This window comes from Giraffa tippelskirchi, chromosome 13 (genome assembly GCF_054371585.1).
Source record: "Giraffa tippelskirchi isolate mGirTip1 chromosome 13, T2T-mGirTip1v1.2.pri, whole genome shotgun sequence".
Taxonomy (NCBI): Eukaryota; Metazoa; Chordata; class Mammalia; order Artiodactyla; family Giraffidae; genus Giraffa; species Giraffa tippelskirchi.
The window spans coordinates 58735410-59023767 of NC_137287.1; the positions used below are offsets into that span (position 1 = coordinate 58735410).

At 38.4% G+C, this 288358-nt stretch overlaps 2 long non-coding RNA genes across 2 annotated transcripts; both read left to right on the forward strand.

Moving 5' to 3' along the window:
- Positions 1 to 5538: 5538 nt before the first annotated feature.
- On the forward strand, positions 5539 to 11454 carry LOC145533040 (uncharacterized). The gene is made up of 3 exons (XR_014073778.1): positions 5539 to 5668; positions 7593 to 9329; positions 11271 to 11454. It is a non-coding gene; the product is annotated as an uncharacterized LOC145533040 (long non-coding RNA).
- Positions 11455 to 15549: 4095 nt separating this feature from the next.
- Positions 15550 to 211432, forward strand: LOC145531489 (uncharacterized). Its single transcript, XR_014072480.1, has 2 exons — positions 15550 to 15781; positions 206680 to 211432. It is a non-coding gene; the product is annotated as an uncharacterized LOC145531489 (long non-coding RNA).
- The last annotated feature ends 76926 nt before the right edge of the window (positions 211433 to 288358 follow it).

Sequence of the window (288358 nt, forward strand, 5' to 3'; positions counted from 1 at the left end):
ATTCTCCTTCTAAATGATAAGCTTCCTGGGGCAAGGGTCAACGTGCATCTAATATATTAATTTTGTTAGTTATTAAAAGAGAGCTAACTCAGAACCGATTCTTTTTATAATCTTTCAAAAGGAAAATGGACATTTGCCCCAGATTATTTAAATACCATTTTCATAAGCTAAGGTGTCTGTAACCAGATGATATCTCAAGGTTCTTTCCATTATTCCAAAGCTGCATTCCCACCAACAGTTTCAGAAATGTGAAATCTAACTGACTGTAGATTTTGTCTTTGGCAGTCAAGGTCATTCACAGTGAATTGCACACTGAAGTTTCACTGTAAAGAAGAATGTTCGCAGCCCTGTGTCTCTTAGAAGCCCAAATTTAAAAATCCGTAGCATCACAAAGCATGTGAAGTCCACATACTGCTTTTAAAAAATTTTTTTGTGTAAGAGAGGCAGCTTCAGGAATTAGTATCTGAGTCCCTGTAACTGTAGGCAACCTCCAAGGAATATTATTCACAGTTGCCAGGTACCTAAGGATGCTAGTGGTTTGGATGGACTGAAAATAATTGGCAACTCTAAGGCAGTATTAAGATCCTACATGAAACACCTGCCGCCATCCAGGAGAGGTGTTTTCTGAAGAGGCCCTGCTGCCTGCATTTCTCACATCTCCTGTCCCAGCTTTTCACCTAGTGTGACAAGATGCTTATCTCCTATCGCTCTATTATAGTGGGGACGGATCCATCTTTAGAGGATTGGCAATGAGAATAACAAAGCCCAAAACAGTAAAACCAAACAAAAATTCACGATTTCAAACTTTTTCCTTGAAAACCCATATCTTCCCAAGAACAGCTCCCTGGAAGTCTTTCTCAGTCGTCTGGAATACGACACATGGAAGACTGTCCCTATTTATACCTTGGTTTCAGGTCAATGATGGTCGTTAGACATTTTCCCCTGCAATTAGAATTTGTAATTATAAGTGATCCATTGTTCACTACCACATCTTGATCAACTTCTGTTTGCAAATACAGCCAAAGAATGATCTCTGTCTTGGAAAAAATTGAAATAGCTTTGAAATAATGTCTGTCAGGAACAGTCAACTGCAAAATGAAAATGATGCACAAAAAAGACAGCATTGCTGCATCCCTCTGGCTCCTCTGCTACCTCCACCAGTAAAAAAGCAAACACATACACACACACAATCTCACACACACACACAGAATGACTCAGAGATGTCACAAAAATATACTTGAACTTCAACAATGGGAGAGATAAATGTGTTGTGTCAGAGTTTTATTCAGAAAGGTACTAGCTTTTGTCGTGTTGAAATTGAACATACAGGCTACTGACCAAAAAACAAACAAAACTTTAAACCTTATTCCAGCAGACCCAACAAATTCAAAGGTTTTGGTCTCTGCTAAATACTCAAGGGGCTTCCCAGATGGCTCAGATGGTAAAGAATCTGCCTGCAATTCAGGAAACCTGGGTTCTATCCCTGGGTCAGGAAGATCCCCTGGAGAAAGGAATGGCTACTCACTCCAGTATTCTTGCCTGGAGAATTCCATGGACAGGGAAGCCTGGTCGGTTGCAGTCCTTGGGGTCACAAAGAGTCAGACACAACTGAATGACTAACACAAATACTCAAGAATAGTCCAATTCGTATAAAAATGAAGAATGTCACTTCAAAAATTAAAGCTGATCATTATAAATTAGAGTTTGATCCTTAATTTGGTGCTTAGCATGGAGGAATCATATTCTGTTTTTAAAGCCTCTCATAATGTTTTATGTAACCAATATATAAATTAAGGAGAACATTGCAGGATTAAAGTTCATTGAAACATTAAAGGCCATGAGGATAACCATGAAAGCATCTCTGAACTGGACGTCAGGGACCCTGGGTTGTGGTGTTGGTCACACCCTTTAACCTTTCTGGGACATAGTTTCCTCTAAAAGGAGATGTTTGAACAACCTTCTCAGCTCTGGAATGTTATTTTTACCTAATAGAGAGAGGAGTACAGGAGGTAACTATAGTCTGAATGATGATCTTGTAAGACAGAGGCATCAACGTTACCTGGGATTTGTGAGAAATACACATGCTCTGGCCCCACCCAGACGTACAAACTCAGACATGGTCTGAATGCAGCCCAGTACTGACCTTTCAGATGCCCTCCAGGAGATTCTGATGCCAACTCCAGGTGAAAACCACTCATCGAAGGCCAGTGCCTCAGCTTCCCATCCTACACTGCTAATGCCACAGAGGTGGCAATTAAATAAGATTTATGCTCATTCTCAGGTCAGAAAGGGACATCAGGGTGGATGGGAAGGAGATGAACAGCTCAGCAGTGCTTGGGACAGGAGACCTCTGAGTGAAAAAGTTGGGCTGAATAAAGGTAAGGCATCATTTAGTGCCAGCATTAATGCTTCTCCACTGACCCTCGTCCCTGGTATTGGGGAAAATAATGTTTAAACATGGTCCTAAAAGGTTAATTTGTGAAGTCAAGTCTGAGCATCCCTTGTTCTCTTAGAGTTGGTCCTCAAGCAGGAGTTGCCTTCCCATCAAATCTAGTCATTAGTAGCTTATTCACAGAGCTTTATAACTAACAGCCTGATCCTGTGGGCTCTCCACACCTGAACCTGGGATTCACCTGGGAAAAGGGGGCTTGGCTGCAAGAAGACAGTCAGGTGGCCCTGCTATTACACATGTCATAAGGTTATGCTGCTTAGGATGTCGGAAGGATGTTGTTCAATGGTTGTTGGTCTGACTGAGGGATGTTTGCTGCCATTTGGTGGGATTCCCACTTTGGACTGAGGCTGGAAAATGATGTCCACTCACTGTGTTTGTTGTGACTTCAGCACTGGTCATCTCAGGGTCCACCGCACAGTGGTCCCTTTGATGTACTGAAATGCTGTCACTCTGACATGGTCTCTTAGCAGCTCTCACAAGCGCCTGATGTGCCCATCTGGTGCTCACAGATCTTTAGTGTCTCCTTGGCTTCTGTGTCTGCTCGGCCCAACAGCTCTGGACTCGAGTCTCCAGCTCACCTCCTGGGCCACAGTTCTGTTCTTGACATCTGATGATTTTGTCCATGGCACAGATCAACTTGCGGATAAAATGCAGCCTCCTCCAAGAGTGTTTTTTAAACCACTGCCATTTTAATTTACTTTAGGAAGAACTGTCTGCATCTCCAATATGTTCTTTCATATTACGTGTCACATACAGTTATTTAGCGTAAAACGTGTTAATGTATAGTTGTTCTGGGATTAGGCAAATAAAACCTAATGTGGCCACCTCTTAGCTCTGTCAGCCAAACTTGATGAGTAGAGGTGTGTCTGTGTTTCCTTTTTACTTCTGAGAGTCAGCTAATAATAAAGGCAATTCAAGACAAAAGTGTTTTCTGAGAAAGCGAAAGAGAAGAAAAGTGTAATCTCTCTTGTGAGCTACATTTACCCCAAGTCGTTTATCATAACATGCACTTTGTTTCTGATTACATCACCCGGACAGCTGGGATGAGGAGGCAGCCACACTGGGAGATTGTCACACACTGTCACAAGTTCCTTTGGCTTCTATCAGTTTTATCTTTATCCATCTTCCAACCAGAAAACTCTTGGTTCAATTCCATTTGAATGTCAACAATAAAAAAATAAAAACATAGCAAAGGCTTCATGAGCAAATGTTCAAACTTCAGGGGAAAATAATCAAAGGACCAGTTATTCCTATGTACTTGCCTAAAGATACATAATACCATTTGATGTGCACATGCAATTTAATATGACCTTCTACAAAGCTGATCAGAACAATAAAATTCACCATTTGAAATATTTGGGGAAAAAGTTTTGTGTCATCTTTTCATGTGAAACTTTTCTGAACAATGGCTTTCCTGGAAAATACAGAAATAGCATGGCTTACATTTTGGTAGAAGTGTATGTTTGGGAGGGCTTCCCAGATGGCTCTAGTGATAAAAAAAAAATAAAAAACCTGCCTACCAATGCAGGAGATATAAGAGACAAAGGTTCGAGCCCTGGGTCAGGAAGATCCCCTGGAGGAGGGCATGGCAACCCTCTCCAGTATTCTTGCCTGGAGACACTCCCATGGACAGAGGAGCCTGGTGGACTATGGTCCATGGGGTCTCAGAGTTGGACACAACTGAAGAAACTTAGCAGACACGCAGGCCTATGTTTGGGAATATCTTCCCAGTGATGTTCATGTTGTAATAGAAGAGGAAAGAAGACAATAAGAACTATTGGTCTCATTTCCTAAAACTGGCTCCTAAATGTAAAGAAAATAAATATGACAGCCTGAGGCCCTCAATCATTTCTAATGATCACTCTTATTTTAACGATGGGGGAATGGAGCACAGGTGGGTAAGAAGTCGAAGATGACCTTGTAAGTTGGTTGCTCTGGATGAAATAAAATCCCAGAGGCCTCTTCTTTCCGTGCTTCAGCTGCTGGCTTGTGTGGGTTTTTTATTTTAGTTGTGTCTTGGCTATACATTTTTAAAGCATCTAATGGCATGCAACCCAGCAGGGTCTGAATGTGATTAGACCCAAGTGAAGCACCATTAAAAATGGGAGACATGTTCGAATGACATGACATTTTGAATGAGTGCCCAACGTGGACCCCAGTGTGTTGGCTTTGTGTTTGTACTTGTTTCTTTGATTCTTAAACTGATTTCTTTTCAGAAGAAAATGTGCTTTTCTGCAACAGCTAATAGGATGCTTCATAGGTCACATGCTATTTTCAGGACCAGAGAAGAGCAGCATGTGTTATGGATGAAGTGAAAAACATCACTGCTGAGTCTCCCAGACTCTGTAAGCTCAGGTCAAGGCATTTTACTTTTCAGTTATTATTAACTTTTCTTTTTTCTTTGTTTACTAACATGCAGCTTTGTTCCACCAATCAACCTGAACACATTCACCCATAATCTCTGTTTGAACTTTAAAGGCATAATGGTCCCATCAACCCAAACCTGCTACTGCCTATTGGACGAGGACTTGGTTCTCTGATTTCAACTGATCTCAACCAATTCAATACAATAGGGGTTTATGCCATACAAAAATCCCTGTGCCAGCCATTGTATGAAGACTGTTTTCAAACTCTATGTCTAGCTATGTCTTACTCAAAAACTCACACATTGTGTGTCTCCATAACATAAATTAAATGGATGTATGGGTATGTTTTTGGAATTTTTTTACTTTAAATTTTACTGTATTTAATAATGGACCTTAAGTTTTTGGGGGTTGCAATAAGCAAACTTGAGACCATCTACACTGTCATTTCTGACAATGTTATAGGGAGAAAAAAGCTTAACCTGCCTTTCAATAATATGATCATTTCCCTTCATAGTCAAAGTGTTACATTCAAAGTGATTACCATGAACATGTGGACACAGGGCAGGAAGGGGAGGGTGAGATGAAACTGGGAGAGTAGGACTGACATATATATACTACCATATGTAAAATAGACAGCTAGTGGGAAGCTGCTGTACAGCACAGGGAGCTCAGCACCTGGTGCTCTGTGATGACATAGAGGGGTGGGATGGGGGGTGGCAGGGAGGCTCAAGAGGAAGGGACAAGATGTATACATGTAGCTGGTTCACGTTGTTGTACAGTAGAAGCTACCATGACATTGTAAAGCAATTACACACCAATAAAAAAAAGTTATTACCATGAAAGACATCAGGTAAGAAATGAGGGTAAAAAGTTGACTGTTTTAATTTACTATGAAGTTGTTATTTAAATGCATTTTAGTACAGTTGACCAAAACACAACATTTGCTTGTGACTAACAGCTCTAAAATCACAGTATGTTAAGATTGTAATTAGAGAAGGGCAACTAGAATTTGTTAGCTACCTTTTATGGCCCATGTATCTCTAGGTGACTTCCTTTTAGATTTTCGAGCTGTTATATCAAGCATCCACACTTTAGAGATATTGATAGTGAAGTCAAGAGCATTATTAATTCACTTTTTCACTCCTGAGTCAGGAATAAAACAGCATGACCTTCAATATCAAGTGAGTTCTGTCTTCACTACTGCCTGCAACCTCATTACCTCTGTTGTAGATGAGCCTGGTGGAACCCTTAGTTTGAAATTTTCTTTTATGAGTATTTTCACCCACTCCATCTCCAATTGAAGATCTATTGCTTCAGGAAATCACAGATTTTTATTATTTATTGTATGCAAAATAAATCAAAATAACTTCGTTTTGACCCTCATGTGAAGATCAAAAGCATTGTAACTTAGATGATGACATTGTAGCAAAACATGATTATATCATGGAAATTACAGAATCCAAAGGAAAATCTTCATACATTATAGCATTAAAGATCTCATTTTTGTCTGCTTTTAGCACATAGAATTCTCCTTGGTAAGTGTAAAGTGCTGCATATGTACAGAGAACTTGTCAGCTAAAAATGCTTGAGGCTTTAGTCTGTATTTCAACAGGATGTGTTTGAACAGATGTTTATTTCAACACTTCATCATTTGATCCTTCACTGTATATTTGCCTAAAGAGGAAGAAGACAACAGCTGAAATGGATGAAGGAGGGAACAATGAAATACTCAATGTGGAGCAGATAGGAGGAAGCAGAGAAAGTCACTTTAGGTGATATTCTAAGCGTTTAACACTATTCAGGCTCATGTATCAGAAAAAATGCTACCCTCCAATTTCCATAGACATGTACCAATGCCTGCCAGCTAAATAAACCCCCTCAGTTGCATATCACCTCTGTTTACAATGTCTTGTAAGTTAGTCTCGTTCTTCAGAGAGAGAACATCCTAGAGGTTCAAAGTCATATGCTTTGAGTCAGAGGTCTCCTTTTCAAGAGCCTCTGATGATGAAATAGCAGATGGTTTATCTAATCTGACGTTTTCCTCATTGTCCTGTTTTTCTGTTCACTCGTCCTCAGTATACTTCTTTGATTTGTATTTATTTGTCTCAACAAGTATTGGCACTCTGTATATTCCCAATTTCTACCCTCTTTACTTTGTATTCTACTTACCCTCCTTCTTTCCAGGGCTACCCTCCTTTGCATCCTTTCCTCACTGGAAAAGACCCTGATGCTGGGAAAGACTGAAGGCAGGAGGGGAAGTGGATAACAGAGGATGAGATGGTTGGATGGCGTCACCAACTCAATGGACATGAGTCCATTGTTGGAGTTTGGAGTTTGGGCAAACTCCAAGACATAATGAAGGAGAGGGAAGCCTGGCATGCTGCTCTCGTTGGGGTCACAGAGTCAGACATGACTTAGTGACCAAACAAGAACAACAAATCCTTTCCTAAGGAGAGGTGGCTTCCAGCTTTGCAAACCTTCATTTCTTGAAGTTGATCATACTCTCTGCTCACACCACCACACGCACCAGACTTGCTGCTCCTCCCATATCACCTACTGCAACCAAGTGCATCTTGGTCATCCTTAACTCCTCTCTCAACTTCCAGTCCACTTCCTGCCCATCAGCAATTGCTCTTTTTCTTACCCCTCTCAGTGTCTGTCTGCACCCTAATTGCTCTCTTTACTGTCAGAACTTAGTACAGTCCCTAATCATCACTAACTTGGAGAAATCTGATGGTCTCCTAATGCATCTTGATGTCTCCATTCTTGTGCAGCTCAATCCATCTTCTATTCTGCTACTGGAGAGCTTTCTAGAGAGCAAAGGAACAGTTGGTCATACCCCGCTTTTCTTCCCACTTTCCTAATATTCACTGTGACTCCCAGAGGTGAGTTTTTTTGGTTATCTTCTTTGAAATCACTGGGAGAAAAATCAGCTTTAACATGAAAAACTGTGGGTAATAATCCTGAATGAGCAAGGAAGTTAGAATATTTTAGAAAGCATTTGTCAGATAAAGTGCACCTTAGCAATAGCACAAAGAAAACTTTTTGCCTATAGAAGAAATATATGAGGCCAAAAAAAAAAAAAAAAATTAATGAGGCACCTATGGCAGAGCTAAATTGCAAATTTAGGTTAAAAAAAATGTCAAGGCAGCACCTCCTATATTAAACTTAATTGAACTAGATTAAGCTGAATTAAACTGATTAGACCAAACCTGACATCATTATGAATTTTAATACTGATAATTAATAATGTTTATTGAACACCTAGTTGATGTAAGGTAAGACAAAGTCCTTTCCCCTGAGTTTATAATCTAAATTAGTAAAGGAGACTAAGAGTCTCCTGAAAAAGTAAAAATGAGAAATAGACCTCAGGGAAATGAGTTCTAATAGCACTGACTCCATCAAGAGAGGATAGCTTAGTGTTGTAATGAAAGTAGGTAACTGCACAGAATGTTGGCTTTTTTTAATTATTTAAGGGAGGGATAACTCCCAGAAACATTATCCTTATAGCAGTTCTGGTAAGGCGAAAATGTTTGTCAGTTTTAGTGGAAAAGGGAAAATTAAGGAAATAAGATACCAGGTATGATGAACCAGAAGGAAAAAAATCACATATCAGTTCATTTTCTGAGGAATAAAATTCACTAAACCTATTAATGATACTTTCTTATGCATATTTGCAATAGCTTAATTTCTTTAAACCTCAGTGCTTTCTGCTCAATTTTTATATAAACTTAAAACTGCTCTAAAACATTGTCTATTAAAAATTTAAAAAATACCTTATCAGCCCAACTCATAGAGAACCCTCATACCACCATGCCCAGTATTTCTGTGCATTCCTAAGCCATCTATTGTTCTAGGAGTCCTCAGGCATAATAGGTGGGTTTAGGGTAGGGTAGATGTACCCTGACAGAAACCTATGTGATTTAGTTTGATAGACGGCATATTTTTTTATTAGAGATGGTTTTTGTTTTATTTTTGCAAACAACAAGGTACCATTTAATCTGACTTGACAAGTACTTGTCAAATGTTTTTAAATAAGGACCTTCAGTGTACTCAAGACACATGAGATCACCACATTGACACAATTTTTTTTGGTTAAGGTAGTTTGACCTCAGTTATTAGAGCAGGTTCCATGCTCTGACAATGGAGTTGATGGTTGAGTGGTAAATATATTTCTAGCTGCCCTAGAAGTCCAGCATTAACAGTCCCTGTCACTGTTAGCCAGAGTTATAGGAAAAAAATCACTTGGCACATTACAGTCTTCTCTATAGACTGGTTTTCCACACACTTTGAATTACAAAAGACAAGTACTGATGGAAAGATTAAACAACCTAAAGATCACAGGAGGGGATTTCCCTGGCAGTCTAGTGGTCAAGACATTGTCTTCCAATGCAGGGAAACAGATTTGATTCCTGGTCAGGGAGTTAAGATCTCACATTCCTTGGGGCCAAAAACCCAAAACATTAAACAGAAGCCATACTGTAACAAATTCAATAAAGACTTTAAGAATGGTACACATGGGGAGAAAATGAATCTCTGAAGACGGTTCCTTGTAGTGAAATAAATGATGACATCAATGGAATACAGATAAACTTTACAATTCCAGGTATTTAAACTAGAAGTCTTTTCCTAACTCCTGTAAGGGTATATCATACAAAATGCTGGGCTGGGTGAAGCAAAAGCTGGAATCAAGATTGCTGGGAGAAATATCAATAATCTCAGATACACAGATGATACCACACTATGGCAGAAAGCAAAGAACTAAAGAGCCTCTTGATAAAAGTGAAAGAAGAGAGTGAAAAAGTTGGCTTAAAACTCAACATTCAAAAAACTAAGACCGTGGCATCTGGTCCCATCACTTCATGGCAAATAGATGGGGAAACAATGGAAACAGTGACAGACTTTATTTTCTTAGGTTCCAGAATCACTGCAGATGGTGACTGTTGCCATGAAATTAAAAGATGTTTCTTTCTTGGAAGAAAAGCTATGACCAAATTACATAGCACATTAAAAAGCAGAGACATTACTTTACCAACAAAAGTCCATCTAGTCAGAGCTATGGTTTTTCCAGTAGTCATGTATGGATGTGACAGTTGGATTATAAAGAAAGCTGAGTGCCGAAGAATTGATGCTTTTGAACTGTGGTGTTGGAGAAGACTCTTGAGAGTCCCTTGGACTGCAAGTCCCTTGGACTCCAACCAGTCAATCCTAAAAGAAATCAGTCCTGAATATTCATTGGAAAGACTGATGCTGAAGCTGAATCTCCAATACGTTGGCCACCTGATGTGAAGAACTGACTCACTGCAAAAGACCCTGATGCTGGGAAAGATTGAGGGCAGGAGGAGAAGGAGATGACAGAGGATGAGATGGTTGGATGGCATCACTGACTCGATGGACATGAGTTTGAGCAAGGTCTGGGAGTTGGTGATTGACAGGGAAGCCTGGCGTGCTGCAGTCCATGGGGTCGCAAAGAGTCAGACATGACTGAGCCAACCGAATGGAACTGAACTGTAAGGCTATAATCGTTGTATATATTGGGGGATGAGTTTTAAGATCCACATAGTCACTGAAGGACCAAATCTGATGAAAGTTTTGTCACAAAGTTTGGCTTCTTTAATCACACAGGTGTTGTTATTCATCCAAAGGATGACAAAAGAGAGAGAAAAATAATACATGGAAGCTGTTTGGGACTGCTTATTACTTCTGCCTGCATTCTATTGGCCAGAATTCGCTCATTGGGGACATCTAAGTATAAGGGAGGCTGAGAAATACAGAGGTAAAGGAAGTGAGTATGTTGATAAATATAAATGTAGATACAATTATAGATAAAGTGAAGTGTTAGTCACTCAGTTGTGTCTGACTCTTTACAGACCTCATGGACTGTAGCTTGTCAGGCTCCTCTGTCCATGCAACTTAGGGATCGAACCCAGATCTCCCGCATACAAGCAGATCCTTTACTGTCTGAACCACAGTTATAGATAATATAGATAGATAGATAGACACTATTATATATCTAGATATAGATGTTGTTATAGATAACTATGGGGATTCCATGGTGGCTCAGATGGTAAAGAATCTGCCTGCCAATGCAGGAGACCCAGTTTGATCCCTGGGACAGAAAGATCCCCTGGAGAAGGAAATGGCAACCCACTCCAGTATTCTTGCCCAGAGAATTCCATGGACAGAAAAGATGGCGGGCTATAGTCCATGGGGTCACAAAGAGTCAGACATGACTGAGCAACTAGCACACACACACACACATAGATAACTATACAGATATGGGCTTCCCTGATGGCTCAGCAGTAGAGAATCTGCCTTCAATGCAGGAAACTGCCTGCAAAGCAGGACATGCAGGCTTGATCCCTGGGTCGGAAAGATTCCCTGGAGAAGAAAATGGCAACGTGCTCCAGTATTCTTGCCTGGATAATTCTATGAACAAAGAATCCTGACAGGCTACAGTCCATGGGGTCGCAAAGAGTTGGACAAGACTGAGGACTAAGCATACATACATATATACAGATACATCTTCCAAGTGCATATATCTTATCCTTTTTTACATTAATTTGTATTATGTATATTAATTAAGATAAGGATAGATCAGAATTGGGGGTGAATAAAATTTGATTAATGAAACAAGAGTGAATCCATGACAACACATTATGTTTTAAGGAATATATATATGTGAAAGAAATGAGAAAGTTAGTTAGGGCAATACTACTAAAAATGGATAGATTTCTTTTTCAACTTGTTGAGGAGAGACATCATAAGCTTCTTTCTATTATTTTAAGTTCCATCAAATTTCTTTCTTTCCCAGGAGAGCTAATTTCTCACTGCAGTCTTGAGTCATGACAGATAATTAGGAAATCTAGTCAGGCTTCTGCAGTGCCATATTTCTGAAATTTTTATATTGTTATAAAATAGCTTCAGGGGAGACACACATGCAAAAAAAAAAAAAAAAGGATAATAAGGGTGAGAGTGCATTAGCCTAAAGTATAATTTTATTGTTTTCCATCTGTTGTAATTATAAAAATAAACTCTCTTGTACTCTGATCAGCAGGATAAGTCATCAGAAAGATGCTTGTGTCTTGCTACATATCTTGTAATATGTTATAAATAAGAGCATCTTATCTGTATGGCTTTTTCTATTCTCTCTCTTTGCCTTAGGAACAGAGCCATTGCAATCTTCCCATTAGAAGAGTAATTTTTTCCCCCAAACCAACATAGCTTGAGGGAGTAGTATTTGTTTCAACCAAATCATTACTGCCTGTGGGATTTAGATTTGCATTTTCACATCTTTCCAAGGTGACTGAAAAAGCATTATTTTAAGAAAAGAACAATTTAAATATCATAGTTTGGGGGATGTGTTTTCTCTGCACACATTGATTAAGAATAATGTATGTGCTTTCAATTGAGAGTGGGGGAAGACTCAGGGAGCATCTTTCACCAAAATTTTACAGTTGCAAACAAACTGACTCAAGAAAAACGAGCTCTATTCTTCCTCTCTCTTACATGTATATTGTTTGAACTACTGAAAGTTCTCTTTAAAGTGTGTGGTGCTTATTTTATAATATTAAGGAATGATTTCATTGTACTGAAGAGGATGGCCATAGTCAATTGCCTTAACCCTGCATTTATTCTCTGTAACGTAAGGGAAGGAGCTAACTTTGACACCAATGATAGAAAAAATAAAAACCAAAGTAAAACAATAAACTAAAAATAATATTTTTATCTTTTCCTTAAAAATGAAATATCAATGGCTATTATATCCTACAATGCATTTTTAATAGAACTTATATTTTGGAGCAGTTTCAGGTTTACAACAAAATTTAGCAGAAGGTGAAGAGATTTCTCCCTAGCCCCCATCTCCTACATATGCACACCACTCCTATTATCAGCAAGCCCCACAAGAGTGGTATACTTGTTACAAATGATGAGCCAACACTGACACATCATTATCATCCATGGTCCATAGTTTACAGTAGAGTTCACTCTTGGTATTATACATTCTGTGGGTTTGGACATTTACACATGATATGTTATCATACATACAAGTGTTCTGTGCTCCAGCTATTTGTCCTTTCCTCCCTCCGAGCCTCTGACAACTGATCTCTACTGTCGCCATACTTCTACCTTTCCCAGCATGTCATATTCTTAGAATCATACAATACACAGCCCTTTGAGATTGGCTTCTTTCACTTAGGAATATGCATTTAAGTTTCCCCCATGACTTTTGATGGCTTGATAACATTTATTTTTGGTGTTGAATAATATTCCATTGCCTAAGTGTACCAGTTTATCCTCTCACTTACTGAAAAATAGCTTGGTTACTTCCAGGTTTTGGCTATTATACATGAAGGTACTATAAGCATCTTTGTGCATACAATGTAGGTTTCATTATGGATGGGAAATGGAAGGGATAGAGACACAAAAATAGATTTTTTAGATTTTTGAAGGGGCTCTAGAAATTATGTGAACCAGTTATTCTCTCAAATCTAATTTTCATAAGTCTCTTGATAAATGTCTTATACAGATACCTTAACATATTGAATAAAAATATCCATGGATGAAGGCAGGAAAGTGTATTTTCAAAAAGTTTGTTAAGTGTCTCTAGTCATCAGCCAAATTTGGAAGCCACCACTCTTTGAAACTCATTAACTTTAGGAACACAAGAAATGGAGAGCTTAAGTCATTCAAGTAGGGAGTAGCAGAGTCAGGGCAGTAGTAGAAAAGTGTTCTTGTTTTTAGTACCATGTGATCATATTAATTATAAATGTGAGAGCAGAGGGTTTTTTTTTTTTTTCCTATTACCCAAATAAATACTTGTTGACATTACAGGAAAGCAGTGATGTACATTCTCTACCTTTACACTATATGAAGACCCAACAAAGTAGACAGAACCCATTCTTAATCTGGGGTGCTCTGAATGGACTCAAATTTTAGCAGAATAGAATATTGTCAATTTTCTTCTTTGGGCTCTCTTAGTCAACCCATGAAGACTGCTTGAACATTTTGATTTTCAACATCTCTCCATTTTGGGTATTTGAGCAAGGGGTTCCACTTGCAATTTTTTGAAGACCCTGACATGAGTTAGATTTCTAGGAGATTATACACTGCGGGGAAGGACCGTGAAGAAGCCAACGCATAGTGTGATGGAGTTTGTGATGAAGGCATTTTTCCTGTTTTTGTTATTTCATATTTTTCTCTGAAAAGAAGACCCTTGTAAGTACCCCTTCTGGTGCATCTGTGCTCTTATCCTCAGACCTAAAGACCGATTATAGTTAGGTTGTATGGGTTTAGCTGACTCCTATGATGTATAATAAATGTGATTTTTTTTAAATTTATTATAATAATATATATGCTGTTCACAGCTCTGTAAACACGCACAATTAGGGACAGCCTTAGAAAATAATGGAAAGATTAAAGGGGCCTCTTTTCTCAAATTATTCTGCATAATGTCTCCCAAACTAGACAGGAAATTATCAACTCCTCTTGCTGGGAGCCACCCCAAGGGGGAGAATGACTTATGGGACAAGGAAATGTATGACATGAAAATGATTACTTTGTGACCAGAGTGAGTGTAAGGAACAAGCAATTCTGAATGGTGCAAAGTACATTAAAAAAAAAAATTAAACTGCAATCAATCATTTGGTTCCTCAAAGGGGTAAACCATTTGAAAAATATTTTGCATAACAGGTTTCATGTGAACTTTGGAGGAAGAAATCTTTCAAGTGCTTCTGGCTAGGTTGTTATAAATGGATATATTTTTCTGTATTATTGAAGCTGGATAATATTTGTGGATGGGGAAGACAAAAAGGAGATTGTGTCATGGAAGAATGGTAATAAGGACAAAAGCCATGAGTTAGAATACCTCAAAATGCCTGTAGGGAATGATGAGTCAACAAGGCTGTGCATAAGGATGAAACTCTAGAGATAGGACAGAACTAGCTTGCAGCTGATTGAAAAGTATTAGAACAGAGCAAGACTCTCAGGTCTTTCCCCCCATGTTTCCTGCCTTGTCCTTTGTCTGTGAGAAACTTTAGCCAAAGAATAAGTTTAATCAGAGAGGTGAGACAACACAGAAACAAAGAAAAGAAATAGGACAACACAATAATAGCTTAGTCATTAAGCAAAGCCAAGGACCTTTAGTTACTCCTTAAGGGCGGTAGATGATACGCTGAGCCACAACCTGTGAGCTGTCTTATAGATACTGAAATGACCACGAGGGGGAAAAAGTTATTTACGTGATGATTAGACTGTAGCCATGACATAAATTGTGGCAACTCCAAGAACCAGCTTCAAAGAAATGGGAACAAATCGATCCTGGAACTGAAGACTAATTGTACTTGTAACAGTCAAGAAGATGCTGATTAGACGACCCACGGTCAATTTCAAGCGGCCAGGCAGAGCTGATTGTGCTGTTTCTGCATGTAGCCTCCCTCCCCTCTTCACCTCTGAAAGCTCCTGCCCACTGATTGTTGGGAGCTAGGTGGGGCAAAGTCAGCCTTTGAACAGGAGCCCCCCATCCCCGCCACCGCCGCACACTCCCTGTTTCCAGCTTCCAAAATAAAGCAAACTTTCCTTTCCACCAACCTTGCCTCTTTATTGGACTTAGAGCAGCAGGCAGTCAGACCCCTATTTTTGATCAGGTTTTTTGGCATCCAGTGCGAGGCTGCTGTAGTCTCGCGATATCTGGCTCCCCAGGGTTTCTACCATCACCCTCCCACCACCTGCAGAGCAGCGGCCATGATGGAAGGCGCACTGGGAGGGCTGTGAGGAGGCCACTGCTCCTGACTAGCTAGCCTTGAGAAGGGCTTTGGAGGGAAAGTTCCTAGCAGCTGATGAAACCGTTTGTTTCGAGGATTCTCCCTGTTTCTGCCCTGGTTGGCACTGACTGCCAACTGATGTGTACTCCTCCATGGAACGGAAACGTGCATCTGGATGAGCTGAGGAGCTCCAAGACTGAGTAAGTCCACCAGTGCGTGGCAGGGCAAACATCTCTTTTGAGCACAAAGTACTGTTTGGGCTTTTTGTCAGTTGGTTCTGATGTGTGTCTGACTTTGAGGACCGTTTGTGTGGATTGAATGTCATTTGGGCATTTTATCAGGTGGTTCTGAGGTGTGTCTGATGCTGAGGGCTGTTTCTGTGGGGGACATGTTTGTTTGGAACTCTGTTGACCGTCATAAAGTTAACAACGTTATGCATTTCAAAAAAATCTTTATTCCATCAGTAATGTTCGCTTTATTACAAATTAAGGAATATATCATTCATAAAACTTTTATCCTGTGTTGCCTTCATTTAATCTGGATGTTGTTCTAGAAGTTTCAGTCCATAAAGATGCTCATTGCTTAGGTGATTTCTGTAGTATCCTAGAGCAGTCATTCTCAAAGTGTGGTCTGCAGACTGACAACATCAGTGTTAGCAGGAAATTTCTTTGAAACATACGTTTTGAAAACCATTATATTAGCCCTGCCAGGTGACTCTACTCGAAGAATGACTAGAGCAGAATTACTGATTTCTTCACTTTATATCTCTGTTATGACTTCAGACAGTACCGTCAAAGGAATATATGCTAAATAACTATAAAGAAGTGGATTTTTTTTTCATATTTTTGTTGATTTTACTTCCTGTTAGAGGGATCATTCATACTTAGTCACTTCTGTCATGTTCCACTCTTTGCGACCCCATGGACTGTAGCCCACTATTCCTCTGTCCATGGGATTCTCCAGGCAATAATACTGGAGTGGGTTGCCATGCCCTCTCCAGGGAATCTTCCCAACCCAGGGATCGAACCCATGTCTCTTACATCTCTTGCATTGGCAGGAGGGTTTTTTTTATTTTTATTTTTTTACCACTAGTACCACTTGGGAAGCCCCATAAGCAGGAGATACCTAGTCAATTGGATCATACCTGACTGGTCCTTCTGTATGCAGATCTCCAAACCCCAAGAATCCATAATAGTTTAGTTTTGTGATTTTAGCAGACTTCTAAGGTACAATTGACCAAAAGTATGTAATAAATAGATTTTGTATTTTAAAAATTATTATAGCAAAATATATAGACACATGAATAGGCATGTTTGAGAAAAGATCTGAGATCTTATTATCAGCAGTGATTCCTTTCAGAACTGCCCTGTATGGTTGTTCAGGCTGTGAACTGCACAACTTCTGGGAGTGCCATTCACTAAGACTGAAGAACAAATGATATTTCTGGGAGTTGCACAATACAGAGGACTTGATTCCTATGTTTAGGTGAGAATTATGGATTGTAATAAGTATGGGTAGTCTAATTTTCTAAAGAGGTGACTGATGTTTATCTTTGATAATCTCTGTTGCCATTTCAAATTGGCTATTTATTTGTGACTATGGTGTAAGCTTAGATAAGGTGTTTTTTCATACAAATTTTTAAAACTTAAGTAAATACAGATACATTCTCATAAAAATGGCTGCCATTTAATTTTGCACAACTGACACAGGAGTGTAATTTGAATGAACTAATGTATCAAGGATCATTTAATGAAGAATAATTTAAACATTTTAGAAGAAAACAACTAAAATAACCTTTCCTTTGGAGTTATTCCGAAATATGTTGCTTTTCAAGTCTTCCTGTTGAAAATTAGTGAACTTTAGAAATTTATGCTGAATAGATGGTTAATTTAATATTCCTCTGTATGTGCTTATTTACCTAATATATTCCAAATATTCACATGTGAAAGCATCAAGTTAATGTTTTCATGTAGACATTTCTAGATATGTTCTATATAGTATGGCAAATGGATACAATTTTTGTCTTCTATAATAACAGTATAATTTCTCCTAAAACTGTATTCTTCATGAACAAATGACACATTGACAGAGTATACAGGAATTTATTTATATCAAACAAATCTTGATTGGAAACATATTCCACATTTCCTTTGTAATCCTAGTCTTTGTTTCTATTTAGTCACTAAGTCAAGTCCAACTCCTTGTGACCCAATGGACCATAGCCCACCAGGCTCCTGTGTCCGTAGGATTTTTCAGGCAAGGATAATGGAGTGGGTTGCCATTTCCTTCACCAGGGGATCTTCCCAACCCAGGTGTCAAACCCATGTCTCCTGCTTGGCAGGCAGATTCTTTACCACTGAGCCACCTGGGTCTAGTCTTCATAACAATTCCAATATTGAGATGGAATCACTTACTGTAGTAGGTTAGGATAGGGAGGCTTTCAAATATCAAATCTTCCAGTAGAACTAGTGACTCCAGATGTTTTAGCATCTGTTTTTTGTTTCGGCATAAAGTTTTCACATGAGGACTCAAATTAAAATGAAAGAAAAATTTTATTATGAAGATAAAGATATTCACTATGTTTCTAGCTCTAGGATTTGATCTCAAAGACAAAAGTAAGTACTAATTTATATACATTTACTTATCTACTTTTTTTTAACCCCACAGAGGAGTTTTGGAGGTTTATTGCATACAATAAATGGAAAGACTGCAGTTAAATTCCTGCAGCAAATAAATGTGAACTAGTGGCCAACCATTGCAGACACTGAGTAGATTGCCTTGATTAACATTCTCAAGAAGTAGTTGGACAATTCTGAGCAACTAAACAAGATTTCCAGGCTGAATACATGGTACCATATATTCAGATTTTAGTGCCCCAACTGAAGTATTATCAGTATATATAAGTATTATTAGTGTATATAATGAAAGCATAACTATAAAGACACTACTGGAAATTCTTGGTTAACTTAGATGATAGCATCTCGTTTTTCCTGTTCTTTTGGATTTAGTCTTGCATGCTCAGTTGCTTCAGTTGTTTCTGACTCTTTGTGACTTCATGGACTTTAGCCTACCAGGCTTCTCTGTCCATGGGATTTTCCAGGCAAGAATATTGGAGTGGGTTGCCATGCCCTCCTTCAGGGAATCTTCCCGACCCAGGGATTAAACCCACATCTCCTGCATCTCCTCATTGCAGGCAGATTCTTTACCTGCTTAGTTTTAATGCATGATGTTCTTTTGCTGGGCACGGTGAGAACCGTGACAGCTCAGGTAGTAAGCAGTAGGACTGGCTGGCATTTTATACCTAAGCGTGCCCATAACATTGGCCATAAGGAAAAAGGTCACTCAACATACAGTGAAAGGTCATTACTAAGGAGTGATTTCTAGTCACTGGAAGAGATGCTCAGGGTGTTCCTTAACATTTTGGAAAGTTTCTTTCTGGTAGGTGATAAAGTGTCTCAACTATGGCTAACTTTTGTGACAGGAGAACCAGGTAAAAACTGACTAGCCTCAGGAAGGCTTGAAGCTCTTACTATATTTTTGAAGTTAGCATATCACTGTTATCTCCTATGTGCAGTCACCATTCACCCAAATGCCTGACTTAGGAAAGATATTTGACATCTCTCTCTTTATCATCCCACACATTCAACAGCCATTTCTATCAATTCTACCCTATAAGTGTCTTCCTGTTCCTTCGAAGATAAATGTATCATTCTGTCTCATTAAACCTTAATTTACTAATCACAGCCTGCAAAACAGGTTGGGAGGTAAACGACTACAATTTATACACGCTGTCATGGTTTCCTTTTTGTCTTTCAAAAGAAAGTAGCATTGACAGCGAGTGGTGGAGGAGCCTGATTTGTCTGGGTTTCAAGCCAGTGCTGGGCTTTGTCCATCCATGTTTCAAGGCCATGGGTGGTTTCAGAGGGCAGGGAGTCAGCTCAGTGGAAACCTGGATTTGGTTCTAAGAGCTGTGGATTTGAGAAGTGACCTGTATACTACCATATGTAAAATAGATAGCTTGTGGGAAACTTTCGTATAGCAAAGTTTTGTGCTCTGTGACGACCTAGATAGGTGGAATGGAGGGGTAGGAGGGAAACTCAAGAGGGATGTGATATATGCATAATTATGGCTGATTTGCATTGTGGTACAGCAGAAACCAACACAACATTGTAAATCAATTTTCCTCCAATTAAAAATTTAAAAAATCCAGTTGATGATTCATTGATGGCAGATCTTTGAGCACTGTAACTAATTAGGTTAGGCAAGCAACATGGGAAGCAGTATTATATTTTTGCTTTTTTGTTTTTGCTATTTGGTACCATGAGTAGATGATTCAGGGCTTCTGTGAAGATATTTACATAGATTTACATAGAATTTGCATGAAATTCATCTATTCTGTGTCACAGGTTCCCGGTCCCTAGTTGCTTTCTAAAAAAAAAGGTATTTCGATTCCTCTCACCTACTCCATCTCCATCAGCCTTTAAGGCAACTTTAGTTCTTTCTTAAAATGCAATGGAGTGCAAGTCAGACACACTGTTTTATTCCCTACAATAGTAGGATTTTTTTTTTTTTTTTTTGGCCATGCTACATAGCATGTGGGATCTTATTTCCCCAAACAGGGATCGAACCCGTGTCGCCTGTAGTGGAAGCATGGAGTCCTAACCACTGGACTACCAGGGAATTCCCAAATCGTGTGTTTATGGTCCACCCCTGAGAGCATCTCACCAACTGTAGTGTGGCCCAGAGTGGTGAAATCTGGAACCATCAGATCTGGAGGTCATTAAAATATGCCAGAAATCAGACTGCAGGCCTCTTGGTTCTTTTCTGGTATTATCTGTTTCTGATAATAATGGAAAAAACTGATCCTGCATGATTTCTTCCACAGATGAGTTGGGGAAGGACCAAAATTAGGGCCCCTCTCTTGTGCCATTTCCCTCCTCCAACCTATGCTGTTTCTTGTCAAACTGGGAGAAAATGAAGCCCCTGGAAGTTGCATTTCATAAAAATACGAAAGAGAACCATGGCTTACATATTTCACACATATAACTGTAGGAAAAGAGGGAGGTGGACTTTTGTGTGTTCAGAATTGTTCTCATATCTGGGAAGGGCATAAGTGGAGAGGAACCTGGGCACTGGAGACAGTAGGCAAACCAGGCTTATTTCATGTACTCCACAAGTCTAAGGAGTATCTGAATTACCCAAGTTGAGGAACACTTCACAGGAGACAAGCTACAGTATATTCAAACTTTTTAAACATCTCAGATAATGAATCCATTAAAAATGTTGTTCTTGTTCAGTCATTTCAGTCATGTCTGACTCTTTGTGACCTCATGAACTGCAGCACATTAGGCTTCCCTGTCCTCCACTATCTCCCAGAGTTTGCTCAAATTCATGTTCATTGAGTCAATGATGCTACCTAATCATCTCATCCTCTGCCACCCCCTTCTCCTTTTGCCTTCAGTCTTTCCCAGCATCAGGGTCTTTTCCAATGAGTCAGCTCTTCGCATCCGGTGGTCAAATTATGGGAGCTTCACCTTCAGCAACAGTCCCTCCAATGAATATTCGGGGTTGATTTCCTTTAGAAATAGGTCTGCATTAATTACGTGAACTCTTGTTTGTTCCTGCCCTCTCTTCCTTTCATTCTTTTCATCCCTGTACTTTCGCTACTATATAAATATAAATATTATACATTATATATGTATGTATTATAGTGAAGATCTATAGGGAACCAAGTAAAAGTACATCATAATAAGTATGTAGACCTTTAGAGTCATTGCTGTGATAATTATGGTATTCACTTTAAGAATTGTGCAGTTGATTTTGTGAGCTGTAAAGGAATCATTCTACCCAGAAGTGTTTTTAAGGAGATTGCCTGCTCCTGTAATCATTGGCATCCATGTTGAGCCCAACAAATACACAAAAATAATAAATGACATTGAAAGCAAGAACTTCAATCTTTTAAACTCTTCTAATAATTAAGCAAATAGTTCTCTTTTAATTTCTGTGACTTTGCTTTAAGGCAACACAAAGTTCACAGAAAATAAAAGCATGCATTGCATGATGATTGAAGAATAACTACAAACAATTATTTTAAAACTGAACCATTTTAAGATCTGGAGGTATTTACAACATGTGTTCATTGCATTAAAACCCAAAATGAAGTGTGTAAAAGAGTCTGTTTCTTTTATACTAATTAAAGAAGTTTTTTCCTTTTAATTTTAGCTGAATTACTATTTATTTTCATTACACAGCAATAAATTGCCTAACAGAGATATGTAGATGCTAGAGCACTAAAATTTGTCAACCTGCTATTGGCTGATTGCACAAACAAAAGGATTTATTACACTTAAAAATGGCTCTGCAGTAAGGGAATTGTTTCCAATGTGCATGTATAAAACTCCAGTTTGGGTAAGAGTCCAGAAAAGATAGTCAGTCTACAGCATTTACAGGAAAGAATCAGACATGAGCTGTGGGAGACTATAAATCCTAGTTACTTTTTTATTATTCCCTCTCAGTGGTTTCTAGATTTCAAAATATTTTATCCTGACTGAAATTTTGAGCACTCTGATTATCTTGTTTTCCCTTAAGGATGGAATTTTATGACCCCTCCCTAAATCCCACTTCTGTGGTTCTCTCCAACAGAGTGATTCTTTAGCAGACATGAGGTTTTGGAGAATGAGGGAAAATAAATAAATGTAGGAACATCTCTCTCAGATTCAAATAGCACATTTTTGGGGGGATGTTAGGAGAAACAAACTGCTGAATCCAGATTAATTACTTTTCTCTTTTTTTCTTTGTAACTGATAATTATAATAAGAATATACTTGGTTCAACTTTTATTGTGCTTTTCCCCCATATTTAGATATTGTTCATTATAATTTATTCTTATAAGCAATGCTAGTAGAAAGAACAAAGGAATTATTTTGGAAACTGTACATGACCACTAAATTTTACAAGCATTGCATATATTTTGTTTTATGGAATACATTTATGTTATGCTTAAGCACCACTGTGCTTTAAAATCTGAGATGCTGATGAAAGCAAAGGGGCTGATGTTTAGTAGAGAGAACAATCATTTGGATTCACCAATTATCTCCAAACTAGTAGTAAATAATAAAGTATTATCCAACTTAGGATTAATTAAAACTATTTAATGTAGGTTATGTCATAATTTTGCTGTAACATTTCAGATATAGTTTATACTATCTATCCATACCACACATTTAGTCATATCATGAAGTGCTTTTATAAAAAGTATTTATTTATTTATTGAAATATAATTGATTTATAATACTGATTTATAATACTGTGTTAGTTCCAAGTCTATAGCAAAGTAATTCAGTTATATATACATTTTTTCAGATTCTTTTTGATTATAGGTTAAAATGTTGGACATAGTTCCCTGTGTGTGCATGCTAAGTCAATACAGTCGTGTCCAACTCTGCGATGGATTGTACCACTAGGCTCCTCTGTCCATGGGATTTTTCAGCCAAGAATACTGGAGTCAGTTGCCATTCAGGGGATCTTCCCAACCTAGGGATTGAACCCACTTCTCTTATATCTCCTGTATTAGCAGGCAGTTTCTTTACCACAGACGCCACCTGGGAAGCCCATATTTTCCTGTGCTATGCGGTAAATCCTTGTTGCTTATTTATTTCGATATAATAGTTTGTATCTGTTAATGCCATACTCCTAATTTATGAGTGCTTTTATAAGTAAAATAAGACAAATATGTACAATTTCTAACCTTTAAAAAATTCATCCTATTTAGTTTGTTTTTTGTCAAATTCTCATTTCTTTTCATGCTTCTTAACATTTTTTTTAACTTCTTGTGGTTTGAACTTTTTTTAACTTCTTGTGGTTTCTTTCTGAAAGAGAAAGCCACTCAACTCTGAATGATAATCTCCCTATAGATAAGAGTACATAGAAAGAAGAATATGTTTTCTATCCCAAAGTCATGACTCAAAGAATAACAAAAATAACTCTTTGCCTTTACAAAAAGTACTAAATCTAAGCAGAAATATTATCAGACGAGCAATAAGTTATTTCTAATAAAATCAGTTCTGGCACACTGAAGAGTAGAGAGTCTTTGGCCTGCCAAGAATTTCATTCCAGCCAATGAATCTGTGACAGGAAGTGAGATTTAAGGAAAATCTTTTTCTCACTCTGAAGTTCTACCATTAGCCCACATGGCTGAAGACTCAACATTTTTCATCTCATTTGAAAAAAAAAATACTACTGTTGTATTATATTGCATAGTTTTAAGAAGCATTAATACTCTCCTTTTTGATCAGACTAATTAAATGTCTATTACAAAAATATCCTGAGTGTTCAAACACCATAAAATGGCATTAAAACTGCAATATATTAGAAAAATATTGCACAATAATATAATAACCATGCAAGAGGAAAACTTCAGAATAGAAAATGAAGTCTGTCACTTGGCTATCCCACTGGACTAGGCTGACTTTTTTAAAAAGATATTTTACAGCTCCCTGAAGAGCTATGAATCCTGGATCTGCCAAAACAGATTAAGCAATTGGTTCACAAGATAAGAGCTCTACAGGGAAAACATTTAGGGTCCAATTATGTTGGGATGTCGGCAAAACTAACTGGAAAGAAGGTCCATGATGCCAGCCGATTGGGTAGGATTTACAGCGACTGAAGATTTTTTGATAAGTGCTAAAATTGCAGGTTATCTCTGAGATGGCTTCATCTCTGAGCTGAGAAGCCATTCAATTGCCCTTTAAGTGTCACACAATTATTTTCATGGACTCCTAGAGTCCTACCAGGTCAACTGGCTGTTTTTCTAGCAAATTCTGGATGGTGGTGATTTAGTGACTAAGTCATGTCCAACTCTTGTGACCCCATGAACTGTAGCCTGCCAGGCTCCTCTGTCCACGGGATTTCCCATGCAAAATTACTGGAGTGGGTTGCCATTTCCTTCTCCAGGGGATCTTAGCGACCCAGGGATCGAACCTGTGTCAGCAGATTCTTTACTGCTGAGCCACAAGAAAAGCCTTCTAAATATATCTGACAAAGGCTAACAGGCCTTTGTTTAAACTCTTCCAAATGATGGGGAGTTCACTACTTCACAAGGCATGTAATCTTTTTCAATCAACATTTTGAAGATTTTACTTTATAATGAACTAGTTTTACTTATGCCTCACACCAAACTGGTTATATCTTAGTGTTCTAATTAAAACTCTTCTAACACAATTAAAGTCAATACATACATTAGAACACAGAAACCCTCAAATGTTTGAAGACATTCTGGGGTTTGAATTTGGCTTCCCTGAGTACTACCTGTGTGAAGATGGTTAGTTTTTTTAAAATTCAGTTCAGTTCAGTCGCTCAGTCGTGTCCGACTCTTTGCGATCCCATGAACCGCAGCACGCCAGGCCTCCCTATCCATCACCAACTCCCAGAGTTTAGTCAGACTAATGCCCATTGAGTCAGTGATGCCATCCAACCATCTCACCCTCTGTTGTCCCCTTCTCCTCCTGCCTTCAATCTTTCCCAGCATCGGTGTCTTTTCAAATGAATCAGCTCTTCACATCAAGTGGCCAAAGTGTTGGAGTTTCAGCTTTAACATCATCAGTCCTTCCAATGAATATTCAGGACTGATTTCCTTTAGGATGGACTTAAATTTTTTAAATTACTTCTGCCTTTAAATTTCTCACTTCTAAAATAGGTTTAATAAGAGTACATCTTTTATTGAGCCAACTGGAGGATTAACTGCCTGACACACCATAGTAATGTTCAGGTAATGTATGTTTCATCTACATAGTCAGTCTGTCACTAGCCTCCTTCTTATATCTGATGTTGGAGAAACAAACTTTACTTACTCAAGTTTTCTTTGTAATGAAGAAAAAGACAAAACATTGAATATGCAATATCGATAAAGAGTGCTGGGTTGTCTGAGAGAAGACATGCAGTGCTCAGAGGGAGGGATTATTGACAAGGCAATGAATAGTTTGAATGGGGATGTAGAAACAGTGTCTGTGAGAAAGGATGTTTAACATGAGATTTGATGGATGATGAATTGACCAAGTAAATAAGATGAAATTATGAGAGTCTCAAGTAGATGGAATAAAACATAAAAAACATTAAGAGTTAAAGAGAATAAAGGTTGTAGAAATTAAGGCTATTTAGTGTGATGAATAGAGTATGTCAGGTTATGGGCAATAAAAAAAAAAATAATGATGATGAATCCTAGGATTTCTAGAGGGACCTTGTAACCATGTAAACTACTGGAATAATTAGAAACTATTGAAAGATTTTAAAGAAAGCAGTATTATGGTTGATTTGTTGTAAGAGAATAATGTGACCATTTTTCAGGTGGGCCAATGGATTGTGACAGAATGAAGTTGTCAAAGTTCAGAGTCCCAGTAATGTTCCTTCATCTTGGGACATTTCAGGGACATAATATATAAACTTTTTTTTTTAATTACCTCGCCCTTATGTCCCAATTTTTTTAGGACACTCCCAGTTTAAACTTGTAGTGAAGGCTTAACTATCCTTAGTTCCCTCTCCTTGTTTCAGAACTGTCCCATATTAAATGAAAAAGTCATGGTCATTTTGTGTAGTACCCAAATTGCCAATTAACCATATGTCAAAATGGTCAAATTGTTGACAACCATGAAAACTGTATATACCACGGCTAGTATTGGGACATAACTTTAGTCTTAACCGTTCTGACTTCATACACAGCATATTATATTGACTCTACACAACTTCAAGGGTTAATTCACTTCACACCTGTTTCCCCACAATGTCTTCTCTTAATAATACAGACATCAAGGAACATTTACACATACAAAATCCATTCCATGCTTGATTAAGGCCATGAAATGTTGCCAGTTGACCGCTGGGAAACGCCTGATTGCCCCGTGGAGTCATCTGACCCTGACTTCCAAATCGTCAGAAGTTAATGTAATAAAAGCAAAAATTCACCAACTAAATATATGCTTCAGCAGAACTGAGGAGTAAGGGGAGTTTGCAGACAAAATAAAGGATGACCCTTTTGACTGCTCTAATTTAGATAATGCCGGATTGCCAGACTGTGTGATTTTGCCTCCAGGAAATTCCCAAAGCATATTTGCAGAGGAAGGATAATGAGAATGGAAAAATGAACACAAGTGACTCCCTTTTGCAGAGAGAACCTCTTAACTTCAAGGTTCTGATGGAGTCCGTGTGTCTTTTTACCACTCAACAACTTATCTAGGAGTAGGAAGAGGCTTTGAATGCTTACTCTTCATTTAATCCATGTTGAGAAAATTGAATACAATATTTCTTTCTAAGGTATTCTTGATCATTTGTAGAAATATCAAAGGCACTTGGAGTTGGGATTAAAGAACATTTTTTACCTTGACTGATCTACAGACACTCACCCTAACTTATATCCACTATGGTTTAAATATGGATTTTATATTTGGTTAATTTCATGCTCACAGGTTGAAAAAATTAACCCATGCATCTGTAGAGTAAGGATCTTTCATATTCGTGATATAAATTGAAGATTCAGCCATGAGTTGGCAAAGAGATGCAACAGTTTGATGAACGTCTCTGATATCTGCCCTCTACCCTCCATCCCTGCTCTACCTACATACTGGTAGATTGTTTAGCTGTTGAAGTTAGGGACTGTGTTGTAATCTACTGTTTTCAGCAACGAGATGGTAGGTGTTACATAACATGTACTCAGTTAACTATGTATTGAGTGGGTTGCTTCATTCATTCTTTAATTATGTATTGATTTTAACAGCATAGAACATCTTTCAGGGTAATAGAGAAAGGGGTCAAATGCCAACACAACCAATTCAATTATTTGTGCACAATGCCTTCACCTGTAATATGAAGATTAAACTCTTTCTTTTTAACTCTTCTAGAAATAACTGAAAATATTAATTTTTGAGTAAGATGGGCTCTACCCAAAGTGGGATTTTTCTGCTGGGCTAACTGGAAGCCATCTTTGAAGGTATGTCCCTTTTTAAATGTTCTTTAAAGGGAATACCTTTCTATAGCTCTGACACTGACTTCCTCCTGCTGGTATCTTTTTCAGAATATTTTCCCCCTGATATATCAGCTCTTATTTTTCAAGTTGGATCTCATTTGTCATGTCCTGCCTATTTTCCAATTCTCTGTAGTCCTTAAAAGAATTATTATTTTACCTTAGTCCTGATTGGGGTTTATAACACCTTCCTCTCATGTATTATCTATAAATGATTTTAATATTTGGCTTGGATCATTTGAGAAGACATCACATTCAAATAGACCTTACACCAATATTTATAGTCCCTCTGGTCCCTCCCCACTTGATGTCATGTCATTTATAATGTTTCTTTATCCTAAATGCCTTACCAACTCTAGAGACATAAAGCAATGCTCATACCTAAACAAATGTGAACTTTACTTCAATAATGTCAAGATACCAGGCCCTCCTTAAACTATAATAATAGAGTATTTTCTACTCAGTATCCCTCCCCATAACTCTACCCTGACATCAGTAAGTTATTATCTTTTTACTTGTAAACAAAAATTCCCTACTTGAACCCAGGTTACTGTCAGAAAATTTTTTTCTTTTCTAAATTGCAGAATAATATACATAGTGGAAGGTTTTTCTTTTTTTCATTTTTATATAAAATTGCAGTTGGACTAACTGGCCAATGAATTTATGGATTATTGCTCTTGTGCTTTCTGAACACCAGAAACAATATTGATTCTTTTTTTATTTTTTATGTTTTGGAGTCCTTCAATTTATCACTTTCACAATTCCAGAAGACTTTTCAAAAATAATTGCCAGTGTTCCAGTAACTTCATTAGCTAATTCCTTAACAACCTAGTGAGTATGTCATCCAGAGCTGCAGAAATGATACAATTCAGTAATTTGACAGGAAATTGGGGTCAGGTTCTTTGTAGCATCTTAGCCTTTTTTTTTTTTCTTCTTTTTTTGGATTACTTTACTATTTTCATCAAGTTCTAGCATTTTTCCACTTTCTTTTTTACTCATTTACAAACTAGATTTCTCATTCTTTGCTTTTTCCCTCAAAATGATATGTTTTCTCAGTCTTTCAACATTTTTTAGACTTATGTATAAACCTCTGTTTCTCCCACTAATTAAGTAAACAGCTTTACCTCTTCAGTCACTAACATGTTATCAGTAAAGAGGATATTTTCACGTGTCAAGTTATCTTGAAAAAATTCTGCCCGTCTGGTCAATAGTATAGCTTAAATTTTTCCTGCATAAGAAATGAAATGGATTCTTTATTTTCAATATTAGACCAGGTAAATATCATGTGATTTCTCAGGTAGTAGCCATTTAAATATTACTCTTAAAGTTATATCTCTTTGCTGGCACACTTTTCAGTTCTTTAAACCCACAGATATGAATTATTTTATCACTATTTGAATAATGTGAAAAATCATACACTAGTAAAAGCTGCAGACTTTTCTCTTTACTAAATATTTGAACACATTTTGGGCTTCCCTGTTGGCTCAGATGGTAAGAATCTGCCTACAATGAAGGAGACCCAAGTTCAATGCCTGGGTCAGGAAGATCTCCTAGAGAAGAGAATGACTATTCACTCTAGTATTCTTGCCTCGAGAATTCCATGGACAGAGGATCCTGGTAGGCTATAGTCCATGGGGTCACACAGACTTTCCTCTTTACTGAATATTTAAATACATTTTAAAAATCATACTGTTTTAATGTACACATACAAAATTATAACTGATATACATATAAGCAGGGTCATCTGAAAGTACATACTTCAAGAAGCTGAGAATCTACCACACACAGAAATGAAAATTTTAAATGAAAGCATTTATTTTAGACATTTACTTTGAGTTGTTCCATTGTCCAATCCCATTTAAGTTGTACAAAAAGATACTTGCTCTTGGAAAACATTTTTGATGATTTTAAATAATTCCACTCCTTAGATATAAAATTACCCTAATAGAACTGTTGGAACAACTAAAGAAAATAACTCATTTTTAACATTGAATGTACAAATTGTGGGTTCCTAACGATTTTATTCAATGACTTGTACTAAAATGAGCTGTGAGCTAAGTTGCTTCAGTTGTGTCCTACTCTTTACAACCCTATAGACTGTATCCTGCCAGGCTCCTCCATGGGATTCTCCAGGCAAGAATACTAGAGTGGGTTACCATACTCTCCACCAACGTACTAAAATACATAACATTAAAACCATGATGTGTCACTTAAGAGTATATAATCAGACTAAAATCACCTATTCTCTAAGAGAGACATAAAATTGTAAACGTGGAGAATTTATCAATTTTAATAAACTTTCTAGAAAACTTTAAAGATTTTAAATAATAGCACTAACTTAAATTTGGACAGATTTGTATTACAATCTTTTAATTGTTATCTGGCCTTCCTTCTGTTAGAGAAACTAGAACCCATTGTAATATTGGTTATTATCCCTGATATTTTAAATATAGATAGGAGTCAAACCATATGATGCAATAAAAAACAATATCTATTTATTGATTGAAGGTCATTTATTTTATGAAGTGACTTTTATCTTAAAAAACATATTTTCATATCATTAAGAGGTTTTAATGATATACCTATATGTCTTCTTTGGAAACATGTCTAGGCAGATCCTAAGCCCATTTTTTAATCAGATTTTTTTGGGGGGATTGCTATTAAGTTGTGTGAGTTCTTTACCCATTGTGGATATCAAGCCTTTCTCAGATATTTTCTCCCTTTTAGTAGGTTGCATTCTTATTTTGTATCAGAAACTTTTTATCAGAGTTTAGCAAAGATCCAAAAATCTGTAGTTAGCAGAGACTTGAGTGATATCTCTTCTGTAGTATCCCATTTGGAGAAACTGAGAATGAGAGATGAATGAATAGCTCAAGGTGGCCCACAATAAAAGAAAGAGGACATTAAAATGTTAATATGTACCATTTTATGTTTACAATTTTCAGGAGCAACCCCCAAGGTCCACGGCCTGTATTAAACTGGGATGTTTATAAGGTGCTTATTTTAATCACAATTAAGTAGGCTTTGGTAGAGAAATGGATCTCTCACCATTTTCACCTCAAAAGAGCTTCCATGAGCTCATTTGATTTTCGTCACAACTCAGGAAGATAAGTGTTATTGTTTCTATTTAGTAGCTGAGAACAATATATGCTGTAGTTAATTGTGTGAATTTCAAGATCAAAGAAGGTCTTAAGTTAAATCTCTGGTAAATGTCCAAGAAATACTTTAATAATTTGTCACATCTCACTTTTATCCTTCAAACCTCTTTTGTCTCAATTTCTCCTTCTTTGACCAGTGTGTTACTTAAGAAAATTAATTCCTCGGCAGTATGAGGAATACATTGGATTTGAAGGCTAAGAGTCAGAAACCAGCAATTTCATGCAGCCTGCTCTGATAAATCACCATGCCTTTGTCCATGCTGTCCCCTTGCCTGGAGTGCCTCTTCCATCAAATGCTCCATGTTTTCCACCCATGTTTTTGCATTTGATTCTTAGGGTCCAAAATCTTTGCAGACAGTAACTGCAGCCACGAAATTAAAAGATGCTTGCTCCTTGGAAGAAAAGCTATGACAAACGTAGAAGGCATATTAAAAAGCAGAGGTATCACTTTGCCAAAAAAGATCCATGCAATCAAAGCTATCGTTTTTCTGGTAGCCATGTAGGGATGTGAGAGCTTGACCATAAAGAAAGCTGAGCACTGAAGAATTGATGCTTTTGAACTGTGGTTCTGGAGAAGACTCTTGAGAGTTCCCTGGACAGCAAGGAGATCAAACCAGTCAATCCTATAGGAGATTGACCCTGGGTATTCATTGGAAGGACTTAGGCTGAAGCTGAAGCTTCAATACTTTGGCCACCTGATGCTAAGAGTCAAGTCATTGGAAAAGACCCCAATGGTGGGAAAGATTGAGGGCAAGGGGCAAGGGGGTGACAGAGGATGAGATGGATAGATAGCATCACCAAGTCAATGGACATGAATTTGGGCAAACTCTGGGAGACAGAGAATGACAAGGAAGTCTGATGTGCTGCAGTCTATGGGGTCACAAAGGGTCGGACACAACTTAGCAACTGAGCAACCTTTCCTCCTTACTGGGAAGTCCTCTGAATTAGGGTATCTTAATCATGGTTACATGCTCAGTGACTCTGATGGTGCGGACACCATGTCAGTACTCAGTTCAGTTCAGTTCAGTCACTCAGTTGTGTCCCACTCTTTGCGACCCCATGAACTGCAGCATGCCAGGCCTCCTGTCCATCACCAACTCCCGCAGTCCACCCAAACCCATGTCCATCGAGTTGATGATGCCATCCCACCATCTCATCCTCTGTTGTTCCCTTCTCCTCCTGCCCTCAATCTTTCCCAGCATCAGGGTCTTTTCAGATGAGTCAGTTCTTTGCATCAGGTGGCCAAAGTATTGGAGTTTCAGCTTCAACATCAGTCTTTCCAATGAACACCCAGGACTGATCTCCTTTAGGATGGACTGGTTGGGTCTCCTTGCAGTCCAAGGGACTCTCAAGAGTCTTCTCCAACACCACAGTTCAAAAGCATCAATTCTTCGGTGCTCAGCTTTCTTTATACTCCAGCTCTCACATCCATACATGACCACTGGAAAAACCATAGGCTTGACTAGATGGACCTTTGTTGGCAAAGTAATGTCTCTGCTTTTTAATATGCTGTCTAGGTTGGTCATAACTTTCCTTCCAAGGAGTAAGCATCTTTTAATTTCATGGCTGCAATCACCATCTGCAGTGATTTTGGAGCCAAGAAAAATAATGTCAGCCACTGTTTCCACTGTTTGCCCATCTATCTGCCACGAAGGGATGGGACCAGATGCCATGATTTAGTTTTCTGAATGTTGAGTTTTAAAAAAAACTTTTTCACACTCCTCTTTCACTTTCATCAAGAGGCTCTTTAGTTCTTCTTCACTTTCTACCATAAGGATGGTGTCATCTGCATATCTGAGGTTATTGATATTTCTCCCGGCAATCTTGATTCCAGCTTGTGCTTCCTCCAGCCCAGTGTTTCTCATGATATACTCTGCATATAAGTTACATAAGCAAAGTGACAATATATAGCCTTGACATACTCCTTTTCCTATTTGGAACCAGTCTGTTGTTCCATGTCCAGTTCTAACTGTTGCTTCCTAACCTGCATACAGGTTTCTCAAGAGGCAGGTCAGGTGATCTGGTATTCCCATCTCTTTCAGAATTTTCCACAGTTTATTGTGATCCACACAAAGGCTTTGGCATAGTCAACAAGGCAGAGGGAGATGTTTTTTTGGAACTCTCTTGCTTTTTCAATGATCCAGCAGATGTTGGCAATTTGATCTCTGGTTCCTCTGCCTTTTCTAAAACCAGCTTGAACCCCTGGAAGTTCACGGTTCACGGATTGCTGAAGCCTTGCTTGGAGAATTTTAAGCATTACTTTACTAGCGTGTGAAATGAGTGCAACTGTGCGGTAGTTTGAGCATTCTTTGGCATTGCCTTTCTTTGGGATTGGAATGAAAACTGACCTTTTCAGTCCTGTGGCCACTGCTGAGTTTTCCATAATTGCTGGCATACTGAGTGCAGGACTTTCACAGCATCATCTTTCAGGGTTTGAAATAGCTCAACTGGAATTCCATCACCTCCACTAGCTTTGTTTGTAGTGATGCTTCTGAAGGCCCACTTGACTTCACATTCCAGGATGTCTGGCTCTAGGTGAGTGATCACACCATCATGATTATCTGCATCGTGAAGATCTTTTTTGTACAGTTCTTCTGTGTATTCTTGCCACCTCTTCTTAATATCTTCTGCTTCTGTTAGGTCCCTACCATTTCTGTCCTTTATTGAGCCCATCTTTGCATCAAATATTTCCTTGGTATCTCTAATTTTCTTGAAGAGATCTCTAGTCTTTCCCATTCTGTTGAAAACAACAGAATTGTTGTTGCTATTTCTTTGCATTGATCGATGAGGAAGGCTTTCTTATCTCGCCTTGCTATTCTTTGGAACTCTGCATTCAAATGGGTATATCTTTCCTTTTCTCCTTTGCTTTTCACTTCCTGTCTTTTCACAGCTATTTGTAAGGCCTCCTCAGACAGCCATTTTGCTTTTTTGCATTTCTTTTCCATGGGGATGGTCTTGATCCCTGTCTCCTGTACAATGTCACGAACCTCTGTCCATAGTTCATCAGGCACTCTCTCTATCAGATCTAGTCCCTTAAATATATTTCTCACTTCCACTGTGTAGTCGTAAGGGATTTATGAAAAGGCAGTAAGATAGGACACTGAAAGATGAACTCCCCAGGTTGTTGGTGCCCAATATGCTACTGAAGATCAGTGGAGAAATAATTCCAGAAAGAATGAAGGGATGGAGCCAAAGCAAAAACAACACCCAGTTGTGAATGAGACAGGTGATACAAGCAAGATTCGATGCTGTAAAGAACAATATTGCATAGGAACCTGGAATGTTAGGTCCATGAATGAAGGCAAATTGGAAGTGGTCAAACAGGAGATGACAAGAGTGAACATCGACATTCTAGAAATCAATGAACTAAGATGGACTGGAATGGGTGAATTTAACTCAGATGACCATTATATCTACTACTGTGGGCAGGAATCCCTTAGAAGAAATGGAGTAGCCATCATAGTCAACAAAAGAGTCCGAACTGCAGTACTTGGATGCAATCTAAAAAACAACAGAATGATCTCTGTTTGTTTCCAAGGCAGACCATTCAATATCACGGTAACTCAAGTCTGTGTCCTAACCAGTAACACCGAAGAAGCTGAAGTTGAACAGTTCTATGAAGACCTACAAGACCTTCTAGAAGTAACACCAAAAAAAGATGTCCTTTTCATTATAGGGGACTGGAATGCAAAAGTAGGAAGTCAAGAAACACCTGGAGTAACAGGCAAATTTGGCCTTGGAGTACAGAATGAAGCAGGGCAAAGGCTAATAGAGTTCTGCCAAGAGAACGCACTGGTCATAGCAAACACCCTCTTCCAACAACACAAGAGAAGACTCTGCACATGGACATCACCAGATGGTCGGCACCAAAATCAGATTGATTGTATTCTTTGCTGCCAAAGATGGAGAAGCTCTATACAGTCAGCAAAAACAAGACCGGGAGCTGACTGTGGCTTGGATTATGAACTCCTTATTGCCAAATTCAGACCGAAATTGAAGAAAGTGAAGAAAACCACTAGACCATTCAGGTATGTCAGTACTACTTTTTTTATTTCCCTGTGGGAAGCCCCTGGTGCAGATACTGTAGGAGTGGAAAAGGAGTACAGAAACAGGAAGACAGCCAGTAAAGGCTGTGTTGTTAAACTAACATCCACAGCAGACGGTGGAAGTTTAATCCTGCAGAGAAACCTCAGGAGACAGTGTGAAACCCAGTGTCAGATTACATCTGGTCAGAGGTGTGTGAGCTGGGAGTTCATATGGCAATTCCCATCAGTGGTTAATTGAGGGCTACTCCCAGGGTGTCAGTTCCCTGGCACTGTGGGCCTGCAGTGCATATGAGGGCAAAAGGATCTGTACTAATGGAAATAAGTTACTCAGGCAAAAGTTTCCAGGTGCTATAGTCTGACATCAGCCAGAAGACACTGACTTAGTAAGAGCTAGCAGTATGGGAAAGGGGTCATAGCCAACATCTGCTGGAGTATGCAGTAGATGGTGGATGTCATTAGCATAGTGAGCAGCTAGATGTGACTGACAGACACTCACTTCTATTTATAAAATACATAGACATCAATGACCTACTGTATAGCACAAGGAGCTATGCTCAATATCTTGTAATATCCTATAATGGAAAATAATCTGAAATATATACATATATATGTATAACTGAATCACTTTGCTGTACACCTGAAACGTTGTAAATCAACTGTTATTGTTCACTTGCTAAGTCATGTTGGGCTCGTCGGGAGCCCATGGACTGTGAACACCAGGCTCCTCTGTCCTCCGCTATCTCCCAGAGTTTGCTCAAATTCATGTTCATTGAGTCCGTGATGCTACCTAACCATCTTATCCTCTGCCACCCCTTCTCTTTTGCCTTCAGTCTTTCCCAGCATTGGGATCTTTTCCAGTGAGTCGGCTCCTCACATCAGGTGGCCAAAGTGTTGGAGTTTCAGCTTCATCATCAGTCCTTCCGATGAATGATCATATTTCAATTAAAAAATAAAAAGATGCGGGAGAGTGTGTAATTGATAAGACAGACAAAGGGCAACCACCTGTCCTATGGCTGAAATGCAAGACACCGACCTTTCTGTATAGCAGAGATTCTCCAAACCCTCTCTGCTGTAAGACAAGAGCATTTGATCATTTTTAACAGTAGAGCTGGTGAGTGTGTGTTGACCCAAGCATGCTCCCTGACCTTGCCAATGGATGGACAGCTTGATCAGTTGTGAACAAATGTTCACACAGAAGTCGAACAGATATGAAAAGGAGAAGAAAAGCTAATGAGCCATAAAATATATCCTGCAACAGCTTGCAAATGAGTTTGACACTCCTTTTCCCTTTAAATGATGATCATTTTCAATGATTGGGAATTTCTGCTTCTCATTCAGATTGTCAACATGTAGGGCTGCACCTTCTTTCTAATCACAGATGCCTACATAATAACTGTCAGTTCAATTAGACAATTTTTTTTTCAATCACAATTCTTTTTTCTTCAAAGCGAAGAAGTGAAGACCTCTTGTCAGTTATAATTCTGAGTTTTGATAAGAAGTGGTTTAGAATTTTAACTTTGATGTCCAGCAAACTTAGGATTTGATCAGTTTTGATCAGATTTGATCCTGATCCACCAATAACTTAGTTACTGGCCATGTAACTTTTGGCAAGTCACTCTAAGCTCTCAAAATCACTATTTTCTCATCTGTAAATGATTAAGGTGATGGTGGTACTCAGTTCATAGAGTCATGAGGATTAAATGAAATAATCCATGTTTAAAATTATTGCCTGAAGTGTATTAAGAATTAAGAAATAAACTTAATTCTAATGTTTACATAGTTGTTGTGGTTGAAATGGTGGTAGCCATGGTTGTATTAATTCTGGTATTACAAGTATGTTATTCCCTTCTACTGCTGAAGGCACTGGAAAGAACATAGATTTTGAAGAGGAACAATCCTGAATATTAATTCTTCCTGTATGTACATTTAAGCATTTGCTAGAAACATGCTGGGAAACACAAAACACCAAGAAATATTTGAAACTGAATACAAACTAGAAGCTCAATAAATATGAACTACTTTTTCTTCATCTCTTTTCATCCCAGCTTAAGTGCCTCCACAGGTTAATGGGCTTCCCTGGTGGCTCAGTTGGTAAAGAATCCACCTGCAATGTGGGAAACCTGGGTTCGATCCCTGGATTGAGAAGATCCCCTGGAGAAGGAAATAGCTACCCACTCCAGTATTCTGGACTGGAGAAGTCCATGGACTGTATTTCCATGGTGTCGCAAAGAATCTGACAGGACTAAGCAACTTTCACTTTTTTTTCACTTTTCTTCAAAGGTGAATGATCCTTAGGACTCATAAACATTTTCTAAATTATTATATTTAAAAATTATTGATAACTCTAGCATGGAAATGGAAAATTTTTCATCTGTATTGTAAACTATTTGATAGTGTTATTGGGGCTTCCCTGGTAACTCAGATGGTAAAGAATCTGCCTGCAATTCAGGAGACCTGTATTCAATCCCTCGATCAGGAAGATCCCCTGGAGAAAGGAGTGGCAACCCAATCCAGTATTCTTGCCTGGAGAATTCCATGGACAGAGGAACCTGGTGTGCAACAGTCCATGGGGTGGCAAAGTGTTGGCCATGACTGAGCGACTAACACTTTCACCGAGGCAGTCTTTTAAATCTATTGGTATTTCATTCACCAAAATAATTTTAGCCTCAGGGAATATGACATGAGAACAAATCTGTACCTCTGCAGAGTATGCCATGACCCAGAGTTTAAAAACTTAATAGTTAAAACAATTTCATGGGAAATAACAGACAGGCTAATGCATGTAATTTGTGTATGCAGCTCAGAATAGGCTCAGAAAAAGTCCATGTCTAAAACCCTTAACACAGTGAAATCTTCTTTTTTTCTAATCTGTGAATCTTTGGGTAGAAAAACAGCTTTTGACTATGTCACCACTTCGCAAAACATAAAATATTTAACCACTTATGAAGAGAAGTTGGCAGTGGAAAAATTGTTTTGTTCAGAATCACAAAGGTGGATAGTGCTTTGTCTGTGAAGCAAGTACTTTAATGATTTATTAGTTAATGGAAACTCATATTCAGTTGTGCCCAGTATACCTCATAATATCAGTGTGTAACTTATATGCTGTGATACATTTGTGATATACACTTTTATTGCATAAAATATTTTATTTTCTAAAAAGTATGGAATTGTCCATGTTTCTTACTTTTACAGTGTGTTTTATAGAAAATGTTATTATTAACGTATATTTTTACATGGATTATTTATCACAGGATGAGATATTAATTTAAATCAAACTGTTTCAAAAACAATGATGAGCCTCAATTAAAGATGATAAAGAGTCAGAGTAATATAGGCTCTAATTTCTACCTTTGTCCCTCTTATTGTAAGTCCTCATTTTGGTCCTTCAATTTCTCCATCAGTTAAATGGGAACATTTTCAATATATTCTGTAGGAAAACTGCCTGTCACTCCAGAAGGCTAGAACTAAAACTCAGGTTTGTCTCTCTCCAAAATCTGTGCTTTTATTTGTACTAAGTGATTGAAGGGAATAGTCATCTTTTCCAGTCTTTCTATGTCTGTGTTTTACCTGGGGGAGAAAGTCTCAGTAATATTTACATGTAGAAGATCATCTAGCATGCTTGTATGTTGTATGTTTCTATTTGTCTCCATCTCAGGTAGATATGTTAACACATGAAAGTGCACCTATGGAATTTAGATGCCTCACTTCTATAGTATACAAACACTGAATCCAGGTGTCCTATTTTTATTTACCAATGATGCTTATTTCTGGGTTTTGGCAAATCACAACTGTGTAGCAGAGCAAAAATTACAACCATTCACCCCTGCTTTACTTCTTCCTGGTCTATTATATGTAGGTTTGTACTTTTGCATTCCCTCTTGTATCCTGAACTTCACGTGAGGCGTAGCTATGGGATGACCTTTGTTCAAAAAGTGTGCATGGCAATGAAGCGTGTTATTTTGAGCAGAGGCATTTTGTTGCTGGTACACAGCTCTCCCCTTCTCATTTCCTCTTGCCATGTCTATTGTGAACACCAATGGTGACATGCAGATGCAAGGTTAGGCATCTGGAGAACACGTGTCCTGGAGGATGGCCTCAACCCACAGCACACTTTGACTATATCGGTAATGAACAACCATTGTTTTAAGGTCTAGAGATTTTAGAATCCTTTATTATTGCAAGAAAACTCAACCAATCCCAATTAATGGATATGGACACTAAAGAGCCAGATCTATTTATCCCCAAAGCAGCACTTTGAATGTTGAGTAGGCAGGTACAGCCTCAACTTTCAACCACTGCAAATTAAAAAAGGTCATTTTTCATCATTGTGAACATGCTTACATGTCCCTCTTCAGGCAGTACTCTGACTAGTAGAAATATGAAGGGATATAAACTCTTGATTAGATTTTCTCATTCTAAGTGGAAGGTCAAACCTCATAATCACATTATCAAAGAAGAAATACAAATAATGAATGTCCCACTGGACTCTAAATAGATGAAAGCTATTTTTCAATTGCAATCTATTTTTCTTACATCATAACAGTGAAAGTTTCCATGGAGTCCTTAGGATTTTCGAGTGAGATTCTTCAGACATTCAAAGTGCCATTACACTTTCAACATACAAATAACATCTTTATAAATAAAAGGAAGCTTCTGTGTACTTTGTTGCCATAGCATAGTAAAATGGTGGTAATCTTTTCACCATATTGAGAAATTGCATTTGGAATATTATTTCATAAATTACAGATTCTATGATATATTCAGGAGTAAACCAGCAAGATAAAATCCAAAGTTTAAAAGAAGAAATTGATAAAAATAAACTGAAGAACATAAAAACAAAATTAAATCGAAATAATGAAAAGTTAAAACATTTCTAGAACCAGAAGACAAAATTATAAATATGTAAATTCTCCTTAAATATATATTAGTGTTTAGAATCTTGAGAAGTTTGATCAATAACTTGGTGCACAGTAAAATAAATTTCAAAGGATCCAGTAGATTTTTTTCCTAAATAATAATTGCTGATAATAGTTTTTAGTTCAGTCATTCAGCAGAAGTTTATTGAACACCTACCATATGTCAAGCAATGGGCATCAAAAATAGAAAAGGCTTTACAGTCACTTTTCCTAATGGAATATCAGTCTTTTGTGGGGGAAGTGGGAAAAAGCACAAAAATAAACAAATGCAGAAAATACTTACAGGTTGCATTTGAGCTTGAACAAGTAAGCAAAGAAACATAGAGCAAAGGAGTTTATGATTCCTCAGTCTGAAGGTGGATAGTTTCAACCAATCAGAGGGTATGCATGGGCTACTAATCAAAGACTAGTAGGCACACACTCACAGCGGTGAATAAATTGGGTTTCATTCTTTGTTGCAACTGGGGAGACCATACAAAGAGAGAAACTGTGGGGCATCTCAGTACGAGGACGTGAGAAAGGGCTTCTTAAAGAAGAATCTGGGCTGTAGTTTGGTGATTCTGATGATGATTCAAGGAAGTAGGCATTTTCTCTGCATTGGGTTATATCAGGAAATAGCATAATTCTGTGATTGGATATGTTGATAAATCTTATCTAGAAAAAAAGGCAGACTAGAAGGAGGCTGAAGGCATAGTTGTTAAAGAAGCAACAATCACTCATATTAACCAGCAATTGGGGAATGGTCAGTGTGTTGCTGGATGTACAGGAAGTTTGCTAATATCTGTGATTATACACAAATGTGAAGGCATCTTGATTTTGGTAACATAGTAGCCCAGTCTGATGTTGCTCTGAAATTGTTTATGTTCAACAAGAGGATGCCGAAGTCTAGTGTGAATGAAACCTGAAATGTGAATGAAATATGTGTATTTAATGTGTGTGTATATGTATATCTCATTAGAAAACAAAGCAGACATAACTTCAAAATGAAGAGAGATATTTGCAAAGAATCTTTCAACACATCAGTGTTAATAGTTAAGAAACTTTTAGTGGAGGATGTTCAAGCCTTCAGACCCTGAAAATTCCTTCTCCTCAGTACTGATGTGCAAACCCTATGGCTTATCTTTCTTTCAAAATGAAAGTTGTGATTTATCCATGTCATTTATTCTCTGAAAGAGAAACAAATATTACACTGGGGACTTGTGAGAGGCTGTGATAATAAATTTGAGTATCTTCCCGAAAGAAATAGGAGAAAGTTGAAGGATTTTAACAGGAAAGTGAAAAAGAAAAAAAAGCCCTTTAGTTTAGAATGTTCACTCAGGAGTTCAGAGAGTGGAGTGGCATGAAACAGAATCCGAAGCAAAGGCAGATAGGAGGCCAGTCCTGATGCAGGAGACAGAGATGAGGGGTCTGGTAGGTAGAGATCACCAGATGGGAAGTGAAAGTAAAGGGTTAGCCCCATGGATTGTAGCCCACCGGGCTCCTCTGTCCATGGAATTCTCCACGCAAGAATACTGGAGTGGGTAGCTAGTCCCTTCTCCAGGAGATCGTCCCAACCCAGGGATCGAACCCAGGACTCCTGCATTGCAGGCAGATTCTTTACTGCCACCAGGGAAGCCTGCACAGGATGGGGCAGATGGCTAAAACTGGGGAGTAAGGGAGAAGTGAGACTTCGTGGTGTTCCCAATTTAACATAAATCTTCTATAAATGTAACTTAATTTAAATAAGTGATCATAATGATAAAGGTTGAGGAGACTAGTGGCAGCTATTATTTGAAGACAAATAATACCTCGTTCTGACTTTTCTTTGTTCAGGAGCAGTGCTCTCCTCATTTTGTGACCTAGTAAGTCATTTCCACTCATTCGTACAATGTGGTTTAGAGCAACTACCTGTTAACTCTGCCTCATGGATGAAAGCAACCACTGTTTCATTTATGGGCTGGATGTGTGCAGTGCTCTTCTCACTGCAGCGGGAGCATCTTGCAGCCATAGTACTTTCTGTTGAACAAATAGTTTATCATCCAAAACTGAGTGCAGCTCTGCCCTTATGCTCATATTCAACCAGGGATGCCTTACCTTTTATCAGTTTCTTGAGTCTCAGCTGCCTGTTCTTTCTATTTCATGGCTGCATCAAAAATGGTATAAATAAAAATAAATAAACGTGCTCTTGAATAACCCCTCTTGACAATTCCTGGAAGAAGTAAAACAACAGCCACCACCAGTATGACATTCAGAGCCTTCTCTTTGAGCACTTGAGTTCCCCATACAAGGAGGGTGAATAGGAGCTCTCGTGAATAAAAAAACAGTTTGAAAATCAGGCCCCTACCCTCAGAATTTTATGATAAACAGATGACAGGAGAAAGAGTAGCATCTTTAACAGGAATTATGGGAAACTCTATAAAACTGCTGTGTGTATGTCCTGAAAGAAACAAATAAGAAAGAAAGTGTCATTTGTAATTGACCCATGATGATCTGAGACTGTGAAAATGTGGCTTATATGATCGATTTTAAGATATTAAATGAAAAGGAAAAGTAGTGTCACAAATCTCAGAGATGAAAACTCATCTGCCATTTGCAAATGTTGATAATAACACTAAAAATATTAACAACCTAACTGATGTGTTAGAGTCTGTGGAAGGCTCTTCATAGATGTAACATAATTTGCAGAACAATCTCATACAGTTTTATAGAAGATAAAACTGAAATTAAGAGAACTTAAGTGAATTGCTCAATGTAAAGATCATATAACCAGTAAATGATATTTCTAACTGATTTGTAGAACTGTGGAACTAGTCCTAATTTATGCCATTGTATTGGAATTCCAACAGATTTGGACTAGAATGGTTATTTAATTTAATGAATATTTATTGAGCATGAAATTTATGCTAAGCACTAAGGATTTCTTAAATGAAAAGTATGAATCAGAGACTAAAGGAGTTTGAATAAAATTCTGTAAGTTATCTGAGCGGCCACAGTTCAGATGAAATCACTTATGAAAAAGTACCACAGATATGTCAAACCTGGGCCAGAACTTAACGGGAAAGGCTTTGCTAATTTTTTGCCCAAGGTCTGTGTTCCTAATTCCTCTTTTCTTTTTCTTTTTTTTCAGTGACTTAGTTGGAATAAAGCTGAGCTCATACCACTGAGATGTTTTCTTTAAGAGATAAGGGTGTATGCTATTTTAAAAAAATAACAAAAGTAAAAACAAAAACAAAGATAATGTAATGATAATGCCAGTAGAGGAAAATCTCCCCACAAATAAACTGAGCTCATTTAGAGACAGAAAGTGTTCTTCTTTTCTACCCCTATTTTGCTGCAAATAACAGTGCTTTCTTATTGCTTTAATAAAACAAGAAATTACATGAATAAAGCACATTCATGTACTGAAATATTACTGAATGATTTTTCTATGTAAGTTTGGAATTAGATTTCCCAAACTGCCCATGCAAAAATTCATCCTGTGAGTGGGTGAGACAGTATTGGAGTCTGGTATTTTTTCTATTAACACAGCTGGTACTGAGAACCAGTTTTATGAGAGTCAGTCTTTCTACATCAGTGCTTTCACCATTTTTGATCACAGAAATCTTAGAAGGCAGCTTTCCTGATTCTCAGAGAAAAGCTCACCTCTTCTGATCTGGCACTTTAAAGAGAAAGATATATTCCTTCATTTTCTGGTTTATTTCAAGGTGTAGCATTTATATTCTAATAGTGAAGGGCTAGAGAGTTCTGATGTGAAGACTTTAGCCTCCTTGACATACTTATCTTTTATTGCTGGTCTCAGTCATACGTTTTCCTTTTCTGATGTAATAAAAACAAAGCACTACCTGCCCCACCCCCCAAAAAAGAAATAAGATTTGAATGACTATATTCTCAAAATGTTTCTTAACACTTACTTCTTTTCAACTTTAATCAATTTAGAAGCTGCAAAAATTGAACGCTTTGATTTTTAGAGTGCCATCTTCAAAAGCCATTTTCTGACATTAAATGAAAATCGTATCCAACATAATGGCTGGTTTAATACAGCCTATTATGTTTATAGAAATCTCTACTTTTATTTCAGCAGTCTATTCTAGTTCTTTGTGCATGAAATAAACACAGCATTAGAAACAAATTTTAAATTCCAAGTTCCTACTAATTCTTAAAGTAAAAGTAGTCATTCTGTTTTCCCTGTTTTATTCATGCTTTTTCTTAAAAATGGAATTTTGAATACACACTGACTAGTATATTCTTCATATTATGATTAAATCTAACTACTAGTATCAGAAAGGCAATGTTTTAGAATGAATCATAATCATGTCCACAAGTGAGCACATTCAGTCAATGTTTTTGCTTTGTTGTTTCATTTTCATGGTTTATAAGATTATGTGAATTTCAGCTTAGACTTACTTTTGATGGTACAATATTTTATTAATATATTAGCTACTTTAATCTGGGACTCTGAAATATAAAATATAAAATTGAATTTGATTCGATATACATCTAGTAAAAATAATATTTGCGTTTCAGAAATGTGTTATAGAAAAAGAAATAACATTTTCTGTCTTTATATTCTCATGATCTTGTACATGTAACTATACATTTCAAGTGAATTTTTTAGATTCCATGAATGTCTGACATAAATCATCATTATTTAGAATAATGATTCTCTCCCTGTTTCCCTAACTTTAGTAACTTCACAGTCCCAGAATCTCTTGAGTGAAAGGAATCTATAATGAAGACTGAAATCCCCTTGAGGAAGCACCCTACACCAATGCCTAAACTTTATACTGCAAACCTTCCCTTTAGACTTGCCTCAAAGGGACTAATAGCTATAGTATTAGAGAAAGGAAAATACGAAGGATTTGAGGGGATTATTGAACACTAACTCCCAACTGTCGCTAAATCCTCACCAAACAAAAAGTGATTGTGATCTATCAGTAAGAGTGGGAGCTTTCAGGCTTAGGTAATTAATTGAGTTTTTATTTGGTCTATCTCACAGCAGGCCTGATAGATACCAGAACAAACCCCATGATCATTTACCCATTTCTGAAATATGGTTGAAATAGACATACTCAACAACTGGTAAATTCTCCATATTGGTTTCCTCCCATATGAAATATGGATCATTGTGGTAGGAAATATCAAGTTTAAGCACCTAGAAATGCCTCTGTCTCCCAAAATAGAAAATCAAAAGCAATACAACATTCTTGGAAGGGTTGCAGAGATGCAACTACTATTGCAATTGCAGTTTATTTTTGGATGCAAAACATCATATGGCTACCTGGTATGCAGATATTTATCTGTTTTTTTTTTCCCCCTATATATATGTTAAAAGCCTCTTGGTTTCACCTGAAAAGGACAATTATATACCGTCACAGTCTTACTCACCAGTATCACACACTTTATCATAATTTAGTCTGCATAATACTTGATTTCCAACCATTCGGTAGGAAATCAGCCTGGTCCATGATATTGATGATATCACAATGATGATTGTTGATATCGTAATGATATGTGTTGTTCAAAAACTAGGAAATATGCTAGATAATTTGTAAAGAAATATTGGTTCTGAGGGATAAAGTAAAACAACAAAATTCAGGATCCTGTCACTTTGGTGAAATTTCTATAGGTTCAATGGCCCAGGACATGTCAAATGACGTCTCCAAGGTAAAGGACAAATTAGTTTATTTAGCATATCTTATCACTATAGAGGAAGCACAGTGTCTAGTAGGGCTCTGAATTTTTGATGGATTATATAATTCTGTGAGGTATTCTAAGCCATACACAGTTGCCAGTTTTTAGTGGACCTCTGAAAATAAAAAGGCAGCTCCGAAAGAGTTGCTGCCACAAAAGCTACTTTGTCAAATAGGCCATAAGACTAAGCATATCAAATGTTACATGAAGTGTCTGTGGAAGACAGTGATGTGTTATGGAACCTATAGGGTTCTGAAGATGAATCACAAAAAAACCCTGAGATTTCAGGGAAAAAGCTATTCTGTCTTTTTCAGATACCTATTTGAAAACCAACTGCTAGCTTGCTCCTGGGCCTTAGTGAAGACTGAAAGTCTTCCCATGAGCTTTCAATGTGCCATGCAACACAAATTGACTACTATGTACTGAATTGTCTGAACCATAATTTGGGGCATGGGAAGTAGCCCTTCATCATCAAATGAAACTCCTATTTAGAAGTTTTTGTTTGAGTACATCCTAAAAGCACAAGTAGGTAGCATGAACAAGTGGTTCTAATTCCCATGGCAACTTACTGGGGAAGACAAATGCAGTCTTATAGACAGTTCTGAACAATATTCTGATTATTTTCAAAAGTGGACCACTTCAACACTACAGCCTTGCAGTAGTAGTGTGGCCCTAAAAAACATATAGGCAAAAATTACTCCTAGAGGGAAAAAATTGAATAATGCTTTTTGTTTGGTTGGTTTTTCTTTTATCTAAAAAGAGAGTTGATGTTATATTTCCATTCTGAGTCCAGGCCTTCATAGACTGATGTCTAACTCTCAGAGTCAGAGATATATATATATTTTTTTTAAATTAAACCTTTTATTTTGTATTGCAGTATAACTGATTAACAATGTTATGATAGTTTCAGGTGGACAGCAAAGGGACTCAACCAGACATATACATGTATCCGAAAGGGAGAATTCTTACTCAGCCTTTTATTCTGTTCAGGCCTTCAAAGGTTTGGCTAAGGCCACCTATATTAGGAAGGGCCATCTGCTTAATTTAGCCTATTGACTTGAATATTAATGTGACCAAGAAACACCCTCACATATACCAAGAAACAACATTCGACCAAATATCTAGGCATGCAGTCAAGTTGACAGTCAGGTGGATACATAAAATTGTCAAGTTGATACAAAAAATTAACCATCACATTCACTTCCCTTAAGTTCTTTATTCTTTCCTTTACATCTTCCAGGGTAATTCAGGCATTTTTGCTTTGCTGAGAGTTAGCCATTATTTCTTCCAGGTATCTAAGAGCAAGCCCAGCAGCAAATCTGCCACATTCCCTCCTGGTTTTGTAGGGTATTGAATTATGCTTCCTGAGGAAGCACTTCTAAGTCAATAAATTCTTGCTTATTCAGCCTTAAATTGCAGCCTTCTTGATGCACCCTAAAATACAACCCTGGGAATACCTCCATAGCTTCTGTAGTACATTTCACCTAATTCTTATATTTCTTAATATCTTCTCTTTACAGGACAAGCATTGGTCATAGGGCCTTGGGGGTTGTTTACACTAGGATTTGAAATTTGATATCAGCCTGACCTGTAGGACAGAAGATGGGGCAGCTCCTGAGGGGTCATACGTTGCTTTGATGAAAGGGTACTTCCACAATGTCTTCCAGCACAATGTAAGTGCTAACCATTACTAGAGGAGGGTAAGCTACCTTTGCATACACCAAAAGTCCAGGAGGATGGTAGAGTCAATACTCTCAGGGACAGTTGTCCAGGGGACCTCATGCAAGTTTTTAGGGTCCCAAGTTTCCTCTACCAGGTCCTGACCTTCACATACCAACCCTGCCTTAGCTGAGAATTCAAACATCTCTGGAGTTCAGCTTTCACAATTAAGTCTTCAACCTGCTATTCATCTGTGTCTGCCCTTCCAGTACAGGTGATAAGGACCCTTTATATGTATGATGGAGGCTCTCTGGCTCTCACACTTAGCCATTAACGGTTGTTTGTTAACAGCCCCGGGTCTCTCATCATCCTTCTATAGGGAGTGACTACAACTTGGCAGGAACCACCTGACCACGTTATTTGTACACTTTGCTTCATATATTTCAAATGCCTCCATCAGTGCACCTGCTATAGCATCCTAGCCCCACTGGGATAATTACCCAGGTCAGTTCAGTTCAGCCACTCAGTCGTATCCAACTCTTTGCCACCCCATGGACTGCAGCACATCAGGCTTCCCTGTCCATCACCAACTCCCAGAGTTTACTCAAACTCATGTCCATTGAGTCAGTGATGCCACCCAACCATCTCATCCTCTGTCATCCCCTTCTCCTCCTATCTTCAATCTTTCCCAGCATCAGGGTCTTTTCAAGTGAGTCAGTCCTTCACATCAGGTGGCCAAAGTATTGGAGTTTCAACTTCACCATCAGTCCTTCCAATGAATATTCAAGATTGATTTCCTTTAGGATGGATGGGTTGGATCTCCTTGCTGTCCAAGGGACTCTCAAGAGTCTTCTCCAGCACCACAATTCAAAAGCATCAGTTCTTTGGTGCTCAGCTTTCTTTATAGTCCAACTCTCACATCTATACATGAGTGCTGGAAAAACCATAGCTTTGACTAGACAGACCTTCGTTGGCAAAGTAATGTCTCTGCTTTTTAATATGCTGTCCAGGTTGGTCATAACTTTTCTTCCAAGGAGCAAGCGTCTTTTAATTTCATGGCTGCAGTCACCATCTGCAGGGATTTTGGAGCCCCCCAAAATAAAGTCTGACACTGTTTCCACTGTTTCAGCATCTATTTGCCATGAAATGATGGGACCAGATACCATGATCTTAGTTTTCTGAATGTTGAGTTTTAAACCAACTTTTTCACTCTCCTCTTTCACTTTCATCAAGAGGCTCTTTAGTTCCTCTTCGCTTTCTGCCATAAGGTTGGTGTCCTCTGCCTATCTGAGGTTATAGATATTTCCCCAAGCAATCTTGATTCTAGCTTATGCTTCATCCAGCCTGGCATTTCGCATGATTTACTCGGCATGTAAGTTAAATAAGCAGAGTGACAATATACAGCCTTGATGAACTCCTTTCCCGGTGTGGAACCAGTCTGCTGTTCCATGTCCAGTTCTAACTGTTGCTTCCTGACCTGCATACAGATTTCTCAAGAGGCAGTTCATGTGGTCTGGTATTCCCATCACTTTAAGAATTTTCCAGAGTTTGTTGTGATCTACACAGTCAAAGGCTTTGGCATAGTCAGTAAAGCAGAAGTAGATGTTATTCTGGAATTCTCTCACTTTTTTAATGATCCAGCAGATGTTGGCAAGTTGATCTCTGGTTCATCTGCCTTTTCTAAATCCAGCTTGAACATCTGGAAGTTCACAGTTCACATACTGTTGAAACCTGGCTTGGAGAATTTTGAGCATTACTTTGCTAGCATGTGAGATGAGTGCAATCGTGCAGTAGTTTGAGCATTCTTTGCTGTTGCCTTTCTTTGTGACTGGTGTGAAACCTGACCTTTTCCAGTGCTGTGGCCACTGCTGAGTTTTCCAAATTTGCTGGCATATTGAGTGCAACACTTTGCTAGCATCATCTTTTAGAATTTGAAAAAGCTCAACTGGAATTCCATCACCTCCACTAGCTTTGTTCATAGTGATGCTTCCCAAAGCCCACTTAACTTCACATTCCAGGATGTCTGGCTCTAGGTGAGTGATCACACCACTGTGATTATCTGGGTCATGAAGATCCTTTTTGGATAGTTCTTCTGTGTATTCTTGCTACTTCTTCTTAATACCTTCTGCTTCTGTTAGGTCCATACCATTTCTGTCCTTTATTGTGCCCATCTTTGCATGAAATGTTCCCTTGGTATCTCTAATTTTCTTAAAGAGATCTCTAGTCTTTCCCATTCTATTGTTTTCCTCTATTTCTTTGCATTGATCACTCAGGAAGGCTTTCTTATCTCTCCTTACTATTCTTTGGAGCTCTGCATTCAAATGGGTATATCTTTCCTTTTCTCCTTTGCCTTTTGCTTCTCTTCTTTTCACAGCTATTTGTAAGGCCTTCTCAGACAACCATTTTGCCTTTTTGCATTTCTTTTTCTTGGGGATGATCTCGATCCTTGCCTCCTGTACAGTGTCATGAACCTCCGTCCATAGTTTTTCAGGCACTCTGTCTATCAGATCTAATCCCTTGAATGTATTTGTCATTTCCACTGTATAATCGTAAGGGATTTGATTTAGGTCATACCTGAATGGTCTACTGGTTTTCCCTACTTTCTTCAATTTAAGTCTGAATTTGGCAATAAGAAGTTCATGATCTGAGCCACAGTCAGCTCCTGGTTTTGTTTTGCTGACTGTATAGAGCTTCTCCATCTTTGGTGGCAAACGATATAAGCAATCTGATTTCGGTATTGACCATCTGGTGATGTCCATGTGTAGAGTCTTCTCTTGTATTGCTAGAAGAGGGTGTTTGCTATGACCAGTGTGTTCTCTTGGCCAAACTCTGTTAGCCTTTGCCCTGCTTCATCCTGTACTCCAAGGCCAAATTTGCCTATTACTCCAGGTACCTCTTGACTTCCTACTTTTGCATTCCAGTCCCCTATAATGAAAAGGACATGTTTTTTGGGTGTTAGTTCTAGAAGGTCTTTTAGGTCTTCATAGAACCGTTCAACTTCAGCTTATTCAGCATTACTGGTCGGGGCATAGACTTGGATTACTGTGATATTGAATGGTTTGCCTTGGAAACAAACAGAGATCATTCTGTCATTTTTTAGATTGCATCCAAGTACTGCATTTCAGGCTGTTTTGTTGACTATGATGGCTACTCCATTTCTTCTAAGGGATTCTTGTCCACAGTAGTATTTATAATGGTCGTCTGAGTTAAATTCACCCATTCCAGTCCATTTTAGTTTGCTGTTTCCTAAAATGTTGACGTTCACTCTTGCTTTCTCCTGTTTGACCACTTTCAATTTACCTTGATTCATGGACCTAACATTCCGGGTTCCTATGCAATATTTCTCTTTGCAGCATTGGACTTTACTTCCATCACAAGTCATATCCACAACTGGGTGTTGTTGTTGCTTTGACTCCATCTCTTCAGTCTTTCTGGGGTAGTTTCTCCACTGATCTCCAGTAGCATATTGGGCACCTACCAATCTGGGGTTTCGCTACTGGTGAAATCTTTCACAATCAATTTGCTGCTTTACCTGACCTATATCTGTGCCACTTCCCACCTTTGAGTCAATTCCAAGTACCCATCTTGCTGCCTGTTTACTCAGACAACTCTTGGCAAACTTATGTCTTCCCAGACCTAGCAGAAGAAGCAGACTCTGAAATGAAATTAAACATGTGAGTATTTTATTAGGAAAAGTGCCTGTGTGAGGGTAGCTGGGTGGGAGCCAGAGAAATATGGAAAAGTTGTCAGACTAGGATGCAGTTCTTGCCCAGGGTGAAAGAGAGAGAAAAGTTAGGCTGAAAGGGATCTAGACTGCAGGTGGTCTCAAAAAAGCAAGCTAGGCAAAGATATAGAGGTATCTTGAAGCCAGGGGTGGCGGTTCAAAGAGCCCAATGAGTGTCTTAGTGTCTGTGTGCGTCACTCAGTCATTGGCTAAAAGAAGCCAGTGGGAATTGTGGCATTGTTACAAGTAACAATCAAGTATATGAAAAAGATGACACTGTAGAACAGAGAGGGTAAGAATGGCTACATCAACAAATGATTCTGGATAAATTAGATCACTATTTAGTATATAATGTTCACCTCTACCTCACTGCACATGAAATATTCAATTCCAGATATATTAGACTTCTAAATATAAAATATAAATATAAAAATATATTCTAAATATAAAAACTAAAACAAGGATTTCCCTGGCATTCCAGTGGTTAGGACTGCACTGGCAATGCAAAGGACATGGGTTCAATGCCTAGTTGGGGAATTAAAATCCCACATGCTGTGCAGCATGGCCAAAAGATTAATAATAATAATAAAGCACTTTAAGGAAACATTGGCTGGGAATAGAATGTATTACAGAAGAGATCACCAACTGAAGAAGAAAAAGTGTACTAATTTCAATGTTAGAACATCTGTTCATGAAATAATACCACTAGGAGAGAAATAGAAACCACAATAGGGAATAGATTTTTTACATGTATTTGTATACAGGATTTGTATACAGATCCTTATTGATTTTATGAGTTTGTATGCAAAAACTTCATAAAAATCTATCAGAATATGAAAATAATTTCTTAAATGAGCAAAAGACATGAATAGTTACTTCACAAAAATGAGGTTATCCAGATCAAATGAATTATCTAATATGAAAAGGTGTTGTTTTATTAGACATCATGGAAATACAAGTTAAAATCACAATGAGGAATCACTACATATAACAGAATAATTCAATTAACTAAAATAACAGGGCTTCCCTGATAGCTCAGTTGGTAAAGAATCCGTCTGCAATGCAGGAGACCTGAGTTCGATCCCTGAGTTGGGAAGATCCCCTGGAGAAGGGAAAGGTTACCCACTCCCAGTATTCTGGTCTGGAGAATTCCGTGGACTGTATAATCCATTGAGCTGTAAAGAGTTGGACACGACTGAGTGACTTTTACTTTCACTTTCAACTAAAATAACAAGTGTTTGAAACAATTCAATCTTTCCTAAATTACTTGTGCTTAGTCATTCAGTCATGTCCAATACTTTGTGACCTCATGAAAAGCAGCCCACCAGGCTCCTCTACCCATGGGATTCTCCAGACAAGAATATTGGAGTGGGTTGCCATTTCCTTCTCCAGCTAAGTTATTTGGGCAGGTGTAAATTTGTCAGAGCAGTTTGGAAATCTATTTGACACTACCCTCTACAGGGGCTTCCCACGTGGTGCTAGTAGTAAAGAATCTGCCTGACAATGCAGAAGAATCAAGAGATGCAGGTTCAGTTTCCTGGTGGGGAAGATCCTCTTTATTGTGCAACTTAACCTATTCACAGTCTCCAAGGATTAAGACAAAAAATGTCTTTGTTGTTGTTTAGTCCCTAAGTCATGTCTAACTTTTTGTGACCTCGTGGACTGCAGCATGTGCGGCTTCCCTGTTCTTCACTGTCTCTCAGAGTTTGCTCAAACTCATGTCCATTGAGTCAGTGATCTAACCATCTCTTCTGCCGCCCCCTTCTTTTGCCTTCAATCTTCCCCAGAATCAAAGTCTTTTCCAATGAGTCAGTTCTTCGCATCAGGTGGCCAGTGTATTGGAGCTTCAGCTTCAGCATCAGTCCTTCCAATGAATATTCAGAGTTGATTTCCTTTAGGATTGACTGTGTTCGTTAGTTAGAACACTGTATTAGTATTGCTAGGAGCAACAGTATGAATGAAGTTCATAAGTATAAGGTAGAATGAAAGAGGCCCCATACACAAAAATGTACATACTGTGTGGTTGATTCTGTTCATATAAAGTTCAAAAGAATGGGGAAAACTACACATGGTCCAGAAATCAGAGTAGTGTTTACAGTTGAGAGAAAGGTAGGTTGTGTAAAGTGCTGGCAATGTTTCATTTCCTACTTTGGGTTCTGGTTCCATATTTAGGTTTAATTCATGAAACTACATACTCATCACTTGTGAACTTTTTATATGCATATTATCCTTTCATAAAGAACTATTTTTTCTTAAATAATACAGATTTTTAGATAATTTCCCAAAGAAATATATGCTGTTATCAGAAGAGGGAACATCTACTCCAGACAGGTAAAACCAGTGTATTCAAGTGCTGCATGTAATGTTTTTAAAAAATGTATTAATGTATGTATATAATAGGCTCATATATGAGAATAAATAACAAATCCAAACAAAACCAAGCAATATTGATAAATTTAAAAATAAATAGTACAAGGAACACTAGGGGTGATTTGGGATAAGGTACCAAGGTATGATTTTCTCAAAGACATGAAGCACCTATTAGTTACATATATAAATAAGTAGAGGAGATAGTCTGAACAAAGAATGAACAGGAAATTGGCTTACCTTATATGCAGCTTGTTTAAGTGATATAATCTTTTAGAGGGCCATTTGGCCATGGGTAGCCTTTTTTTTTAAAATTAGTTTATTTGTCTATTTTTTAACTTTACAATATTGTATTTGTTTTGCCATACATTGACATGAATCCACCATGGGTGTACATGTTTTCCCCTTCCAGAACCCTCCTCCCACCTCCCTCCCCATCCCATCCCTCCGGGTCATCCTGGTGCACCAGCCCCGAGCACCCTGTATCATGCATCGAACCTGGACTGGCGATTTGTTTCACATATGATAATTTACATGCTTCCATGCCATTCTCCCATATCATCCCACCCTTGTCCTCTCCTATAGAGTCCATAATACTGTTCTATTTATCTGTGTCTCTTTTGATGTCTCACATACAGGGTTATCTTTACTGATTAACTAAATACCATATATATGGGTAGCCTTTCTATCATTGCCCACCTCCCGACTTCATAACTCACCCTCTGGTCAAACTGAGATGCATAAAATGTCTATACCATGGTTTTATTCAACACAAAGTTCCATCCTTTATATAAAGTATAATACCTGTGTTCTCAGTTTATATTTTTTAGGTGTATCTTGTTTGTTTACCTAAATTTGTCATGTATTTGTTTCAACTTGTTTTTTTCTGAAAAGGAATATCTACTCATTAAATCCAGTATGTACATCAGGCAGAAAGTAGCTACAGCTCCCATTCTAGCATGTTCTTAAAAAGAAATGTTAAGCCCTAAACTAACTAGGCATGTGTCTATCACAGCAGATAGAAAATAACCTTGAATATTATGAGTTAGGAAAACCTTCAAAATAATTCCAAACACAAATATTCCTACAGTAGAAAATAACCATTGGAGTTTTAGTTGGAGTAACAGAGGTGGGGAGACATTCAGCAATTATAGGAGAAGTTTAAAGGGTACTTATTAAAGGGAGAGTCTCTGTAACTATCTAAAGGAGTCTCTGGTGTCTGATATGATGTCTCGACAAGCATGCATGCATGCATGCTCAGTCGCTTCAGTTGTGTCTGATTCTTTGCAACCCCATGAACTAACTGTAAGCCCACCAGGCTCCTCTGTTCATGGCATTCTCCAGGCAAGAGTACTAGTGTGGGTAGCCATTCCCCATTCCAGGGGATCTTCCTGAGCCAGGGATTAAACCTGTGTCTCCTGCATTGCAGGTGGATTCTTTACCAACTGAGTCATCAGAGGACACAGCCAATTCAGCTCAATTAATCGGGAATTAGGAAAAAACTATAGGCTTCCCTGGTGTCTCTAACGGTAAAGAATCTGCCTGCAATGCTGGAGACCTGGCTTTGATCCCTGGGTTAGGAAGATCCCCTGGAGGAGGACTTGGCAACCCACGCCAGTATTCTTGCCTGAAGAATTGCCAAGGACAGAGGAGCCTGGCGGGCTACAATCCATGGGGTCGCAAACAGTCAGACATGAGTAAGTGACTAAGCACAGCACAGCACATGATTAGGGAGGTTACAGGGATGGATAGATAGAACACAGAGAAATTTTAGGGCAGTGAAATCTATTCTGTGTGATATTATAATGGTGAATGTATGGCATGATACATTTACCCAAACCCATAGAATATACACCAGGAGTGAGCCCTGATATCAACCATGACTCCATGTGATGATGATTATGTGTCAGTGTAGTTTCATCAGTTCTAACAAATGTACATCTGGTAGGGGGTGTTGATAATGGAGGAGGGTATGTGTGTGTTGGGGGAAGGCATTATATGAAAGCTCTGCACTTGCCTCTCAATTTTTCTGTGAAACTAAAACAGCCCTGAAAAATAGGCTATGAGGCTTTAATAAGATTTCTTCTTGCTGACTTATACTGCACGGTCTTTACTCTAGCTTCCTGAAGCTATGAATTACAGTGGAATATTTCTTTACCTTGGTCTTCCCAGGTGGACCTAGTAGTAAAGAACCTGCCTGCCAATGCAGGAGACATAATGAGATGCGGATTCAATATCTGGGTAGGGAATATCCCCTGGAGGAGGAAATGACAACCCACTCTAGTATTCTTGCCTGGAGAATCCCATGGACAGAGAAGCCTGGTGGGCTACAGTCCACAGGATTGCAAAGAGTTGGACACAGCTGAAGCAACTTAGCACGCATGCACATCCTCCTTTACCATATGGGAACTATCTTTTAAAAGAAATAGTTGTTCTTTAATAATTCTTGTTTTTTTCTATAATACAGTCATATTTTTTTTTGCTTCATTTTCATTTTTTCCCCAGAATCCTTTTATTCAGCATACAGTATTTAACATTTTTATATTTAAATAGTAAGAATCTGATTGATCCCAAGCAAAACTTTACTTTCTTACCTTATCATATCATGTCCAAATGTTTACCATTTTGCTTTTTTTTTACTTTTAAGAAACTCTCTTTCCATTAATTTTTCAGGTTCTTTAAATGGAACATGTAATTTGTGCTATATATAATAATAATAAAAACAATATTAATTATCTATGAGCAAATTAATATTAATAATTCTAGTGGAAACTACCAGATTAAAGAGAACTATATTCCTTGTAATGACAAAGCAAATGAACAAAATTAGAAAGCAGGAATTAACCAGAAGTTTCAGTGATTTCAACTGAATTTTATCACATTCAGCATCTTAGAAATCTTTTCAATTATCTTTTAAAAGTGAAGAAATCTTAACTGAAGAAAGAAAATCTGGAGGATGACTTAATAAATTCTTTCCAAGTGTAAGCTGAGTATGCTGATCTTCATCTCTTCTTTAGGGATGTTGATATAGGACAAAAAGAAAAAAAAATAGATTTGTGTGGCAAAAAAAATAGAGATTCAGTAAAGACATAAGAAAGTTTTATAAGAGAAATAATTTTTAAGTATTCAGTTCCACTAGTAGCCTAAATCGCTTTAATGTTCATTCTATTAATAGTTCTAAAGAATGATGAGATCAGTCAAAAAATGTGATCCATTTAGAGTACCATATTGTTGAAAGAATCCAATTTGGTTCATGCAACCTTAAACTATTACACTCTAGATGTTTTTAAAAAATACTCTCATTTTTTGGAATCATATTGCTTGTTTTTAAGAAAAAAAAATAGGATAGTTTTCCAGGTTTCATTTGATTAACAAGGCATTTACTTGATAATGACAGCTGACTAGAGAGAATAAAGCCATTAATTTGATTTATAATTAATAAATACATTTAAATAAGCTTCTGTGCTATACATACATAGAAATTCAAGCAGGAGAAATTTTAACATTAAAGTGCTATTTGTGAATACAAAATATTGGTACTGATAAAGATGTTAGAGTAACATATCAACAGTAGAGTCATAGGAGTTTATGAAATAGTGTCGTTAGCAAGTTTTAAAAGTCTTTAACTCTTCATTAATCTGTATTTCATTTTTATTAATCAGTGAATCAGTTTATTAGGAAAATAATAATAATTGGCCATTGAGATATACAATATAAAATCTCCTATTAATCATATATAGTAAGTAAATATCATTTTTTTATCTATAATTCTAAATCACTGTGACTAAAGGGTAATTAAATACTATTTTAAAACCATCATTTGAATAAATTTTCTTCTATCAGGCTTCTGTAAAAACATACATCATTTTGAAATTCACCCTACTTAAATATTTTGAAAAATTTTTACCAAGAGCCTGCAGTTTTAATTAAAATTTATAGGCTTGTGCTTAAACTGCGTTCTAAGCTAATTTGATTTGTTCTTAATTAATTGGGAGAATGTTTCTAGGTACAATTGAGATAAAAGAGCAGTGTGGAAATTTATTGGCATTTCTTGGAAGCATCTCAAGCTTAGACACTCTCTCTTTGTCCTGCTTAACTAACCTTTGAAACCATGTGCTTCTTCAAAGTGAGAGATGTCACTTGTGTGTTTACAGTGGATACTGAACAAAAGTTAGGGGAGGAAATGGCTAGTTTATTACCTTAAAGCTATTCTGTTTGAGTTAATACCAACAGTGCTTTTTATGTAAATTATATTGTTGGATGCCAGCATTTTACAATTAAAGGGAGTATATATTATTGCTGTTCAATCACTAAGTTGTGTCCAACTCTTTGCAACCCCCTGGACTGTAGCCCTTCAGGCTTCTCCATTCATGGAATTCTCCAGGCAAAAATAGTGGAGTGGGTATCCATTCCCTTCTCCAGGATCTTCCCGACCCAGGGATCAAACCTGCATCTCTGGCATTGCAGGCAAGATTCTTTTTTTTTTTTTTTAATTTAAATTTTATTGAAGGATAATTGCTTCACAGAATTTTGCTGTTTTCTGTCAAACCCCAATATGAATCAGCCATAGGTATACATATGTCCCCTCTCTCTTGAACTTCCCTCCCACCTCCCTCCCCATCCCAGCCCTCTAGGCTGTCACACAGCACCAAATTTAGGTTTCCTGCATCATACAGCAAATTCCTCTGGCTATCTTTTACATATGGTAGTGTATGTGTTTCAATGTTACTCTCTCAAATCATCCCACACTCTCCTTTCCCCACTGTGTCCAAAAGTCTGTTCTTTATTTTCATATATTTGTCGACTAAAAAGGCAAAGAACAATCAAGTGGTTTATATAGTGGGGGGAAAGTAAAGACTATGTATTTACTAATGAGGGAGGTATTTCCACTCAAATCACTGGTGTATGCAATGTAATTCAATTCAAACAGTTCAGCCACTATTCAGTAACAAATGTGGCTTTAACATAGGAAGGTCCATACAAATTTCCAAGACTTACCACGGCCTAAGTTAAATTTATGTAAGTTTTTTTTTTTTGAGTGAGGTGGGCAGTGGACACTAACAGTATCTTCCTAATACTACTGAGACCATTGACAAATTGTTTAAATATTTGTTGATTGAAAGCTCAGATATACAAACAATATGTTGGTATTGGTAATTATACTCAATACCAGCATTAGAGAAAGGGACAATGTTACTTGCAGGTGGACCATGTTACAGCAGACTATTTTATATCAGCAGTTGATCTTTGAGTGAATAAATATATTTAATCTTTAGAATGAATAGATACATTTAGAATGAGTAGATATATATATATATTTAATCTTTAGAATGGATAAATATATTTAATCTTTAGAATAAGTAGGTACATTTAAATTTTATAGGATAATATAATACTACATTTGATCTATAATGTAAACAGTAATATTTTAGATGTAGAGTATTTAAGACAGATATGAAGATAAAACCCTTGTTTGTTCTATAGTCACAACATATAAACTACTTTCCTAGCAGAACTGGTTTTATCAGTTAATATTTCTTTTTAAACTAAGACACAAAAGAATTGTTTTCTCTGAACTAAAAGATTTCATGAAATAAGTATTCCAAGTTTAATTCTAGGGTAAAGTAGTGAGCCTAAAGCTCATGCCTATCAAAATCAGCACTATAGATGGCAATCTTTTGAGGGACATCACTGTAAAGATGATTAAATGTCACAAAATGCTCTGAAACTTTGGTTATTTAAGTACAGAATGACCATCATAACAAATACATTAGTGCTTATAAGGAGCAGAAACACCCCCCAAAAAAAACCAAAAGTTAGATAACTGTCACCATTCAAATGAGCTTGCCGACTCCTGTTCAACTCTCAGCCTGTTATTTTTCCCTACTATACACTGTATGTGTGGGTATACCCAGTGCTTTAAAGGCCACTAATACTACAGCAAGTTTCAAAGATTAGATCACAGTTAGCCTTTGGTTTTGTATTTGTAGCAGAAACAAGCTTACCAGTGGTTTGTTAGTGTGCTTTGATACTCCTGTACTCTTGTTTCATTGACATATACAGGGCTGACTTCCAGAGACACTCTTTTTGGGCATTCATGTGTATCAGGTCTGGTATTCTCACTGTCAGCTTGATATGCCCACTAAATGACTGTGCATTGATCCAGAAGCAACTATTCTTCATTCTCTGTAACTTGTAAGATTTATGCATAGTATTCTGGATGGCAGCTACTTTTTTTTGTCAATGATTATACTCAGATTTAAATGTTTTTCCACTCTCTTCCCCATCAGCTAACATTTTCTCTTTTTGTTTTTTCACCACCTTTTCTCAAAAGATTTAATTCTGATTGCATATATGCAAAAGAAACTTCTATCATTTTTATAACTATAAGGTGAGATTTACTTTCCTTGGGAATTGTTCTGTGTGGTGGGAGGTGGGGACAGGGATAGGGAGGTGGGAAGAGATCAATCTTATGAGATAAGCAGGTGGATATAGTGTCAAAGACTTTGCTCTCTATTATGAATTCTGCATCAAGTCACTATTGTAAAGTCTATCCTAATTCATTTTTGTTTGTCTTTCAACACTATAAGGAAGATAGTAGCTAATACATCTATTTTACTCATTTCAGCATTTTATTATTAATAATCCTTTTCTCTTTATCTTCCCCATACCTGTTTAGTTCATCCTTTGATAGTAAATTCTTTTGCTAGCTTCCAGAAAGTTTGCCCATGTTTGGAAACCAAGTGAGCCCAAAATGAATCATGTCTTAATCAATTACAAAAGATTCTCTAAAATTTTCCCCCCATTATATAATGAGTCATTATAATTGTGCTTATGTGTAGGCTCAACACTGCTTATGAGTCTTAGAAGAGAAAAATTTAAACAGGTTTACTTTATAAATGGCCTGAAAAGTTAACCTAGATTCAAAAGACAGTGTATCTCTCTGAATTTATGGCTCCAGAAGTTGATAGAAACTATGAAAATATATAGAAGTTTCTTCCTCCTAGATTATATTTTACTTATTATTCTAAAGTAGATTTTATGGAAACAAATTTGACCAGAAACAATACAGTATATTTTTGAGGGCCATGATTTAAATCTAAGGCCTGGGGAAATTACTAAAGTGTTAAACCCTTCAGTTTTCTTGAATTTCTTATGTGGGTTAATATTATCTGACTGATGTTCTTTTGAGAATTAAATGAGGTAGTACTATGAAGTGCATATCACCTTATCAGATACACAGTTATTACTGAGTAAATGGTAATAATAATAATTAAAATAATAACTAGAATCAAAATCATCCTCAGATATTCCAGTTAGAACATTACTATATTGCAGGCACATTTTGCTGAATCTGGTGGAATCCACTATTTTGAGGTTAACCGTATATTTAAATGAAGCCAAAAGTGAGCAATTGGAAGAACTGAGAGACCAAGACACAGAAAACATATCAGAACTCTCTATAACCTTGAATTATATTCAGGGCTATCATATAGCAAAGATCACTGATCATTTGAAGGGCAAAAGAACTAAATTAAAATAAATTTAACAAAGAATTCCATGATATAAGACATGGAAAAGGTACAGTTAATATGTTATTTCCTATTAATTTTATGCTTAAATACTGATTCTGCTATCTAAATACATGAGATAATTATTCAGCATCTTTAGAGCTCTGACCTAAGAGTTCAGTCTAGCATCCCACGAGAACTGCTTATAAGGGTTTATTACAGTGTGATGATGATATAATTTAACCTTTAAGTACATATGTGATCCAAAAGGCTACATTTTATGGACCCATTATTACAAGCCTGAAGGAAAAAAGCATAGAATTATCATCTGAGAATTTACATTGGTATTTTTAAAATATGAGTGAGCAATGACAGCATATTCATTTTCAATAGGAGAAAATATCACTGAACTTCAGTTTTTGTTCACTAAAGTGAACAGTACATTCCACTGAATCCTTTTGGGCTGTCAGTCCTAGAGATAATGTAATAGGCTTGGGAATGCTTATCATTTTAAGAGAAGGTGTGTTCAATTAAGTCCCATTGCTAATGAGGTCATAAAGGAGAAGAAGAAAAAAGAATAAAGAGAATGAAATGGGCACTTCTTTCAGGGAGTGAGAACTTAAAAGACTATTACTGAGCCCCTCAAGGCAATTTCATTAAACATAAAGATAGGTTCATTGAACTCTTTTCTACAGACCATTGCTAGGCATTCTTATACCCTATTCTATTCCAACATCCATTCACCAAAAAAAAAAAAAGAAAAGAAAAGAAATCACAAAGACTTAAACAGGTAATATCCAAAGAGTTTTTCATGTCCTTGCTTTCAGAAATATGTCCTGATAAATGAAAACTTTTGAATAATTCAGTTATGTTATATAAGGTCAGTCTTATATGTGGACCTGGGTATTCACATGTGTTATAAAAGCTTTTCTGTCATTGGCTATATCATCTATCAGCTGTGTTTTCTGCCGGATGATCCTATTCTTAGGATTCTCCGTTGACTTTTAGGTTGTCATTGTGTAATGAGGAGTCACATGCTAATTTATGAATGTTGCTAACAGAGATAATATATAAAACTATCTTCACCTAAACAACAAAAGTTTTCATGAAATGATATTACTAGCAAGAGCATCACTGTATCTTTCCTGGGACATATTTGTTCAGAATATTATAAATTTTGATAGGAGAGGAAAAAAGGGTGGGACTGAGGATTAATTATTATTCAAGGAAATCATTTTGTATAAAAGCAGCCAAATATACAGTAGATAGTTTGAGGGATTGAGTACCTAAAGGAAGGAACTATTGCAATAGTTTTATTGTATTTTAATTCTGATGCTGTATATGAAATAATAAGTTTACTTAAAATTAGAATGAAAAAAGAAAAGAAAGAAAATTAGAAGATAACTGGCCAAAAGCTCAATAAACCTCAAGCACTTAATGCTTGAAGAAAACCACAGTAAGACACATCATAATTAAATAACTTACAGCCAGTGGTAAAAAGAAAGCCCTAGAAGTAGCAAGAGAAAATGTACACTATGTATACAAAAGGCAAAGAAAAAGATGACAGCAGACTTCTCCTGGGAGATAATGCAAATGGGAAAAAGTAGAACATATTTAAAATAATAAAATAAATAATCTAGAATTCTATACCCAGCAAAAATATTTTTTTGGAAATGATAAAATATAAAATTTCTCAGATATAGAAGAGTTGAAAGAATTAATTACCAGCACCTGCATTATAAGAAATAGTAAAGGAATTCCTTTAGGCCAGATACCAGAAGGAAACCACATAAAGTAATGTAAAGAACCAGAATGGTAAATTCAAAGATAAATATAAATAATGCTTTTTGTTATTAAATAAATGTTTTAAAGAAAAAAGTTGACTGCTTAAAACAGAAATAATAGCAATATGCTGTGGGGTTTTTAAATGCATACAAGTAAAATATAGGACAACTACAATACAAAGGTTAACTACAGAGAAAAACATGTGTCTGAAGGATTCTTTACTATATGTGAAGTCATATAATATCACTGTGGGTGGACATTCATAAGTTAAAGATGCTCACTATGTACCTTATAGAAGCTACTGCTACTGCTGCTGCTAAGTCGCTTCAGTCGTGTCCGACTCTTTGCGACCCCATAGACGGCAGCCCATCAGGCTTCCTCGTCCCTGGGATTCTCCAGGCAAGAACACTGGAGTGGGTTGCCATTTCCTTCTCTGATGCATGAAAGTGAAAAGTGAAAGTGAAGTCGCTCAGTCGCGTCCGACTCTTAGCGACCCCATGGACTGAAGCCCACCAGTCTCCTCCGTCTATGGGATTTTCCAGGCAAGAGTACTGGAGTGGGTCGCCAGTGCCTTCTCCATAGAAGCTACTAATAACACAAAAAGAAGAGTTGTTAATAAGATAGCAAAGGAGATTTTTAAAAGTACTAAAAATACTCAAACGATATAAAAGAAAAAAAAAAGGGAAAAAGAAGAACAAAGGACTGATGGGAAAAATAGAAATGGTAGAGTAAGATGGAATATTTAACCCAATTAGATCAATAATCATATTAAATGTAAGTAGTTAAATATCTCAATTAAAATTTTAAATACCCCAATTAAAGCCAGACATTGGGAGATTGGATTTTTGTTAAGCCTGACCCAACTAGATTCTGCCTATAAGAAATTCATTTAAAATTAAAGACACAAATAGATTAAAAAGACAGGATAATAAAAAATATACTAAGCTCACTCTGTTCCCAAAAAAAAGTGGAAATGACTATAGTATCCGATTTCAGAACAAAGAAGGATCATTTGATAGTGATAGAAGTTTAATTCACCAAAGAAAAATAATAATCCTAAACTTGCATGAACTTGATAATAAAGCTTAAAATTCCATGACGGAAAAAAAAAAGAGCATCAAGGGTAAATAGATAAATTTGCACTCTTCTTTCAGCATTTTATAGAATGAGTCAACAATAAATCAGTAAGGATACAGAAGACTTGAACAACACTATCAATCAACTCAACCTAATTGACATGCTTAGAAGACTTCAACTTACAACATCACAGTACACACATTTTTCAAGGGCACAAGGAAAATTTATAATGACCAACTATTTTCTAGACCATAACACAAATCTCAAACTTAAGAGGAGTCAGGTCATAAAATGTGTGTTCTATGACTACAATACAAATAAATTAGAAATAACTTAACAGAAAATATTTGTAAAATCCCCAAATAACACATTTCTAAATAACTCCTAAATCAAAAAACTTGAAAAGATATTAGGAATGATTTTAAACTGAAGGAAAATTACAGCAAAATATAAAATTTGTAGGATGGTGCTATAGAAGTATTTAGAGGGAAATGCATCACTTTAAAAAACCTGTTTTAGGAAAAAAAGGTCTCAAAATGACTTCAGTTTCCATCTTAAAACTAGAAGAAAAAGCAAGATAGCAAATGAACCCCCCAAAGATCAGAAGAGAAATAATGAAGATCAAAGAGAAATAAATGAATGGGAAATAAAACAAAAATTTGATTCTCTGAAAAAGTAAAAATTGATGAAACTCTTGCCAGACTAAGAAAATCAAGATGAAAATACAGATTATTAATAGTAGGAATTAGGTAACATAACAAAAGCTTCTAAAGAGATTAAAAGGATAATGAAGAATATTATGAATAGCATTTGCCAATAAACTCACAAATTAGATAAAATGAGCAAATTCCTTGAAAGATGTGAACTATTTGCTGAAGGAAAAAATACCTAACCTGATTAGCCCTTCTTTTATTATATAAGAAATTGAATTTGTTTTTAAAAATCTCACAGCAAAATCTCCAGACCAGAGGGCATCAGTGGTAAATTCTAATAAACTTATAAGGAAGAAATAATGTCTGTTCTACGCAAATTATTGCAGAAAATTGAGGAGAAAATCTTTCCCCACTTACTTTATGAATGCCATATTATTCTGAAGCTAAAATGAGATGAAGACATTATAAGAAAACTTGAGGTTGCTATCCCTTGGGAAAATAGAAAAATTCTTAAAATTTTAGCAAATAGAATCCAAGAATACATTAAAAAATAATACACTAAGAATAACTGTATTTTATCCCATAAGTACAAGTTTTATTTAAATATCAATGTAATCAAGGACATGACTGAGTGACTGAACTGAAAAACGATTAAGAAAACAATATATATGAGCTTCTCAAAGGAGGCAGTTTACAGCATTCAATAAAATTCAACCTTAATTTATAATAAAATATCAGCAAACTGGAAATAGATGGGCACTTTCTTAACTCAATATAAGATAATTTGAAGAAACCTATAACTAAGAACATGCTTAATGGCCAAAGACAGAGTGCTTTCCTCCTAGAATGAATATCAAGGTAAATGTATGGATACCTGCATTCACCACTTCTTTCCACATTGTAGTAAGCTTCTAGCATGTGCAGTAAAGCAAGAAGAAGAAATTAAAGGTATTCAGGTTGGAAAGTCTTTTCTACAGACATATGACTGTCAGTGTAGAATATCCTATGTAATCTGTTAGAAAAATAATACCTAACTAGTGAAAAATAGAACTAATTATTGAGTTTAGAACATATGCAGGATTTAAGACCAATATACAAAAAACTAATTGTATTACTATATATTAGTAATGAACAACTGGAAATTCAGTTGAAAACATTATCATATGTAAGTCTGAGAAAACTCCGGGAAATAGTGAAGGACAGGAAAGCCTGGCATGCTGAAGCTCATGGGGTCACAAAGAGTCGGACATGACTTAGCGACTGAACAACAATCATGTAAGAGTAGACCTCAAGTATTCTTACCATAAATTTTTTTAAATGACTAATGTACTTCTTGGAAGCTATTTTAAATGGATGTAGTCCTCCTTTTGTTTTAAAAAACAGATCTATAGACTATTTTTCAAGTGACAGAGATTACTTTTGAAAGTAAAATTCATATTGCATCAAAAATCACTTACGTTGGCATCAAAAATTTGACATATTTTGAGAAAAAATTGGCAAAAAAATAGCAATATCAATACATAGAAAATTGTAAAGCATTATAAAGCATTGTTTAAGGAAATTAAGGGAGACATAAATAAATTAACCAATATATGACATTAATTCAAATACTCAATATTATGTAGATGTCAATTACCGCAAAGTTTGTCTGCAAATTCAATACAATTCCAGTAAAAATGCAAATTGATAATTTTATTCTAATATTCAAATGAAAATGCCTGAAACCTAAAATAGCTGAAACACTTTGAAAAAACAGAACGCAACCTAACATTCTGTATTCTAGACATAAAGATTGACAAGTAGATCAATGAAACAGAATTGAGTCCAGAAATATGCCTACAGATGGATTCAATTCATTTTTGACAAAGGATACAGCAATTCAGTGCAGCAAGGAGAGTCTTTTCAACAAATCATCCTACAAAAACTGGATATGCATATTTTTACAAAAAAATTGTTCATCTCTATGTCTCATCACATAAAAAAATATGCCACATTAATAAATGCTTCTTTCTCTGGAGAACTGTAATATTTGTAACCATGCTATTATTTCCTCACGTTAATTTTTTTTTCCACATTTATCTTCATCTTTGTTGTTCAGTCACTTAGTTGTGTCTGACAGTTTGCGACCCCATGGACTACAGCACGCAAGGTTTCCCTCTCCTTCACTATCTCCTGGAGCTTGCTCAAACTCATCTCCATTGAGTCAGTGAGGCCATCTAAACATTTGTCCTCTGTCATCCCCTTCTCCTCCTGCCATTAATCTTTCCAAGCATCAGAGTCTCCTCTAATGGGTCGGCTCTTCATATCAGGTGTCCAAAGTATTGGAACTTCGGTTTCAGCATCAGTCCTTTCAATAAATATTCAGGATTGATTTCCTGAAGGATTGACTGATTTGATCTCCTTGCCATCCAAAGGACTCTCAAGAGTCTTCTCCAACACCATAATTCAAAAGCATCAATTTTTTGGCATTCAGCTTTCTTTATTGTCCAACTCTCACATCCATACATGACTACAGGAAAAACCATAGCTTTGACTAGATGGACCTTTGTTGGCAAAGTAATGTCTCTGCTTCTTAATACGCTGTCTAGTTTTGTCATAGCTTTTCTTCCAAGGAGCAAACGTCTTTTAATTTCATGGCTGCAGTCACCATCTGCAGTGATTTTGGAGGCCAAGAAAATAAAGTGTGTCACTGTTTCCATTGTTTCCCCATCTATTTGACATGAAGTGATGGGACTGGATACTATGTGATCTTCATTTTTTGAATGTTGAGCTTTAAGCCAGCTTTTTCAGTCTCCTATTTCATCTTCATCTACCTCCTCCAATTTCTTGCCTCTCATTTGATGCACAATTTCTGAAAGGGTTGTCTATTCTTACTATCTCCAGTTTCCGTTCTCTGACTCTTCAATCCACTCTGGTCAGACTTTCATGCCAGTCACTTATCTGAAAATGTTTTTGTCAAGACTGTCAATGATTTCCACACCACTAGATCCAAGAATCATTTCTCATTCTTTTTCCTTGATAAATCAGCAGCTTTTGACATAGCAGATCACTTCCTCCTTGATTCAGCTTTGCAATTTAGCTTCCAGGACACCTTTCTCTATGTTCCTCCTACCAAACTGCCCATTTTTCTTCAGTCTCCTTTGCTCTTTTTCCCTCTTGCTACCAGCCTCTTGGCATTGGAGCATCGTAACAGTCAGTACTTTTCATTGTCCCACTTTTCCTCTCTGTAAACACTCAAATGCTTGATGAACTTATCCCTTGCACATTTCTAAATACGAATCACTGAACAACAGTCAGATGGATAGATAGATACAGCTCACAGTTTTCATGTTGTTACTACTCATATATCCAAAAAGATATGTGACATCTCCTCTTAGATGTTTTATGAACATCTATGCTTTGACATGTCCAAACCTGCCATCTTGATCTCCCACACAAATGTGGGAGAAGAGCCTTCTGAATCAATTGCCATTGACTACATTTTTTTAGTGACTCAAGTCAAAAATCTCACTCTCATGTTTGATTTTCTCTTTATTTTACATCACAAACTTTATTTTAGGACACATCAGAATTTGGCCTCTTCTCACTATTTCCAATGCTAATGTGCTAGACAGGCACTTATTTTTTCTTAATTTAGAGAATATCTCTATATATCTCATGTAATAACAATTCTTTGCCTGATACAGTTCATCAAAGATTTTTAGCTATCTCTCAATCTGTATTTACATATATAATCGTAATGAATTCAAATGTGTCTGCATTTTCCTTTAAGCCTTGCCTTTCGGGCTTATTCAATATATATTCCTTAATATCTGATTTAATAAAATATATTTTCCTATATTTTATTCTGCAGAGTTTAAATGCTTGCTTTTCACAAATATGTCTCTAAACCATTAAAAACATTTTTCTGTTTGCTGTCAAATAAGGATCCACTTTCATTTATTGAATTCTGTTTTCTTAAAATGCTATATTGTAATACAATTTTAATATTGTTTTAGTCAATGCTGTCTAGAAAGCAAACTCAGAATTAGGGACTGACACTATTGCAAAAATGCACGCCTAGATGAGTAGGATAAGGAAAAAATGAAAGTGAGGTAAGAAAAGATGTTAAGCAAGGCTATACAATGCATTACCATTCCAGCAGTATTATAATCAGTTCAGTTCAGCTCAGTTCAGTCGCTCAGTCGTGTCCGACTCTTTGCGACCCCATGAATTGCAGCACGCCAGGCCTCTCTGTCCATCACCAACTCCTGGAGTTTATTCAAACCCACGTCCATCGAATCAGTGATGCCATCCAACCATCTCATCCTCTGTCGTCCCCTTCTCCTCCTGCCCCCAATCCTTCCCAGCATTAGTCTTTTCCAATGAGTCAACTCTTCGCATGAGGTGGCCAAAGTATTGGAATTTCAGCTTCAACATCAGTCCTTCCAATGAACACCCAGGGTTGATCTCCTTGCAGTCCAAGAGACTCTCAAGAGTCTTCTCCAACACCACAGTTCAAAAGCATCAATTCTTCAGCGCTCAGCTTTCTTCACCGTCCAACTCTCACATCCATACATGACCACTGGAAAAACCATAGCCTTGACTAGACAGACCTTTGTTGGCAAAGTAATGTCTCTGCTTTTAAATAGGCTATCTAGGTTGGCCATAACCTTCCTTCCAAGGAGTAAGCATCTTTTAATTTCATGGCTGCAATCGCCATCAGCAGTGATTTTGGAGCCCCAAAAAATAAAGTCTGACACTGTTTCCACTGTTTCCCCATCTATTTCCCATGAAGTGATGGGACCAGATGCCATGATCTTAGTTTTCTGAACGTTGAGCTTTAAGCCAACTTTTTCACTCTCCTCTTTCACTTTCATCAAGAGGCTGTTTAGTTCTTCTTCACTTTCTGCCATAAGGGTGGTGTCATCTGCATATCTGAGGTTATTGGTATTTCTCCCGGTAATCTTGATTGCAGCTTGTGTTTCTTCCAGCCCAGCGTTTCTCATGATGTACTCTGCATATAAGTTAAATAAGCAGGGTGACAATATACAGCCTTGACGTACTCCTTTTCCTATTTGGAACCAGTCTGTTGTTCCATGTCCAGTTCTAACTGTTGCTTCCTGACCTGCATACACATTTCTCCAGAGATAGGTCAGATGGCCTGGTATTCCCATCTCTTTAAGAATTTTCCACAGTTTATTGTATAATACTGCTTCCAAATGAACTTCTAAGGCACAGCTCCCTCCAGGCTCCCCTGGCAAGGCTGACCTTGGATTACCTTAGAGCTATCCAGAGGAGAGAAAGTGAGGTGTTAGTCACTCAGTTGTGTCTGATTCTTTGTGACCCCATGGACTGTACATGGAATTCTCTGTCCATGGAATTCTCCAGGCAAGAATACTTAAGTGGGTTGCCATTCCCTCCTCCAGGGGATCTTCCCAATCCAGGGATCAAACCTGCTTTGCAGGCAGATTCTTTACCATCTGAGCCCCCAGCGAGCCCCCAGAGGAGAGAAGACAGTGAGAAAATACATCTGCCTTCTGTTTCCCTTGTCCTACTGGTTCATTGGTCAATGCTCACAGCATAGAATGTTAAGTCTCCTGTGTATCTGGGTTACATCTCCAACCCCTCAGCCAGTTTTCAGGAAGCCATATTTCATACTCCATGGGAGAGTGTATTATCCCAGTTTTAAAAAAAGGAAACTGATGGGGAAAAGGTTCCAGTTGGGCAGTTAGGAGAGAAGGAAATGAAAGGTCAAGTGATTCTGAGAATGCAAACAAGATTTATGTCTAATGTAGCAGAACCACCAATTTAAACAAGGAATTTAAGAAACCTTCTTACCAATCAACAACAAAAAGCCCTAAAGTATAAATCTAACCTAAATGTTCCAGATGTTTATAGAAAAAACCCAAAACATTACGTTCAAGGATGGAAAGACTCTATAGCATAAAGATGATGATTCTTCCCAAATTCATAAATAGAACTGAATAAGAAACAATAGGTCAGCTACAAACTAGTGAACTACCTACTAATTAATATATTTAAGCAGAAACAGGATAGCCATTTGCAAAGGATAATCTAAAACTAATTCTCCTTTCCTTTCCAGTGGAAAGTTTAAAGATAAGACTATTAAAATCTATATTATGTGATTTTATGTTTCTATTTTTTTAATTAGTGTACCAAACAGGATATATTGTATACAGTAGGCACCTAAATGGCCTTCACCTTCCTATACTGTAAACTCTGTGGGGGTAAGAACAGTGTGTGCATCGAAATCTACTCTGTGCCAATACGGAAAAATACATGGTAGATAGTAGAAAAATAATAGGTAAATATATATGTGTTGAATAAATGAATTAATGACTATTAAAAATGGTAGACTTGAAGCTAAAACGACTAGGAAATGCATCTCTGTTTTAATGAGTTTTAGATTGACACTGAAGATTTTAAATGTTCAGATTTTGTATTATAACATGTTTTACTACACTGTAAAAGGTATTGCATAAACATAAAACTCAAATACAGTTTAGTGTATTTCTGGCATTTCTCAAAAGCTTATAGCAGTTCTTTCTCTCCTAAAATCACAGAAATGATGAATACTGTTCTGTTTTTTTTTTCAGGTACAAAATGACTATAAACTCATTGCTATACATTAGCCTCTCTCACATGAATTGGAATCTTTGTTCAGCTTGTAAATTCAAACAGTTATTATTTAAATTAAAAGGGGCTGCAGAGTAAATAACTTAAGATGGTGTCAGTGTCCCAGAGGCATACATTTTCAACATCTTTCATACATCTTGGTTTCTGGTAATTAAGATTATCCCACTTCTAAGACCTATTTTGGGGATTGGGTTGCAGAAGATAAATATTACCAACAATATTCTCTATTCTCTCTTTTTCTGTCCCCTCTCTTTTATCGTTCTCTTGTTCTCCCCACTTCTCCTACCAAATCCATTCCATTCATCCTACTTGTATGCTCTGCCCAAATTTTCCCTTCGGCTTTTACCGATGTCTTCCTTTAATCCTCAAGCCTACATTATTCAAATATATGCTATCCCTGAATACAGTGGTAACAGGATGTATAAGCTATAGAAGTCACATGGAGAATTAAGGAAGAGATGAAACAGAAATAAAGGGAAAAATATTGTTTTTCCTATATTTAATAACTGTTAGAATCATCCAGAAACAATGTTTTTTGTAGATTTATTTCCTCTCTTATTCTATTCTCTACCTTATTCCTACTTCCAAATTGCTTGGATCAAGCTTTTAAAGAATTGGTGGTTAAATTTTGATCAAGCATATTACACTGCACCGTACACTCACATATTAATGTCATTGTTAAGTCAGCCGTAACTCATATGCTCTATGTTATTCCAGGGATAGATGAAAACCAGCTCTATTCTATGATATTTTATGAAAAATGCATTTCCTACATGAGTAATAATATCAAAGACTCATATATCCCAAAGCAGCAATTCTGATTTTTACAGCAGAATCTACTTAAGATTTTTAAATGACTTGACTCCTCCAGAAGAATAGAATATTTGCTCACATGTGAATAAGACTGAATAGTTTTTGTAGAGGCCCCTAGTGAAATGTAGGGGCTTACTTTGCACTTATAAAATGTCAGGGACATTTTGAGAAGTAGATGAAATCAGAGAGTGGAGCATATCATTCAGTGACAGATTCAGAGGCTACCTATGGCCTAGTGAGTAGAGAAATTGGTTTTCACATGCACTGTCAATGTCCTAAGTCACATTCAGAAAACCCTTACTTTTCACCACACTAAGTTAACCCTTACACTTATTTAATATTACTGCTTCAAGATCAACATTTTACTTTTGATTTGAGCCATTAATTTGATACTTCCCAGATATATCAATGGCAGAGTCAGTATATATCATCAAAATTTGCTCTCAAGTATAATCTACAAGAAGAGCTTGTGATGGAAAGCAATATATTGCTACCTGTCAATGTGCTGTAAATATATCTCTGCTGTAAGGGCCATATATGTATAATCTGAACAGGGCTGGGGCTGCAGAATCTGCCTTACACATCCAGCTGTCAGGTAGCACATGTGACCTTGGCTAAGTTATTTACTTTTCCTGGGCTCATTACTTCCTCTGTGAAGTGAGGGAGTAAGGCCAAATGATCACTGAGATTTCTTCCAACTCGTCCTTTCCTTGAAGGAAATCCCCCCAATGAAGGCTGTGAAGCAAGGCACATGTGATATGACCTCATAATTGTCTGAAGTTGCAGACATCTCTGCTTAATGAAGTAAAGATTATAAACATGTTCTTCTCTGATTGACAATCCTCCTAAAGTCTATAATAATAATTGTTATGTAGTATTTCATAAAACACACCAAAGGTAAGCCTTTTCAGACTTAGCCTACAGAGGGGTGTAGGACATCAGCTCCTCTCTCTGGAATTCTCCAAGGCCGATGATCAACCCCATCCTACTTCTCCATTTTGATTAAAATACCCTGATTAAATACTCTTCAAACACCTATCACTTGATCTTAGTATTAGACACACTACAGTGTAACAATTTTTGTAAGAGTTGTTTTTATTGTGGTATACTAAACATAACAAATTTACCATCTTTACTATTTTTGTGTGTACAGTGGTATTAATACATTCATAATTTTGTGTAACCATCACCTTCCATCTCCATAACTATTTTCATCTTGTAAAACTGAAACTCTATACTTATCTACCGATAATTTCCCATTTACCCTCCTCTTACTCGCTAAGAGCCACCATTCTATTTTTTTGTCTCTACGAATCTGACTACTGCAAGTACCTCATATAAATGAAAGCATACAGTATTTGTCTTTTTGTGACCGGCTTCTTTCAGCTATCATTATGACCTCAACATTTATCCATGTACCATACTACAGAATTTCCTTTCAAGAGTGAGTAATATTTCACTGTTCTGGGAAAAATATTCTGTGAGAAATATCAATAACCTCAGTTATGCAGGTGACATGACACTTCTTCAAAGAAGAACTAAAGAGCCTCTTGATGAAAAGTGAAAGAGGAGAGTGAAAAAGTTGGTTTAAAACCCAGCTTTCAGAAAACTAAGATCATGGCATCTGGTCCCATCACTTCACGGCAAATAGATGGGGAAACAATGGAAACAGTGAAAGACTTTTTTTTCTTGGGCTCCAAAATCACTGACGATTGTGACTGCAGCCATGAAATTAAAAGACCCTTGCTCCTTGGAAGAAAAACTATGACCAACCTAGACAGCATATTAAAAAGCAGAGACATTACTTTGCCAAAAAAGTCCATCTAGTTAAAGCTACGGTTTTTCCAGTAATCATGTATGGATGTAAGAGTTGGACTATAAAGGAAGCTGAGCGCCGAAGAATTGATGCTTTTGAACTACGGTGTTGGAGAAGACTCTTGAGAGTCCCTTGGACAGCAAGGAGATCCAACCAGTCCATCCTAAAGGAAATCAGTCCTGAATATTCATCAGAAGGACTGATGATGAAGCTGAAACTCCAATACTTTGGCCACCTGATGCGAAGAACTGACTCATTTGTAAAAACCCTGATGCTGGGAAAGGTTAAAGGCAGGAGAAGGGGACGACAGAGGATGAGATGGTTGGATGGTATCACCAATTCGATGGACTTGAGTTTGAGTAAGCTCTGGAAGTTGGTGATGGACAGGGAAGCCTGTCGTGCAGCAGTCCATGGGGTCACAAAGAGTCAGACATGACTGAACTGAACTGAACTGAGTATTCCACTGTATGTTTATAGCACATTTTCTTTATCCAGTCATCCAGTGACAGATACTTGTGTTGTTTCCACATTTTAGCTATTGTGAATCATGCCGTTATGACCATGGGAGTGTAAATATCTCTTTGACACCTTGTTTTTAATTATTTTGAATATATACTCAGATGGAGAAGGCACTGGCGACCCACTACAGTACTCTTGCCTGGAAAATCCCATGGACGGAGGAGCCTGGTAGGCTGCAGTCCATGGGGTCGCTAAGAGTCGGACACGACTGAGTGACTTCACTTTCACTTTTCACTTTCATGTTTTGGAGATGAAAATGGCAACCCACTCCAGTGTTCTTGCCTGGAGAATCCCAGGGACAGTGGAGCCTGGTGGGCTGCTGTCTATGGGGTCGCACAGAGTCGGACACGACTGACGCAACTTAACAGCAGCAGCAGCAGCATATACTCAGAAATGGGATCGCTGGATCACATAGTAATTTTATGTTTAATTTTTTGAGGAACTGCCATCCTGTTTTATACATCAGCAGTACCATTTTACAACCATCCTATGAACAGTGTCTAACATTCCAATTTTTCAAATCCTCATCAACACTTGTTATTTTCTCTTTGTTTATTTTTTAAATGAAAGTAGAGTTGATTTTCAGTATTAGTTTCAGGTGTACAGCGTAGTGATTCAATATTTTTTACAGATTATACTCCATTTACAGTTATTACAAATTATAGCTGTATTTCTCTGTACTGTACAATATATCCTTGGTCCTTATCCACTTTTTTTTTTTTTCATCTTTTCATGTTTTTATTATCCATCTGTATGTCTTTGGAGAAACGTCTGTTTGGTCTCTTGCTCTCTCTTTTTTTTTTTTTAAATTTATTTATTTTAGTTGGGGGCTAATTACTTTTATATATGGTAGTTTGTATCTCTTTAACCCATACCTCTACCATGTCCCTCCCCTCCTTCTCCTTCCCTTGCCAAACTGGAACCTAGTTAGTTTTCTACATCTTTAAGTCTATTTTGTAATGTATATTTATTTGTTTTATGTTTTTGATTTCACATGTAAGTAATAACAAGCAATATTTGTCTTTCTCTGTCTGACTTATTTCACTGAACTATCCAGGAGTGAAATTGCTACATCATATGGCAGTTCTATATTTAGTTTTCTGAGGAAACTCTACATTGTTTACTTGAGTCCTGTTGCTTTTTTGCTTGATGAGCCTGACTAAAAGTTTATCAATTTTGCTTATCTTTTAAAAAAACCAGCTCTTATTTTTATTGATCTTTTCTAATTTTTTGCTTCTTCTTAAAATTCCCTCTGATATTTATTATGTTCTTTCTGCTGACTTTTGGCTTAGCTTATTCTTTTTTTTTTTTTTCCCCTAATTTCTTTAGATGGTTAGGTTAGGGTGTTTGAGGTTTTTCTTGTAGCCTGTGTCACTGCACACTTCCCTCTTAGAACTGCTTTTGCTGCATTCCATAGATTTGGAATGTTGTCTTACTATTTCCGTTTGCCTCGATGTATTTTCTGATTTCCTCTTTGATTTCTTCATTGACCCATTTTTGTTTTAGTAGCACATTGTTTGGTCTCCATGTGTTATTGTTCCTCCCATTTCTCTTTCTGTAATTGATTTTCTAGTTTCATACCATGGTGGTTGGAAAAAAATGCTTCAGATAATTTCTGTTCTCTTAATTTTGTTAGGACTTGTTTTGTGGCCAGCACATGATTCATGCTGAGGGAAGTTCCATGTGGACTTGAAACGAATGTGCATTCTGCTGTTTTTGGATGGAATGCTCTATGTTGTTGTTGTTGTTGTTTAGTCTGATGTTGTTGTGATTCCATCGCCCACCATCGCCCATACAGCTGCTGTGTCCATGGTGTAGGGTAAGGGAGTTAGAGAAGGTAAGATTTGGAAAAAGAATGAGACCAGCACTTTACAGTAACAGATCACCTTTAATGAGGCGAGAAGGGGCAGCAGTCAGATTAGTGAGCTGTTGCACTAACCCAAGAAAAGAATAAGTATATATAGGCGTATGTGTGTAAATCTACTGTCTTAAGGGGGCCTGCTCTTCTCCAAGGTTGTTCCGATTAATTATCTCTTAAATGGCTGGGGCAAGGAATTCTGGAGATCAGCCAGAGGCTGGGACCAGCTGGGAGCTGGGCATAATCAACCTTAATGTCCATTTTTTTTCTTCAGGTGAGAGAGTTCTTTGTTTTGCATAGAATGGTGGGGAGGACCCAGAGGGGAGTTTTAACTCCAGGCTATTTTGAGCCATTTAACTTTCCTTCACATGGGATTTCCCAGGCAAGAATACTGGAGTGGGTTGCCATTTCCTTCTCCAGGACATCTTCCTGACCCAGGAGATGTCTAACTGATCCAATGTGTCATTTAAGACCACTGTTGGTTTGTTGATTTTCTGTCTGTATTATCTGTTCATTGATGTAAGTGAGGTATTCTTTTTTTTTGTAGCTATCCTAATGGATGTTGTAGCTAAGAAAAACTAAAGGACACAGAAGTGAAAGGAGTTACAAAATATCCAAATAATTATGCCAAACCTGTGTAAAATGAGATCAAAATTCCATGCCCTTTGTGGGAGAGTACTTTGTCCTGTTAATTTTCAGTTGGGTCAGAAACAACAACAACAAAATTCCTTTTTTGAAATATCTGCTTAGTAGACAGACTTACACTTGGAATAGAAAACACAATATTTATAATTTTTATAGAGTTAAGGAAGTAGGTACTTATCGTTTGTCTCTAGTCAAGCAGTTCATTTTCCTGGGAGGATTCTAAAGTCAAATTTCATATAAAGTATTATTAACTTTCCAGTTGTTTTGGAAAAATAACTTCTTAAGGAATTTGACTCAGAGCATGCTCTCTTGACAGAGTGCTGACTCCTGACCAGTGGTGGTTACTTTCTCCAATTTCTTGTGCCCATGAGCTAAAATATTTGCTCAACTCCTCTAAAGTCTGAGTTTTCACTGTGCCATGTGTCACAAAAATTGGATATTTTGTTCTCTACAAGATAGGCCATTAAATGAAGTTGTGGAAGTAGTTTTGTTTCTTTTTCTTACATAAAACCTTCCTTTGTTATTGTTAGTTTTGTCCCTCTTTTAGTATTAGTCTTTTTGGTCTCTCTTCCTATCATCACAAGAACCAAAGAGTTTCTGCAGAGCTGAGTTTCTTCAAGCAACAGAATGATCCATATGCATTTCCTCTTCCATTCAGTGGGTGATAAAGTTCTAATTTTATGCTTTTTTAAAGATAAATTTCAGTTACACCTAAATGTAAAACTAAAGAAGAAAAATAGAACGATGAAATCATTATGAATAAAATATGGGACATCTACAACTTGAAATTCATAAGGAAAAAATACAGTTTTTTCATTTCTAGTCATCTCTAATCAATCTGATAGTTTTGATGGTATCAGATATAAACAGCTTTGAAACAAAATATGCCATAATACAATTAAAATACAAGGAACAGGTTGGGAGAAAATATTACAACATATAAAACAGAGGTAAAATATTGTAGATATGTAAATTAATAAATGTATCTTGGTTAATTATATGTGAAAGGTATACCAATTGATAAGCATTAACAGTACAAAATATGGTAAATATATATGAAGGCAAAAAAACAGATGAGGTAATAAAATGTCCCCAAATAATTTTCATCCTAACTAATTAGTAAGGAAACGCAAGAAGAAAATTTAAGAATATTGAGTTGTAAATAAACATTTGCAAAAATGCAAAGTGAAGTTTTGTGGAAATGAACACACATTATGAAAAGCTATGCAGGAGCTTTAAGGAGTGAAGTATTTCTAGACTTAGAGACATGAAAAGATCTTAAGGGCAAGTCATTTAATCAATAACAGGTCAGATTCAACATATTCTGGGTGAAAATTTTTTCTGTTACATTACACTGCAAGTATGAACCCCAAAATACAGAAACTCAGAGGATGGATTTTAAGTCCAGAGGACTGCAAAAGATATGACCATGCAGTCAGTTGCTAAAATATGAGTGAATATTAGACAGATAGAAAAGTGGTGTTGGGACTTCTAAGATGAGGCTGTGCTCTGAATCTAAACTCCTTATAATTGCTTTTCCAATCTCACCTGTCAGTCCTGCTACTGCATCTATAATCAATCCCCAACCTTTACCCTCTGGCAGGTTGTCATCTTTCATGCCTTTTTGCCTTGAACCAATTGGTCTCCCTGTACTTAATATATTCCTCCATCCTCCCCTCAGTCTTTCTTTCTTCCTATTTGCTTGGCTGATTCCTCCTGTTACCCTTAGCTAGGGAACCACCTTCTTTGTAAATCTTTCCTGCTCCCCACTAACCCTCTCTGAGCCTTTTTAATTCCTCATTCTTCTTTTCCTGTAGAGGTTATTCTGCTGTTTGAGATCCAGATTCAAAATGGGTTAAAGACATTGACTCTTATAAAGTCAGTAAAATATTGATAATAGAAATGAACTATACTTTCCATTTAAATCAGTCAATCCTAAAGGAAATCAGCCCTGAATATTCATTGGAAGGACTGATGCTGAAAGTGAAGCTCCAATACTTTGGTCACCTGATGTGAAGAGCTGACTCACTGGAAAAGACCCTGATGCTGGGAAAGATTGAGGGCAAGAGGAGAAGTGGCTAAGAAAGGATGAGATAGCTGAATGGCATCATCGACTCAATGGACATGAGTTTGAGTAAACTCTGGGAGATAGTGAAGGACAGGGAAGGCAGGTTGCAGTCTATGTTGTCGCAAAGATTCAGGTATGACTTAGCAACTAAACAGCAACAACAAACTTCCCATGCAGTTTGTGCATGTGTGTTTCAATGAATAAATATGGAAAGTGAAAGATGAATGAAAGAACCTGAACAATTCTGTAAAACGGGTGCTAATTATGCAAATAATGTCATGTCAAAATTATTACAGAAACAATGTTATTCACCACCTAACTTCCCATCTTCCTACTTGTAGATCAAGTGTGCGTGTTTTATTTGGTTAGTTGTGTCTGACTCTTTGTGACCCTATCGACTGTAGCCCTCAAGTTTCCTCTGTCCATGAAATTCTCCAGGCAAGACCACTGGAGTGGGTTGACATTTCCTACCCCAGGGGGGAATCTTTCCTACCCCACGTAAAGTTTCATTTCCCTGATATACACACATAGGTGTGAAGATTGTTTTTTCCTCTTTAGGAATCCTGGCAGACTGCTAATGTCTCTTCCTCTTGTTATATTTATAAATGTCAAAAAGAAAAAGAAAGTAAATGGATGAGGTAAAACTTACAGATTTGCAATATAAAGCACAATAATTTCAAAAATACTGTTGTTCTCTCACAGATGTTAGACTGCAAAATTGAGGATGAAAATGTCCAACAAGTTTAAAATAAGTAACAAGCAGAGTCACAAATTTTTTTCTGACATTATCAAGACAAAAATTCAAAAGAAGTGAACTCTGTTGCTAAGTTTTAAACAAAAAAGAAAAGCAATATGGATTTATCATCAGTGAAGAAAAAATATTCATCATTCATAATGATGTATATAATCTATCTAATTATTATAACATTATATGGCCATGTAGTAAGCAAAACTCTAACCAAGCAAAGGGATTTGAGAGCTCAAATGAACAGTCTATGAGAAAACAAGGCAGTCAAGAAAACTAGATAAGAGAGAAAAAAAAAGAAAATCTGGATATTATTGGAATGACTTATTTATACCAGGCATTATCAGCCAACTTCAATTACCTTATTCGATTTAATCCAGGTAGAAACTGAGGTTATTGAGACTCAGTTCAGTTCAGTTCAGTCACTCAGTCATGTCTGACTCTTGTGATCCCATGGACTGCAGCACACCAGGCTTCCCTTGTCCATCACCAACTCCCAGAGCTTGCTCAAATGCATGTCTATCCAGTCAGTAATGTCATCCAAGCATCTCATCCTCTGTCGTCCCCTTCTCCTCCTGTCTTCAGTCTTTCCCAACATCAGGGACTGATTGCGACTCAGTCATGCAATCTTTGTGGACTGGGACCATTGTCATCTGATACCTAAAATCTGTGAAGTCTAATAATGCTTCCCTCCTCCTCATGTTGTTTTTAGAAGAAATAGAATAAAACTCAGATCCCTAACTGCCAGGAAATAACCACCAGTTGTTGAAGCATAACAGTGTTGTCTAGATTTAGATGATTAATTGCTGTGCACGAATCATATTTTGGGCCTGTATGTTATACCTCAAAGCACTGTGTCTGCTTAATGTGTTAGAGGCTCCATGCTACCCTTTAGGTAGCTCAATTAATACATCACTAACTTAGAAACCTTTCAATCCAGATGGATAGGAAATTAACATGTTACTAAATGAATTACATCCATGGTTTAGGAGAGAGGAGAAAAAAAAATAAAACACAACAGTAACAATTCCATAACAGTGATTTGAAAGAGTTATATATTGATTTCTGTTGTTAAAGTAGATTTCAATGTACAAAATGCTAACTCAACAAAAATCAATAACTCTTTTCACTTAAAAACATCTTTCAGTTTTATTCAAAAGGGGGATGTTTAATTCAGGACATGTTCCTAATAGTTGCTGCCTTAGTTTAGAATATACAATACAATACAAGGTGGCAAAATAAAGAGGAGGAAATTCTGACTAATGGTGATGTTTGTGCATTCTGAGATCTACTCATTAGACTTATTCTAATAGGGAAGGATAAAGTTAACATTACTAAAAACTAACATTTTCATCAAGTCCCAAGGTCCAAGCTATATGATAATAGTATTAACACTTCATACGATATAAATGTGTCAATTTTGGCTTCAATTTGTGGGGGAAGCTAGAATATATTTAAGACAAAGGAATTTCTTTATTACTTGGCCATTAAATGACCAGGTAATTCCAAAGCTCCTATCTCACTAGAAGCTTTACTTATATTATGAAACAGCCTAAGACTCTGCCTGGTTCTGATCTCATCTGTTGAAGAAACATGTCCATCATAGTATAATAACTCATAAGTTACTATAGAGCTAAATTTAAAAGGTGTTTTTTGCTTTTTGTTTCCTCTCTAAAGTTCTTCTCCTTAACCAAAAGCGTTAATGCAAATAGATAGAAGAAAGAAAGTATTAATCTCTCAGTCATGTCCGATTCTTTGTGACCCCATGTACTGTAGCCCACTGGGCTCCTCTGTCCATAGAATTCTACAGGCAAGAACACTGGAGTGGGTTGCCATTTCCTACTCCAGGAGATCTTTCCAACCCAGGGATCAAACCTGGGTCTCCTGTATTGCAAGCAGATTCTTTACCATCTGACCCACAAGGGAAGCTATGTTTGTTAATTGAGAAGTTCTCTAATGTCACTCACAATTATGTTTATGCATTATTAAAAATAATTACTTTTGTAATATATCTGAAATGTTATTTAGTACTAAATATGAAAAATAATTGAGGTTTATTTTCAGTATTTATTCAAGAAATACAATACGCTATCACTTTTCTTAAATTGTTAAAATTTCACAAATATAAAGACACCAATTTTTCTTTTTTCTGCCAACCCTGATACCTTTCCTTAAAAAATTTTAACGGACAGTCTAATCACTCCTATAGGAAATGTGTTTTATTTTTATCTACTCTACAATTTAAAAATTCCTTCAATTTTTCTCTTGCAAGGAAAATTTAATGAGGCATATTTGCTTGTTTCCATGGTATTTCAAAGGAGGATTCCTAGCTGAAGGCAACAAGATGTATCCAAAAAAAAAAAAAAAAGGAATAAATAACAGCCCTTGCAATAAGAGAGGAACTCTCCATTTCAAATAAATTCCATAGGGTAGTAGTTACTCATTTACTATCTGTAAAATACCATGAATCGTTTTGAATGGTGAAGACAGGTTTTCCTGGAAAAAAAGGTAACAAAATTAATCATATAACATGATCTGTCACTACAAAATCCAAAAATACCCTATCTTAGACATGGATCAAAATTCAGTTCTCTATAAAGGTGTCACGCGAGTGTATGCTCCTCGGTTCTTGTCTGTCACAACAAAGATTTGGAGTGACGGACATTAGGGCCCTTGGGTCATGGCTCTCGGGTCTCGAACAGACGGTGTTATAGCTCTTAGACGAATCAGTGTTACAGCTCTATTTCATTTAGATAATAGCAGGAAAATCCGTCCTTGAAGCATGAGGGCCTGCCAACTGTCGACCCAAAGACATGAAGAGAAGAACACCCCAGCGCGCGAGAGAGGAAAAAAGGGGGAGAGCATGCTTTGGTTCCGCTTTTTATATGTTTTTTTCCTCCCTCGAGCCTGCCCTGTGTAAATTGGGCTTAGCCAGAGTGCTGTTCTACCTGAAGTTCTCACTCCGGTCCTCGGACCTTCCTTTGTTCTATTTTCACAGGCTTTTCCCTTCCTTGTCTTTAGCCACCGCCATTCTGGACTCCTGTTTCGTATTCTAACTACCTAACACAACTATTGTATGTATTAAAAAACAAGAATAAAGTCCACTTGCATTGTCTTTGATCTGGTAAATGACATGCTGAGACTTTTCTATGTTACAGATATTGCCAGTGCCTTGTTCTGTTAGCTTTGAATTCCAGCACTCACAAATCCAATCACAGGAGGTTGATTCCCCTAGGAGCAATCAGCAATGGAGCAGGTTGGGCTGTTCAGGGTCTCTGTCATCTCCAAAGTATATAGATTTGTGTTTTTCTTTTTAATTTGTGTTACAGGTATTTTGATAAGATCTGTAGTTAAAAATACAAATCAATTAATTGGAAGATTTCTGTAACTCATGCAAGAATACTACAATACCACATTTATAGCTTGTGATGATAAATAAATACTATTCCATTAGTATCTTCCACCTCTTTTACATATTTCAAATGGAGTGGGTGAGAGATCACATGTAAGGGGGAGAGAAGGTTTTGAACTCACAAGTGTCTGATAATATAACTCCTATTTTAGCCTCTCTGAAAAAGGAATACTACGCATGAGAAATGTAATATTGTTGAAGGCAGTTAAGTACATTGGCAATAGATAAAATGTCAACAAAACAAAAAAGAGCACATTGACAAAAAAAATGTCGATTTTATAAGGCAATGTTTTCTATTAGAAAGGACCATGAATTGAAGTGAGAAGGAACTGATCTCTAATCCTAAGTTTGACATTAAGTAGAAATACAAAGTCTGGAGCCTCAGTTTCCTTGATTGTAAAATGGTGGTGGATTGGATGATGTCTAAAATACCTTTCAATTCAGGCTAGTATAATTTTATTGGGGAAGGTAGTATTTGGTAGGTATTATCTCTCTGATTATTTAGTAGCTGTGAGGTCAAATTTAGAAAAGAAAAAGAGCCACAGAAAGAGGTTAAACAAAGATGGCACTATCCTATCTTGATCTTTTCCTTGTGTGCAGTCAGAAGACCACAAAGTCAAAAATCGAGGAGCACAGGGCTGGTGGCCAACCATGCAAACATTTTCTCTTGTGAAGAATCACGTGGCAGCTGCAAAATGAATCAGGGCATCAGAGAAGCCAGACTCACTCAAGATAATGGGACAAGTTGGGGTGTTAGAGAAAACCAAGCAGATAGTAATTAATGTGGCAAAATCATCCAGGAAATATTGAGTAGGGGGAAAGACTCTCCAGTGTAGAACTGGGCTTGACTCCAAATGTAAGTACAAGTGGGGATATAGAGCAAAGAAACATAGTGAGGGGATCAGTGGATGGGAAATTCCTAAGAGGGGATCTCAAAGGTAGGGGAATTCTTGTTCAACTGACCTAACTGGTTTCTTGCTGAAGGCACATCGGGGTGATCAGATATCATCTGGGGTACATTTGATCACGAAACTGTTGACTGGAAAAAACAAAACAAAGCAACATGAGGGGCACAATGAGAACTCTAGTCCAGCAGATAGCACTTCAGATAGTTCTGTGAAACTGCTCCAAAGAGGTGGGGAGAGGATCGGTATAAATGTGATTTTCGTGAAGGGAAAGTACATGTAATCAAGCACATATTTTTCCAAAAGGTTTCTGTTGGTGTTGTGAAGGTTACTGCTAGTCACAAGAAGCAGACATCACCATAAAGGATTTTAACGATTTTCTAGATTTGAGGAGATGCAAGAATTGGGCTCATAAAATCTCCTGAAAATAAATATCTGAAGACCTGTTCTGCCAGTTTTGTTTTCTTTTCTTTTTTTCCCCCAGAACACAGAGTGCCTTATTCTGCTCTCCACGCTGAACTCTTTTCAGGGGGTGTTGATTGTCAGCAGCTGCTGAGGCTCATAATTTAATCCTTGTAGAAGTAGATGGCGAGTGCTGCTGTGTAGATGGCATAACAAAGGTGAATAGATGTCAAGGGTAGGGAATTTTCCCTGAAGTGACTTACCAGGATTCTTGCTATAACTGAGATTTGCAGGCCTGGCAAGGATGGGGGCTAAGGTCAAGGCCTCCTGGTGAAAAGGTTCAGTGGAAATTAACTAACGCTTGGTCCAGGAGAGAGTCCTTTTCAGGGACAAGCAAGCACAAAGAGGACCTAAGGAGCCTGAGAATCTCTCAGGTCGGACACCTCGGTGAGGGAACTTCCAACTTCAGATTGAAATTGCTTTAAGAATTAAAAACAAACAAACAAAAAACTTAAGCAAATATGTGAGTCTGTTACAAGTTACACATAGGACTTCCCTATAGTCCAGTAGCTCGATTTCACATTCCCAATACAGAGTCGAAGTACTAACATCCTGCATGCCACAGCACATGGCCACAAAAATAGTAAAGTAAGTAAATGAATAAGTAAAAATTAAAAAAAAAAAAAAAAAGAGTTACACATAGCAAACCTAGCCTGTGCTTTCTGTTTTTTCCTTTTTTTCCTAGCAGAAAAAAACAAACCATTGGTGGTCTTTGCAGCTCTGTTGATCACTCAGTTTAAACAAATGTCCTCATTAAAAATTCAGATCCCAGAAACTCTCTGCAGAGAAGACCAGTGTCCCTTTGAATATTTAATATAGTTTAAAATACAAAGGCTAAGATTTCCTTGGTTAGTTGAAATGTTATGAGGAGAAAAAGAAAGAGGAAAAACTTATTCAACTAAAGTGTTAAATATTCTCCAATATCTAGAGCTAGCAACTTCTCGGCATGGGTTGAGCTGAATTTCAAAACCATTGTCATTCCTGAGACAACCTGTAGTTTTAAATGACTAGGCTGTCAGCCTTTTAGCTCTCCACATTTCCCTTTTCTGCTTTAGTGAATAGTAACAATTACATTGCAAACAGCATGTTATTTCCAACTGTTTTTTTGACAGAAATCTTTGTGTTACAAATATTGAAAACTTGAGTTAGTTTGCATGATTCATTTTTTATGTAAATCATAAGGGTGGGGAATTTCTTTAAGGCTTCCATAAATTTGGTCTTTTAAATAATATTGGCTTATCTTTCACGTGAAAAAAAATACATAGAATACACATTAAAAAATAAACAGAATAGCTCAGAAGGGGTTGTATAGATTTGGAAATAATTTTTAACACTCAATTGTTAGATTCATTGCTGTTGTTCAGTCGCTAAGCTGTGTCTGACTCTGCGACCCCATGGAAGGCAGCATGCCAGACTTGTCCTTCACTATTTCCTAGAGTTTGCTCAAACTCTTGACCATTGTGCCAATGATGTCATCTAACCATCTCACACAACAAACTGTGGAAAATTAAAGAGATGGGAATACCAGTCCACCTGAGCTGTCTCCTGAGAAATCTGTATGCAGGTGAGGAAGCAACAGTTAGAACTGGACATGGAACGACAGACTGGTTCCAGATCGGGAAAGGAGGACATCAAGGCTGCATATTGTTACCCTGCTTATTTAACTTATATGCAGAGTACATCATGAGAAATGCTGGGCTGGATGAAGCACAAGCTGGAATCAAGATTGCTGGGAGAAATATCAATAACCTCAGTTATGCAGATGACACCACACTTCTTCAAAGAAGAACTAAAGAGCCTCTTGATGAAAGGAAAGAGGAGAGTGAAAAAGTTGGTTTAAAGCCCAGCTTTCAGAAAACTAAGATCATGGAGTCTGGTCCCATCACTTCATGGCAAATAGATGGGGAAACAATGGAAACAGTGAGAGACTTTATTTTGGGGGGCTCCAAAATCCCTGCAGATGGTGACTGCAGCCATGAAATTAAAAGACACTTGCTCCTTGGAAGAAAAATTATGACCAACCTAGATGGCATATTACTTTGCCAACAAAGGTCTGTCTAGCCAAAGCTTTGGTTTTTCCAGTAGTCATGTATGGATGTGAGAATTGGAGTATAAAGAAAGCTGAGCGCCAAAGAATTGATGCTTTTGAACTGTGGTGTTGGAGAAGACTCTTGAGAGTCCCTTGAACAGCAAGCAGATCCAACCAGTCCATCCTAAAGGAAATCAGTCCTGAATATTCATTGGAAGGACTGATGATGAAGCTGAAACTCCAATACTGTGGCCACCTGATGTGAATAACTGACTTGTTTGAAAAGACCCTGATGCTGGGAAAGATTGAAGGCAGGAGGAGAAGGGGATGACAGAGAACGAGATGGTTGGATGGCATCACCGGCTCAATAGACATGAGTTTGAGCAAGCTCTGGGAGTTGGTGATGGACAGGGAAGCCTGGCTTGCTGCGGTCCATGGGGTCATGAAGAGTCAGACAGGACTGAACGACTGAACTGAACTGAACTGAACCATCTTATCCTCTGTTGCCCGTTATCCTCCTGCCTTCAGTCTTTCCCAGCGTCAGGCTCTTTGGATCATGTGGCCAAAGTAATGGAGCTTCAGCTTCAGCATCAGTCCTTTCATTAAATATTCAGGGTTGATTTCCTTTAGGATTGATTTACGTTCATAGGGCAAGACATTTTAATGGTTAGAATTCCCAGATTGAAGGAAGTTGTACCATTTGGAAAAAGGAAATAGGGATGTTGTCAACTAAAAAACATAGTCACAACCTGAAAGTAGAGAGTTATTTTATTTGGTGGGAATGTTTAGGACTCTGAGCCTGGGAGAAAGCATCTCAGGAGTGCTGAGGAAACTGCTCCAAGGAGACAGGAGGGGAAGTCAGGCTATATACAAATTTGCAACTAAGGGAGCAGCCAGTCTGAACATCAAAGGTCAGGTATCAAGTTAAGGAATTTAGCATTCTGTATAAGGGAAGATCAAGCCTCTAGGTGCTCTGAATTCATTTCTTTCATATGCACTGCAGCTATCTGGGGCCAGTCTTGTTTCCTTGTTCACCTTGTTTCCTGCATTCCCCCAGTTCCTCTGCAGTTACCCTGGGGGTTGGCAGCATCAGCTGGCTCACAGTTTTGGGAGCCTACCTGCACGCATTCACATTTGGAGGCCAGAAATCGCTGATGGCTGTCACATTTCTTGTCTATTAATATGGCAGGAAATATTTTCATTTCACAATATTATATAGTCCTTTCTTCAAACAACTTGTTGCAGTGTCTCTACTCTTAAAAGGGATAGACTGATTTGTCTTAGATGTAACCGACTGAAAATATCATTTCTGAATGAAAACAGAATTTAAGAAAGAAGAAAGAATTTTTGTGTAATAAAGTACAATAAGCTTGGGGATAGCACTGGATGAGCCTGACCCTTCAAGATGTTTATCTTTCAAGCTGATTTAAACTTTTAGTAACTGCTGTGTCTTTCAAGATCTAAGGAAAAACCAGTAGGATCAAAGCCTATGTTCTGACTTTTTAAACTACTCTTAAATATCTGAAACAGACTTTTCTTAGCACAATAGCACAGCTTAGAAATTATCACATCTAGCTTTTGTAGTATGTATATAATTATCTCTAGTAATTTATAATTCATGTGTGTGTTTTATGTATTATATATTATGCTATATATAATACATATAATAAAAATGTATTAATGAGGAGGATTGGATTGGATGTGTCATAAAATCTTTTCCATCTTTAATATTTTGTGATTTTATTAAATATTTACTGTGCAGTAAGTATGTACAAGACATTTATCTTTGTAAAGAGGAATAAGTGGATACAAATGTTTCGGCCCTTGATCAAGAGGGCTTTAATGTTCCCCCAGCTTGACTAAACTTGAGACAAATTTCTTCCTGTCTATAGGCCCCTGACCTTTTTTTTAGAGCATTTCATTTAGAAAACTTATAATTGTAAATTTTTTCTCTGTCCTTTTGAGATGTAAGTCTTTTCCCAGCCTATTTACTTTTATAGCTGAGAAATGCCTTTCTCAAGGACATGAGAACCATCTTTTGGAAATGGCATCATCAAAGGAGACCATACTCCTATTTTCCAGTCTCTTTGAGAGGGTAAGAGTCCAATGTTGAAAAGTTACAATTAGCAAACATAGATGCCTAATACATAGACTGGCTTTCCCCCAACAGTCTCTGGTATATGCTCTCCACATTTGCCAGTGCTTAAAAATCCTCCTGCCTTTTATTTTAGTGGACTTGCATTTAAACTCCATCCCTTATTGTCATAGTATTGAATAAGACCTACCTGTTTAATTTTGTCCACTGCAGTGTTTCTTTGGTAACCACTAAGAGGACAAAGACTCTTACGTGGAGAAGACTCTTGAGAGTCCTTTGGACTGCAAGATCAAACCAGTCAATCCTAAAGGAAATCAATCCTGAATATTCATTAGAAGGATGGATGCTGAAACTGAAGCTCCAATACATTGGTCACCTGATGTGGAGAGCTGAATAATTAGAAAAGACCCTAATGCTGAGAAAGATTGAAGGCAGGAGGAGAATGGGATGACAGAGGACGAGATGGGTGGATGGCATCGTTGACTCAAAGGACATGAGTTTGAGCAAGCTCCAAGAGATGTTGAAAGACCGGGAATCCTGGTGTGTTGCAGTCCATAGGGTCGCAAAGAGTCAGACATGACTGAGCAACTGAACAACAAATTTATTTATTTTGCTGTGTCTGGTCTTAGTTGTGGCCCACAAGGTCAGTAGTGGTGGTACATGGGCTTCATTGCTCTGTGGCATGTGGGATCTGAGTTGGCCAACTGGAAATCAAACTTGTGTACCCTGCTTCACAAGGCAGATTCTTAACCACTGGACTACCAAGGAAGTCCCTCAATTTATATTTCAGCTAATAAGTCATTTCTCTTATCTGTTTGTATTTTCTATGGTCTAGTTTGTCTACCCTTTGTCTACCCTTTAGGAAAGTCTGGGATACAAGTCATTCTTGTCACACAGCTGTCCCCTAATTTTCTCTAAGTGCAGTGAACGCTTTAGTTCTATCTGCCCAGATTGATTGGTTCCTTGAAGACATGAATTTGGCTCTGCATTGCTTTTTAACTTTCTATGACAAACTACCAAAGTGTTTAGAAATACTAAATTCATGGTTATATACCCAGTCAACTTTCTGATGCTTACCAGCTTGCACCAGCTTCGTGCTCTTTCCATTTTAGTTGAACTCTCGGTACGGCTGTACAAAAGATAACTCATGATTAACTTCTAGTGCTATCAAAGTGATCTTATGTACTTTTATGTGAGTCAATATTATCAAATCAATGAATGATGCAGAAGTAGATAATTTCAAGGTTTATTATTTATTTATCTTTCTGAGGCATTATAGGGATCTCTTGGCAGCTTCATACAACAAACTGCATGTATTTAAAATGAACAGTATGATAAGATTCAACATATTAAATTAGTTTCCTGGGCGCAATTCCAATGTGTTTGTTGGAGATGAGGAGCCGGAGCTTCCCACACACCTCCAAGCAGTTCTCATGAAGAGAAAAAGTTAAAACTTACAATAACTTCTTGCTCATTCTGCTTCTGAAACTCAGCTTGCTCCTTGCAAAGTCACTTTAAGTCATGTAACCTCGGGAAAATGGAGACTTACAACAATGCTAAGAACTGAAGTTTATCTCACTGACCCTTGCCCTGCTTTTTCAATTGTGCAACCCCTCTAATCCTGCTTAATCATGCTTGTCTGTATAAAGGTCAGGCATTCACCTGCCCTGTCCTAACAGCTGTTCCTGAGTGTGAAACCTCTAGTTTAAACCAGCCTATTAACAATTAGCATCATCCACTATAGTCTGATGTCATACACTCTCTGTAAAAACTTTGTAACCCCTTTGTTAGAAGCTCCGAACTTGGAGTGTTAACTCCTCTGGGCCTGCCAGCATAATAAACCTGAGTTTTCCAACTCTCTGAGTGCTGCTTGGCTTCTCTATTGCTGGTTTCTGCAATGCTCAGACACCATCTGGATATTTGGGATTTCAACTCAATTCCATCTCCCCAGATTTAGTATTAGATTCTACAAGTTAGGGGCTCAGTCCTACAAGATTGCATCCCTGACCTCTAAACACACTCTTTAGACCCCAGTTGTTATACCCATGCTTCTGACCAACTGGCTATAAATCAGAGGTTCCCACAACCTCCCTCTTCAGTTCAGTTCAGTTCAGTTGCTCAGTCATGTCTGACTCTTTGCGACCCCATGAACCGCAGCACGCCAGGCCTCCCTGTCCATCATCAACTCCCTGAGTCCACCCAAACCCATGTCCATTGAGTAGGTGATGCCATCTAGCCATCTCATCCTCTGTCGTCCCCTTCTCCTCATGCCCTCAATCTTTCCAAGCATCAGGGTCTTTTCCAATGATTCAGCTCTTGGCATCAGGTGGCCAAAGTATTGGAGTTTCAGCTTCAACATCAGTCCTTCCAAAGAACACCCAGGACTGATCTCCTTTAGGATGGACTGGTTGAATCTCCTTGCAGTACAAGGGACTCTCAAGAGTCTTCTCCAACACCACAGTTCAAAAGCATCAATTCTTCGGCACTCAGCTTTCTTTATAGTCCAACTCTCACATCCATACATGACCACTGGAAAAACCATAGCCTTGACTAGACGGACCTTTGTTGGCAAAGTAATGTCTCTGCTTTTTAACGTGCTATCTAGGTTGGTCATAACTTTCCTTCCAAGGACTAAGCGTCTTTTAATTTCATGGCTGCAATCACCATCAGCAGTGATTTTGGAGCCCAAAAAAATAAAGTCTGTCACTGTTTCCACTGTTTCCCCATCTATTTGCCATGAAGTGATGGGACCAGATGCCATGATCTTAGTTTTCTGAATGTTGAGCTTTAAGCCAACTTCTTCACTCTCCTCTTTCACTTTCATCAAGAGGCTCTTTAGTTCTTCTTCACTTTCTGCCATAAGGGTGGTGTCATCTGCATAGAACTCAGAGAAGCATTTTACTCACTAGATCACTAGTTTGTAATAAAATTATGTAACTCAGAAATAGCAAGAAGGAAGAGGTGTACAAGTAAGGCATAGTGAAAGAGTCTGGAGTGTCCCTCCCCTCTCCAGATGCCAATCTTCCCAAACAACTACATTTTAATCAACCCAGAAGCTTTCCAAACCACATCCTTTGGAGTTTTTATGGAGATTTCATGACAAAGGCTCCTGGTGGGCTGCCATCCATGGGGTCACACAGAGTCGGACACGACTGAAGCGACTTAGCAGCAGCAGCAGCAGCATGACAAAGGCATGATTGGTTAAATCATTGGCCACTGGCAATTGATTCAACCTCCAGACCCTCTCTATCCCTGGAGGTCAGGGAATGGACCTGAAAATTCCAACCCTCTAATCATGTGCATGCTTGCTATTTGTGTGCTAAGTCTCTTCAGTTGTGTCTGACTCTGAGACACTATGGACTGTAGCCCACCAGGCTCCTCTGCCCATGGGATTCCCCAGGAAAGAATACTGTTGTGGGTTGCCATGCTCTTCTCCAGGGGATCTTTCCAACCCAGCAATTGAACTCACTTCTTTTAAGTCTCTGGCATTGGCAGGCAGGTTCTTTACCACTAGTGCCACGTGGGAAGCCCACATAGAGTTCAAGGAATAGAACTGAAAGGTCCAATCCTCTAATCACATCCTCCATCAACTAGGTGCTATACAAACATCACTTTGTTAACATAACAAAAAACAACTTTATCACTCTGAACACTAAGAAAATTCCCAGAGTATTAGGAGCTTTGTACCTGAAACAGGGATCAAGACCAAATATATATGTCTTACTATATATTATAGCATCATACATATGTAAACATCTCTGAAACCACGAATATAATGAATTTAATTAACATATCCATCACTCTTCAAGTTTCTTCATGCCCCTTGGTAATCCCTTTTTTTCACCTCTCCCAATTGTTATCCAACCATTGATCTGCTTTTTGTAACCATACATAGATAGGCTTTCATTTTTAAAATTTTATATAATGAAATAAAATAGCATGTACTTCTACAGAAAGGGGGTTCTTTCACTCACCATAATTATTTTGAGTGTTATCCATGTTGTTTCATGTGCATATTAATAATGTCTACTGCTAAGTAGACATTTATGACATTTGTCGATGTACCACTTTGTTTTACCATTGACTTGTTGATGAATACTTGTGTTATTTCTAGTGTTAGCCTATTTTAAACAAAGCAGCACATTCTTATGAAAATCTTCTTTATAGAATATGCTTTCATTTCTCATGGGTAAATTCTAGAAGAATGATGTAATCATAGGTCTATGTTTTCTATTTTAAGGCACTGCCAAGCTATTTTCCAAAATAGTTGTATCATTTTACCACTTCCCACCAGTAATGTATAAGAGTTCCAGTTCCTGCAAACCCTCACTAACATTTGGTATAATACCAGTTTTAATTTTAATCTTTCTAATATGTGTGCAGTATTCTCTCATTGTGGTCTTAATTTGCATTTCCTCAAAGACCTATATGTTGAACATCTTCTGTGGTACAGTGTCTATACTATACAAGACTTTTTCACATTTCTTAATTGAATTGTCAGTGGTCTTATTATTGAGGTTTGAGAGATTTTTATATATTGTTGCTGCAAGATCTTTATCACTTATGATTTGCAAGTATTTTTTCCCAGTCTAGGATTTATCTATTTCTTTCAGAATGTCATTCAAAGCACAAACATTCTAATTTTGATAAAGTCCAATTTATCCTTTTTGTTGTTATTGAAAATACTATCCTTTCTCCACTGAACTGAATTTATATCTTTTTAAAAATGAATGTTTCCTTGTAAAAGTGTTTCTAGAGTCCCCACTCTTTTCCACTGATCTATTTGTTATTCTTTACCAGTCTCACACTCTCTTGACTAATGTAGCTTTAGAGTAAGACCTAAAGTCAGGCAATATATTTCCTCCGACTTTGTTACTGTTACTCATATTTGTATTGGCTATTCTATGCTACTTTCATTGCAAGATCTTTATCACTTATGATTTGCAAGTATTTTTTCCCAGTCTAGGATTTATCTATTTCTTTCAGAATGTCATTCAAAGCACAAACATTCTAATTTTGATAAAGTCCAATTTATCCTTTTTGTTGTTATTGAAAATACTATCCTTTCTCCACTGAACTGAATTTATATCTTTTTAAAAATGAATGTTTCCTTGTAAAAGTGTTTCTAGAGTCCCCACTCTTTTCCACTGATCTATTTGTTATTCTTTACCAGTCTCACACTCTCTTGACTAATGTAGCTTTAGAGTAAGACCTAAAGTCAGGCAATATATTTCCTCCGACTTTGTTACTGTTACTCATATTTGTATTGGCTATTCTATGCTACTTTCATTACATGTGGATTTTGTCAGTCTATAAAAATTTACTGAGATAATGAGTACCATTGTATTGAAACTTTAGATCACTTTAGAGAAAATTAATACATTAATCTATTAAATTTTCTGATCTGTGAATACAGTCTCTGTTTACTGAAGTCATATTTGTTATCTTTCAGCAAGGTTTCTAGATTTTTCGCTCACAGGGTTTATATGTCTTCAGGAAATTTATCCCAAGACTGTCATATTTTTAGCACTCTTTTGGGTAGTATTTTTTATATTGAGTCCAAAATGGTTGTTGCTAGTATATAAAAAAATACAATTAATTTCATATACTCATCTTGTATCTTGCAATCGTGATAAAGAATTTATTTGTTTATATGGCTTTTTGTTATTCTGTAGAATTTTTCTATTAATACATAGATGACTGTGTCATCTACAAACAGAATTTCAACTTTTCTTCTTCAAATTGGATATTTTAAATTTATTTTCCTACTTGCACTGACTAGAACAAGAAGTGGAGAGAGTGACTTGTTCTCAATGTAAGTGTAAATACATTCAGGTTTTTACCATTAAGTATATCGTTAAGAGGGCTTCTCTGGTTGCTCAACAGTAGAGAATCCACCTGTAATGCAAGAGACGAATGTCCGTGGGCTCAATTCCTGGGTTGAGAAGATTCGCTGGAGAAGGAAATGGCAACCCACTCCAGTATTCCTGTCTGGGAAATCCCATGGGCAGAGGAGCCTGGCGGGTGACCGTCTATGGGGTAGCAAAGAGTCAGACATGACTTAGCGACTAAACAACAGTAACCGCATAATGTTAAGTGTACACTTTTTGTAGATACTCTATTTGCCGCTATATCTAGTTTGCTTAGACGTTAGCATAGGGTTTTATCAAACATTTTTTTCTGACCTCTTGAGATATGTCAAATAGAAATTGGCATTTATCAAGAGCATTGCCAACAAGTGAACAACAAAGGCATTTGTCATCTGCCTCTACAGAGACTCTACAGAGATTGAACCCCATGCTGCTATAGCTATCTGAGATGCTGCCTCCCGCGCTGCAGTCCTTATTTTGCCCCGAATAAAACTTAACTTGCAACTCTCAAGTTGTACATCTTTTTTTAGTCGACAGTTATGGTGACCAACGAAGCGACCCAGAGTGTACTTCCTTCCTTCGACTGGACTCCACAAGGAACTGGAGCTTTGGTACCAGCAGTGGCCCCTTGCGTCCATCCGCCTCCTTGGGGAGTGCAGATGAATTTGGGCAAGTCTCTCCTGGTTCTTGAATCTCCCATATTGGTTGAGATTATGAGTTTTATTTGGTGGTGGAGCAGGTTACCTGCTCCCTCCTAGTAGGAAAGATACTAGGGGGGTGGGCCCAGGTGAAACATCCGGGGCATACTCACTCATGGTCTAGACACTGAGTAGGGCTCGGTTGAAAGATACTGAGAAATTCCCACTCAGTCAAAAGATACTGGGTGAGAGGCTGGCTGAAAGATGCCTGGGGAATAGCCCACCCAGTGCAAAGGTACTGGATAGGGGGGCTCGATTGTGAAAAAAATCGAGGAATACCCAGGGCTCAGCTGAAGGATGCCAAGGTCGCTCCGTTGTAGGGGACTTAATGGTCTTGGCTGAGTGGATAAGAGACTGATCTGACACTTTCCCTCGATTTGACTGCCATTATAGAATTTGTCAGGATAAAAGTGAGGAAAATACATGAAAGCTTTGCTCTGAAGAAAAGTGACAAGACTCCTCCCAGCTGGTTTTGGTTTTCTCAGGTGACTGAGAAATTTACTGGAGTGGTGGAGGACTAGTCCTCATACTGTGCAGTGGTCCCATAGGGAAACCCACTCATTAATTAATATACTTGCTCATCCAGGGTTGCACATAAGAACTGGCCATTCAGCGACCTGAGCAGCCATGGTGGTCTTAGATTGCTGGAGGCAAAATCCGAGACATGTAAGACAAGCTGAAATGATTCTGGGGTGACTCCTGGAAGAGTTAAGCTCACAAGCAGCACATGGGCCCACTACCCAAGTTCACTAGTGATTTTTATCCCTGACAAATTCAGCTTAAAATGGGAAACAGAATCTCCCAAAAACAGAAACAAAGGGGTGTCAGAAAGCCAGCCTCTGACTAACACTCCAGCCAGATTCGCGTACAATTTATACGGGGCTCATACTTGTAAGTACCTAGTTAACTGAAGAAATTATACTAAAAGAGACCTCAACCTAAAATGGCCAAATTGCGGTTCTTTTGATATTCCAAATTTGATATTTTTGCACACATAATTAGAGAAGGCTGGCCGTACTTACCTTGACTGGTATCTAGAAGCTTCTAAAAGAGGAAATGATAGAGTAACTTCTTTGCAGGAAACCAACAAGAAATTGCTTGAAACTGTATCAGAACTAGAAAAGGCTGCTAGCATTGACTCTGCCAGGTCACAGGTCTAGTGGAACTGGGTAGTCATGTTTGACATTTATGTCTTTTGGCTTTTGATTTCTGGGCATCTCTTTGCCTTTTGTTTCATTTGGAGTGTGACTCCTGGCTGGTGAAGTTCTGGTTTGGTTTGGTTTTGTTGGTTTGGTTTGCATGCACAGACATCTGGTACAAACTGCTCAAGCTAATATGGAATTGCTCACTCTAAGGTTCCACACTCCACCTGGAAACCCCTTGGAAAAAAAAATTTTTTTTTGACTGATCAATCTATAGCTATGATCCAATGACAAGAAAAATGGCCTAAAAATATTAGATCTTTATTGACAGGATAGGAAAGTAAACTGAAGTTCCCTTATTCAGGATATCAGGACTCCTATTATCAACAGCCTAGGGCTGATCAAACTAAGACCCTACTTCCCCAGAGGGACAATCCCTGCTGGGACCAATCCGCCCTTGTTATCAGGACCAAGTTGATCACTATCTGGTCTAAATTTTAGCTATGAAACTATGATCACAGAAAAAATGATTTTTTAACAATGTGGTTACAATATTCTTTAAACTCCATAGAAAACTTGAAGAAAAATTTATCTTTTTAAGAATTCTTGCCTTGAGGAAATAACTCCTATACCTTTAGACCAGAGCTCTCTGGATCACTTATCTAGACCATCTCTAATTCCTGAAACCAAAAGGAAAAAAGGCAGGGAACAAAGCCTTTTAAAATCTTGTTTACAACTAGTGGGTTTCATACTGTGATATCTGATTCATAACTAAGTTTGGAAAACAAAGCTATAGGATCTCTTGTTGTGTCTGTTTGGATATATATATATCTCAGTGTGTGTCTGTGTTTTTTGGATAATATTGCTGATTGCTGAGATCAGTTTATAATTGAGCTCTAATCTAATTGGCTTTAAAAAAAAAGTAAGTGCTTACAAATGAAATAGTTCTAAATACAAGAGAAATTAACCTAAATGAATTTCAGGTTCATGTGAACTGGGAAATATTCAATATTAAATACCCAATATTAATGTTTGTTTGTTGATCTAACTAATGTAGACATGTCTAAGAATAATTAACACTAAGCAGAGTTTCATTGTACCTAGGTTGAAAAAATTTAAATATTATTATATCTGTTACAAGTTTGTCAGCAAAGAAATTACCTCAAGTGAAGAAACTTCTAAAAGATGTAAATGAAATATGAGCCTTTAGATAAACTCTATTAAGAATAATTATGCTTTAGGAATGTCTGTCTAAAATAGTCTCTCCAGATTAGGGTAACTTGAATTTCTAAGGGTTGTGCTAAACTAAGTGTTGGAAGTCTGTTGAATAGCTAGGTTATTTCCAAATAAAATAAGATTTTGAACCATCTACTACTGAGCACTAATTTCCTCTTACAGAGAAACTAAAGAGATTTGGGATTAAAAATGAATGATGTTTGGTGCCATGCTAAAGTGTTCTCTCGAAGAACACAAAAGTTTTAGAAATTATCACTGGTATTTATGCTCACAAACCTATAAAATGCTATTACAAAAGTCAGTTCTTGGTTGCTTAAGGGAAGTAGGAAGTGTTTTCGGTATGAGGAATGTAATTGCATTTTTGTGAAGGGAAAAGAAAGTAAGCCTGACTTGTAGGTGGCTTTCAAGGATGGAAGAACACAGTAATGGGTACAGAAAGTGATAAGGTTTGTGAAAAGTGAACCATAAGGAAAGAGTTTTGTACATGATTAGGACTAAGTTTAAAATAAAGTTAATTAAGTTTACCTTTTAAATAAAGTAAGCTGGTACAAAAACTTGAATTCAGCTTTTCTCTGTGTTAAGAGGACATCTTTTCTTCAGATATTAGACTGCCTTGATAATAGATTTCAGTTTCTTTATCTCTTAAGTGATCTGTTCTGAAATCCTTTTGTTACTTTGGCTAAGTGAATAGTTACTGTTTCACAATGACCTATAATCCTACCTGACTGAGTGTTCTAAACCTTTTTGGTATTTTTTGACAAAACTTCCTAAATCATTCTAATGAAGAAGATTTCTAGCTAACTTTGGCATGCATCAGAGGGCCCCTGAAACATCCCAAAGAGAGATATTACACTAATTAGGTTCATTTTTGTATACAGAATTACATGGACAGTATTGTCAAGTGAGTAATAAGTCTTGGATTATAATGTATGGTCAGTTCACTTCAGTTTAGTCACTCAGTCATGTCCGACTCTGCGACCCCATGAGCTGCAACACACCAGGCCTCCCTGTCCATCACCAATTGCTGGAGCCCACCCAAACTCATGTCCATTGAGTCGGTGATGCCATCCAACCATCTCATCCTCTGTCGTCCCCTTCTCCTCCTGCCCTCAATCTTTCCCAGCATCAGGGTCTTTTCGAATGAGTCAGCTCTTCGCATCAGGTGGCCAAAGTATTGAAGTTTCAGCTACAGCATCAGTCCTTCCAATGAATGTTCAGGGTTAATTTCCTGTAAGATAGACTGGTTGGATCTCCTTGCAGTCCAAGGGTCTCTCAAGAGTCTTCTCCAACACCACAGTTCAAAAGCATCTTCTTTGGCACTCAGCTTTCTTTATAAGTCCAACTCTCACATCCATACGCAACTACTGGGAAAACCATAGCCTTGACTAGACAGACCTTTGTTGGCTAAGTATGTCTCTGCTTTTTAATATGCTGTCTAGGTTGGTCATAACTTTCCTTCCAAGGAGTAAGCTTGTTTTAATTTCATGGCTGCAATCACTATCTGCAGTGATTTTGGGGCTCCAAAATAGTATATGGTAAATGTTACTAATATAGATATCCTAGAAACTATATGGAGTTCCTAAAATTCTGATCTGTTTGCATAAAATGTTATCAGTCATAATTCTAGTTACTATCTTAAAATATTGTCATAGCACTTACCAAGTTTCACAAAAATGCTTCCTCTTCAAAAAGATTTATAGAAAGGACTTTTGGATAAATACAAATTTCTGTATTGGGTAAAGATTCTAATGAAAAACCTGATGACTTCACAAAGGTTAACAAAAGGACTGAATGAACTGGTGAATATGCTTGTAACTTTTAAGGTTTCTACCTGAAAAATTACTGATTTGAATCTGTGTTTTCCAGGTGTAAGAAAAACTTTCCCCTCAAGCTAATTATGATAGTAATTTGGTAAAATTATATTTTATAATTAGATAAGTTAGGAAGATTATCTCACTAACAGGTACAGAAATCTCAAGGAATTTTGGAGACCTTGAGAAGGGAGGAATTCACTTAGATCTGTTAGGCAAAATCTGTGATAAGCCTTTGGCATGACTTTTCTAGCCCTAAAAGTTTTATTTTAAAGGTTCAGCCTGAGACTTTATAAAAGTTTCAGCAAAGCAAAAAGGTCTATGATCAATTTTCATTATATAAATCATCAGCCCAAGTCTATTGAGACCAGACCTATAATACAAATAAGTCTTAATTTGTTTATATTTGGTAAAAATGTGATTTTAGGGAGAAAAAGATGTTTCAATGTTTGTTAAATCCCAGTTTGTTAATGGAGGTCTGTATCTACTAAGACTCATTTCCTGGATAGTTCTTTGCTGTTAACCAGTGAAGTTGCTCAGTTGTGTCCAACTCTTTGTGATCCCATGGACTGGAGCCTACCAGGCTCTTCCATCCATGGAATTTTCCAGGGAAGAGTACTGGAGTGGGTTGCCATTTCCTTCTCCAGGGGATCTTCCCAGCCCAGGGATTGAACCCAGGTCTCCCGCATTGCAGGCAGATGCTTTACCATCTGAGCTGCCAGGGAAGCCCTCTTTGCTGTTAGGATATATTAATGTAAAATTTAATTGAATTATTAAAGGACACTCTAGGGTTGTTTCTGAAGCTTATCTCCATAATCTATCTTTGGATAAAGATCAGATGCCTCACCCATGACCTGCAACCAAGACTGGAAGGAGACGTAATTTAAGGAACTGTCTCCAACATGGGTGGAAGATCCTTTCTATCAGGTACTCTTAACTGGCTCATACCCAGTGAAATTGAAAGGAAATTGACTCTTGGGTTAACTCCCACTTCCAAAGGCCCCTAAGCTGGACTGGTCTATAGAGAGGCCTGCTGACTTCAAACTCACCTTAAAACAATGCTCAAACAGAGGAAACTGTACTACACTAGGACGAGAAGAAGACAATATCAGAAGTAGACAGCTTGCCCAAGATGTTGATCTGACTTGTATGATTATTTATAATGTTTTCTTGATTCCTTGGACCTATGCCTATCAATCAAATGTTTTCTATCATGGACATGATTCTATGCTGGTTTAAAACTCATCCAATTGTTTGGTTGTGGCTAATTACCTGTGTCTAGTACTTATGGATTACCTTGGGGGATTTCTGATCTCTAGGGTTCTGATTGGATACCCTCTAGGAAATTTATTTCAGATGAATGTTCAGTCCTGTTCTATCTATTCATGATATTACTAGATGGGATCCTCTCATCTGGCCAATTAACAATACCTGCTCTGATGCTGGCCATAGATTTAAGTTTTCTCATAGGGTCATTCAAACTTAATTGGAATGATGAGCTAAGTCTCAATAAAAAATTAACCTGTCACTATTAAAAGGAAAACTCCCACAATTACAGGGTGGATCTACATGGTTAACACCAGGCTATGGTTATTTAAGTTTAAATGCTCCTCTGTGTTGGGAATGGTTAAATCATACTAAAAATGATCAACCTGATAATTATGAGACAAGCCTGGGTCCTTTATGAACTATGCCTATTATTACCCTTAGAGAGAGTGATTGGTGTGGAACTCAGTGGATTTGTGACACTAATTTATGTCCCTGACATCTACAGGGATGGATATGAAGGGGTAGCCTGGAATTCCCATGAATTTAAGGTCATACATGTTGACAAATTAGAGGTAACCCCAACCAATCTACCATTGGTATGATCCCAATGGGTCAAAGATCTATATTCTACTGGTATGACCATTTAGCAGCTTTGTGTGTGTGTGTGTGTGTGTGACCTCAGTGGAGTTAGAGGATGTAATTGGCCGTATCAAAGCCCTAAATTTCATAAGCTTTAAATGATAGTAACTGGGATATTAGCCTATTGAATTCTGAGATCTCTATGATGAGAAAGGCAGTGCTACACAACTGCAAGGCCCTTGACACCTTACAGCATCTCAGGGAGTGATCTGTGCTACAATTCAAAGTAAATGCTGTAATTTTAATTCCTGAAAATCCTTTAATGTAACACATTTGATGAACCATACGAAAAATCAGATTTCTGCTTTAAGTGACCTATTCCCTAGTCTTGATGATCTTTTAAAAAGCTGGTTTGATGTGGGAGGCTCATGGCTAAAGTATTTACTTTTAATTCCACTAATAATATTAACTATACTATTTGTATTTTGCCTGTTTCAACAAGATTATTGCTTCTTGTATTACCAAGTATATAACTGAGCCTAGAACAAAAATAATGATGACTAGACTTAAAGCAGTTGATCAAATGTATAGCTCAATATACGATCAATGATTGTAATAGTGTAACTCTAGATGTAGGAAGATGCAACGAAAGGGAATACTTTCCTGGACCATAACTAGAAGACAGGTATCCAGAGATCTTTGACTTTTAAGAACTAGTCCATTAATAAATAACACATTGAGTGGCCTATCAACAAAAACCTTCTTCAGAACTGGGAATGAGCCTTCCCAGCAACACGGGACAAAATGGTCATGAAATGCACCCCAAAGTATGGTCGGATTTATGACACAAGGGGGCCATGTCAGCTAGAAATTGGCACTTACCAAGAGCATTGCCAACATCTGAACAACAAAGGCATTTGCCATCTACCTCCACATAGCTGTTGACCTTCAACAACCAATGAGGGAGTTCAGGGTGGAGTGAGGCACTCTGTGCTCCAGGGAATCAGATGGGGCAGGTCTTTAGATAGTTGGATGCTTTTAGGAACAGATTTTATGATCTCAATCCTTGCATCTCCTCATATCTAGAGAAACACTAAACCCCTTCATGGTGACATCATATCTTCATGACTAACAAAAAACCTTTTATAAAATGAGTGCTTCATAGTATTGAACTCCCCCTTCACGAGAGCCTTATATATTGACCTTCTCCCACTGCTGCTTTGGAGCAGTCTCTCAGAGCTATCTGAGATGCTCTCTCCTGGGCTGCAGTCCTCATTTTGCCCCAAAGAAAACTTAACTTGCAACTCTCAAGTTGTACATTGTTTTTTAGTCGACAGATATATGGGTTTTCTTTTGTAATCTATTAATAACTTATTGACCAGAGATATATTAATACATCTTTTGTTAACCAAACATTAACCAGAGTGTTTCAATAATCACTTTCATGACAAATTGCTGGCCACAGGCATTAGTTTTTGCAAAAATTCCCCATTCAATAATATGTTAATATGGTGAATCCATTGATAGATTTTTGAGTGTTATATCGAACTTGCATTTTGGGGATAGACACCCAGTTTGTTCTGATATATACTATCGTTTTCATATGTATTGTTGGATTAGATATATTATGATTTTGTTTATAATTTTTGCATCTACTTTATGAGAAATATTGGCCTGTAATTTCTTTTCTTGTCATGTAATTGTCTGATTTTTATATTGGAGTAATGCTGGCTTCATCATGGTTGTTATGTAGAATTTGTATTATTTTTCCTAGAAATTCAGTAGAATTCAAAACTGAGTCTGAATTTTGGGGGAAAGGTTTTGAACTACAAATTAATTCCTTTAATCCACATGAGCTGCTGTGGATATTTGTTTATTCTTGATTGAGCCTTTGTAGTTTAAGACTTTCAAGGATTTTTTTTTAATTTCATCTACATTGCCAAATAATTACACAAAATAATCTATAATATTTCATCCTTATCTTTTGGCATTATTGACTTTGTTGTGATATCAACACTCTCACTCCTGATACTGATAATTTGTCTGTTCTCTCTGTGCTTCCCACCTAAAAGTTGATTATTTTTATTGAATTTATCAAAAACCAGCTTTTTCCCACTTATTTTCTCTTTTTTTTTTCTGTTTAATTGACTTTTGTCCTGATATTTACTATTTCTTTCTTCTCCTTATTGAGATGTAATTTATCTTTACTTGGTTCTAATTTGCCTTCAGGTAGATTCTAAGGCTATTGCTTTGAAAATTTTTGTTTTTATACAAAATATGTTTTGTTTCAAATTCTGTTACCTTTAAAATATTTTCTATTTTCCATTTTGATTTTTTTGACTTCTAAATTATTTAGAAGAAAGTGATTTAGCTTCCAAACATTTCAATTTTTCAAGTTTACTTTCTGTTATGTATTTCTAATTTAATTCTATTATGGTCAGATGACATATTTTATATGATTTGATTACTTTTAGATTTACAGTGACTTCTCTTATGGACCAGATTATTTTGGTTTTAGTTAATGTTCTACAAATGAGTCAACTCATTGAAAAAGACCCTGATGCTGGGAAAGATTGAAAGCAAAAGGAGAAGAGGGTGGCAGAGGATGAGATGATTAGATAGCATAACCGACTCAGTGGACATGAATTTGAGCAAACTCCAGGAGAGAGTGAAAGACAGAGGAGCCTGGTGTGCTACAGTCTATGGGGGGTCACAAAGATTCAGAAGTGACTTACCATCTGAAAAACAACAACTGTATTCCACATACATTTGAAAAAGTACATTGACTCTTGTTTTCATGGGATCTTATTTTTGGATGGAATATTCTAAAGACATCAACTAAGTCAACTTAGTTGAGTATTTTTCACACCTTTCATATACTTATTTATGGCCTGTATACTTATATTGATAATCAAGCCTGTGTGCATGCATGCATGTTCAGTTGCTCAGTCAAGTCCGACTCTTTGGGATCCCATAGACAAAGAGTAGGCTATTAAAATTCCTTAGTACAATTGTGGATTGCTCATTTCCTCTTGCAGTTCTATCCATTTTCCCTTTGTGGTCTGGTGCATGATCACTTATGTGATCAGGTGCATGATTACATATGACTGTTGCGTCCTCTGGATGAGCTGACTCCTTTCTCATTTTGAAATGGTCATGTTTATCCTTAGTAATATTTTTTACTCTGAAATCTACTTCCTCTAATATTAGTAGAGCCACTCCTTCTTTTTTTTTATTGGTGATTTCCTGGTATATATTTTTCTTATTCTTTTACATTTAACCTATTTTTATCCTTATGTGACATCAGTTTTAAACAGGGTCTTGCTCATTTAGGTAAAATGATCATGTCTTCCTTTTAACTGGGGTATCCAGACAATATCATACATTATCATTATTGACAAAGTTAGATTCAAATCTATTTGTTTAAAAAATGTCCCCATTTTCCTCTCTTTTTTCTGGCTTTCTTTTAATCAAGTATTTCTCATAATTGCATTTGATTTCACTTGTTGCCATCTGAGGTATAATTATTTGTTGTGTTGTTTTAGCAGTTACTTTTGGATTGGTACTATATGTCATTTACTTATCACATTGCACATTCAAGTGACATTATAATCACTTCACATATTAGAATCCTATGAAAATGTACTTCTCTTTCTGTCTTCCTATTCTTTGAACTCATCTTGTCATACATTTACTTATGCATCAGACAGTTATTATATTTGCCTTAGTACATACTCTGTTGTTGTTGTTGTTTTTTTAATAGACTCTTCTTTTAAGAGCAGTTTTAGGTGCATAGAAATATTGATCAGAGTTCCTGTGTAGACTTTGCCTTGCCAAACCTACAACCCAACACACTATCAACATACTGCACCAGAAGTGGTATAGTTGTTACAATCAATGAGCCTATATTGATACATCATTATCATCCATAGTCCATAGTTTCCCTTGGCTTGTCCTATGGTTTTTTTACATTCTGTGATATTGCACATTCTATGAGTTTTGTCAGATGTATATTGACATGTATCCACCATTGTAGTATCATAGAGAATAGTTCAACTGCCCCCAAAATATTTTGTTCTGCCTATTTTTCCCTCCTTCCTCATTACCACTAAAAACACTGAACTTTTAATTGGAATCATACAATGTTTTCAGATGGCTTCTTTCACTTAGGAATATGCATTTAAGTTTCCTCCATATTTTCTCATGATTTAATAGCTCATTTATTTTTGGCACTGAATAATATTTCATTGTCTGGATATATTAATACCATGGTTTATATATTCATTCACTTACTGAAGGACATCTTGGTTGTTTCCAAATCTTGGCAATAATAAAGAAATATTCTATAAATATCCACATGCAGGTCTTTGTGTAGATGTAAAATTTTAACTCATTTCAATAAATACCTAGGAGAGTGATTGCTGGATCATATGAGAAAAGTATGCTTAATTTTGCAAAAAAAACCTATTATATTTTTCTCCCTAAATGGCATTATCATTTTGTATTTCCACCAGCAATAAGTGAGATTCCCTTGCCAGAATTTGGTGTTGTCAGTGTTTTAGAATTTATTCTAAATTTATTCTCATAGACATGTAGTAGTATCTCATTGTTACATTTCCCTGGTCACATATGATGTGTAGCATATTTTCACATGGATATTCATCTGTATATCTTCTTTGCTGAGATAGCTGTTCAGATCTTTTGCTTCTCAGGTTTTTGTTTGTTTGTTTGTTTAGTCTGTGTCTTGTCTTCTCTTTCTCTTGATCCAATCCTGTTTAAAGAGATTAAATAGTTACAAATATAGTCTTTAATGTTTACCCATGTTATTGACAATTCTGGTGCTCTTCATTCCTGTGTATAGGTCTGTAATTTTACCTTATATCATTTTCCCTCACCCTTTGACCTTTCAGTGTACTTCTGTTATACTTAGGAACTCATTCAGTGTTGCTATGTGTTGAAAGTACTTATCTTGTCTTTAGTTCTAAAAAATATTTCCATTGGGTATAGAAATCTAAGCTGAGAGTATTTCTGTTTAATTTAATCATTTTAGTACTTTGAATTTTTTGCTCCACTGTCAATTGGCAGGCATTGTTTCTGATAAGAAGTCTGCTGCTATTATGATATTCATCCTTTGGAACATATGTGTGATAACTGTTTTTGAAACTTGGATATTTGGGACATTATTTCTTAACACATTTTTCCTTTACAGACTCCAATTAAGCTGTTTGAAGTTTTCTCAGAAATCATGATATTCTGTTTATTTTTTACCTATTTTTTCCCCTCTGTATTTCATTTGTATGGTTTTTATTGCTGTATCTTCAAATTTTCTAATATAATCTATGGCACTGTATAATATAGTGTTAAACTGTTAAGCCCTTTTGTGTATTTTTTACCTCATATATTGTGGTTTTCATCTCTAGAAGTCCAGCTTGGGTCTTTTCTCTCTCTTATCTTTTAATCTTCTATAAAACATCCTCAATCATTCTCCTAGTTTTTTGATCATATTATATATACAGTTATAATAACTATTTTGATGTCTTTATCTACTTAATCTATCATCTGTTCCATTTCTGGTATGGTTTTTGCAGATTGTCATTTCTGTTAATTATGAAAACTATTTCTGCTCCTTTGTTTAGAAGTTTTGTATTGGATTTTACACATTATGTCCTGATATTTTTGCTTTCCTATAAATATTTTTTGAGAAGTTTTAGGGAGATTTGGTTAAGTTGTTAGGAAATTGATCTTTTTTAGGTCTTGCACTTTCAAGTGTGAAACAGAGAAGTAGTTCTCTAGGGTTAACTTTGACCCACTACTGAAGCAAAGCTTTTCTGCATGCTGTATGTGATACCCTCTGAATTACTCTGTCTTTGTAGGAAAAGGAATTATTTTCAGCCAGGGTGAACTCTTGGAGTTTTTCCTTCTAATCCTTTTAATAGTACTTTCCCACATGCATTCACTGATCAGTATTCAGCTGAAGACTTAAGGGAGATCCTCTACAGATCTTTAGAGATCTCTTTCTGTGTGTAGCTTTCTCTCTCTCTTTGTCCTGTGAATTAGATATCTTTCCTGATCAGAATTCAAGATTTATTCCATCACAAAGAGATCTCTGGGCACTGCTCTGGTTCCTTATCTTATGCTGTGCCTTGGAAACTCGGTGATAAACTGATGAATGTAAGAGCTCATCTCATTTGTTTCTTGTCTCTCATAAATCATTGCCCTCTGTTGCCTGATGTCCTATTTGTTTAAATCATTTTTCTTATATTTTGCTGTTTTTTTATCTTAATTGTCTCTGGTAAGCAGGTGAATTATGGTCTGTAACTTCATCTGGTTTAGAACGTAAATTTTTCTCTGTTATTTTAAGGCCAGTTCAACTTGGGTTTCTGATCCATGCTAATTTTCTTATTTACTATTTTATTGAGTTTGAATATTGATATAACCAGAAAACTATTGAAATTCTAAAGATGCAACATCTAGACATATTTTACTTTGGAATTGCAATAGCCACAATCCAGTCATCTACTCTGTTTTTAAATGAGCACTTGCATATCAGTTCAGTTCAGGTGCTCAGTCGTGTCTGACTCTTTGTGACCCCATGAATCGCAGCATGCCAGGCCTCCCTGTCCATCACCAACTCCTGGAGTCTACCCAAACCCATGTCCATCAAGTCGGTGATGCCATCCAGCCATCTCATCCTCTGTCGTCCCCTTCTTCTCCTGCCCCCAATCCTTCCCAGCATTAGAGTCTTTTCCAATGAGTCAACTCTTCGCATGAGGTGGACAAAGTATTGGAGTTTCAGCTTCAACATCAGTCCTTCCAATGAACACCCAGGACTGATCTCCTTTAGGATGGACTGGTTGGATCTTCTTGCAGTCCAAGGGACTCTCAAGAGTCTTCTCCAACACCATACTTCAAAAGCATCAATTCTTCGGCGCTGAGCTTTCTTCACTGTCCAACTCTCACATCCATACATGACCACTGGAAAAACCATAGCCTTGACTAGATGGACCTTTGTTGGCAAAGTAATGTCTCTGCTTTTTAGTATGCTATCTAGGTTGGTCATAACCTTCCTTCCAAGGAGTAAGCGTCTTTTAATTTCATGGCTGCAGTCACCATCTTCAGTGATTTTGGAGCCCCCCAAAATAAAGTCTGACACTGTTTCCACTGTTTCCCCATCTATTTGCCATGAAGTGATGGGACCAGATGCCATGATCATAGTTTTCAGAATGTTGAGCTTTAAGCCAATTTTTTCACTCTCCTCTTTCACTTTCATCAAGAGGCCCTTTAGTTCTTCTTTGCTTTCTGCCATAAGGGTGCTGTTATCTGCATATCCAAGTTTATTGATATTTCTCCTGGCAATCTTGATTCCAGCTTGTGTTTCTTCCAGCCCAGCATTTCTCATGATGTACTCTGCATATAAGTTAAATAAGCAGGGTGACAATATACAGCCTTGACATACTCCTTTTCCTATTTACAACCAGTCTGTTGTTCCATGTCCAGTTCTAACTGTTGCTTCCTGACCTGCATACACATTTCTCCAGAGAAAGGTCAGATGGTCTTGTATTCCCATCACTTTCAGTATTTTCCACAGTTTATTGTGATCCACACAGTCAAAGGCTTTGGCATAGTCAATGAAGCAGAAGTAGATGTTTTCTGGAGCTCTCTTGCTTTTTCGACGATCCATCATATGTTGGCAATTTGATCTCTGGTTCCTCTGCCTTTTTTAAAGCCAGGTTGAACATCTGGAAGTTCACGGTTCACGTTTGGCTGAGGCCTTGCTTGGAGAATTTTGAGCATTACTTTACAAGCGTGTGAGATAAGTGCAATTGTGCGGTAGTTTGAGCATTCTTTGGCATTGCCTTTCTTTGGGACTGGAATGAAAACTGACTTTTTCAAGTCCTGTGGCCACTGCTGAGTTTTCTAAATTTGCTGGCATATTGAGTGCAGCACTTGCACAGCATCATCTTTCAGGATTTGAAATAGCTCAACTGGAATTCCATCCCCTCCACTAGCTTTGTTCGTAGTGATGCTTTCTAAGGCCCACTTGACTTCACATTCCAGGATGTCTGGCTCTAGGTGAGTGATCACACCATCGTGATTATCTGGGTCGTGAAGATCTTTTTTGTACAGTTCTTCTGTGTATTCTTGCCACCTCTTCTTAATATCTTCTGCTTCTGTTAGGTCATACCATTTCTGTCCTTTATCGAGCCCATCTTTGCATGAAATGTTCCCTTGGTATCTCTAATTTTCTTGAAGAGATCTCTAGTCTTTCCCATTCTGTTGTTTTCCTCTGTTTCTTTGCATTGATCTCTGAGGAAGGCTTTCTTATCTCTCGTTGCTATTCTTTGGAACTCTGCATTCAGATGGGAATACCTATCCTTTTCTCCTTTGCTTTTTGCTTCTCTTCTTTTCCCAGCTATTTGTAAGGCCTCCTCAGACAGCCATTGTGCTTTTTTGCATTTCTTTTCCATGGGGATTTTCTTGATCCCTGTCTCCTGTACAATGTCACGAACCTCTGTCCATAGTTCATCAGGCATATAAGTTAAAAAAATTATATAAAGCCAAATTCAAACTTTTTTTTCTCTGTTTTTATGTAACATTTTGAAAAAATAGTTTCCTATATGGTTGTGAAGTGCTATAGGTTTTACTGAAGAATATGTTGCTCCTCCTTTGGTTTGGAAAATTTTAATGAGGTACTCTTTCAAGACAAAAGAGTGATTTTTAAGGCACTTTCCAAGGTCTTTCACATTCTGTAATACTATAAGGTGCCTTCATTGCTAATTTTTATAATCTCACGTATAATTTTTCTTTGCCATAACAATTCTCTTACATTTTAAAATTTTGTCTAGGTTTCAGTTCATTTCAGTTCAGTCGCTCAGTCGTGTTCGACTCTTTGCGACCCCGTGAATCGCAGCACGCCAGGCCTCCCTGTCCATCACCAACTCCTGGAGTTTACCCACACCCATGTCCATCGAGTCGGTGATGCCATCCAACCATCTCATCCTCTGTTGTCCCCTTCTCCTCTTGCCCCCAATTCTTCCCAGCATTAGGGTCTTTTCCAATGAGTCAACTCTTCGCATGAGGTGGCCAAAGCATTGGAGTTTCAGCTTCAACATCAGTCTTTCCAGTGAACACCCAGGACTGATCTCCTTTAGGATGGACTGGTTGGATCTTCTTACAGTCCAAGGGACTCTCAAGAGTCTTCTCCAACACCACAGTTCAAAAGCATCAATTCTTCGGTGCTCAGCTTTCTTCATCGTCCAACTCTCACATCCATACATGACCACTGGAAAAACCATAGCCTTGACTAGACGGACTTTTGTTGGCAAAGTAATGTCTCTGCTTTTAAATATGCTGTCTAGATTGGTCATAACCTTCCTTCCAAGGAGTAAGCGTCTTTTAATTTCATGGCTGCAGTCACCATCTGCAGTGATTTTGGTAGGTTTACATAAAGCAATTCCAAATTTTGTTTTTTTTACCTTAAATTGTTAAACTTCCTGTAAATATTAACATTTTTATTGGACTTGTAAATACAGTAAAGTTAGAAGAGAGTTCATAAAGTCAGTGTCTGAAAATATCTCCCAATATTTGAAATATGAAAGTCAATCCCAAACACTTTCCATTTAATAGATGATAAATTAATGAAGAATAACAATGGACTCTTAAGAGCATTTTGATTTCCAGGCAGCTCCACTTACAACTAAATCAGCGTTACTGGTTCATTATTCTTCCTTCTTTCCTTTTTTTTATTCCTTTTTTAGGGGTATGTTGGAAGTGGCATTAAGTTACAATGATAAGTAATAATTGTAAAGTGGTACCTAGTAGATTTCAATTCTAGCACAAATAAAAGTGAATCGGATTTACTCTGCTTTTCTCCAAATTGTTTTCAGTTGAAAGTACAAGGAATAGCTTTAGATTCATGCAGGTAGAAGTCTCACAAATACATACACAGTGAAAAAAATTCAAAGCAATTACTCAGAATTAAGGCCTTAACATTCTCACTTTCATCTGATATTTCAAAATAATAATTTCAAAAACTGTTTTTCCTTAAAGTACCTAAACCTATGTCTTATTTGCACTATGCCTTTTGCGCACAAATGTATCTTGATTGTTTCTTGAAGTCTTCCAGTCACGGTTAGAGTTTTTTAACTGATTTGACTGGTAATCTCATAATTGTATTTAGATATTTATATCCAGGCAATTATCAGGTACTAAAATAAGCTTTGATAACTGTCAAATATAAAAACTTTTCCCAGTTGAATAGTGGCTGAGCTGAAACAGACTTGTGAATTTAACGATCCCTAAACTTGGGGGGTGTGTGTGTGTTAATATATCTAAATAAAGAATATACAGTCTTATTCTTTTCTCAAGTTTTTATCCACCAAGCCAGCTTTATGAAACAGATATGCTATTTATCATGTCTTTGTCTTCTCCAAGTTGATGTCAATTTTAGAAGTCAATGAGAAGCATTAACTCTAAAAGCTAAAAGCCTTTGTCAAAAGAAATGTGGCAGAGAAGACATCAGAATATTACAAGCATCTATTGGAAATATATCTACTCATTGGTTCTTATATAGTCATCTTTCTGCAGGAATCTATATTTATGCATGTTCCTTGTTTGCTTCCTTAGAAATCTATGAATTATATCTATATCTGTCAGTCTGATAAATGTATTACTTTATACACCAAAGGAGAATTTTATCAGGAGAATTTTAATGGCCTGTAGCTATCGAACACAGCTGGTGACAAATCATCTCTTCTGTTACTGACCAGAGTTTTAGAACAGCTTTCAAAAACAGCATCCTAGAAAATCAGGAAAATTGAGTACAATACGCCCTCTTTCATTTAAAATAAGATGGTATTTATAGAATAAAAATGCAGATTAAATTTGAATTGCAATTGAGGAAATTGAAGAAGTGCCATAATTATTATATATGACTCTCTGAAAAAAAAAATCTTTCCATTTAAATCCTGAAAAAAAATGTTATAATATTATACCACTTAGGGGACCAGAAGAGGTTCAGTAATTCTTATTCATAACCCTTCACATTCAAAGTACAACTGTCATCTCAAAGTTTTCCAAAATGTTTCCATTCACTATATGTCTGGTATTTTAATGTATTATTTAATATTCACCAAATTTTTTTTCATGAAGTGGGTAATCTTTTACTAATGAGAAAACTAAAACTTGATTAAAATCAGTATATACAGTTGACATTTGAACTAGGACTTTTCTACTTACAATTTTTGTTTGTTTTTGTTTTAATTACACAATATGCTCTCAGTTATGTAGTAGACGGTGATGCTATAATGAGAACTTCAGTTAGATTGTTGATTTCAAAAATATTTACAACCTAAAAGTTGAGAATTGTTTTATTCAATGAGAATTTTTAGGACTTTAAGCCCAGGAGACAGCATCTCAGGTAACTCAGAGAGAACTGGTCTGAGGAGGTGAGGAGTCAGATTATATAGAAGTTTTGCAACAAGGGCAGGTAGTCAGAACATCAAAAGGGTATTGCTAATTAAAGAAAACCGATAACCGAAGTTAAGGAATTTAGCACTTTCCTATGTATGGGAAGATGTAAGAGTCTGGGCTCACTGAAATTATCCCTTTGATAGGCCCTTCAGCTATATGGGACCATTGTCCTATGACTTTCACATCATGAGCTTCCTTGAGGATCACCTTTAGGAGTGGGGAGTAGGTGCAGCCTGATGGCTGTTGGATGGCAGGCATTCTCCTTCCTGAGTGCCCTTAGGGCTCAGGAACTCACATTGGAGGGCTGCAATCTCTGATGACCATGACAGCCTTATTTACTGATATGACAAGGAATATTTCATTTCTCAGGCAGATAGTAAAAACAGGGATTTAGATATTCCTTAGCACATACTCTGTATTAGATGAAATAATGGGTGAATCAGTTGAACATCAAGAGGAGGAGATACATTTCTTCTTGAAGTGTTTTCATTCTTTGTCTCCTCTTGCCTTTCTTGCTCTATAGTATTTAATAATGTAACATTGTAAGAAAATAAAACTAAAGTAAAAGTTCATAGAAATGGTCATTAAGCACTCCAGGTAGGAGAAGTCATAAACCCATTTTATTTCAGAATAATTTTCTAATCACTATGTTTGACAAATTGCCATGCATTTTTAGAATCAACAAGTAAGATGCTTTCTTTACAGGTTGCTTTATGGTAATAGATGTCATTTACATGTGTACCATCAATTGCAATATTACACTGAGATTTTAGCAACTGGCTTTCTTAAAAAAAATTATATTCTTTAGAGTGCCTTAACTGGAATTCCATTATTACCTTCTTGAAAGTTGGCCCAAGCTAGACCATAAAGGCAGGTAACTGCATTAATTAGTAGTACTTTTACTACTTTAAAGATGTTACTCTATTTCAAATGCTTAGTTTTGTGTCTTGAATATGAAGATCAAATATTATCTCTTGTAATAAAAGAGAGAGGGCTTCTCTGGTGGCTCAGGGAATGCAGGAGACCCAGGTTGGATCTCTGGGTAGGGACGATTCCCTGGAGAAGGGAATGACAACCCGCTCTGGTATTCTTGCCTTGAGAAATGTATGGACAGAGGAGCCTTTCTCTTCTTTTGAATTGTATGACTCTATGATCCTTTTCTTTTTGAATCAAATTCATATCTTAGGGATAATGATTCTTTTCAAATAATGAAATAATTATAAAACTTAATTCCTCAGGCCTATCATATTTAATAATTTCCAACCTTAAAGTTAGATTTTCATTGATTCATTCATTTATGAAATATTATTGAACACCTGGGCTTCCCTGGTGGCTCAGATGGTAAAGAATCTGCCTGCAATGCAGGAGACCTGGGTTCGTGCCCCTGGGAGGGAAGATCCCCTGGAGAAGGGAATGGCAGCCCACTCTAGTATTCTTGCCTGGGAAATCCCATGGAAAGAGGAGCATGCTGGGTCAAAGTCCATGGGGTTGCAAAGAGTTGGACGTGACTGAGCAACTATCACTTTCTTTCTCACTTTGAACATCTACTATATGCCACCTCTGGTGCTAGATTCTAAGAACACAGTGATACAACAAAGGAAACATGAACTTTTGCAGTGGGCTATAGTAGGTTGACCTGGAAGATATTAATCACATTAGGATAGAAATGCATTTAATTTCTTAGCAAATCACTTAATTCTGATAAGTGATGTCAAGTGCTTTGAAGAAAAAGGACAGGGTGTTCTAGAAATATACATCGGGAGACCTGATGTGGTCTGGTATGGGATGGGAAAGTAATCTTGAGAAGTCTTCCCTGAGAATGATGTTAAAATTGATATATAAAAGGATGTGTAAAAATTAATTAGGCAAAGAAGGAAGGAAAACAATAATTCAGAATAAGAAACGATACAAGCAAAGACTCCTGAGATGAATAAGAGCATTGCTGGCTTAGAAGGAAAGCAAGAGTGACATGAGATTAACTAAGAGAGAGAGAGAGAGGTAGGCCAGATTACATAAGACTTTGAGATTATTCTGTTTTTTAGTGTCTATCCCAAGACCATTGGGAAACCATTGAAGGAGTATGCCTTATTGCCCCTGAATAAATATCTAGACCTTCTATCCCCCCTAACTACCCCACAAGATAGAAGAGGAAATATTCTCTTTGGTTGTACATTTTAAGTTGAACATGGTAGAGTATATATTCAGTCTTGAAGTATAATGCTATATTCCTATAAGTGAATAATGACTTAAGACCAAAAAAAAAAAAAAAAAATCACAGTATTCACTGTTTGTTAGAGGAAGGCTTGATAAATGTTACTACACAATTGCTGTGTGGTGACTATAGAATATGAGCATTCTAAACTAAATTCTACTGCAATAAGTGCTTAACCCCACATCTCATTCCTTGAAAAATTTGCTTCTCCTTAAAGTTCCAATAGAGTAGTTAATTAAATTCTGAAAGGATTAAGTATGGAGAATCTGTCATCTGCAGACGCTTGGTCATCTCATTACTCTTTCTGGACAACTTATTTTCTGTTTATCTAATATATCTTCAAATAATGTTTTCCTAATTTATGTCCTCTTAAACTTCTTTTTAAAAATTAGTTATGGCTGTTCTGGGTCTTTGTAAAGTCATTTCCCAGTTTTTCAGTCCATTTTTCTTTCACATATTAGGCTTTGTTTTTAGAAATATTTCCTAATTTCATCGAAGATTGAGTTTATTTTTCCAGTTCTCAAACTTCTAAAAATTACTCGTTTTAGCAATGATTTACTAATTTGAAGATTAAATGAACATCAACTCTTTGCCAACTAAGAGAGCGTGTGTGTGCTCAGTCTCTTCAGTCATGTCCGACTCTTTGTGACCCTATGGACTTTAGCCCACCAGGCTACTGTGTCCATGGGATTCTCCAAGCAAGAATACTGGAGTGGGTTGCCATGTCCTCCTCCAGGGAATCCTCCTGACCCTGGATTAAACTCATGTCTGCCTGTGTCTCCTGCTTTGTAGATGGATTCTTTACCTACTGAGTCACTTGAGAAGCCCAGCCAAAAGAGCACACACATGTAAAAAGTAAAAATCCCTTTCAACACTTACTGTACTAATTAAGCCTCACATTGAATAAAGTTTCTAGTTTTATTTAAAGGGAGTTAGACTCTAAGGCCAGGGGAAAGGTATTACCAGTCAGGTGGGTCAGGCATCTGGAACTCCAGGGGTGCTGTTGCATAAAATAAGATATGCAATGGGAAGGTGGCTAAAAGAAGATGAAAAACAAAGACTTCTGTCTTAGTCTAAATGTTCAAAGATAATCCAAGAACATAGATCTTCAGGAACTGGAGTCTGAGATTTCTTGTGGCTTTGGTTCTTTATTCCATAATAGGAATTTTAATACCAGATATTTTTACAGCGTTGCTTCAACATGAGCATCTCCACACTCCCTAACTGTTCTTTCTATCCTTAAAATCCCTAACCTGAGTGTATGAGACCTATCCTCCTCAGCACATATTTACTAGTGCAAAAGACAGACCATACAGAGGGTCTGAACTGCAATCTCTGTTAGGAGTTCAGGGTAGAAATCAAAGGGGACCATGTATCAAGGTGTACCAAAAAATCTGGGTCTAGATAAGAATGAAAGAAACAGGCAAATTATCTGATTTACTTTATTTTGGCTGCACTTACATGACATACGGGATCTTAGTTCCTTGACCAAGAAAGGATGAGGTCCTGCCTTTAGTTTCACACAAATTGAATTGGAAATTTTAGAGGACAGCAGGATTTATAAGTATTTATATTTGTCCTGGAAGTTGGAAGGAAGGTATTGTGATAGGCAGATGGAAAGAGAATATTCCAGAAGGGTGATTCTCAATCCTGTCCTGACCAATCAACTATTCTGTAATCCTTATTTACTATCCTGAAATTAAATTTATAGATTGCAGAACCTTCATACACACATTTTTTTTTACACACATTTTAAAGCTATTATAACTATAATATAAAGTAGCAATTAAAAGGAGACAATTTATATTTAATGATAGATGTTTCCACATGTAAATACTTGGGCAAATAACTGTAGATGATTCAGTATTCAAATGTTTGCATCTATCTGTAGAATAACCAGACAAATGGTAGCTTTAGAAGGAGGAAAAAATAGGTGGATTATGTTGGTTACTTAAGTGCAATGAATGTAGCTGTCAAGGTTGGCATAATTTTTTTTGAAAATGCAGAACAACTCTTGAACAAGTTGCAAAGGAAAAACATATTTTTTTCTCAATTTACATGTTAGTTTAATTCTAGTAAAATTTGGTACATATGCAAAGTGTACAATAATATAGTGTTTACACATAAAATAGAATTATGTTCTTAATTGTAAATGGGCTTTACATCTTCATAAATAGCTGAGAGAACTTGAGAAAGTAAGGAAAACCATATATTTTAGGACAGCTAAGCTAGCATCACTGTGTGGCCTAGTCAATGAAATTAGCAAACACACACATCTCCATCATAAACACTGATACAATAAAAAACGTCTCCAAAAATTCCTAAAAACCTACTGGGGAAAAGTAACATGTCTTACTAGTCAATGTTCTGGGGACATAGGGAGAGTGGGCTAGAAATTAATATGATTGGATTCAGGATTTTAAAAAATATAAGATGATAGATCCTTTGTTGTTGTTCAGTCACCCAAGTCATGTCTGACTCTTGACAACCCCATGGACTACAGCATGCCAGGCTTCTCTGTCCCTCACCATCTCCCGAAGTTTGCCCAAGTTCATGTCCATTGCATAGATGATGCCATCCAGTCATCTCATCCTCTGATGCCCTCTTCTCTTTCTGCCCTCAATCTTTCCCAGCATCAGAGACTTTTCCAATGAGTCAGCTGTTCACATCAAATGACCAAAATACTGGAGCTTCAACTTCAGCATCAGTACTTCTAAGAATCTATAAAGAGAGACCCTTAAACATCCCCTAAATGGGATGTTGCATTTTCTTTCTTGCACAGGTTCCTTAATTTATATCTTTTTTTCTCTTCCATATAATGTTTCTCACTCTTTATCTTTCATCTAGATGAAGTGTACAGACATAGAATTATTGGATTAAAGAGTACTAAAGCTGGAAGTGTCTTTAGAGATTTCCTTCATTTTAGAGCCAAAGAGGGTAAATTTACAAACTGCATAGTATGTCCCCACTGGTGGTACAAAATTGCCAGTGGAAAGTGGAAAAACTTGATATTTTACCTGACAGATACATGATATTTTTAACCATATGTACCAAACACATGGCTTCTCAAAGGGCTCTAGTGGTAAAGAACCCACCTGCCAGTGCAAGAGACATAAGAAACAGGTTCGATCTCTAGGTCAGGAAGATCCTCTGGAGGAGGGCATGGCAACTCACTCCAGTATTCTTGCCTGGAGAATTCCATGGACAGAGGAGTCTGATGGGCTACAATTCGTTCCGTCTCAAAGAGTCAGGCATAACAGAAGCGACTTAGCACATGCACACACACATGCCAAATACATAGTTTAACAATAAAAAATCACAAACTTTTAATTATTATAGAAACACACAAATTATAAAAGCACATAAAACTTCTAGAACTTGGCTGTAACTCCACCAATGCTGGTACCTCAGTCCAGGAATCTGTAGCCAGTTAGTATCTAGAAACTTGTCCCCATATGGGTCTATGCCTACCCAACTCTAACAGAACTTGACATCTCTTAGCATGCTTCTTCTTTCTAACACTTGTTTATTACATATTTTATCCATTTTTGGTTATAACTTTTTTACTGTTTGTAAATTTTATTTTAAAAAACTCAAATTTATTTGCCCTCTGGCCATTTCAGGGCATTGTAATGGTGGTGGTACTCAGTCTTATCTGACTGCAACGCCATGGACTGCAGGCCTCCTCTGTCCATGGTATTTCCCAGGCGAGAATACTGGAGTGGGTTTCCATTTCCTACTCCAGGGGATTTTCCCAACCCAGGAATTGAACCCACATCTCTTGCATCTCTTGCACTGGCATGCAGATTCTTTACCTCTGTCCACCTGGGTATCCCTTTATAGGGCATTACTACTCCAAAACTTCTGTTGACTTAGTTTCCTCACTTGTGTCTTTCACATCGTGATCTCTTTCCTTACCTGGCCCATGATCCTTGCGAGTGATCATACAGTGTGTAAACAGTCCCCAGATTAGGAGACATTAATGTATTTTCATATACAATAGGGTTTTAGAATCAGGAAGAGCAGCCTATAGCTTCCTCATTCATAGTATGTACACATGGATATATGTACATATATATGCATATATACGTGCATATATACGCACGTATGTGTATATATCCACACATGAATATATACCTATGTATGCATGTATTATACATTTAAAGTGGCTCAGCAGTAAAGAATTGACCTGCCAAGGCAGGTGACCTGGGTTCAATCCTTGACAGGCTACAGTCCAAGGGGTCGCAAAAGAGTCAGACAGTGAATAGCACCTAAATGACAACAATAAACACTCATTTATTCATTCATCTATATGGTTGGGTTCATTGTCAGAGGTTCGTGACATTGTACAGGAGACAGGGATCAAGAAAATCCCCATGGAAATGCCAAAAAGCAAAATGGCTGACTGAGGAGGCCTTACAGATAGCTGGGAAGAGAAGAGAAGCGAAAAGCAAAGGAGAAAAGGAAAGATATTCTCATCTGAATGCAGAGTTCCAAAGAATAGCAAGGAGAGATAAGAAAGCCTTCCTCAGCGATCAGTGCAAAGAAATAGAGGAAAACAACAGATTGGGAAAGACTAGAGATCTCTTCAAGAAAATTAGAGATACCAAAGGAACATTTCATGCAAAGATAGGCTCGATAAAGGACAGAAATGGTATGGACCTAACAGAAGCAGGAGATATTAAGAAGAGGTGGCAAGAATACACAGAAGAACTGTACAAAAAAGATCTTCACGACCCAGATAATCACGATGGTGTGATCACTCACCTAGAGCCAGACATCCTGGAATGTGAAGTCAAGTGGGCCTTAGAAAGCATCACTACAAACAAAGCTAGTGGAGGTGATGGAATTCCAGTTGAGCTATTTAAATCCTCAAAGGTGATGCTGTGAAAGTGCTGCACTCGATACGCCAGCAAATTTGGAAAACTCAGCGGTGGTCACAGGACTGGAAGAGGTCAGTTTTCGTTCCAATCCCAAAGAAAGGCAATGCTAAATAATGCTCAAACTACCACACAATTGCACTCATCTCACATGCTAGTAAAGTAATGCTCAAAATTCTCCAAGCCAGGCTTCAGCAATACGTGAACTGTGAACTTCCAGATGTTCAAGCTGGTTTTGGAAAAGGCAGAGGAACCAGAGATCAAATTGCCAATATCCGCTGGATCATCGAAAAAGCAAGAGAGTTCCAGAAAAACATCTATTTCTGCTTTATTGACTATGCCAAAGCCTTTGACTGTGTGGATCACAATAAACTGTGGAAAATTCTGAAAGAGATGGGAATACCAGACCATCTGACCTGTCTCTTGAGAAACCTGTATGCAGATCAGGAAGCAACAGTTAGAACTGGACATGGAACAACAGACTGGTTCCAAATAGGAAAAGGAGTATGTCAAGGCTGTATATTGTCACCCTGCTTATTTAACTTATATGCAGAGTACATCATGAGAAACGCTGGGCTGGAAGAAACACAAGCTGGAATCAAGATTGCCAGGAGAAATATCAATAACCTCAGATATGCAGATGACACCACCCTTATGGCAGAAAGTGAGGAAGAACTAAAGAGCCTCTTGATGAAGGTGAGAGAGAAGAGTGAAAAAGTTGGCTTAAAGCTCAACGTTCAGAAAACTAAGATCATGGCATCTGGTCGCATCACTTCATGGGAAATGGATGGGGAAACAGTGGAAACAGTGTCAGACTTTATTTTTTTGGGCTCCAAAATCACTGCTGATGGTGATTGCAGCCATGAAATTAAAAGACGCTTACTCCTTGGAAGGAAGGTTATGGCCAACCTAGATAGCATATTTAAAAGCAGAGATATTACTTTGCCAACAAAAGTCCGTCTAGTCAAGGCTATGGTTTTTCCAGTGGTCATATATGGATGTGAGAGTTGGATGGTGAAGAAAGCTGAGCACCGAAGAATTGATGCTTTTGAACTGTGGTGTTGGAGAAGACTCTTGAGAGTCCCTTGGACTGCAAGGAGATCCAATCAATCCATCCTAAAAGAGATCAATCCTGGGTGTTCATTGGAAGGACTGATGTTGAAGCTGAAACTCCAATACCTCATGCGAATGGTTGACTCATTGGAAAAGACCCTAATGCTGGGTAGGATTGGGGGCGGGAGGAGAAGGGGACGACAGAGGATGAGATGGTTGGATGGCATCACCGACTCGATGGACATGGGTTTGGGTAGACTCCAGGAGTTGGTGATGGACAGAGAGGCCTAGCGTGCTGCAATTCACGGGGTCGCAAAGAGTCGGACACGACTGAGCGACTGAACTGAACTGATATGGTTGGGAGTAGACTTTCTGTTGAAGTTCTTGTTTCTAAGCTACTATGTATTTAGAAATACTATGTATTTAAAATTACTGCTATGTATTTGAGAGGAAGACAAACTGATGTGCAACAACATGCAGTAGGAAATCAGATTATAATCTCAATTCTGCTGCTAACTGATAATCCAGTGCTTCTTCAAACAGAAAGAATTTCAAGGGAGTTTCTGGTCATACTGTTGGATTATCCAGTATGCCTCTGAGGATCTTTGCACTAGAGTGAATTTGTACAGAAACTTGCTTTAACCAGAGAGTTCCTTCCCACGTATATATGAAGCCAAATGGCCAAGCCCTGTGGAGGAAAAGCTGTCCTCTCTCACTTCTACATTAAAAAGAAATTTCTACGTGGACTAAGACACTCCAATTCAAATGCTTGTAATTTACAGAAGAAGCATACTATGTCTATAGTGGTAGTGTTAGTTGCTCAGTCGTGTTTGACTCTTTGTGACCCCATGGACTGTAGCCCCCTAGGCTCCTCTGTCCATGGAATTCTCCAGGCAGGAATACTGGAGTGGGTTGACATTTCTTCCTCCAGGAGATCTTCTGGACCCAGGGATTGAACCTGGGTCTTCATCATTTTAGGGCGATTCTTTACCGTGTGAGCTACCAGGGAAGCCCCTATTATGTCTATAGGTAAGGTAAATTTTAGTTGCTCAGTCATGTGTAATTCTTTGTGACCCCATGGACTGTAGCCCACCAGTCTCCTCTGTCCATGGAATTCTCCAGGCAAGAATACTAGACGGAATAGACATTCCATTGGGTAGTCATTCCCTTCTCCAGGGGATCTTCCTGACCCAGGGATCAAACACATGTCTCTCACACCGCAGGCAGATTCTTGGTCATCTGAACTACCAAGGAAGCCCATATTGTGTCTGTGCATGTGTGCTAAGTCTCTGTGCGACCCCATGGACTGTAGCCCACCAGGCTCCTCTGTCCATGGGATTCTCCAGGGAAGAATACTGGAGTGGATTGCCATGCCTTCCTCCAGGGCATCTTCCCATCCCAGGGATTCAACCCACGTCTCTTAGATCTCCTGCATTGGCAGGCAGTTCTCCATACTCTCCACCACTATTGCTGCCTGGAAGCCCCATATTTTGTCTATAGTGTATTTTTATTTCAGTTGTAAAACAAATCTGGGATCTTTATGTTTTCTTTCCTTTTTTTCTCCCATCATTGCTTAATTTCCCTAACTGGTTACTTTTGACATATTTTAATGGATGTTCTCATAGTAATAGGGAAAGTTAGGATATTCATGTCATTTCACTATATGCCATTCAGGAATGATTCATCAGTATGTCAAAACAGTGTGGGGAGAAATAAAAACACAGCCTATGCAATCTGGTAGCCCCAGACATCTAGTTCCCATCCTAACCACTACCCAGAAAAAGCCATGAAAGTATTTTGCTTAGGAATTTTTTTTTCATCCAGGCAGTGTGCCCTTAATGATATCTCATTGATTTTGTAATGTTTAATTTAAAAGGGCACTCAGGCTAGTACATAATCTTGTGTCGAGTAAAGACAGGGTTATTTATATGGCAAAACACCAGAGGAAATGTAAAAGTTCCAATTGACTAACAAGTACATGATTGAAACCAAATCACATCAGGAGAGACTGCATAGACTCCAGCACAAAAGCATCCCCAGGGACTGTGGCACGGATCTCTTTGCATTGGAATCAAACCTATACAAATTGCACAGAGTTCTCAGGGTTTGGACTTTCAGTATGAAACTCACTTTCTGTGAGAATTCATCCATGCCTCCTGACCATAAGGTATACTCTTTCTGTGCTTTCTGGAGCCCTAACAGTCATTTCTTTGAATTTTAAAAGGGCAAAAATAAAGCCTTTATCATAGGGTTATCCTGAGTTTTAATGAAACAGGTATCCAGTGTGCTTAGCATACTTCCTGGCACAACCCAACATTTAATAGATGGCTGTCATTCTTTTTCTTCTCCTTTATTCCTTACACAGATAATTACTGAGTGTCTCCTTAACTGCTGGGTGTTGGGTGTCAGGCAAATGACATTGATTACAATAGACAAATTCCATGCTCTAGGTGGGAAAGGATGGGTTTATAAATGAAATAAGTAAGTGAAAATACATATAATATGTCAGGTGCCGAAAATGCTATGACAACAAAAAACTATCAGACTAAAATAAAGGAATCAGGCAGTGGTGGGAGGGATGCCTTGCTGTTTTTATACGGTGGTCAGAGATGTATTCTCAATGACAGTGACAATTAAGCAAAGACCTGAAGCATGGGAAGGAGGGAGCTCCCTACATGTCCAGGGAAGAGCAGTCCAGGTGGACAGGAATGAAGATACAAAAGCCCTGAAGCTGGAGAGTGCCTTCTTTCTTGGAGTTCAAAAGTTTTATCCAAGTCAAAGGGAAAAAGTAGGAGAAGAAAAAGAAAAGAAAGGGTTATTTTTTAAGGAGCACATTGAATTCATAGGTAGTTATGGTATATTGGCCACTTTCTATACATGCTCAGTGGATGCTCAGTTAATGTCTGTGAATGAATTTAAAAACAGCTGTGATATGGAGACACTATTTTGGGAAAGTTCCCAGTAATAATAAATCCTTCCTTCTCCTGAAAAAAAAAAAAAGCTATATCAAGCAGTGACTCTAGTCTAGATCTGGTTCTAAACATATTTTATGACATAGCATACACAATTCTACAATAAACTACAGATTGGTGATCCACAACCACATCATCGTGAAATGTTAAGATAAATTATTAAACAAAGAGATTGTGAATATTTATTAAACAAAGAGATTGTGAATATTTATTAAACAGCAAACAGTCTAAATATGTTTTTACTTCCATGAATGCCAAATGCTTCTTTTAATTTTTGATGGCCACAGGGGAAAAAAAGTCTCAGAATTGCACAAGATAACAAGATGTCATCTGTGTACTTGCCAAAGACTCTCAGGGCATCCTGTCCTCGCTGGCCCAAGCCTGGGCATTCTTATCCAATGAACAAGTTGAATTAGAGTTACTAAGAAAATAAGGAATTAGATTCCCCACTTATAAAGTGAATTTATCTACTTTTACTCTAAGCACTTTCCCTGCTTTCATAATTCGCAAAAGAAAAAAAAAAAGGTCATTTTTCGGGTCCTCAGAATCATCCCTGTAGTGTTCTTTCAAAATACTTCTTTTCTCTGTTCCCCTCAGGGGAATCCCCACATAACCAGTGCTTTGATTCTGTGGTTTTTCCTCACACTTTGCATGAACTGGCCTTTCTTCACCAGTCCCACAGCCATTAGCCAAGTCCAAGGTTGCTTCCATTTTTACCTTATAAATCATCATATGTATAACCTCTAAAGGCAAACTGATTCTAATTCATTAATAATCTATTCAATAAAAATATCAACTTCAAATTTTTATTGAATTGTATCTAAAATCTCTATTTGCTCATTATTCTATCAGCAGAGTGATAATTTTGTGCTGAGGTTCAGCAGAATTTACACAGATAAACAATTGTACAAGACATCATGTAAAGAACTTCGGTTCTAAACTAATAACTTAGAGCTGAAGGCAAGTTGAGTGGACAAAATGAGAGACTAAGCAGAATAAGTATTAATACTTGGTGTTTGGTTTAGTCACTATGTCATGTCTGACTCTTTGCAACCCCATGGACTATAGCCAGCCAGGTTTCTACATCCTTGGAATGTGCCAGGCAAGAATACTGGAGTGGGTTGCCATTTCCTTCTCTAGGGCATCTTCCTGACCCAGGGATGGAATCTGGGTCTCTTGCATTATAGGTGGATTCTTTACCAACTGAGCCACCAGGGAAGCCCTATTAATACTTAGGACAGGTTTTGAAAGTTCTGATGTCACATGAGTTTGTCTAGTTTCATAACCACACAATTATTAGACAACTTTTACATGGCTCACAATTTACTTGCTCCTGCTTTGATAGGTTCCTCGTGGCAATTCAGAGTCTCTTGTCTCTAAATTTACGTTTTTGCTTACCCCAGTACTTGTCACGATACAAGACTCATCTTCTATGTTTAGTAAGTAGATCGTTTATGGCTCTATCACTAATTAAGTCTGGTGGTAAGTCACTTCAGTCATGTCCTACTCTTTGCGATCCCATGGAGTGTAATCCACCAGGCTCCTCTGTCCTTGAGATTCTCCAGGCAAGAATATTGGAGTGGGTTGACATGCCCTCCTCCAGGGAATCTCCCAACCCAGGGATTGAACCCATGTCTCTTATGACTCCTGCACTGCAGGCAAATTCTTTATCACCGGAGCCACCAGGGAAGCCCAATTAAGTCTATAACTTTGAGCAAAAATTGTAAACTCTTGAACCCTTATTGAATTAGATCTTCTCTAAGCTCCCATCTGACTCTGAAAGTCTGTGGTCACATGTTAAGAGTATAATCAGGAAATTCCCCAGAGGGTGTTAAGAATGTGTTCTCTTAAAGATTGTTCATAAAAGCAAATATTAAATATCCATCAATAGAAAATTGTCTAAATAAATTATGGCATAGTATTAAGATGGATTAAGCATGTTATTTTTAGTGACTCTGCAGTACTTATGAACTGCTGTTCGTTATTGGATATAAAAACAGTTTATAAATCATGTATAGCATGGCCTCATTTATGGAAGGATATTAACCACAGTGCAAACTTCAATAATCTCTGGAAGGAAGACCTTCAGAGAAATTCTATTTTCTCTTTATATGTTCTTCATCGTTTGATGATTTTTGCAATGTCCCTGGATTGTTTTTGGATTCAGATAAAAAAGCAATCTAAATGTTGGAGAAAGTAAAATTGACTACATTAAATTATCAAAGTAAACATAAAATATAACCCTGTGATTATGTAAATTAATGTGCAACCCCTCTAGATATTTCAGAGCTTCCTAGACTTATCTTTCCTCAGAACAAAAATATCATTTCATTCAAATATTAGAACACTCTAAATGGTGAAAGAGAGAAGCAAATGTTTAAGTCTGCTATCACGATGATAGCTTTCTTGTCTGAAGTTTTAAAACATTGCAATCATTATCCAAGGCAATGGAGTAAGTCGATGTGGAGAAATCTGAATCTCAGTATACTGATCACTTACTTCTTTTTATTTATTGGTCATAACAGGCAATTAGCCCATTAAGATTTCCATTCAATTTCTCATGTGAAAATGTGAGCTGCTTTATTTCTTCCATCTGCCTTATTAAGTAAAGACTGCAAAAGACTCAGAATCATGGTACCTGAATTCAATCAGCAGAGTCCTTTACAGTTTCAAAGGGGAATATAGTTTAGCTGTTCAGTCCCCACAGCCTGAAAATTCTATATTCCCAATTTAGAGTGTCAAAAAACTATGGCTAATTATTCTCATAGCAACGATAATCACACTAATTATGATTCTTAAAAGAACTGAGGAGACAAAAGTACAGATAAGACTCACAAAGACAAGTTAGGAAGGAAAAAAAAAAAGAATGCTTTCAAGTGTTATGAACCTGAATCTACATAGACTTTTCCTTTTGGAAAGAATAACAATTAAAAAGGTATGAAAGGATCAAATTATCCCTATTCAATCTGTTGAAGGTGGGTGAGACAACATTTGTATTATCGTAGTTATTCCCACACACGGGGACCACTGCCAGCTTCCTGTTTGTAGCTGTCAAACTCCATCTTCTTCCCACTCCAAAATGTATATAAAAAAATGATCAGCAGGAACTTGAAGGAAATGAAAATTATAAAAGTAAATATATGGTTTATTTGAGAGAGTTTATCTTTAGGAAGCTTTATGGAAGGTAGTAAAATTTACAGCTTTTATAACAATGAGTCTTAGGTTAATGCTTTATTAGAAAGAAACACACATTTCCTTCTATTTTATTTCAAAACTCAAGGAAGACTTGTATTTTGCTGTATTAGTAATAGTAACAAGGAAAATCATCTAGATTATTCTTTATGTCTGTTGCTCAAATATTTGATAGATCAGTAAGTGACAATTTTTTACTTCAAAATTATGCTACATATTTCATGTCAATTTTTATGATCAAGACAGAAAGTGTTAGTCATTCAGTCACGTCGAACTCTTTGCAATCTGATGGACTGTAGCCTGCCAGGCTCCTCTGTCCGTGGAATTCTCCAGGCAAGAATGCAGGAGTGGGTAGCCATTCCCTTCTCCAGGGGATCTTCCTGATCCAGGGACTGAACCCAGGTCTTCTGCATTTCAGGCAGATTCTTTACCATCTGAGCCACCAGGGAAGCTAAAACAGAGATCATAACACAGTGGAGTTTAATTTACAATCTGTTAAGTCTGTAAAAAGATTCATATGTAACGAGTACAGTCCTAGAGTCTAAATGGTGGGAACATCATGGAAAATATGAAATCTATAAGCTTGTTGTAGTGGGATATATTGACAGGAATGAAAGTCTTTTTTTTTTTTTTCTTGTCTTTTGCTCTCAGTTTCCATAAGAAGACAATGAATTTTCTCAAATTAGTTGCAAAATCTGCCATACTAGAAACCTATAACTAGAGTGGATAGGTATGTAAAAAGCAGTCAAAGTTTATATCCCTTTGCTTGGTTTAGATTTCCACAACAAAGTACCATAGACTCGATGGCTTATAAACAAGCTTGATTTCTCCTCACTCTCAAGGGTGGAAGTCTGAGGTGAAGGAACCAGCAAGCTGGTCTGATAAGAGCTCTCTTCTGGTCCCAGACTGCTGGCTTCTCATGGTAGTCCCACTATGGGAGAAAAAAGCTGGCTCTCTGGCCTTTTCTATCAGGGGGCTAGTCCCTTTCAGGAGGGCTACAACTCTCATGATCTAATCACAGTCATGAGAGGCTACAATGGTAGGCTACAGTCCATAGGATTGCAAAGAATTGGAGATGACTGAAGTGTCTTAGCAAAGCACATGGACTGTGTGTCTGTGCTACCCTAATATCATCACACTGGAGGTTAAGATTCAGCATATGAACTGGGGGAGGGAATAGACATGCAGTCCATGTGCTGTGCTAAGTCGCTTCAGTCATGTCTGACTCTTTGCAACCCCATGGACTATGCCCGCCAGGCTCCTCTGTCCATGGGGTTCTTCAGACAAGAATACTAGAGTGGGTGGCTATGCCCTTCTCCAGAGGATCTTCTTGACCCAGGGATCCAGCCCACATCTATTAAGTCTCCTGCATTGGCTGGCGAGTTCTTCACCACTAATGCCACCTGGGAAAAGTGAAAGTGTTAGTGGCTCAGTCGTGTCCAATTCTTTGCGACCCCTTGGGCTGTAGCCCATCAGGATCCTCTGTCCATGGAATTCTCCAGGCAAGAATACTGGAGTGGGTAGCCATTCCCTTCTCCAGCGGATCTTCCCGACCCAGGGATTGAACCAGCTTTCCCAAATTGCAGGCAGACTCTTCACTGTCTAAGCCCCCAGGAAAGCCCGTAACAGTCCATAACACCCTCCAATTCACTCTTTGGAATGAGGTAAGATATCAGTGAGTGAATGAAAGAATGAATGAATGAGTCAGGACTTATTACCTCTAACGAGAGCATACATCATGGTTGCTGTGAACACAGATGGAAATGTCTGTGTCCAACATCCTTGTTAAGGGTCCCTATAAAAGAACTAAGTGTTGATTTAAGTGAAAATCAGGCTATTTCTCTGCTTTTTATACTTCGATGATTTCATCCCATTTTCTATTAATGCTCTAGGTGCTTCTGAAAATAATGCCAAGGGACTGTGCTGCCATATGGCTGAGAGGCAGGCCTTTCTGAAAAGTGTCACCCAAAGGAGTTAGCAGAGGACTCTGAGCTGTAAGCACATCCCTTTTTCTCTTTCCGCCTGCTTCACTCCCCCACATCCCCACCCTCTTTCCACTCCCCCCTGCAAATGTTCTGTAGCTGTCAGGTTTCTTTTATAGAAATAAGTGAAATTATAATGAGACAAGAGTTAGACGTGCTAGAGATGAAAAGAAAGACTTTAAGGAAATAAGAAAAGGAAATGGCTCTTTCTCTTTGAAAGCCCTAAAGAGGAGGAAGGAGGTAGATGAAGGGGCTACTCTGCTCAGGAAGATCTCTCCTTGCACATTTGACTTTCAAAAATGCCTCTGATCTCTGCCCGGAGAGGTGGTGCAGAATTCAACTTGGTGCAAACAAAGCTTCACTGTGGGGGCTGAAAAAAGTCCAGACCCAAGATTTCTTTCCTTTCAGCCTGAATGGCCGTGGCCTTGAGTTGCCAGTCACGATTCCTGACCTCGTCAAGGTTTTTCATTGAGAACAGAGACTGCTGTTATATCAGAAGAATAAGTCTTAAGAGTCTTAAGATCTAATGTACAGCATGATGACTATAGTGAATCATACTGTTTTCTATACAGGAAATTGTCTAAAAGAGTAAATTTCAGACGTTCTCACCAGAAAAATATACAAAAGGTAAATATATGAGGAAACGTATTTGTTAATGAACTTGACTATAGTAATCTCTGTACCATGTATATATAGAAACATTATGTTGTGCTCCCTAGATACGTACAATTCTTATTTTTAAGATATTTAAATTAAAAAAGAAAGAACAGATACCTTCCCACTTCCTGATTTTTATAACATAGCCAGTTGGTTTGTTGTATTCAGAGGACTTCCCTGGTGGCTCAGAGGTTAAAGCATCTGCCTCCAATGCGGGAGACCTGGGTTTGATCCCTGGGTCGGGAAGATCCCCTGGAGAAGGAAATGGCAAACCACTCCAGTATTCTTGCCTGGAGAATCCCATGGACGGAGGAGCCTGGTAGGCTACAGTCCATGGGGTCGCAAAGAGTCGGACAAGACTGAGCGACTTCCCTTTCCTTTCCCTTTCCCTTTGTTGTATTCAACAGGATATTCTGGTCTGCTCCTTTCCACACCCATAGAACCTGATTCAAAGCTTTAAAAACAAAAATTAGAGATGATAATTATAAAAGCAAGTATTTGTGTAGTGTTATACATTTTAAAAAATGCATTCATCTACATATCCTTTGGTTTGGGAGGGTTTCTTTTTACCTTAACAACCTTATAAACTTGTGTTGTTTTTATCATTCTACAGATGACAAAATGGTCAAAGTCACATAGTTAGGATATGGTAGAGTCAGGTCTGAAAAAATTGGCCACCTTCCAATTAAGAATATCCCATTTTATTGTTGATGATGTTTAGGTTCCAGGATGTTCGGTGACTTGCACAAGACCTCTGCCTAAAACTAGAGGCAGAGCATGCACTGGAACCCTGGCTTCCTTATCCCAAACAGGCAGCCATGCCTCTCTGTGTCCTGGCTGAGGGACTGTGCTGGTGCGAATATGCATGCTGTTTACCCAGATAAGGGAGGCTTGGAGGAGAAGATTACAGGCTTAATTTTTAATATGATGAGGCTGACCTCTCTGAGGTAGAGTTAAATGGAATTCTATCAGGTCTATGGAACTGGTGTTCATGGGAGATACTTGGACAGGAGATACAGACTTCATGAGTCAGAAACTGAATCCAGAGGAATAAATAAAAATACCCAAGGGAAGCGCATTGAGTTTGAAGAGAAATGGATTTCTAATTTGGCTGTAGGGAATGACAGAATTTAAGGTGGAGGCAGGAGGTCATGTCTTTGAATAAGGAAGAGAAGAAGTAACCAAATAACTGGGTAAATTAGAGGATAGTTTTTATCTAAAATTACAATTTTTTTTTTAATTCTAAAAATTAAGTTTTTGTAGCTTGAAAGTGAAGTGAAAGTGTTATTTGCTCAGTTGTGCCTGACTTTCTGGGACCCTATGGACTGTAGCCCACCGGGCTCCTCTATCCATGGACTATTCTCCAGGCAAAGATACTGGAGTGGGTTGACCAAAAACAGCCTCCTCCTCCAGGGGATCCTTCCAGATCCAGGAATTGAACCCAGGTCTCCTGCATTGCAGGCAGACTCCTTTCCACCTGATCCAGTAGGGAAGCCTCAATTTTTTTTTTAGTTGCTCAGATGGTAATGAATCTGCCTGCAATGCAGGAAACACAGGAGACATGGTTTTGATCCCCGGGTCAGGAAGATCCTCTGAAAAAGGAAATGGCAACCCATTCCATTATTCTTGCCTAGGAAATCCCATGGACAGAGGAGCCTGGTGGGCTACAGTCTATGGGGTTGCAAGACTCAACATGATGTAGCGACTGCACTATCGTTTTGTAACTTATTTGTCAGCAAAGCCTGACATGACTTTAGGACTGCATACTAAATTCCAGATCATCTCTTGATTTATAATGAAGAGACATATCTGGAAAATCATCTAGGATTGGAATAAAGACTTGATTAAGTGAACCATAATTCTATGTCTTCTGAACTTATTCATGTTATGTATCAATGAGACTAGAGTCATATGGGTAGTGATGGTTTTAGCCACCTGTCTCTATCAATACCTGGGTAAGGACAGCCTCTTAGCAGCTCCTGCAACGACTCCTGCAACTACTGTTGTTGTGAGCTTGTCTGTCTTTTCTTATCAGAGCTCTTTGCTGAAGGGATCAAAAAGCCATTTCTGGCAGTAGCTCTTCCAACTCTAAACAAAGGAACTAAGGAAATAAACATGGCAAGGGTTTGAGATACCCCTGACCCTATTGTGAAGCTGACTTGAGTCCAAATATTACTTATCCCAAATGTCTCCCTTGAGTCTTACTGGTCCATAGATCATAGTAGTAAGCTGGATCCCCAGAAATTAGTATTAGCTCAGAGACACACTAAAAGCTCTGGCTGGATATTTCCTTTATTCCAGTCTCCATTTATTCTGTGTATTACGGTTTTATAGAGCCCTTCCTGAAAGTTGCCAGCACCCTGTTTTATTCTGAGTTTGTGAATGGACTCCCATCAGAGAATTAAGACAGGGGTTGTGACTTTAATGGGGTCTTTTAAACCAGGCTGTTTTTGGTCAACCTGGAATTTTCTCCTTGTATACATCTTGGAGAAATGATACATGTGTCTGATCTTATGGACATGTTTGAGGAAACATGAAGTCACAGGTGGAGAGATGCTGGGCTGCCGTCTGTCAAGGTCACCACCTACCCCTTGCCTCTGCTGGTTTAGTGTTATTTTTTTGTTCTGCCACCCTAGCATCTTGCTGTCCCCTTTGAAAGTCAGAGAGGCCATTCCACTAGCAAAGTCTCCCACACAACAGCAACTACCAGCCTCCAAATACAGCCATGAAATTCTTGCCCAAGAGCCACCTCACTACCTTCATTCCCCACAGTCTTTCTCAAGATTTGGGGGTGGTTCTGTCTTTTAGATCCTCCCAGGGGCCATAGATTGAACTCAGGTGGTTGGGGGAATGGGCAAAGATAAAGCAATTCTAGTGATCCTTTCTCTGTGGATGTTTGGATCATTTCTCCTATTATTCCAAAAGGTTTCTGGCATATCGTCTCCTCGGAGACATTTTTAAAGATAATGGAATTTGGGTCCACAAAATACAGATGATGTACGGTTTCAGTGGAGCTGGGTTCCGTGATGTTGGACTTGTGCTCTAAACTTAAAAGTGTTAGTTGCTCAGTCATGTTTGACTCTTTTCGACCCCACAGACTGTAGTCTACCAGGCTCCTCTGTCCATGGGATTCTCCAGGCAAGAATACTGGAGTGGGTTGCCTTTCTCTTCTCCAGGGGATCTTCCTGACCCAGGGATCAAACCTGGGTCTCCTGCATTGCAGGCAGATTCTCTACTATCTGAGTCACCAGGGAAGCTCTGAAGGTGGGCAGGTGCTTTGATGAGGGTGTGTACAGAACTGTGCTGAGCTGGTCAGCTTCTTACAGTGGTACAGTTGGCTTTAAGCTGTCCTGGTTGAGATAAGAGGCTTTAAGTCAGCCACAGGTGTTTTGACCTCAGGGGCTGATTACACTTTGTGCTCCATGAGTAAGTGCCTATTCCTGTATAAGAGGAGGCTGAAGCAACGACTCCTGGGCTTCTACAAAGCACAGGTCACATATCAGAGCCAAGAATCAGGTGATCTGAGTCAAGAAGGGGACAGGCTTTGGCCAGACATGGGGACCCACATAGAAAAGGCCAGCCACATGGGTCTTTATCAAGTTTTACCTTTCAGTGTCAGGACCTCAGGATGAAGGCTGCCTCAGTTTATTGCCTTGGTTTTCCCTAGGAAGACATGGTTAGAGCTAATAGGTATTGGTATCCAGAGTGGATCTTCTATGAATACCCAGTCATCTATATGGTAAAATTATTTTTCATAATAACCATGTAATAATAATAATCATTTTTCATAATAACCAAGCATAATCATTGTTTTTGTTCTTCAGTTGTAAATAATTAACAAAGGAAGAATAAATTTCTGTTTTAAAGATATTATTGAAATTCAATAAAATATTTCATGTATGAACTAAAATTTAGACTTGACAAACAAAAACACTACATCTCACAGCTGGCATTCTGTTTCATTCTTGCAAAGGTTAAACACAAATAAAAGCTTCAGTGTTTGCACAGACAGAACTAAAGAAACCAAAATTAGTTTCTTTGCCTTTACAGTAACTGTGCCATCCTGCTTATGCAAATCTGGAGTTTAAATGTGGGAATATGTAATACCACAGGGATATCTGGGGATACAAATTGCACCTGGAAGAAGCTTGAACAGTTTCCAACATTTACACACTTGCTTTTGAAACAAATGTATGTGGATGAGTCTGTATATATCAGGGGTTTACATGGAGGTGTAGCCATTTACATGGGGGTGTTCAGAATTACCTTCCAGGTAAAATACAACATTTGTTAAAGGGTAGGTAAAAATGTGCAAATTTAAAGCTTATGTATTATTAAAACTTAATGATAGCAATCATTTTGAACTTAGACCAACAAAAGATTTTATCAGAAAGGACTATTTTATCACTGATGTTTAGAATTGCTGGTAAATGCTAATAGTAAAAAGACCAATTTTAATAAGTTTTATCATGTTTCTTAATTTTCTTAAAGCATCTTATTTTTTTATAATTTTATATTTATTTTTGACTCAGCTGGGTCTTCATTGGTGCAGGCAGGCTTTCTCTAGTTGTGGCTAGTGGGGACTACTCTCTAATTGCAGTACGCAGGCTTCTCATTGAGATGACTTTTCTTTTTGCAGAATATGGGGCCTAGGCATGTGGGCTTCAGTAGTGTTCGTGAATGGGCTTAGTTGCCCCATGGAATGTGAAATCTTCCCAGACCAGGGATCAAACCTGTGTTCCTTTCATTAGCAGGCACATTCTTAACCACTGGACCACCAGGGAAGTCCCTAAAGCATCTTCTTAATGCTTCAAACCAGGTTGACTGACCCCCTCCTCCCTGCTCTTGGTATGTCAGTAGTTAAGAGTTCCATGGTAGGGGAAACAGTGTTATTTATACACCTTTTAAATATGAGGAATGAGAAATAATATTTGCTCTTTTCAAGCTATGTGGCTTGATTGCAGGCACCATAGTGAACATGGGTAGAGTTGCCATTGTAAATGACTAATTCCTGGCCTAGTGAGAAAGAGTATATAGGGGACGTTGGTGAATATCTTCCCTGATCCAATGCTCCCATGATTATATGAATTCATTATTAGCAAGCATACTTGACTAAGAGACTAAAATTGTGTTTACCTACAGGTTTCTAGTGGTAGGACAGCTTTCTAGAGAGTTGATGTATTTGCCTCCATCTTTTCCTTTTGCTTCCTTTCTAGGGTTGTTCTTCAACTGGGCAGGGAACCGAGTGCTATATACTGTACCCTTCAGCAACAGTGGCTGTTTCATCCAGGATTCATTTAAGTAACCATGCAAAAATGTAGAAACAGCTCTGTCTACCCGTTAGCGCACTTAGTAGAGGATCTCTGATCAATATATCTCTATTGATAAATTCAGACTAATCCAAAAGAATGCTCTACCCTCATTGCTTTAATCTGTTTCCACATATATTCCCCAGGTTTTTACTGAAATAAAATAAAAATGATTAAGTTTTACAACTTGGAGGATTTGTCAACTTTCTTTTCCCAAGGCAAAGCTTGTAATTTCATGCTCCTGAGGCTTGCCAGAATCTGATTCTAATCAGTAATCTTGAAACTGATCGCTGGTATCAGGGTATGAAGAGAACTGCCATCTCCTTATATGTGACCATAAATAAGGCTGTTCTTGGGTCTTTGGAAGGATAGCTAAGTCCCTCCAAGTAAGAGAAGAAAGGGTGCCCACTTCTCAAAGAGAATTAAGGAGGGTTTGGGTGCAGCCGAGTCAGGGGACTGGAGTACTTCAGGGAACTCTGAGTGCTCTTGAATTACTCAGGCTATAATTCCAATTCTCAGGGTCATACACTTTTCTAGGAAATGTCCTAAAATTCTCATGAGAGACCTAGACTGTAAATTCAAGAAGCCCACAATCATGGGGTCCATTGGATTAGTCTTACTGCTACAGGAAGAAAAAAGATCTCTCAGCCTTCATGAGAAAGCTAAAATGAGAGTTTCTTATAACACAGTCATTAAAAAAAAAAAAAAACAACAACCTCTTTTAGTATAGTCACAAAATAGCAGTCTATGACTTTTTTGGAAGATTTGAGAATTTCATATTGGCAGTCCTTTTTCTTTAGCTTCCCAACATTTTGTTAGAAATAGGCATCCATAAGGCATCCATATCACAGTCCTCGAATTTAGCCATCTCTTCCTGGAGGGATCTTCTCAAGTCCCCATAGTTTAGCCTTCAATGGCACTTCATGGCAGTTGACTATAGGTGAGAATTAGATAAGCTTCTTCACCACTGCTTTCCATGAAGTGCTGAGATCATATTGCCTAGCACTAGTTGATTTTTATTGCCTTCAGCTCTAAGCAAGACAGAAAACCAATTCAAGCTCCCTTCCCCCACCATGATGGTCTATTATGTGGATCCACTCCTGGAGCCAATTTCTGTATCAAGCTGAAAAGATTTCAGTTGCAAACAACCAAACCAACTCTGAATGATTCAAGCAGAAAATAAAGGTTTTAAAAAGTTATTATCTTGTTCATAGACTTACAGGAGATGCTGGAGAAGTAAGCAGAGAAAACTGGAAAAATCAAAGGGACTTGAAAATAATGTTCAGATCCATTCTTTTCTTTTCTTTCGTTTATTTTTGGCTGTGCTGGGTCTTTGTTGCTGTGCACAGGCTTTCTCTAGTTGCAGTGAATGGGAGCTACTCTCCAGTTGTGGTGCCTGGGCTTCTCATTGAAGTTCTTCTCACTGAGGTTCTGAACAAGAGCTTCTCTTGTTGCAGAGCACAGGCTTTAGGCACTTGGGCTTCAGTAGTTGTGGGGTACTGGCTTAGCTGCTCCTTGGCTTGTGGAATTTTCCCAGGCTAGGGATAAACTTGTGTCCCCTGTATTGGCAGGCAGATTCTCAACCACTGGACCAGGAGAGAGGTCCTGAGATTCATTCTTGAGAGATGCATCTACTGCCTTCAATGAGTATGGGATACCAGACTTCGCTCTGTCTCTCTGAGGTCCTACCTTAGACCTCAGTGGTCTCTGTTGGCACCCCTGCCACTGCTACATCTTGTTGTCATCCATCTCTAGCTCCAAATTCAAGGTTTGTCCAGTTGGTCTGGCATTATGCTTATGGCCTTATGTCCTCCACCTTATCTGGTGTTTGCTTCAATTCAGTTAAGTTCCATCACTCAGTCGTATCCGACTCTTTGCAACCCCATGAATCGCAGCACGCCAGGCCTCCCTGTCCATCACCAACTCCTGGAGTCTACGCAAACCCATGTCCATCGAGTCGATGATGCCATCCAGCCATCTCATCCTCTGTCGTCCCCTTCTTCTCCTGCCCCCAATCCTTCCCAGCATTAGGGTCTCTTCCAATGAGTCAACTCTTCGCATGAGGTGGCCAAAGTATTAGAGTTTCAGCTTCAACATCAGTCCTTCCAATGAACACCAAGGACCAATCTCCTTTAGGATGGACTGGTTGGATCTCCTTGCAGTCCAAGGGATTCTCGAGTCTTCTCCAACACCACAGTTCAAAAGCATCAATTCTTCGGTGCTCAGCTTTCTTCACCGTCCAACTCTCACATCCATACATGACCACTGGAAAAACCATAGCCTTGACTAGACAGACCTTTGTTGGCAAAGTAATGTCTCTGCTTTTTAATATGCTGTCTAGGTTGGTCATAATCTTCCTTCCAGGGAGTAAGCATCTTTTAATTTCATGGCTGCAATCACCATCAGCAGTGATTTTGGAGCCCAAAAAAATAAAGTCTGACACTGTTTCCACTGTTTCCCCATCTATTTCCCATGAAGTGATGCGATCAGATGCCATGATCTTAGTTTTCTGAATGGTGAGCTTTAAGCCAACTTTTTCACTCTTCTCTCTCACTTTCATCAAGAGGCCTTTTAGTTCTTCTTCACTTTCTGCCATAAGGGTGGTGCCATCTGTGTATCTGAGGTTATTGATATTTCTCCTGGCAATCTTGATTCAGCTTGTGTTTCTCCCAGCCCAGTGTTTCTCATGATGTACTCTGCATAGAAGTTAAATAAGCAGGGTGACAATATACAGCCTTGATGTACTCCTTTTCCTATTTGGAACCAGTCTGTTGTTCCATGTCCAGTTCTAACTGTTGCTTCCTGACCTACATACAGATTTCTCCAGAGACAGGTCAGATGGTCTGGTATTCCCATCTCTTTCAGAATTTTCCACAATTTATTGTGATCCACACAGTCAAAGGCTTTGGAATAGTCAATAAAGCAGAAGTAGATGTTTTTTTCTGGAACTCTCTTGCTTTTTCGATGATCCAACGGATGTTGGCAAGTTGATCTCTGATTCCTCTTCCTTTTCTAAATCCAGCTTGAACATCTGGAAGTTCACAGTTCATGCATTGCTGAAGCCTGGCTTGGAGAATTTTGAGCATTACTTTCCTAGCATGTGAGATGAGTGCAATTGTGCGGTAGTTCGAGCATTCTTTGGCATTGCCTTTCTTTGGGATTGGAATGAAAACTGACCTTTTCAGTCTTGTGGCCACTGCTGAGTTTTCCACATTTGCTGGCATATTGAGTGCAGCACTTTCGTAACATTATCTTTCAGAATTTGAAATAGCTCAACTGGAATTCCATCAGCTCCACTAGCTTTGTTCGTAGTGAAGCTTTCTAAGGCCCACTTGACTTCACATTCCAGGATGTCTGGCTCTAGGTGAGTGATCACACCATCGTGATTATCTGGGTCATGAAGAACTTTTTGGAAATTTCTTCTGTGTATTCTTGCCACCTCTTCTTAATATCTCCTGCTTCTGTTAGGTCCATACCATTTCTGTCCTTTATCAAGCCCATCTTTGCATGATATGTTCCCTTGGTATCTCTAATTTTCTTGAAGAAATCTCTAGTCTTTCCCATTCTGTTGTGTTCCTCTATTTCTTTGTATTGATCGCTGAGGAAGGCTTTCTTATCTCTCCTTGCTATTCTTTGGAATTCTGCATTCAAGTGGGTATATCTTTCCTTTTCTCCTTTGCTTTTCACTTCTCTTCTTTTCCCAGCTATTTGTAAGGCCTCCTCAGACAGCCATTTTGCTTTTTTGCATTTCTTTTCCATGGGGATGGTCTTGATCCCTGTCTCCTGTACAATGTCACGAACCTCTGTCCATAGTTCTTCAGGCACTCTGTCTATCAGATCTAGTCCCTTAAATCTATTTGTCACTTCCACCGTATAATCATAAGGGATTTGATTTAGGTCATACCTGAATGGTCTAGTGGTTTTCCCTACTTTCTTCAATTTAAGTCTGAATTTGGCAATAAGCAGTTCATGATCTGAGCCACAGTCCACTCCCGGTCTTGTTTTTGCTGACTGTATAGAGCTTCTCCATCTTTGGCTGCAAAGAATATATCAGTCTGATTTCAGTGTTGACCATCTGGTGATGTCCATGTGTAGAGTCTTCTCTTGTGTTGTTGGAAGAGGGTGTTTGCTATGACCAGTGCGTTCTCTTGGCAAAACTCTATTAGCCTTTGCCCTGCTTCATTCTGTACTCCAAGGCCAAATTTGCCTGTTACGCCAGGTATTTCTTGACTTCCTACTTTTGCATTCCAGTCCCCTATAATGAAAAGGACATCTGTTTTTGGGTGTTAGTTCTAAAAGGTCTTGTAGGTCTTCATAGAATCGTTCAACTTCAGCTTCTTCAGCGTTATTGGTCGGGGCATAGACTTGGATTACCGTGATATTGAATGGTTTGCCTTGGAAACGAACAGAGATCATTCTGTCGTTTTTGAGATTGCATCCAAGTATTGCATTTCAAACTCTTTTGTTGACCATGATGGCTACTCCATTTCTTCTAAGGAATTCCTGGCCACAGTAGTAGATATAATGATCACCTGAGTTAAATTCACCCATTCCAGTCCATCTTAGTTCGCTGATTCCTAGAATGTCGACGTTCACTTTTGCCATCTCCTGTTTGACCACTTCCAATTTGCCTTGATTCATCGACCTAACATTCCATGTTCCTGTGCAATATTGCTCTTTACAGCATTGGACTTTGCTTCTATCACCAGTCCCATCCACAGCTGGGTATTGTTTTTGCTTTGGCTCCATCCCATCATTCTTTCTGGAGTTATTTCTCCACTGATCTCCAGTAGCATATTGGGCACCTACCGACCTGGGGAGTTCGTCTTTCAGTGTCCTATCATTTTGCATTTTCATACTGTTCATGGGGTCCTCAAGACAAGAATACTGAAGTGGTTTGCCATGCCCTTCTCCAGTGGACCGCATTCTGTCAGACCTCTCCACCATGACCCGTCCATCTTGGGTGGCCCCACATGGCATGGCTTAGTTTCATTGAGATAGACAAGGCTGTAGTCTCTGTGATCAGATTGGCTAGTTTTCTGTGATTGTAGTTTCAGTGTGTCTGTCCTCTGATGCCCTCTCGCAACACCTACTGTCTTACTTGGGTTTCTCTTACCTTGGACGTGGGTATGCTTAGAGAAGCTGCAAAACCAAGAGATGTGGGTTGTTAGTTTCTATAGTGTTACTCCCTCAGCAGTGTCAGACTTTTTGTGACCCCATGGACTGGCCCTCACCAGGCTCCTCTGTCCATGGGATTTCCGGGCAAGAATACTGGAGTGAGTTGTAATTCCTTTCTTCAGGGGATCTTCCGGGCCTGGGGGTTGAACCCAGGATTCCTGCATTGCAGGCAGATTCTTTACCATCTGAGCCACCAGGGAAGCCTTGTTAGTTTCTATATCAGGAGGAAACTTCTGCTTCCCACCAGAGTGTGTAAGATGAGGAATTCTCTAAATGTTGGGAAGAGGGCTGTTGTAAACCAGCCAGTGTTTACTACATCCCTGTGTTTGGCACCAACCACATTGGCCACTTTCTTCTTTCCGGGAAATCTCCAACCACCTTCTTTTTAATATCCTCCGTTTGGGGACTCTTCTCCAGATCTTCCTATTAACGAGCTTCTCCTCATCATATATGTCCCATAAATGCCATCTCCTCAAAGTGACCTTCCTCAGCTACCCTATCTGAAGGAAAGTGGCTGGCCTCATCCATTTCCATCAATCACTCTTTACCCCATCGCTCAGATTTATTTTCTGCATCCCTTCTCACTATTTGAAATGGTCTCATGTAGATGTGTAAGTGCTTATTGTCTCTCCTTTCCATCCAGAATGTAAGTATTATGAACTCAAACATCTCAACTGTGACCTTATTTGTTTTGCTTACACTACTGAATCCCAAGCATCAAGAACGATGACTGTCACATATCAGGGTTCAGTTGGGATGCATGGGATAAATGAATTAGTCAAGATCCCAGTCTGATGTAGGCAAAGACTTCTGTGGAATCCGAGGCTGGGACAGGGCTGGGACATAGCTGGGACATAGGTACCTCCTGTAACTCTGGTGTGTACTATTATTGACTTTCTTTTCCCCAAAAGAGTGCTCAGCATGGGGCATCAGCTCCCAGGTTCCGTCTGAATCTAAATAATGCATGATTGTGAAAGACTTTGAAAATATAAAAGACCACATCAATTCTAAATCGTATTCTTGATGCATGTGGATTGTTCTGCAGGTACCACTTTCTGGTCAATCAAACCACACATTATATGTGATGTAGTGATCCTACTGAGCAAATCACCATTTCAGCATATACTGATTTATGGCAATTTTTTATTGAAATGATGAACTCTGCACACTTCTATGGTGTGTGCCTTTGACAGGCACTGGGCAATGTCACGAATTTCAGTTCTGGGGTTTTTTACTTTAGGGAATTCAACATATTTCCTGATGTCACTGAAATGGTCAGAAAACCATGAAAACATCCTAAAGGCAAGTCCCAGTGATTCTAGGACACCAGGCAAAATTTCCAAGTATATGTGGATAGGGCAGTTCTCACACCCTGTTTCTAAAATAACATAAAACACTGAGTGAATGATAATTTGCTTGAAGCAATTAGACCTTGGCTTTGGCATTTCAGTTCAACCAAAAGAAAAAATGCATTGTTCGGAGACCCAGAACTGAATCCATAAAATGAGACAATTTTCATTTCTGCCAGAACATAAATGTGTGATCTTGGGAAGTCACTTTATCACTATCAACCACAGAGTGTTGGATAAAATTATCTCTAAGTCCCATAGTACTGATACTCCTGTTTTTTGAGTTCTAGGAATTAACCTCTACCTACCCTGTGTTGTGATGGTAGAAACCTCTTCATGATGAAGAGGTGGAACTTGGCTTGATTTTGAAAAACATCATGTCTCAATCCTATTTTTTGGCATTCATTTTCCCCCATGTGAATTATAAAGGTGATCTCTTTCTATGAGGTTCCCCCATCAGAGAAGTATTGTCTATTAACTAAAAACAGGTGAGTATCTGAGATTTCCATTCTGCAGCTGCCTTGGTCTATTTCTAAGTAGCCAGTGTTCTGAACTCAGGTGATGACTTTTGAAATCCTCTTTAGCTTGCTGCCTCATTTAGCTTTGACACAGAGGAGACTCGCCATTATCTCTAGAAATTCCTTCTTTTCTTGTTAGCTCTGCAGAGAATCATCTCCATTTTTATTACTTTGTTCTATCGGTGATTACCATGTAAGCCCCTGATGTCACTGTAAGAAGCTCCTGATCAGCTTTGGTTGATTAGCTTCCTGGAGGAGAGGGACCGGGGTTCAGTGAGAGCACCTCTGGTTTTGCTTTCAGGAGAAGGCAGCTGGGCTCAGCTGCCAAGTTGATAAGGAACAGAGAACTGGGCACCATCCAAGCAGAAAACTCAGAGTCTCAAAAATTGCTAAGGCAGAGAAAGGCATAAGACACATGTGACTAGTTCTGAGCATATGTGCTCAAGCCAGAGAAGAAAATTTAAGGGAAAGACTGCTTTCTCGTGCCAATTAGAACTCCTTATATCACCCATTTGACAGGCAAACCTATATCCCTTGAAATTTCTAAAATACAACATGTCTCTCACATATGGCATAGGGTATTTTTATCTGCAAATCCGTATGATCTCAAACGGGAAATTGTAAAGACAGAACCATAGCAATGTGTCTGGGGGAAAAATTGTCCACTCGAAGACCCTTGTATCTCTCCTGCTCCATCCCCTGTCCACTACACTGAGAGCTACAACTTGTATTCCCCTTATATCTGCTCCTAATATGTATAATTATTTATTTTAAATTGTCAAATTCACTGAACATGCATCAAATGCCTATTTTAATAGAGTGCATCAAGGAAAGTATTGCTGCAGTAAATTTGCATGCAGCAAAGTTTTCAAAATGATGAGGCCCAGAGACACTGTAAATTTCTACCACATGCTGTTATTGCAAAAATAAAAACCTAAATGGACATGAAAAGATACATCGTCCCTCCAGGCATGGACTCTTGATGAAGCTGTTCAGCTCCAAGCTCAGGTCACTGCCAGCATTAGTATTCTATGATTATCTGTCTTCTCCACAAAACAAACCTCAATTTAAAAGTCGTATTCAACTGGCTGCGGAAACACAAACAAAACTCAGGCTTCTTGGTGTCCCTTCCAGTCTCCCAAGAGATTCTTCAAGGAGATACTGACTCACTTTGAAGAATGTGACACTTGGTGACTCTCAATGCATTTAGGAAGGCCACACCCACTCCAGAAGTCTCTAGCAGTCCTATGCTTTCTCATCTGCATTAAAAAAAAAAAATTATTGGAGAAGAGTTGATTTGCAGTGCTGCATTAGTTTCAGGTATACAGCAAAGTGGATCAGTTATGCATATACATATATTCACTTTTTAAAGATTCTTTTCCTTAGTGCCTCTTGATGAAGGTGAAAGAGGAGAGTGCAGAAGCTGCTTAAAATTCAACATTCAAAAAACTAAGATCATGGCATCCAGTCCCATCATTTCATGGCAAATAGATGGGGAAACAATGGAAATAGTGACAGACTTTATTTTCTTGGGCTGCAAAATCACTGCAGATGGTGAATGCAGCCATGAGTTATTACTTCTCCTTGGAAGAAAAGCTATGACAAACCCAGACACCATATTAAAAACCAGAGACATTACTTTGCCAACAAAGGTCCACTCACTGCAACTAGAGAGTAGTCCCTGCTACCCACAACTAGAGAAAAAGCCCACACAACAATGAAGGCCCAGGACAGCCAAAAATATTTAAAAAAATAATAATTAAAAAGAAAAACAAGCTGCCTTCCAATGCAGGGGATGTGTGTTGAATCTTTGGTTGGGAACTAAGATCCTATGTGCTTAGGGGCAACTAAGCCCACTCACCAAAACTGGAGAGATGCCACGTGATGCAACTAAGACCCAATGCAACCAAATAAATAAATACATATTTTAAAAATGGAAACTGTCTCAAAGCTGTGGTGAGCACTAAAGGAATAAAATATCCAAGTATTTAGAAAGGTGCCTGGCACAAGATAAACATTCTATATGTGTTTGCTGTTATTATTATGTGATACATCAACTTCTTACTTCTAAATTAATACTTTATGTATTAATATAGATGATTCCCTCCATTGGTTCCACAACTCTGTGCACTTCATAGGAAAGATAAATTTACCCCTTTTTGAAAAACTTGATATTTCTAGCTATTAGCTATGAAGTTAGAAAGAAGGAAAATTATACCGATATTCACATTTATTGAGTGATGACAACTGGTCAGACAGGATCACCAGTTCAAACATAATGGCTGAAGAACCCATTCTGAAGTTTTGGCTCTTTAGAATTATATATTTAATTAGGAACACATAACGTGAGTATATATATTTTTTAAATCCATGAGCTGTAAGAGTTCTTTACTAATTGTTTCTTTAAACCATTAGTAAAGAGTTCTTTACTAATACTAGCTAATGGTTTCCCTTGTAGCTCAGGTGGTAAAGAATCTGCTTGCAATACAGAAGACCTGTTTCAATCCCTGAGTCGGGAAAATCCCCCAGAGAAGGGAATAGCTACCCACTCCAGTATTCTTGCCTGGAGAATTCCATAGACAGAGGAGCCCAGCGGGCTACAGTCCATGGGGTTGCAAAGAGTTGAACATGACCGAGTGTATAGGAGAGAAATGACTTTTGCCTGGGGAAATCAGGAAGGGATCCACAGAGGAGGTGCTATTTTTGGATGGCCTTTGAAGGAAAAGTCAGACTGATCTAGAAGAAGAAAGAAGCATTGGTATTCCAGGAAGATGTTTGATGACTTCTAGCTGGATATCTTCTCATGACAAGCCTATTCTCATCAGTTAATAATATTTCCTGAAAACTGGGTTTACCTCTTGGTGGGTGTTGAGCCAATAGACACAACCAAAAATTAGGAGAAGGAAAGATTTATTATTACTTGCAGCAAATAAAGAAGACACCAGGGATCTTTCCCCAAGGCATATCTCCTCAACAACAAAACTGGGCAAGATTTAAGCTAAGGGTACATGGGTTGGGAAGATCCTCTGGAGAAGGAAATGGCAACTACTCCAATATTCTTGCCTGGAGGATTCCAGGACAGATGAACCTGGGCTATAGTCCATGAAGTTGAAAAGAGTCCGACAGGACTCAACTGAGCAAGTAACAAACACACACTCATGCATATTCACGAAGGGGCTAGACCAGAGGAGAATTTAGCATAGAATTGGGACAAAGGTCAACAGAGTCCAAGTTTTAGTTGATTGAAGTCAGGAGGATCAACATCATCATTGCATCCTCCACCTTGCTGGGCTTTTGTTTCTGCAGAATCAAAGATATATTATGATGTAAATCCTTTCAGAAGGAACTAGGACTCTGCTTTGAAAGTGAGTGTTAGTTGCTCATTCATGTCCAACTCTTTGCAGCCCCGTGGACTGTAGCCTACCAGGCTCCTCTGTCTATGGAATTCTCCAGGCAAGAATACTGGAGTGGATTGCTGTGCCCTTCTCCAGGAGATCTTCCCAACTCAGGGATCGAACCTGGGTCTCCTGCACTGCAGGCAGATTCTTTACCATCTGAGCCCCCTCAGAAGCCCAGGACTCTGCTTTATCACTGCACTATTGTTTGACTGCCTTTTCTCTGTTCCTGCATTCCTTTGTTTCCTTAAGATCCTTCATTACCAAGACCTGTTCAAGGGCAAGCATTATAACTGGGCTTACTTCACAAAATGGCATAGGTCAAAATGGGTTCTCTCCTGTCAAGAAAGCCATGGTTGGTTCTTTTTCTCCAGAGACCACCCGTCATATCTGCTTAGAGTAATGTCTGTCATCCCTGGAAATGCTTTGGAGAGCCTAGGAATGCTGCCATACTCTGCTTTCTTTACCAATGCTTTTACCATCTTATCTAGAGTAGTTTATAGAAAAATAACTAGTATAGACTTGAATATCCTGTCAGCATATCTGACTCACCTACAAGAGTCTGTGGCAGTCTCTTGGTTCAGTTTAAATTATTTTTCTTCCATGAAAACATCTCAAACTTTAATTCCTTTATTTAAGTCACTAACTGCAGCAGACGTTACAGAATATCTAACTTAACTTGTGGGTTTCCCTGGTGGCTCGGTGGTAAAGAACCCTCCTGCCAATGCAGGAAACAAGGGTTTGAACCTTGGGTTGGGAAGATCCCCTAGAGAAGGAAATGGCATCCCACTCCAGTATTCTTGCTTGGGAAATCCCATAGACAGAGAAGCCCGGCTGGGTACAATCCATGAGGTCACAGAGTCGGACATAACTTAGCGGCTAAACAGCGGCAACAACTTAACTTGGATTCTCAGCTCTTTTCTAATACTTCACATTTTGAAAGTAGTACATTTAAAAACCTCTGGTCAGTCTTCCCATGGATCTCAAAAGCCCAAATAATACCGTTTCAGCCAGTGAGACATGACTGAGGAAGGGACAGCTGCAACTCCTAAAATCCCTCCCCACTTCTTTTTGTCTCTAATGAAGATGTTTTGCTGAACTTCAGTGCCCAACTTGTGCCTAGGAAAGAAAGGTCAAGAGAATCAAATAGATACTGTGTGTCTGACTTAGTTAAGCTATAAAGTTAATGTCAGCAGTCACTTAACTTCAGACTTCTTGTAATATGTGAGATAATCTGCTAGTTGTATAAACTTCTGTAAATTAGGTTTCTCGTTACTTGCAACTGAATATGTTCCTAACCTATGAACCAAAGCTGTATTCCAGACCTGGAACCATGGTGCCATCATGGACTGTCTCCTCTTCACCAAAACAGATCTCATTCTGGACACTACAGTGCAACTCCTGTTGTTGTTGAGTCACCCAGTCATGTCCGACTCTTTGCATTCCCATGGACACACAGGCCTCCCTGTCTCTCACCATCTGGAGTTTGCCCGAGTTCATGTTTATTGCATCAGTGATGCCATCCAGCCATCTCATCCTCTGATGTCCTCTTCTCTTTCTGCCCTCAATCTTTTCCAGCATCAAGGACTTTTCCAGTGAGTCGTCTGTTCACATCAGATGACCCAAATACTAGAGCTTCAGTTTCAGCATCAGTTCTTCCAGTGAATATTCAGGGTAGATCTCCCTTAAGATTGACTGGTTTGATCTCCTTGCTGTCCAAGGGACTCTCGGGAGTCTTCTCCAGCACCCCAGTTCCAAATTATCAATTGTTTGCATTCTGCCTTCTTTATGGTCCAGCTCTCACAACCATACGTGACCACTGGGAAGACCATAGCCTTGACAATATGGACGTTTGCTGGCAGAGTAACGTCTCTGCTTTTCAACATACTGTCTAGGTTTGTCATTGCTTTCCTGCCAAGAAGCATTCATCTTCTGATTACATGGCTGCAGTCACTGTCCACAGTGATTTTGTAGCCCAAGAAGAGGAAATCTGTCACTACTTCCACCATTTCCCCTTCTATCTGCCATGCAGAAATGGGGCCAGATGCCATGATCTTAGTTTTTATAATATTTATTCTTAAGTCGGCTCTTTGACTCTCCTCCTTCAACCTCATCAAGAGGCTCTTTAGTTCCTCTTTGCTTCCTGCCATTAGAGTGGTGCAATCCACATGTTTGAGGTTGTCGATATTTCTCCCACCTATCTTGCTTCCAACTTGTAATTCATCCAGCCTGGCATTTCTCATGATGTGCTCAGCATATAGGTTAAACAAACAGGGTAACAGAAGACAGCCCTGTTGTACTCCCTTCTCAGTCTTGAACCAATCAGTTGTTCCATACAGGGTTCTAACTGCTGCTTCTTGACCCACATACAGGTTTCTCAGGAGACAGGTAAGATGGTCAGATATTCCCATCTCTCTGAGAGTTTTCTTCAGTTTGTCATAATCCATACAGTCAAAGGCTTTAACGGAGTCACTGAAACAGAGATAGATGTTTTTCTGAAATTCTCTTGCTTTGTCTATAATCCAACCAATGTTGGCAATTTGATCTCTAGTCCTTCTTCCTTTTCTAAACCCAGCTTGGACACCTGGAAGTTCTTGGTTCACATAATGCTGAAGCTTAGCTTGCAAAATTTTAAGCATGACCTTACTAGTATGGGAGATGAGTACGTTTGTCGATGATAAGCACATTCTTTGGTACTACCCTTCTTGGAAATTGAGATGTAGAATTCTGTAATTTCTGAATGAAATCAGCAATGCCTATTTCCTCTTCAAATTGTTTTTTTTTTTTTTTTTTTTACAGCTTGTATACTTTTAATAGAATAGCCACCACACATGTAAAGCAAAAGTTGCTAAAAATACAAGGGGTAAAAGACAAATTCATCATCATAGTGGGAGATTTTCACTCTCCAATTTTAGTAGTAAAACAGATCTTTTAAAAGTCAGTGAACAGATAGAAGGTTTGAATAGTACAATTAAAGTTGATCAAATAGGTATGTTTACAATTAACTCCAAAATACACATTTTTATGTGCATATGAATAATCTATGAAAAACAATCACCCAATGGGTCAAAGCACACCTTAATACATTTCAAAGCAACTGACAACATATAGAGCCTACTATCTGTGCTGTGCTGTGCTTAGTCACCCAGTTGTGTCCACCTCTTTGCAACCCTATGGACTGTAGCCCACAAAGCTCTTCTGTCCATGGGATTCTCCAGGTAAGAGTACTGGAGTGGGTTGCCATTTCCTTCTCCAGAGGATCTTCCTGACCCAGGGATCAAACCCTGGTCTCCCACATTATAGGCAGATGCTTTACCATCTGAGCCACCAGGGAAGACAGAAAAATTCATAAGTGAAATTTATTTTTTCTTTTTCTTAAAAAAATTTTTTTTTCAAACGTTTTAAAATGATTCTCCAGTTCTAATCAGATGAAGGTCCAATGGCCTAACTTGGCAAATAATTCTAAGTCCTCCACAATCTCTTCGTAATTTACCTTTCTAGACTTAACTGTCCTGTTAACATACATACACATTTTATCCACTCTCATCTTACTTCTCCAGCATCTCCTTAAGTATTTATATTACTCCTTCCACATCCTTAATTATAGTTCCTCCCCACCCCCCATGTCTGGACTGCTTTGCTTCGTCACGGCACTGTGGAAAGCTTTCCATCTTTTAAAAGCCAAGTGATACATTACATTTCTCTGATCACCTTTTCTGATTCCTCTCCAGTCAAAAGTGACCCCTTCTTTCCTGCAGCCCTTTTGGTCATGCACAGATTTTACTAAGGCCCAGGCATACGGAACAAGCACTGTGCTAGGTGTGAGGAATTGAAAGAATGTCAGACACAATCTTTGCCATTGATGTGCCTGTATATGTGTGAAAGAGATAGAAAAATGTAATCTCAGTATGTAAAGGTCACTTAGCTCAGCCTTGGAGGGTCAGCCTTTGAGATGGTGATGCCTGAGGCAAAATGAAGAGTCAGTAACCAAGTGAAGAAGCCAATGTCATTCCAGACAGAAGAAATAGACAAGAAACACCATGCTGGGTTTAATGAACTATAAGCAATTCGCTATCACTGAAGTTGTCTTTCATTCAATGACCAAACTTTATAGAGATGAAAGGCAATCTGATGGATTAAAATGTCCTCAGATTTGATTTGGTGGCAAACACTTACATAATACCATACTCCTTTCTATGACCAAGCTATTAGTAATGCTTCACTTTATTTTTTAAAATAAGAAAAATAAAACAAAGTGACCAACATATCTAACTTGTTATAACTGTCAGTCTCTTCTCTTTTTATTCCCTTCCTCTGAATTCTCTACAGAATTCAATCTCTGGTGGGTATTTATTAGAAGAAAATAAGAAAAAGTGTTTACAAGAATATTAACCCTCATTTATTAAACTATACAAGCATGTAAAAGCTACATATAAAACTCAGAGATCATGTTGCTTAATTCTTATACTGTCATCTGAACTTGAGTTGATTCATTAAGGTTTTACTAACAGCTGTAACAGATAAAATCTAAAATTTCTGTTGCTTAACACAATGAAATACATACAAATGTACATATCAGACCAATGTGAACCTTTCTACTTAAACAGTTCTCTTCCACGGACTGATTTGGAGGTCCTCACTCTATTTTAAGACTCATTTTTCAATACATGGTTCCTAGGTTCACCTTTTCACTGTTCTAACTGCATGGGAAGGACTTCCCTGGTGGGTCAGATGGTAAAGCATCTGCCTACCCAGGAGACCCAGGTTCGATCCCTGGATTGGGATGATCCTCTGGAGAAGGAAATGGCAACCCACTCCAGTACTCTTGCCTGGAAAATCCCATGCACGGGAAAAGAAAAAGCAGAATCTTGTGTAGATGATCACTTCCACACACTACTTTGTTTCTGCTCACACTGCTTTACTTGGAATTTCCTAAGTATAAGGGAGGTTTGGGAATTTGGTTGCATTTGCATTTTAGAAACATAGAATGGGCTACTTGAGAAAATTAATGGGTAAATTAATTTATCCCAGTGGACAAGTGATGACTTTGTTTTAAAATTAAGGGTCTAATATATTGTATGAGGAGAATGAAACTGCCCATTATACCACTTTTATCCTCTAAAGGCATTTAATTTTATTCACTGATTGATTCACTCCCTTGTTAATGTCAACAAACATCCACTTAACACTTAACATAAGCTAGGCATAATATTAGGAGTGACTGCAAAGAGACACAAATCAGAGATATTGATATTGATATGGAATAATTTGTCTCTCCATCTGGTAGAGTGCTTGTCCCAAAATAGGTGTTCTCTAAGCATTTGTTAAAATAATTATTCAATAAATGATCAATCCAACATTGCAAAATACACTGTTAGAAAGCTAGAATAATTGCCACAGAGGTGATGGAGCTAACAATATTTTATATTATATTGAGCTATCTGAATTCCAAAAACGCTGCCCTGGGTGTATTTTGGTTATTTGTTGGAGAGATAAAAATCTCATATACTGATTTGCTTCCACTGTTCATTAATTCCTTAGCTAAATACTAAAACACCTAGAACAGTGCCAAATACCAAAGGAACATTCAATTATATGCTATTTAATGAGGGTGATGACAATAAAAGTTACAAGTCTGGAAAATGAATAGCAATACAATGATCCCATTTTCACAAGCTGGATGGTTCTTCAAAATTGCTACATTTAGGAATTGGGACTTTTTCTTTGTTTTTGTGGGGGGGGGGTAGGGGTGGCTTTTTTTCCCCTAAAGAATTAGAGAGTTGTTGTCATCTAGTACAGCATTTCGGAGAAGGCAATGGCACCCCACTCCAGTACTCTTGCCTGGAAACTCCCATGGACGGAGGAGCCTGGTAGGCTGCAGTCCATGGGATCTCGAAGAGTCAGACACGACTGAGCGACTTTACTTTCACTTTTCACTTTCATGCACTGGAGAAGGAAATGGCAACCCACTCCAGTATTCTTGCCTGGAGAATCCCAGGGACGGGGGAGCCTGGTGGGCTGCCATCTTTGGGGTTTCACAGAGTCAGGCACGACTGAAGCGACTTAGCAGCAGCAGCAGCAGCAGCAGCAGTACAGCATTTACAATTCTTTTATTGATAACAGAATTTTTTTCTGAAAACCACTAAGTGTTAACAAGGTAACCATAAAGAGGAAAATCTGTGAATTTGATTTGTGGCAAGGGAGTCTAGATCAGTCAGTTGATCAGCTTACCACATTTTTAAAGAATCAGTTCAGTTCAGTCGCTCAGTCGTGTCCAACTCTTTGCGACCCCATGAATTGCAGCACGCCAGGCTTCTCTGTCCATCACCAACTCCCGGAGTCTACCCAAACCCATGTCCATCAAGTCAGTGATGCCATCCAACCATCTCATCCTCTGTCGTCCCCTTCTCCTCCTGCCCCCAATCCTACCCAGCATTAGGGTCTTTTCCAATGAGTCAATTCTTCGCATCAGGTGGCCAAAGTATTGGAGTTTCAGCTTCAACATCAGTCCTTCCAATGAACACCCAGGACTGATCGCCTTTAGGATGGACTGGTTGGATCTTCTTGCAGTCCAAGGGACTCTCAAGAGTCTTCTCCAACACCACAGTTCAAAAGCATCAATTCTTCACCGTCCAACTCTCACATCCATACACGACCACTGAAAAAACCATAGCCTTGACTAGACGGACTTTTGTTGGCAAAGTAATGTCTCTGCTTTTAAATATGCTATCTAGGTTGGCCATAACCTTCCTTCCAAGGAGTAAGCGTCTTTTAATTTCATGGCTGCAATCACCATCAGCAGTGATTTTGGAGCCCCAAAAATAAAGTCTGACACTGTTTCCACTGTTTCCCCATCTATTTCCCAAAGAATATTGTGAGATTAATTAATCTACAAGAAATATATTTTATAAGTGCCTGCATGTTCAGTTGCTCAGTTGTGTATGACTCTGCGAACCCATGGACTACAGCCTGCAAGGCTCCTCTGTCCGTGGGATTCTCCAGACAAGAATACTGGAGTGGGTTGCCATTTCCTACTCCAGGGGATCTTCCTGACCTGGGAATTGAACCTGCATCTCCTCAGTCTTCTGCATTGCAGGAAGATTCTTTACCAATGAGCCATTTGGAAAGCCCATATTTTATAAGTATGGTACAATAAATGTATGTTTTGGTGTGCTCTTTTCTCCAAATGATATAAATATAGAATAATAATAGATAACAATGTAAATGAGGTAGTTGGTAGGTTGTCTCTAGTCTTATAAACAAGATAGACATTTCCATCCATGCTAAGAGTACAGAAAACTGATAGGTGTAAGAGAGGTAGACCATAGAAACTAGAATCTTGGTTTCTGCTAGGGAACAAAGCCTAAGAGTGAGTGCTCATCAAAAAAAAGGGGGGGCTGATAAGATGAATACCTACACTTAAAGCCAGGGGTTGGATAAATTGGTCCTTAGCAATATACAAGAAAGACTGGAAAAACATACAAGAAAGACTGGAAAAACTAATCTGCATGGATCCATGCTTCATAGGAAGCTCTGGGCCTAGAAAGGCCAGAAGACAAAGATGAATTCTGATGCCAAGGAGGTGGAGAGAATAGCATCTATTCCATGAATAGGTGTTTAAATATTCCAATCTCCTGGCTGAGAAGGATCGCCAAACCTCACTCCTGCCAGGTAGCTACAAGCAATCAGGTGGAGGAAATACTTAAAAGTTTAGATAAGAAAGGATATAGTGAGAAACAGGCAAAATTCAATACATAAATGTTTCCACATAAAATAAATCGTTAAGCCAGAATTTCAAAGATATATGAAAAAAAAAGAAAAAACTAAGCTGGAACACCATAGAATAATGATAGGTACAGACTTAATTTCAAAAACAATATTTATTTACTGAATTTGGAAAAACTTTAAATAGAATTTAAATGCTCAAAGTAATAAATGAGTTAATTTTTAAAAGAAATAATTACTTATATATGAACCAATATTTTCATTTCTTAAAAATAAGCAAAGATCACATACAAAATCAGAAATGATATGACAGGAAGATTTTCTTAAACCCTATTTATATATTATAAAGGAAAAGCATAGCTTTTGAAATTAAAAATATATATTAGCATGAAAATATCTTCCCAAGACAGTATTCATGAATTGGAAAATTCACCCAAAATTCAACAGAAATAAAATGAGTTCAGAAATATGAAGGAGTAATCGATTTCTACGGAGAAGGCAATGGCACCCCATTCCAGTACTCTTGCCTGGAAAATCCCATGGACGGAGGAGCCTGGTAGGCTATAGTCCATGGGGTCACTAAGAGTCGGACACGACTGAGCGACTTCACTTTCACTTTTCCCGTTCATGCACTGGAGAAGGAAATGGCAACTCACTCCAGTATTCTTGCCTGGAGAATCCCAAGGATGGCGGAGCCTGGTGGGCTGCCGTCTATGGGGTCGCACAGAGTCGGACACGACTGAAGCGACTTAGCAATAGTAGCAGCAGCAATTGATTTCTAAGTGTAAAAAATTAAAAATTGCAGATTTTATATGTGTTTTTTTCAATATACATACACTACAAGTGCTATCTGATCCACGGTTGATTAAATCCCAGGATGCAAAACCTTGGAGTGCCTACTATAAAATTATACTCGGATTTTCACCTGTGCTCAGGGTGGGGCTGGGGTCAGTGCCCCTAACCATCACTTGTTCAGAGGTCAGGTGTACTTTAGGATATGAGACTCAGGAGGCTTTCCTTACTGAGTGCAGAAATCATGGGAACTCAAATTGGGAGCTGTCAGTTCACCACTAGGATCACTAGCTTTCTTGCAGAAAATATTTTCCAGTGAGAAGATTATATCTGCAGTTTTGGCAGGGGCAGACATGGTCCTATGTCTTCCAGTCATTCTCTAGCATTGAAGATGGGGTGGTAAATCCAATACCACCTGTTAGATATTCAGTGATTGAATTACATACTCAGATGGCTAACTACCCAGTGCTCCATACCTGTTGATTCTGAGCCTGGAAACTCGGAAACTCTCCATGGGGAAAAAAAATGGGTTGTAGGTTTCTCCTATCACTTTCTTGGCTATGATCTCTTCTACCCTAATTTATCCCTTAATTTGGTCTCATTCAATTTCAATTTTCCAGAAGAAATTCAAATAGTTTACCTGTTACTCTTCCTTCTTCTTGTTCATAGCATTGACATAAATTCATTCTTTCATGTGTTTCTGACATCTTAATGAGATTTTCTGAAGGGAAGTGTGTATATATATATGTGTATGTGAGTCGCTCAGTCTTGACTGATTCTTTGCAACCCCATGGACTGTATCTCACCAGCCTCCTCATACCTACATATATATATACACACACACATACATATACATATATATTTATATGTATATATACATATATATTTATATGTATATATATATGGTTACCAATGCTTATGTAGAAGTGAATGACAATAATGATATAATGGATGTGAGTGAGGAATTAGGGGTATTTTATCATTATGAGGTACCTGCATTACTTGTGAATCAATAGTGTGTTATCTGAAAGAGGATTTGGATTAGTTGTAAAGGAATATTGCAAATTCTAGGACAGCCATTTTAAAAAGTTAAAAAAAAAGAAGAGAAAATAAAAGCATATGAAATGTTCAATTAAAACTACAAAGGCAGAAAAAAGTGTGCAAGACGAAAGTAAGATTACAACCCAGGGATTGAACCTAGGTCTCCTGCATTACAGGCAGATTCTTTACCATTTGATCCACTAGGGAAGCCCAAGAATACTGGATTGGGTAGCCTATCCCTTTCCCAGCAGATCTTCCTGACCCAAGAATTGAACCGGAGTCTCCTGCATTGCAGATGGGTTCTTTACCAGCTGAGCTACTGGTGAGGCCCCTTCTAAAAGACAGAAGCAGAGGAAACACTTCCTAACTCACTCTATGAGGCCAGCATTACCCAATACTGAAATAAGATATTGAGGCTTGGAATATTTTCATGATTTGTCCAATGTCACATAGCCAATAAGTGACTGAGTCAGAATTTAAACTTGGACCCATCCATTTTCAAATATCATGTTCTTTTCTGTGTTCTCACCTACATCACTGTCAGATCAATGACCTCCAGGACTGGTTGTTTTTTTTTTCCTGTAGCACTTTGCCTTTCTTACTGTGGGGCCAGTAACTCCATGAGCATAATCATTCCTTTACTTCTCTTGATCTGGTGTTTGAACTTTAAAACACCAGGAACTTGAAAACCTAACTCTGACAATCTACATATCTTATCTCACTTTCTGCTTTCTGTCTCTGATCTCTCAAACTCATCCTCAAATTTGCATTTTAAAATTATTACTTTTTAAAAATTTTAATTGTGACAAGTCTGATCTTGATGCTAATTAGTTCAGTGTGATTTTTTTTTTTCAGATGGAATAGTATTTGCAGTTTGCAAGATGACTAACCAGAATTAGGAGTATGTTCTGTGGCTATTCAGTAATGTTTTGTTGAATGCAAGTGGTATTTTATTCTAATATTCAGGTTCAAGTAGGAATTAAACCTTCCTCTTATTTGCATCTGTCATTCATGCAAATAGTCTCAATAAGCAGTTAGAAATAAATGCTATTAAAAACTGAGAATTTTGGCATAAATATAACACTATCCTGAGAAATGTATATGTCTGGTAGTTCTAAATTCAGTTAATACATGTAAAACATAGGGGAAATGTAAATTATTAATATTTTATTTGGCACCTTTGCTAATGTAGACTAGCATCAATTTCAACATGACTTATTTTTCCCCTGGAGAAACACTTTTCTTAGGTTATTACTATTTTTAAATTCAGTGTCTTTTTAAAATGCCACCAAATTCACTATGGAATATATAGATATAGCACTAATGAAAATACAATCTTTAATTTTTCCTTCTTATTTTGCCAAAACATTTATTCATTATTACCCAGTAATAACCTATGTGTCACATCTCATTTCCACTTCCTCCTTTATAACTTTTTGCAATGATTATAAACTGATGTAACTCAACAGTACAGACTTCATCAGAACACACATTTATTGGGAGACTTTTACTTTTCTCTGATTCTGCTCAGGACATAATCACCAAAAACTTGTTGATGATGCCTACCTATTAAAGTTAGAAGAATGGCTTAAAAAGAAAATTAAAAGTATCAAGTACTGAAAAAAAATGCAAAGCAAGTGGACTTCTCATGGATTGCTGGTGGAAGTGCAAAAAGGTGTAACCATTCTGGAAAACAGTTTGAAATTTTCTCATAAAGTTAAACATACACCCAGCTATGGTTCAGCAATTCCACTGTTAGATATTTACCCAAGAGAAATAAAACAAATATCCAAAAACATCCATGAAAACACTTAGAGTGGCTTTATTCATAATTACCGCAAACTAGAAACAACCGAAACCAGTCCTGAATATTCATTGGAAGGACTGATGCTGAAGCTGAAGCTCTGGTACTTTGGCCACCTGATGTGAACAGCTGACTCATTTGAAAAGACCCTGGTGCTGGCAAAGATTGAAGGCAGGAGAAGGGGACAACAGAGGATGAGATGGCTGGATGGCATCACCGACTCAATGGACATGAGTTTGAGTAAACTCCGGGAGTTGGTGATGGACAGTGAGGCCTGGCGTGCTGCAATCCATTGGGTCGCAAAGAGTCAGACACGACCTAGCGACTGAACTGAACTGAACTGAACTGAGAAACAACCGAAATGTTCATGAGGTGGTAAAAAGAATATCCACATAATGAAATACTATTCAGCATTAAGAATGGATAGAGGACCACTGCTTTCAATAACAGGGAGAAATCTCAAATGCATCGTGTTAGGATAAAGAAGCCAAAATCAAAAAGTTGTATGAATACTGTACGATTTCATTTATATGACATTCTGGAAAAAACAAACCTAAGGGAGTAGAAACCAAATCAGAAATTCCCTGGGGCTGGGCCTAGAGTGTGCGTGTGCTCAGGCATGTCCAACTCTTTGCAACCCCATGGATTGTTGCCTGCCAGGCTCCTCTGTCCATGGGATTCTATAGGCAAGAATACTGGAGTGGTGTGAGATGCCATTTCCTCCTCCAGAGAATCTTCCCAACCCAGGGATCTAACCTACATCTCTGTGTCTCCTGCATTGGCAGTGGATTCTTTACCACTGAGCCACCTGGGAAGCCTGGACCTGGAGGGAAAACATTAAATATGAAGAGTGAGATAGAACTTTTTGGAATGATGGAAATTCTCTTGTGGTGGTGGTGGTTATATGATTGTTAATCAAACTTCTTAAAATTTACACAAAAAGGGGGAATTCTATTATATAGCAATTATATTTCAATAAACTTGAAAGTGGAGAAAGAGGGGGAGGCACGTTGAGAAGGAGGAAAGGACAAGAAGGAAAAACAAATGAAGGATGGAACTGTCTGAGGGATTTTTCTGGGCACAAGGCCTTCAGGATGCTGATGCTCACATTGGTCAGACCCAGGCTTTGGGCAAATTCAGCCTTTCCTTTCTGTAGAAGCAGATTCTCCCCCTTGCATACAACCCCTCCAGTCTCCTCACTCACTTCTGATCCTTTGTATGGAGCTCAGCTTCCAGCACACCCAAGAGAATGTAAAGCAAAACAGAACAGATGGCAAAATAAAACAACAGCAAAACCTCACATCTCCAAGATGCAATGGCCTGGCTGAACTTGATACCAACGAGTTTTTCTTGGAAACAGTGGCCATTTCGTAACACAAAAGGGAAGTTGGTGTGATAGAAAGAGAGTGTTAAATAATAAAGGAACTAAACAATTTACTATACAAAGTCTCTTCGATTTTTAGTCTTTTCTCTTTGACTTTATTCTATTTCTGAGGTTAAAAAATAGTCAGATAGATATGTGTGTGTGCTCAGTCATGTCTGACTCTTTGTAACCCCATGGACTATTTATTGCCTGCCAGTCTCCTCTGTTCATGGAATTTTCCAGGCAAGAATACTGAAGTGGGCTGCCATTTCCTTCTCCAGAGGATCTTCCCCACCCTGAGATCCAACATATGTCTCCTGCATTGACAGGCAGATTCTTTACTGCTGTGCCACCTAGGAAGCCCAGATAGATAGATAGATTTATGTATGCAATAGGTTACATTTTTTGGTAAACTTGTATCATAGTTTTAAAAGCACAGTCCAAAACACATACAAAAGAATTTAAAGGAATTCACAACTTATTTTTTATTCTTGAATGATACGAAGGACTTCCAAGTCCTAACCGTTAGCAATATTTCTCTCATTTTCCCCCTCCCCCCTGTCCCACCCCTACCCCATACTCCATGGGCCCTCTGACTCACCAGATCCTCACAGTACTCTTTCTCATTCATCACTGCCTACTTTGTACACGCTTTTAGGCAAAAATATTCTCTACCCACTATTCTTTGCCTGATCCTGACTGTGGCTCCTTAAGAATGATGCTTCTTTTTGTGTCTTTGCTTCTCTTCTGAGACTCCTCCTGAGTGTCTTTAGTTCATTTCCTCACTTTCCACTGCAATTCTGCATCTTCTGAGGAGACTGGATTTATCATAGTTTATAGAGGAGCATAGAAAATGAAGCTACTTCCTGTGCAGCCAACTTTCAAAGTGAAGTTCTTGTGAAACAAACACAACATGACAGACAAACTTACTGAGTTTCATTTACTCTATGACACACATTTTTGCACACTTTTATATCTCTTATTAATAATTTGTCTTAGTTTAAAGATCAGCACTGACTTTACTTAGTGACATAAAATGTTATAGCTTTTAATCAGGGACCACAGATAGGATAAAACTTCAGAAATGCCTTTATCATGTGTTTAAAACACTCAGAAGATACTGTGTAACCTAGCGCAAGTACACTGGAAACTCTCTTTGTATACCTCAGCTCTCTCTTCTAACTCACTGAAATTCTCCCTTGCTAGCCTGTTCAATATGTCATTTATCCCCAAGTCCTTTCTTTATTACATATAAGGAAACATTTCTTTATTCTATGGCACACAAGCCCAAAGAACATAACTGGTGAGATAGAAGAAGAAACTAAGGAATTGAGAGTTCAGTTTCGATGAGCAGAGCTTGAACTTCTAGAGTTCATATTAGCAAATTTGACCCTATCACATTTATTAGGAGAAGCCTAAGAAGCAAGACATTTAATATCCCTATACTTGTTTTCTTCACTTGTGAAATAGCATAATTCACAAAGTTTATCATAATAGTATCACTGATTCATTTCTCTGATTTCCTGAAATAAAGTGCCTCTATCAGGACAATGGACAGTTGTCTTTATTGACTCATCCAATGACAGACACCTAGCTTGATTCCGTACCTTGGCTATCATGAATAACACTGCCATGAACATGGGAGTACAATATCTCTTCAAGAAAATGATTTCATTTCCTCTGGATAGAGATAGAGAAATGAGATTACTGGATCATATTGTGGTTCTATTTTTAATTTCTTGAGGAAGTTCCATACTGTTTTTCACTGTGGCTGTGCCAATTTACATTCCCACCAACAGTGTACAAGAGTTCCCTTTTCCCCACATCCTCACAGGTGTTTGTAGTCTCTTCCCCCCCCCTTTTTTTTTTAATATAGCTATCTTAATAAGTGTTCTTCCCTGGTGGCTCAATGGCAAAGAATCTGCCTGCCACTGCAGAAGACATGGGTTTCATCCCTGGGTTGAGAAGATCCCCTGGAGAAGGAAATGACAACCCACTCCAGTACTCTTACCAGGAAATCACATGGGCAGAAGAGCCTGGGGGGCTACAGCCCCTGAAGTCACAACAGAGTTGGACACAACTTACCGACTAAACAACACCACCAGTCCTAACAGGTGTGATGTGATCTCATTGGGGTTTTGATCTGCATTTTTCAGTTGATTAGTGATATTGAGCATTTTTTCATGTACCTCTTGGTCATTTGTATGTCTTTTTTAGAAAAATATCTATTCAAGCTTCTGCCCATTTTTAAAGTGGGCACCACTGAATATAATTTAACCTTAAAAAAACAAAAAAACAGAAGAAATCATGTCATTTGCAACAACATGGATGAACCTGGAGAATATTGGAGACTATACTAAGTGAAATAGCCAGACAGAGAAAGACAAATAGTCCATGGTATCACTTACACATTGAATTGGAAAACATAAATTAAAAAGTTGAATTCATATTAACTGTAGTTGGTAATACTGTACTATATAATTGAAATTTACTAAAAGAGTGGAACTCAAATATTCTAACCCTAAGAAAGTAAATATGGGCAGTGATAGATGTGTTAATTAACTCAGTGGAAGGAATTCTTTCATGGTGTAGACATATATCAAATCATCATGCTGTACACTTTATTTTATTTATTTATCTATTTTGGCTGCACTGGGTCTTCATTGCTGTGCTCAGGCTTTCTCCAGTTGCAGTGAGCAGGGGCTACTCTCTAGTTGCTGCACCCGTGCTTTTTATTACAGGCTTCTCTAGTTGTGGAGCATGCGCTCTAGTGTGTGTGGGCTCAGTAGTTGCGATCCACCAGCTTAGTTGCCCCGCAGCATGTGGGAATTTCCTGGACCAGGAACTGAGCCTGTTCGCCTGCATTGGCAGGCAGTTTCTTAACCACTAGACCACCAGGGAAGTCCATGTTGTACACTTTAAATGGCTCACAATTTTATTTGTCAATAATACCTCAATAAATCTGGGAAAGAAGGACCGTGAACTATTTTCTGGTACATAGTAATTGAGACAGATAATGTTACTTTGGTAACATATATCATTGCAGGTAGGGAGCATAAGGATATTTCCTTGGAATTAAAACCTTCCTTAGAAGCTAGACTCAACTTCAAGTTTTGACATGAAAGCCATGATTACACTAAGAAAAATAACAGCCTTTGGTCATTAGTTTTTGGCAACTCTTATCTAATGGAATAAGTTAAACAAATGTATGCCAGGATAATAACTGTGTCAAAGAATGTATTTATCACAGATCCATAGTCAGTGATTTATATCCTTTTTTATTCCATCAGACTTTGTGACTTCAACTCTGGGGAATTCATAATTTATGCCAAAGAGATAAGAACAATGGTTTTGTTGTCATGGATTTATTTACTTCCTTATAAAATAAAGAAATTCTAATACGAAGGTGAGATTTGCTAATTTAGCATGACTGCAATTAAGCTAAATAAGAACATATGCTCACTTTGTTGGTGAAAAAAATTCAGTAGCATTAATACTAAGATAAAGTAATGTAGCCATTTGCTAAGACATATATTCATGGACACATCTTCCAAGAGAACACTGTTTCCTATGTTGAATAATGATCCCAAGTGCTAAAAAAATGTCTTTACCTTCTGATATATTCTCTTTTCACACTTCCTATGTCTGTCTAGAATCTTAGCTGTATATATAATATTAAGATTGGAGTGATAATTACATTAAGTAGTTATCTCCCCAGGTTAAACATGGCTTCAACTAATGTCACTCCAGATAGTTTTAGATTTAATAATACCACTGTTTCACACCTTATCCTGAAAATTTTACTGAAAATTCTAGTGCTTGGAACTTCTGAACTGATTGAAATGTGTGATGATACCACTGGACAAACAAAATTTTGATTAATAGAAGTGTTCCTGTTCCTTCCATAAATTCTACATTTTTTGTTTTGTGTACTAGAACTGTACATGTTCTAGAGAGTTTTATCAGATCTATTTTTATAGTTTAATTTTTCAATATTTTATATCTGCTTTATAAGTATCCATTAAGGTTTTTATCCTGGCTTTGAGGAAGTTTGGTTCTTAGGACCTGCTCCACATATCAAAATCTATGAATGTTCCAGAACTATAGTCAGCCCTCTGTATACATGGTTCCACATCCACAGATTCAATCAATCTCAGATTATGTAGTATTGTCATTATTTATTGAAAAAAAAAAGCCATGTATAAATGGACCTGTGCAATTCAAACATATGAATCAGTTGTTCAAGAATCAACTGCCCTCATCTGTTTCCCATGGCCATTAAAATTGTAACTCACTGGTTATCAAGATCTGAAATCTTCCTATGAAAACCTCTTTGTAAATCTATTTCACTATTATTCTTTTATTTATTTACTTTTTTACCCCAGAAGATTTCCCTTGATTCCATGGGAGCTTAACTATGCATCTTAATGAATGTTTGTTATATTTATTCATAATTTATCTTTGCTCTATAATTGGAGGATTTTTTCAGCTTATACATTATATCTCATTGTCAAGAACAAAACATATTTTTTGTTGGGAGTATTCTGATATCATTCTTATATATTTGGCTTCTCATAGCCTCCTCATTAGTCATATCTCATAAAACATAAAACCACTCTTTCTGGCATCAAGAAATATTTACATCATTAATCTATGGTGGTGATTTTTTTCCTGTTTTATCTTTAGTTAAACTCTAGTCCATTAAAAAATGTTGCATCCATAGATACGATAGCTGCATCCATAGATAAAATGAAACAAATAAAATTTTAATACACATATAATAAAAATTGGGTTTCTTCATTAACATAGCACATTAGTATGACTGAAAAATTTAATGCTGTTTTATTTAAAACCTTTTATTTTCTTCATCTGAGATTCAGAAAAGTACTTATAACACAACATCTGTGTAATGATTCAATATGTCTCTTGACATCTTTTAGAAATGCCACCCAATTTATTAATGCTAAGTATATTGTTGCTGAAAGAAAAGTTAAGGACATGTTGAATATCAAGATTCTGATTGCTGAAATAATATGACATAGTCTATTCTTTATAATTGCTGTTGAAACCAAATTGGTCAAAGAATTAATTCAGAGACTGTCATAATGTTGTTTTCAGTTTCTGGCCATATTCCATGATTATATTAACCACTAGCATAGCTATTTTATCAGAGGTAAATGTGCCAAATTAAGGATGACTGAAGATCCAGGGACAAGAAGGGCCCATTGAGATTCACAGAACATACACTGCAGTAAAAATAGTCTTAGTAGCAAAGAGGAGGGAAAAGTATGATGTGAGAGGAATATGAGTAAAGGTCCAAGGTAGAGAATCAGTGGACAGTGTCAGAGTTTAATAATATGGGTGATTGATAATTCACTATCCTTGTGTTTCACAGGTAAAACCAACCAGAGTTATTAGCAACAGGTAGTAGAGATCCAGCTCATATTTCAGACTTCGAAAAGACTAAGGGAAAAGGCAAAAAGTGGTGCCATTACTTCTAGGTCATGGTTACTCCTTGCAAGGCAATCAAAGAAGTATTAAAGGTTAAAACAATAGAATTGGAATCAACCTAGGCAAAACTCAGCAGAAAATGTTGATGGACAATTCCTCACTGTAAAACTAGAATCTTTATATTCCCGTTGTCAAGGGCCAAACTGATTACATAAACTAAGATGAATCTGAAGTTTTAGGTGTGAGGAAAGGACAAAAAGCAGGTAGGACTTTGTAGAAACAGAAGAATGCATTGGAAGTACTCAGGAAGTTTGTCAAACAAGACACTGGGTCAGTAGAATTCGTTAGTCTAGTTGGGTTTATGCATAATCATAACAAACATTTCCATTTATGCACTTTTAACGTTAGAGTCCACTCATTCAATTTCCTTTTACTTAGTAGAGTATATTTTTGTTAACCCATTTTCATGGTCATTGTGGCAAGCAGACATTGTAGATGGATTTGTTTATAGGATGGGATATACTTTTGAAAATAATGAAAGTTCTCCCCTGGTGGCTCAGATGGTAAAGAATCCCCCTGCAATGTGGGAGACCTGGGTTCAATCCCTGGGTTGGGAAGATCCCCTGGAGAAGGGAACAGCTATCCACTCCAGTATTCTTGGCCTGGAGAATTTCATGGACAGAGGAGCCTGGTAGGGATGGGGTGGCAAAGAGTTGGACATGACGGAGTGGCATTCACTTTCACATGCTTTTGAAAATGATACAAGAACAACCTATTCTTTTTTTTTTTATAAATTTATTTATTTTAGTTGGGGGCTAATTACTTTACAATATTGTAATAGTTTTTGCCATACATTGACATGAATCAGCCATGGGTTTACATGTGTTCCCCTTCCTGGACCCCCCTCCCACGTCCCTCCCCATCCCATCCCTCTGGGTCATCCCATTGCCCCGGCCCTGAGCCCTTGTCTCATGCATCGAACATGGAATGGTGTTCTCTTTCACATATGATAATATACATGTTTCAATGCTATTCTCCCAGAACGTCCACCCTCACCTTCTCCCTCAGAGTCCATAAAATTGTTCTATGCATCTGTGTCTCTTATTCTGTCTCGCATATAGGGTTATCGTTACCATCTTTCAAATTCCATATATATGCATTAGTATACTGTATTGTTGTTTTTCTTTCTGGCTTACTTCACTCTGTATAATGGGCTCCAGTTTCATCCATCTCAGTAGAACCGATTCAAATGTATTTTTTTAATGGCTGAGTAATATTCCATTGTGTATATGTACCACAGCTTCCTTATCCATTCGTCTGCTGATGGACATCTAGGTTGCTTCCATGTCCTGGCTATTGTAAACAGTGCTGCGATGAACATTGGGGTACACGCGTCTCTTTCAATTCTGGAAGAACAACCTATTCTTATATGTTAAAGAAAAAAGCACAGAAATATTAGATATAGTCTTAATAAATGAAGTGTATTTTCATTAACAATTCCTCAAGTTTTTAATTAATATCTATTTACAGAGGCTGGCTATATGTCTCATACATTAATTTTGCAAGAGTCAATTTTCTTTCCATTATATTACATAGTGTAGAGGGCTTCCCTGATAGCTGAGTGGTAAAGAATCCACCTGCAATGCAGGAGATGAAGATTCGATCCCTGGATCAGGAAGATCCCCTGGAGAAAGAACTGGCAACCCATTCCAGTATTCTGGTCTGAGAAATCCCATGGACAGAGGAGCCTGGTGGGCTACAGTCCATGGAGTTGAGAGGAGTTGGATACAATTTAGCAACTAAACAATAACAACGTATTGCATTATTTATGCTTTTCAAGATTATACCACAATTATCTTTGCTTCTTATCATTGTTTTAAATTTAAATATGAAGCAAAAGTTGTGTAATAGAACCACAGTTTGAAAAGTTATACCCAGAGCTCTCTGGAAAGTCTTCTGTTCCACAGATGGAAATAAACACTTTATAATCAATTTTAAAATTGTAGGCATTGGCTCTACATTTATTTAAATGGTGTGGTTTCTGCATCGTATTCCCAGTGAATCATTCTCAACGGGAAGTAGAAATCTCTTTATCTGCATGAACCATTGTCACATTTTTCCCCCTTTCCCATTAATTATGAGCTGAAATTAGCATATGGGTTCTATTAATAATAATCTAGAAGGATATTGTCATTTATATTATTAGTCATGACCTCATTCTTATTAGCTATATTTCTTGCTAGGAGAGGCAGATCTATGAAGTGGTAAAACTTGGGCATTAAAAAGTTCCTAGCTTGACTTGGTCTTCACGTTTCAATTCAGTCACTCAGTTGTATTCAACTCTTTGCAGCCCCATGAACTGCAGCATGCCAGGCCTCCCTGTCCATCACCAGCTCCCGGAGTCCACCCAAACTCATGTCCATTGAGTCGATGATGCCATCCAACCATCTCATCCTCTGTCATCCCCTTCTTCTCCTGCCCTCAATCTTTCCCAGCATCAGGGTCTTTTCAAATGAGTCAGCTCTTCACATCAGGTGGCAAAAGTACTGGAGCTTCAGCTTCAGCATCAGTCCTTCCAATAAACACCCAGGACTGATCTCCTTTAGGATGGACTGGTTGGATCTCCTTGCAGTCCAAGGGACTCTCAAGAGTCTTCTCCAACACCATAGTTCAAAAGCATCAATTCTTCAGCGCTCAGCTTTCTTTATAGTCCAACTCTCACATCCATACATGACCACTGGAAAAACCATAGCCCTTAGAGTGTACAAAAAAACCTCTCTCTGCCAGGCTCTTGTCTACCCTTCTCTCTTTCACTCCATTTTGTCCATTCAAAAGTATTATTGTTCTAAAGCAAAGGAAGGGAGGACTTCCTGGTGGTCCAGTGGTTAAGACTCCTTGCTTCCAATGCAGTGGTGGAGAGGGGGAGCATGTGGTGCAGAGTTCCATCCGTGGTGAGAGAACTAAGATATCATGTGCCACGTGGCATGGCTAAAAGAAAAAAAAAAGTGTTAAAAAAAAGTATTACTGTTCTGTCTTGGTGAACGACTCTGTGATTCACATAGGAAATATTTGTACTTAAAATAACATCTTTATGACATGTGACTTTTAATGTCACACTTCCAATATCTAATACCAAATTTGATTATTTTTCATGTTTACAGAGATGGGAGATATGTGGGAAATGCCAAAGAAAGTGTGCCACCTGATATTTCTATTTAGTCTTAGAGTCTATTCTTTGTTGGTTTTCCCCTCAAAAGATAACGATTGTAGACAATTGTATTATTCTTCCTAATTCTTTTCTATGAAAAGAATTATATTTTATGAGACAATCTGTCCCAATGTGATGCAAAATGCTCTAACTATAATTTTAAGAACTCAACTTGGAAAGTTGAAAGACTGCCTTTTCCTATTTTATGCCATTGTGGAATAGTGCTTCTAAAAGAATAAGGATTGAACTTGTCTTTGGACTTTAAAATTAGCAACTGTGCTTCAAACTGAATGGTTTGAGGTCCAGTGAATTAAGCTTAATAAAGCTTTTCAATTACTCAGTGTACAAGTAATGGGTGTGCAGGAACAGTCAGTTGAAGGGCATATGTATTTTCAAAATAACTGGCTTTTCTTCCCTTTGTAGTTGGAATTCTTTTACAATTGTTAAGGTGAAAATAAAAATGCCAGAAAAAAAATTCATGTGTTCAGCTTGGAAAGTTGGTGTTCTAGAAACCTGGGGAATGATAAACTGACTATCCTTCCTCCTCAAGAATATCACATGCCGGGGGCTTCCCTGGCAGCCCAGTGGTTATGTCACTGTTACCACTGCAGGGGGCACAGGTTTGATTCCTGGTTGGGGAACCAAGACCCAACATGCCACCAGGAGTGGCCCCAAAATAAAAAAAACAAAGTAATTAAATAAAAACAAACAGCATTATGGCAGCTCCCCATAGTGATAAAAAATAGAATGTCACATGCCCATATGTAGTTTATATAAAGTTCATGAATTGCCTCTTTTCTGCATTCTCGCCACTCTTGAGAAAGGAAGGAGGAGAAAGCAGAGTGACATGTAATTAGATATTCCTGCAAACCTCCCCTTGGAAGGTCTAGTAGAGTCTCCTCATGGGGTTGAAGGCTGACTGGTCTGCTCTCTGCTATGAGATACAGTGGTAATCTTTTGACACTAACCAAAAACAAATAAAATGTCCTCCTAATGGAGGCATCATATCTGAATGTCTTCTTTCATAAGTACTACTCTTTCACAAAATTTAAACTGTGAAACTAAGACTTCACTACTTACAATCTTGAATGAGAATTCAGAATATTTGTGAGAATGTTTGCAAAGTTCTGGGCTTCCCTGATGACTCAGACAATAAAGAATCTGCCTGCAGTGCAGGAGACCAAGGTTCTACCTCTGGGTCGGGAAGATCCCCTGGAGAAAGAAATGGCTACCCACTCTAGTATTCTTGCCTGGAGAATCCCATGGACAGAGCAGCCTGGTGGGCCACAGTCCATGGGGTCACAGAGAGTTGGACACGACTAAGTGACTAACACTTTCACATTCACACTCGGCAAAGTTCTACTGGCTACTTTCAGCCTCACCCAGCTTGCCTTATTAAACATGAAACGTTAAGAAGAGAGGAAAGGGAAAAACTCCTTCCTTCTAACTGCAGGATTTTTGAATGGAGGCTTAGTCTTATTTGCCCTTGGTCCTAACATATTCATGCAAACCCACTGCTCTTTAACACTTTTCTTCATAAAAAGGTCTCTTTATAGATGACCTTTTTTTGATGGGCGTTATTTACATTAAGAACTTCCCAGGTGGCTCTTGTGGAAAGAATCCACATGCCAATGCAGGAGGCACAAGAGATGCAGGGGTTTGATCTCTGGGTGGGGAATATCCCCTGGAGAAGGAAATGGTAACTCACTCCAGTATTTTTGCCAGGAAAATCCCATGGATAGGGGAGACCTGTGGGATACCGTCCCTGGGGCCACAAAGAGTCACATACAACTGAGCACACACACGCACACAAAATTACCTCATGTGTGGGGCACATGTAAGGTTGTTTCTGCAGACAAGTATTGACATACTCACATGTATAAAAGAACATAAATAGTGGAGAGTTGCAGGTGCCTTTTTAATCATCACAATGGCTATTTCTTAGTTAGCATTACTTAATTAGTGCTCACTGACTCAATGGACATGAGTTTGAGAGAACTCTGGGAGATAGTGAAGGACAAGGAAGCCTGGTGTGCTGCAGTCCATGGGGTCACAAAGAGTTGGATACGACTTAGTGACTGAACAACAACAATTAGTGGTAGTTAATAGATATTAAAATTTAAATTGAGGCCTCACCATACTTACATTTGTCTTTCTTGTCAAAAGCAAAATTCTTTCCTGAGAAGGAAAGGATTGGTGAGTCAATATTTTTGTTTTATCTTGCTATTCCAGATCTTCTAAAATATGAGGTATTTCATTTGTTCCTCTTCATTCATTTCCTTGCTACCTTCCTTCTTGAATTTAATAAACATTGCTCAATTAGCTAATAAACATAAAACACTATAATTGCCATTAAAGAAATATTAAAACAATTATATAAAGATATTGGGCTTCCCTGGTGGCTCAGATGGTAAAGACTCTGCCTGCAATGCAGGATTCCCAAGTCCCATCCCTGGGTTAGGAAGATCCCCTGGAGAAGGGAATGAAAACCGACACCAATATTCTTGCCTGGAGAATTCCATGGACAGAGGAGCCTGGAGGGCTACAGCCCATGGGGTCACAAAGAATAAGACACAACTGAGTGTTACCACCTTATAATAATAATAATGATAATAATGATAAAAGATACCACCCTATAATAATAATCCATTTTCTCTCTTAGTTGAAAATTACTGTCAGACATTAGGTGATTCTTGTTATGGTAACCCTTCCCTTTTAATGCCAGAAGGAGCAAAGAAACATGTCATGGAGTAACATTAAATAAGACTTAGGGAGGCATTCACTGGAGGGCTATGCACGTGAACTTGTTTCCTTCCATGATTTTAAAACATCCATGCTTAACCCAACTTGTTCAGTATCTCACGCTTTTCTGGTTACACATCTCCACATCCATGAGTTTATTATTCATGCTCCCTTGAAAAACCCTAAACTTGTCTAAGTCTTATTCCTTCAAATGCCAACTCGAGTCTCTTCCTTTTGATGAAGATTTTCTGACCTGTACCACCCAGTGATAGCTTCCTTTTTTCGACAATAGTCAGTTGTTTTGGAGATCGCTCTATTCTGCATGAATTTAGCTTTTATGTATAGACCTGATCTTTACAAACCGATTATTAATAACTTACAAGAAGAAATAATACCTTCTGCTTCACTGTAACCCTTGGTTTTGCCTTGCAAATTTCTTAACAATAGAGAGGAAGGTAACAATGGAAAATGGATCCAGATAATGCAGAAAGGATGTCATGTTAAATTATGCTTCCTCTTTCTTCATGTTCATTGGTAACAGGAACACCAGGTCCACAGATTTCAGATTTCATTCTTGTATATGTGTTGCTGTTTTACAGTTTTACGCACAATTTTTTAAATGAATACCTAATAAATAAACCTAAAATTTTACCAACCTGTCACCAGGTGGTGACAAAGTCACAGAGGTGCATAGTTTGAGCATTCCCAAATGGTAAATCATAAACATACTGGAACATATAATAAAAGTATGCGAACATAGACACATGTAATTTCAGATTCTTCTTTAGCTACTTTCTATTCTAAATTCTGGAAGCACTCAAGAGATCCTCAGCTCAGATTGGAAAAGGGACTCTTTTCTATTCCTACACATTCACTTTTGTATATCTGCTTTCCTGGCCACCTAAAGTGCATAATTCACATACGTGTCAGTTTCTCCCAACTCTCAGCTCTCAGAGAGACCTGAACATGACAAAAAGGTTGGCCTCCATTTTCCCTCTTAGTTGAAAATTACTATCAGACACTAGGTGATGTTTGTTATGGTGACTCTTTCCTTCTTTTATTATTATTATTTTTTAATCTTTTTGGTTGTGCCACAATGCATAGCAGGATCTTAGTTTCTGGACCAGGGATCAAACCAATGGCCCCTGCAGTGGAAGCTGGGAATCTTAACCTCTGGAGGGAGGTTCTGAACCCTTCCCTTCTTTAAATGACATAAGGAGAAGGAATGAAACAAGACACAGTAAATTTTCACTCAAATTTTCAAACAATCTTATTAAATGTGACAGCTATTATTTACCAATTAAAAGGAGTTATTTGGTCTCTTAGGGCTTCCCTGGTGGCTCAACTGTAAAGAATCTGCCTTCAGTGCAGAAGATGAAGGAGATTCTGGTTCAGTCCCTGGGCAGGGAAGATCCCCTGGAGGAGGGCATAGCAACCCACTCTAGTATTCTTGCCTGGGAAATCCCACGGACAGAGGAGCCTGGCAGGCTACAGTCCATAGGGTCATGAAGAATCGGACATGACTGAAGCAACTTGGCACACATGCACACATTTGGTCTCTTGTCTAAGGCCCCTTATCCTATGGTTCTCTCTTATCCTTTTAATCTCCTCCCCACACTGTTGGGCTTCCCTGGGTGGCTCAGATGGTAAAGAATCTGCTTGTGATGCAGGAGACCCGGGTTCAAGCCCTGACTTGGAAAGATTCCTCTGGAGAAGGGAATGGCAACCCACTCCAGTATGCTTGCCTAGAGAATTCCATGGACAGTGAAACCTGGTGAGCTATAGTCCATGGTGTCGCAAAGAGTCAGACACAACTGAGTGACTAACTTTTTAGAGCTTCCTGTTTAGCTTAGCTGGTGAAGAATCCACCTGCAATGTGGGAGACCCCAGGTTGATTCCCAGATTGGGAAGATCTCCTGGAGAAGAGATACGCTATCCACTCCAGTATTCTTGGGCTTCCCTGGTGGCTCAGATGATAATCTTCCTGCACTGTTTTGTGTATGTCAGTAAACATGGCTTCCATCTCAGTCCTCTGAAAATTCCCCATATTTCCCAGACTCTGTGCACTTACCTTGCTTGTAAACTGCTTTCTCTGCCAGTCAGAATCTTACTTAAATTTCAGGTACAGCGCAAATATCACCACCTACATAAGATATTCCCTGGTGCCCATTGCCTGGATTCTTCCTTCTTTTAAATGTTTATCTTGGTTTGTTCATTCCTTTATTGACACTCATAAACAGCTCAGGATTGTATTTATTTTAGTCCTATTTTACTTTCTGCTAAACTGAAAGCATCTTAAAGCACAGACCAAGCTAACTACCTTAATTTCATCTATTGCTTTAGAAGTCCTATTTACATTACAAAAGCCTGGTGATTTCATATGAACAGAATTTGTTATATTATAAGCAATATGACCTAACTTTTGAGTTGCTTTGGTTATATACAAGATTTTCTTTTTATAAAAAGAATTAACAATTAGAGAGAAATTAGAGAAATCTTTATCAAATGCACACATAGAATGTTAAACTGAATTTGTTCACATACAAGGACATACTGTTTTGACTCACACAAAACAGGAAAACACAGGGAGCAAAGAGACTTTTTTGAGATCTTAGGCTAATCAAGCCTATACTAATGATTTTTGTGATGGAAATTTACATGAAGAGAGGAACATGAAGGGAAATTTGGGGAGGCAGATAAGGTAGCATAAAAGTAATTGACTAGATGGAAAAAGGAAAAGTGTTTCTAGAAATAAATTAATAAGTGAAATAAATTACTAAGGGTAAGCTTAGAAAGCTTGAATTCTATGTAGAAAGTAAGTGGGTGCAAGAGAAATGATTCAAAGAGAAAAATTACATGAATTGAGTGGGAGAAATGTGTGCTTTTACAGTAAAGCATTTTTAAGTACACAGGAATGAAAGAAGAAAAAAAAAATCATAGGCAGTTACAAAAAGTAAAGTTCCCTTAATAAAAATGTGAACAATCGCACATAGAAAATGATTCATTGCAGAATGAAGGGTGAACCTCAGATCTGTAACAGTCATCTCAGTATGTTGACCTTTGTAGATTAAAGAACAAATAGGAAATGCCAACAGGGCATCCACCATCATCACAAAGGAGGCAATGTTATCATAAAAATCATAGATTTAAGCTACTATTGTGTAAAAAAAAAAAAAAAGCTTTAAAATGATAGGAGCCAAAGCCCTAGAAAAACAAAACCCTAGAATTTTTTTTTTCTTTTTGTAAGGGCTAAAATTATATGCATCTCCACTGTGAAAATACTTCGGATATTCTGGGGATCAAAGAACACATCTATACAGTATAGATTTTTTTTTTAAGTTTTTTGCTGTTGTTGCCAAGAATGTATTTAAAAATCTATTTTAACAATTATATATTGACCTTAATATTAGAATAAGACTGATTTTTATTTTGATCACAGTTCAGTCACCTCCTCTCAGTAATTATAGGCAAGTTTATTACGTAAACTTCCCTATTTTCATTGTCTTTGCTGGTAAAATATGAGTAATGCTACCTACTGATCACATTACTTGGAGAATCAGCAAGGTGAATTGAGTAATGTCATGCTCAGAGCTTGTCAAGAGGTAAGTCTCCAGTAAGTTCTATTATACATTGTGACACTTTGTAAATAATCCTTCTAATTCACACTTTGTAAAGAGAGCTTTTAATTGAATATTTAACAATGTGTTAACTTATCGAATATGCTACTATCCAGGTGATTTTCTCCATGACTTCTTAAGTTCAACTCAAACTTAGAGTCTAGGTCTCATAAAATTGTAAAGTTCTGATTTCTTTAACAATCTATTGTCTTTCCTGTGGATGTTTTCCATATTCACCCTCCATCCTAACTCCCACACCACTACTGCCCAATATTTCCATTAATTAGTCAAGAATGTAGAGAGACTTTTTATTCAGGAACATGATGATGCTAACTGAATACAGAAGAATACATCCAGAGTAAAAATCAACACAGCAAAATAAAACAGAAAGAGATCAGTCAAGACAAATTTTGACTTTCAAGGTCTCTATAAATTTGCACCACAAGGAGTTACTTATTATTGAAAACCTGTGGAATATGTATGTGTTTGAACTCCTGTGAAAGCAATAAGGTTATTGTATAAAAGTTAAGTGCTGGGCTTCCCTGGTAAAGAATCACAGGACAGTAAAGAATTCACAGGAGACATGGGTTCAATTCCTGGGTTGTGAAGATCTTCCTTCCTGGAGAAGGAAATAGAAACCCACTCCAGTGTTCTTGCCTGAGAAATCTGATGGACAAAGGAACCTGGTGGGCTACAGTCCATGGGGTCACAAGGGTCAGACACAACTTAGAGACACAACTAAACAATAGCAACTAAACACAACTAAGCAACAGCAACTAAACACAACTAAACAACAGCAATCCCATAACAGAACTTCAAAATATCTGAAGCAAAGACTGATGTAACTGGTAGAAGAAATGGGCACATTTTTAATTATAGTCAGTGATTACAAAATCTCAGTTCAGTTCAGTCGTTCAGCTATGTCCAACTCTTTGCGACCCAATGGATTGCAGCACGCCAGGCTTCCCTGTACATTACCAACACCTGGAGTTTACTCAAATTCATGTCCATCAAGTCAGTGATGCCATCCAACCATCTCATCCTCTGTCGTCCCTCTCCCGCCTGCCTTCAATCTTTCCGAGCATCAGGTTCTTTTCAAATGAGTCAGTTCTTCACATCAGGTGGCCAACATATTGGAGTTTCAGCTTCAGCATCAGTCCTTCCAATAAATATTCAGGACTAATTTCTTTTAGGATGGACTGGTTGGATATCCTTGCAGTCGAAGGGAATATCAAGAGTCTTCTTTAACACCACACTTCAAAAGCATCAATTCTTTGGCGCTCAGCTTTCTTTATACTCCAATTCTCACATCCATACATGACTACTGGAAAAACCATAGCTTTGACTAGATGGACCTTTGTTGGCAAAGTAATGTCTCTGCTTTTTAATATGCCATCTAGGTTGGTCATAACTTTTCTTCCAAAGAGCAAGCGTCTTTCAATTTCATGACTGCAGTCACCATCTGCAGTGATTTTGGAGTCCCGCAAAATAAAGTCTCTCACTGTTTCCATCGTTTCCCCATCTATTTGCCATGAAGTGATGGGACCAGATGCCATGATCTTAGTTTTCTGAATGTTGAGTTTTAACCCAACTTTTTCACTCTTCTCGTTCACTTTCATCAAGAGGCTCTTTAGTTCCTCTTCACTTTCTGTCATAAGGGTGGTGTCATCTGCATATCTGAGGTTATTGATATTTCTCCCGGCAATCTTGATTCCAGCTTGTGCTTCTTCCAGCCCAGCGTTGCTCATGATGTACTCTGCATATAAGTTAAATAAGCAGGGTGACAATATACAGCCTTGACGTACTCCTTTCCCTATTTGGAACCAGTCTGTTGTTCCATGTCCAGTTCTAACTGTTGCTTCGTGACCTGCATACAGATTTCTCAAGAGTCAGGTCAGGTGGTCTGGTATTCCTATCTCTTTAAGAATTTCCCAGAGTTTGTTGTCCACACAGTCAAAGGTGTTGGCATAGTCAATAAAACAGAAATAGACATTTTTCTGGAATTCGCTTGTTTTTTTCGATGATCCAATGGATGTAAAATTACAAAACCTATCTCTCAATAATAGATAGGCTAAGTAGACAGAAAAATCAGTTAGGATATAGAAGACCTTGAACAAAACTATCAACCAACTAAATGGAATGAATTGTTTTAGAACATTTCTACTTAACTACAGCAGAAAACTCATTCTTTTAAAGTACACATAGAAATTTTACAAATAGAACATATCGTCTGAGCCATCAGTTCAGTTCAGTCACTCAGTCGTGTCCAACTCTTTGCAACCACATGAATTGCAGCAAGCCAGGCCTCCCTGTCCCTCACCAGCTCCTGGAGTTTACCCAAACTCATGTCCATCGAGTCAGTGATGCCATCCAGCCATCTCATCCTCTGTTGTCCCCTTCTCCTCCTGCCCCTAATCCTTCCCAGCATCAGGGTCTTTTCCAGTGAGTCAACTCTTCACATGAGGTGGCCAAAGCCCTGGAGTTTGAGCTTCAACATCAGTCCTTCCAATGAACACCCAGGACTGATCTCTGACTAGTTGTAACTCCTTGCAGTCCAAGGGACTCTCAAGAGTCTTCTCCAACACCACAGTTCAAAAGCATCAATTCTTCGCACTCAGCTTTCTTTATAGTCTAATTCTCATATCCATACATGACTACTGAAAAAACCATAGCCTTGACTAGACGGACCTTTGCTGGCAAAGTAATGTCTCTTCTTTTTAATATGCTATCTGCTGCTGCTGCTAAGTCACTTCAGTCGTGTCCGACTTTGTGCGACCCCATAGATGGCAGCCCACCAGGCTCCACCGTCCTTGGGATTCTCCAGGCAAGAACACTGGAGTGGATTGCCATTTCTTCTCCAGTGCATAAACGGGAAAAGTGAAAGTGAAGTCGCTCAGTCGTGTCCAACTCTTAGCAACCCCTTGGACTGCAGCCTACCAGGCTCCTCCGTCCATGAGGTTTTCCAGGCAAGAGTACTGGAGTGGGGGTGCCATTGCCTTTTCGAAATATGCTATCTAGGTTGGTCATAACTTTCCTTCCAAGGAGTAAGTGTCTTTTAATTTCATGGCTGCAATCACCATCTGCAGTGATTTTGGAGCCCCCCAAAAATAAAGTCTGACACTGTTTCCCCATCTATTTGCCATGAAGTGATGGGACCAGATGCCATGATCTTAGTTTTCTGAATGGTGAGCTTTAAGCCAACTTTTTCACTCTCCTCTTTCACTTTCATCAAGAGGCTTTTTAGTTCCTCTTCACTTTCTGTCATAAGGATGGTGTCATCTGCATATCTGAGGTTATTGATATTTCTCCCGGCAATCTTGATTCCAGCTTGTGCTTCTTCCAGCCCAGCGTTTCTCATGATATACTCTGCATATAAGTTAAATAAGCAGGGTGACAATATACAGCCTTGACGTATTCCTTTTCCTATTTGGAACCAGTCTGTTGTTCCATGTCCAATTCTAACTGTTGCTTCCTGACCTGCATACAGGTTTCTCAAGAGGCAGATCAGGTGGTCTGGCATGCCCATCTCTTTCAGAATTTTCTACAGTTTATTGTGATCCACATCAAACAAGTATTAATACATTTAAAAGAATACAACCATAAAATTATGTGCTATGACCAAAATTAAAGTAGTAACCAATAACAGCTATCTTAAAACTCCCCAAATACTTGGAAACTGTTATATAACCCATGGGTCAAAAAAAGGGGGGGGGGTAAGTCAGATATACTTTGACCAGAAATAATGAAAATAGAACATATCAACATTTGGTGGAAGAAACTGAGACAGTGCTTATTGGGAATAAATGCCTTAAGCTCCCACATTAAAAAGGTAGAAGAAAAGAGCAAATTAAACCCAGAGTATGTGTATTAAAAGTAAATAAATATAAGAGAAAGCAAATTAAATAGAAAATACAAAACTAATAAAAAAAAGTTAATCTATTTTTCCTTGAGAAGATCAATAAAATTAATAAATGTCTAGTGAGATTCATCAGGACCAAAAGAAAAAAAAAATTACCAGTTCCAGGGATGATAAAAGTGATATTTCTACCCATTCTACTCTATATCTGACTTCCCTCCCTTTTTATTTTACTCATTCTACAAATGATGTTATAATAAGAAATATATTTGGTATTGTCCCCGGTTCCTGTACAGAACTCCTAAAACCCTTGTAATTTCCTTAGTTATTATAGGAGTGCTAGAAGCATGTGTTGTTCTAACATTTGCTTGTTGATTCTGATTCCTGGCACAAGAATTTTAAGACTCTGGGAGTCTCTGGAGTGATAATTGTTTTCTTTGTATTCTAATGAAATGGCTGGTAGCTGGGAGCCTCTAGATAGCTTCAACATGAGAAGCTAATCACCAGAAAGACCAAGCCATGATTAGACCCTTGCAACCCAACCCAACCTCATTCTCCAGAGAGGAGAGAAGGGCTGGGTTATTAATTAATTAGGCATTAGTTATTAATTAATCAGGCATATGTGATGAAGTCTCCATAAAATCTCTAAACTCTGGGGTTTGGAGAGCATCTGGATTGGTGAACAATCTATATGCCTAGAGTGTGGTCACATTTCAGCTCCACAGGGACAAAAGCTCATGCAAAAGCTAAAAGATAATGAAATACCTTATATTTGTTAAATAGAATTTATAGTTTAAAATCTTCAAATAAGAACAACTCCAGGATTGAGTCTTCACCCATTAAATTCCACCAAATATTAGAGGTAACAGCAACACTGCATCTATTATTTGTGAAAATTGAAAAGGAAAGAACACTTCTCAGCTCCTTCTTTGAGACCAGCATTGCTTTGATACCCATATCATTTGGAAACAATCAAAGAAGACAGACCAACAGCCTTCATGATTTTCCTAAAACTTTAGCAAATCAAGCTTTATATAGAAAAGATAATATAGCATGACTTGGTGAGGGAATCCATGGTGGTTCAATGTAAAATTCAATTAATGTAATTCCCAGGCTTCCCAGGTGGTGCTAGTGGTAAGGAATCTTCCTGCCAATGCAGGAGACACAGGAGACACAGGTTCAATCCATGGGGCAGGATGGGAAGATTCCTTGAAAGAGGGAGGGCATGGCACTCCATTCCAGTATTCTTGCCTGGAAAATCCCATGGACAGAGGAGCCTGGTGGGCTCCGTGGAGTCACAAAGAGTGAGACACAACCTAGTACACATGTGTTCACCATACCAAAAGCCTAATAAAAATATGATCACCCTAATAGCAGTAGAAAAATAATTTGACAAAATTTAGCATCTATTCATGATAAAAACTCTCAGTGAACATAGTTTTCTGACCCTTCCTACATGTTAAGCACTTCTATTTTCTGTTTCCATAGCTTCCTATTATATTTTCTTATAAAATTTCTCACTCTTTGTTGCTTAATTGCCTTTTTAGTTAGTTAGTCCTAACTAATTTAGGTGTTGTAGAATTTCTGCTATGTAACTAACCCTCAGTTGACAAATTGCTAATAAATGATTAACATTTGGTTCTTGGCTAACTGAGAGACTTAGGATCCTTTTAATAAAATGGGAATTCCCAATAGGTGATTTTTTTTTACAATAGCTAATTCTTATGGAGTATTTTTTATATGCCAGGTAGAGTGCTAAGTGATTTACATCTAAAAAAATGTATTACTTTTACCACCACCACATAAGAAAGGCAGTATTATTATAATTTGAGTTTTACAGATGAGGAATTAAAAATACAGCAATTATAAGTAATGTACCCAAAGTCACACACATGGTACATATAGGGGTGCGACTTGCTTTCAGGCTATCTGATCCTGGAGCCTCTACTTTGTACCCCATCCTCACTGCCCATCAATCAGAAGTGCTGATATGGGAAAGGTAATAGGGGAGAGAGGGCTTCCTAAGGGGCGCTAGTGGTAAAGAACACACCTGCCATTGCAGGAGTCCTAAGAGACATGGGTTTGATCCCTGGGTAGAGAAGATCCCCTGTAGGAGGGCACAGCAATCCACTCCAGCGTTCTTGCCTGGAGAATCCCATAGACAGGAGCTGGCAGGCTACAGTCTATGGAGTCGCAAAGAGTTGGACATGACAGAAGGGACTTAGCATACATGCATAGAGGAAAGAGCACGTGTTTAACCAAGGCCAGGATAAGTTTAAACCTTTACATAAAACATTTATCTATTAACAGCTGTTGTGTGTAACTGAACATCAATAGGCTACAGTGTTTGCCCTCAGTAAGATCAGAGGAAAGATAAAAATGCAGTGATTTGGTTAACTAACATACACTGAGAAACTTTTATTTGCTGTAACTGACTTGGGTGAGGGTTTCACAATGAATAAGATGTAATCCCTATCTTTGATGACCTCAAAATCTATACAAAACATGACAAATTAAAAAATATTTTCCACCTTTTTATTCTCCCTGTTTTCTGACCTTATTTCTATTTTGAATTTATAACATTGTGATAATAAGAAAAAATGTTGTTTTAGTTCTAGGTTATTTTTTCCAGTACATAAAAATAAAGTTTGTTTTCTTTTTGAAAATTATGGTAATTGAAATGTTTCAATGTGAGGATTTAGAGTGAAGTAAATAAAGCACATGCAGAGAAACATAGATCTTGTGACATTCATGTCATATTCCTGAACTTTCTTGTAAAAAAGATCTAAAAACTACACATCTGCTAAAAAAAAACTTACACATCTGCTAAAATTGACATCTTAACTGTTTCCCTTAGAGCAGTAAAATTCCATTCACTAATAATTTTTCATAATATAACATCGATTAGTTAAATATCAAATGTCTTTTTCTACTGTTGCAAACTTTAAAACACTTGTGTTTCAGAGAATATATTATGCAGAACAGATTTAAAAAGGGCACTTGACACAAGAGAAATACAGAAAACTAACTACTTCTTAAGGCTTATTTATACCAAAACACATTGATAACTACCCTATGTTGAGGAAATAGGGTTACCTGGGTCAACATCCACATCAGTATGTGTATTTACTTTCTGTCAAATCAATCAGTTGAGCTGCTTCTGCTAATTTATTTGATCGGAGGCTTGTCAATGTAATTAGGTTAAAATGGTCCCTCCATTTCAGCTACTCGACACATAAATATTTGAGTATATATACATGTAGAATGACAAATAGCACCATAAGATATATTTTTAATAGCAAAAACAACAGAATAGACAAAAGTGCCTGAGATGCTCAAGGGAAAAACATTTTGTTGGAGATATGGAGCCAGAAACAGTATATTTTTTAGGGTTTTGAATTATAGTCAAAAGGAAGGGGAAATCCTTTGATGCTTCTTAGAAACCGTAAAAGTCTTGATATGGATGAAAGAAGTGGGGATGTTGCCAGACAATGGGAGTTTCAGAGTTGACAGAAGAGATCTTGGAAGGAAGTTATCTTACTTTTATCTGAGCTACCACGAATTCCCTAGAAAGGACAGAGGGAGTCTGGCAAGATAGGTGTCTAACTGTATTTAGTGGAGGAGAAGCAAAGCAAGCTAACACAGAGAGAAGTTAGTAGACAGAATAATGGACTTGAGGAAGAACAAAGTGTGTGAAATTATATATATATTATATATTTCAGAGGGCTTCCTTGGTGGCTCAGTGGTAAAGAATCTGCCTACCAGTGCAGGAAATACAAGAGATTCAGGTTTGATCCTTGGGTCTGGAAGATCTCTTGGAGTAAGAAATGGCAACCCACTCCAGTATTCTTGCCTGGGAAATCCCATGGAGAGAGGAGCCTCATGGACTACAGTCCACAGGGTGGCAAAGAGTCAGACACAACTAAGCAACTGAGCATGCATACAACCCAAGGAAAAATATATTTATCCCCCTAAGACTTTGATTATAAACAAAGACAGGTATTTAGTATGAGTTAGGAAGAAATACTCATTATGTAAACATTACTATAAAAATAGGATTAGTTTGTCTTCATATGTCCAAAATAAGAGATATACCTAGGGCTTCCCCAATAGCTCAGTTGGTAAAGAGTCCACCTGCAATGCAGGAAATCCTGGTTCAATTCCTGGGGCAGGAAGATCCACTAGAGAAGGGATAGGCTACCCACTCCAGTATTCTTGGGCTTCCATTGTGGCTCAGTGGGTTAAGAATCCGTCTGCAATGAGGGAGACCTGGATTCAATCCCCGGGTTGGAAAAATCCCCTGGAGAAGGGAAAGGCTACCCACTCCAGGATTCTGGCCAGGAGAATTCCATGGACTGTATAGTTCATGGGGTTGCAAAGAGTTGGACATGAGTGAATTTCATTTCACATACCTAGGTTTAATTGTGTTGGTTTAGTATTCTCAAAAGTCTTTATTATATATATATTATATATATATATATATAATATATATATACACACTACAGATATCTGTCCCTATGTGTATTGTGTAATATGCTTACATATGTAATATGTAATATGCTTACATAACTGAAAAAAAAACCACTTGTAGATTTTGATCTGACATGTAAAGAACTTGGAAGTCAACACCCCCATATACAATGAGAAAAAAAACATGCAAAAGAAGAATCCTGAAAATATTATTTTATCATCTATTTAATTTTTGATGAAGTGATGCTTGATTTTTCACTTCTGATTATATATGCCCCTCCCCTCTCTTATGGAGTAGGAAATGGCAACCCACTCCAGTATTCTTGCCTGGAAAATTCCACATACAGAGGAGCCTGGTGGAGTACAGTCAGACACGACTGAGCACACACATCTCCTCTTTTAACCTACCAACACTAATCTGTTAATTTCCCCCATAACTCTTTATGGTCAGTTTTTCTAAGGGGCTAGCTTTGCTTTGTCTCTATAGTTTGCAACAACTAACTTTTGGCACTGTTGGTTTTCTCTGTTCCACAGTCATTTTTAATTTTGTTGATTTTTCCTTATATTCCTTAGTTCTACTTTCTTTGAGGTGTATTTGCTGTTATTTTATCTCACTTCATGACATAGAAACTTACATCATTGTTTTTTAGACTGTCACTGCTTCTAACATATTTATATTTATAAGGCTATAGGTGACTCTCTGAACTCTGATGTACTTTTCTTTACCATTAGTTCAGAAAATTTATTTCTGAATTTACTTTATTTTTCTCATATATATATATAAAATATAAAGATATATATACATATCACACATTTTTGATCCATTCACCTATTCATGGGCATTTAGATTGCATCCATCTCTTGGTTATTTTACAGTAATGCTGCGGTGGGCATAATGGTGCATGTATCTTTCTGAATTAGATTTTGGTTTCTTCAGATAAATGACCTAGGTGTGGAATTGCTGGATCATGTGGTAGTTCTATTTTTTTTTTTTAATTTTCTGAGAGATCTTCATATTGTTCTTTATAGTGGCTGTACTAATTTACATTCCCACCAACAATGCATAAGAGTTCTCTTTCTCGCCACGTACTTACACCATTTGTCATTTGCTGTCTTTCTGATAATAGCCATTCTGACACACGTGAGATGATTTCTCATTGTGGTTTTGATTTGCATATCCCCAGTGATTAGTGATGTTGAGCATCTTTTCATGTGTCTTTTCAGTTCTTCTGCCCACTTTTTAAATTGGATTGTTTGTTTTTGATATTCAGTTGTATGAATTCTTTGTGTATCTCGTGATAATTAAATATTGGACATTGTGTACAAAAAAATATAGATTCTCAGACTCGAGTCCATATGAAGAAGCAGGGAATGTCCCCAGGTGAGCATCGCTCTGTGCTCCTAAGTTGTCTTTCAGAGGTTCTCCCCACTCTGTAGGTTAGTCCCTTTGGTCCTCATTACCTCCATAGTCTGTGATGACTTTACAGAGATGGTTGTTGTATGTTATCTGACTTTGCAAGTTGTTTCAAATGGAGGTGTTGTTCTACTGCCAAATTCTACATCCTAGCCAGAAGTAAATGTTCTGTTATACCATTTTTATTCTGATAGTGAATTGAGAGAAAGATGCTGTTATTCTTCACATTTATGGCGTAAACTTAGAACATAGTCTTAGAGAAATAGAACAACTTACTAAAGGACACACAGTTAACTTGATCAAGGTTATCAGAAGGATGGACAAGTCTCAATTCCAGCCCAGATTCATCTTACTTCAGAATCTGGGTTCTCAAGCACTCGGTTGTATTTCTATAGTATTTCATTTTTGATATGAACTTTTATCTAGAAATAAAGAAGGCCCCTCATAACTAAAGTAAGTCTTTGTGGGTCCTGGCATTAAGAAATAGAGGGGAATAAAGTATGTATCCATCATAAAAATCCATCTAAGGACCGCAGTTACACTTGTTATTCACAATCCTGAACATAAGGATACACAGTGAGTTCTTTGCTAACAAAGAATCTGTGTTGATTTCCACATCTCCCCAGAGTTCAGAGATGAATGCAATTTTTTTATGCCTCTTTTCATCACAAATAGAAATGGTCTTTTTAATCGAACATACTTGGAATTCTTTAAGAGGAGAAGGTTTATAGAATTTAATACCATTGTAGGGCATTTGAAATAGCTTTACTTAGATCAATCTGTGGTAGCTTATTCTCAGTTTTTTTTATGGAAAAAATATAATTCATGTGATAACCTTTCATTGTCAAGATTTAGAGATCATATAATTTAAAGGGTGTTTACAGCACTTTTGTCACTTGCAGTGGCAATGAAGCCCCTGGAATTATTTTGTGAATGCAAGGATACAAATTTAGGAATATGTATGGAAAGGCTTTTTTCCATAGCTAAAGTAAAATTGTAGCACCTAAAATTAATACAAATATGCTATCATGAATTTAGCATGTACACTGTCATATTCTTTACTATTAATACATGCTGCTATTCACTGTGTACAGGGTATAAATATATAAAATAAGACTTTGGAAACCAATATATGCATTAATGGAGAATCTGAAAAATTGATAGCTTCCTGTGTTCTAATGTCAGAAATTCCAGGAGGTGCATCTTTCTACCCAGACACTTTACCCCTCTCCTCACAGTTATGTAAAAATTTTTGACTAGCATGAATTCTTTCATTTTACCTTTTTTTTTTTTAAAAAAAAACATGCATTTGAAGGAATGTGCCACCACGTCCAACTATTTTTGCATTCTAAGTTGGCTGATGGCAAGTGGGAAGCAGAGATAATCCAGGCATTCAGAAATATACTCAGTGTCCCAAGTTGCTTTCTTATCTCTGACATATGTCTTCCTTCTGGCTTTAGGTCTATTTGGAAAGACAGGAGGATGTGGGGTCCTCAAACCCTTGCTTTAGTTATAAGAGACTGAATTATTCCTGCTGCAAAAGGCCAAAAAAATTCAATGTACTTCAGTTTTTTTTTTTCTTCCCTGAATCAAAAGATCAATTAGAAAGTAATATCTTCTCTCAGATGAATTTAGTGGAGAATAGAATTGGATTAATCAAGGACAAAATTTATCCAGAAGAAAAAGATCAAGTGAGATTACCAAGAAAATTATTGAATAATAGATACTAAATAAGGAAATATTCCTTAGTTATGTCCATAGGTCTAGTTGAAGTTTTGCCAGGAGATAGAAATCAGGTAAGGTGCTTTACGATAACAATCTAAGGACAGCACTAAGGATTTACCTGAAAGAAACAGTTTGCAGAAAGAAACTATACTTAGAGCTGATTCATGTTGTTGTATAGCAGAAACCAACAAAACATTGTAAAGCAATCATCCTCCAAATAAAAATAAATTTTAAGAAAAGTTATTTTAAAATTCTAGTTTCCCAGTATTGGAGACTGCAGCTTTAACCACTTGCTAGTATTCAAATTACTTAATGTTTTCTTAGCATTTTGCCTCAAGTTTATTTCAGATTTCCCTGTAAACTTTATGGTGGTAACCCTCTGATTATAATAATAGTTCTCATATCCTTCATTTTACCTCCTAGCACCCAGTTAGATCTAGCCTTGTTTCACTCTCTTGTTATAGGGAGATGCTTTAGAAAATAGTATAATAACATGTACAGAATAAAAGACACTTGCCTAAATATCTTAACTTTGCTTAAAAAACCTAAAATCCTAGTGCGACCCATTCTATTATATTTTTAAGTCAAAAAAACATTGTGTATGAATTCAACAAATATTTGCATTTAAGAACCTAGCTGTAGTAACACAGTAGGGAAATATAGAACAAATAATGTAACACTAAATGTACATGATGAAATAGATCTAGAATCTCAGGTAATGTGTATGTAAGTAGCACATGGCCCATTGAACTGTAAGTGCCCAAAGAAAGATTCAGTTCAGTTCAGTTCTGTCGTTCAGTCCTACTCTTTGCAACCCCATGGACTGCAGCACGCCAGGGCTCCACCAACTCCCAGAGTTTACTCAAATTCATGTCTATAGAGTTGGTGATGCCATCCAACCATCTCATTCGCTGCCGTCCCCTTCTCCTCCTGCCTTCAATCTTTCCACAGCAGAGTCTTTTCAAATGAGTCAGTTCTTCCCATCAGGTGGGCAAAGTATTGGAGTTTCAGCTTCAACATCAGTCCTTCCAATGAATATTCAGGACTGATTTCTCTTAGGATGGACTGGTTGGATCTCCTTGTACTCCAAGGGACTCTCAAGAGTCTTCTCCAACACCACAATTCAAAAGCATTAATTCTTCGGTGCTCAGCTTTATTTATAGTCCAACTCTCACATTCATACATGACTACTGGAAAAACCATAGCTTTGAATAGACGGACCTTTGTTGGCAAAGTAATGTCTCTGATTTTTAACATGCCATCTAGGTTGGTCATAGGTTTTCTTCCAAGGAGCAAGAGTCTTTAAATTTCATGGCTGCAGTCACCATCTGCAGAGATTTTGGAGCCCAAATAAATAAAGTCTCTCACTGTTCCCATTATTTCCCCATCTATTTGCCATGAAGTGATGGGACTGGATGCCATGATCTTTGTTTTCTGAATGTTGAGTTTTAAGCCAACTTTTTCACTCTCCTCTTTCACTTTCATTAAGAGGCTCTTTAGTTCCCCTTAGCTTTCTGTCATAAGGGTGGTGTCATCTGCATATCTAAGGTAACTGATATTTCTCCCAGCAAACTTGATTCCAGCTTGTGCTTCAACCAGCCCAGTGTTTCTCATGATGTCCTCTCTGCATATAAGTTAAATAAGCAGGGTGACAATATACAGCCTTGACGTACTTTCCCTATTTGGAACCAGTCTGTTGTTCCATGTCCAGTTCTGACTGTTGCTTCCTGACCTGCATACAGATTTCTCAGGAGGGAAGTCAGGTGGTCTGGGATTCCCATCTCTTGAAGAATTTTCCACAGTTTGTTGTGATCCACACAGACAAAGGCTTTGGCATATTCAATAAAGCAGAAGTAGATGTTTTTCTGGAGCTCTCTGGATTTTTTGATGATCTAACAGATGTTGGCAATTTGATCTCTGGTTCCTCTGCCTTTTCTAAAACTAGCTTGAAAATCTGGAAGTTTATGGTTCATGTACTGTTGAAGCCTGGCTTGGAGAATTTTGAGCATTACTTTGCTAGCATGTGAGATGAGTACACTTGTGCAGTAGTTTGAGCATTCTTTGGCGTTGCCTTTCTTTTGGATGGGAATGAAAACTGACTTTTTCCAGTCCTGTGGCCAGGGCTGAGTTTTCTAAATTTGCTGGCATATTGAGTGCAACACTTTCACAGCGTCATCTTTTAGGATTTAAAATAGCTCAACTGGATTTCCATCACCTCCACTAACTTTGTTCATAGTGATGCTTCCTAAGGCCCACTTGACTTCACATTCCAGGATGGCTGGCTCCAGGTGAGTGATAAAACCATCGTGGTTATCTGGGTCATGAAGATCTTTTTTGTATTGTTCTTCTGTGTATTCCTGCCACCTCTTCTTAATCTCTTCTGCTTCTGTTAGGTCCATACCATTTCTGTCCTTTATTGAGCCCATCTTTGCATGAAATGTTCCCTTGGTATCTCTAATTTTCTTGAAGAGATCTCTAGTCTTTCTCATTCTCTTGTTTTCCTCTATTTCTTTTCATTGATCATAGAGGAAGACTTTCTTATCTCTCCTTGTTATTCTTTGGAACTCTGCATTCAAATGGATACATCTTTCCTTTTCTCCTTTGCCTTTCACTTCTCTTCTTTTCATAGCTATTTGTAAGGCCTTCTCAGACAACCATTTTGCCTTTTTGCATTTCTTTTTCTTGGGAGTGGTCTTGATTCCTGCCTCCTATGCAATTTCACGAACCTCTGTCCATAGTACTTCAGGCACTCTGTCTATCAGATCTAATTACTTGAATCTACTTGTCACTTCCACTGTATAATTGTAAGGGATTTGATTTAGGTCATACCTGAATGGTCTAGTGGTTTTCCCTACTTTCTTCAATTTAAGTCTGAATTTGGCAATAAGCAGTTCATGATCTGAGCCACAGTCAGCTCCTGCTCTTGTTTTTGCTGACTATATAGAGCTTCTCCATCTTTGGGTGCAAAGAATACAATCAATCTGATTTTGGTATTGACCATCTGGTGATGTCCATGTGTAGTCTTCTCTTATATTGCTGGAAGAGGGTGTTTGCTATGACCAGTGCGTTCCTTTGGCCAAACTCTGTTAGCTTTTGCCTTGCTTCATTCTGTACTCCAAGGCCAAATTTGCCTGTTACTCCAGGTATCTCTTGACTTCCTACTTTTGCATTCCAGTCCCCTATAATGAAAAGAACATCTTTTTTGGATGTTAGTTCTAAAAGGTCTTGTTGGTCTTCATAGAACCATTCAACTTCAGCTTCTTCAGAGTTACTGATCAGGGCATAGACTTGGATTACTGTAATATTGAATAGTTTGCCTTGGAAATGAACAGAGATCATTCTGTTGTTTTTAAGATTGCCTCCAAGTACTGCATTTCAGACTCTTTTGTTGACTATGATGGCTACTCCATTTCTTCTAAGGGGTTCTTGCTCACAGTAGTAGTCATCTGAGTTAAACTCACCCATTCCAGTCCATTTTAGTTCGCTGATTCCTAAAATGTCGATGTTCACTCTTGCCATCTCCTGTTTGACCACTTCCAGTTTACCTTGATTCATGGACCTATCATTCCAGGTTCCAATGCAATATTGCTCTTTACAGCATCAGACTTTACTTCCATCACCAGTTACATCCACAAATGGGTGTTGTTGTTGCTTTGGCTCTGTCTCTTCATTCTTTCTGGAGTTATTTCTCCACTGATCTCCAATAGCATATTGGGCACCTACCGACCTGGGGAGTTCATCTTTCAGTGTCCTATCTTTTTGCATTTTCATACTGTTCATGGGGTTCTCAAGGCAAGAATACTGAAGTGGTTTGTCATTTCCTTCTCCAGTGGACCACATTTTGTCAGAACTCTCCACCATGACCTGTCTATATTGGGTGGCCCTACACAGCATGGCTCATAGTTTCATTGAGTTAGATAAGGCTGTGCTCCATGTGATCAGATTGGTTAGTTTTCTGTGATTGAAAGATTATAGAAGGTCAATGGAGTGTGAGATTTCATCTTACTGGAAATGAGGGAGAAGGAATCTATCGGAAGGTAATATTTGATTTGAAATATCTGCAGAATATTGGGTATTGAACATGTTGGGGAAGGTCACCCAACTCAACATCACAAGATTATGTGGGAACAGGAATACATGAGCCAAGCCATATTAACAGAGAAAGTCCAGTGCATACATAGAATGTAACATGGTAATTAATGTTAGTATTTGCAGCAAATTCCAAATCTCAGCAGCCTAAAACTACCTTGATTTCATATTTGCCTCATAGTTCCATGAATTGTTCTGCAGACAGCATTGCATATGACAGCTCAGGAATGCTGGGTTCTTCCACTCTGTTGTGACTTCCGTTTATGGAGGTCTCTGCAAAGCTTCCTAGGTGGCACAGTGGTAAAGAATCTGCCTGCCAATTCAAGAGATTCAGGAGACATGGGTTTGATCCCTGAGTCAGGAAGATCCCCTGGAGAAGGAAATGGCAACCCATTCCAGTATTCTTGCCTGGAAAAACCCATAGACAGAAGAGCCTGGCAGGCCACAGTCCATAAGGTCACAAAGAGTCAGACACAACTAAGCAACTGAGCACAGCCACAGGCAAAGAGTTCACTTGGCCCACAGTTAGAGATTAAAATTAAAAGGTATCATTCTTAAGGACCGGATTCACTGTACATCACTTCTGACCAGATTCCATTGACCAGGACTTAATACATGATACCATCTGGAAGTCAGGGGGTTAGTGAAATGACATCTTCTTGTATGTCCAAGAGCAAAAGCAAATGATGTGTTGAACACATAGTACCATAGGAAACACTGGCTGATAGAGCTAGGAAAGGAGGATGGATTGAAACTATGGACATCCTTGGATGCCAAGTCTGAATATTTTTACTGCTACTCTTTTTTCTGTTGCATCACATAGATTCTACTCTTTATATAACACTGTTGACTAAAATCGTTATGTCATGATAGCAAGGTTGTTAGAAAACTTTTCATGTAACAACCAACTTTAAGAAGGAGTAATTTGTGAAATCCTTGAGTGTGTGACACTATTCTCTCTGCTTTTAGAAATTCAAATCAGCGAATACAGTTATTTTAAAGTGATTATCACTTGGGAATGAGTCTATTCATGTCAGTTTAACGTTTCCTGATTTCTCTCTTCCTTCTCTACATCCTAACATAAATTTCTAACATTTACATAGTTCTAATACACAGGCTGATTTCTATGTCTTATCACTGCCATGGTATGAAATATTCTTTTAGGATAGAGACCTTAGTAGACAATCCTTTTATTCTTCTCCAAAATTATGCCTAGTTCTTTGAAGACAGCAGACCCTCAATAAGCTCATGAATAAATGACTCTGTAAGAAGGGATTCACCATATTAGAACCTCCTCTCTTGATGTTAACAGAATCTTGTACTGCCTTTGTGATAATTATGGAAAGGGAGGAAAAGATGCCAAATCTGTTTAAGCAGCAGACACTTAAGGAACACTTCACATATGTCAGGTATTAGAATGTGGCTTAGGAAATCAAAATTAAACAGGATAAAATTAAAAATAAAACAAGGAAAGTGAAATTGTATGAAAAGATATTTATTGATATTTCAGGCCAATTGTATAGCCTGAAAAGTTCCAGATACTCATTCCCACCCCCCAGGTTTTTTCTAGATTCTATAGATTCCTCTGTCCAGAATGTATTAACTGATTTTTTTTTAAAGCGCTGTCACTGGGGAAGGAATCAAGTGTGTTTTATTACTTCCAGGGAGAAGGAGTTATCCATGACTGAGAGATTTTAGTTGTGTCTCTGCTGATAATGTATGACTATTGGAATAGGGACAAGAAATGAAAAAGAAATTGATGGAATAGACTTCAACTTCCAGAAGTTGAACAAGGTTGCCTTCCCTTGCATGTTTCAAAACTGATTGCAAACAAGGGCTTCTTTTTTGTTTTCTGCTTCATCCTTTAATGTTGGCTCCAGCCACTTTTTTTTTTTTTTTAATGAATAGAAGCCTTTTTTTTTCACAGAGAAATGCTTAGTTTGGTAGCTTGAATAACATTCAAGTTCCTGGTTGCTGACTCTGCTGCAATTTAAATAACTCTTTGGCAGTGTTACTTTCCATGTTTTCTATTGATATTATGATCCACTGGTGATTCATATTTCTGATAGTACGATAAACTCAGGTAGACACATACTTTGTCAAGATCATTACTACATATGCTTTATTGTTACTATGATATTAAAGAAGAGATATGACAAAAAATAAGATCTTTAAGAACAAAATGGAAGTTTGGCTTATTAAAAAGGTTACGTCATCTGAGAAGATAGCTATCTGAAGAATATTTACTGGTCAGAGAGTTCTATAATGAGAAGTTTAAAGGATATACTAAAATCTAAGAGATATACGTAATACATGTGAGTCTAAAAAAGGAGCACAAATTTAAAAGAATACTTTTAAGAAAGTTAGAGACTGAAAGGAGGATTCTTTACATGAAAAGAACGCCAGATGGTTGACTATCATCTGCTGTCCATTCCAAACTGGATCTCAAACTCAGTGTCGGTGTGATGTCTTATTTCAAGATTACCTAATCAATCATCAATTTCTTTCAGCCTCAAAAATGTTTCTTTTTACATTTTTTAAAAAATCCTTGTTTCACAATCGTATTTCAGACCCCTCTTACCATTCTCAGGTGTACTACAGTAACATGAATTTGTCAAAATTGACCCCACTAACCTTATGGTTTCAGAACGAGCCCTGTTATTATTTCCAAATGATCTCTTTTTTTCACTAACTAAAATTTATAGAGTTTTTAATATTAAGATTGTGCAAAGTGCTTTTGCATACATTGCATATGTTATTTCAGTTGGTACTTATAATAATTATAGAAGGTGCATGAGTTCATGTTAAACCACTTCAGTGGCATCTGACTCTTTGCGACCCTATGGACTACAGTCTGCCAAGCTCCTCTGTCCATGAAATTCTCCAGGCAAGAATCCTGGAGTGGCAAATACTTGCCATGCCCTCCTCTAGGGTATCTTTTTGACCCAGGGATCAAATCTGCATCTCTTATGTCTCCTGCATTGGCAGGCGGGTTCTTTGCCACTAGTTCCACCTGGGAAGACAAATAATTATAGAAGGTAGGTGATATTATCATCATATTGCAAATGAAAAAACTGGAAAGGATGTGCAGAAAAGGGAATCCTCATATAGTCTTGGTGGAAATGTAAATTGATACAAGCACTGTAGAAAACAAAATGGAGGCTCTGAACAAACTAAGAATAGAACTAGACTATGACCCAGCAGCTCCACTCCTGGGCATATATCTGAAAGAAATGAAAACAATAATTTTAAAAGATGCTTGCAAAGCAATGTTCATCAGTTCAGTTCAGTCACTCAGTCGTGTCTGACTCTCTGCGACCCCATGAATTGCAGCACGCCAGGCTTCTCTGTCCATCACCAACTCCTGGAGTCTACCCAAACCCATGTTCATCGAGTCGGTGATGCCATCCAACCATCTCATCCTCTGTCGTCCCCTTCTCCTCCTACCCCCAATCCTACCAGCATTAGGGTCTTTTCCAATGAGTCAACTCTTCGCATGAGGTGGCCAAAGTATTGGAGTTTCAGCTAAAACATCAGTCCTTCCAATGAACACCCAGGATTGATCTCCTTTAGGATGCATTGATTGGATCTTCTTGCAGTCCAAGGGACTCTCAAGAGTCTTCTCCAACACCACAGTTCAAAGCATCAATTCTGCAGCGCTCAGCTTTCTTCACCGTCCAACTCTCACATCCATACATGACCACTGGAAAAACCATAGCCTTGACTAGACAGACTTTTGTTGGCAAAGTAATGTCTCTGCTTTTTAATATGCTATCTAGGTTGGCCATAACCTTCCTTCCAAGCAGTAAGTGTCTTTTAATATCATGGCTGCAATCACCATCAGCAGTGATTTTGGAGCCCCCAAAAATAAAGTCTGACACTGTTTCCCCATATATTTCCCATGAAGTGATGGGACCAAATGCCATGATCTTAGTTTTCTGAATGTTGAGCTTTAAGCCAACTTTTTCACTCTCCTCTTTCACTTTCATCAAGAGGCTGTTAGTTCCTCTTCACTTTCTGCCATAAGGGTGGTGTCATCTGCATATCTGAGGTTATTGATATTTCTCCTGGCAATCTTGATTCCAGCTTGTGTTTCTTCCAGCCCAGCGTTTCTCATGATGTACTCTGCATATAAGTTATTTAAGCAGGGTGACAATATACAGCCTTGATGTACTCCTTTTCCGATTTGGAACCAGTCTGTTGTTCCATGTCCAGTTCTAACTGTTGCTTCCTCACCGGCATACAGGTTTCTCAAGGGGCAAGTCAGGTGGTCTGGTATTCCCATCTCTTTCAGAATTTTCCAGTTTATTGTGATCCACACAGTCAAAGGCTTTGGCATAGTCAATAAAGCAGAAATAGATGTTTTTCTGGAACTCTCTTGCTTTTTCGATGATCCAACGGATGTTGGCAAGTTGATCTCTGGTTCCTCTGCCTTTTCTAAAACCAGCTTGAACATCTGGAAGTTCACGGTTCACGTATTGCTGAAGTCTGGCTTGGAGAATTTTGAGCATTACTTTACTAGCATGTGAGATGAGTGCAATTGTGCAGTAGTTTGAGCATTCTTTGGCATTGCCTTTCTTTGGGATTGGACGAAACTGACCTTTTCCAGTCCTGTGGCCCCTGCTGAGTTTTCCAAATTTGCTGGCATATCGAGTGCAACACTTTCACAGCATCATCTTTCAGGATTTGAAATAGCTCAACTGGAATTCCATCACTTCCACTAGCTTTGTTCATTGTGATTCTTTCTAAGGCCCACTTGACTTCACATTCCAGGATGTGTGGCTCTAGGTGAATGATCACACCATCGTGATTATCTGGGTCACGAAGATCTTTTTTGTACAGTTCTTCTGTGCGTTCTTGCCACCTCTTCTTAATATCTTCTGCTTCTGTTAGGTCCATACCATTTCTGTCCTTTATCGAGCCTATCTTTGCATGAAATGTTCCTTTGGTATCTCTAATTTTCTTGAAGAGATCTCTAGTCTTTCTCAATCTGTTGTTTTCTTCTATTTCTTTGCATTGATCTCTGAGGAAGGCTTTCTTATCTCTCCTTGCTATTCTTTGGAACTCTGCATTCAGATGGGAATATCTTTCCTTTTCTCCTTTGCTTTTCGCTTCTCTTCCCAGCTATCTGTAAGGCCTCCTCAGACAGCCATTTTGCTCTTTTGCATTTCTTTTCCATGGGGATGGTCTTGATCCCTGTCTCCTGTACAATGTCATGAACCTCTGTCCATAGTTCATCAGGCACTCTGTCCATCAGATCTAGTCCCTTAAATCTATTTGTCACTTCTACTGTATACTCATAAGGGATTTGATCTAGGTCATACCTGAATGGACTAGTGGTTTTCCCTACTTTCTTCAATTTAAGTCTGAATTTGGCAATAAGCAGTTCATGATCTGAGCCACAGTCCACTCCCGGTCTTGTTTTTGCTGACTGTATAGAGCTTCTCCATCTTTGGCTGCAAAGAATATAATCAGTCTGATTTCGGTGTTGACCATCTGGTGATGTCCATGTGTAGGGTCTTCTCTTGTGTTGTTGGAATAGGGTGTTTGCTATGACCAGTGTGTTCTCTTGGCAAAACTCTATTAGCCTTTTCCCTGCTTCATTCTGTACTCCAAGGTCAAATTTGCCTGTTTTGCCAGGTGTTCCTTGACTTCCTACTTTTGCATTCCAGTCCCCTATAATGAAGAGGACTTCTTTTTTGGGTGTTAGCTCTAGAAGGTCTTGTAGGTCATCATAGAACCATTCAACTTCAGCTACTTCGGCATTAATGGTCGGGGCATAGACTTGGATTACTGTGATATTGAATGGTTTGCCTTGGAAACGAACAGAGATCATTCTATCGTTTTTGAGATTGCATTCAAGTACTGCCTTTCGGACTCTTTTGTTGACCATGATGGCTACTCCATTTCTTCTAAGGGATTCTTGCCCACAGTAGTAGATATAATGGTCATCTGAGTTAAATTCACCCATTCTAGTCCATCTTACTTCACTGATTCCTAGAATGTCAGCGTTCACTCTTGCCATCTCCTATTTGACCACTTCCAATTTGCCTTGATTCATCGACCTAACATTCCAGGTTCCTATGTAATATTGCTCTTTACAGCATCGGACCTTGCGTCTATCACCAGTCCCATCCACAGCTGGATATCGTTTTTGCTTTGACTCCATCCCATCATTCTTTCTGGAGTTATTTCTCCACTGATCTCCAGTAGCATATTGGGCACTTACTGACCTGGGGAGTTCATCTTTCAGTGTCCTATCTTTTTGCCTTTTCATATTGTTCATGGGGTTCTCAAGGCAAGAATACTGAAGTGGTTTGCCATGCCCTTCTCCAGTGGACCACATTCTGTCAGACCTCTCCACCATGAACCATCCATGTTGGGTGCCCTCACACAGCATGGCTTAGTTTCATTGAGATAGACAAAGCTGTGGTCCGTGTGATCAGATTAGCTAGTTTTCTATAATTTTAGTTTCATTGTGTTTGCCCTCTGATGCAATGTTCATAGCAGCATTTTTTATCATTCCCGAGATATGGCAGTATCCTAAGTGTTTATCAACAGATGAATGGATAAAGAAGATGTGGTTTATATATACAATAAAACATTACTCAGCCATAAAAATGAAAGGAATTTTGCTATCTGTAGCAACATGGATGGGCCTAGAAATTATCATACTAAATGAAGTAGGTCAGACAAAGACAGCCAAATACTGTATGATATCACTTATATGTTAAATCTAAAAAATACAACAAACTAGTGAATATAACAAAAAAGAAGCAGACTCACAGATACAGAGAATAAACAAGTGGTTACCAGTAGGAAGAGGGAAGCAGGGAGGGGCAATACAGTGATGGGAATGTAAGAGGTACAAACTATTAGGTGTAAGATAAGCTACAAAGATATATTGTACAACATAGGGAAAGGAGGCAATATTTTTTAATAACTATAAATGGATTATAACTTTTTGAAATTTTGAATCACTATTTTGTACAACTATAACTGATATTATATACCAAGTATACTTCAATTAAAAAATTTTTTTTCAGAAGATCTAACTCAATGGTAAACTACTGTATAAAAACTTGTATCATTCAACCAGGCACCTTGCATTGCTCTCCCTTTATTACAAACCTCGCACTCTTTTTTAAATAGTAGTTAATCCTGCTATTGTACTGTAATCATTTCTTTATGACTCTTTTTTCCCCCCTAGAACATAATGGGTTCTTTAACTGACATATTGTTAAATTTCCAGTGCTTAGTGCCCATGATATCTGACATGTAGTATGTGCTCAAATATGTTTTGAATAAATGGATGGCTATTTCGTGTCAACCTGAAGTGTTTTGTATGCCACAGCTGTCAGCCCTCAATCTGTGACAGTAATATTTTAATTAGATGAGTGTGTAGATACATGGCTGAACAAAATTGTGGATGTCAGCAAGCTTTTTAACATAGATGGTCCTTCCTGATGTATTTTAAAACTTCCTGCTTGAAGATCATAAGGAAATCCATTGCTGTCTCCTGACCTGCTGCCAACAGCTGTCATCTCCTTGATGTCCCTCAGAGGCCCTTTCACAATCACAGATAAGTCGAGAGACCTCAGTATCCACCCTGAGGTTGCAGAGGCCAGTGGTTCTCCAACTTGAGCATACATCACAGTCACCCGGAGGGCTTGTTATGACATAGATGGCTGGGGTCCAACCCCAGAATTTCTGCTTCAGTAGATCTGGGCTGGGACCCACTGATTTGCATTTCTAACATTTCACAGTTGACACAGTCCCTTTGTCCTGGTGACCACCCTTTGAGAAACACTGGTGTACATTTTTTTTTCCCACAAACTTGAGGTCAGCCAATTCTGACCATGACTCACATCATTAATCTTCTGAGTAAACAAGAAAAAGGACAATCCCCTGCCCTCCATGATCTGCAGATTGGTCATAATTTCCCAGGCGGTCATTTTCACTGGGCCAACAGAATTTATGTACCCTACACAAAATCTCCACTCCCACATCACCCCATATCATTCCACCAAATCTTTATTTAATCCCATAACAGACTTCCAATAGCCTAGACTCTGTACTCCCATCACTGCCCCCTCATCCTGGTGAGGTCACCCTGTTCTATAGGGGCTCAGAAGACCTCTGCTGTGGTCAGGAAAGCGTCAGAGCAGATATGAAACTTACCTCACATGTTTTCCTTCTCCTCAGAATCACAGTCTTGCTCTGTAGGAAAATAGTTACTTCATATATATATATATATATTTTTTTTTTTTTCTAAAATGTACACCAGCGGTAACAGAGCAAATAAAGATTAAAATCTAATGTCAGATTTCTGCAACCATATTTGATGAATAATTGGTACTAGGCTGTTCCTCAGTCTGGAGGAAAAAAAAAAAATATATATATATATGTATATATGAAGTAACTATTTCCCTACAGAGCAAGACTGTGATTCTGAGGAGAAGGAAAACATGTGAGGTAATTTATTGTAATTTTATCAGTTTGATAAATGGAGGCTTTGTACTCTGGGTTGTCTCTGCCATATTCCATGAGAAATCTCCAATTTTTGTTATAGCCATGAAATTAAAAGACACTTACTCCTTGGAAGGAAAGTTATGACCAACCTAGACAGCATATTGAAAAGCAGAAACATTACTTTGTCAACAAAGGTCCTTCTAGTCAAGACTATGGTTTTTCCAGTGGTCATGTATGGATGTGAGAGCTGGACTATAAAGAAAGCTGAGAGCCAAAGAATTGATGCTTTTGAACTGTGGTGTTGGAGAAGACTCTTGAGAGTCCCTTGGACTGCAAGGAGATCGAACCAGTTAATCCTAAAGGAAATCAGTCCTGAATATTCATTGGAAGGACTGATACTGAAGCTGAATCTGCAATACTTTGGCCACCTGATGCGAAGAGCTGACTCATTTGAAAAGACCCTGATGCTGGGAAAGATTGAGGGCAGGAGGAGAAGGGGACGACAGAGGATGAGATGGCTAGATGGCATCACTGACTCAATGGGCATGGGTTTGGGTGGACTTCGGGAGTTGGTGATGGACAGGGAGGCCTGGCATGCTGCGGTTCATGGGATGGCAAAGAGTCGGACACGACTGAGAGACTGAACTGAACTGAACTGATTTAAGGAAAGGCTGACAATACATAGAAAGCATTCTTTTCCATGAATTTATGGAAAATGGAATCCAATAGGTATAAAATGTTATTTCCAATTCATTTTGCTAAAAGACTACAGATAATTTCCTTTTGTATTTCTTTTCAAATTTAATGATATATAAAATCTGAGAGACCAGCCAAATATTGTTTCCTTGGATGTAACCTGTTTTTGCTACATAGCTATTGATAGCATTCTTTCTTTGCCTCTTTAAATATTTTGTAAGTATATTTTTGCATATTAGTTTATTGATTTTGGGGGGGGTCCATGTTAGTTTATTGACTTTGGGGGCAGATGATTAATCCTATCAATTTTTATTTACAGATCTTTCTTTGATTTAGGTCTTATGCATCCATTAGATTTTTGACTACTGTTCTTCTCAAACGTTTTTTTTTTCCTTATATCTATTAAACAAACAAAACCTTTTTATGATGGTTCTTTATATTTCACCTTTCATAGCTATCACTTCTCTAACATTGTTTTGCTTCATGTTCTGGTTCAATTTTTTGATGACTCAATCTTGTTAAAAATGACTTTTCACATAGAAATTCATGACAGTATTGACTTTTTAATTTGTTACAAATTTTCAGGCTACTTTTCCATCTCCTTCTTTATTTCTACTTGATGACTTCTCTTGTTTTTTACTATAGATACCTGTATAGTTTTGAACAGAAGGGGGCTCTACTATATGAGAAAGTAAAATTATAAAGACAAGTTAAAAATTAAGTGAATTAATATGAAAAGGTCAGTAAAAATGTACAGGTAATTAAATCCTTCAGCAATAGACATATAAAAGGAAAAACCTGAGTGTGTTTGTCATCACAAAAATAAGAAAAGTAGAGAGCTGATGGTTAACTAAATGGAAGAAAAGTTCCAACTGAGATTGTTCAAAGCATGATCCAGTGTTTATTTTCTTTACATCTGGGCTCCCTTACATTTTAAGCATTGTTATAGCTGAGTAATAATTATGGTCAAGCTACTGAAAAAGGAAAATGGAAATAAAGCAAGCAGTTTAACTGGCCAAACTCTATGTGGTCTAAGGCTCCATTGTGATTGCTTTTTTGATATGTCCACTTGGGTAGGCTACAGTACCCAGTTATTCAATAAAGTGTTAATGTAGGTGTTGCCACAGATCTAATTAAAATCTCTAATCAATTGACTTTAAGTAAGTAAAATTGTCCTGGATACTATGTGGGACCAGAATCAATCAGTTAAAATGCCTTAAAAGCAAGGCTGAAGCTTTTCCAAAAAGAGAAATTCAGCCTGTAGATGGTAGTTTTTACCCTTGCCTGTGAGTTCAAGCCTGCCCATGCTATTCCCTTAATCTTTTCCTCATGAAATCCTACAGATTTCAGACACTTAAATTGTTCTGTAAGCAAATTTCTTATAATGAATATTTCTGTGTCTGTCTTCCTCTCTCATAATATCAATATGTATGGTATTAAATGGTGTATATGTGTGCATGTGTATAGATAGATAGATAGAGGTTTAGATAGATAGACAGAAATAGTTGGATGTTTAGAGAGATAGATAGGTATAGATAGATATCTGGATATTTAGAGAGATCGATAGGTATAGATAGTTGGATGTTTAGATAGATATGGATATGTATGGACGGTTGGATGTTTAGAGAGAAAGATAAGTAGATATAGGCATTTGGATATTTAGAGAGATAGATACAGATACATAGATAGTTGGATGTTTAGAGAGAGAGGGAGAGATCAGTCAAGGTAAAACCAGAGAGGGAAAATGTATATTTAGGACTGTGACTGATTCATCCATCTTGAGTGAAGGTCTTGGGAAGAGGTATTTTACGTTTGGTTTTAGGATTTTAGGGAAAATGGAAATGATTGTCCTGCAGATGGATAGCAGATAAGGTTATGATAAAAAAAAATGCAGTTAGTAATACAAAGATTAAATTTTGTGTGTGTGTGTGTGTTAGTCATTCAGTCATGTCGGACTCTATGTGACCCCATAGTCCTCCAGGCTCCTCTGTCCCTGGAATTCTCCAGGCAGGAATACTGGAGTGGGTAGCTATTCCCTTCTCCAGGGGTTCTTCCCAACCGAGGGGTGGAACCCTGGTCTTTTGCAGTGCAGGCGGATTCTTTACCATCTGAGCTACATTTACATTCTCCAGAGTTTCTCAGGGACTGCGTGCATTTTTTTTCTCTACCTGATTTCCTTAGAGTCTGTGTAAATAATATAGGAGTTGATGGATTTACACACTGACCTCAACAATTCTGCCTGGTGCTACATGTAAAGGTGCTTTATGGGAGAAGAGCTAGTGAAAATACAATACACTATGGCTTATATAATGGTAACACATCATAAAACAACTTGCATCTGACTATAGAAAAAAATTCCATTTTTGATGGAACAATATGGAAAATGACAAACACTTGATAGATTTTCCCAATGAACCATCTGTGAAACTATTTGACCCATTGATAATAGTCTATTTAGGTTTATTAACTTAAAATTTCATCCATGAAGCATAGTAAAATAAGCTCTAAAATTGTATGTTAATTACTGAAATATGAGTTTCTATAAGCTCATTAGTTTTCAAAAGTTATTTAGAAATCCTCAGGGGTTCCTTTAGGCCCACACACACTGTAGCCATATTCTTCAGGCAGGATGCAGAGACTGAGATGATTGCTTATATAACTTGGAGGTTTGGGGTCTGCCTAAAATGTGAAGTCCAAATGGGTTGTTTATTGCCAATATGAGCTAGTTAGAAAAACTCTGCATTGCAGTACTATCATTTGCAAAAAGTACAGGCAATATTTCTAGATTTGAGTGTGTGCATGCTCAATTACTAAGTCATGACAGACTCTTGTGACTCCATGGACTTTACCTGGCCAGGTTCCTCTGTCCATGGGAGTTTGCAGGCAAAAGTACTGAAATGGGTTGCCATTTCCTACTCCAGGTGGTCTTCCTGACCCAGGGATCAAACCAACAGCTCCTGTATCTCCTGCATTGACAGGCAGAGATTTGAGTGCTGCATGGATTAAATATAGTAGAGGCAAAGCTTTAAGAAATATGAAATGTATTCCCTGTGTTATCTTATAGGACTTCTGTAAGCTTTCATTTACAAATGAAAAAACTTTTTTTCTGGTTTTAAAATTATATTCATCTATGTAGATTTTTATCATGTGGCAAATCTATCACCATTTTTCCTGTGTTTGTCTTTTTCTAATGATCCTCCAGTGGATATTTGAATATTTGCATATTTACACAGCTATGTTTCCAAAGAAACAGCAACACATCCCCATACATCTTTAGGTATGTTCAGTCAAGCTCCTGAGAGAAGATCAAAGAAACAAGAGAGAGAAAGAAACAGAGGAATTACCATAATATACCATAATACTAATTTTGAGAGATCTTAGAAAAATGCTGTGAAGTGAAAGTTGCTCAGTTGTGTCTGACTCTTTGCAACCCCAAAAACTGTAGCCTGACAGGCTCCTCTGTCCATGAATTCTCCAGGCAAGAATACTGGAGTGGGTTGCCATTCCCTTCTCCAGGAGATCCCAATCCAGGGGTCAAACCCAGGTCTCCAGCATTGCAGGAGGATTCTTTACCATCTGAGCCACCACGGAAGCCCAAGAATAATGGAGTGGGTACTTTATCCTTTCTCCAGGGGATCTTCAACCCAGGAATTGAACTAGGGTCTCCTGCATTGCAGGTGGATACTTTACCAGCTGAGCTACCAAGGAAGCCCCAAGAAAGATGGCATAATAACAGTAAATTGACTCTAAGGACCATTGTGCACCAGGCTCCCCTGTCCATGAGGATGCTCTGGGTGAGAATACTGGACTAAGTTGCTGTGCCCTCCTCTAGGGGATCTTCCCAACCAGGGATCCAGTCTTTGTCTCTTATGTCGCCTGCATTGGCAGGCAGATTCTTTACTACTAGCACCACCTGGGAAACCCATTGCCTTAAATATATAGCTCTAAGAGAAAAGCAAGTTTGGATGTTTTCTATTCTGCAGATCAAGCAAACCTCTGATGAGAACCCATGAAGTTTGTTCTTAAGGGGAATGGGATGTCTTTTCACATTCTAGAATATCACTGAAAGGTATTTATGAGGACCTTGATGACGACAGGCTAATGAGTTTCTTTATAGTTTACAAAACAATTTGCTGTTACTATGTCATCTTAGTGCTGCACTCAATATGCCAGCAAATCTGGAAAACTCAGCAGTGGCCACAGGACTGGAAAAGGTCAGTTTTCATTCCAATCCCAAAGAAAGGCAATGCCAAAGAATGCTCAAACTACCGCACAATTGCACTCATCTCACACACTTGTAAAGTAATGCTCAAATTTCTCCAAGCCAGGCTTCAGCAATATGTGAATCATGAACTTCCAGATGTTCAAGCTGGTTTTAGAAAAGGCAGAGGAACCAGAGATCAAATTGCCAATATCCGCTGGATCATCGAAAAAGCAAGAGAGTTCCAGAAAAACATCTACTTCTGCTCTATTGACTATGCCAAAGCCTTTGACTGTGTGGATCACCATAAACTGTGGAAAATTCTGAAAGAGATGGGAATACCAGACCACCTGACCTGCCTCTTGAGACACCTGTATGCAGGTCGAGAAGCAACAGTTAGAACTGGACATGGAACAACAGACTGGTTCCAAATAGGAAAAGGAGTACGTCAAGGCTGTATATTGTCACCCTGCTTATATAACTTATATGCAGAGTACATCATGAGAAACGCTGGGCTAGAGGAAGCACAAGCTGGAATCAAGATTGCCGGGAGAAATATCAATAACCTCAGATATGCAGATGACATTACCCTTATGGAAGAAAGTGAAGAAGAACTAAAGAGCCTCTTGATGAAAGTGAAAGAGGAGAGTGAAAATTTGACTTACCGCTCAGCATTCATAAAACTAAGATCATGGCATCTGGTCCCATCACTTCATGGCAGATAGATGGGGACACAGTGGAAACAGTGGCTGGCTTTATTTTTCTGGGCTCCAAAATCACTGCACATGGTGACTGCAGCAATGAAATGAAAAGACGCTTACTCCTTGGAAGGAAAGTTATGACCAACCTAGATAGCATATTAAAAAGCAGAGACATTACTTTGCCAACAAAAGTCCATCTAGTCAAGGCTATGGTTTTTCCAGTGGTCATGTATGGATGTGAGAGTTGGACTATAAAGAAAGCTGAGCACCAAAGAATTGATGCTTTCGAACTGTGGTGTTGGTAAGGCTTTTGAGAGTCCCTTGGAGTGCAAGGAGATCCAACCAGTCCATCCTATAGGAGATCAGTCCTGGGTGTTCATTGGAAGGTCTGATGTTGAAGCTGAAACTCCAATACTTTGGCCACCTGATGTGAAGAGCTGACTCATTTGAAAAGACCCTGATGCTGGGAAAGATTGAAAGCAGGAGGAGAAGGGGACGACAGAGGGTGAGATGGTTGGATGGCATCACCAACTCGATGGACATGGGTTTGGGTGGACTCCTGGAGTTGGTTATGGACAGGGAGGCCTGGCATCCTGCGGTTCATGGGGCCACAGAATCGGACATGACTGAGCGACTGAACTGACTGATGGCATCTTTCAAATTTCTATACATCCATTCAAATTGCCAACATCCATTGTATCATATTAAAAGCAAGAGATTTCCAGAAAACATCTACTTCTGCTTTATTGACTATACCTAAGCCTTCGATTGTGTGGAAAATTCTTAAGGAGAGGGGAATACCAGACCACCTTACCTGCCTCCTGAGAAATCCGTATGCAGGTCGAGAAGCAACAGTTAGAACTGGACATGGAACAACAGATTGGTTCTAAATTGTGAAGGGAGTACGTCAAGGCTGTATATTGCAACCCTGCTTATTTAACTTATATGCAGAGTACATCATGAGAAACGCTGGGCTGGATGAAGCACAAGCTGGAATCAAGATTGCTGGGAGAAATATCAATAACCTCAGATACACAGCTGACACCCCTCTTATGGCAGAAAGCGAAGAGAAATTAAAGAACCTCTTGATGAAAGTGAAAGAGGAGAGTGAAAAAGTTGTCTTAAAACTCAACATTCAAAAAACTAAGATCATGGCGTCTGGTCCCATCACTTCATGGCATATAGATGGGAAGACAATGGAAACAGTGAGAGACTTTATTTTCTTGAGCTCCAAAATCCCTGCAGATCGTAACTGCAGCCATGAAATTAAAAGACACTTGCTCCTTGGAAGAGAAGCTATGACCAATCTAGACAGCATATTAAAAAGCAAAGACATTACTTTGCCAACAAAGGTCCATCTAGTCAAAGCTATATTTTTTTCCAGTAGTCATGTATGGATGTTAGAGTTGGACTACAAAGAAAGCTGAGCACCAAAGAATTGATGCTTTTGAACTGTGGTGTTGAAGAAGACTCTTGAGAGTCCCTTGGACTGTGAGGAGATCAAACCAGTTAATCCTAAAGGAAATCAGTCCTGAATATTCATTGGAAGGACTGATGCTAAAGCTCAAGCTCCAATACTTTGGTCACCTAATGTGAAGAACTGACTCATTTGAAAAGACCCTGATGCTGGGAAAGATTAAAGGCAGGAGGGGAAGGGGACAACAGAGGATTAGATGGTTGGATGGCATCACCAACTCGATGGACATGAGTTTGAGCAAGCTCTGGGTGTTGATGACAGACAGGGAAGCCTGGCGTGTTGCCGTCCATGGGGTCACAAAGAGACAAGACTGAATGACTGAACTGAACTAAACTGATAGCATCTTTCTTTGCCCTCTGTAAACCAGAAAGAAACTCATTTCCTTGTTGTCATCAAGGTCATCATAAATACCTTCCAGTGATATTCTAGAACATGAAAAGACATCCCATTCCCCTTGAGAACGAGCTTCATTGGTTGACATCAGAGGGGTTTGCTTGATCTGCATAATAGAAAGCGTCCAAGCTTGCTTTTCTCTTAGAGCTATATATTTAAGGCGACAAGCTTCCCAGGTGGAACTGTTGTAAAGAACCTGCCTGCCAATGCAGGAGACATAAGAGACACAGGTTGGATGCCTGGGTTGAGAACATCCCATGAAGGAGAACACAGCAACTCACTCCAGTATTCTCACCCAGAGAATCTCCATGGACAGAGGAGCCTGGTGTGCTACAGTCCACAGGGTTGCAAAGAGTCGGAAACAACTGGAGTGACTTAGCACACATGCAGATTTAAGTCAATAGATATCTATCCATCGGAATAGCTAGGTATGCTGCATTAAGGAATCAATTAAGGAAACAAAATCTCAGTGGCTTAACACAGTAAAGGTGTATTCCTGCTCCTGCTGTACTATCTCAGGCCTGGTCTCTAGGACTGAGATCCTCCATCTGGTTTCCCTGTCATCCCTCTCTATTAACACGTGCATGCACAGTCTGACCTAGGAGAAGGGGGAGGGAGTTGAAGAATTATTTATCAGTGCCCTCATCTCATTGTGAAAACAAGTCACATAGTCACTGCACTTCACAGGATCAGGGAAGCATACTCTCGTGTGTCCCCAAAGAGCAAAACCAGTCAACCTGCTGAGTAGCACTGAGAACTACCATGGTGACCACTGCAGTCTAGTCAATTTTGTGTCCTTAGTGTCATCACAGACCAGTAGAGTAGGCAACATAGTATTAGAGAAACCTGTTATTTGTGTAATATTTAACACTATATTTTATCTCTAGGTGTAACTTCAGTTGAAGTGATGCTTTGTTTTATCTAGCAGTGATTGCTGAACAAAATTACTATTTATCTTTTATTCTGGAGGGCTTGTGAATGAGTTTTTTGAGTTTTAGTAAGCTCAATTGAGGGATGATTCTAAGTGTAATTCTTACCATTTTTTTCATACTTTGAATTTTGTTCAATTCCAAGTCAAAGTAACATTTATGGAATGGAATGGAACACACAGAGAGAAAGTGCACTGGACATTTGTCCAGTATTAAGAAAAATTCCTATAATATTTTTTTCTGAGTTTCCACTGTCATTAAACATCAAAAATTACCAAAGGACATTATAATTTTTAGATATTCTGATTTTTTTTACAGTAACAGAAGAAAATACATCTTAAACTTTATAAAAATGTTGCTAAAACTTTTATGAGTCAACCCAATCAATGGGAATCTGGTTTAGAAAAGTGCTTCTTATATAGAGGATACATATTTTTATTACTAAAAATATTATTATTATGCAAAAAACAGAAGAAGTAAATCACAGGCTTATTTGTAACAATGTGTACTTTTGAAATGATAATAAAATTATTGCCTCTGGAATGTTTAACCTTATAATTTACACATCATAGACTTGGAAAGCAAATATGAAATCTAGCTAACTGAGGTGTACATTTGTTTATAAGAAGTATAACTTCAAATCCCCTATAGAATGAGTGTGAACCCTCTTTCTCACAAAATCAAATATATGCACTTTGGTTCTAGTGTCATTATGTATGATAAGGAATGCTCTGAGGGTAGTAGAGAATTACTTCTACCTACCTCAGGAGAGAAAGTTGAAACTAAGAGATGATGCTTTGATGACTGAGAATTCATGGAAATGTAAGGTTATTTGGTGTACCCTCTGGAAAACACTGACTCTGAGGATACGGATCCTAATTTCAGGCTCAGGAAAGCCACTGTCTGTGATGGTTACTATTCTTTATTCTTTATCCTGTTAAAGAAACCATTATTTCTAGAATATCAGAGGGAAAACTTGAGCAACTACCTTTATTTGCCAAATGTATTTCAATATATCAAAATAATTATATACCAGTGGTATTGCTTTTATGTTCATTTCTTTTTTAATATTTGCATGCTACATTCATTCTCTGCTGTTTAAAATCTAGTTAATTTTGAAATGAAACTTTCTTATACATTCAGGACATGTGTGTATATAAGATCAGGAATTTTACGTTTATTTTTGAAACTAGCTGTATCTTTATGCTCTGCCAGCGTTAGAACGGGATTTCTGCATAGCCTTTCCATGATAGAAAAGCAGTAGCCCTCTGATTGAAGGAGTGCTGGTAACAAGATCAATTAGAGAGGCACCATTGCTTCTTTGTTCTAGATTCAATATGTTTTCCAAAATCGCATCACACTGAAAAGGCAATTCTAATCTCTGTCCACTTATTCAGAGAGGCAACATGGCTCAGTGGCCTGAAATAACAGGCTGGAAGATAAGGGACTGTGAGTTCTGATGTTATAGTTTTCTTAGAAAAAGCAAAAATATTGCTTGGTCTTTTTAGAAACCTTTAAAATGCTTCTTTATTTCCATGTTTCATTTATTCTTGCCTTTTCTTGTCATTCTGTTCAGGTGGCATTTATTATATGGGTCATGGACACGAAAGTAAAAGTCAAGGCTGTCCCAGTGACTGAAAGACACCATAGGAACAGGTAGGATGCATCTCTCAGGGACAACAGCTTCCGTCTTATTTGATTAACACCTGGAATATTTTCAAAATAGTTGAAAAGTAAGTACTGGTTTAATGCTTAAAGAACAGAATGGGATGCAATTAAGAGAGAAGGCTCAGAAAGCTGCACTTAGACAGTGGGTTATACTGAAATTGAATATATGGGAATATTTCTGTAGATCTAATTTAAAATGGGGTATGAGGATATGGCCCCAACTGAGATGTCCATTGCCTTCTCTGTTTCTGTAAAATTGTCAGAATAAGTCATTCAAATATCAAGTTCTCTTTTCAGATTGCGTGCAAATTTTAGTGTGTTCTGCTGAGCTATATCTGTAATCATATACAATTTTTTCTTCTTTCATTCTTGATGTGGGCTTTCAACATTCTAAATTTCATAAAATTAAAAGTGAAGAAGCTATTCGATAAAGGCACAGATTGAAACAGAGCCAAATAAATGCTGAGGAGAAATGAGCTTCACTGGTTTCTGACAGATCAGAATTGGATTTACTATTCTAATATATAAGGCAAGGCCAAAGCACTCTCTCCCTCCAACAGTTTCTACAGATGGTAGAAATTACTGAGAAAACTGCAATGTGCAACTTGCAAGGATTTTCTTTGTGTTACTTCCGACTGCCTCCTTTATGACCCTAAAATATAACTAAATTCAATAGCAGTCATGTTTGCTTATGTGCCCTGGGCCAGTAATGAGCTTTTATTTTAAACAATCTACAGTCAGATTTCTAGTGTGACATCTAGTGTTGTACTCTGTGGGGAAGAATTCTATTATACAAAAATGATATAGATTGCCATTGAGTGCTCATCAGTACAGTACTATACATTTTAAAAAGTAAATATTTACATGGATAAATCTATATTTTTTAAATTACAGTAAAGCTTATTTTGTAATGTCAAAAGAAACTCTAATCCAAAATTATTTGGGAGCTAGAAGCAATAGGAAATGCATGTGTCAGAGAAGTGTAAACATGTGATTATCACACTTGCTTCAGGATAGAAATACATGAGTATAATCAAATTATGGAAAAGTTTCATTTACTTGGTGTCCTGTCCCCCCAAAATTATATCAAATTTCTCAGTTTGGACATTTTCTTAAATGGGTTGAATTGTTCATTTTTGCCTTAACAAATAAATACCTTACGTGTATTAGTAGTAGTTCATATACACACATAACATTAATGCAAGTTTATAAAAATTTCATCCACATTTCAGCTGTTTTTAATCAGTGAACATCTACTGCAAAAAGGCCCATCTAACTTTTTCATGGTTGGTTTCTTTCTCAGAAGTTTTAATTCATTACAAGTATTTTTATGAACAAGTTTAATACTATAAACAATTTCATAGTTACAAAGCAAGTTTCATTGCTTGGAAATGCTGAAGTCATTGATCTTCATATTGAAAGTCATAGAAATTTTATAAGACGGCAAAGGTTGAGATGAAATTCTTGTTAATAAAGTAATTTTATGCTGTTTACGCCAGCGTTACTTTCATAGGATAAAAAAAATCATTAATAGTAAAAAATATTTTTTGCATGGTAAGTACTCGACAAATTATTAATTCTTTCCTTAGGCCCAGGAGGAAACTGATTAATCATCTTCTAATCCAATAATTTGCCGATTGTAGTAATTTCATTGCAACATCTCTGATAGCTATCTCAGAAATCAAAGGCATTCTGTTTCAATCTGCTTGTTTTAGAAATGGAAAAAACTGGTCCTATTGAAGTGATTAGATCAAGATTACACAGCTAAGAACTGACTGAGGACCAGAATTTAGGTGTGTTTTTTTTTAATGCCAAATCTGCAATGTTGTCTCCAAATCAGATGAAGTTGTTTCTTTTAAAAAGCTTTGAAACAACTGAATTTATCTTGTTAGAGCTAATATAACCAAATAGGAGCAATGACTTGTATTTCATTTTTATTACAAAATATATCTACTGCTCTTTGTAGCAGTTGACAAGAAACATCTTTGTTCTGATGTAACCTTCCATGTGTATATACATCCTCTCTCTCTATCTCTGTCTCTCTGTTACATACACACACACACACACACACTCCAACACAGGCTCACATGATTTCCTTCTCAGACTGTTGCAATAGCCCTCTTGTTGAAACTCTGCATTTAAACTCATCACACTACTCTTCCTCCTCTTTCTCCCACTCTATGTCAATCCTTTCCTCCACACCAAGCTTTGTTCCATGATCTCCTTATTTATACCATAGTCTTTGTTTTGGAATAATGTTAGAGCAACATAAAAGTTGCGATGATAGTGCTGCAAGTTCTCATAGAATGCTCATCCAGTTTCCATTCGGGTAAACATCTTTCATTACTATGGCATAATTTAAAATAAAAACCAGGAAACCAACATTGGATCAGTGCATGATGACAGACTCAACTCCAGATTTTAATCAGATCATATTTGCTTTTCTCTAACGTCATTATCCTGTAGGGATTCAATCCAAGATGGTGCATGATATATGCCATCATATCTCCTTAGTCACTTCTGGCCTGGTGAGAGGGCCTCCTTTGTTCCTTTGGCTCTAAGGGACAGGGCGTCCAGAGGCAGTGAGGAGCGGATGCTGACAAGAGAGGGGAAACCCAGCCTAGACAAGAGGGTGGAATGTGAGCAGCTAGCAGGGCCAGAGAGAGTCACTGCTGCTTCTCTGATGAGGAGTTCCTCAGCCAGGGTGGCATAGGATGAGGTAGCCCAGCTTCCCCCCAAATCACCCACACAGGCCACCTGCCTGGACACACTGCCTGCAGCATCAGGCGGAACCAGCCAGACCCGCAAACTCAGTGCCACGAGGAGGCCTCTGCTGCTCTAGCTGTCTGGCAGGTACACGCCTTCACACTGAGACTCTGGGAGCACAGCTCCAGGCTGAGCTCATGGAAGAGAAGAGCTGAGCTCGGAACTGATTATCACACAGAAGTTTTATAAATGACAAGACTGGGTGGTGATGCATCAATGAAATGATTACACAGGCCCATTTATTTTCCCACCTGACTGTTCTTTCCCATTCCGATATATTTTTGTTTTATACCCACAGCCTCTTTTGAGAGTTCTCAACCTGCAAGTGGGGGTATGATGGAGCGGGGGGGAGGTGGAGTTGTCCTTCCTCCTCCAAAATGTTTGGAATTGAGGTTTTTGTTCTTTTTTGAAAAAGAAAATTATTATTTCTTTTCTTTTTTAAATTTTTTTGGTCATGCTGGCGTCTTCATTGCTGTGTGCAGGCTTTTCTCTAGTTGCGGACAGCAGGGTTACTCTGCAGTTGCATTGCCAGGGCTTCTCATTGCAGTGGCCTCCGTCACTGTGGAGCATAGGCTCTAGGCACTCAGGCTTCAGTGGTTGTGGCTTGTGGGCTCAGCACTTACAGCTTGTGGGCTTTAGAACATGGCACAGTCGTTGTGGCACGTGGGCTTAGTTGCTCCTCAGCATGTGAGATCCTCCCCGACCAGGACTTGAACCTCTGTCCCCTGCCTTGGCAGGCAGACTCCTATCCACTGTACCACCAGGGAAATCCTGTCCTTTGTTTTTTATTTTCTCCTTTTGGTTGTCACATGACTGGGGAATGCTTACAGCATTTAGTCAGTGGGAACCATGAATTCTAAATGGTCTGCAGGATCATGCCCCACAGTGGAGACATGAATGAAGGGACAAACATGAATGAATGAGTTAGTGAATGAATTTATCTATTCTTTATTGATATAACAAATGCAGCCAAAACTTTTCTAATAATCAAAAATGTGACTTCCAAAACAAATGAAAAGGGATTTTAAAGTCTTTGAACCTCAAATATTAATATAAAAATAAAGCCATGCTTTGTATAGGACAAAGAGTAATCTACTTTCCCACCTCCTGTGATCACATTTTAATATGAATTTTATTAACATGTTTGCTAGGAGACAGAGCATATCTTTATTCCACTAAAATTACAAATTTTCTTCCTTAAGTATATCTCCTAAGAATCTCCTTGTAGTATAGTTCACCCATACACTGTCCTAAAAATGGAATTTTTACCCAGTGTGCCCCTTTTTTTTCTCATCTAACCTCTTTCTTGGTGTCACTGTCTTTCCCTTTTTCAGCTATCTCTGATCATCCAAAATTCAACATTGCTGTATGGCTGCTATTAGGAGAGTATAGACCCAAATAGAAGCACTGATCTAGGATTTATTTTTGTTCCCCGAAGTACTCAGCTTATTCCACCCACAGGATTGCCAAAGCCTCTGAGAATGCTAATTCCCCATCCTGTTCTTCTTAGAGAAATGAGCTTAAGGAAGGACACATGTGGCTGCCCATTCAGAGAGGTGATGGGGAATAGAGGGAGTCGGGGAGCTAGGAGGGCTGATGTTTCTTTAACAAAGTCACTACTGTCTTCTGTGAAGTGTCAGTGCCTTGGTGTTGTTTTTTCCTGCCAAAACTGTGTACGTATGTGACTCCAGCTTTCTTTACAAGGGGAGCCATGACCCCCGTAGGGCCTCCGTCTGTCTGCCTGGAGCAGGTGGTCTCGTCGGTATGGCAGTTCGCCATGGTTAAAGCTCATTAGAAGATGCACTGACATTGATGTCAGGTCTTCACATTCCATTATTTTCTTCAAGCTAGTTTACCTTTACATTGACAGAGTCTATATAAAAGAAAAAAAGAAATCTCCTGTGCTTTAATATACTCATATATAAACGTAAGCCACTGACAACAGGGAAATCAGAGAAATTTCTGAAGCCTCACTTACATAGGAAACAAGTCTATTAGAAACACTTCTAAAATCATATAAAACAGAGCTTTACCTGACCCAGCCACCAATCCCCATCCCAAACCAATATGTAAATCTTTGGAAAGTCTTCTTCAACGTTTCAAATATGATTTCTTCCTTACTTCCTTATATATTTTTCTTTTTTGCCAGAATCTGAAAGTCCATATTCTTAGTCAAATCTGATTCAAAACAAGACTAGAAATAGCATGAGTACTGGCGCACTGGGACATTTTCATTCCTAAAAGTTCCAGCTGGAAATTCAGCAGTCACTGTTCCCTTGGCACTTCCCAATAAATATGACAGATTTCAGAGCAGCAACTGAAGTAGAAAAAAAATGAGGCCCCACCATCGCCAAAACAATAACAAAAAACAGCTATTGAAATGTTTTAGCATTGAAGGTTCAGGGGTTTTTTGCCTTTTTTTTTTCTTTTTGAAGTTGCAGCAGGAGAGCTGTGTCAGTTCCTGAGACTACAGATGGATAAACACAGATTGGAGAAAGGTGGAATTGTTCTTATTCCCTGGTTATAAAATCAGCACCAGAGGGGATATCTTAACATTATGCTAGAACCTTTAATTCCCTGCCTGTTCTTCCTGATTGCCCCTCACTAGTGACTTTGCATCACCGCTAGGAATACTCGGTGTGTAAATAGGGCTCCCAGAGCGCATTGCCTCCTCCTCCTCCAAAAACATTACGCTTGAGAAGCACCGTAGTTTAGTTCACAGCTCAGGAAAGCTTTCATTCCAGCCTGCTGACCACTGGCTGTTCCCATGCCCCCGAGAAGCATTTGTCTGGAATAGTCTAAGAATGCAGGTTTCTAGTGCTCTCTTCTCATTGTTCAAAACCACATACATAGTATATCATGAACCCTGATTTTTTTTCACATACTAGAATGTCTTCATAATATTTATACCCAGTTTCTTGCCTTTTTTGAATGTTTGAGACCTTTAAGTATCGATGACTTTTTTCTAGGAGTTTACCTTCATAGTACTGTCCTTTCTGTCCTATTTTGAATTGGATTTGAGTCTGGCATCTGTGTGTGTGTGTGTGTGTCTATTTGTGTGTCAGTTCGAGTGCCTGTGTCTGTGTGTCTCTGTGTGTGTGTATCTGTGTGTGTGTGTCTCTGTGTGTGTCTGTGGTCTGAGCATGTGTCTCTATGTGTGTGTATGTCTCTGTGTGTCTTTGTGTGCATAAGGTAGTGAGTGGGAGATATTAGCCTGGGGATAAGACATGAGAATGTAGAATACTCGGAGATGTCCTGGAGGTTTTCTGTATGATTATGTGGTGAACTGAAATATCACAGTTCCCCAAACAGATAGTCTTCTCCAGTCAAACATACAAAGCAGTGCTCAGCAAGGTACCATTTCCTCAGCACCAAGAAGGGGTAACATTTCCCAGTGGGGTAAATCGCAATGAATCCGATGACAATACAGCACCATGGTTTTAACGGAAAATGCTCTGGAAAATTAACACCTTTGGACAATATAAAGACTAACACCCTCAATCCTTTGCTGTAGAAGGGCAGAGGAACTCTGCGTGTATGCGGGCTGCTCTGAATCTCAAATAATGATTTCTCTGATGTGGTAATGTTGCCGCTACCATGGGCTCCAAGAGAGCAGAGTTAATTGTACGGTGTCAGATGGTAGGTGTGTCGATGGAAAAATTTTAAGAGCCACATCAGTGCGACTTTCTAGAGCATAATAGGCACTGATTAGCCAGCCGTGTGGTTGGCAGCAGTGTGCTGGCCGCCGACTGTTAAGCTGTGAACACGGAGGCCGACTTAAGCTGCAGAAAAACACAATGGTGCCTGAGGAGAAGGTGGCTACATGTCCAGTGTTTTTCATGAGGGCTTAGCTATTGCTCTGGAAAAGGATGGGGTAGGGGACAACTGCAAAACTCCTCTGTAAGGCTTCTCAGATGCCTGACTGTTGCATTCTATCTGGCTCTGATTTGAATAGAGAGGTCTCTTTGCTGTATTCATGGAGGCAGGCAGTTCTACACCTGGATGGGGTTCTCTCGGACCATCTAGTCCAGTTCCCTATTCCCAGATAGACTGTCCATTAAACCCCCCATGTCTTTGACAAACGTGGAAAGCAGAGCTGTAGACTTTGGTGGTTCTCAGTTTCCAGTATTATTAAAATAATACCTCTGTCCAGTGTGGAGTCAGAGGTGATGGTGGACAGGGGCTGGCTTCTTTCTCCCCATGTCCTTTACATGATCTCACCCAGTTATACCTAGTGCTTCTTCTGTCTACGTTCTGACTCCTGATTCACTCCATGTTTTCCATTTCCAGAGTTTTGCTCCTAAACCAGGCTGTTGTGCCCCCATGTCAGGATTCCAGGCCCTGGAAATGAACAAAATCAGGACCTCTAACTGTCAGAACAGAGACCCTTAAACAACAGGGGTCAGATCTGCCTCTTCTGCATTTCAGGGTGTTCGTCACTTGTCCACTCCCCTCCAGCTCCTGGCCTCATCTCTCCCTAATTTCCCAAACAGAGCATCTGATACTGACGGTGGTGGTAGTTTAGTCGCTAAGTCGTGTCCAACTCTTGGTGACCCCGTGGACTACCAGGTTCCTCTGTTCATGGGATTTTTCAAGGCAAGAATACTGGAGTGGGTTGCCATTTTCTTCTCCAGAGGATCTTCCCTACCCAGGGATCTAACCTGAGTCACCTGCGTTAGCAAGCGGTTTCTTTACCACTGAGCCACTAGGGAAGTGCTCTCATACTGACAGGACAGGTTATTTTCCTTCTTTCACACATGCTTTGTTTCATTCTGTGTCTCTGGTCTCCCTTCTCTAGTCCGTACTTGGAATCCTGGCTTCTGTACTCCTTTCAGTGAAGGCTACAACATGTGCGAACTACTAAAACTTCTCCCCCTTAAAACTGTCTTTCCTGACAAGTCATTTGATTGGACTACAGGCTGCTTCCACTGTGGACTCCCACTGGCCAGTGATTGAGAACAAAGGCCCTGGCCCCAGGTTAAAACTCTGGGTCTCTTATTTAACCTCCGTCCCAGCTTTCTTACTCATAAAACAGAGCTGATTTCACAGTGTTATTGAAAGGATTTAATGGGATAAGTTATATAAAATGCATGACACATGACGGGTAATTGAGAAATGGTATTAATTACTATTATTATTTTTAGTATTGAACTAGTTATCTTATCCAAGTTTTAGTAGCACTTCTGTACAGGAGTTGTGGGCTTCCTTGGTGGTTCAGATGGTAAAGAATCTGCCTGCAATGCAGGAGACCCAGGTTTGATCCCTGGGTTGGGAAGATCACCTGGAGAAAGGAATGGCTATCCACTCCAGTGTTCTTGCCTGGAGGATTCCATGGAGAGAGGAGCATGGTGGGCTACAGTCCATGGGGTCACAAAGAGTTGGACACAACTGAGCGACTAACACTTTTTCACTTTCACAGGAGTTGTACTTTATTATTGTTCATTAATAAAATATTCACATATAGAGATTCATGTAAGCCTTGAGTAACTCAATAACAAGAGTCACAGACCTTCATCCTTTAACTTGAACTCTAATACCTGCCCCCAGATCACACAGCAGTAGACTGTGGTTGAAGTCAACCTAAATATTAGAAGCAATAAATGCTGGAGAGGGTGTGGAGAAAAGGGAACCCTCTTACACTGTTGGTGGGAATGCAAACTAGTACAGCCACTATGGAGAACAGTGTGGAGATTCCTTAAAAAACTGGGAATACAACTGCCATATGACCCAGCAATCCCACTGCTGGGCATATACACCGAGGAAACCAGAATTGAAAGAGACGCGTGTACCCCAATGTTCATCGCAGCACTGTTTACAATAGCCAGGACATGGAAGCAACCTAGATGTCCATCAGCAGACGAATGGATAAGGAAGCTGTGGTACATATACACAATGGAATATTACTCAGCCATTAAAAAAAATACATTTGAATCGGTTCTATTGAGATGGATGAAACTGGAGCCCATAATACAGAGTGAAGTAAGCCAGAAAGAAAAACACCAATACAGTATACTAATGCATATATATGGAATTTGAAAGATGGTAACGATAACCCTATATGCGAGACAGAATAAGAGACACAGATGCATGGAACAATTTTATGGACTCTGAGGGAGAAGGTGAGGGTGGGACGTTCTGGGAGAATAGCATTGAAACATGTATATTATCATATGTGAAACAGAACACCATTCCATGTTCGATGCATGAGACAAGGGCTCAGGGCCGGGGCAATGGGATGATCCAGAAGGATGGGATGGGGAGGGAGGTGGGTGGGGGGTCCAGGAGGGGGAACACATGTAAACCCATGGCTGATTCATGTCAATATATGGCAAAAACTAAAAAAAAAAAAAAAAAAAAAAAAAAAAAAAAAATTAATTAAAAAAAAATTGAAAAAAAAAAAAAAAAAAAAAAAATATTAGAATGAATGTCTGTCTGGTATTCAGTTCAGTTCAGTTCAGTCGCTCAGTCGTGTCCGACTCTTTGCGACCCCATGAATTGCAGCACGCCAGGCCTCTCTGTCCATCACCAACTCCCAAAGTCTACCCAAACCCATGTCCATCGAGTCAGTGATGCCATCCAACCATCTCATCCTCTGTCGTCCCCTTCTCCTCCCGCCCCCAATCCTACCCAGCATTAGGGTCTTTTCCAATGAGTCAACCCTTCGCATGAGGTGCCCAAAGTATTGGAGTTTCAGCTTCAACATCAGACCTTCCAATGAACACCCAGGATTGATCTCCTTTAGGATGGATTGATTGGATCTCCTTGCAGTCCAAGGGACTCTCAAGAGTCTTCTCCAACACCACAGTTCAAAAGCATCAATTCTGCGGCGCTCAGCTTTCTTCACCGTCCAACTCTCACATCCATACATGACCACTGGAAAAACCATAGCCTTGAGTAGATGTACTTTTGTTGGCAAAGTAATGTCTCTGCTTTTAAATAGGCTATCTAGGTTGGCCATAACTTTCCTTCCAAGGAGTAAGCGTCTTTTAATTTCATGGCTGCAATCACCATCAGCAGTGATTTCGGAGCCCAAAAAAATAAAGTCTGACACTGTTTCCACTGTTTCCCCATCTATTTCCCATGAAGTGATGGGACCAGATGCCATGATCTTAGTTTTCTGAACGCTGAGCTTTAAGCCAACTTTTTCACTCTCCTCTTTCACCTTCATCAAGAGGCTCTTTAGTTCTTCCTCACTTTCTGCCATAAGGATGGTGTCATCTGCATATCTGAGGTTATTGATATTTCTCCCGGCAATCTTGATTCCAGCTTGTGATTCTTCCAGCCCAGCGTTTCTCATGATGTACTCTGCATATAAGTTATATAAGCAGGGTGACAATATACAGCCTTGACATACTCCTTTTCCTATTTGGAACCAGTCTGTTGTTCCATGTCCAGTTCTAACTGTTGCTTCCTGACCTGCATACAGGTTTTTCAAGAGACAGGTCAGATGATCTGGTATTCCCATCTCTTTCAGAATTTTCCACAGTTTATTGTCATCCACACAGTCAAAGGCTTTGGCATAGTCAATAAAGCAGAAAGAGATGTTTTTCTGGAACTCTCTTGCTTTTTCGATGATCCAGCGGATATTGGCAATTTGATCTCTGGTTCCTCTGCCTTTTCCAAAACCAGCTTGAACATCTGGAAGTTCACAGTTCACGTATTGCTGAAGCCTGGCTTGGAGAATTTTGAGCATTACTTTACTAGCATGTGAGATGAGTGCAATTGTGCGGTAGTTTGAGCATTCTTTGGCATTGCCTTTCTTTGGGGTTGGAACGAAAACTGACCTCTTCCAGTCCTGTGACCACCGCTGAGTTTTCCAAATTTGCTGGCGTATCTAGTGCAGCACTTTCACAGCATCACCTTTGAGGATTTGAAATAGCTCAACTGGAATTCCATCACCTCCACTAGCTTTGTTCGTAGTGATGCTTTCTAAGGCCCACTTGACTTCACATTCCAGGATGTCTGGCTCTAGGTGAGTGATCACACCATCATGATTATCTGTGTCGTGAAGATCTTTTTTGTACAGTTCTTCTGTGTATTCTTGCCACCTCTTCTTAATATCTTCTGCTTCTGTTAGGTCCATACCATTTCTGTCCTTTATCGAGCCTATCTTTGCATGAAATGTTCCTTTGGTATCTCTAATTTTCTTGAAGAGATCTCTAGTCTTTCCCAATCTGTTGTTTTCCTCTATTTCTTTGCATTGATCTCTGAGGAAGGCTTTCTTATCTCTCCTTGCTATTCTTTGGAACTCTGCATTCAGATGGGAATATCTTTCCTTTTCTCCTTTGCTTTTCGCTTCTCTTCTCTTCCCAGCTATCTGTAAGGCCTCCTCAGACAGCCATTTTGCTTTTTTGCATTTCTTTTCCATGGGGATGGTCTTGATCCCTGTCTCCTGTACAATGTCACGAACCTCTGTCCATAGTTCATCAGGCACTCTGTCTATCACGTCTAGACCCTTAAATCTATTTGTCTGGTATTAAAAATTCATAAATGAAAAATGCTCTATTTTATGTTTATTCAAGAAGGGTTCTTTTTTGTTCTTTCTATTTTTATCATATTTCCTTTTCTCTTAGATCCCACAAAAATATGACAAAAAGATGATTTAAGTACATTTTATAAACTTTACAAGTTCAACATAATGATAAGCCAGACTTCTTTTTTTATTTAATCCTTCAAACTTTTTAATCCACATCTCTAAATTTAGGATTTTAAATTTACCTAAGAACATTAAAAAAAAAATTAACCCAAACCATGAATTAATCCAAATTAGCCTTTATATATTGTTTGTTGTTGATTTTTATATTCCATATTATTTTAAGTAATAGCATCATTATTCACTATGATAAGAGATTATCTAACATTGTACCTGCTTTTTCCTAATTGTGAATGTCTACTCTGAGTCCTCCTTACCCTTGAGGTTGCCACTTAACCATTGTGCTTATGGGATATCCTATGTAATGAATATGTATATGTATGTATGAAATATCAATAACCTCAGACATGCAGATGGCACCACCCTAATGGTAGAAAGCGAAGAGGAACTAAAGAGCCTCTTGATGAAAGTGAAAGAGGGGAGTGAAAAAGCTGGCTTAAAACTCAACATTCAAAAAATGAAGATCATGGCATCTGGCCCCATCACTTCATGGCAAACAGATGGGGAAACAATGGAAACAGTGACATACTTTATTTTCTTGGGCTCCAAAATCACTGCAGATAGTGACTACAGCCATAAAATTAAAAGACACTTGTTCCTTGTTAGAAAAATGATGACAAACCTGGACAGTGTATTAAAAAGCAGAGAGACATTACTTTGCCAACAAAGGTCCATATAGTCAAAGCTATGGTTTTTCCAGTAGTCATGTATGGGTGTGAGAGCTGGATGATAAAAAAGGCTGAGTGCTGAAGAATTTACTCCTTCAAACAGTAGTACTGGAGAAGACTCTTGAAAGTCCTTTGAACAGCAAGAAGATCAAACCAATCAATTCTAAGGGAAATCAATCCTGAATATTCATTGGAAGAACTGATGCTGAAGCTGAAACTCCAATACTTTGGCCATCTGATGAGAAGAGATGACTCATTGGAAAAGACCCTGATGCTGGGAAAGATTGAAAGCAGGAGGAAAAGGGGACGACAGAGGATGAGATGGTTGGGTGGCATCACTGACCCAATAGACATGAGTTTGAGCAATCTGGGAAATAATGAAAAACAGAGAAGTCTGCTATGCTGCAGTCCATGGGGTTGCAAAGATTTGGACAGTACTGAGCAACTGAACAACAACAACAATGTAATGAATAAAAAGATCATGAATGATAACAGTCAATATGAATCGAGCACTCACTCTGTGCTAAGCCCTTCACATGCACTGTGCTAGTCTAGGCCCTTCAAGATAGGATTAGACATGCAAGAGATTTACTGAGTAAATAGCTATGAAGGATAAAGGGGAGGGAGCCTAAGAAAACAGGAGGAACCTGTAGGCAACGATGCAGGAGATTGGGAAGAAAGAATCTCAAACTATAGCGCAGTCCTTGGAACTTCCAGCCAGGATGGGGGTTCCTTAAGCCAATGTTGCCCATTAGAGGTGTTCCTCATTCTGTAGCATTGGGTCTGCATTAGCACCTTTGCTGAACACAGGGGTGGATCTGGGAAATCAGCAGCTGGGACCATCTGTCAGTTTTGTTCCCTGCAGGGGGATTTCTGAGCAGTGCATTTCCATGGCTGCCACAGGCACAAATTCACTTAATCTTACAACAGGTAAAACCAGAGAGGTTACACATCTTCCCTAAAGTCACACAGTTAGTGAATGACATAGCTGGATTTTAACAAAAGTAGTTGGATTTCAGAACCTGTGACAAGTGGGTCTGTAGGTAGACAGGTGCACAACTAGCTATGCTAGACTATTTATGAAACAAAGTAGTGTGGTAGATATGATGTAAAATGTTAACAAATTCAATACTTGCATGATTCTTTTCCTTTTATAAATGTCATAAATCACTCTTATGCTTTCAAATTAGTCATAGGAAGTCATGATCATTATTTTGGAGAGTGCCTTGCACATTTCAGTATAAATAGCTTTAGACCAAATGTTGAGGTATTTGCAAAGTAAGTAAAGCTTCAATCTCTTTTTCTTGAATTTAATCCAGCTACTTGCCTGCATTATAAATGGTAATATTTCATTCTTCAAATAAGTGAAAAACATAGGAAGCTCTTGAAATGATGCTTTATTCAATCAACCAATTTCTTTTTAAAAATTCTTCTTTCTATAATTTGATCCTTCAGGAGTACCAGTAATTGCCTCAGGTTTTTTTATTTGTTTGTTTGTTTCTCTCTCTCTTCGTTACTACTTTACATACTTCTGTTGATCATTTGTATTAGAATATTAGGGTAGGCTAGGGCAAAATAACAAAGAAACTCAGACATGGAACCCAGGAGATCGAGCCAAAGAACACAAGAGGAACTTTTAAGCGGTGATACAGGAGATTGGGTAGAAAGATTTTAAGCTGTAAGGGTAGTTCTTGGAAGGTTCTATCCAGGATGAGGGGGTTCCTTAAGCCAACATTGCCCATCAGAAGTGACAGAAATGTTCTTCTCCATGTGATCATCTAGAGGTCCAAGCTCCTTACATCTCACAGTTACTTGTTCAGAGAATTCATGGTGATCCAAAGTTGGTGAGTGTTTATGGCTCAGACCTAGAAGTGGCACATACCATTCTCAGGTACCATACTATTTGAGAGTCCTGATTCACATGAATACATCTAACTACACGGAAGACTTAGAGATAAAATCTAGTCTTAAGCCCAAAAGAGGGGTCAACAAGTTTTGGCTATTGAGCTGGTAGTCTCTGCCAAGGCATATAGAATATTCTTATAATCTCTTCAATACTCCAGGTTTTCTCAATTAGGACTGCCTTCCAATTAATCTTCTTAGTTTTAGACAGATTCCAAAGGCCTTTCTACATATAGATGAAGCCTTATTTCAACATCTGGTTTAAAAAGTTGCAACTTTTGACTCAAGCGACTGGGTCTGTCCTACTTATCAAGGCCAACTATTACATTTGTATTATCATGTTACCCCAGAAAATCTTGTTTATTCAGGAAAAATACTCATTCAAATATGCTCAAAATAGGCTGTTAGGGGCAAAAGATTTAGCTCTCCATTTTATTGACCATCTTTATTCTTGAGGATATTTTGTAAGGCACCAATATGACCATGGCCCCTTAAGGATAAGGACTATCTCCTTATCATCACTGGACAGCTTTGAATGTTGTAGTTGTTGTGTGTGATTCAGTAGAAGGAAACCTAGACTGGAAATTAGGAAAGAGTGGAACTAGTTTTAGATCTGCTGCCTGTTTGTCATGGAAACATGAAAAATGATTCACCTCTCTTTGCTTATGTAAGTCCCCACTCATCTGTTTATGGGAATCTTGTGCCTCCGGTTTCACGGGGTTGGTGGGTGAAGAATGTGAATGTGCTTCAAAAACCATGGCTCAGGTGCCAAAGGGTAGCAGTTCTTGTTATATTCACATCAGAAGATGACAAATAAAACCTCTGTTGAGCTCCTAATTTGTTCAGGTTCTGTACAAGGCAGGATGGAGTGATAAACATGAATCAGGAGCCACAAGTTAAGTGTTCAAGATAAAAGAAACAGGCACAAAACTAGGATGAAAGATAAAAGATACCGACTCAAAGAAAATATGAAAGCAATTGCAAAGGAAAACTGCTTGGCAGAGCTGAGAGAATGCTAGAGATAATCTTTTGATCAGTGTGGTGTGGAATGAATTAGGAGAACCTTGCTGATCACCTTAGCTTTACTTGTAGTCGGTACCTTGACGTGACCAGTGCTGCAAAAGCTGCTAATTTCATATCAGCTTCTCATTGTGTATCCTGTGCATTTAAAAAACTCAGTAAGAGTTTCCTTAAAGGACCCAGGACCTGCATCCTTAGTGAGAATCATGAGGATGGATATGAGGCCAACTTTTGATTAGTATGAAAACTATATCTTTGAGAGTCCATTTTTGTGATTGTTCAGGTGCTAAGTTGTGTCTGACTCTGCAACCCCATGAACTGCAGCACGCCAGGGTTCCCTGTTCTTCACTGTCTCCTGGATCTTGCTCAAACTCATGTCCATTGAGTCAGTGATGCCATCCAACTATCTCATCCTCTACCATCCCCTTCTCCTCTTGCCCTTAATCTTTCCCAGCATTAGTCTTTTCCGATGAGTTAGCTCTTCACATCAGGTGGACAAAGTATTGGAGTTTCAGCTTCAGTCCTTCCAGTGAATATTCAGGGTTGATTTCCTTTATTATTGATTGATTTGATCTCCCTACTTTCCAAGGAACTCTCAAGAGTCCATAACTTTATATGAATCTTTTAAAACTTCCATGGAAGTCCTATGACATTGTGATATGAACAGTACAAATTGCTTGGTCTTAGAATGAACAGACAGGTCACATGGTCACCAGAATGTGTAGTAATTTGCCTCATGAGTAAATCTGAAAGCAAGATCACTGAAGTATCCAGGACACACAGTGAACACATCGGGTTAAAGGATGACCAACTTAACAGTGGAATAACTGGGCAATAGATGCCTGAACACTACTATACTGCTGCTACTGTTAAGTCGCGTCAGTCATGTCCGACTCTGTGCGACCCCATAGACGGCAGCCCACCAGGCTCCTCCGTCCCTGGGATTCTCCAGGCAAGAATACTGGAGTGGGTTGCCATTTCCTCCTCCAGTGCATGAAAGTGAAAAGTGAAAGTGAAGTCATTCAGTCATGTCCAACTCTTCGCAACCCCATGGGCTGCAGCCTACCAGGCTCCTCTGTCCATGGGGTTTCCCAGGCAAGAGTACTGGAGTGGGGTGCCATTGCCTTCTACTATACTACAGGAGTGCTTTTGATATAATACTGATGACTTTTAGATCCTTTAATTATTTCAAGTGTGCTCTAAAAGTTCTAGTCTTTGAAAGTGTGCTGCCAACCCAGAGAAGCTGAAACTAATCACAGATATTAGAAGAAAATAATTGGCTAACATTTAATAATAATAATTCTGTATTAATTAGGGCTGTGATTAATTAGGGCTGCTGGACCAGATAAACTAAAAAGTACCAATTCTAATACGAATACAATAGAGATTTAATTGCTGCATTTTTTTTTTGATTGCTACTTTTGTGAAGTCATTTGGCAGCAGGATTGGATGGGGACTCTGTCCCATGAAAGTATGCAGGTACCCAGGCAGTTGAAGGCTTCACCATCTTCAATACAAAGCTTCCAGGTTTACTCTAGGCATCAATATCTAACCAGCTGACACAGAGACTCACATGAGAAATTTTTAATGTGTTAGACCTGAAAGTTTTGTCTGTTTCTGCCCATTCCATTAGTCATAACTTAGTCATATGGCCATACCAAACTGCAAAGGATGATTTGACGTATAACAAATTTGTGCACCCTAAAGGAAAATAGTTATAAAGATGAACTAATTAGGATTGTTGGAACAGGAGCTAACACTTGTATAGGTCTTGTACCTATAGATCTCTTTGATCTACTTAGACTCATGGGATCATGAGTCAAAACCCTGTGAATTATTTTAGTCATCAACCTTATTTTTGGAAACAGAAACAGGAAGTGGTTATGCGAATTGCCCCTAATTAGCCTGATAATTTGAGGACCTAGCACTCAAATTCAAGTCTTTTAACTCCAAAGCCCACCTTCTTTTTATTGCTCCCTGCAGTCCCCCCCCCCTTTGGAGAAGGCAATGGCACCCCACTCCAATACTCTTGCCTGGAAAATCCCATGGACGGAGGACCCTGGTAGGCTACAGTCCATGGGGTTGCTAAGAGTCGGACATGACTGAGCGACTTCACTTTCACTTTTCCCTTTCGTGCACTGGAGAAGGAAATGACAACCCACTCCAGTATACTTGCCTGGAGAATCGCAGGGATGGTGGAGCCTGGTGGGCTGCCGTCTATGGGTTGCACAGAGTCGGACACAACTGAAGCGACTTAGCAGCAGCAGCAGTCCCCCTTGCCACATGCTTTAGTAGGAAAGAAAGAAATACCACAGGAATTAATAGATCTTGCCTTAAAATTGCTTACAAGAATGCACATAATTGCAGAGTAATATTTAGATGAATACAACTAAATATATATAGTGACCAAAAGCAATGAGATTTGGAAAGATAATCCATCTAAAGCTACTACTCACCGGAATATTTGTTTTGTAACCTAAGATGTTTGTCTATGTTTTTCATGAGCTTTCTTGGAAATAGAGAATGTTCTAAACATAGATCTGGAAGCCATCTCTTTTCTTAGTCCTAAAAGTGGGTTCTACTGAAAGCTGTTCCACTTCTGGGATCTTGTAAATACTCAAGCGGTGATCCATGGAGCACGCTAAAAGGAGAGCAGTTCCGGAGGAAAAACAAACAAGCAAGCAGAAAACTAGAGCAAAACCCCCAAAATGAAACAAAAACATTTTATGAGAAAAAAGTAGGTTTATTAGTTTTAGACTCAGCCAGCATGTATTGAGTACCTAATAGAAACTCAACACTGCAGATGATTTCATCATATTATTTTGTTTGTTCAAATGAAATTACATAGAAGCAAAATAGGATTTGTAATTGTCTGGAGATATAAATTATGTATGTTATTCTTGAATCTCTTTAGTATGGGTAAATATTATTTGGCTTTAGTGGTTTTTATTGCTGACTTTCCAAAAGTTGGCTTGATTTTTTCAATAAAATCACAGATTATGGAGCAGGAGGAGATATCAGAAGTACATCAGGTTTCCCCCACTACCTTCAGGAAATGAGTGTTGTTTTCCTTACTCATTGCCTGGGTAACCATGAGCAAGTCACATTTCTGAGCCTTGGGAGCTTCATATGATAAATGATAGTACTAATAAGCCTTCCCTGTCTCCAGTGCTGATTAGCTGGAAGCATCAAATGCTCACTGTGTTTTCTAAACTGTAAAGCACTATGTAGATAGCAGGTGGTGTTTGATTGCCATCGAACAGAGGAGACAGCCGAGGGTCAGAGTGACACTAGGACCTTCTAGGTGTCGTTCAAGTAGAAGGTTGTGGAAACCTAGATTCATTACTTCCAGGACCACCTTTTTTGACCTGTACTTTAATTGCTTTAATTTCAAAGGACTCGAACAGAATTTGCACAGGTTCTTTTGATCTTCCCCAAGATTAAAGTGGATAAAATATCAATCCAGAATCATTTTGTTCCATGAGTAAAGGAAATAGCAGCAACGACCCCCCCTATTAGAGTGAGTGGATGGCCCCCATGAACTGTTGTGCATGCATTTTAATCACAAAAATTTCAAGGGGCCCTGAATTAGCTCTATTTGGCAAGTGCCTGAACAGAACACACACATACACACACACACACACACACACACTATGTAGGAAATTGAAACCATTGTATCTTTTCACATGGACTGGTAAAATGGCACCAATCTGTACAAGGGTGAGTTATAGGGTATCAAATGATATGAATTTTGTCCAGTGATAGACTAAACATTTACTCTTCCTTATATTCTCACTGCAATTAGTGTCAGAAATCCATATCCGAGAGTCAACTTTGAGAATTCATTTCATATTCTGGTAAGAGTGAGCCAGTATCAATTTGGAACACAGTTTTGGCTGAACAAATAGATACTCTCAAGGCAGGATTTTTAAATAAATGGGAGGAAAATAGCATTGGTAAGTGTGCCCAGAGTCATTGTGGCATTAGGGGCATTCTGATCAATTGAAATAACAAAGTAATTAACACCTGCTGTGTGTTACAGTGGGAAATGAGGTAAATTGCATTCTCTTGGAAGCCTTTGCCTTCCACAAACTCTGTGTTGAAGTCGAGTCAATGGGAATATTAATATGCTTGCATGAAGATCAGTTACACAAAGGTGAGGCCTACAGAACGTGTCTACAAATTTCAATAAACACATATGTCTATTCTTGCACTCTAGAAAGAGGATTTTAGTCTCCAAGGATGACATTTAAAGAGAAGGCCAAATAATACTTAGCTCTGCTAGGCAATATTGTCTATCTTGGATGGGGAATTTCCATCAGTTTCAAAAAGAAATAGAAGGACATTATACATCAGTCTGGGGAATACATCAGTCAACGGTCTTCCTCAAAAACCTGATGCTGTAGATTTAGTTGTATCTTCCCTACAAATTCATATGTTGAAGTCCTACCCACCCCCAGTATCTCAGAATATGACTATATTTGGAGAAAGGGTCCTTAGACATAATCAAATTGAAATGAGGATATTAGAATAGGCACTAATCCAACATGACTGACAACCAATAAGAAGAGAAAAGGCCATGTGAAGATACAGAATACAGCCATCTACAAGCCAAAGAGAGAGGCCTCAGGAGAAACCAACCTGCTGATGCCTCGATCTTGGATCTTTCCAGCCTCCAGAAGTGTGAGAGTTAAAAAACAAAATTCAACCAACTAAATTTGATGATCTAACTGTCATTATTTGATGAGTCATGAATTGGGCAGTATCCTAAAACAAGTAGAGAAATACTATGAGGAGTTGTACAAAATGGAAGGTTTTATAGGCAGAGGGAGGGTGGACAAGCAAATCATTAGCAAAAGAAAAGAAAGAATTATTTCAGGCCTGGTCATCTTTTGGGAAAAAGGAAATGGCAGAGGTCTTATTATGTGTATTACTTCCTTGGTGCTCATCAGAAAATTTCAGATTATTTGTTTAAAGATCACATTCTTGGGAAAGGTTGAAATGGCAATGAAATCCTGATTTGCTCTCCTGGGTTTGAATGATTCCATTTTGAGCCTGTTGATTTTTTTTTTTTTTTTTTTTTAGCATGAGAAAAAGAATTTCTATTGGTTAGACCACCCAGTTCATGGTACTTTGTTATGACAGCCCTAGTAAACTATTGTGTGTGCTTCTCTCTGCCAACAAGCAATGGTCAGACAATGGAGATGGCATCATATTCCACAGGTAAAGGGCTCAGTCCCATGAGACTGCCCTCTACTTCAGACACTAGTCCCAAGTCCAGCTTGTTACCTGTATTTATCACTTGTACTTCTCATCAACCACCTATAAATCAGAGGTTCTTAGGACCTCTTTGGGTCTAAGCAATTTGCTAGAATCAGCTCATAGAACTCAGGAAAATCTATTTACTTACCAGATCACCAAATATATTATGAGGATACCAGTCAACAGCCTGAAGAAGAGATACACAGGGTGAGGTCCTAAACAGAAAAGCTCTATCCTTGTACAGTAGGGGGCCCAGCACTATGGAACATTCTGGTTCCCCAGTGTGGAAGCTCTCTGGACCCCTTCCTTTCGGGTTTCTATGGGGGCTCCATTATGTAGGCATGATTGATTAACTCATTGGATATTGGTGATTGATTCAATCTGTAGCTCTTTCAGTAGTCATGTACAGATAAGAGAGTTGGACCGTAAAGAAGGTTGAGTGCCAAAGAACTGATGCTTTTGAATTGTGGTGCTGGAGAAGACTCTTGAAAGTCTTTTGGACTTCAAGGATATCAAACCAGTCAATCTTAAAGGAAAGCAATCCTGAATATCACTGGAAGGACTGATGCTGAACCTGAAGCTCCAATGCTTTTGCCACCTGATGGGAAGAGCTGACTCACTGGAAAAGACCCTGATGCTGGGAAAGATTGAGGGCAAGAGAAGAAGGGAGTGGTAGAGGAAGGGTGGTTAAATAGTGTCACTGACTCAATGGGCATAAATTTGAGTAGCCTCCAGAGATAGTGGAGGACAGATGAGCCTGTTGTTCTGCAGTCCATGGAGTCACAAAGAATTGGACTCACCTGAACGACAACTAGCCTTTTTCCCTTCCCTGGATTTTGGGGGATGGGACTAAAAGTTTCAGCCCTCTATTTATGATGGATTCCCCTGACAACCAGCCCCATCCTCAGGTGCTTTCCAAAAGTCACCTCATTAACATAAATCTAGTTGTGGTGGAAAGGACTGGTTATGAGACACTCATTTCACCTTACATCACTGAAGTGTTTTCAATAACTAGAGACCAAATATTATAAACAAATATGCTCCTGATGCTCTGTCACTTAAGAAATTCCAAGGGTTTGGGGAGCTGTGAACCAGAAACTGGGGATGAAGACCAAATATGAGAAATATGTTTTGGTCAGCTAAATGACCAAGTGCATACACATGTTGCTTATAAATCGCAATGTCATAAACACTATATCTGAAGCTACCCTTTTGTTCTTTTTGATTGAAATTACTGGCATTATTTGAAAGGCATGCTGGTGTGTGAAAAGGTGTTGTCCTGCTACCAGGATGTAAGTAGGCCACTAGAATCTGGCATCTCCCTCCTAAAGAGAAAAAATAAATGAAATAAATATATTGAAGAGTTCATTATTCCAAATGTCATCACTGAAATTATGGGATGGGAAGGAAAATGAAAAAGAATATGAAATCATCAATTTAATAAATAAGCAAAAGATTGGATTTAGCAGGTGGTGTGATTGTCTCCCACCCCTAACTTTATATTTTTCACGAGTGAATATCATATTTTAAATATTAGTTTTCTTATTTTAATGTTCTTCTATTGTACTCCTGCTTACTTGCTGGTCAACTTCAATGAGTGTATTTTCCTGCTGCTTGTAAAAATGCATTTTCATTGAAGACACTGAAGTAAGGAAAAACAGTCATCTGTACAGTCACTTCTGGGAAAAAAGCAACAGTATTCATTTCAGGCTATTTTCTATGTTTAAGTGTAGATCCATGTTTCTGGGTTTTTTTCCCATGTTAGTAACAGAATTGTTTTATAAATTATGTCTATATAGCCTTGCTCAGGTAGAGACTCTGATTGAAAGGGAAAGCAGAGAGAACTAACATATATCCATCACTTTTTATGGGGCAGATTCAGTGTTGCAAACTGTCATTTTATTTTCAGTGGCTTCCCTCTTCCCCCTACCCCTTTGTCATTCTTGAATGCTGTCCACTTTTGTTTTCAGGACTGGTTCTCTGATGGGAGGCAGAGAACTCTGTTGGGCTAATGGAGTGGTGACTTTCTCACCACCCCATCCATCATTGGGGTGGAGCTGACAAAGCACAGCGACTCAGTCTCCATTCCAGCAGGAACCTAGTCTGTCATCTTCCCAAGCACCTGACCGCCACTTGCTAGGGCTACGGAAACCCAAGAGCCCTAGGCAGGCAGATGTTGAAAGGACACACTGCCAGGTGGAGAGGACAATAATTTTTCCATAAATTGACTACTTCTGCTTCTGTCTACCTCCTCCATCCCTCTCATCCTTTCCAGTACAATTTAGAACAGTCATTTCAGCCTTAGTCTGTCAGATCACCTGCCCCCTTTGTCAGACCTGGTGAGCCATTTGGCGGGGTTGGCAGTGACCATCTGTGTGGTTTGAACAAGGCTTTTTTTCATCCCTTACTTGTCTGTCCCATTCCAAAGATTCTTGGCTTAAGGGACTCAGGTGCCTCACTTTTCTGGGCTTGTTGCCACCAGTTGGGTGAGTTTCAAATCTTGGGCTGGCCCTCTAGGTAGGAAAACCTACAGGGGATTATGTTTCCTTGGCAATTTCCTTTCCAGTCCCAGAGTACTGAAATTTACCAGGTTATCCCCATCGGCTTGCTCTATTAAATGCTCTAATTCCAGGGATTTACTCTAAAAGTCTGGTCAGCCAAGGCAAATTAGAGTTTGCCTAATCTGAACAATAGGAAGTGATGAATGGGCTGCTTTCCATTTCTTGGAAAAAAATATAAATCTAGGCTGAGGAGTAAACTAAGATCGTTGCACAATAGTATTTAAAAATACTATTAAGAGAATATTCCGGCCTGTAGAAATAGCCCCAATTAAGTATGTGCCATTCATAATGTTTTTACGTTTTCTTGGGTCACATATGCTTTCATTTTATTAAGAAGTAAAAACAAGTTTGCAAAACCAAAGTCCTTCACTTTTGGACAAAATATAGGGAAGCCTATTTTATAAAAAAAAAATTACCACCTAAGAAAAATGATTTTCGTATAACCCAGAGACTACATGAGTTCAGCAGTTTTCTACCATGGTTCAATTTTCTCTTTGACTATATTTGCAAACATCAGTAAAATTAGTGTTTAACTTGGAATATTTTAAAATCTGAAAGCTATTTGGTGGTGTGGAAGCACAACATAAAAACAGCTTTTGTGGACAAAACACAATCTAGGTTGTAAAACTGGGTTTGTGATGTGTCTCAATTCATGAATGATCATAACAAATTACTCAAAATTAAAATTATTTGTCCCTTTCTTGTGTATACTTAAACCAGGGGAAAAGAATGTTTCTCTCCTCCCTAGCTCATAGCAATATCATAAGCATTGAAGTAATTAATGGTTATGAAGACCTTAGCAATATTGCATTATCATAAAAACGAAAAGTATTAGACTGTAATAAATCCTCATTGGAGAAGGCAATGGCACCCCACTCCAGTACTCTTGCCTGGAAAATCCCATGGACGGAGGAGCCTGGTAGGCTACAGTCCATGGGGTCGCTAAGAGTCGGACATGACTGAGCGACTTCACTTTCACTTTTCACTTTCATGCATTGGAGAAGGAAATGGCAACCCACTCCAGTATTCTTGCCTGGAGAACCCCAGGGACGGCGGAGCCTGGTGGGCTGCCGTCTATGGGGTCGCACAGAGTCAGACGCGACTGAAGCGACTTAGCAGTAGCAGCAAATCCTCATTCATCCAGACACTTTTAATTTAGAATTTGGTACAATATAGACAGACACACTTCCAAAGTTTGCATATCACTCTATGAAAAGAAATAGTTTGCTAAGCAAATTGTAAAGGTAAACAGAATTATTGGAATATAACTAAGAAATACATTTAATTAAAAGCTTTTGAGTAATTATTTTAAAATAAAAAATGATCTCCAAATTAACTATCTATTGGTATTACCATACCTTTTAAAAGATAATTATTTATATCAAATTGATAAGATAACATATTAGTCCCAGATATTTATTAGTTTTCTCCCTGTTCCCCAGTTCCACCTTTTTGTTATGTTGTTTAGTCACTAAGTCACTATTTTGCAACTTCATGGGCTGTAGCCCACCAGGCTCCTCTTTCCATGAAATTTTCCAGGCAAGAATACTGGAGTGGGTTGCCATTTCCTTCTCCAGGGGATTTTGCTGACCCAGGGATCAACCTGCATCTCTTGCATCTCCTGCATTGGCAGACAAATTCTTTACCACTGAGCCACCTGCGAAGCCCCACTTCCACATTAGAACTTAGCTATAATATAACCCCAAATTATATTTTCATCTTTCATTAGAGTGTAGAGAAATCAGGGAATTCTCTGGTCACCCAGTGATTAGGACTTTGTGCTTCCACTGCAGGGGGCATGATTCAATTCCTGATCAGGGAACTAAGATCCTGCAAGCCAAGTGGCATAGCCAAAAAAAACAATGTATAGAGAAATCAAGTTTCACATTGTAGTGTAGGAGGGCTACCTATAAACATGCAATAAATATAGTTACAAAAGAACGTATTATAGTAATAGGAAAAAGAGAGAATTTAGTTGTCACTAGTAAGATTCAAGTTGGATTTTATAAATGAGTTGAATTTCTGTCACATAGATGAAAAAAAGACATTCTGGGAGGACGGCATAAAAAGGAAGTATGCAGGATGCAGGTGTATGATGTATCTATGTTCACCATTGTTGGATAACAAGGTACACAAAAGTAAATCATAGAGAAAACATAGAAAAATAGAATATGTGACATGAATCATCTTTGGGTGTAAGCTATTAAATTCAGAATTGTGAAGAAAATGAGAGCATATGGGTATATTTAAAAAGTGGCATGATATAATGAAATATGTGATTTTGAAAGTGCTTCAGGATGAGACTTTAGAATGGCCTTTGGGTTAGTGTTAGTGTTAGGGATGGGGAATCAACAAAGATATCTATTGTGGACTTAGCTTGGTTAAGTTGAATACTCTGTTTTTGGGGCTACATCCAAGAAGCCTTGCAAGAAAGCTGCCCATCAAAACAACAACGTCCAAATTTCATGTTTCCTATGTTGAGATGCTGAAAAATAGTTGAGAACTTTTCAGTATAAATATAGAAACTGCTAAAAATGAAATTTGTTGTCATTAAGCTGAAGAATATCTCTTAAGTTCCCAAAGTTTATAAAATCAGAAGAAAAAAAAAAAAGACTAACAAACAAGCTTGTAGCAAATGGAAAGTAACGAAAAGTCAGTGAAGGAACGCAAGAACAATCTCCAGAGGGAAATTAAAAGCACAAAGTGTTTGGAGCATTACTGAAGCCAAAGGAAAAAATAAATAAATAAATAACTCAGGAAAAAACAGCACTTTCAGATACCATAGATGAGGGTTAAGCTATTGGTATTTATTTGATAACTGTAAAGACATTGATGACCTTTGAAAGCACAATTTTAGTAGAGAGAATGAGAAGATAAAATAGATAGCAGGGAACAGAGAAAACGGGAAGAGGTTAAGTGATAAGTACTGCTAGGAATTGGCAGTTTCTTCTTAAAATGTAAGTCCAGAGAATGGATGACATTTATAGATGATAAAGAAAAAAATCAGTGGAGAGGGAAAGACTAAATAAAGATTGAAGAGAATAAAGAAAGAGAGGGTTCATGAAGATAGTCCTATGGAATGTTAAGAGTGGATGGTTTTTAAAGTTCAGGTACAGGTGTAAATTTTGGAAAGAAAAATGGTTTCAAACTTCTTGGTGATGAGAAAAAAGACAATATTACTGAAGCTATGGAGTTTTGAAGTTATAAGAAAATTCCCATCAGTCCTATTTGCTTTTCTCCGTTGAAATCAAAGCTCAGTGGAAAAGAATGAGAGTAGATTGGTTTGGGCATGCAAGGAAGATTAGAAAATATTCAACAGTGAGATGGGACAGGGCATCAATTAGAGATGAAAAGAAACATTGGCTAGGAGCATCCTGAGCAAAGCTGATGCTGAATTACATGGCTTTATTGTGTTTCATCATGCGTCTGGATCTTTTTATAAAAGTAAGACATGTTCAGCCTGTTGTTCAGTTGTTCACTTGTGCCTGACTCTGTCACCGCATGGACTGCAGCATGCCAGGCTTCTCAGTCCTCTGTGGAAAAGATTATAATACTAAAAATAAGTGATCTCATATCTTCTGTATCTTTTTATCTATTTTTCAATTTACATGTGTGTTTGTATGTATGGTAAGGTTCATAAGAGGAAAAAGATGGCACACTAAGATGCAGTAATTGAGAATTTAATAAAACTTCATTTATGAAGAGGTTGGTTGGGTAAAGAGAAATAATTAAAAATTGATGACTGATGAAGTATCCTAGGGATGTTGTTGTTTAGTTGCTAAGTAGTGTTTGGCTCTTTCACGACCGCATGGACTAGCCCACCAGGGTCCTCTGTCCATGAACTTTCCCAAGCAGGAATACTGGAGTGGGTTGCCATCTCCTCCTCCAGGGGATATTCCTGACCCAGGGATCAAACTCATGTCTCCTGCATTGGTAGGAGAATTCTTTATCACTGAGCCACCTGCCATGGGTTAAGGGGGAGTCTAGGATGGCTGAGCGGGTAAGAGGGGAAATGATTAATGAAACGAAGTGCCTTCTGTAGCTCTAGAAAGGTCCACTCCACTGGAGTTCTGGTCCTTGGAGACAGTAAGACTGGGTGATCAAATCCATGCAACCCAGTCTCCAGCAGGGCAGATGTGGGCAGAGAGGACCCAGAGGGGTCAACAGATAATAACAAATGCAAAATGTTTGTAATGTTGCGATTTCTTTTTGGGCACACAGCTTTTAAAACTCTTTAAATTTCTTAAGCGATAAAGACGATATGACCCAGCAATCCCACTGCTGGGCATACACACTGAGGAAACCAGAATTGAAAGAGACACGTGTACCCCAGTGTTCATTGCAGCACTGTTTATAATAGCCAGGACATGGAAGCAACCTAGATGTCCATCAGCAGACGAATGGATAAGGAAGCTGTGGTACATATACACAATGGAATATTACTCAGCCATTAAAAAGAATACATTTGAATCGGTCCTAATGAGGTGGATGAAACTGGAGCCCATTATACAGAGTGAAGTAAGCCAGAAAGAAAAACACCAATACAGTATACTAATGCATATATATGGAATTTGAAAGATGGTAATGATAACCTTATATGCAAGACAGAAAAAGAGACACAGATGCACAGAACAGTCTTATGGACTCTGTGGGAGAAGGTGAGGGTGGGACGATCTGAGAGAATAGCATTGAAACATGTATATTATCATATGTGAAACAAAATGCCAGTCCAGGTTCGATGCATGAGACAAGTGCTCAGGGCTGGTGCAATGGGATGACCCAGAGGGACGGGATGGGGAGGCAGGTGGGAGAGGGGTTCAAGATGGGGAACACATGTAAACCCATGGCTGATTCATGTCAATGTATGGCAAAAAACACTACAATATTGTAAAGTAATTAGCCTCCAACTAAAATAAATAAATTAATAAAAATAAAACCAAACAAACAGCAGCTCCAACCAGCTAATACAAAAAAAGAAAAATGAAAAGTGGAAAATAACCTAGGATAACTGAATATCCTGCTGTTCTTTCTTTTTGAAAAATTTATTCATAATGATTAAGTACAAAACTTTGGAGTTCAGAGCTTATAGGTTCAAACAGGCACACTCTGCCATTAAGTAGCTATGTGACACCTCTGTGCTAAAGCTTTTTTTTTTTAATACAAACAATAATAGAACCTACTTTAATTAGTTGATTTGTGGATGAAATTGGATAATGCATTTTAGGTGAATAGCACAGTGCCAGGCTCATGGTAAATGCTCAGTAATTGGTAGCTTATGGAATTTATATATACTGATTTGTATCCTACTCTTCATTTTCCTATATAAATAAAATTATTTTAATGGCTAAAAAAAAGAGATAAAGATGATAAAGATGTCTTTTGTTATGTTAATGAGTTAAATTTCGGACCTTGCCTAAGGATGAGGGCTGGATGCTGGTGTTACCAGCCAAACTTGGGTCCTCTCACCTGTGCATAGTAAAGCCAATGTAATGATACCTGTTTGTGCTGGAGGAAAGTGCAGTGTTAATTGTAAGGTGCCAGACAAGGAGTCTGTGACAACTAGTGCTCAAAACACCTGAACTCCCAGGTGAGCTTCAACAAAGTTTTTTTTTTTCTTTTTTTTAAAAATAATTTTATTTATTTATGGCTGTCCTCAGTCTTCATTGCTTCGAGCAGGCGTTTATCTAGGTGCAATGTGCAGGATTCTTGATGCCCTGCTACTTTTGTGAAACAGGGGCTCTAGGGTGCTCGGGCTTCAGTAGTTGCTCACTAGAACACAGGGGCTTAGTTATTCCGCAGCATCTGGGATCTTCCCAGACCAAGGATCAAACCTGTGTCTCCTATAATGGCAGGGGGATTCTTTACTACTGAGGCATCAGGGAAGCCCCTCAGCAAAACATTCTTAAGAGCCAGGCAAGGGAGGGGAGCCCCAAGGTATGGGAGCAACTCACGCACAATTCTCTGTTGGTTGATGGTGTCGACTGAAAAAATTATTCACAACCTAAAAGTTCAGAGCTATGTTTTATTTGGTGGGAATTTTTAGCACTTCAAGCCCTGGCGGCAGCATCTCAAGTCACCCTGAGAGAACTGCTCAGAGGAACAGCCAGGTTATGCAGAAGTTTTGCAACAAAAGACAAATAGTCTGAACATCAAAAGTGTATTGTTAATTAAAGAAAACCATATATCCCAAGTTAAGGAATTGAGCACTTTTCTATGTATGGGAAGATGCATGAGTCTGGGCTCATTGAAATCATTCCCTTCATATGCACCTCACCTTTCTAGGGCCAGTGTCCTATGATTTTCACATCCTGAGCTGCCTTGGGGCTCATCTTCAGGACTGGGGAATGACTGCAGCGTGATGACCGTTAGAAGGCTGGTGTTCTCCTTCCTGAGTGTCCTTAGGGCTCAGGAACTCGTATAGGAGGGCTCCAATCACTGATGACTATGACATCCTTGTTTACTGATATGGCTTCATTTCTCAATGGTGAAGTAAAGTAAAAAGGCAACAAGTTGCTGGAAAAGATTCCCTGATTCCAGCCAGGCTCTGGAGGGGATGGGTTCATTTCTTCCATTTGGTGGGGGTCCCAGCATCCATAAAACAACTCAGGAGATGTGCATCAATTATTATCATTTGGTACTTTGGGGAGGAGCTACAGCAGTGGGTAGGGGGTAGGGAGTATGTTCCTGGAGGGCCCATAAGGTCCTGCTAGTCACACCAGGGGAAACAGCCTTATGGTTAGAGGGTTGTGGTCAGAATGGTTATTCCCACCCCTGACCTCCTGGGATAGAGAGGGACTGAAGGTTGAATCAGTCACCAGTGGCCATGATTAAATCAATTATGCCTAGTTAATGAAGCCTCAACAAAATCCCAAAGTATGGGTTTTAAGGCTTCCACACTGTGTGAACACATGGAGAGGCGGACAGAATAGCATCTTGGAAAGAACTCAGAAGCTCCCCAAGCTTTCCTGTGCACTGTCCTGTATGTCTCCTACAAATGGCTATTGCTGTTGTTGTTGTTGTTCAGTCACTAAGTCGTGTCTGATTTTTTGAGACCTCATGGATTGCAGCGAGCCAGGCTTCCCTTTCCTGAGCTATATTCTTACCTAATAAACTGGTGGGGCTTCTCAGGTGTCTCAGTGGTAAAGAATCTGCCCGCCAATGCAGGAGACATGGGCTTGATCCCTGGGTCAGGAAGATCTCCTGAAGAAGGAAAGGGGAACCCAGTCCAGTAATTTTGCGTGGAAAATTCCATGGACAGAAGAGCCTGGCAGGCTACAGTCCATGGGATTGCAAAAGTCAGACACAACTGAACACACACACACACACGATAAACTGGTGATCTAGTACATAAAATGCTTTTCTGACTCTAGCAGAGTAATGGACCCCGAGGAAGAGGGTTTGGAACACTCACTCTATAGCTGGTTGGTCAGGTGCACAGATGAAACCTAGGCTTGTAATTGGCAGGAGAGTTGGGGCGGAGGAGGGGCGTCTTTTAAGACTGAGCCTCTAAGTTGTGAAATCTGATGCTCTCTCTGGGTAGATAGTGTTAGAATTGAGTCAACTTGTCAGACATCCGGCTGATGTCTAAGAACTGCTTGTTGATGTGGGAAACCCCCTTCTCTCCACATACACACTGGAATTAGCTGCTCAGAACACCAATTATGTTTTTCAGGATTGGAGTTCAGCATCCCTAAAGCAGAAACAAACAAATAAATAGATAAATTTCCCCAGTGTCTTCAACTAGGGGAGAGGGGTGTAGGGAAAAGCAAGTAGGATTTCAGAGGGAGACAAGGGAGTCTGGACCACTATGAGATAAGCTTAAATAACTCAGATCATAGCTCAACCATGCTCAAGTTCAACAAGTAAAGCATTTTTTTCATTTTATCATCAAATGGAGGGAATAACCATAGCTTGCTGGACCTAGAAACCCTTTTCACTGGACTGGAGAATTTCCTGGATTATGTTGAAGGGAAAGGAAAGGCAACTTTTGTTGAGATCATTAAAATACTCCAGATAAAATGCAAATGGAAGTCTAAGTATTGATGTAGACGCACTACTTGTTTTCATATACTTACTTTTCTGAATCAAAATGTCTTAAAATGCAAGTGATGTTTCCCTTTTTCTCCTTCTAAAAACTATTTTTTATATTTATGTTAACTCTTTCAGTCAAAGGTGCTTTCCTGTGTGCCTGATAAGTTGCTTCAGTCGTGTCCAACTCTTTGGGACTGCATGGACTGTAGCCAGCCAGGCTCTCTGTTTCCATGGGATTCTCCAGACAAGAATACTGGAGTGGGTTGCCATGCCCTCCTCCAGAGGATCTTCCCAATCCAGGGATCAAACCCATGTCTCTTAATGTCCTTCATTGGCAGGCAAGTTCTTTACCACTAGCACCACCTGGGAAACCCTAATAGGAAATGTGAGAAGAAGTCGTTAAACACACACACACAAGAAAGGTTGAGGTTGGCATGATAATTACTAAAACAAACTTTGAATCAAAATGCTCTGAATATTCTTTTGGCAGGTGCTTATTGATGCAAATTGAAAGGAAGATGAAGTAAGCAGATTGCCATTTAAAACTTAATTAAATTAAGACTTAAACATCAGTCCAATCTTTTAGAATTCTCAGTAAACAGGGAACAGTACTCAGCTATCACCAATAACACGTAGGAAAACATTAAGGAGCAATTTGAGCATATTTTTCAATTTATCACTTCTAACCCAAATGAGAAATGAGGGAAAGGAGCTAAAGAATGGTTCCCTAAAGAATCTCTAGTGGCATCTTTGAAATTGCATCAGGACCATCCACTGCTGAAACATCTACACAACATAACCCAACAGTCTTCAGGAAATTCCATGTTACTCATCTGTGCACAGATCAGAAATTCAAGAAAATGTTGCTAAAGGAAAGTTGTTGGAACTGGTATGTGTTGTGATAGAGAACTTGCTTTGAAATCTCCTGGGAATTGTGGGGTTGATGTCATTATTCTAGTCTCTTTATGTAATCAAGCTTCCTTATCCTGTTTCATATACTGGGAAACTAGCTGGTTCTTAGGTTGCCTTACAGAAAATCTTTTTAGTCCATTCATTATGAGCCTTCTGGAATAGACTTAAAGTAGCCTTAGAAGTTATCTATACCAATCTTTAATACCTAATTTAAATGACATCCATAATAGAATATATTGAGCACCATTCTAAGCATGCTTTATGCAAGGCACTAGAGTTACAGGGTTATTAGGGATCGCAAAGAGTCAGGCATGACTTAGGGACTGAAGAACAACAAGGGTTATAGAGATAAAACACAGAGTTTTTATTCATTCAACTTTGAAATGAAAGTTGGTGTTATTATATTTAACGAACATGAATTGGAATCTTATATGTAGAAGTCTTATATGAGGATGAATATATTTAAAGATACAAAAGCAAAGACCTTGAACCAACGGTGCTTTACATTTGAGCAAGAGACATGCACACGCATAAGAATAAAGTCTGTATCCAAAAAAGTCTGTGAAGTCTATTATGTGCAGGACAAAAGAACTAAAATTGTTGATGAAAGAAGCAAAAATCCTATCAAGGAGAACCACAGAAGTTTCTTAGAGGAAGTAAGTATTTCTATTCATATAGTTTGAATTATTTTCTCAGCCACAGAGACAGAATTGTCCCGGTGATGGATTGTACTGATTACCTGTGTTCAGGATCAACTGTGAAAGATCTACAAGGCTACACTTGTAAGTTAAGCCTCTTGGCCATGTGTGTAATCCATAAGATTGTGGTGATAACGTGATGTGTGATAATGTGATGCTGGAATCATCAATGACCTTGAACTCAATGTCACTTAGAGTCTTTTTACACTATTATGTCAAGCCACATGACTGGGTCCCAACTAGTAGCAGAAAGAGTGAAGGTAGAGCCTGGTCTCTGTGAGTTATGGATAATTTGCAAATTAGTTCATTTACCCAGAAACTTCTGATGATCTAAGGCAACCAATGGGAGAGCATCAGCAAATAGATTTGATTTTTTTTCAAGCAGGCATCAAGTGAAGTAATAAACCATTGAGGACAACTAAAACTAATTGACTAAACTAAGGAAGATTTGAGGCATGTCTGAGATTTAGGTTCCTGCCCGAGCCCACTTACTGGCTTTGGCAGGAAATGCAGACGCCTCATATCCTCAGATGAGCAGACTTACTAGATCAAACACTGGGGTCCTTCTGATGTCATGGGAACCTCTGATCTTCAAGGCATCCTCAACTGTAAAATGAGACTGACTGGCTTGTCAAAGTTCATGGAGTGAATTAAAAATGATTGAGTGGAGTGATTTTTAAAAACAGCAAACAGGAAGTGCCATATGAATGCTAAATAATGATGCTAAATTTTCAGATGCCCCAGAAAGTAGCACTAGATAAATGCTGAGTAGATTAGCACCTATTTGATTTGCATTTAACTGTAAGAAAATAGAGTTTTGGAAGTAATTTTGTTTTTATAGACTATAGCTTCTAAAGAGTCATAAATCTTGTTTGTGTCTTTGATGCTCTGTGCAACTCTTGATTGAAATAAAATGTATCATCTGGTTTCTGTGTTGAATTTGAGCAAAGAAAGAGAGTAGATTTTCAGGACTACAAAAGCATATCCGATATAGTTGCACATTTAATACAAAATTTCACTGCCTGTTGCCATGAGAAATGAAATTGTGCTGTCCTGTGAAAACTTAGTAGAGTAGTTTTCTGTTGTTTGGAGTGAAAGGACACAATTCGGAAAAGTGTAAATGAAATTCTGTTACTAAGTATTGGACCTAGTTTGCCATGATGGAGACAAAGAACATGTGTTTGAGTGCAAGACTCTCAATTGTATATAATCTCTGCTCTGTAATGAGTTTATGGATTTCCTTTGTATATGTGTTTGAAGCAAGTACTTAACTTAGGTGCCACATAAAGGCCAGTTGCCCTAAGAGTCACCTATAGCCACACTGAGCTTTTATTAGTCAGTCTTTGCAGGGTGGGGGCCCTTTGTTTCTAAGCGTAACCCTGCCTACATTGACTAAAACATCACCATGAAACTATTCTTTTCTTCTCATTAGAATATGAAAACAACAGATTTTAATTATCGTCTAAATAAGGCATGCTTTTTTTCTTGACCCTCTCAAGAAGAATTAAACAAGAAAAGAAAAAATGAAAATCTGTAAATAAATTTCTTTCAATTAGTAATATTTTTCTCTTTTATGGAAATTATGCTTGTTTGCTTTTTTGTGTTTCAGTGGTAAGGTCCCCAAAGTTTCTCTGAAGCCCACATTTCAATTAGTTGTTTGGATAGAATCATAGGGATTGAAGTAAAGCCTGGGCGATTCGGCCATTCCTCTCTGTTCTCAGAAAAATGGCAGTGCTGGGCTCATGGGTCAGGTGGACTGTTCAGAAATCCTGCCTTCAGGTGGAGAACTTGGGCAGGTTGGGCTTCATCACTGTGCCCTGTGCAAAGACACAGAGTCCTGAGCTTAGAAGTCCTGTGAATGGTTTAATGCTCTACTATATCCACTTGTAAATTCTTAATGATTTACAAACAAGACCCTCTGCCTTTTCAGTCTGCACCGGCACCCACAAATTACGTAGCTGATCCTACTTTAAATTAGTAGGATTAAACTAACTTAATTAATTTAAAGCTGGGGTAATACCTTGTGTTGCTTGCATTTTATAGGGAATCCAGGATATGTTAAACTCTGTGACACTGCTCTGTTTGTTGGTGAACTGAAATTCTGGCCTCATTTTGATATAAAGAGGCAAGTTATAGTCTTCTTCAGGGAGAGTAGAGAACATCACTCTTGATAGATACTGTATGAACCCATTTTATCTTTGGTATTTTCCACCTCAGTGGGAGGGAAAAGAGTAGACTCTGCCTTGTATTTGAAATACCCAAAAACCTAGAAAAATAAGTGCAAAGATTTCTCAAGGATCCCAGAATTACATGATTTATTTAGGTTCTGTAGTAGAGAGGGCAATATCACTCCCTGTTGTTCTTAGTGTCAAGCTGGGAACTCAGAAGCTCCATGTTAGAGGGCACAGTAATCAGTAGGTCTAATTGGCAAATAGCAAAGGTGAATGAGAATAACCATTGTTAAATAAGGAAATAAGCTGATAGAAGTTTTTCTCTTAATGTAAACAAAGCATTTAAAATTGTTCCTTCCTTGTCTTCAAGTCCGTGAGGTTTGTTGCTCATTCTGTCTCCTCAAGTTCAGGTTTTCATGGCACTGGGTAGTTCCTTCTATTAAATAAAAGACAGTCTGCCCAAGTTGCAGTTGGACATTAAATTTCACTTTGAATCATATTTATAGGGATCTCTTCATGTGTAATTTACCATCATTCCTTCCCTTTTCTCCTGACCCTCACCCAGAATGTCTTGTATTTCATGGGACTATGTTGTCTCCCTCGCTAGACCATAAAAGCATCAAAGGCAGTAGTATTTCACTCTGCATATTCCTACTTCATCGCACAGAGGAGCCATTCAAAGAGTACTTGATTGACTGAGTGAATCCTACCATTGTCTATGAGTTAATAGACAGTGGAACAAATCTGAAGATTTTGACCCTGAAATAATATGACTCCATTACCAACTCTTCCCTTCATTGCTTTTTATGAATATGCCATGATTCTGGAATTAAGAATAAATCCTACTTGGTAAAAAAATAAAATAAACTTAATAACTTTAAAGAAAGAGACAAATATTTTAAGCAAAAGAACAATGGACAACCCTCTGCCCATTAGCAGATAGTAAGCAAATATTTGGGCTTCCCAGGTGACTCCATGGTAAAGAACCTGTCTGCAAATGCAGGAGACACAGGAGACAGGCTTCAGTTGCTGTGTTGGGAAGATCCCCTGGAAGAGGAAATGGCAATTCACAACCTACCTATTCTTGCCTGGGAAATCCCGTAGACAGAGGAGCCTGGTGGGTTATAGTCCATGGGGTTGCAAAAGAGTCAGATACAACTTAGGGAATGAGCATATAGATACACACACACACACACACACACACACACACATAAGCAAATATTTAAGAAATGAATGGTTGAACACATATTGTCCTCTCTTGGATTCTGCCACTAATAATAATAATTGTGAACACATACAGTGTACCATGTGTGCCAGAGACACCGTAAATGTTTTCTATGTATTATCTCAATTAATTCTTAGAACAGCCCTAAGAAGTAACTAATATAATTATCCTAATTTTGCAAATGAGGAAGCTGATATAGAGAAAGGTTTAGTAATTTGTCTGAGATCACCTAGCTGGTAATTGATATAGACAAGATTTAAAGGTAAGCAGTCCTACTCCATGATCTGTGGTCTTACCCTCCAAGCAATACTATTAATAGTTGGAGCAAGTGGTATTTTTGTTAGAATATTCACTGTTCTCCCTACCAGACCCATTCTGGTTTCCCCATACCATTTGTTAAAGAGGCTGTCCTTTCCCCATTGAATGGTCTTGAATCCTTGCAAAAGTAATTTGACTATTTATGTAAGACTTTATTTCTAGGCTTTCTATTTTACTCCGTTGGTCTATATGTCTGTCTTTGTGCCAGTACCACACTGTTTTAATTACTGATTACTGTAGCTTCACAATAAGTTTTGAAATCAGAGAGTATGTGAATCATCCAACTTTGTTGGGAAAGGGATTCTCATGCATGGAGTCTTTTGATACCCACTTGGCTGCATAGAATACAAGCCTTGAGCCTGAAACATGTCTTGATCAAGAGCTAAAGAGTCCTCATAGCCTGTGTTGGACTTATTCACCTTGTGTGGGAATATCTTTCCCTATTTCAGATTCATTGTTGTGCTCCTTTGTCCACTTGAGCATCTGCATTATGTGGCATCTGGCCAACATACTGCTGTATCTGTGCAGAGGAGATGGAGTTCTTCTGCTGCAGCATGAGAAGGAGGCATGCACGCCAGTTGCTTTGCATCGACTGCCGGGAGGGGACCATTGACCATGGGGAACTGATGCTACCACTGAAGCTGATCTTGGTCTTTCTCTTCTCTGTGTGAGCAAAGTGTTGTTCTATCCAGTGCTTGACTGCACCGTGTTTCCTTTTTTGTTGTTTAGTTGCTAAGTTACATCCATCTCTTTGTGACCCCATGGACTACAGCATGGTGGGCTTCTCTATCCTTCACTATCTCCTGGAGTTTACTCAAACTCATGTCCATTGAGTGGGTGATGCCATCCAACCATCTCATCCTCTGTTACCCTCTTCTCCTACTGCCCTCAATCTTTCCCAGCATCAGGGTCTTTTCTAATGAGTTGGCTCTTTGCATTAGGTGGCCAAAGTATTCGAGCTTCAGCATCAGTCCTCCCAATGAATATTCAGGGTTGATTTCCTTTAAGATAGACTGTCTTGATCTCCTTGCAGTCCAAGGGACTCTCAAGAGTCTTCTCTAGCACCACAATTCAAAAGCATCAGTTATTTGGTGCTCAGCCTTTTTTGTGGTCCAATTCTCACATTCATACATGGCTACTGGAAAACCATAGTTTTGACTATACAGACTTTCCTTAGTGACTTTGATATGACTTTTTATGACTAAGATGCAGTGGGAAGAAATGTCCAGACTTTTGCTCCTGATGATAAGCAACAGATGTCATTTGTGCAACATTGTTTTTCTGCAAGAATTTTTTGGCTTTTTGAGGTCCCTTGAGATTCCATGTGAATTTTAGAGTGGATTTTTCTGTTTCTGCAAAAAATGCCTTTGGGATTTTGGTAGTGATTGCGTTAAGTGTGTAGATTGTTTTGTGCAAAGGAGGTAAGGATTGAATAGCTGAAATACGAGGGATTTTTAGGGTGTTGAAACTATCTAATATGATAATAAAAATGCTTGATACATGACATCATACATTATCAAAACTCACAGAGCTTTAGAGCACAAAGAGTTGACTTTTAGTGTATGCGAATTAGAAAAAAATAGGAGGTTTGAGTGTGCCAAGGAGGAACGCTGCTGCTGCTGCTCAGTCGCTTCAGTCTTGTCCGACTCTGTGCGACCCCATAGACGGAAGCCCACCAGACTCCACTGTCCCTGGGATTCTCCAGGCAAGAACACTGGAGTGGATTGCCATTTCCTTCTCCAATGCATGAAAGGGAAAAGTGAAAGTGAAGTCGCTCAGTCGTGTCCGACTCTTGCGACCCCATGGACTGCAGCCTACCAGTCTCCTCCATCCATGGGATTCTCCAGGCAAGAGTACTGGAGTGGGGTACCATTGCCTTCACCGCAGACTGTCACAGAAGAATCCAGCTGCATTTTAAATGTATGAAACAACCTCAGGTAAGGGAATACATGGGAAAAGGACTAACCTAAGTAATTCTGAATCTAAGTAAATTCCGTAAGGTTAAAGGCAAAGGAACCACACATAAATGCTGTACTACAGTTGATAAAGTTGTTTCTCAGGAGAGTACTGGGCTATGATTACCAATTCTGATACTGCTATATGAGTTTCCTTTGCTTTTCAAAAGTTCCCTTTATGCTACTTCACTTTTAAGTAAGACCTACACTAGTACCTGTTTTCAGTAACATTTGTTTTGCACTGAGCTGTTACAGAGGCAATTTGCACCCCAAACGATGGGAATGGCACTGCCAAACTCCTTCCCCAGGAAGTACACTCACCATATCAGCATCAGGCATCAGGCTGTTTATTTGAACTGTCTATTAGCATCTCTATCTCAGTTTATTTTGTGCATCCATTAGCAAGATGTGTCTTCAGGTAACCAGAGCTTACATAGGAACACTCTACTTTTGAATAGCCAAGGAAACGTATATGTGCATACTGGGAATTAAACGATTAAGTACAGGCATGGCTCTTTTTCATAGAAGGCAATGGCACCCCACTCCAGTACTCTTGCCTGGAAAATCCCATGGACGGAGAAGCCTGGTAGGCTGCAGTCCATGGGGTTTCGAAGAGTCGGACATGACTGAGCTACTTCACTTTCACTTTTCACTTTCCTTTTTTTTTTTAAATTAGTTTGTTTATCTATTTTTTAACTTTACAATATTGTATTTGTTTTGCCATAAACTGACATGAATCCACCATGGGTGTACATGTTTTCTCCTTCCAGAACCACCCCCCCCCACCTCCCTCCCCATCCCATCCCTCCGGGTCATCCCGGTACACCAGCCCCGAGCGCCCTATATCATGCATCGAACCTGGACTGGCGATTCATTTCACATATGATAATTTACATGCTTCAGTGCCATTCTCCCATATCATCCCGCCCTTGCCCTCTCCCATAGAGTCCATAATACTGTTCTATTTATCTGTGTCTCTTTTGATGTCACGCATACAGGGTTATTTTTACTGATTAACTAAATACCATATATATGTGTTAGTATACTGTATTAGTGTTTTTCTTTCTGGCTTACTTCACTCTGTATAATGGCCTCCAGTTTCATCCACCTCAATAGAACTGATTCAAATGTATTCTTTTTAATGGCTGAGTAATATTCCATTGTGTATATGTACCACAGCTTCCTTATCCATTCGTCTGATGATGGACATCTAGGCTGCTTCCATGTCCTGGCTATTATAAACAGTGCTGCGATGAACATTGGGGTACACGTGTCTCTTTCAATTTCCTCGGTGTGTATGCCCAGCAGTGGGATTGCTGGGTCATATGGCAGTTCTAGTCCCAGTTTTTTGAGGAATCTCCACACTGTTCTCCATAGTGGCTGTACTAGTTTGCATTCCCACCAACAATGTAAGAGGGTTCCTTTTTCTCCACACCCTCTCCAGCATTTATTGCTTATAGACTTTTGGATAGCAGCCATTCTGACTGGCGTGAAAAGGTACCTCATTGTGGTTTTGATTTGCATTTCTCTAATAATGAGTGATGTTGAGCATCTTTTCATGTGTTTGTTAGCCATCTGTATGTCTTCTTTGGAGAAATGTCTGTTTAGTTCTTTGGCCCATTTTTTGATTGGGTCGTTTATTTTTCTGGAATTGAGCTGCAGGAGTTGCTTGTATATTTTTGAGATTAATTCTTTGTCCGTTGCTTCATTTGCTCTTATTTTCTCCCATTCTGAAGGCTGTCTTTTCACCTTGCTTACACTTTCATGCATTGGAGAAGGAAATGGCAACCCACTCCAGTGTTCTTGCCTGGAGAATCCCAGGGATGGGGGAGACTGGTGGGCTGCCGTCTATGGGGTCGCACAGAGTCGGACATGACTGAAGCGACTTAGCAGCAGCAGCAGCATAGCTCTTTTCATTGTTCTTCAATTTATTCCTTTTGTATTGATTAAAGTTTTGTGGCCACTCTGTGTTCCTATATGCAGAGTACATCATGAGAAACGCTGGGCTGGAAGAAGCACAAACTGGAATCAAGATTGCTGGGAGAAATATCAATAACCTCAGATATGCAGATGACACCACACTTATGGCAGAAACTGAAGAAGAACTAAAGAGCCTCTTGATGAAAGTGAAAGAGGAGAGTGGAAAATTTGACTTAAAGCTCAACATTCAGAAAACTAAGATCATGGCATCTGGTCCCATCACTTTATGGGAAATAGATGGGGAAACAGTGGAAACAGTGTCAGACTTTATTTTGGGGGGCTCCAAAATCACTGCTGATGGTGATTGCAGCCATGAAATTAAAAGAAGCTTACTCCTTGGAAGGAAGGTTATGGCCAACCTAGATAGCATATTTAAAAGCAGAGACATTACTTTGCCAACAAAGGTCCATCTAGTCAAGGCTATGGTTTTTCCAGTGGTCATGTATGGATGTGAGAGTCGGACGGTGAAGAAAGCTGAGCGCCACAGAATTGATGCTTTTGAACTGTGGTGTTGGAGAAGACTCTTGAGAGTCCCTTGGACTGTAAGGAGATCCAACCAGTCCATCCTAAAGGAGATCAGTCCTGGGTGTTCATTGGAGGGACTGCTATTGAAGCTGAAACTCCAATACTTTGGCCACCTCATGTGAAGAGTTGACTCATTGGAAAAGACCTTAATGCTGGGAAGGATTGAGGGTAGGAGGAGAAGGGGACAACAGAGGATGAGATGGTTGGATGGCATCACTGATTCGATGGACATGGGTTTGGGTAAATTCTGAGAGTTGGTGATGGACAGGGAGGCCTGGCATGCTGCGATTCATGGGGTCACAAAGAGTTGGACACGACTGAGCGACTGAACTGAACTGAACTGAACTGTGTTCTTAGATGATTGTTAACATTTTTAGCAATAAAGTAGTTATAAATTAAGGTGTGCATATTGTTTTTTCAGCCATAATGCTATCGCACATTTGTTAGACTATAGTATCATGCAAACATACCTTTTATATGCTGCACTGGGAAACCAAAAACTTCGTGTGACTCTCTTTATGGTGATATTTTCTTCACCACAGGGGTCTGGAACTCAACCCACAATATCTCCAAGGTATGCCTATACAGATCTTCCTTAACTCACAATGGCATTTTCTTTGATGGTTTTTAGTCACTAAGTCATGTCTGACTCTTTGTGACCCCATAGACTGTAGCCTTCCAGGGTCCTCTGTCCGTGGGATTCTCTAGGCAAGAATACTTGAGTAGGTTGCCATTTCCTTCTCCAGGGGATTTTCCTCACCCAGGGATCGAACCTGGTTTCCTGCATTGCAGGCAGATTCTTTACCAACTGAGCTATGAGGGAAGCCCCACAATGGCGTTATGTCCCAATAAACCTACTGTAGGTTGAAAAATGCCTGGGCTTCCCTGGTAGCCCAGCAGTAAAGAATCCACCTGCCAAGGCAGGAATTGTCAGTTGTATCCCTGGGTCAGAAAGATCCCCTGGGGATTGCTTGAAGATCACTGGGTCAGGGAGACCCCTTGGAGTGGCAACTCACTCTAGTATTTTTGCCTGGGAAATCCCATGGACAGAGCAGCCTGGCAGGCTCTAGTCCATGGAATTGCAAAAATGTCAGACATGATATAGCGACTAAACAACAACAAGGATGAAAAATATTGGAGGCCAAATATTCAGTTAGTACCCCTAACCAACTGAATGAACATCATAGCTTAGCCCAGCCTACCTTAAACACACGCGATTAGTCTACAATTGGGGCAATCATCTAACATAAAGTCTATTTGATAATGAAGTGTTGGGTATCTCATTTAATCTTTTGAATACTGTACTGAAAGTGTATAACAGAATGGTTGTCTGGGTGCAGAATGGGGGTAAGTGTTATCAGGTTTTTACTGTTGCGACTGTGTGGCTGACTGGGAGCTGTGACTTGCTACTAAACAGAATCAGGAGAGTAGAAGACCTCATATTTCTAGCCCAGAAAAAGATCAAAATTCAAAATTCAATGTACATTTTCTACTGAATGCATAACACTTTTGCCCTATCAGTAAGTCAAAAAAAATCGTAAGTTGAGTCACCGTTATGTCGGGACATTTGTAAATGGATTTCGTGTGATGGGAGTCAGGTTTTTTTTTTTTTTTCACTGTGACAGTGGGAATTTGCTGAGAACAAGGCTAGAATGATCCATGTTGTAATAGATTAAAGTTGAGGGCTTCAGGATGTTCTCATGTTTAGCTATTTATATACAGTACCTTAAAGAATGGAAGTATACATCCTCACTCTCTATGGGCAGACTGTGTATGGTGACTTCCCTACAAAGGGTATAGTATGGAGGCAGGAGGAAATGAGTCACTTTCTCACAAAGAAACCTGCCAAACATGACCTCAGCCAGGTGTTCAAGGTCAGCTTCAATAGTGATACCATGTTGTTAGTATGTACCCTTGAAATGATGTGATGAAAATTGTACCCCATCTTTGTGATCTTCATCCCAGTAATCCATGGCCTTGTCTAATCATGAGGCAAACATTGGAAAGATTCCAGCAGAGGAGCATCTTACAAAATACTTGACCAAAACTGTCTCCTTGGAACCGTCTAGGTCATAAAGTATAAGGAAATTCTGAGATACTGTCATAGCCCAAAGGAGTCTAGAGACTTGATGACTAAATACAATGTGGTGTCCATATGGAATCCTGGAATAAATATTAGGTCAAAATAAATACATCTGGATAAACTGTGGGTGTAATAATAATGTAGCAGTATTGATTTATTTATCATAACAAGTAAACCATACTGATATCAGATAAAAGTAGGGAAAACAATGTACAAGATATTAGGTTGGCCAAAAGTTCATTCAGGTTCTTCCATAACATTTTACAGAAAACTCCAAGTGAATTTTTTTGCCAACTGAAAATATATATATCCTCTCTCTACAATCTGAATTTTTCTATAAATCCAGAACTGTTCTAGAAGAATAAATTCTGTTGACAAATTAATTTTTCTAGATATATAAAATTTTTCTAAAAATAAGGCTTATTTTAAAAACTATTGTGCACATTCCAAAGTTTTATTTTATTCATGTTGTGTTTAGTATCATAGGTGAATATAGGGTCTGGATTAACCTAAAACTATTGAAATCTTTCATGATAATTCCATTTCATTTTCTCTTGGATCTCAGGGGCAGTAGTTCTCTTTGGGTTAACTTGGATTTTTTTAATGTCATCATAAAGAAAAGGTAAGTTTTTAAAACATAAAAGTTATAAAAATTTAACCTATAAATTACTCTAAATCTAGCAGGAAAATATTTCTGGTTTCTCCTATAGATCTGCAAATGGCTTTAGTCAACTTATTGTCTCCTCTCTCCAAACCATCCTTACTCCTCTTGGCTTTTTACCTAATTGCACAGAATATCAAAGTTCAACTGTTGAACTCTTGTTCAACTGAGAATCTTTATCACTACCATTAAACACATGCCCTCCGGGAACCTTGCAACAAACCGTGAAAATATAACTGTTATTCTGGTTGTACCGCCACAGCTTCTAAAGTGGTTTCACTCTCTTATCTGGCATTTCTCAGATATCAGATGAGATAATTCAACTGCTGTTCCCCATCCTCTCCCTCTCCTCCGCCATTTATTATTTCAAATTCAGGAGCTTATGAAAGTCAATTTGTATATCAGCAGGCTCAAAAACTGGTAAAACTGACCTTTGCTCTAATGTATGTGCCTTGATTTTAATGTGTTGGCCAAGAAGAACGTCTTCCTCTTACCTATCTTATCCCTGATTATGGCTTTTGTAGAAGCTGCATTTTACTCTGCAGATTACGATTGTGGTTTGATGTATTCTATTTTGCTAAGTTAATATCAGGTTTAAAAAAAGGGACATTAGCTTTGAACACTATTTATACAAAATAATCAGTTAAAAGATGGTGCACCTAATGTGAAAAGCCAGGCTTATTTTTTCACTATTTTTTAATTTCTCTTTTTTTAAAAAGTGATTTCTATTGGAGTATACTTGCTTTACAACGTTGTGTTCATTTCTGCTGTATAGCAAAGTGAATCAGCTATATTTATACATATATCCCCTCTCCATTAAGTTCACCACAGAGCATCAAGTAGAGTTAGATTCTCATTAGTTATGTGCTTTAAACATAGTGTTAGTAGGATATGTATGGTATTGTAACTTCTCTTTGAATTGGTATTCCTATTGAGAAAGTGGAAGATGATGTAAATTGTGTGTGCTTTTAATAAACACTTTTTTAAAAGATTTTTTTCTTTATGTGGGCCATTTTAAAGGCTTTATTGAATCGGTTACAATATCGTTTCTGTTTTATGTTTTGGTTTTCTGACTATGAGGCGTGTGGGATCCTAGCTGGCTGACAAGGGGTCAAACTCATACTTCCCATATTGAAAAGTGAAGTTCTAACCAGTGGACTTGTGTGTGCTTTTTAACATTTTATTTTTAGTAAACTCTAGGCTCACTATGAATTTTGAGAGGGAGGTGTGGAGATTCCACACATTCTGCACATGTTTCAGACCCACATTCCACACATGTCTCAGTCTCCCATAATATCAACGTCACTCATCAGAGTGGTGCATTTTTTCACCCCTTAGGATGAACTTATACTGACACATTACAATCACCCAAAGTCCATAGGTTACAGTAGGGTTCACTCTTGGTCTTGTACATTCTGTTCAGTTCAGTTAGGTTACTCAGTTGTGTCCGACTCTTTGTGACCCCATGGCTTGCAGCACGCCAGGCCTCCCTGTCCATCACCAACTCCCGGAGCATATTGAAACTCATGTCCATTGAGTCAATGATGCCATCTTAACCATCTCATCCTCTGTCATCCCCTTCTCCTCCTGCCTTCCATGTTTCCCAGCATCAGGGTCTTTTAAAATGTGTCATTACTTCATATCAGGTGGCCAAAATATTGAGGTTTCAGCTTCAGAATCAGTCCTTCCAATGAATATTCAGGACTAATTTCCTTTAGGATGGACTGGTTGGATCTCCTTGCAGTCCAAGGGACTCTCAAGAGTCTTCTCCAACACCACAGTTCAAAAGCATCAATTCTTCAGCATTCAGCTTTCTTTATAGTATAACTCTCACATCCACAAATGACTACTGGAAAAACCATAACTTTCAATAGATGGACCTTTGTTGGCAAAGTAATGTCTCTGCTTTTTAATATGCTGTCTAGGGTGATCATAACATTTCTTCCAAGGAGCAACCATCTTTTGATTTCATGGGTGCAGTCACAATCTGCAGTGATTTTGGAGCCCAAAAATATAAAGTGTATCACTGTTTCCACTGTTTCCCCATCTATTTCCTACGAAGTAATGGGACCGGATGCAATGATCTTAGTTCTCTGAATGTTGAGTTTTAAGCCAACTTTTTCATTCCCCTCTTTCACTTTCACCAAGAGGCTCTTTACTTTCTTGTTTACTTTCTGCCATAGGGTGCAGTCATCTGCATATCTGAGGTTATTGATATTTCTCCCTGCAGTCTTGATTCTAGCTTGTGGTTCATCCAGACCAGTGTTTCTCATGAGGTACCCTGCATATAAATTAAATAAGCAGGGTGACAATATACTTGATGTACTCCTTTCCCAATTTGGAACCAGTCTCTTGTTCAATGTCCAATTCTAACTGTTGCTTCCTGACCTGAATACAGAGTTCTCAAGAGGCAGGTAAGGTGGTCTGGTATTCCCATCGCTTTAAGAAACTTCCATAGTTTGTTGTGGTCCACACAGAAGATTTGGCATAGCCAATAAAGCAGAAGTAGATGTTTTTCTGGAACTCTCTTGCTTTTTCGATGATCCAGCAGATGTTGGCAATTTGATCTCTGGTTCCTCTGCCTTTTCTAAATCCTGCTTGAACATCTGGAAGTTCATGGTTCACGTACTGTTGAAGCCTGGCTTGGAGAATTTTGAGCATTACTTTGCTAGTGTGTGAAATGAGTGCAATTGTGTGGTAGTTTGAGCATTCTTTGGCATTGCCTTTCTTAGGCATTGGAATGAAAACTGACCTTTTCCAGTCCTGTGGCCACTGCTGAGTTTTCCAAATTTTCTGGCATATTGAGTGTAGCACTTCAAAAGCACCATCTTTTAGGATTTGAAATAACTCAACTGGAATTCCATTACCTCCACTAGCTTTGTTCGTAGTGATGCTTCCCAAGGCCCACTTGACTTCACATTCTGGGATGTTTGGCTGTAGGTTGGTGATCACATCATCGTGATTATCTGGGCCATGAAGATCTTTTTTGTATAGTTCTTCTGTGTGTTCTTGCCACCTCTTCTTAATATCTTCTGCTTCTGTTAGGTCCATACCATTTCTATCCTTTATTGAGCCCACCTTTGCATGAAATATTCCCTTGGTATCTTTAATTTTCTTGAAGAGATCTCTAGACTTTTCCTTCCTATTGTTTTCCTCTATTTCTTTCCATCGATTGCTGAGGAAGGCTTTCTTATCTCTCCTTGCTATTCTTTGGAACTCTGCATTCAAGTGGGTATATCTTTCTTTTTCTCCTTTGCTTTTGGCTTTTCTTCTTTTCACAGCTATTGTAAGACCTCCTCAGAGAGACATTTTGCTTTTTTGCATTTCTTTTTCTTGGGTATGGTCTTGCTCCCTGTCTCCTGTACAATGTCACGAACCTCTGTCCATAGTTCATCAGGCACTCTCTCTATCAGATCTAGTCCCTTGAATCTATTTCTCACTTCCACTGTATAATCATAAGGGATTTGATTTAGGTCATACCTGAATGGTATAGTGGTTTTCCATACTTTCTTCAATTTAAGTCTGAATTTGGCAATAAGCAGTTCATGATCTGAGCCACAGTCAGCTCCTTATCTTGTTTTTGATTCTCAGTAAGTCTTTAATCCAGTTTTCTGTTGATGGGGGGGCTGTGTTCCCTCCCTGTTGTTTGACCTGAGGCCAAACTATGGTGGAGGTAAGGAACATAATGCTGACCTCCTTCAAAATGTCCCATGCAGGCACTGCTGCACTCAGTGCCCCCAACCCTGCAGCAGGCCACCACTGACCCATGCCTCCTCCAGAGACTCCTGGACACTCATGGGCAAGTCTGGGTCCATGTCTTGTGGGCTTACTGTTCCTTTCTCCTGGGTCCTGATGCATACAAGATTTTGTTTGTGTCCTCCAAGAGTTTATTTCCCCAGTCCTGTGTAAGTTCTGGTGGAGCTATGATGGGCTTAATTGTGACCTTCTCCAAGAGGGCTTATGCCATACCCAGGTATACTGCACCCAGAGCCCCTGCCCCTGCAGCAGTCCACAGCTGACCTGTACCTCCACAGAAGACACACAAACACAGTTCTGGCTCAGTCTCTGTGGGGTCTCTCTGTCCTGGTGCACACAAGGTTTGTTTCAGCCCTCCAAGCATCGCTGGTGGGTATGGGGTTTGATTTTAAACATGATTTTGCCCCTTCTAGTATCTTGTCGGGGCTTCTACTTTGCCCTTGAACATAGGGTATCATTTTTTTGTGGGATCCGACATTATCCCGTTGTTATTTTGGAGTTCTTGCAGGAGAAGATGAGCACACGTCCTTCTACTCTGCCATCTTGGAAAATGTACATCTGTGGGTTTGGACAAATGCATAATATCATATATCTGTCATTATATCATACAGAGTACTTTCACCACCCTCAAATTCTTCTGCTCTCTGACACTTCTTCTCCCCTTCCACTCCCGCTGCTTGGAAACAATTGATCTTTTTCTGTCTCCAGACTTTCGCCTTTTCCAGAATGCCATCTAGTTGGAATCGTTCAGTATGTCGCCTTTTCAAATTGGCTTCTTTCACTTAGTAATATGCATTTAAAGTTCCTCCATGTTTTTTCATGGCTTGATAGCTCATTTCCATTGTCTAGCTGTATCACAGTTACTTTATCCATTCACTTAACTGAAGTACATCTGTTTTCTTCCAAATTTTGACAATTACGAATAAAGCTGCTATAAACATCTGTGATGGGTTTTTCCCTGAACATAGATTTTAACTTCTTTGGATAAATAACATAAAGCACAACTGCTGGATTATATGGAATATGTTTAGTTTTGTAAGAAATTGTCAAACTGTCTTCCAAAATGCCTGTGCCATTTTGCATTCGAACTAGCAGTGAATGAGAGTTCCTTTTCATCTACACCCCTACCAGCACTTGGTGTTCTCAGAGTTTCAGTGTTCTAGAAATTGGCCATCTAATAGGAATACAATGGCATTTCATTGTTGTTTTAATTTCCCTGATGACATATTTGGAGTTTCTTTTCACATACTCATTTGCCATCTGTATATTTTTGGTGAGGTTTCTGATAAGGTCTTTGGTCCTTTTTTCTTTTTTTAACTTGAGTTGTTTGTGAACTCACTAAATTTTAAGAGTTCTTTGCATACTTTAGATAACAGTGCTTTATCGGATCTGCTTTTCAAATATTTTCTTCAGCTCATGGTTTGTCTTCTTCTTCTCTTGATAAACTCTTGCAGAAATTTTTAATTTTAATGAAGTCTGGCATATCCATTTTTTCTTTTATGAATCATGAATTTGATGTTGTGTCTAAAAATGTCTTAGCAGACCCAAGATCATCTAGATTGTCTCCTGTGTTATCTTCTGAAGAGTTTTACAGTTTTGTGTTTTTACGGTTAGGTCTACTTCAAGTTAATTGGTGATGACTATAAGGTCATGTCTAGGTGATATCTGTTTGAGGAGGTTATTCATTTTTGATCCAATATCTTTAATAAATATATGACTATTCATATCATCTGTGTCTTCTTGTGTGCATTTTGGCAGATTGTATCTTTAAAGAAAATGGTCCATTTCATCTAGGTTATCATATTTGTGGGCATAGAGTTATTTATGGCATTCCTTTATTACCGGTTGAATGGCCACCTGATGCAAAGAGCCTACTCACTGGAAAAGACCCTGATGCTGGGAAAGACTGAAGGTAAAAGGAGAAGGGGGATGGCAGAAGATGAGATGGTTACATAGCATCACTGACACAATGGACATGAATTTGACCAAACTCCAAGAGATAGTGGAGGTCAGAGGAGCCTGGAGGGCTGCAGTCCATGAGGTTGCAAAGAGTTGGGCATGACTTAGCAACTGAACAGCAACAACAACAAATGCCTATGTGCTCTGTAGTGATGCACCCTCTTTCATTTCTGATATCAGTAACCTATGCCATCTCATTCATTCTCTTGAGTAGCCTGGCTAGAGGCTTATCAATTTTATTGATCTTTTCAAAAAACCAGCTTTGTTTTTGAGGGTTCTATTAGTGTGTCTTCTAGCCAAGACATTCTTTTCTCAGCTGAGTGTAGTTTAATGGATAAGTTCATCATGCCATGCTTTATTTCTTTTACAATTGCTTATATAGGATCTCCATCTCTGTACTTAGCCTGCCCATGTATTTTCACATAGGGTCTACTTTATCCACTAGAATCCTTAGTCTGTTATTCAGAGTTGTTTTAAATTCCAAGCCTAATAACTCCAATCTCCCTGCCATATTTAAGTCTAGTTCTGATGCTTGCTCTGTCTCCTCAAATTGTGTGTTCAGCCTGTTGGTATGTCTTGTAATTTTTTTCTGAATAGCCAGATATGGTGTACCAGGTGAATGGAATTGCTGTAAATAGGCCTTTAGGAATGTGGTGGTAAGGTGTACTGGGATGAGGAGCTCCCTATAGAACTATAATCAGGTTCCAAGGTTTAGTGAGCCTATACCTCTGGACTGTGAACTTCTCAGGTGTTTCTCTTTTTTTCTCTCTCTCTCTTTCTCCCCTTAGGTGCAGGCATACTCAGTCGCTCAGTCCTGTCTGACTCTGTGACCCTATGGGCTTTAGCCCACGAGGCTCCTCTGTCTGTGGGATTTTTCAGGCAAGAATACTGGATTGGGTTGCTAGTTCCTCCTTCAGGAGATTTTCCTGAGATTTAACTCATGTCTCCTGGGTCCCCTGCATTGGCAGGATTCTTGTACTGCTGAGCCATTAGGGAAGCCCCTCCCCTTAGGACAGGATAGCTACAGTGGGCTGGAGCTGGGCAGTTCCCTTGCTCAGGTGTCGGTTATGCTCTGATAATAGCCCAGCAGCTTGGGCTCTGGTTAATTAATTTCTCCTGGGGTCTAGTCTTGTTAAGACCCAGCATATTTCAAAATGGTTCCTTTTCCCCTCCCTGCCAGGGAACATTTCTCCAATATTTACTGGGACCTTGTCAAGCTCCTAAAGGTAAGCCTCTCAATGTTTTGGCCCCACCCTCATGTCTGGTTCCTGCTGGAGTATTAACTCTCAGACTTGTCTGCGCTGAGCTTCCAGCAGTTTGTCATTTTCAGTTTAGATTTGCCATCTCATGTCAATTTCTGCTCAAGGGTCTCTACTCTGATAAGCCAGGATGATTTGTATTCTCCTGTCTCTGCAATCTTGGACACCCTGTTTGTTCTGTGTCCTCTTCCCTCCTCTCTTAAGAATGCAAGAGTTGTTGATTTTCCTATCTGTTCATCTTTTTACTTGTTGTTAGGATGAAGTGGTGACTTTCAAGCTCCTTACATGTGGCACTGGAGAGTGGAAGTTAAATTGTGTTTTTCTTTCCTAGTTGAAAAGCATAAAGTATTTTGGGGGGACACAGTTGCCTTAAAATATTGTACTAGTTTCTGCTGTACAATGTAGTGAATCAGCCACATATTAAAGAAGCTGTGGAGAAAAGGGGACCCTCTTGCACTGTTGGTGGAAATGGAAATGGATACAGCCACTATGGAGAACAGGCTTCCCTGGTAGCTCAGCTAGTAGAGAATCCACCTGCAATTCAGAAGACCCTAGTTGGATTTCTCGGAGAAGGCAATGGCACCTCACTCCAGTACTCTTGCCTGGAAAATCCCATGGACGGAGGAGCCTAGTAGGCTACAGTCCATGGGGTCGCTAAGAGTCGGACACGACTGAGCGACTTCACTTTCACTTTACCCTTTCATGCACTGGAGAAGGAAATGGCAACCCACTCCAGTATTCTTGCCTGGAGAATCCCAGGGACGGCGGTCCAACCCTGGTGGGCTGCCGTCTATGGTGTCGCACAGAGTCGGACACGACTGAAGCGACTTAGCAGCAGCAGCAGCAGCAGCAGCAGTTGGATTTCTGGGTCAGGAAGTTCCCCTGGAGAAGGGATAGTCTACCCACTCCAGTATTCTTAGTCTTCCCTGGGGGCTCAGACAGTAAAGAAGCCACCTGCAATGAGGGAGACCTGGGTTCAATCCTTGGGTTGGGAAGATCCCCTGTAGGAGGGCATGGCAACCCACTCCAGTATTGTTGCCTGGAGAATCCCCATGGACAGAGGAACCTGGCGGGCTGTAGTCCATAGGGTCACAAAGAGTTAGACACGACTGAGAGACTAAGCACAGCACAGCTATGGAGAACAGTATGGCAGTTTCTTAAAAAAATAAACATAGAGCTACCATATGACCCAGCCATCCTACTCCTGGGAATATACCCTGAGAAAAGCACAATTCAAAAAGATGCATACACCCCAATGTTCATTGCTGCACTATTTACAATAGCCGGGACATGGAAGCAACCCAGTTTGGCTATGCTGCTTTCTGGAAATTTTACTAGGAAGCAGCCCATTGGATGGAGAAAAATTCTGCAATTTAGAGGTAGACCACCTGATTTGAATCCTGTCTCTGCCATTTGCTAATTGGATGTGCTTGGATGACTCAGATTTCAGCTTCTTCGGTTATGAAAAATGGAGTGAGAATAAAACTCATTGGTTTGCACTGTGGATTGAATGAGATCATTTATATCCAGAGGAGAGCTCTGTGCCCTGCACATAGTATGTTCTTAAGAACTGTTTATTCTTTTTTTCCACATTATATTTAGGAAGGCTCTTTTTTTAATAGATGAGAAATATGGTTAAGCTACAAGAGGAAAGGGGAAAATTATCATTTGTATCTGAAATTGATAATTAGTGAAAGTATGCAACTAAATTCTGAGACTCTAAAGACTTATCCTGAATTTTTAATGTGTGTGTACAGGATCTGAACTGGGGGAGGAGGAATTGTGTGTATATTTATATGCATACACACATAATTTTTGGCTTAGAAATTTAATCTCTTATAAAATGCATCCTAAGAAAATGTGGGTAAAATAATTTCAAGGATACTTTTTACAATACTATTTAAAATAACAACCATTGGAAAGGATTTGACTGCTTAAGTAAATGATTGTACATATATAAAATGGTATATTATGAAGTTCTCAGAATTGTATGGTAGATTCCATTAAGATAAATGCCAATCTTAGACTGAGAGAAAACATTCATAATGTAAAAACTCACATTTATTTATACAAAAGTACAAATCAATCTAAAAAATTTAATCACCAAAGATTTGAAGATATACTTTTAATATTACTTTAAAAAATGCTCAACCTTATTACTAAGGAAATATAGCCACAGTTTAACACCATCATACATCTATAAGAATGATTGAAAAAAAAGCTAATAATATCAAGTGTTAGCAAGGATGTAGACAAACTAAAGCCCTCATACATTGCTGGTGTGAAAGTAGAATAGTATAAACCCTTAGGAAAACTGTTAGGATGTTTCTAATAAAGTTAACCAGATATGTTTGTTACCCAGAAATTGCACTCCCAAGTCCATATGCCCAAGAGAAATAAGTTCATATGTACAGAAAAATATTTGGTAAGAATGTGCATGGTATATTTTATTTTCATAAAATAATAAACTAGAAACCAAATTTTCATCACAAAGGCAACAGAAAGTACACTGTGTTACATTCATAAATTGGAATATTACTCAGCAACAACAAGGAACAAATTGGATATATTCAGTTACCTGGAGAGAGCTCCAAAACATATACTACATCCACAATACTTGATGTTGTAACTGGAAATGTATGCATTTTTACCTCTATCCATTGCCCTCGTTCCCCAACCCCTGTCTCTGGTAACACAAATCTGATGTTTTGGGATTTTTTAATCTTTTTTCTTTTTTTTTAAGATTTCAGAGTTAAATGAGATCACACTGTAGTTGTCTTTTTCAGTCTTATTTCACTTAGCATAATGCCCTTGAGTTCCATCTATGTTTTTGCAAATGCTAGGATTTTATTATTTTTTATGGCTGAATAATATTTAATTGTATATATACCACATTTTCTTTATTCATCCATCAATAGACGCAAGTTGTTTCCATGTCTTAGCTGTTGAAAATCATGCTGCTGTAAACATGATGGTGTTTTTGACGTAGGATTTTTGTTTCCTACAGATAAAGTGAACTTGCTGGATCATATTTTAGTTCTGTTTTTAACTTTTGAGCGACCTCCATACTGTCCCACGTTGGCTATCCCAGTTTGCATTCTCACTAGTGCATGAGGGTTCCCTTTTCTCCACATCCTCACCAACACTTGTTATCACTTGTCTTCTTCATGTTAACTGTTCTAACTGGTGTGAGGTGATATCATTGTGGTCTTGATTTGCATTTTCCAGATAACTAGTGGTGTTGAGCATATTTTCATGTATCTGTGGTCATCTGTATGTCTTTTTTGTGAAAAACGTCTATTCAGGGCCTTGGCCCATTTTTTAATTAGTTTGTTACTTTTTCTGCTATTGAACATATTTTGGACATTAATCCCATATTAGTTAAGTGAATTGCAAATATTTTCTCCTTTTCCATGGATTAGTTTCATTTTGTTGATTGTTTCTTTTGCTGTACAGCAGCTTTTTAGTTTGATGTGTGCTTATTTATTTTACTTTTATTGGTTGTACTTTAGGTGTCATATCCAGATAATGTGCTGAGACCAATGTCAAGGACCTTTTGTTCCTATATTTTCTCTGGAAAGTTTTACAGTTTCAGGTCTCACATTGAGATCTTTAATTAATTTCCAGTTCATTATTGTAAGTGATGCAAGATAGGGGTCTAGTTTTATTCTTTTGCATATGACTACCTATTTTTCCCAGCATCATTTGTTGAAGAGACTATTTTTTATTCATTGAGTATTCTTAGTTCCCTTGTAAAGTTATTAGTTGGAGATATATCCTGGAGTTTTTGTTTAGGCTCTCAATTCTATTTCATTGCTTTATAGGTCAATTTTTATTCCAGTGTCATACCATTTTGATTATTATAGCTTTGTGCTACCTGTCATTTGAAACAGAAACTGTGATGCCTCCAGCTTTGTTCTTTTTTCTCAAGATTACTTTGGTTATTCAAAATCCTTTGTGGGTGGCTCCAGGGAAATTTTAGAATTTTTTTTTAAATTTATGCCTCTTTAGATGTTGGTGTGATTTCCTGCGGATGCTGACTGTGTGTGTGCACAGTGAGGCTGGGGGCTGTTTATAGGTGGGTGTGGTGTTGCCTGTCAGGGGCAGAAAGCCCCATGCATGTCATATTCCCATGATGGGGATAACACATTACATGCACTGACTAAAATAATATAATGTCTTATATTATTGGTCCTTAAAATACTTTGTTTCAGCTTCAGTTAATGATAATGAGTGCTCTGATATACTAAGAAAGCCAAGTCAAAGTTAACAAAGTTTTTCTGACAGAAAAACTTGAATGTATGTCACCACCTCATAATCCACTGACTAACCTTTACTCTTTTCTCAAGCTTTACAGAAAGCTGAAAAAAGTGTCCTGTCCACTGAGAGCTACTGGGCACTCTGTCATTTAGACAATTACATCCGCATTAAAACTGAAGTGTAGAAATGGCTTTCAAGGCCAGCACTTTGTTGCCCCTTTCTCCGCCTCACTTTCCCCACTTTAGTTTCTTCTGTGTATTCTGAATCATCTTATTTATAATCAGGTGGAAGGAAAAAGGGGAAAAAAAATCCTTAGGATTTTATCACATCATTGACGTTGGTTATGAGTGCCTGCTGCTGCTGCTGCTGCTAAGTTGCTTCAGTCGTGTCCGACTCTGTGTGACCCCATAGACGGCAACCTACCAGGCTCCCTCGTCCCTGGGATTCCCCAGGCAAGAACACTGGAGTGGGTTGCCACTTCCTTCTCCAATGCCTGAAAGTGGAAAGTGAAAAGTGAAAATGAAGTCGCTCAGTCATGTCCGACTCTTCGCGACCCCATGGACTGCAGCCTACCAGGCTCCTCCGTCCATGGGATTTTCCAGGCAAGAGTACTGGAGTGGGGTGCCATTGCCTTCTCCATTATGAGTGCCAGTGATATACAAAAATAACCAAATGTACAATTTCTATATTGGTGCATGGATATTCAATACTTGATGCCCATTCCTGTTTGCATCTCAGCCTTCTCCATAGTGACACCCATGATGGGATCTGAAATACCAAAGGTTTTGTTTGCATCCTCATTATTAGAATTCTTAAAATCTATGTGTGTTCTCATGCATATTGCAAATATAGTCATATGGGTTATTTTCTAAAAGATAGAGTACATAATAAATAATTATAGAAGGTTATGTTGAATTAGAAGTTGGACTACTTTGTGACATAACTTGTTAACTGTGTTTTAACTATTGAATCATGCACATCCAATTTGAAAGAAAATCCACATAAAAATTTGTTGGTTGGTTTTATCCAAAGTGTAAAGATTGAAAAAATGTAATTCATGAGACTATACTAACTATATTTAGAAAAAATCAGTATCATTATATCCTACTGCTTTGGTTGTTCCAAGTTCAGAATATTTATCATGAGCTCAGATTCACCTTCATCAGAATATGTATAAGATAGGAATAGAGAGAAAGACCTACAGGACTAGAAAGACTTCTCCCCAAACCAATACTTAAAACTTTTTTGACTGCTCAAGAAATGTTTTAACCCAGCTAAGGGTGCTATCATAAGACTTGGTATGGGTGAAAGGTATTCTTTCCTTTTGAAAGAAAGGTGAAGGATGATAGAGAATACAGATATATACATTGCCCAACAACTTTAGAAAAAGGATGGGTCTGGACACCAATTAAGGGCAAGTATTGTCTTTTCTAACTGCATACTTAAAAATGGAAAAAGAACTACAGATAAATTTGTGGACCCATAGGATACATCAAGAAACAGAGTCAGGCCAGAAGCTTGTTTATCACCCACCCTCAAAAGTCCCCACCTTGATCAATAGACTTTCTGGGTTTAGCGCCAGCTCAGAGTCAGTGTCCAGTAACCTCATATATTCCTACTTCCCTTTCTGAAATGCACAGTCATCCAAGCTAAGAGCTCCCCATTTCTTTGGGGAAGGAAGGGAGGGAGGAAGATTTCACATTTGTGTACACACTTGTGACAGAGTAGCAGGGTGCTACCCCAGGAGGAACTGCCATCATCCCCTCCTACCAAGGTTGTCTGCAGAGCTTTCTGAGGAGGTTAGTGCTTACCTCACCAAATTATTACTCAATGGCTTTATAAAGAGTGTCCTCTGAACACCCACCAGGAAATGGGTAAGTCACACATTATACATCCACTCCATCATTCCCATTTCCCTAGACTGTTAGAATTATTTCTCTACATTATAATAAGGAAATTGCACATTTCAACTTTATTTTGTTGTTGTTTTTGTTTAGTTGCTAAGTTATGTCTGACTCTTTGTGACCACATGGACTGTAGCCTGCCTGGCTTCTCTGTCCATGGGATTTCCCAGGCAAGAATGTTGGAGTGGATTGCTGTTTCCTACTCCAGGGGATCTTCCCCACCCAGGGATCAAACCCCTGTTTCCTTTGAAAGTGATCCTTTCAAATTGGCAGATGGATTCTTTACTGCTGAGCCACCAAGGAAATCTTCAACTTTATTTAGTGTGTGAACCAATATGACATCCAGGTTTTAGTCAGCTGGGTAACCAAATTGTGAAGGTTGTTCTGAGTTGCTCAGTATAACATATGAAATCCAGAACCCTGAGAAAGTGTACCATATTGATGCATTTGGCCATTTCAACCTTGTTTTCTTCTACCCTGATCAAGTACACTTAGATTCCATTTCTACATACACACACACACACACACACACACACACACACACACACACACATATATAACATATGTTAATTTATTTAACGTATATAATATATATATATGTTAATTTCTACCTATATAAACTAACCACATTTTGCAATTTTTTTCAGTATGTAAGTTAACTCCACCCAGGTCAGACTTGGTACTTATTTCCCTTGATTATCAGGCTCTGTTTGACTCTAGCGTGGTTCTGGAGGCCATGAGGGATAGCAAGGGCTGATCATTTGGAAATAAGCTTTCCCTTGCAATGTAAGGTCATTTCACTATCCTCATGCTGAGAGAAGCTTCTTCCAGAGAAAGGAGAGGAGGGACAGGATCTGTTGGAGAGGAAGGCTTAATGGGATTTGTATGGAGATCAAGATACCCAGATTTATCTGATTTGCCTTCATTCCAGTTCTCAGCTTTCTATCCTTTTCCCTTGTTATTGTTCAGTCGCTAAGTGATGAACAGACTCTGTGACCCTGTGGACTGCAGCATGCTAGGCTTCCCTGTGCTTCACTATCTCCTGGAGTTTGCTCAAATTCATGTCCAATGACTTGGTGATGCTATCCAACCATCTTATCCTCTGTCATCCTCTTCTCCTGCCCTCAGCCTTTCCAACATCATGGTCTTTTCCAGCGAGTCAGCTTTTCTTATCAAGTGGTGAAAATATTGGATATTCAATTCAGCATAAGTCTTTCCATTGAATATTCAGGGTTGCTTTCCTTTAGAATTGACTGATTTGATCTCCTTGCAGTCCAAGGGATTCTCAAGAGTCTTCTCTAGCACCACAATTTGAAAGCATCAATCCTTTTCCTATCACACCCCCTAACATGCATGTGAGAAATTTAATAAGGATGAGAAATTAACTTGAACCATAACTTGGAGCTAAAAGAGATTAATTTATGGTAATCATAGAATTCCCTTCCCCAGATTCTCTTAACTCTGCCTAGAGGGGTTCATTTTCATTCTACCATTTCCCAACGCAATAAGAAGCAGTTAGCATAGTCCACAGCACCAAGGGCAGAATTCCTATCATAATAGTCTTTTGAAACAGTCTCTTGCTCTCCAAAGTCTTCTGTTTAATAGGCTTATTATTTCAGACAACATTTGAGGCTATGCCTTAAAAAAAGTCCCCACTGTGGATACTGTATTAGTTTTGGGGTAAATTAAACTGATAAAAACCAAAATCAGAGGAAACTAACCAATCTGACCACATGGACCACAGCCTTGTCTAACTCAATGAAACTATGAGCCATGACATACAGGGCCACCCAAGACAGACAGGTCATGGTGGAGAGTTCTGACAAAATGTGGCCCACTGGAGAAGGGAATGACAAACCACTTCAGTATTCTTGTCTTGAGAACCCCATGAACAGTATGAAAAGGCAAAAAGTTAGGACACTGAAAGATGAACTCCCCAGGTCAGTAGGTGCCCAATATGCTACTGGAGATCACTGGAGAAATAACTCCAGAAAGAATGATGGCTTGGAGCCAAAGCAAAAACAATACCCAGTTGTGGATATGTCTAGTGATGGAAGTAAACCCTGATGCTGTAAAGAGCAATATTGCATCGGAACCTGGAATGTTAGTTCCATGTATCAAGGCAAATTGGAAGTGGTCAGACAGGAGATGGCAAGAGTAAACATTGACATTTTAGGAATCAGCAAACTAAAGTGGACTGGAATGGGTGAATTTAACTCAGGTGACCATTATATCTACCACTGTGGGCAAGAATCCCTTAGAAGAAATGGAGTAGCCATCATAGTCAACAAAAGAGTCCGAAATGCAGTACTTGGATGCAATCTCAAAAACAACAGAATGATCTCTGTTCATTTCCAAGGCAAACCATTCAATATCACAGTAATCCAAGTCTATGCCCTGATCAGTAATTCTGAAGAAACTGAAGTTGGAAGTTTCTATGAAGACCAACAAGACCTTTTAGAACTAACACCCAAAAAAGATGTTCTTTTCATTATTGGGGACTGGAATGCAAAAGTAGGAAGTCAAGAGATACCTGGAGTAACAGGCAAATTTGGCCTTGGAGTACAGAATGAAGCAGGGCAAAGGCTAATAGAGTTTTGCCAAGAGAATACACTAGTCATAGCAAACACCCTCTTTCAACAACACAAGAGAAGATTTTATACATGGGCATCACCAGATGGTCAATACTGAAATCAGATTGATTATATTCTTTGTAGCCAAAGATGGAGAAGCTCTATACAGTCAGCAAAAACAAGACTGGGAGTGACTGTGGCTCAGACCATGAAATCCTCAGACTTAAATTGAAGAAAGTAGGGAAAACCAGTATACTATTCAGGTATGACCTAAATCAAATCCCTTATGATTATACGGTGGAAGTGACAAATAGATTCAGGGGATTAGATCTGATAGATAGAGTGCCTGATGAACTATGGACAGAGGTTCATGACATTGTACAGGAGGCCGGGATCAAGATCATCCCCAAGAAAAACAAATGTAAAAAGGTAAAATGGTTGTCTGAGGAGGCCTTACAAATAGCTGTGAAAAGAAGAGAAGTGAAAGGAAAAGGAGAAAAGGAAAGATATACCTATTTGAATGCAGAGTTCCAAAGAATAGCAGGGAGAGATATTACTCAGCCATTAAAAAAAAATACATTTGAACCGGTTCTACTGAGATGGATGAAACTGGAGCCCATTATACAGAGTGAAGTAAGCCAGAAAGAAAAACAACAATACAGTATACTAATGCATATATATGGAATCTGAAAGATGGTAACGATAACCCTATATGCGAGACAGAATAAGAGACACAGATGCATGGAACAATTTTATGGACTCTGAGGGAGAAGGTGAGGGTGGGACGTTCTGGGAGAATGGCATTGAGACATGTGTATTGTCATATGTGAAACAGAGCACCATTCCATGTTCGATGCATGTGACAAGGGCTCAGGGCCGGGGCAATGGGATGATCCAGAAGGATGAGAGGGGGAGGGAGGTGGGTGGGGGGTCCGGGAAGGGGAACACATGTAAACCCATGGCTGATTCTTGTCAATGTATGGCAAAAACTATTACAATATTGTAAAGTAATTAGCCCCCAACTAAAATAAATAAATTTATAAAAAAATAAAAAATAAAAAAAAAAAAAAAAAAGAAAGCTTTCCTCAGCGATCAATGCAAAGAAATAGAGGAAAACAATAGGAAGGAAAAGTCTAGAGATCTCTTCAAGAAAATAAAAGATACCAAGGGAATATTTCATGCAAAGATGGGCTTAATAAAGGATAGAAATGGTATGGACCTAACAGAAGCAGAAGATATTAAGAAGAGGTGGCAAGAACACACAGAAGAACTATACAAAAAAGATCTTCACAACACAGATAATCACGATGGTGTGATTACCAACCTAAAGCCAAACATCCCAGAATGTGAAGTCAAGTGGGCCTTAGGAACCATCACTACGAACAGAGCTAGTGGAGGTAATGGAATTCCAGTTGAGCTATTTCAAATCCTAAAAGATGATGATTTTGAAGTGCTACACTCAATATGCCAGAAAATTTGGAAAACTCAGCAGTGGCACAGGACTGGAAAAGGTCAGTTTTCATTCCAATCCCAAAGAAAGGCAATGCCAAAGAATGCTCAAACTACCACACAATTGCACTCATCTCACACACTAGTAAAGTAACGCTCAAAATTCTCCAAGCCAGGCTTCAACAGTACGTGAACCATGAACTTCCAGATGTTCAAGCAGGATTTAGAAAAGGCAGAGGAACCAGAGATCAAATTGCCAACATCTGCTGGATCATCGAAAAAGCAAGAGAGTTCCAGAAAAACATCTACTTCTGCTTTATTGGCTATGCCAAATCTTCTGTGTGGACCACAACAAACTATGGAAGTTTCTTAAAGTGATGGGAGTACCAGACCACCTTACCTGCCTCTTGAGACCTCTGTATGCAGGTCAGGAAGCAACAGTTAAAACTGGACATTGAACAAGAGACTGGTTCCAGATTGGGAAAGGAGTACATCAAGTATATTGTCACCCTGCTTATTTAACTTATATGCAGGGTACTCATGAGAAACACCAGGCTCGATGAAGCACAAGCTAGAATCAAGATTGCTGGGAGAAATATCAATAACCTCAGATATGCAGATGACACCACCCTTATGGCAGAAAGTGAAGAAGAACTAAAGAGCCTCTCAGTGAAAGTGAAAGAGGAGAGTGAAAAAGTTGTCTGAAAACTCAAGATTCAGAAAACAAAGGTCATGGCATCTGTTCCCATCACTTCATGGTAAATAGATGGGAAAAAAGTGGAAACAATGACAGACTTTATATTTTTGGGCTCCAAAATCACTGCAGATGGTGACTACAGCCATGAAATTTAAAGACACTTGCTCCTTGGAAGAAATGTTATGACCAACCTAGACAGCATTTTAAAAAGTGGAGACATTACCTTGCCAACAAAGGTCTGTCTATTCAAAGCTGTGGTTTTTCCAGTAGTCATGTATGGATGTGAGAGTTGGAGTTTAAAGAAAGCTGAGAGCCGAAGAATTGATGCTTTTGAACTGTGGTGTTGGGGAAGACTCTTGAGAGTCCCTTGGACTGCAAGGAGATCCAACCAGTCCATTCTAAAGGAGATTAGTCCTGAATATTCACTGGAAGGACTGATGCTGAAGCTGAAGCTCCAATACTCTGGCCACATGATGTAAAGAACTGACTCGTTTGAAACGACCCTGATGCTGGGAAAAACTGACGGCAGGAGGAGAAGGGGACGGCAGAGAATGAGATGGTTGGATGGCGTCACTGACTCGATGGACATGAGTTTGAGTAAACTCTGGGAGTTGGTGATGGACAGGGAGGCCTGGAGAGCTGCAGTCCATGGGGTCGCAAACAGCTGGACATGACTAAGTGACTGAACTGAACTGAAAGTGATGAAGTAAATGCTAGTGTTCTCTACCCAGAAGTTACTCATCTCAGCGTGTTGGGTTTCAGAGGTAAATGTTTTTGGACACATGAGCTAAAATTCTGAGTTTTGCCACCACACAATGAGCCAATAGCTTTGAAGTGGTTCAATATAATTTCTTCGACTAATGTGAATATCAGAGAAAGCCTAATCTAGCATATGAATCATTTCTTACATAGTGATTATAATCCATTCATTGAAAATAAGCTCTTATTTTAAGAACAAAATCATATTTATATCACTGAGGAACTGAGGTTTAGGTCAATGCAACTTGTGACTTTGTGACTATTCTCTGAGATCATCAGAGACATCCTGAGGTTCTGAGCTTTCTGACCATGCTCCTTTCTTAATACATCAGATTCTATTTCTGGCCAATGTAAGGTCTCAATAGAGTACAAACAGTGCATATAAAAAGTACATTTTACTATAAAGAAGACATTAATTTTCATACTTGGAATTTCTAATTATCTTAGAGTTCTTCTCCTTTGACAAAGGATGTTTAAGACTGTTTTTCTGCTTCTAGTAGCCATCTCCTGTATCCCATCTCTGTCAATGGGAAAAAAGTCAATGTATTTCTTGTTTCTTCCTGAAAAATTGAAAACTGTGGGATTGTGTCTGTAGACTCAATTTCCCCATGGTCCATCACCAGCATTAGAGAATTCCCTTGCCAACAATACTCAGTCTTCACCAATGCCACTTGTATATAGATTATTAGATAACATGTAATATGTGGTCTTCTATTTTTAGAAAGTTTTATTCTGTCAACCAGGTTTGCAAACAAAAGTCAGAGCCAGTCTTCTCCTTTAAATATTTTTAAAGAATATAAAAATAAAATAATGTGTACAAAATAATGGAATTTTTTTATTAAAAGTAGAAAATATCACACAAAATTTTGAGGTAGGATTATATGAAGAAAGATGTAGATTTGTTACATAGAAGTATTACTACTCAAGTATTCTCTAGAATTATTAAGGAACAGCTTTTAATATCTCATGGTAAAAGATACAATGGTCCAGTAAATACTAATATAGTCTAGTCTTAGAGATGAAATGTCATCTTGGATAAATTTATTGAGTCCTTAGAAATTAAATATTGTAAATAAACCCAAAATGATAATTTCCCCCTAGTTAATTTTTTACTGCCACATGCTAGACTCTCTTTATCTTTTAAAATAAAAGATAAAGTGTAAATGAACCGGGAATTCTGTTTTTATTTACAACATATTTTCTAGGTTTAATTAGCATTCTGTAAAGTCTTTAATGTTTAAGAGTGGTTTGGTTTTGGGAAATATGTTATTGCCTTCCAAATTCAGGAACATAAAACCGTCCTTAGGCACATCTAAATAAAATTTAGCTGCTTTAAAAAATTGCAGCCCAAAGTGTGTGTTTTTATGAGGTGTGAGTAATTTAGGAGGCTCAGTGGCTTTGTCTTGAACAGATGCATGATAACAATCTGAGAGTGTACATCTAACAGTGAGACAGCAAATGATGAAATTATGTATGTATTTTTAGTACTTATTATTGTTCACTAGCTCTTTATATAACTACCTTTTCATTTTGGGACTTTTTTCATGGTGTATGTTGTGATCTTATCTGTTTGCTTTTCTTTTCTTTGGGGACAATGGGTTATTTAGTATCTCTTTTAAAAATGTGTTTAGGGGTGTGCATTTTAACAGCCTTGTCTACTTGCATTATTTGCTTGATTTCCTCCCTATAACATCTCTCCCTTATGCATCAAGCAAAGAAAATAATTTGGGGTTTGGCCAATTGAGAGAGAATCTTGTGCTACATATGAGTATAGGACAAACCAGGAGAAGTTTTAAGTATCTTAAATGAGCTTTGCCAGAATTCTTGCTCGTTTTTTTTTTTATTCATTATAAAATTAATAACAGTAAGCATTTCTAGTAGAAACTATAGCTTACTGTAAGCCTTTACTTTGGAGACACATTTCTCAGTGCTTCATATACATTCACATACTGACATTACTATATTTAGTCCTCACAGTGATGTAGAAGGCAGATGTTGTTCATTTTTTCACAGATGAAGAAACTGAGATGCAGTGAGGATGAGCAATTTTTCCGCAATTACATGGTCAGAGCGTGAAAGAACTAAGAAAGTAGCCCAATTCTCAAAGACTACAGTTCAGTTCAGTCGCTCAGTCGTGTTCGACTCTTTGCGACCCCATGAATCTCAGCACACCAGGCCTCCCTGTCCATCACCAACTCCCGGAGTCCACCCAAACCCATGTCCATCGAGTCGGTGATGCCATCTAACCATCTTATCCTCTGTCGTCCCCTTCTCCTCCTGCCCTCAATCTTTCCCAGCATCAGGGTCTTTTCAAATGAGTCAGCTCTTCGCATCAGGTGGCCAAAGCATTGGAACTTCAGCTTCAACATCAGTCCTTCCAATGAACACCCAGGGCTGATCTCCTTTAGGATGGACTGGTTGGATCTCCTTGCAGTCCAAGGGACTCTCAAGAGTCTTCTCCAACACCACAGTTCAAAAGCATCAATTCTTTGGCGCTCAGCTTTCTTTATAGTCCGACTCTCACATCCATACATGACCACTGGAAAAACCATAGCCTTGACTAGACGGACCTTTGTTGGCAAAGTAATATCTCTGCTTTTTAAAATGCTGTCTAGGTTGGTCATAACTTTCCTTCCAAGGGGTAAGTGTCTTTTAATTTCATTGCTGCAGTCGCCATCTGCAGTAATTTTTGATCCCAGAAAAAATTGGTCAGCCACTGTTTCCACTGTTTCCCCATCTATTTGCCATGAAGTGATGGGACCAGATGCCACGATCTTAGTTTTCGGAATGTTGAGCTTTTAGCCAGCTTTTTCACTCTCCTCTTTCACTTTCATCAAGAGGCTCTTTAGTTCTTCTTCACTTTCTGCCATAAGGGTGATGTCATCTGCATATCTTGTGCAATTGATGACCATCAGAGCACTTGAGCGATAGATATAAGAATTAGTCCATATTTTGCAAGGACTGGAGGTATAGATGGAAACAATGGTGAAAGTAGTAACAGGAGTAATAGTAATAACACTGCATGGTTTGCATTTGGGACCAACAAAGGGACTTCACGTAAAGTGTTTTTATATTCCTGATGACCCTAAGGAACGGTGTGACTATTCCCATTCTAAGATCATAGAATTAAAATCAGGAAAGTTAGGAATCTCACTCAAAGTTACATAGCTAGTATATTACAGGAGTCCAACTGAGAACTGGGTTCTATATTCCAAACTCTAACTTCTGCTCCGTCCTAAGCTGTGTTTCTTCTGTACTTGTGATTTCATTTAAGAAAATCTACCTGCCTCTTTAGAACAAATTTTCTCATATTTTCGCAATATGGAGAAGCTGAATATTTCCAAATCTTCAAGTTCTGGTTCTTTTTTGCTTAACAATTCCTTCTTCAATCTCTCTCCTTTCACATTTTAAGTGATCAGAAGGAATCAAGCCAAACTTACAATACTTTGCTTAGAAATACTCTCAACTAAATATCTAATTTCATCACTCACAAGTGCTACCTTCCATAAAAGACTAGAATACACTTTGGTCAAGTTTTGTCACCGTATATTAAGAATTACTTTTCCTCCATGTTCCAATAACACAGTTCTCATTTGCATTTGAGTTCTCACCAGAACCACCCTGAACATCCATATTTCTGGTATGCAACTCAAAATTCTCCCAGTCTTTGTTCATTATTCAATTCCACATGTTTTGTTAATAATTACAGGAACACCCTACTTTCCAGCACCAAAATCTGTCTTAGCGCAGGTTGCTATCATAATGTGCCATAGATTGAGTGGCTTAAGTTTATGTCTCATAGCCCTGTAGTCTAGAAGTCCAAGCAGGGGTGGGTTCTAATGAGAGATCTCTTCCTGGCTGGTAGAGGGCAGCCTCCTCACTGTGAAGTGTATATACAGTGGGAAGAAAGAGTGAGCAAAGTTTCTGGTATCTCGTTTGACAGGAGCACTAATGCTATCTTGAGTGTCCCTCCCATGTGACCTTATCTGAATCTAATCAATCACCTCCCAAAGGCTTCATCCCCAAACCCCACCAAGTTGGAAGTTAGGTCTTTAATACATGAATTTTGCGGAGACATGAGCATTCAGTCCATAATATATACGTGTACAAACATACATATATACATATATGTTTACATGTGTTGAGAGACAGATTATACATATTCTAGCTACATATTCTCATAATGATGGATTCAGAAATGTTATTAGTAGAATCAAGTATAAAAATAGAAGTGATGACATCTCCTTTCACTCTTTCCTTATATATAGCACATAGCTGTTTTTGAAACAGCTGGCAGAAGTGTTACTTCTTCTTCTTAGTGTGAAATTTAGTTAGACTTAGCAGGGTAAAATCAGTCATTTATTCCTAATCAGCATTACAGATAGGCCAACAGCAAAAGCACCCAGAATTGAGGCTCCTGCATCTCTTTATAGAAGACTGAGCAAAACCCCGCAGCATTATCTTCAACTTTCAGTTTGATGTCTGCTGGTCACTGTAGAAACAACCCTCTCATTTTCTTTTAAAAGGTATTAGATAGGAATTCCATTTCCAGCATATTTCTATGGAAGTATTTAAATCGTGGATATGTAAAAATGTATATCTCTTTACATACGCCCTCCCTACTTATGCCCACTCTAGTGTTATTTACATCAGTAAAACAGTTGAGGAATCAAATGGTTGGCCTTGTCTAAATAAACAACTGTGTAGCCACACAGCAAATGCTAATGAAGTCATTAAGGTGATAATTCTGTTTAAACAAAGAGAAACTAGAAATAGAAAAAAAAAGTCAAAGGATGAGATTAGAAAAAAAATGGTAAAGTGAATACTAGTACCTACTTTTTCTTCCCATCAAAATCACTGTGAAACACCAGATAATAAATTGTGTTTTATAAAATAAAGTCATAACCACAGTGGAAAACAAGGAAAGATGCTGGCAAAGACGATTCCTAAGGAATTCCTAAGAGCTGGAAATGGAGTAACATCAGAATCACAGAGAAGCAAGAGCAGAGGAAATGAAAATTCAAAGCTCATTCAGGAAGAGACCACTGTAACATAGGAGAAGTTTCAGGGAATCTCAGAGTTACCTGGAGCAGAAGCAGGAGGGAACCATGTTGCAACAGAAAGGGGAAATGTAATCTGACAATAAGTCATCGATTTATTCAGCCTCCACCCATTTGGACTGAGCAGGGGGCAATGTGTCCACAGAGAACCAAGCATAGGCTGTGACTCTGAGGTCCAGAGCAGTGCCCAGGTCACTCCAGACTCTAGAGAAGGAGAAGGAGCAGCATCTAAGGCACGCTTCCCATCAGACCCATAAGATGCAGCCTCCTGGAGTCAGAACCAACCTCAACTAAACCTGGGGAGATGCATCTCCCAGAGAAACACAACATGATAACCAAGAGTCAAAAAGCAAACACCGTTAAAGAAGGGTAACAAACTGGCATCCAAGAAAATCAAGCTTTACTGCACACTGAATCCCCCACAGCAAGCTTAATTGATATCCTTCTGAGATGTGTGTGAAATGTGGAAATTTCAGTTCAGTTCAGTTGCTCAGCCACGTCCAACTCTTTGGATCCCCATGGACTGCAGCATGCCAGGCTTCCCTGTCCATCACCAACTCCCAGAATTTGCTCAAACTCATATTAGTCGGTGATGCCATCCAATCATCTCATCCTCTGTTCCCTTCTCCTCCTGCTTTCAGTCTTTCCCAGCATCAGGGTTTTTTTCTAATGAGTCAGTTCTTCACATCAGGTGGTCAAAGTATTAGAGCTTCAGCTTCAGCATCAGTCCTTCCAATAAATATTCAGGACTGATTTCCTTTACGATTGACTGGTTTTATCTCCTTGCAGTCCAAGGAACTCTCAAGAGTCTTCTCCAACACCACAGTTCAAAAGCATCAATTCTTCTGTGCTCAGCTTTCTTTATAGTCCAACTCTCACATCCATATGTGACTACTGGAAAAACCATAGCTTTGACTGGATGGACCTTTGTGGGCAAAGTCAAGTCTCTGCTTTTTAATATGCTAAGTTTGCCATAGCTTTTCTTCCAAGGAACAAGCATCTTTTAATTTCATGGCTGCAGTCACCATCCACAGTGATTTTGAAGCCCAAGAAAATTGTCTTTGTTTCCATTGTTTCCCGATCTATTTGCATGAAGTGATGGGACCAGATCTTAGTTTTTTGAATATTGAGTTTTAAGCCAGCTTTTTCACTCTCCTCTTTGACTTTCCTTAAGAGGCTCTTTAGTTCCTCTTCACTTTATGCCATAAGGGTGGTGTCATCTGCATATCTGAGGTTATTGGCTTTCCCAGCAATTTTGATTCCAGCTTGTGCTTTATCCAGCCTGGCATTTCGCATGATATACTCTGCATATAAGTTAAGTAAGCAGGGTGACAATATACCGCCTTGATGTACTCTCTTCCCAATTTGGAAACAGTCCACTGTTCCATGTCCAGTCCTAACTGTTGCTTCTTGACCTGCATACCGATTTCTCAGGAGGCAGGTCAGCTGGTCTGGTATTCCCATCTCTTTAAGAATGTGAAAAATTAAATTTTTCCAAAATAAATATCTCATTTGAATTAAATTGCTGAAAAACAGCAATAAAACCAATTAATGAACTAGAATACAAATATTTTCCCCAGAATGTAGCCCATTTCCTATACAGTAAACATAAAATGTGAAAGAAGAATGAATAATATATAGAATATATCCAGAAATTCCAACAGCTATTCAGAAACAAAATATATTGAAAAACTAGTAGTATATATGGTTAGAACTACATTTATACATATAAAGATATAATAGATAAGCTGGAAATATGACTAAAAATATAGAACCTATAGAGGATTATGAAAGCATTTTAAAAACAGCAAATGAAACTCTGAGGAAGAAAAGAATAGTGTACAATTTCAGTGGCTAGATTAAATTCCAGATAAACAATATATAATGAATGAATTAGTAAACTGAAGGATGTAATCCAAAAAGAGCATGGCTGAAAAAAAAAAAAAAACACTAGGAAAATAAAACACTGGAAAAATAAGAAGAAAGACTAAAACATTAAAGTTCAGTTCAGTTCAGTCACTCAGTCATGTACAACTCTTTGCAACCCCATGGACTGCAGCATGCCAGGCTTCCCTGTCCATCACCAACTCCCTCAGCTTGCTCAAACTCATATTCATTGAGTCGGTGATGCCATCCAACCATCTCATCCTCTGTTGTCCCCTTCTCTTCCTGCCTTCAATCTTTCCCAGCATCAGGGTTTTTTCCAGTGAGTCAGTTCTTCACGTCAGGTGGCCAAAGTATTGGAGTTTCAGCTTCAGCATCAGTTGTTCCAATGAATGTTCAGGGTTGATTTCCTTTAGGATAGACTAGTTGGATCTCCTTGCAGTCCAAGGGACTCTCAAGTGTCTTCTCCAACACCATAGTTCAAAAGCATCAATTCTTCAGCGCTCAGCTTTCTTTATAGTCCAACTCTCACATCCATACAAGACTACTGGGAAAACCATAACTTTGACTAGACAGACCTTTGTTGGTAAGGCAATATAAAAAGTCAGAATTTAAAAAATAATATCTCATCAGCGTGCCAGAGGAAATTTAAAAGAGGTGTGGGACAAAACTAGTTCTAAAATACAGTAGCTAGGAATTTGCCTAAAATTGTTAAACTCATCTGTGCTTCCCTGATGGCTCAGGTAAAGAATCTGCCCACAATGCAGGAGACACAAGGAGATGAGGTTTCAATATCTGGGTTGAGAAAATTCCCTTGAGAAGGAAATGGCAACTTGTTCCTGTATTCTTGCCTGGGAAATCCCATGGACAGAGGAGCCTGATAGTCAAAAGGGTCTCAAAAGAGTCAGACACACACACCCCTATCTTCAAATCATAGAATACTAAAAAAAATCTAAGCAGGGTGCAGTCTCTTTATTGTGATATTTGCTTTACTGAGGAGATCTGGAACCAAGCCCACAATATCTCCAGAGTCTGCCTGTATGTTTCAGCTATGAGAGTGAAACAAATTTCAATAAAACCTGAGAGATATTTACTACCAACAGATCTTCAGCTTCAATAAAGGGATTCATAAAGGAAACACCTTAGGCACAAAGAAAATGATTTCAGGTAGAAAGTCTAAGGTGCAAAGAAAGAATGGTGAACAGAGATGTTGGAAAATTTTTAGGGAATTCAAAATAAACGTTGACTATGTCAAACAATAACTCTCTTTTAGAAAGCAAAAAACAGGAGAGAGCTGAAACACCAGACCACAATATCATTTAAATTACAAAGGGGGTTGATTGGAGCTGAAGCTTTCTACAGTTCTTGAACTAGCTGAGAGGGGAGACTATGCTAAAATTTTACAGAAAATCATGGCCTTCAACTTCCAGATACATAAAGACAGGGAAATCAAACAAGAAAATTGACACAATCAATGAGAACGAGAAAGAAAATGTGAGAGAAAGGAAAAGGAAAAAAAAAAGGACGAGTAAATAGAAAACTATAAGAAAGAAAAAATATTCAGTTAGAACACAAGAAAGGAATGACAGAAAATGGAAGGAAATCAGGACAAGTAGGAACTATTTAATACAATATTAGAAATAATTCAGAAGTCGAATAAATGCAAATGGATTTAATGCTGTAGGGAAAAGACAAAGGTTCTCTTTGGATCAAAAAAATAGCTAATTTATATTTCCAAATATAAATTTTGTGAGATTTGGCTTGCTAATAATTACTTGGGAGTTTTCATCCATGTTCATGAGTGATATTACTGGAATGTCATTTTCTTTCTTCATACTTTTTTTACCTTAACTAAGTTATACTAGCTACATAAAACAGGTTGAAGATGTGGTTGTCGCATTTTTCCTCCTGCTCTTGAGGGCTTATACCACACTGGAACCATCTCTCCCTTCAATATTTGGTAGAAGAGGCCTGAAAACTTATATGGGCTTATATTTTAATTGATTTTTTTTGTTAACAGTAAATTATTATCTATGGGATGACATCTTTAATAATGAGACATCTCTTCAGATTTTCTATTTCTTCAGTATGCTTTGGTATATTTTCTAGGAAATGGCAATTTTTGTCTATTTCCAAATTTGCTATGAAGATATTTTTTGAATTTTCTCTTGTAATATTTAAAACATATCATTGATAATAACTATATTTAATCTTCTCTTACATTTCTAATATTCTTTATCTGTGTTGTTTTTTGATTCTTGGTTTGTTGTGCCAAAGATTTATCTTCTTTATTAGTCTTTGTAAAAATTGACTTTCATGATAATCTTCCCATTATATCTTTAGTTTCAATGTAATTAACTTTTGGTTGTATCTTTATAATTTTTTCTCTTCTACATTTATTGACTTTATCCTTTTAATGAGAGGGGAAACTTAGTAAGGATAAGAAAACATAATCTAGTCCTAGCTCTGTGTTCTGCCATCCACTAGTTGTTTGGAAAGTTACATAAATCTGGACTTAGGCATTCTCTTTGTTTAAGAGAGGTTATAATCCCTTCTTCCTATGTCACCAAGTTCAGACAAGAAAAGACAAATATTACTTACATTAGCAGCTGCCAGTTTGAAACACTAAGTTTGGAAAGCTGATTAGACTATATATAAATTTTAAAATCAGTGTAAGCTCACTTCTAGAAATGATCAGTCTCAAAGTGCCTAAACTAAATTTCAGTTTCCTTAAAATTTTCAGTTTCCTTAAAACTGAAAACAAAATGCTCTTTTACTACTAATCTCGAAATTAATCATTTTATGAAGTATATATTCAAAGAAATTGTATTGCTTGTCTCATACTTTGATACTGTAGGGTTAAGTGAACTTCACAAAGGAGTTGTATTAAGTTATATAAATATAACAGGAATAGTCTATTTCCATTCTATAAAAGAAAATTCAATGTTGGGTTCATAAGCAAAGTTCCTGGCGTGATGTTTTTGCACATTCCTTGAAAGACATTTTGTTAAAACAACATCCAAATTAAATTCTTAAATTAACATTGATACCCCTTCCTTAAGGGAAGTATATTTAAAATTAAATTTGTGTGTGATTACCTCAAACATAGCCTTATTAACAGCCACCTAGATGTTTGTGGGTTTTCATGCATTAAATTTTTGTTCCAGATTATTCACGGTTTGTTAATTGGTGTGATACTTGATGAATATTGATGGTGCATATTGTGGAAATAATTTCCATATGAAAGGGGGTAAAAGCATTTCCTGCTCAAGCAAAACTGAAAAGAAAAGAATTCTGAAAGGCTGAATTTAGAATATAAGTTGACTCTCTTATTTATTTAACAGTTCAGAATTCTCTATAACTAGGCATCCCAAAAGTATGTATGCCAGATTATAGCTGAATACTTTAACAGCATCCAAAACAAATGAGGAAATTAATTGATTTATTGAGGCCCTGTTTAAATGTCTAATGTGGAGGTTAAATATTTGCTTTATTTAAATGAGATGTTCAGGCTTTAGAATAATATACTAGATTTCACTTCTAAAGTGCCATATTCTAAGGGTGTTTACATTTCTCATTTTACAGCAGATTACACACATAGATTCAGTTAATACATTTGCATAGGGAAGACTTTGGTCAACTCACAGAATCTTTTTTAGCCAGCAAATACACATTATGGTACCATTTCTTGGGGTCACCGACCAGCCACTTAGGGCAGGAAAATTATTCTGACCACTTACATCATGAAGGAGGAAGTGATTTGCTCTCACTGGAATAGTCACTTACTCTAGAAATGGATTTGCCTTCCCTTCTGGAAATATTTCTGCCAAAATCACCATCTGTGAATTTACAGAATACCTTAATCATTGTCATAATACTCCTTGCTTCTGACAAGGCAACTCCAGTTTGCTGCCTAACAAACCACTTCAACACTTAGTGGTTGCACAAAAGTCATCATTTTTAACAAAAAACTGTCGTTTTTGATTGTGTTAATCACACAATTAACAGTTAATTGCTCAGTGCATAATTGTTCTATGTGATGTCAGTTGGTACTCCTGTCACTGGACATCTCAACAAGAGGGGGATATCTGATTGTCACTTAGGTGGTGGATGTCTGGAAGGCTGGCATCCGCTGAGATGGCTGGGCTCCTCTCTTTCCCTGGAGTTTCAGAGTCTTGATTCTTCATGTGGCCTTTCCATATGTTCTCTGAATAAAGTCCTACTTCTTAGATAGCAGCTCAAGATGCACAAAACCATAAAAAGGAAAAGTGACCAGGTTTTAAGGTTTAGAATCAAAGCTAACTCAGATTGTTCAAAGCATTTATATGTCAACAGTTTCAATTCTGCCTCTAGAAGGGAAGAAGGGGAAAAAATGACATATTTAATCCATCACAGGGAGGAGGGCATTCAAAGTAGAACTAAGGGTTTTTAGCTAAATTCTAAGGAGGAACATTGTGTTTGCAAGCTGGAGTGCACAAAGTGAGGAAAAGAGTAACGTAAGATGTGGCTGTCCCAGAAAGATCCATGGTCCACAGGATTGGGGGACTTTGTTCTAAATGATATGTTGTTTGTTTGTTTTAGTTGCTAAGCCATGTCAGACTCTTTGTGAACCCATGGGCTGTAGCCAGCCAGGTTCCTCTGTCCATGTGATTTCCCAAGCAAGGATACCGGAGTGGGTTGCCATTTCCTTTTCCAGGGGATCTTCCTAACCCAAGGTTCAAACCCAGGTCTCCTGCATGGGCAGGCGGATTCTTGACCATTGAGCCACCTGGGAAGCCAATAAATGATATGAAAGGAAGCTGTTCAAGGATTTTAGACAGAGAGATCAAATAAATAGATTTTCACTTTTAACCAGGCACATTGGCTAGAATGGAAAATGGTTTGACAGGGAGCAGGACTGGTGGTAGAAAGACCATTCAGTAAACTTCTGTGATAATATTGGGGAGGGTGCTTGTTTCCTAGAATTGGGCAGAAAAGTGAAATTGAGAAAAGCATGCTGTCTCAAAACTAACCAAAGTGATGTACTCAACGGGACCTTACTGTTGATTAAATGTAAACATACAAATCTCTGGTTTGAATCACTAGGTGAGTGGTGATTGTATTACCAAGACAGGAAACCTGCAGAAGTGGGTTTGGGGAGGAATAATAGTGAGTTCTGTTCTGGGTTCCTTGAGTTTAAGGTCCTGTGAGCTATCTAGATGAAAATGTTATTAAACAGTCAGTAATCTACTTGAATTTGGATTTCAAAAGAAAGATATGGGGCTATAGAATTGGAAAAATTGTGAGTCATGATGGTAATTAAAGCAGTGGATGTGGGTGAGGCCACTTCCTGTTGGGAGAATGCAGCAATAGATGAAAAGAAAATGGGCTAGAATTATTAAAAAGAAATGTTTTATTGTGGTTGCTGTTCAGTCGCTAAGGTGTGTCTGATGCTTTGCGATCCCATGGACTCTAGCACACCAGGCTTCCCTGTCCTTTACCATCTCCTGGAGTTTGCTCAAACTAATGTCCATTGAGTCGGTGATGCCATCCAAACATATCTTCCTCTGTCATCCCCTTCATCACTTGCCTTTAATCTTTCCCAGTATCACGTGGCCAAAGTATTAGAGCTTCAGCAGTAATCAACAAATCACAACTTAGAGCAATGAGCTATCATTTTAAACCAATTATCCTCGTAAAAATTGGAAAAGCAGATGATAAGTAATGGTAACGATATAGGGAAAATAGAATCACAAAGAGAGCTGATGGGAATTTAGAATGATGTGGGATGTGGCCATTTTAGAAAGCCATCAGGTGTACACATTTGCAACAATTTAGCAACTTTTCACCTAAGTAGTTACCAGAGAAAATCTCTCATAATTTCATAAAAGAAAAACATGTACAAACAAGACTACTCTTAGGGCATGTTGGATTCATACAAATGTTTTTGGCAGAACCCTGGGCTAAGTATAAAAAGGAGAAAAATATATTTAAAATTTAAACTTATATTTTAAATATTAAAAATCAAGGAGTCCACGTGAGGTATAGTAGCTTATTGATTATTCAGAATAATGGGTAGAGAAGAGGTAATGAAATATTTGTTTATTTTCTAATTAGTGCATGTGAATACTCTTCCTGGTGTCCAAGTACTATTTCTTCTTGGTCAGATCTGACAATAATCTGTTCAAGTTCTTTATTGTCAAACATGTTGTTTCTGGCCAATTTCTTACCTCCTGCCACAGAAAAGAGGGGTAACATGGTCATTACTCACATGGCTATTTGGAATTTAGAAAAAAAACAGCATCTTTAAAAAATGCCTTCTTGCCTCTGCAGTTACATAATTTCAGTTATTTAATGCTAGTTACAGAATTACTCATGTTGGTACATCATACATTCTGCTCTCTATGAATACTGAATTTCAAAGACTATCTCAGTGTCACTTCGTTGATAATGACCACAAATAAATGACCACCTAAATTAGGCAGGAAAATATGAAAGACAATTTATCCTATTTTCATGTTAAATTTCATTTTGAGGATTTTATACCAGTACCATTCTCTCAAAGAATGTCCATCCTTCATCTGTCACTGCTTAAGACCAGAGAACATGATGCCATCTAACTGACTGTAGATGAGAGAAGATATAGATTGGAAAGACTTGTTAGAATTGCGAACCAAGAGTTTAGTTCTCCAAAGCTCTCGGAGGAGATGGGTCCAGCCAACCATGGAGGACTGAATGCCATGAAGAGCCTGTGAGCAAGTAAAGTGACCAGTCTGGGTGCCAGCAGTGGGGGAGGGAGAGAGCTGGCGATGGCAGAGAATAAAGGATGGGCGTGTTCACTTCTGCTGCCTCAGAGAATCTTCCAAAATTAGTGCGTCAACACCATTCTGGCAACCAATCTCATGGAACTTGGGCCCACAGGCCTTGGGGAGGCCTATAGATGTGAATACTGAAGCTCCCTAGAGCAATTAATTAGCCCACAGTAGGGTAGAGAGTCAGAAACAGCCCCAAAGGGAAGAAGTAGCGAATGGGATCCACATAGATCACTGTCCAGGCTCAAGTCACCCCCCAAATTGTTCTGCCAACCTGGTATGTCCCAGGCACCAGGGGGTACTTAGAGCATTTCAAGAAAGGTCTCCAGAGCACAGCAGTGCCTGGAGCCTGGAGTCCAGGACAGGGGCCCCTGTGCCTAAGTCTAGGTCATTACCGTTGAGTGAGGATGTTCACTCCAGTTGTGGTTTTAGAGGGTTACAGGTAAAATAAGAAGATTCTGTAACAACGCAATAGAAAGTGGCCCAAATAGAAGCAGATGCCCATCCAGTAGCCTGGTGTATCATATACATATGGGGAATTACTCCCTAGTTTGTAGGTCTCACCAAGAAGAACTCTAGGTCACTGCCATAGCAACTTCGCACTTCAGAGAGAGTTGCCTGGGTGCAACCTGATGGTTCCTGATCTTCACCCATACGAAAAAGCACTGTTTCTTGGGGCTTCTCTGAAGCTGTGGTAAAGTGTGCCTTGGGGAATCCTTCAAGGTCAGTTCCAAAGTGTGGGGGAATTAGTGCCTGTGAAGCTCCAGTTGGCCAATGGAGGACAAAAGCCAATGAATAAATACATGCTTCCCACTTCCATCCCCTGGACAGAGAATTCTGAGATGCATTTCATACAATTTCTAAGAATGTTCTAAGGGATCATGGGCACATCAAAGGGTCAGTGATGATGACTCAAAAACAGATTTATGCATTGACTTTCTTCACTCTTCTTGTCCCTGGCACCAGCACTCTGGGATAATTCTCAAATAAACCACCTGCACAGAAGCTTTTGTCTCAAGTTCCTCTTCAGGAGAACACAGGCTAAGACACATGGACAAATTAAAAAACAAACAAACAAACAAAAACACACAATGTTGACTGAAAAGGATAAGAAAGACTGAGATACATAGTACTATATTTCCTATAGAAACTAAAAGTCATACATACACACCCCCAAAACTCCATATTTTGAAGGAGAGATATATATATGTATAATATATATACATACACACATATATTTATCAGTTCAGTTCAGTCACTCAGTCGTGTCCGACTCTTTGCAACCCCATGAATTGCAGCACGCCAGGCCTCCCTGTCCATCACCAACTTTTGGAGTTTATCCAAACCCATGTCCATCGAGTCGGTGATGCCATCCAACCATCTCATCCTCTGTCGTCCCCTTCGCCTCCTGCCCCCAATCCTTCCCAGCATTAGGGTCTTTTCCAATGAGTCAACTCTTCGCATGAGGTGGACAAAGTATTGGAGTTTCAGCTTCAACATCAGTCCTTCCAATGAACAACCAGGACTGATCTCCTTTAGGATGGACTGGTTGGATCTCCTTGAAGTCCAAGGGACTCTCAAGAGTCTTTTCCAACACTGCAGTTCAAAAGCATCAATTCTTTGGCACTCAGCTTTCTTCACCGTCCAACTCTCACATCCATACATGACCACTGGAAAAACAATAGCCTTGACTAGATGGACCTTTGTTGGTGAAGTAATGTCTCTGCTTTTAAATATGCTATCTAGGTTGGTCATAACCTTCCTTCCAAGGAGTAAGCGTCTTTTAATTTCATGGCTGCAATCACCATCAGCAGTGATTTTGGAGCCCCCCAAAATAAAGTCTGACACTGTTTCCCCATCTATTTGCCATGAAGTGATGGGACCAGATGCCATGATCTTAGTTTTCTGAATGTTGAGCTTTAAGCCAACATTTTCACTCTCCTCTCTCACTTTCATCAAGAGGCTCTTTAGTTCTTCCTCACTTTCTGCCATAAGGGTGGTGCCATCTGCATATCTGAGGTTATTGATATTTCTCCCAGCAATCTTGATTCCAGCTTGTGATTCTTCCAGCCCAGCGTTTCTCATGATGTACTCTGCATATAAGTTAAATAAGCAGGGTGACAATATACAGCCTTGATGTACTCCTTTTCCTATTTGGAACCAGTCTGTTGTTCCATGTCCAGTTCTAACTGTTGCTTCCTGACCTGCATACAGATTTCTCCAGAGACAGGTCAGATGGTCTGGTATTCCCATCTCTTTCAGAATTTTCCACAGTTTATTGTGATCCACACAGTCAAAGGCTTTGGCATAGTCAATAAAGCCGAAATAGATGTTTTTCTGGAACTCTCTTGCTTTTTCGATGATCCAGTGGATGTTGGCAATTTTATCTCTGGTTCCTCTGCCTTTTCTAAAACCAGCTTGAACATCTGGAAGTTCACGGTTCACGTATTGCATGTATTTATAGAGAGACCTATATATTAATATATTTATATATTTTTATATATTCATGTTTGTTTATATAACAATTTTTATATTATTATATATCTACATGTATGTGTATGTATGTATATGTATATATCTATATGTATGTGTATGTATATATATATGGGATACAATTAAAACAGAGTGTATAATTTTGAGGAGGGAAATGAAAGGAATTTGAAAATAGAGGGGAATAAAATCAAACAAAAACAGACTCATAATGATAGCAAATTAAGACCTGAAAAATTATTTACTCAATTCAGTATCCCTGAGGTGCCATCGTTTTATGGAAACAGAGGTTAAGAAGCAGAAAGATAGGAAAACATGGACATGTCTCAAACAAAGGAAGCTATTTTATACCATAAATTATCCTTTAGCATCTTCATAATTGTGAGGAAGGAAATACGCCTGATATAAATGGGAGTGACGTGGTCTCTTCTGGATGCCATTGCATCTGAGCTTCTCAGTCAGCCTTCTCTCTTTATGAAGACACCAGTTCTCGTGCTTAAGCATCCTGCTAGTCTTTGGTTTACACTCTGGCCTTGGCCAGAAAATGTAGAATGGGTATATTGCTGCCCTCCAAAGCCTAACCATCCACCCCATCCCATTTTATGTATTTCATCTGCTTCTGTACTGTTTGCACTTGACTTGCTGAAAACATTGCTTCCTGAGGTTAGCGGACAGGACAAGGAAAAGAGACTTCCCATTCTGAAATTAGCTGTGCCACTTTGCTTCCTCACACGTAAGCATTCTGAAGTTTCACCCAGCCTCTCTGGGTATTTCAAGAATGACTATAATTATTTTGCCAGCATTTTTCAAATTTGCATTTGTTCTGCTTTTTTTCTTAATGTGTGAAGTGTTATCAGAAAAAGAGAAATCTTTAAGATAAATGTGGGCTTTGTTTCCTGCTGATGGGTGAGTTGCCCAATTTCCAAGTGCTGTTTGGTTAGATTTCCTGGCTGAGAAGGCAAGTCTGGTTTTTGGTTTGGCACAGATGTTACTTCCAAGAAAATGAAAGAAACTTCTAATCAGGAAAGATAACAAGACTTCCTTTTCCTGAATCTACTCAGTGAGAGGTGGCATGGAGGGAATATATATAATTTACAACAGCTGAATTATCCTTTGTAATTTATCCTTTCCCCAACAAATTAAAGCCTTTTTCCCTCACCCAAATGAAGGGAAGTGGGGTGGGGCTGTGAGTGCTCCCTTCAGTCACAAGTGTGAACAGCATGAGCAGGTGAGCAGAGGGATGAAAAATCCAAACTTGGGCATGACTATTCCCCAAGACAACCTGCCTCTGGGCATGGGGCTGCTGTCAAGCCCGCAGATGCTTTTCAGGGTGATCCCTGGCTCCAATCACTCATGTTTCTTGTCCTTAAAATTTCATGTCATAGCTAAAAATGTATGTTTCAAAAAATTCCTTCAGCCCATTTAAGAGTTTCCCTGCTAAAAGGCAGGTGACATTCAATTTCAATAAGCTTGCTTGAAGCATTTCAGGCTTGCCTCATAAATGCGCTCCCCACCCCACTCCAGGAAACATTAGACACTTTACAGAGACAACTAGGAATGGCAGAAAGAGCAATAGTTTGTAGGGGAAGGTGCTCCTGTAAATCTCGTCTTTGCTGCTTATGAGCTGTGTGAACATAGACAAATATTAAAACTCCTATGAGACTCACCATGGCTATAAAAGTGAAGCTGGTAATATCTGTGCCTCTTAACACATAGCAGACTGCCAGGCACATAGTAGGGTATTTGACCATTCTTTCTTCTTTCCTACTATTCTCCTTGCCCTAATACCTAGAAGCTGAAGCCTTCAGTCCTGTTGACTGAAAGCTCATCTAAACTATTCATGATTCAGCTCTTTATCTTCTCTCTCCCTCTTAAACTTTTTAAAATAAATTCTTTATCCATCACTTTTATGAGGGAGACATGAAATCTTCCAAAACTAAAAGAAAATGAGTACTCAATGTTAAGAATTTTTAATAGACTATGTCTTTTACAAATCATAGATACTATGCAGAGGGTACTATAATAATTACAAAAGTTATTCTACAATACACCAGTTGAGGTATGTAATATTCCTTTTCTTTCTTTGTTTTCCTCTCTCCCACATTTAATCTTCTTGGAGACTCCACTTTCCTGGCTAAGAAAAAAAATGCCACTTTGTCATTATCAAGGTGCCTGCATTCCTACCTTTCTTTTATGAAACAAGAATTCTGGGCTTATATGGCCAGTGCAGGGTCAGACTCTGCATCTACAGTGTTGCCCATCCCCATGGTTACAGCATGAGGCACCTGCTCCAACCATCTGCAGGCACTGGGGCTCTGAGTAAGCCTGGCCCCTCAGACTGTACTGCATAAACCTTGGAGCCTCTGTGCACCCATGTCTAAGTCATGCCACATTCTGGGGGTGCTCACAGTCCCTGCCAGGATTGACAAAATCTTGCCATGAGGGGGAAGTTCTCCAAATTCTCTCTTCTAAGGTTGGCACACATCTACATCTTACAATTCTAGACTTTTCCCTCTAAACCTAAAGTCTGCCTGGAGGTTGCCTTTTGGGTAATGCCCAATCTGTTTTGGGTCAGCTGGCCCAAGCTAATATTAATTCTTTGAAGGCAAAGGTCTCATCACTTAAGAAACAAAACATACCTACATTTTGAGAGGGTGGAATATAGAAATTTCCTCCCATCCCTAGTTTTTCCTTCTGACCTTTTAAGCAAGAAGATAATGCAAAAGTTAGTTTCCCAGTGTTAGATGACCATTTTCTGAGCACCTCTTTAGTGTGTTGCTTTATTGGCAGGAAAGTAGACCTTAATATATGGCTTCTGATTCTCTTATCAAACTTCTTGGTACTGTTTTTCTCAATATTTTAAAGCTGAAGACATTGAAGTTCAGAGACTTGTAGTGATTGACTTGAGCATGTGTGGTGTGTTCAGTTGCTCAGTCATGTCCAACTCTTTGCGACCCCATGGACTGTAGCCCACCAGGCTCCTCTTTCCATGGAATTTCCCAGGAAAGAGTACTGGAGTGGGTTGCCATTTCCTCCTCCAGGGGATCTTCCCAACCCAAGGATCAAACCTCACCTCCTGCGTTTCCTGCATTGGCAGGCAGATTCTTTACCATTGCACCACCAGGGAAGCCCTTTTAGTGACTTACCACAGTTCAAAAAGCTAGTATAGAATGGAGCAAACATGTAAACACAGAATTGCCTAATTTTGAAAATTGCAATCGCTCTGCTACCTCATGCTATAGTCCAATCAGGGAATCATGATGCCCGTCATTATTTTAATGTAATGTTTAATGAACACATTACAGTATCAGTGGCAGAAAGTTATTACCTCAGGTGGGAGCCTTTTGCATTACTT